The following is a 239159-nucleotide window of genomic DNA, read 5'->3' as shown; positions in this document are numbered from 1 at the left end:
TCCGTCTGTCCGTCCGTCTGTCCGTCTGTCCGTCTGTCCGTCTGTCCGTCTGTCCGTCCGTATGAACGTCGAGATCTCAGGAACTACAAAAGCTAGAAAGTTGAGATTAGGCATACAGACTCCAGGGACATAGACGCAGCGCAAGTTTGTCGAATCATGCTGCCACGCCCACTCTAACGCCCACAAACCGCACAAAACTGCCACGCCCACACTTTTGAAAAATGTTTAAATATTTTTTAATTTCTGTATTGGCCTTGTAAATTTCTATCGATTTGTTAAAAAACTTTTTGCCACGCCCACTCTAACGCCCACAAACCGCCCAAAGCTGCCACGCCCACAGTTTTGAAAAATGTTTTGATATTTTTTCATTTTTGTATCAGTTTTGTAAATTTCTATCGACTTGCAAGAAAACTTTTTGCCACGCCCACTCTAACGCCCACAAACCGCCCAAAGCTGCCACGCCCACAGTTTTGAAAAATGTTTTGATATTTTTTCATTTTTGTATCAGTTTTGTAAATTTCTATCGATTTGCCAAAAAAACTTTCTGCCACGCCCACTATAACGCCTACAAACCGCCAAAAACTGTGTTTAAGACTCTCCTTCTCCCTTCCACTAGCTGAGTAACGGGTATCAGATAGTCGGGGAACTCGACTATAGCGTTCTCTCTTGTTTTTCTTTTCGATTAGTTATAACCGTCTCAGTTAGTTCGCATTTTACTATTTTATACTACAATTCGCAGGGGAAATCCCTTCGTAATAACGTTCACTAGGCATAAATAGTATATAAGTACAGTTTGTGTTTGATTCAGAAGGCATCATATCAAAAGTCCCTATGTCCTAGTACTAGACGACCCAATTCGATTAAGTTTTAAGATTCAACAATATTTTCCGTTTATTTGCTTGCTTGTGGTCACAATAAATCATAATCGTATCATAATGGTGAAACAATCACATACACAATAAATTATAATAGCACAGTGTTGTTTTTCGTTATATGTACTTATCATATCTAGTTTAATAACAGCAGGCCACTTTTAGACATATGTGTATTTGCGTGTGTATCTGTATTTGTGTATGTGTGTGTGTGTTAATATATCTATTAAAAAAAATAAACAACTTTTCATTGTACTTGCATTTATAAGAATAGGAATAATATAATAAATATATATGATGTAAACGAAAACAAACAGAAATACGCTTTTAACCTTGCCTCGTTTTGAACTATATGTATTCATATTTTTGTAGGTCTTGTGGAACGGCACTTGGTTGAGATTTATGTTGCTGTTTTAGTTCTCGACGTTGGTATATAGTAGTTTTCGAAGTTCCCTTTAGTTCTCTATTTAACTATGGCAAATCGGCTGTGTTCGATGGCTCGAGTATCTCATCTCGAAGTTCCATCGAAACGATGACGAGAGCATGGTGATGCGGAGGATTTTCTGGCTGGCGGGGGATCCTCCGGTAGGTGGATCCTCGTGTGCCCCATAACCATTCCTTAATCCATCCTCCTTCCCTTTCTCCATCTCCATCTCATTCTCGATCTCCTTGTCTGCCTGACTTTCATTTCCAAAAGGTCACGCACGGCCGCAAAACATTTGTCCACAATTAGGATCTTGGTGCACGCTAATTGTTAATCCGTTTGAAATTATGCTATTAAATTATAATTGATAAATGTTGCTCCGTATCCGTATCGTATTCATTCCGTTTCGTTTTGCCGATGCCTCCGCTCACTTTACCCTCAACATATATGCCGCACTCCATCCGAACGGACCCACAAAACCCGAATCACATGCGCCGGCCACCGGCGGCCAGCTGCGTTGGACGCGTCCGCAGCGCGCTTCTCGATCATTTCTCCTCACAGCAGCCGTTCTTGGCCAGCTGCTTTTGCAATGCCGGCGGAATGAAGTCTTTCGTCTTCGTCTTGGAATGATAGCCTTGTCCGAGCAGCGCCGGTTCCACCTGCTTGCCCTCCTGGATGCCTTGTATGCGCTTCAGCAAATCGTAGTTAATGCGCTCGCTCACCACAGAATCTTGCCTGTTTAATACAAAATTCAAATATGGCATTAGTTCATCTAATGGCATTGGATCTAGGGATATAACTTACTTGTAGTCCGGGTGGCTTAGCACCTGTTCACGCATCCAGGTGGCCGTGGTGATCAACTCGCCGGCGGCACGCTTCTGGATAAAGCGAAGATACTGTTCAATGGTGCAATGCGTATCGGTGTCCACCTCCATGGACTGCAAATAGCTGCGAATCAATGGTACCAGACCCGGGAATACGTTGGGCTATTGGGAAAAGATAATAGGATGGCATAAGTTTCTAAACCTCGTTATGGATATTGTTTCACTTACCTTTCCATTGAAGATCTCATTGATGGAAAGCAGCTGGAAAAGCTCGTTCTCCTCGTCATCGGTGTCGGTGTGATCGCTATCGGCGCCATTAGACGATCCATTGGTGCCGTTGGACGTGCCGTTGGTGGTGCCATTGGTGTTGCCGTGACCATTCATCTTGGCCGAACCGTTGGTCAGAGGCTGCTGCTCCTCTTGGTCACCGTTCTCGCTGCCATTTCCATTGGCCAGTCCATTGCCATTCAAAGTGGCCTTGCCATTGGTCTGGGCCTGAGCTTGAGCTTGTGCCTTGGCCGCCCGCTGCTCGGTGGTCTTCGAGGATTTGCGAAACCAAAACTTCTCCTTGCGACAGGCATCCCTCTTCTGGGCCGTCTGCATATTCTCGTCCACCTTGCTGATTGGCGTGAGGAAGTTCAGCTGGTAAGAGAGGATCACACGGGTGAGCAGCACCACAAAGCACACGATGGCCGCATTCTCGAAATCACTGATCTGTGCCTCGCAAGGTCGAAACTCGACGCGCCATCCAATCGAGCTGTTCGGTGGCGGCGGCTTGAAGCGCATGGTCTGCCAGTTGGTGGATTGAATGTTCTCGAAATGATCCGTGTCCTCGTTGTCGTTTTGGTGCACCTTCTCGCTGAACAGCGACACGGTGTCGCGGATAAACAAATGGGCCACATGCTGGGCCAGCAGATGATCGATACCGCCCTCCACCAGACGCTGGTAGACCTGCTCATCGTAAGTGAGCGGCACATCGTTGTATTTGGCACCCTCCGGCGACAAATACGAGTCAATCGAATCGTACCGCGACTTGGCAATTCTAAACTTTTGCTTATCCAGCGGCGCCAGTCCGCGTTCCTCTTCCGTGCGGCAATCCACCGACGAGCTAATCACATTCCAGCGGCAATCCGACTCGGTTAGGTAGCCCCTGTAAATGGGCGAAGCGGCTGTCAGAGCCAACATGATGGGACAGAGGGGAGCCAGCTGGTCGTAGAGGCGACGCGCCTCCGTAATGTTGCACGCCTGGAAGGTCAGCTGCAAGCAGCAACAGCCCATGCCGAAGCCCATGGCGTCCAGGAGCACCACGTCCGGCTCTCCGGGCGGAGCACCCTCCACCGGCAGCTTGGTCTTCGTGTCCTTGAAAACTGCAATGGTTAAGATACAATTAGTTAATCGCCCTTTTAAGATTTTAGTAAACGACTCACCCTTTAGCTTGATGGACACCTTCTCGCCGCGGCGCTTGCGAATGTTACGGGTGAGGGTCTTGAAGCGCGGATGGCCCGGAAAGATGGCCTCATCCGGGAAGTAGAGCGAGCGGGCTGAACTCAGAGGATCCTCGGGACGTGGCTGGGCAAGCGGATAGGTGAAATTGGATGCGCCGAGGCGCGGGAAATTCGTGATGGACATGACGCACTCGTCCTTGGCCAGCAGTTCGGTGACCTCCTCGCGACGATAGCGCATATTGGCCTCCACCAGATTGAAGTGAGCCATCAGACCGCCAAAGGGTTTGCCGGGTGTGCCCTCAATCATGTAGGCACCGTATTCCGGGCGCCACAGCGACTTCACACCCTTGGGATCGGCCAGTTCCTTCTCATTCAGCTGCGCCAGCAGATCCTGTGCGCGCAGCGCAACACGAGCCACCTTCTGCTCATCATCGAACTTGACAATGATGTACTCCACCTCGTCGCCCCATTTGAGAATGTCGCCCTGGCGATCCTTGAGTCTGTGGTACAGGTTGATGAACTGATTCACTCCATGCTCGCGGACATGATCAGCCAGTGCCTTGGTCTCCTCCCAGGAGAGTGGACTGCCCTCGCTTAGTAGACCCATTTTCTGCAAAGATATGAAAACGAAATCGAGTTACTATGTGCTCGCTGTTTAGAGGCTATTCCTGGCTGCTTCTTTCGCCATCCTGACCTGACCTGACCTGACCTTATTTGTTCCGTGCCGAACATCGATCGAAACCGATACGTTGAGATGTGTGGAACAGACTACTACGACTACTGCGCCATTATCATCTGGCATTCCACTCCTCAGCATTCCATCTACACTTCACTACGCTTTCGTTTCCATTTCCATTTCCAGTGCAACTAGCACATTGTGCAATCGCATTCGAAACATAGAAAACTGCAATCGAGGCAATTGCAATTGGTAATTTGCATTTTCAGTGCAATTGCATAAACGATATGAGTGGATGGCCCATGGCGAAGGGAGAGAAAAGAACAGAAAAGCCCAGCGCAATTTCACTCGCGATTGTTTTGATTCCCCTTATCAATAGCTTCAAAAATCTAATCAATACACAAACATCAAATACAGTGCTGACTCTGTATGCTTAACCATTTGCTAACATTAAAATCAATCATACAAAAGTATCATCAAAGATTTTCAAATGTGCAACTATGTACTTATGGACCTTATACATTGTTTATGCTTACTTTTAATTAAGTTGATAATTAAGTTTCTTGTGGGGTTTTTCGCTCTGTGCAGGCGCATGCCTAATTATTAACACCCCGTCTCCACCGATCGCAAGTGAATGCCCTCCGTTGGCCCCAAGTTTGCCCCAAGTTTCGGTTGAAAGTCGAGTCCCCCGAATTCAATTAATTTATCTACGTTACGTTTGTGGACACACAAGTGCATTCGTGTGCCGCAATCGAGTGCATTATTTGTTGTTTGCTCTTTTTGTTGCTCTTGACACTCGCAGAATTTACAACATTTGAGTCAATTAATTGATAAGGTGCGACGACCAAATATTAATCAAATAATTGATAAGGTGGGTAAATCAGCCTTTGGGTATAATTCCATGTGCCATGTATTGTATGTAAGAATGTAGAATATATATATATATATATATATAAATACTCGTATATTTAGACAGCCGACAAGTTGCTGTGCGCCACTCGAACTGATTGAATCATACGCGGGAATCGGAAATTTCAGATCGCAGATTTACGACCGCCACCAAAACACTCCACAAAAATCAACCAAGAAAAAAAATAAAAAAACAAAAAAAACCATTAACCATAAACAACACTTCACTTCAGCTCAGTCCACTCAGTTCACTTGCTGCGGTGTCCAGCTTCCCTCGAATTCAAAGCCAGAGTTTCTGTTTCTGGCCAACTGACGCCCAGTGGAGCGTATTGTGATGGCCAAAAGTATCATGGCCGAAATGAAACCACCGATCGTGGTCGAAAGCCATCTGAATTACAAAGGAATTTGGAGCGACAGCTTCGAGTTCAGTTCTCGAAGCGATTGTGTAATTGTTCAACTGGCAACGGGTAATTACCATTGAAAATTATATTCTATTTCACAGTTTTCGGAAAATCTGTCAAAAGAGCCTATGAATTGTATATGGAAGTTTACTGTGCAAACTGCAAATGTTTTAAATGAACAATGTTTTTGTATTCAACTGTGTTTTATTTATACAAAATGCTCATGCTGAACTTAATTCATTTCTAAACTAAAACTGTAAAAGAAACTCAAGGATTAAATTAACAACGAACCCTTGGAATAGGAATGTCGCAAGACAATTACTTTAAATGAATATATTATTATATTATTAAATGTAGGTAGGTGAAATTTGTAGATCAACCCCTACTGATCCAAATTATTTCAAATGCAAACTTCTTGCATAGCTAACAATTCCCTATAGAAACATAATAATAATAACAATCCTTGAAAAGGATCTTCACCAAAACTTAAACACAAGTTCAGCAACAAAAAAAAATAAAAAGCACTTGGGAGTTTATGCACTTGGATTCACTTTCGTTAAGGATACCTCTTACTTCTTTTGTGTGGCTCGCTGGTTATTAACTTAACACACTTTCAATATTCAATTGGATTGCAAAAGGCCAGAAGGTTTATGTCGCTCCACGGCCAAACGGCGACTAAATATATACGCAACCAGACTCCAGCTTTTTACGGAGCCGATGGCGATGGCGATGCGATCGGAGTGGGAATCGAAGTCGGCTGACGACGAACCGAAGAATCCGAATCCGAATCCGAGTCCGGGCAGCAGATGGATGGATTGGTGGATAGATGGACTGGGTTAAGTGGGCACCCGCAGCCGGAGCCGGAACGGAAGAGCAAGGAAAATGTGAAGCAGGGACTGGCCATATCGTCCATATCTGGACGATCGGAATCGGATCGGATCGGTCATAAACGGTACACGGTACACGCACTCGAAACGATCGAGTGCCATTATAATTATTTGAGCAGTTATTTATTATATTTAGAATTAGTCGTTTCGTTTCGTTTAGTTGGCGTGGCGTAAAGGAATTCACACTTTTTTTTTTGGCGAATCTGGTAATCTGCGGAGAAGGGTTTATTATATATATTAAGTTTACTACATATTTATAGATTTCAGGTTGCTTTTGGTTGCTAATTTACAACCGCTTTCCATAAAGATAGCGGCGAGACGGGGGAAGGGCGGGGGGCTGTGGTGTCCACAAAATACTCGAAAGGAACGACATCTGAATTGTAAATAATCAAGCACTCGAGCTGCGGCTACTTTATAATATTCAATGCGTCAACGGAGAGGAAACGCATGGATTTCAATTGATTGCCCCCAGTATATCATCGTTTCGTTCGACTGCTAAATTTGTACCTGATTCCATGGCTCGCGAATTCGATGAAACTCGGAGTTTGGTCAACACCATGCCATTCCAGGTAGTGGCGTTGGCAACTCAGCTCCTCAACTTCGCAGGTGCACTGCCATTCCAAAGAATCCCAGTACCTGGAGATGTGCAGATGCACTACTCAGTTTTCAACCAGGTGTCAGCCAGTAACACCTCTTGGTTCGTAAGTCCAGCTCTCGTGGTTTTTCCTATCTCATTTTCGATTTAATAACAAGCAAGCAATCTATCCATCAATCAGTTTACACTCACTCGAGTGCTGTTTATTTTTGGAGTATTAAAACTAAATACCTATCGTCTTACTTAATTCCTGCACTCGTGCTATTTCCTATCACAGCTGGCAACCAATTGATAAGCAACGCGACAAAAGATCAACAAGTTGAACGGGGAACGGGGAACGTGGAAAGCAGGGAAAGATTCGCACAAGGAGTGCTCCTCTCGAGTGGACACTTGTGTGGAGGGACTGTATCAATGGGTTTCTGTATCTTCCTGGCTCGGAAATGGAAATGTACGCAAAAGATAGATTGCTGGATTGTATTTACCGGCTGATTTGCACAATTGCACAAGCATACTGATATAAACATATAAGTACAAATGCACAAATGCACATATGCACTTGATAGGGGGTTGGATAATGCCCAGCTTTTATTTTACAATCGGGATTAGGCAAATTACTGGGCGAAGTAAGAAAGCGGCTGTATGACGACGACAGTGTCGCATTATCGTTAGCAACTTTTCCCCACAATTGTGCAACTTCACTTATGCAATATGCCATATGCCACTTGACTTTTATCATACAAGTTTTCCATCATTTATCTTTCATCATACGCAATAACTGGGAAAATAACCATGTAATAATCGTTTTGCTATTATTCCTGTCTATTAGCTTTTGCTACTGCTAATTAGTGTGTAAATTTTGGTTCTAACACGTTCGCCTTAATTAGATCTTATAGATCTCTTAGATTTACATGCAATTGCATATATAGTATATGAGTATATGAATATATGAAACTGTGAACGCTTTTTCGATGCCTGATTTGCCTGATTTGTGATCCTGACCAACGCAATCGAATTTGCCGAAGGGCAGCCCACACGATGATTTTTAATTTTTTGCGTTTTTTCGTTTTGTATTTGTTTTTCTTGCGTTTTTGGATTTTGCCATGTCATTTATGAAAACAGTAAGCGAAGCCAAAATGATACCATTTTGCGGCTGTGTTTGTTAGATTTAAAACTAAACAGCGAGTAGTAAGAGGAAAAGCCCAAGAATAATGCGATGATTCACTCGACTTTCGGTGACATTTTTGTAGTGAGATAAAAGATAAACAAATTGGAATTGGGAATTGGGAAGTCGCATAAATGAGTAGACTGACTGATAGGCCAAGTTTATAAGAAGCGGCATATGGCTGGGAAGTGAAAGGAATACTGCTGATTACAGCTCTTTATCGACTATCGCGTATCGGGTGATATTTCGCTGGAAATTTGCCCAATTGTAGGTTTTCCCACAGCGCAACACACACTGCGTATACGTAATGCGAATTTGTATGCTTTTTTTGTTTTGACATTTTGAAGAAATTTTGCATGGCGGCGCCAAAACAGCAAATCACTCAATCAGCAGTCATAAAGCACATGAACATGATCCTCGAACGGAAACCAAGCGAATCGGAACATCCGCCTTCCAAATACACAGAAAAAAAAAACAGGCTTTACAAAAATGCTTTCACCAACAACACAGCTCGACTAAACAAATTAAAAAGGCTTTATCTGATTTGTTTATTAATAGATTCGTTTGTCAGCAGAGTTGAGCATTGCCTTAAATTAAATTTAAATTGTATTAAATTTTTGGGTATTCAATATAGATATCGAAATTTTTACAACTTACTAATATTGCACATTTGCTATTTGTTTGTTGAACTGGATTCTAAATACTTAAAGTAGCGAAAATGTTTAGCAAACATGGCGTTTTCTCTGTGCACAACCAGAATTTCGAATCGAATGCGGAAAGAAGCAATAGAAAATGCAAAAGAAAAACACAAAATAAAACATACACACAACTTGGCGATGCCTTTGCCATGTTTTTTTCCTCTTTTTTATTCAGGGTCGCCAGACAGCCAGTGAAATAGAAAACAAAACCCATTTGCCCATTTGCCCATTTGCACATTTTCCACTCGCTGCAAAAATGAGCAAAACTTGCAGATATACAAATGCATAAATGCACATTTGGGCGTACTCATAAACAAAAGAAGTTGCAAAAAAAATAGCAATGTGATTTTGGTGAAGAAAACGGATCACTTCAGTGATGAGTTTGGTGCAAGTTCTTGGAACAGTAAGGAAATAGGCGGCCAAAAGCAAAGTGCATAGGAAAAATTATAAGATAACGGCCAGATTACGTATACGACTCATAAAACGCTCGTCGTCTGAATTGCGCTGAATTGCGGCGTAATAAATTCTCTTTGGCCATCACAGTGGCGGCGGGCGGACTACGAGGGGGGTGTCTAGTACTGTGGGGCAGGGGGGGGGGCAACTTGGGGGCCCGTCGGTTGCCGTGGAGGAGGAGGAGCAGGTGCAGGAGGAGGCGGAAGTGGAGGAGCAGGTGGAGATGGGCGTGTATTATGCATATGGGAACCAGGGCACTGCGTTCCATTTGGCGAGGAATTTCGAGAGTGAGTTTATTAATTTCCTAATTGATTGCCAGTCGCGGAGTAATTGCAGCAAGGCTTCCCCAGCGCCAATCAAATATTAATAGCTTGAAAGTTAGGAGTTGGATATTTAATGAAACCCAAACTAAATAGAGTTTCGATCGCAGCTGCCAGTTGCTTAATCATCTTTGGGCCACATATATTTACTGGATTATGTATTTGCACAGACCTGAATTTTGTTTATAGCACAGAAATTAGCAAACATCTTGTATACCCACCCCCCCATACAAAGAAAAACCCCCCATTTCGCTCACAAATTGATCGCTTTAATTGGCAAGAGCACGTGTGCGTCGATGGCTTGATCATTTTTGGTGGTTTTTTTTGTTTTTTGTTCGTTGCTAATTGTTATTGTTATTGTTATTGCTGGCAGTGGATGCACTTGTGCAAATGAATGCGTGTATATGAATTGCTTCCCCAGTTGTGTTGTTTAATTAGCAACAGTCGTCTGTCGTCCGTCGTTCAATTGCGTAAAATAGAGTGCAAACAATCGCAGGAGTGACGCACTCGATGGCAAAACACATCGAAACAATAGAGATATGTACATGAATATATATATTAATGGGTATCTAGGCCCAAGAGTCTGCTGCAGATTTAACTTTTCTCCAGCTTGATCGTGAATCATGTGACACTATTGCGCAGGCAGATGTTTTTACTTGACTTGTACTTTTTTGTAACTTCTGTTTGCCTGTTTTCGCCATACGAAGATTGCTAATTAAAAACAGTTTTATATACATTTCAGATAAATCAACCCAAGGCAGCCCTATAAACCATAAACACACTACAGATAGCTCCGCAGTTGAGAAGCAGCTGGAAAAGGTTCCCATGGATCTTTAGAGTCCTTGGGTTTTGTTTAAAAGCAACTAACTTAATTCCAGTGTAAAGCCATAATAACAACAACAACAAAGATGTGACTTATCGCCTTCGGTTGCTGGAAATTCATTTCCTGGCAGCGACACCTAACACCTAATTAAGTGCACTGCACTTGAGGGATGAGTAATAAAGTTTCAGTTAAGATCGTTGTTAATCGCGAACTTCGGAAGTGAGTTAGTCACGCGATCACGACGCTGCATACAACTTAACTAGCATATTTTATGCTAAATACATAAAACTATCACGGCCATTGAATTGCGTCACTAGCGTTCGTTTTACATTCGCTGAATTCGATAAACAAAATTCAATGGAAATAACATTTTATTCAGAATCTGAACAGCTATAGTAGGTACTTTCTGAGCTTTCTGACTGAAGAAGTATTTCATAAATACTTTGACTACCTTTGATTTACATACCGAATCAGTTGATAACCTCAACTATGCGCAGTTTTTCCAAGAAGCAATTAAAAAGCTAAAACAAGGACACGACGCGCACTAAAAAACAATGGCAATCACAGGTAATAAGTATTAACAGTGTGGCTGTAAAAACGATTACTCAAACGAGTTAACTGCTAATGCGCATCGGCAAATTGTCAACTGCTGGAGAGTGGGGCCTAAAATTACACAGCGAGAAAAGGGTGAGAGATTCGTGCCATTCAAGTTGAATATAAGCTTTGATGTATTAGCGAAATGTCAAGCTGATTTGCATGGCTACAGTGTTGATTGTATGATATTTTCCAAAACATCATGCAGATAAAGCCGAAATTAATTGATAGCAGCATGCTGATAAGGTTTTTAGATACGAGTCCATAAACTGCAAGATGTGATTTTTCGTAATTAACACATAATCAGTCATGATTGCACGACCATTTTCGCTCTGTGTAGCAAATGCCTATGGCATTTCGAGTGGGTTTCGTGGTGCGTGACAATGGACGGGATTAGGCCGCTCAATAAAGACGAACTTAAGGCAAGGCCAAGGGGCACTATCTGAACGGACCCTGGGGCGTATGCGTAATATACTTATCTATCTGTAGTGTATGACATGTAGGTATAGGTATGATGTGTAGCTACATATCTATATACATAGATACATATTACAGTTGACATTTGGGGGCAAGTCATGGTGCGATAATAATGGCAAAAGGCATTGAAAAGCATTGATTGCTTTTCGCACGCCGCTATCAAACAGCAAACAGTCGTAACTGATCGTGAGATGCGTGTGAGAAAGAGAGGGGGGTATGGGGGCGCAAGTACAGGAAACACTAAATGCAATGGCAAAGAAAGAGTTAACCTTAAACTCCAGTTCATATCGATTGCCAGCCAGCTACTTTCCAAAATTAATGTAAATTGTAAACTATTAAGGAAGCGAGCATGTTTATAATTTTGTCATTTGTAGTTCCTCGAAGCGAGTCATCACTGTACAGCCAACGCGTGAGTCACGTTCATAGTTCGTGAGATATTTCTGCATTCTCATGCTGATGGATCAGGAAAGTGAAGTGATATGATATTTAGTTTTTCGGCTGCCTCTCACACTCTTTCGCTCCTTTTTCAGTTCTCCTCTTCCCTCTTTTTTTATCCCCACCCCATCCGCAGTGACGTCAGTTGGAAACTTTGCATATTGTGGTGAAATTACTTATTAATTATTCCATTTCTTTGGCGGGGATCTCTTCTCCTCGTGCGTAGCTGCCTGGAGAGGAATACCCCATTGGAGCTCGGTCAGACGCGGCGTATGAGCAATGCGCTCGCGTGCTCTATGACGTCACAGTTGCCGGCAAACAGTGACTGGGCAAACCGCAGCCAACAGCGGTGCCTTATATCGGTGATTAGGCACCCATTGCAGCTATACATTTTTCGATTGGTCATGCCAAGTGGGAGAATATTAGAATGCCAGAAGTTTCCATCCAAGGTCGCCCATTTTTTACCACCCGAAAATCAAGTATATACATATGTATTTTACAAACATCAGATGAGGGAAAAATGGGTGTAAATCGCATGCACATACAAATGAACTAATGTCAAGGCTGTGACCACAACAACCACACACACACACACCGGCAAGTACAACTACAAAGTACAACAAAGTCCGGCGGATACTTAAAATCGAATTGCCCGGTAATTACGAGCGGCAGCAAACATAGAAAATCAATACAAAAACGCCGCCCTGATAATTACGCATTTACAAAATGTACCTATAGACACAATTATTAACAACGTGGGCCATTAAAATAGTGAGCATAGCTTTGAAAAATAGGCAGTTAATCGAGAAATTATATTTGCTTCCCGGGAAGTTTACATCATGTTCCATGTGAATCATCATAAAGTGGTTTGCTTATTACATGATCACTCATTATAGTTTTATATATAATTTAAAAAAAAATAAATTTTTTTAAGCTCCTAATATTTTGTCAACAACTGTGGGCCTAGCGGAGCCCAAGGCCATGCCACTTTGACCCCCTTTGAGCGGAATCATTATAAAAGCTGCAGCGTCACTAGTGTTAAATGAAATACCAGTAACAGCAACAACATCAACGAGGGAGAAAGGAAAACACCAACAGCAACAACAAATTGCCGGCAAAAAAAGGGAAGGCGCAAACGCACACACGCGCAAACAAAAACAACGGTAGACGCGCGCGCTGACGTTCCAATTAGAATATGCGGCCATTCGCTGGTGTCCTCTCAGCTGTTGCGTTGTCCAATCGGAATGATTGTTATACAATTTATTACCATAACAAAGGCAAAAAGAGCTATTATCACACAAAATAAACCAAATGCCGATATGGTTTTGGGTTGTATTGAAAAAGTAGGCTACAAAATATGTCTTAACAGAAGCCCCCCTCACAGAAATGCGGATACGCCACTGCAAACGCTAATGAATGTGTTCCACAGGTCTTTTTTCGTTAGTTTCCTATATACATATGTTAAAACTAACATCTAATATCTAACAACTCGCGATTAAGACATTAGAATTGTAATTCTTATATGCAAACATACTATGTATTTCAAAAAGATTACCATTTTCATTATTAAAAATGTGCACTGACCTGCTTTTGTTCTTCCTCGCTCTGTTTCGCTCTCTGCCGCTCTCTCGCTGCAGTTTTGATGGGTTGTGTAACGTTATTTGCCGAATTTACCGCTGTTTTTGCGCTCTCACTATTTCCTTTATATGTTATTGGTGTTGCGGTGTGTGTAGATGTGTGGGTACTTCTATCGAAATCGAAATCACGATTATTAGTATTACAAGAACAAAAAAAGAAAAATAACAAATGATTCTGTTAGCAGGTCGCGTGTTTTCCTCACTTCACACCCTCTTACAGCTGCGGCGTCAGCTGCTCTCTTTGGATGTAAACAGATAATGCGGACAGGTTTCTTTCAAATTTTGATTTTTTTTTCTCTGTTGCTGGTTCAGCTTTGGTTTTAATTATAGAAATGCGGCTGCCACCGGAATAGAGATCGAGAAATCTCTATAATCATGGGCGAAATTCACGCGAAACGTGCTCACCGCCCGGAAAGGTTCTTTCAAATTGGAATTGTGCTGAGTGTGCGGGTGTAAAGTGTGTGTGTGTGTGTGTGTGTGTGCGGCGTTGTGGTGGTGTGCGTGTTGGTATTTCACAATAATTATTTCACTCGAAATTACCGTATTTATTTTGTATATTTGTAATTTCATTAAACGCGACTTTGGTATTGCGTTTCCTTTGCCGCCTAATTCTCCGTCAACGTAAACAGCGTTATTAACACAAACGAATGCCAAAAACAATAAAACGCTCCACTTTAAATACAAATTTTGAATGTGACCAGCTGCTGGTATGCCGAAAACGGTGCTGGGCCACGCGTTAGGTTGTTTTGCCACCCGATATCGATAGTCCGATAGGCGGCCAGCACGTGTTGCTTAAATCAAATTATTAATAAGTTTTTAATATTTAAAGCATTTGTTTTCTGGTAGATTTTGGTTTTCCTTATATAGTTCTTACATTTCTAATTTAATATCACACATTACTTCGTTAGGACTTTCTAATTTGAAAATTCTTCATATTTTTTTTATATATTTCTTAAACATTGACTGATCGTTTAAAAGTTAAGCAACGTTAAATGTGTTATAATTAACATGATTTTCTGTGTATATTTTTTTTAATTTGTTACTCCACATAATTATTTTAGCTATCCAGAACATTCTGCAGTTTGTGATTTCACCACAATTTGCAATGTCACATTTGATATCCTAAAAAGCTTTTGAGTTTTACATTAATGTTTCGGTATACTTATAGCTCTATAATAAACAACTTAAAAATGATTTGGAGGCAAATTTATTTATTTTTTTTTTAGATTTAAGAAATTACAATATGTTTTTTTAGGCAAAAGGATTATGCAAGGATATTTAACTTATTAATAGTTGAGAGTAGTGTACTGCCTTTGAGAACAATAAACTTTTTAAGAAAGGTTTTTGTTGTTGAAACGTAAAAAATTAAAAATTTATATATGTTGCTCCTATGAAGAAATGATCATAAAATCAGGATGTTAAGATATAGCAACATTTTTTTGATTAAATTATGGCAATAAATATAATTTCTTCAATAACAGATTAATCACAAGTAAAAAGCTTTCTTGTTTAAGTTCTCTTAAAAAAAAAAGGATTTTATAGTATCTACCAGATTTATGCCTTAATTACTTACTTGGTCACACTGTCTACCGGCTGAGTTTGGTGCGCACATGTTTTAATTGTTTTCATTTCGTAAATCAACCTCCAATTTTCTTCAGAGCTGGAAAAATGGGCGGCCACCACAAGAAGAACCTGCGCGCAGAGAAGGCCAAGGTGAAGCTGAAGGGCGCCAAGCTGCCCAAGGGCCTGAACGTGACCAAGACCGACTTTAAGGTGCGAAAAATTGAAATTCGTGAGCAGCTCAAGGAATCCTCCTACTCGGAAACTGGCCAGCGACAATTTAATCTGAAGGAGACGCTCTCCCGTCTGAAGCATCACAGTGTCAAGTTCCGCACTGATGCACAGCGCAATGTTCGTGATTCCCTGAAGTCCGGCAATGCGGACCATTTAATTGGTCATCTGAACGAGCTGTTTCAAGGAATTGCAGCCGGTGCTTTGGACATGGAGAGGTCGGCGCGACAGGAATCATTTAAGACCCTTGATGTCATGCTGGAGGCCCTGCAGCCGCAGGCAGTGGCGCCCTTCTTCCATGTCATTGCCACATATTTGCGTTGCGCCATGACCCACGTGCTGCCCGCCATACAGGAGGACTCGCTGCTCATGCTCGACGTCCTACTGCTGCGAGTACCACCGGCTTTTTTGGCAGAGCGGAGTGCCAGCACCATTATTGGCAACTTCATCGACATGATCTCCCGCGCCCGCCACGACAACGAGCGTTCGAATCGCACGTTAACGTTGAACCTGAGTCAGGGCAAGCAGACGACTGTGAAGTGGCGAACCAAGGTGCTTATTCGACTGCAGCAAATCCTCGGCACCCTGGTCACCTCCAAGACGGCGAAGCCAGCCGCTGTCCGTGTGGTTCACTTCGAGGAGATGCGTCCGCAGTACTACAATGTGCTGTGTCCCGTGCGCCACGACAACCGCGATCTGCATGCCATCCTCAATGAATCCAAGCTAACTGCGGAAGGCACGCAACTGCATACGTACGTTCAGCAACTGCTTCCTCTGCTCCAGGACAACTGGATGGAGGTGCGACCGCAGGAGCAACAACCTCTGCTCAACCAAGATGCGGCGGCCAGTCTGCATGTGGTAATTGGCCTAATGAGTCTGCTCTGGAACCTAATTGAGCAGCATGAGGCGGAACACAGTACCACGGAACTAAGCGATTGGCTAAGGAAAAACTATGCCCAGAAGTTTCTGCTCAACTTTTTGGCCAAGGACGGCAGTCGTTTTCCCTACCAACAGATACCTTTGGCCACCAAGAAGTCAGCTAAGGAAAAGGGAGCCATCGATGGCGGAGAACTCTGTATGCCGCAAAACCTGGGCATTGTCCGGCTGACCTGTAAATTCTTTCCGCGTCCCGTCGAAAGACAGACCCAAATGTTTGCGCATTTGGTTAACTACATGCAAGAGAGTTTAAATCGCCTTAATACCCTGTCACCGGAGCAGCAACTCTCACTGGTGGCTTCTCTGCGTGCGCTGCTCTTTGAAAACGCGACATCGCTGATGAACATCGTGGCGGAGCCGTTGACCAGCCTGCTGAGCGCAACCAGCGAGGCCTATGTGGGCCAAAGATTCACCACACGCGAAGGCGTTGCCACTCGGGTGCTGAACCTTCTCTGCGAGATTGTGGAGCGTTCAGATTTGTACACGCGCTTCGGCGGCGAACAGAGATTCACTCCCTTTTTGAGCTATCTGCCGCAACTTCTGCTGAAGCCAACCGTGGGTGAGAGTACCTTGCGAGCTATGGCCACGCTCTGCCGCCAACTGAATGGTGTCTTCATGGCCGCGCTAGTCCAGTCTGCTCCCGAGATAGTCAGCCACTTGGATAAGCTGCAGATCACGAGCGATATCGAAGGCCAGGACAAGTTTGAGAACCAGAAGCGAGTAGTTAATTTGTACTACTATGCCAGAGAATTGGATAAAGAGGGGAAACTGGAGCGTTCAGTTAAACAGATGGAGGAGCAGGTGGAGAGCAAACAAATTGCTGATTACCTAAAGGCTGTAGTCGGCTACAACTAGTGATTGCAGTCTTTGTTTAGCTTCTACAATTAGTTTAATGTTTACATTATATTCCTCACGCTTAAGACGAACTCTGCTCAGGTTTTCTGTTTTTTGGGTGGCTTGGGCTTGAAACGATCCAGGACGGAGCGTGGTGCCTTGGCCTTTCCCTTGGCACCCGCCTCGTTGGTTGTGTGCTGCTTGATAACGTTCTTCTTGGCCTCCCGCACCTCGGCAATAAACTCCTGCGGATGAAAGATTTGGTATAGATGGGTTCAAGAGTGAAATGGACCTACTACGCACCTTTCGCTTGGCATCCTTGACGATCTGTTTGTTGCGCGCCGCCTTGGCGGTGCCACCACGTCCCTTCATCTTGTGGCGGGATTTCATGTTGATGCTCGGCGCCTTCAAATGGAACAGCTTCCGCTTGGCATCGATCTTCTCCTGCAGCGTGGGCGCATCCACGCCAGTGATCTCTTGTGGGTCCAGAGTGATCAGTTCGGACGGAATCTTCTCCAGCAGAGCGTGAACCTCGTGCTCGCGTCGTTGCTTCGTTGTCTCAAATGGATTGTCTTCCAGAGCATCGAAGTTTGGCTCTCCAGAGCCGGGCACCAATAGCGATTGGAAGCCCTTGGCCGTTGCCACACCAAGCACATCTTCGTACGGGCAGAAGCGCAGTCCGTGGACAAAGGCATCGCAGCGTTGGCGGATATACGGCAACCGTGTGCCGTCACCCGAACCTCCGCCGGATAGCAGATCCGAGTAGGTCTCCAGATAGGTGCCCTGCGATAGCGCCAGCATGCCGCGTTGCGACACATCCAGTTCGTTGGCGGGCAGACGCAGCTGGAAGTGAGTTAGCGGCTTGTCCTGCACCAGCATCCGAATGTCCCACACTTTCACAGCCCTATCCAGTCCAGCGGTGACCAAATGCTGACCCTTGGGGTCCACAGTCAACGCAGTCATGGCAGTCGAGTGGCACAGCAGCTTGGCCAGCGGCTCACGCACCTTGGGCGACCACATGGACACCACGCCACGTCCGCCGCCAATGCAGAGTACACCATTCCTGGGATTGTGTCGCATCATGCGTATATCGCCCAGACCCGTGTTGAAGTTACCCACCAGCTCGCCAATGGAGACGTCCAGCCAGGAAGCGTAGCCCGCACTGTTGCCGGCGGCCAGTAGGAAGTGATAGGGCAGGAAGTCCAGGCGATTGACCCGATTCAGCCGCTTGATGCAATGCAGTTCGGTACCCTTCTTGTCGTAGAAATAGACCCAGCTCTTTTGGGCCACCGCGTACATGGTGGGCACATGCAGCCACTGCACATCCTCGACGCTCTCCATGGCATTGAATTCGCAGTGCAGCCGCTTGGTCACCCAATCGAAGGCGGCCACATGACCGCGTCTGCCGCCGAGCAGCAAATGCCTGCCGTTCTTGGTGTAGCGCATTTGATAGGGACCGAATTCCATGTTCAGGTTGAAGTGCTTGGCCGACGACTGGATATCCACGTTGTCAGCAATCTGGGACTGCCTAAACTCGGCGGTGGTCTCGCCCTCATCCGCCTCTAGCTGCCCAGCGGTTTCCTGGAGTAGAAGCTCCGTGCGGGCCGCCTGCTCGGTGGCATATTCGAGGTATACCTCCTTGCGCGTCTGCTGCTCCTTGAAGTGCCGCGTTTTCACACCTTTTGGCTGCACTTGCTCACCACGTGAGTACTTGTCGAGGATCTCTTTGGGAATCGGGTTCTTCTTGGGCCTGGACTCCAGCTCTTCTTTTGTGGGTTTGGCGGCGGGCTTCACAGGACGCGACTTCTTCGTTTTATTCAGCATACTAATGAAATCTCCAGTGAAATTCTGTCGGTTTTTGCTAAACACTTTTACGTGTTTCAGTTCGCCGTCGCCCGTTTCAGTCGGCTTTGGCTCCTCGAAGTAGCGTTTGTAGGGCGTCTTAGCCTTTGGGCGCCCTTTTGGCGCTACTTTGGTCATCTTGATGGGTCGGCAAGGTGAAATTAACTTAAAAGCTGGCTTAAAACAAAAATAATTTGAATTTTGACAACAACGTGCACGTGCTGCTTCTTCTTCTTCAAATCAGCTGTTCTGCAGTGTGACCAGGTGGCGCTGGCATAGTAAGCCACGGGCGCTCTAAATACTAGACAAATATCGTATCTTACAAAGCTCAAAAATATTGGGCGCGCAATTTAAAACCAATCTTGAAATGAAATAAACAAAAAAGGTATATTTGAAGTACGTTTATTCCCAGTTAAAACTTCTTTTGGAAATACAAAAGTAAAGTAAAAGTAAAGTAAAAAAAAAAAAAAGACCTTATAAGTTTGAGTTTGAGTTTGATTTAGATGCAGCTATGTTAGGTTTTTATTGTTAGATCTATGTAGATATTACATACAGCTACAGCGAAAGGACATCAAAACACATTTTGGCCCCCAAACCGCTTGCAAAACGCTTTCAAGATCCTTTCGACCAAACGAAAGTTACGGAACTACGGATAATAATAATATTGCTAAAGTTAGACCTTATTTTGGTGTACCACTCGTTAGACGATTCCGTCAGTCTCTGGGAAGCCCGCCCTCCACTAAATAACTTTGCTACTCTGCTATGTAAATATACGTAAGCAATTAGTAGACACGGCCGTAGGGCAGGGTATTGGGATAGTAGGGCATCAGGAACTTGGCCCCAAAACGCGGCTGCGATTGCGCCGATTCGCTGCTGGATGAGAACATCGAGGTGCAGATCTCGGCCCGATCCCGATGCAATCGGCTGCTACTGTTCGAGGTGCTCGTCCCGGCGATGCCCACTCCCAATCCCAGTCCCAGTCCCAGACCCAATCCAGTACCATGACGTCGCTCCCGACGACGCGATCGTATCAGCGAGAAGATGGCCACCACCACGGCCACCAGAAAGATGAGGCCCAAAACGCAAAAGGAGATGGCCAGCTTGGAGATGGACAGACAGAGGGTTCCCTCGCCGGGCATCGACTGCGCCCTCACATGCGGTGCATAATCCTCTCCTGAAATACGAACTCAGTTTACTAGGCTTGTATAATTATTCAATGAAAGCGAAAATCCCATTAAGGAAAGTAATTAGAGAAGGAAATTGAAATGTTTGGCTGGTGCGGCATCCGTGACTGGCACGCACTCCACTGCACTCCACTCGATTCCCACTTACCGCTCATGTTGTGGCGCCTATCGTAGCGCAGGCGGTCCACCTCGATTTGCGGAGCTGTCACGGCCAGCGAATTGAACACCTCGATGCGGGCCAGGTGCTGCTCCGCGCTCAGCGCCGGCGGAGGCGTCTTCAGGCGACAATTTAGCTGGAATCGCAAGGGAACGCATATTGATTGCAATGTAACTTAGTAATTAAGCACTTAAGCGTTTTGATAACTCTTGCTATGTATATCCTGCAGTTAAGCTAGTTTGGTATATTCATTGTGATTAGCTGCAGGATGGAGACAACGCATCAGTGGTGTAAACTGTGGAGCCAGTGCATCGGCTGGTGCGCTGGTGGCTAAGTGGGTATGTGGCTCCACTTGGCTGCATTTCGGTGCAATAACCACATTAATTAGCAGACGCAACAACACGCTACGTTGGGCAGCAGCAACAACAGAAACAACAGAAACAGCAGAAACATCAGAAAACCAACAAGAAAACAGCAGAAACAGAAGCAACACTTTCGTTTTCGTTGCAATTAATTGAGATGCATGCGAGCGGTGCATTTTGTCGGTACACAGCGAGAAAAGAAGCCCAACTCGCATGGTAATTTATGCAGCTTGTCAAGGCAAACACAGTTAACACACTTGATGGTAATTTAGGAACTGCAGCATAGCTAAACTATTTGTATTTGTTTAGTTAGAAAAGCTACCAATGACCGAAAAAGAACGAATTGAATTGGGAGTCTGCCAGCACTTTTGCCTTGCGTATAACCCACTGCATTTTTTGCAGTGCATCCACAGAGTGGTGTGAAGCACCAAGTAGTCAAGTATTTGGGCTACTCACAGTTGGACACTTCCCCTTGCAGAGCTGCACGCCACAGCTGACGTGGAGGCGTTCGCGGTCCGGGAACTTGAAGGCGGGAAACGTGGCCGCGAACGTCCGCTCGACCAGGTCTTCCTCGTGCTGCTTGGACCATCCCTCCTCCGCCGGTCGGTGCTGGGTGTGCAGAGCGGGCATTACCTGGCCAATGGCGGAACAGAAAATTAGTGGCAAATTCATAGGCGTTGCATAGTAAACAAGGTTGTTTTCAAATACCCAGCGCACTGCTGGCGTTTTCAGTTTCGTTTGTCTGCTTAATTTATTATGCATTTTGGTACTATAACAAGTTTAAAGCATTTAGTAGTCGTAATGCACATGAGCCTAATTACATTTTCAAGAACTTTAGTAAACTGGGAGCTTATGGAACCAGCATTTATTCTTATCTTTATTATATAACCTGGGAATGTGAACCTGCCACCCGTCGTGGTCACTGTCCATGTCCCTGAACCTGAACCAGAATCTGAATCTGAACCTGAACCTGAACCCGAATCCAAACCATCGGAAGACACCAAGCAACCAGTTGTGTGTGCTTTTCATGGCCCTCTTTTATCGCCGGTTATACAATAATTCGGGTTGACAAAACACTGGCTCACACGCCGGCATTTCGGTCACATCCGTTACGTATAAGTAATATGCTACCTCAGTACTATGTACATATGTATGTTTGTATATAGCGATCCCAGCAAATCCAGCAAAAGGTGGCTAAGACAGCGTCATGTGGCCAAGTTCAATGACAACAGTGGTGCACATGTACTCTTAGTATATGGTGCACATGGTGGATACGGATGCCATAGGTATAAGTACAGAGGTACGTGGCATGATGCATGTGCGATCGCTGGAAACAGATGTATGGAATTACAAGACGCTGCGATTTACATCTCACCATTGTTGGCGGCAACTAAAACAAAAACAAAAGGCTTACAGCAGGAAACACGAATGTGCTACACCCTTACAAACAGTAGAGTATATGTATGATAAGCTATATCACATCATGATGTTACTACTGATGCTAGAAATCCCTGTAGCTTTGAAAGCATAGAATGGGTTGGGATGGAACTCCAAGTTGGAATATCTGCGGAGAGAGTATGTGGGCATCAAAGTGCAGGACTTAAGATTGGACGTCGCACCAGAGTTTCAATTTACACGCCCAAGCACGTGTTTCCCCATGTGGATTTTGCGGGTGGATGTGGATGTGAATGCGAAATCCGAGACAATAACGAGAAAAAGCAAATTGTTGCGGAAGTTCAAATGAGTTCACGTGCAGAAAGATTGTGCGAATGCAAATGTCACAGCGAAATGCTTCCTCAGTGAAAGATGAGGATAACCGTGTGTTGATTGCCATCACTAAAGTGGAGTAATCGAAATAATCGACAGGATTCGACGCTATCGATAGCTGCATTTTGGCAACGCATTGCCATTAGTCAAAGTGAGTTACAAAGTGAGTGAGCTAAAGTCGTTACTAACTATAGAGGATCAATGGATGGGCTTATTGGATAGGATTATTGGGTAGATAGATATATAGATAGATACCCTTGTGGAGGATCGATAACTGTAGCGCAGGGTGCTTGCCTTTAACGGTACTCCGCCTGCACAGTGGGTCATGTGCCAGAGATTCCATGGCAAAAAGTGGGTCACCATCATCATCGAGCGTCATCGCCGTTTGCAGACAAAAGACGCGGTTTTTATTTCACTTTTCCTCCACGCTCTGACCCAGAAGTGTTTCTAAACCAAACAAATCAACCTGTGATGGGTGCGCGCATAAATTTGCAATCGCACTGGAGCGACTTGATGGAGAAGTAAAGAGCAGAAAAAAAAAACACAACAAATACAGCAATAAAATAGAAAAATAGAAAAAAAAAGGCACAGAAAAATAAAACAATAAAGCAGCGCGAAAGAAAATGAAATGTGCTAAAACGGAAGACGGCCGCCAAGAGCTGAACAATAAAACAAACATAAAATGCAAATGGTTTTCTCTGTGTGGTTGTATATATACATATGTATGTGTTCCGTTCCGTTAAAAAAAAAGGCAAAAAAAATAAAACAGAAATTAAGCCGTGTGATTTTTCTAGCGCTGCCCTGACCACCAACAACATCAAGAAGTAGCGAAGCGTCAGCCGGAGATTTGTTTGACCCATTTAAGGCCGCCCGGTCGTGAATGAATGACATGTGCACGAAGCTGCGACGGCCGGCGACCAAAATGCAAATGCCTGGCAATGGCATTGCCCACCGTCGCACAGTGGAGCCAATCGCAGCACAAATCTTAGCTCTAAGGAATAATATCAGGAAAGTATGTGCAACACAGCAAGTGGTTTGTGCTTTGTGCTTAGCAAGCAAGCAAGTTCGAATTGTAACAAACACAGCTTAGTATAACTCTGTTTAAATTTGATCATTGCCTTATTCCCTTTAAGTTCCATTGAAGAAAAGCTGCACCTATATGTGTATCTCAGTTTTAAGGAATATCCTAATAATCTTATATAGCAAGTGCTTTGTGCTCAGCAAGCAAATAAACCCACACTGCCCAGTATCACATTGCTTAAATTTGTTAATTCCCTTTATTCCCTTTAAGTTTCATCGCAGAAAGGCTGCACAGATATGTGTATCTAAGCTCTAAGGAATATCACGATAATCTAACATAGCAAGTGCTTTGTGCTTAGCAAGCAAACAAATTGGCTTAGCCCACTGTGCAGCGGCTAATGGTGGGGTGGGTGCCGTGGAGACGAAGATGGGGCAACCGCAACAGGGGCACGTCAAAATGCTAAACGATAAATATTTCTATGTATTTCACTGTTGGCTAATTGTTGTGACCTCCTAATTTACTCAAGAAGAACTGACGAACTGAAGAACTGAAAAACTGGAGAGCTGGAGAACCCAGGGAACACCTAGAATACTTTGCTTGTTCTTTGCTGCCTTTCCACTTTGTCTAATGGTTTGAGCCAAGTTGAGTTTAGTTGTTTGGGCCTGGTTGGCTGGGCAACCAAAACTGTTCTAACGATGATCGCGTAATTATGGCTAACAGTTTCGGTTTTGCTGCCGTTTGCCTCACATTTTAATGTGTCGGTGCTGTAATAACTGTAACACTTAATGAGCCAGGCTTACTTTTGAGCATGTTCTTTTTTTTTTTTTTTGGCGGGAAAACATCGAGGCATCCCATCAATTTTTGGTATGCCATCTATTTCAATTCCATCTAATTCGATTTCCCTTTCTTGGCAATCAAGCGCAGAATCGCCGATCAAATGGCTTTTGTTTTACATTTTCGTCGTGTTTAAAACTGCACTCACAACTTTTCTAAAACGCAGCATATGCAAGAAGTATACAGGGTATGTGACAGAAATGACGTTTATATCATAGGTTGGTTAATAAGTTGTAGAATATCATTTAGGAGCTGAACTTAAAGGAACTTTGTTAATAGATTGTGGTTTTTCTCTTCGTTAGGTTCTCCTTTTTCCCCATCAGTGATTTTCCCGCATACCCAGTGATACCCTCTAGAGGTAGTCTATAAAAATGAAAGTTAAATGCGATCAATCGCCGATCGCCCCACAGCATCGAGATCGTGGCTAATTAATGACTTTCCGTTCGTCTCGTCGCATCCAAGTTGGGCTTCTAACGGTCTGCCGTAGAATGTCGTGCCGCCGGCACCTGTTACGCAAATGAGCGATTCACCAGATATACGCGCATATATATCATAGATATCATATATTTATATATATGTAAGTAGCTAAAACTGATCGATTCACTCACCTGCTCGTCGATGGGACAGCCGCGGGCATCGAGTAATTGCTGCGTGGATTCGCCCAGTCCATCGAGCGCCGCACAGTCCACCACCCGCACTCCGATATTGCCCGGCACCACAGCCCTCACTGTCAGCGTGGTGGCCACGCCCACCTCCACGGACCCAGTGCCATTGGGACCGCCCAACTCCAGCCAGATCCTCACGCGCGGCGTCTCGCGTCGCTGCTGCGTTGGAGATGATGTTGCAGCAACTGCTGGAAGCGCAGCAGCTGCCAGGGCTCGCATCCTGGCATTTCTGTAGATGTCACCAAGAAGTATGCATAAGTATAATATGCCAAATGGCAGTTGCAACTTACCTGTCGTGTCCCTTTTCCTGTCGCAACACCGGAAGCGGCATGCCCATCGCATTGGGCGGCAGTTGACACCGCACCGAGCTGAGGATGTCGGTGCTCTGGCGCAGCTTCTGCTCCTTCTGCAGCATCACGCGCACCGTGTACTCCAGACTGCCGTCCTCCAGTGGCTCCGCCCGCACTCCGCATCCGGATGTGGGAATGCGCAGATGCAGACGCGTGGAATCCTTGCCCCGTGCGCGGCACTCCAGCGGAAAGTCCTTGGCGTACAGCAGGCCACGAAAGGGTCGGCTCAACTCCAGGTGCATCTCGAGCAGCTCCCGGCTGCAGTTCACCTGCATCGTCTGGATTTGCATGCCATTGCTGGTGGTGGTGGTGGTGGTGGTGGTGGTGATGGTGGGGATCGTCTCGTTAATGGAATTCTCTGGCGTTCTGGTTGCCCAGCCAGCATGACACTCCAACTGCGGCAGTTGCAACACTCCGATGGCGACGGCCAAAGGCAGCAGCTGGCCGAGATTGAAGGATGTGGATGTGGATGCGGCCGAGGCGCTGGAGGAGAACATGTTTCCGATTTCCCGTTTTCTAGCAGAGGCAACGGCGCAAACCGCCCCGCCGATGATCAAAACCGCAAATGATAATGATGCCACTTGTTGCTGCTGTCTTTGGATGTTGCTGCTGTCACTAGATGTTGCTGTTGTTGCTGCTGTTGCTGTTGCTGCTGTTGTTGCTGCTGTTGTTGCTGTTGCTGCTGTTGCTGCTGATGTTGCTGTTGCGGCTGGAAGCGACGACACCTGTTCGTGCGGCCGCGTGGCTAACTCTTAATTGGCCTACTCCCAGTCCAAGTTCGAGATTCTTGTCTGCGAAATGGAAATGCATTAGTTGCATAGCGACGATTTTGGGTCAAGTATTTAGGGGGCATAGTCTAATTGTTTCTGGGCCTTCGAGCTCCTAAATGGGGCCAACTGAAGTGAGCCAACTTACTCAGTTCAATATCTAATCGAATAACTAAATTATTATTTTAGTAGCTGAATTTAAAGAATGTATATGCACATGCCTATCCCAAATTTCATATAACAGGTGCCTTGATGATTGCCATCAATTCTACGGCAAATGAAAAAGGGAAAGGAGCATCTCGCTGTCACTTTATGTAAGTTTTAATGGCCAAATAAACGAGTGGCCAATTTGGGGGCCCTTCCCTGCCCATTTTCGATGCCATGCGATGCGATGCGATGCGATGCCAATACGATGCCAATTCCGCGCCGAAAGCGGGTCAAGTTTGTCCCATATTTGTTGATTGGAGTGAGTCTATAAAGCCGAAGATGTTGCAGCACGGCGAACAAATAAATAAATAAATAGATGCGATAAAGGCAAACACCGAAGCTTAAATCAACATCAACATAATGCGTTTGCAACTTTGCGTAATCCTATTTTTTTGATGTTACTGCCAGCTGCTTGTTTGGTTATTCGCTCATTGTGCTGCTCTCTATTTGTATTTGTGATTCCCAACTCTTATTAACTCTTTCGTGCATTGTAATCAGCCCAATTAACAATAAAACTTTGGCTCTGCACAAACTTAAATCGATGGCCACTGCCCTTCACTCTTGAAATTAATGAAATTATGTTATGTGAAATTAATGAGCTTATGTCCCTAAGTCCTTAAGCTTCTACATTGAGGTCCTTAAGTGATACATATGTGTATAATAACATGATATGTGTATAATAACATATATAAAAAATGTGTCATATTTTCTAGTGTATAATATAATGGTATCCTTTCAGTGGGTCATTGTTTTCAGTTGCACAGAAATAGTTCTTTAGTGCTTTTCTCTTTTTTCTTCACAGCTTTATTTACTAACAATTCGCTTACCTTTCAGAAGGAACTTTAAATCCTTTCCTTAATCCTTTAATATTGACACGGCCACTTTTGATATGCTTCAAAACCTCTTGTTAATCTTCTTGTTTTTAATAACACTTATATCATAAACAGTAAAAAAAAATTAAATTTCTTGCGCAATTATGCGGTCAATTTGAATTGCGAAAAAGGCTGAAGAACCGCAATTTTCAAATTGGTTAATTATCAGCCACTACGCATGCGCGCACTTCGCACGCTCTCAGCACACAGAAGCAGTAAACACCGTACAAAATAAAAAAGAAATAACTATTATTGAACTATTACAAGAAGAAAAGCTCGCGAAACACGCCCGTTTGGGTTGAAGAAGCCTCAAGAAGACGAGCGCGCGCCACCGAGTGTGCAGATGCAATGCACCGGGCCAATTCCGAATCCAGAAGTTAGCCAAGTTAGCCCAGCTAGCCAAGTTAGTCGCGAGCGCAGACCGCAAAGCAGTGCGGCAACAACAACGAGCCAAGGGGCCAAGAAGCGGCAAAAAAGACGTTAGCCGACTTCACGCATGCGCAGCGATTTTTTGGCGCGCAGCAGGCCATTCAAATTGCGCGTTATCGATAGCTCGCTGAGATCGATAATTTGCGGTATATTTTTGTATCCGTTACTCGTAGTGTAAAAGTTTGTTTGTATCCAATAGTCGGGGAACTCTACTATAGCGAACTCTCTGGTTTGTTACTTTGAGTTTTTAATGTTTTTTTTTAAACCCCGATTTAATCATGTCCAGAAAGCGAGTATTTTATTTGAAATCCCAGCGAAACTTGGTATTCGATAGTTGGTGTGGGCCAGCAAACAGCGACTGGTCACACTTGCAGTTTTGTACGTTTTTTTTTTCGGCCAAATTCATGCAAAATAATTAATTAATTCAGTTGATGTGACCAGGATGAGCAACAACCACCGCCTTGCGATGAGCTTGGACATGTCCGAGATAATCGAATTCGTGCTGCCGGCCAATAGCGATTATTCGGACGATGACAACGGTGGAGCCGTTCGCCTGATGGACGCCAGTGAGGATGCCACCTACGTGGTTCTGGACAACCTGGGCAACGAATACGATGAGGAGTTTCTGATCGTCAACGAGGACGTCGTGGAGGGCGAGCTGCTGGTGGACGAGGAGCTGCAGGGTCTTCTGGTGAGCTCCCGGTTTAAGGAATCGCCGCTGGACGAACAGGGGCCGCAGTATGTTGTCACGGAACTGCAGCTCGAGGAAATGGGAGAGCTGGTGGAGGAGGAACAGGAGCTGGACTATGGCGACTACGAGCACGAACTCAACTACAGTCACCCGCACGCTTCCGAGAGGGAGGAAGAGGATCTGGATATGGATCCACCGTCGTCACCCTCCCTGCCACCATCGCCGCCACAGCCGCCGAAGCCTGCTGTCCAGCTCGCCAGCAAAGCGAGATCTTCATCTGCCCTCCAGATCGCCATACGCAGCTTTGCCGGCCAAAATACGGACGACGATGGCAGCGTCAAGGATGTAAAGCCAAGCGAAAAGATGCTGGAGGAGTTCAAGGGACCGCGACGCTACATGCTTTTCGACGACCTGATAGCAACCATTGTGGACTTTGACGAGGACAGCACACCCATTGTGGAGTTCTCCATGATCAGTGACATACTGGACGAAAAGCTGCCGGTGGAGTGTGGCATTTGTCCAGATGTGATGCACAAAACGAAGCTGTCCAAGCACCAGAAGACTCATCTGGTGCCCGGCACCAATCGCTATGCCTGCATCTACTGCACGGAGACGTATCGCGACTGCAAATACCTGGCCGGACATGCGCGGCGCCACATGGGCATCCGACCGTACGTCTGCGAACTGTGCACCCTATACTTCTCCACCAAGCAGGATCTACGCGTGCACAATCAGCGCCGGCATCTGGAGAAGGAGCATATATGCGAAATGTGCGGCAAGACATTCGCCCAGAATACCCAGCTGAAGCGGCATCGCGAGGCGACGCACGAGAAGAAGCGGCGATTCCAGTGCCAGTACTGCCAGAAGGCCTACTACAAGAATTTCTCTCTGCAGGAGCACATTCGCAATGTTCACATGGGCAAGCGAAGGATGCTCAAGTGCCCGTTCTGTGGCATGCAGTGTCGTGATGCCCACAAAATGGCCCGTCATCGTAAGGAGATGCACCTGAGTCAGGGCACATATGTGTGCCATTTGTGCCAAGAGGAGTTCACTGACATTAACTATTTCGATGCTCACAAGCGATCGATTCAGTGCCGTAGCAATACTCGTCGCTTTGTGAATGGTGATGAGAATCAAGGTGGATCCGGTTCGGGTTCCATTTCGGGTCGCATTATGGACGGCCAGGACGACGAGGAGGACGGTATGGGCCTGCTGGAGGAGGAGTATGACGAGGACGACGGCCTGCTGGTGGAGGATGGTCACGCGGAGGAGCAGGGCTCGTCGTCCAATCGGCATTATTTGACCGAGGGCGAGCCGCAATATGTGCAAATGTCGGATTACGATGACCAGCGCCTGCTGGTGGAGAACGTGGTGGGCGAGGACATCGACGAGGATGTGGAGGAGGAGGAGCTGCTTACCGAGGAGCAATACTTTAACGCTGTCCAACAGCATCACCAGCAGCAGCAGCAGCAGCAGAACCAACATCATGGCCATGGGCAGGACTACAACGACGAGCTGATATATGAAATCACCTTGAAGACTGAGGATAATTGAGTGCCGCAACCCCCGCGCAAAAATTGTAAATAGATCCAAAGTAAACACTATCATGTAAAGAATTTCCTCAACTTTTTTTGAATGTGGTTCCAAATTTTTGGTCGAATGCAACCCAGTGTCGCCAAATCGGCAGGGCTGTATTTCCAAAAGGGCATCAAATTCCGACTGGTGATTGCAACTCAGGGGTCAAACATGCCGCCTTATATTTGCAGCAAGGGGACGCACCCGGGTCAATGGGGTCATTGCGGTTTTGACAATGGAATTTTCCACTCATTTTGCATTTGGCATGGCCCGCGTGACGTCAGCACGCGATCTTGTGCAGGAGGAAGCGAGAGGGAAGAAACTATAGCTCCAGCACCTATCGCTTGATTTCGATAACGATTGTTATAGGCGGAGATGAAATTAATTCAAGACAGAACTAAATGGATTTTAACTCTCTTATTTAATAAGTACTATAGCAATGACTTTTTGACAATTCTTAACAACGATTTAGCTGCAAGGCAGTCATGAGCCATTTTTTTAATAAGAGCAGAAAGAGTACATTTGCTAAAACCGCCAGTTGTCTGTTTTGGCATCACTGATGGGCATCACTGACAACAGAAGTAAACAAACAGAAGACAATATTTTTGTTTTCACCGGAAAAATCAGGCGCCATGGGCAATGGCCACGAAACCAAGGGAACCCGGGATCCTTCGATCAAACTTTTCCAGTCACACAACAAACCCCCTTGATTTGGAGCACAGTTGCCTTCTGAAATACCGCACAACAAATCGATTCTCATATAAATCTCGACCTGGCATATATTTTGAGCCATGGACGACAACGAGGATGAGCTGGAGGAGCACCAGGAGCTGGTCAGCGACGGCAGCGTCGAGGAGGAGGAGGAGGTCGAGCCCGATCTCGGACCGGTGGACAGCTGGGAATCCTTCAATAACCGCATCGATGGGCTGATCTTTAACGAACGCTGCGACAAGTCGGTGAAGAAGTTGGACGAACGCCGGCTGGCGATTCTCAACCGGGTGCGTCAGCAGTTCCGCGAGGCGCCAAAGGGTGTCGCCGAACGTTGTCAGGCGCAGAAGTCGCCCATAGACCAACAGCTGGAGGTGTCCAGCGAGCGACTAAACGAACTGGTGCGCTTCGGCAACGAGTTGGTGACCAATGTCCGGGTGGCCAACGAACGAAGGGAGCTTAATCGCCGACTCTTTGAGGCGACGCAGAAGAATCAGGTGCAGTTGAAGCTGCAACGCGAGAGTGTGGAAACAATGGCCCGCTTCGAGAACATCAAGGCGCGCTGGACGGAGCTGGAGGAGACCAACGAGCCGATGCTATTGTGGGACCAAATCGAAGAGCAAAAGAAACGCATTGCCGAGATCATGGCCCGCAAGGATGAGATGATATCTGCCTGCCAAGCGGAGGTGGACCGCATGAATGCCAAGTACGAGTTCGATCGCGAGCGGCAGGCCCAGGATCTTTGTTGCCTGGTGGAGCGCGTTGATCACCAGGTGGAGACGCTAAAGGAGGCCTACAAGGAGCACATTCAAATGCTGCGGCACACCATCGAGGAGGAGCGGCAGATCTTTGCCGACAGTGCGGTGGAGAAGTGGCGCACCTTCTTTGATGCGATGAACGCAAACTTTGACGAGAAGGCCAGTTTGGTGCGAGCACGTGAGCAGTTCTATGCACGCCAAACGCAGCAGATCAACGAGTCCCAGGAGGAGCTGACCAAGAGCACTCGAATTCGACTGGAGAAGGAGTGCGAGAGGCTCGAGCTGGAGTTGCGTCGCACACGTGACAATGTTCTGATGAACTCCGAGAAGCTGGACTACAACTATCAAGTGCTCCAGAAGCGGAACGAGGAGAACGTGATCATTAACAACCAGCAGAAGCGACGGGTGGCCCGCCTGCATGAGGCAATCGGACGCACACGGCGTGGCCTGAAGAATCTTTACAACACGGGCAAGCGAAACATAGCCCGTCTCTCCTCGGACATCTACAAGCTGCACGCCAACATCAACGATATGGAGTCGAAGGCCCATCAGGCGAGGCTGAACAATCGCGAGAAATTCGATCGCATCTGGGAGATCAACTACAAGGAGCTTAACCTGCTGGTAGATCGGGTCTATCACATCGATCGCATCATACACGAGCAGCAGCTGGCCATGCCGTGGTCCAGTCCCGTGCCGCCCATTCCAAATATCAACAAGGCAAAGAAGAGGCGCAATAACATTCTGGAGAAGTTTGACATGCGAATTGGGCGGGTTCCCAAGAACCGGGTGCTGCCCAAGTCGGCCGTACATTACAAGCCGGATATCAAGGAGCTGCCCCCAGAATCGCTACGTCTGATGCGTAATCTCATTCGTAAGCTGTCCGATCGCGGCGGTTTCCTTATCGAGGAGAGACTGCTGAAGATTCTTGAGCCGTATTCCGAGGAGGACAAATGCCTGGTGCGCATCGACAATATCTTTGCAGCGCTACGCATCCGTCATCTGCGCGATGTCAAGGAACTGACCAAGGTTTTCATGCCGTACACCTACTGTCCGAACTGCCAACCACAGGGATTGAGTCCACGCAAGTGTGCCGAGGTGTTCATGAAGGATCAAAAGCCCAATCGGCTGCAGGGCATGACGGGTGGCCAACCGGATCAAAAGGAGCATAGATCCACAGGCGAAGCCTTTCTAACCAAGAGAGAGGAGGCGGCGAAGAGATGCCACAATCACTATCTGGTCATGGAGCCGGCACTCTGTCTGCACGCCATGAATCTCTTCACCTCCAAGATGCACAAAAAGATGTACGAACACGAACCGGGCAGCGTTCTCAATGCGGTAAATCTTATTCAGATTACGGATGCCGAGATCCGTAATTTCTGGCGCCAGTTCTCGGCCTGCTTTCCGGCCTCCAAGTGCAAGCTGTGGAAGACACTGGAGCACGGACTGAATCACTACGTAGAGGTACTCAAGATGCGCGTGCAGTACGATGCGGAAGTCGTCTTTTTGCGTCGCCAGAACGAAGAGTTGCGCCATCTGCTACAAAAGTTTACCGTCTAGGTGCAAATTTACTCAATTGCATATCTGAACCGAAGCAATTATTGTCCGATTCCGTCCAAACATGATAAATTATAATTGTTCCTAATCTCGCTCTTTGACATTGCCATGGAAACAGTCCAGAGACGTGGGGTCCCTGCTCGGGCGCCATCGTAAACGTTGTTTCATTTCAGAGTCGTGCAATAAAAGCTTATTTCGACCAAGAAACCTGGTGGTTTTGTATATTAAAGTAATGAAAAATGTTGAATATTTCTACGTCTATATCTTATGTTGTCCCGCTCTAAACTATGAGCAGTTTTCTAATGACGGTTATTATCACAGTGCCCAGCTCGAAAAGCTATTTGACTACATTGATGGGGTTTTTCCCCCTGAATTAAGTACTCAAATCAATCACAATACTAAATCATAACATATTTCAGATATATTATTTCAGATATATTATTATTCCATGTCCTAATCTTCCACCACCCCTTTTATAACATATTGCCAGTGCCGTCCATGCCATACTGTCCCCCAAACTGGCGATCTTAAATGTTTGATTTGATTTGCTTTGCTTTGCTTTTGCAGTTCATTTCGAACTTTGAGTCCGTGGGAACTATGTACATAGTTGGCGATAGATGATCTCTGCGACGGGGAATACCTTGGATAGTTTTCTCGCACAGCTACCATTTCGCTGCTGGAAACCAAATGATTAGGACTTGTTGCACTGTGTCTTATCAGGGCAACCCGATAAAGTTGAGCTGTAGGCAAAAGTATAATTTATATGTAGGACAGTTGCGGAGTCCACAGAGGGATCGTGCAATTGGCTCAAAGTGCGCACCGCCAGCGTTTAAAGTGCAGACCACCCCATTCAGGCTAATCATTCATTTATGGGCAAACTTTATGGATGTCGTCCATTATTCGATAAAATAAAATACAAGCGCAACCGCTTGTCTAGTTGAGTTTCATGGTCAACAACTACTCTACTGCGACCTGCAATAATATACTACATAATTAAACATGGCGTAATCTTATCGCTTGCTAGTTTTGGACTCCGTTGGCATTGCCTTCTTTTTTTCCTGCGGTAGCGGAAGTCTTCATCGACAGTTGGCGAGACTTCAGCAGTCTGGACGGAAGCGGAGGACCATCATGCGATCCAGAGATCGGGATATGGGTATATCCCACTTGACAGACGCCACTTATTCGGTCGACGATCTGGGCAACTATGGCGTTTGCCTCGAGGACCTGCAACTGTTTGCCCAACTGGAGGATCTCTCCGGCGAAAGATTGCCCATGGAGATGGAGCTGCTCAGTCCGGGCTCGGAGTTCGATCTTTTGGAACTTGTAAATGGAGTAAGTTGAAGTAGAGTTTCTTGTGGCAAAATGCACATAAGTAATCCATGATCAATCTGCATCTAGGCTCTGCAGCAGCGCAACACCACGGAACATACGAAACCAGACCAGATATGTAAGCCCAAGCGGAAAGCAACCACTAAACGCCTTCGAAGAGCTGGAAAGGAGCACAGCTGCGACGTGTGCGGCAGACGTTTCTCGGAGGCGTACAACCTGCGCATCCACAAGATGACCCACACGGACGAGAAGCCGCACGTGTGCGAGGAGTGCGGCAAGGGATTCCGGCAACTGAACAAGCTTCGCATCCATGCGGTCACCCACACAGCGGAGCGGCCACACAAATGCGACATCTGCGGCAAGGGTTTCCGGTATGCCAACTACCTAACTGTCCATCGACGATTGCACACGGGCGAGAAACCATATCCGTGCTTGGCCACAGACTGTCATCTCTCCTTTCACTCCATTCACGCGCGACGCATCCACACCAAGCTAAGGCATGCGACACCAACGCATCCGGAAGCGGATCCCGATCAGCCACTGGCCGAGCAGGAGCAACGGGAGACGTCCGCGTTCAGCTTCACCTGCCCGGTCTGCAGCCGCATCCTGACGGATCAGTGCTACCTGAGCATCCACCTGAAGCGGCATTATAACCAGCGCGACTTCCCATGCACACAGCCGCAGTGCGACAAGAGATTCTACAGTGCCTCGGAGCTGAAGCACCACCAGATCGCCCACACCCAACAGCGTCCCTTCGCCTGTCCACTGTGTCCAGCGCGATTTCTGCGCAAATCCAATCATAAACAACACCTCAAGGTGCACGAGCGTTGACAACTGGAGAGCACTTGGATTATTTTTTAATAAGGTATATGGTATTCCAGACCCCGAGAGCTTGAGAATCCGAGACTCGCCCCACCCAAAGCTGCGCCAGAGAGGGGCTTGGGGCAGCGCTTTCCATTCAATATAAGTGTTTATTTATATATACGATTCTGTTTGTCTTTATCTGCATGCTTGCATATTAGATATATGTATATATTTGTATTTATACTTTATAAAGTTACGGTACGGGTACGGATACGGGTACGGGGTTGCTGGTTCACTGTGGTTGTGTCCGAGGACTGTTGACTGTTGCTGCATGTTCGCCTGCATTGCTTTGTTTCGTTAGGCATAACTTAATGATAATATTACATTATTTGCGGTCTTAGCCGGAAATACGAAAACAATTGATTAAATTGATTAAAAAACAGTGATTAGAGCCAATTAACAAAACACAATCTCGTTCGCGGTCGTTTATTCGATTGACTGCCAATCAGGACTTAGTGTCTTAGCACAAAACTACACACGTGAGAAACTTAAAAGCAACAAAGGGGGCAAACACAATAGACAAAACTTAAATTAAAGTTTCGCCGGAACCAGCGGACAAGTGCGCTGGCCAGCACTGGCCGCCACGCACCATACACTGCCCCACACTGGCCAGGCGGTACAGTTATTTTTGGTTGTAACAGCGAAGCGAAGGACAAAAAAAAAAAAAAAACAATTGTAAAAAAGAATCAGCAAATGTTGACGTAAAAACAATTTGAACTCGAACTTAAACTGGATTTGGGCTCTTTAAATGTTAATATAAGCTAGCGAATTTCGTTACATATATAGACTTAAGAACTAGACCCAAGAAAAACGTGCACTTGCCAAGCAAAATCCGGCCAGCACCGGCAAACCATATTGCATATTGGTTGGTTACATCCAATCTGTCGGTTCAAATCCGAGGCTGTAAATGAATTAAGAGAATCTCTCATTTGGTACACAATAAATGCAGTTCTGAACAAAATGGCACCTTGGATGGGCCAGACTTGGGCTTGCGGCATTACAAATTTTGTTGGGCAAGTGCTTTACATATAGGATATATGATCGCATTTTACGGATATTACGACTAACAAGAGCTGACTGCGTTTTAAGACGAATTTCTTGACGAATTTTTAACACACACGTACTAAGCGAATATCGAGTCGAGTCACATCGAATCGTATCGTTTAACAACCATCATCAAAACGGATATATCTATAATCCCATACTCGATCAAGTGGAGGTCCTGCGTGAATAATTTCATTATTTTGGTCTTATGTACATTTGCAATGTATGGTAGTGTGTGTCTGTGTGTGTAAGCTTCAAGCTTGATAAATCCCAGTTCCTGTTTTACTCTCATTCATTTTTGTTCCAAATCACCGATATAATTGTTTTGCTTCTTTCACAAAGAATTTTGACTCGCTTCGTTCTCGCTTCTAGCTAGCTACCAACTTTACGCACACAGATTGGGGGCATCTTTTGGTTTTGTGTGTTCCTGGTCGGTTCCATTTTCGGTTATTTCCTCATTTGCTTTTGTTTTTTTTCTTTTTGTATGTAAAATGTTTAAAAAAATTGTTGCTTCTTATCGAAAACTGTAACTCTCCACGTTTCCACCTACACAATATATAGTCCTAAACTTGTAACGCCAAATACATGTTCTCTCTCATATATGCTTGTAAAGATATATATCCCACATGTAAGTGTGTGCTCTTTGTATATAGATATATCTGCATCTGGTTTGCATCTACCATTTTGTTTTCAATTACTCAATTATGTACTCGTATATAATTTGCCTGAACTTATTTCATATGTGCTCTCAGAATTTTTCTTGGTTTTCTCTTTCAAAACCAATTCCGATTCTCATTTTGATCTCCCGCGAAGGTGCTGACCAGTAACACTGACGAAACGGGCCAACATTCAACATTAACAGCGATGTATATATAGTATTTTTGGTTTTTGCAAGCCTTTTAAGGAAGCTCTTGGTACATCAAGGATATAATTATTGTTGTGCCCAGCTTTTTATCGATTTTAATTTGTACTGGTTGGGTTTAAATTTACGTTTTCCTAGAGCTAGTGAAAACAAGTGATTTTTTTTACCCTGGCAGAGGGTATTACAACTTTCACTGCCTAGCTGCTTAGCGAATTTAAATGAAAACCGAACAAAAAGCACATCGATTGCATACCAATTGCATCCAGATTTTGCGGACGTTAATCTACAATTTTAATTACCTTTGCGATTTGTTGCGAAAGGTGATTAAAAGACGATAATAAACGATATTGACTACCGCAAATTCTTGAGGATAGTATCATATCTTCGTCAGTGTTACTTGTCAGAGCCGTTATGGGATTTCTGGGGTTCTTCTATCATCCCAAAATGGGCCTTAAACTCCAGCGCTTTCTGTGCGGAAAAATGGGGAGGGGGGGAAGATTGAAAACCGGAACCGGCCGTGCGCTTACGACATGGAGCTGCACGGCAGCCGAGGCGAACCCATCTGCGTGAGAACGCGATCCAGCCACTGAAGCGGCCCGTTCAGATGGAGTTCGATCCAGCAGGGCGTTGAGGTCACCGTCTGGCGGCGATATTCGGCGCCCCAGCCCTTGACGAATGACATGCGGATGGTGCACATGCGTGTCAATTGGTAGACCGCCTCGAATCCCTGCGACACGGACTGCGACAGCAGGGCGGCGAACTCCTGGTTGTTGAAGATCTTTAGGTTGCAACCGGGCGGTATCTTGCATACGGTGGCCGGATGCCAGCCATAACGCTGGTTACAATTCGGGCTCTGTACGAAGATGGAGGAGTCGCTCAGGCATTCTGCGAATACCTCTCCGCCAATGTAGTACAGCCGTACGCCCTTGCCGATGTGGCGACGTGTCTGCTCCACGACTTCGTTGCGATTCACATTCGACAGCAGTCCGAGGCAGAAGCGCTCCGAATTGGAGGGATCGGTAAAGCCATCCACCGTAATCGAGGGCTGCGAGGCATGGAACGTCTCGCCGACACGCGTATTTAGCTCGTAGTAGGAGATGGAACACCAGAAGGCCGGCTCGTGGTACATCACCGGCGCTGCATCGGCGGGCGGCGTTAGACGCGACATGTTCATGTTGTCGTTGGGATCGATGGGGTCACCATCCTCGCTCATATAGCCGGGCGGCGGGGTACCGGTGTTGGGAATGCTGCTGCCCACACTGAGCACACTCGATTGAGAGTCCATGTTTTGGCCAAAGGACAGCTGCTGCTGTTGCTGTTGATAGGCGGAGGCGGCGGATGAGGACGACGACGAGGAGGAGGAGGGACCACCACCACCACCGGCGGCAGTTGCGGGCGTCGAACTGGCGGACGATGATACGGAAACGGGACCGGCACCGCCCAATTCCATATACTGCGGCGGACTCAACGAGGCGCTGCGAATTATCGCCGCATTGTAGTCGGTGTTGTTGGGTATCTGGTGCGTATGGTTGTCCAGCGGATAATCCACAATGGAGTCGGGCGGCGTCGGCAGCGATTTGGGCACCAGGATGGACAGTTCAATCTTCTTGTAGTGGTACGGATTTATGCAGATCTCTTCCTTGCGCAAATGGAACGCGTACTCGCAATGATCGAGGGGCTTCAGTTCATTCTGCGACTGAAGATCCGGCCAGCGCCACAGGCGACAGTAGATGACGTGCGGCAGACCCTTGCGCAGATGCTCGCCGGCGGGAGCTGGCTTGCTGCGCGGCACCGTCACGCACCTTGTTTGGCAGTTCTGTGTCGAGATCGCGCGCTCTAGCTCCTCCAGCTGCGAATTCTTTTTGATCTTCTTGACCAGATTCTTGACGGCCTTCTCCGACCACTTGCCCTCGACGCTGTTGTCCTCGTTGCCCTTTTTGAGTGCTAACAAACGCTTGACCACCTGCGGGGTGAATGGCAACATCTCAGGGTCTCAGGGGGGAGTTCTCCTGGGCTTTCCGGGTGTCCTCCGCGTCCACTAGCTCCTACTCCTCCTCCTCCTCCTCTGCGTTGACTTTTGAATACTGCTCTCACTGGTGGCGTTTGTCGTGTGTTTTAGTTTTAGTTCGATCACCTTGCCTGGAATACTGGAACGGGAATGGGAACTGGAACTGAAACAGTTCTCCTGCTGCTACTGCTGCTGCTATTGCTGCTGGCTGCTTCACTTGTGCACTTCTGATCTGGAATAGTGGAATGGGTTTAGTTGTGCGTGATTTGACAATTAAAACCTGATAATTGGCTTGCATGTGTGTGCGTGAGCGGCTGGATCTGATAAAAGCTCGACCCTGATGACGATGTTATTGTGATAATTGCCCGAGCGTGTGTATATGGGTAATCTATTAACTTTTGCCGTAGATTCACATTCTGATTTCTTTAGAAAATTTCAGTTTATTCTTTCCATTTCCAAATCGCCAATCAGATATGCAATCGTTTGCGTGGGTTGCTGCTGTTCTTGCTATTCTTACTACCGTTCTTATTCCTATTCTTGTTGTTATTGTCCCCAACAAGGTCAAATGTCTGCGTTTGCAGACGCTTTTTTTTTCTTCAGTTGAGTTACAGCAGCCACAGAAAACCGAAACAGAAACAGAACCAGAATGTATGTATATTTATGTATGTATGCATGTACACACGCCTAATCTGTGGGCAGTTTGGAATTTTCCATCTTATCGAAGGCGGGGCAATAAATTACCGAAAATAACAAAAAACCACGAGCGTCGCAGGCGAGGGGGGTTCGAGTTAGACGCAAAAATAAATAAATAATAAAATGTGCATTGTGGAAACAGCGAAAAGTGCACATACAGCGGCTTTGGAATGTATCCATGTATCTGTATCCGTATCTCCACCCCCCCCACCGAACACACACACACACACGCATACACTCCCGCCGAGTGTCTCGCACATATAAATATTACCTGTAACGGTACCGGCAACTCGAGCTCCCCTGTTGTCCTGCTCTTGCTCCTTTCGCCTGCTCTCTAAAATTCTAACGTGCCCTCTCGCTCGCACGCACACTCTGCTTCCAGGTCCAGATGTACGGGAACGGTAACCAAAAGGCACCGGAACCGGGCGCACACATCCAGCCGAGCAGCGCCGACGGGAGGGGGTGTTGGTGGTGGTGGTTGTCTGGAACGGGGGGGCGTGTGGTGGCCACCGCTCTTTCAAATTTCTGTGTGTATATATCTTGTGTGCGCGCCAGAGAGGGATAGCTATACGCACACGCACACCAAAGCACAGTCACTGCACACCGACACGCAAGAAACACGCACACAGATACACGAGCGCACAGACACAAACACACAGAGGCACAACAAGAACAGAGAACTTATTTTGATCAATATTTTAACGTCACCCGGTTGTTTGTTCTTATGTTATGCTCTTTGTGTTTATTTTCCATACGTTAGTAGTTCGCTTTACGTTCGAGTTGCGCTGTATTGGAGTATTATAATTTTTTGCGTTTCGCGATTTAGCTATTCGCAAAGTTGCAGTGTGCCCAGACGTGCTGCCCAACAATAGTGTGACCGACTGTGTAGTGTGACCGTTGGCCGAAGCTCGAATAAGCTTTAACGCCAATGCTCAAAACGCACTAACGCGTGTAAACATTTTACCGATCATTTTAAATTTGTTGTAAATACATAAATAAATATAGTTATGTGAGAAAGCAAAGCAAAAATAAAGGGATTGCACTGCCTATTTAATAATAGGTAGTGGTAGAACTAAGAAGTAAGTCGGTCAGCTTCTTTTGAACTTAGTGGATTTATTACTTTGCTTTACTTATCGGTAATTGTCAACTAATATGCGCAACATGGTCAAGTGCGGGAGGCGCGCCAGGACTTCTGCAGCGCCTGCTTCACGAGCTCATCCGGCGAGGGAGTATCGAAGCGGAATCTCTTGACCTGGCTGCCGTAGTCCTGGTGCTGGCACATCCTCAGGTGCTGTCGTTCCAGCGGGGTGACGGCGTACACCAGACGTGGCTTTCGCGGCTCCGGATAGCCCACCACTGCGTCCAGCATTAGTCCGATGGGTCCCGGTTGCTCACGGTAGTCGGTATCAGCTGGCGGCCGATCGGCAAGCTCGTCCTCGTCGTAGTTTATGGATCTCCTGCTGGCCAGGACATCGGCAGTGGGCGTGCTTCCTCTTTCTCGATCGCAGGCAATGAAGGGTATGTCGAAGCTCTTGTGACTGGTCAGCTGGCGCGCCTTGCTGGCCGACTCCTTGGGCGGTGCGCCACTATTCTCAGCTATTACCGTCGAGGAGAGGTCAATGAGTGGTGATGCTGGCGTATCTAGACTCGTTGCCCCATCGCCTATTTGCAGCTTATCCACGCCGCGCTCCAGTCGGGCCAGCAGGGGTATACTCAGAGGCTCCTTGGGCGTTGCTCCCAGTGGGGGTATCACAAATTCCACGGGCTGCGGTTTGCTTTCGCTCTCCGATCGCTGGCGTTGCCTCAACTGGATCTCATTGAGGAGCAGCTGATTGTGTGTTTCCGCCGCTTGGCGGGATTCTTGCTGGATTGCTGCATCCGCATTGGCTTGCAGTTGCAATTGTGGAATTTTTAGCTGGGGAATTTTCAGCTGGGGAATTTTGAGCTGCGGAATTGCAAATCTCGGCGCCGTTTGTGGGCTCGTGCCACTGATACTGCTTAATTTGGATAGATCGCTGGTGTTCTGGATGCCGAACTCGGTCTTGATTGCCTGGTGGAGCGTCTGCGTCGGATTGTTGGCCATTTTCACGGCCTAAACTCCAGCGACGATGACGAATTTGTGTGTTTTTTTTGTTTGGGTCTCTTCTTCGTTGTTTTCTTCGTGCGTTTGTGTGTGTGTGTGTTTGTGTGTGCGTGTGTTTGAGAGGTGACGTTGTTTCGTGTCAGGGTTATCAAGTGCTCTTTCAATTGATAAGATTCTCAAACTTATTTTATATTTCTCACTCTGAGCAGTTCCTTTCAGATAAGTTCAGATATGCATGCTTTTACAAGACCAAACTGCTCTCGAATAAAAACCTAAAATGGGGCTAGCACCAAACGATTGCCTGCGACAACCCTATGCAACAGCTGGTTGGCGGGAAAATTCAAAAGAGATTGGGATTTGAAAAGTTAATTCCCTTATCAATACAGCCCAAGTTCTGTGGCGGAAATTTTATTTATAAATATTTTTTGGAACATTCGTGTGTGAAAAAAAATGCAATTTGATCGCAGGTCCTATTGGTTTTTTTTTAAGGCATTAAACATGATCCAGCCGACAGATTGGGCCCTCCTCCACCATCTTTAGATCCACTTTGGGTCCGACCAAATCACGAATGTTGTTAATGCCGTACTTGATCATGGTGGGTCGCTCCAGCGACAGACCCCAGGCGATCACATTCACGTTCTCCGGCAGTCCCATGGTCAGCAGCATCTCCGGCCGGAAGACGCCCGAATTGCCCACCTCAATCCACTTGGCCAGGCCGGGGTGATAGCAGAAGATCTCCATGCTGGGCTCGGTGTAGGGATTGTAAGCCGGCTTGAATTCTAGCTGCGTGATGCCTAGCTTTCTGAAGAACTCGTACAGCGTGCCAATTAGATCGCCCAGCGTCAGGCCAACATCTGCGATCACACCCTCCACCTGATGGAACTCCGCCAGATGTGTGGCGTCCAGTGTTTCGTTGCGGAACACCTTGTCGATGCTGAAGTACTTGGCTGCCTTGAAGCCGCCCTCCTGGTTGGCCAGCTTGTACAGCATCCTGGCACTTACGGCCGTCGTGTGCGTGCGCAGTAGATTCTTCTGCGCCTCTTCAATCTTCCAATCGTAGCCGTAACCCTTCGATCCATAGCCGCCCACAGAGTGCACCTTCTTCACGCGCTCCAGATAATCCTGCGGAAACTTGTGGCTTCTGGCCGGATGATTCACGAAGAAGGTGTCGTGGGCATCGCGAGCCGGATGCTGCTGCGGCTGATAGAGTGCATCGAAATTCCAGAACGACGACTCCACGTAGTTGTTCGTAGGCATTTCCGAGAAGCCCATCTCGAGGAATATCTGCCGGAACTCAGTGCGCACCTTAAGCAAGGGATGGAGATGTCCACGCGTTGGCGGTGCACCCAAGGCATCAAAGTTATATGCCTTGAACTTGAGCTGGTCCCACAATCCGTTGGCGAGCATTTCCACCGTGAGATCCGTCTCCAGCTTGGTGAGAGTGGTGGCAAACTCAGGGCCGCGTGCCAGCACGAAGCTCTTGGTGGTCGCTTCCTGGAGAAGTTTGCGTTTCTTGAAGTCTGCCACCTCCTTGGCGGGCAGCTGGTCGCCCTTTCCCAGTGCCACCTGCTGCAGTTGGCTACGCACCACATCCGTAATGGTGTCCACCTTGCGACGCACCAGCGGCGGAGTGACGCTCTTGTCCACCAATATCCAGCCGTGGGACATGGCCTTGCTAAAGCCCACTTTGGCATTTGCTCCACCGGCTGTCATTAGAGCCGCCTGGGCGATTCCCTCTGGCGGAACTAGAGCGTAGACCAGGGCCTCATGACTGCCGTGCTCCACGACTGCGCGACCCTCGTCTGTGAGGCCCAAACTCTTGTGGGTGACCGTTTCTGCGGTGACCAGTTCGCCATGCGCCTGGATGCTCTTCAATGCGCCCACAATCTTCTGGTGGTCCTCGGCAAAGAGCGTGGCCAGGTCCAGTGTGTCCACCTTATCGCCGGTCTCCAAGTGCTGGAGAATACGCTCCGTGAGATCGGGATGCATAGCTGGCGGCGGTTCAATGGGTGTAAATTTCAAGGAATTTCGCTATTCCAATACCGGAATCTCGTGTTGCCACAACGCAGCCTATCGGAGGTATCGTTTTTCGATAACTGGGTCTATCGTTCGAAACGAAGACGATGGCTAAATAAAAGCCAAAGAGCTTAAAATAGCTAGAATTAAGCCTAGTTATTTTAGGGTATGTAATACATACTATATATCCATATATTACTAATTACTTCGATTTGATACATGTGTGCAAACGATTTCAATAACTAATTAATTAATTATGTTAAAATCTCAGAAAAGTAGCCAGTTTCAGCGCAGTGTTTTTCCCCGCTAAACATCACAGTGGCATCTCCAACAAAAACAGCTGTTGACGCCAAGACCAAAAGTTTGCGTTCCAATTAGAACGGCGAAAATATTCGAAAAAGGAGCAAATCCTGGCGAGCAACGGCCAGGTGGGAGCCGCAATCATGCTCAAGTCCCTCAAGCCGGACACGTACGCCGGAATGGCGAACGCCAAGTGCGGCGAGATCTACTTTCAGAGCCTGCACAGCTTCCGCATCGACTGTGCGTTCTGCGAGATGAAGAGCTTTGTGTTCGGAGACTTTCTGCTTCACGTCCAGAACGTGCACTTTGAGAACGGACTGCTGAAGACGGAGGCTGCGGATGCCGGAGCGGATCTCAAGCAGGAGCGGGATCGTGAGCGGGAGCCCAACTCGCCGGTGCCCATAGTGGCGCAGGTGAATCCATTTGCCTGGTACGAGATTGGCGGCGACCATGGCGATGACAGCGAAGATGAGCGCACTGTTCTGGACGGGCAGGACGAGGAGGAGAATGAGCGACCGGGCAGGAGCATAATCAAGTGGCAGGACCATCAGTCCCTGGCCAGCGAATCTCTACGTCAAGTCAGAGCCCTCAAGGTGGACTACAAGGAGGAGGACTCCGAGCAGGAGGAGTGCGGCATCAAACTGGACCTGGACAGCGAGAGTAGGCACTCCGCCAAGATTCCGCACTCGTGTCCGCACTGCACAAAAGTTTACCAGAGCCGCAAGGTCCTCGAACGACACATAATGCGTCAGCACAAAGACACCCTTTCGCCGGATGTGGACAGCGATGATGCGGACTACGAGCCGCCCAAGGATGCGCCCGCCAAGTCCTCTGCCCAGGAGTACAAGTGCGAGCACTGCGGCAAGATCTACCATGGTAAATACAGTCTGCGTCAGCATTTGAAGCGGGATCATGACAACGGCGAGGAAGGCGGCTCCGCCATCTTCACCTGCCTGGAATGCGAGGCCCAATTGCCGCGCCTTCGCCTGCTGGACGAGCACATGGTGCAGGCGCACGGTGGTGCTGCCTGTGTGGTCTGCGGTCGGCGCTACAAGACGCGTCACGAACTGAAACGCCACCAGCTCAAGCACACCAGCGAACGGAATGTGCCCTGCCCGCATCCCGGCTGCGGCAAGCGCTTCTTCACCATCCGTCACATGCGCAACCACGGCAAGGTGCACACGGAGCAAAAGAACTTCGTCTGCGAGAGCTGCGGCTACAGCTGTCGGAACAAGGAGACGCTGCGCGTTCACATCAGGAGCCACACGGGTGAGCGGCCGTTCGGGTGTCAAGTGTGCGATAAGCGATTCCCCTCCCATTCCGGCCTGCGTGAGCACATGGCCATGCATTCCACGGAGCGACCGCATGTGTGCAGCGTTTGCGGCGCGACCTTTTCCCGGCAAAAGGGCCTCTACCATCACAAGTTCCTGCACGCGGACACCAAGCAGTTCGTGTGCAAACTGTGCGGCAATGCCTATGCCCAGGCCGCCGGACTCGCTGGACACATGCGCAAGCACCGGAACGACGAGCTCAACGGATAGGATCCCAGAGGTCGTAGTTGTCGTCTAAGTTGTACGATTTGTATCTTCCAATTCCGACGTTTAAGTTGAGGAACTCAGGCATAGGCTATAGGACTACCATAGAAATCAATAGTTTTTTTTTATTGCTGCGGCTTGGAGCAGGTAGCAGGTGACTCTGTGGTCCTCAATTCACGGGTTTCCATCGAATTTATGTATACTGTAAATAATACCTCTAGTTTTAGGTAAACTGAAAGTTTGTTAATTTGTTTTGAGAACACTTAGTTTAAAGCGAATTTAATTGGCTCGATTGTAAGCACTAAGACTAAACTACATTTCAATGAATTTCTCGAACTACTAACACAAATAATAACTAAACTTTGCTAAGGTTAAACTATACATTAAGCACACACAATGCTTCCAAGAACCAAAACCATTTAGATAGGAGTCCCTGTGAAAGAACAGCCTGTGGCGATCCCTGTAATTACGGCAAGTGGACGTGGCTAATATTCGAATGGTTAACCTTTTTGTATTGATAAATATACATAACATGAATCTGATTCGCAAAAGGGAGCCTGCGTTTAAAATTAGCCATGCGATTGGGCACCTTTGACAGCAATTAATCGGCCGACTGCTGCTAAAGCGGCCAAATGCCAAGTGGTAGGATGGGGTGCGTCTAACAATAGTATAGTGCCAGCGATTAGATTTGGCACACGCGGTCCGACCATGTCGGCGGCACGTCCAGCTGCCAGTGCGGATGATCGGCGACTTATGTGCGAGTTCTGCGGCTATCGGACGGCCATCCAATGGAATCTGCAGGTCCATCGGCGGCGACACACCGGCGAGATGCCCTTCAGTTGCCAAACCTGCCAGGCGCGATTCCCGGCCAGCTATCAGCTGAAAAGCCATCTGGAGCGGCACATGGACGCCGGTGAGCGGCGGCAGCGGCACATTTGCACCGACTGCAACGTGGGCTTCTCCAGCTCGCGGTCACTGTACCACCACCGGACGCTCCACGAGGATGGGAAGCGGTTCAAGTGCTCCCAGTGCGACAAGTCATTTGCCCAGGCGGCGGGTTACGCCCAACACAAGCGGATGCATCGCCAGAGGAACGAACGAGCCACTGAAACCACGGATCTGCAGGAACTGCAGACCAGGAGAAAGCTTACAAGTGATTTTTAAGTTTTGGTGCATATTCAAATTTGAAAAACGGATAACCGATTCGTATTTTGACTAAAGTGCTTACTAATAAAAAAGGCAGTGCCACTTTTCAAAAGCCTACACAATTGTGGCAAAGAACTAGTGTTACTTAAGAGGAAAACACTATGATCGAATATTTAATACAGATTGAATATAATTAATTTTGAACTTTAAAATATAAGTTTAATTATTTTGGTTAAGCGGTAGCTTGGTTTGAAACATGGCTCAATCCTATCAAATCAGTGCTGGTTCATGTACGCACTAAGTGCCTATCGAAGTCAATCGAAATTTTGTTTACATATTTTATTTTGATTTTGTTAAATAATATTGCAGCAATTTTAATGTAAATTAAAAGCAGAAAATGTTAAGACACTGCCTCGCCAACGTGGACTATGCCCGCCTGCACGCCCAGCAGCAGTTGCGTCCCAAATGCGGCGAGATCTTCTATGAACAGGAGGCGAATAGCTTCCAACTGGTCTGCCTGCTCTGCGAGATGAAGCACTTCGGATTCGAGGACTTCGCCCGTCACATCCGCAATGTGCACTTCGACAAGCAGGGCCGGCCCCTCACCAAGACGGTCACGGGATTGGGCAGACTAGCACGAGCGGATCAGGAGTTTCAAACGATCAGCGCAGCACCCTTGGCTGTGAGCAACCTCAAGGAGGAGTTCCTGTCCAACGACGATGTTCTGCCTGAGGAGGGGCACGCGGAACAGGAGCTGGAACTGGACCAGGACGAGGGCAATCCCCTGCGCATCATGGTGCTCGAGGGCAAACAGTCCGAGGACGAGGAGACCATCGATACGATGTGGCAGCCGGATCGTGGCAGTTCCTCTGCATCCGACAACGAGGGTTGCGACCTGGAGGCGCTGACTGGCGTGGAGCATCCGCAAGATTATCAACCGGATGAGGAGGAGGAGCACCAGTCCGTTTTTAAGGTAGCCCCATGAACTGAAAACTGTAGTCCGTCCAATATCTGAATATTTTTCCTTGCAGAAGCAACGCCAACCGAAGGACTACAACTGCCCGCACTGCGACAGGAGGTACACGACGCAGAAATACCTAAACACCCACCTGAAGATGAGTCACCCGTATCCGCAGGCCTTCAAGTGCGTCGATTGCGACGCCACCTTCGATGTGGACCGGGCATTGGCCCAACACCGTCGCAAGGAGCACACGGATTTCGCGTGCCAGCTGTGCGACAAGGTGTTCAAAAGCTCGCGATCCCTACTCCGCCATGTGCAGGGTCACTCTGGCGCCAGGACATTCAAGTGCGAGCACGAGAACTGCGGCAAGTCGTTTGTCAACCAGCACAACCTTACCTCACATCGGCGGGTCCACAGCGAGGAGCGGAACTACGTGTGCGAGCTGTGCGGCTATAGATCACGCTACCGGGAGGCATTGATCGTCCACCGGCGCACGCATACGGGCGAGAAACCCTTCCAGTGCCAGACCTGTGCCCGCCGCTTTGCCTCCAAGTCGCTGCTCAACGAGCACCAGGCCATGCACTCCACCGAGAAGCCCTACAAGTGCGACAAATGTGATTCGGCCTTCTCCCGTCCGAAGGCGCTGTACCACCACAAGCATCTGCATTTGGGCATCAAGAAGTTCAAGTGCAAGATCTGCGGGAATGCCTATGCCCAGGCGGCTGGTCTTTCCGCTCACATGCGGGCGCACAAGCTCCAGGCGTCGGCGAATGCCACGGAGGGCGTCGAGGCGGGACCCATCGAGATGCTGTTCACCTACTGACCGGACTGAGCGGAAACCTCCTGTTGCCTTAAGCCGGAAAAGTTCTGCATCCCGATCACATTATATGCAAGGTACACCACACATAATGTTCACTGTTCTAGATTTGATAGCAGCTTATCAATGTTTATAGAGACTCGATTTAGTTGACACACTCGTGCCAACTTTCCACATATCTTTCATAGTATTGAACAAGCGAATACTTTAAATGTATTATAGTATCATTTTGTAATCTAAGGACGCAAATGTACGTTGTTAATTGAAAAGACGAAAGCTTTCCATTTCTGTGTCGCAAATATTAGTACCTACATATCACTAGAAATCGTGCATAATCTGTTAAACCTGTTGGTTAAGTTAGTTTTAAGCCAAGACCTTACATTCGAGTAGAAAAAACCGAGTGTGTACAATAAATGTTCTGATAAATGTTACTCAAACTTTCACTTTCAAACTTTAACTTTTAAATGGCACACAAAAAAAGCAAGCTTGTCTATCGCTCAACATTTATTTCGAACAGGAACTTATAGCTAGTCGCATAATGGTTACACTTGGATACATATACATGTATATATTTAGATTCATTATAGTACAGCAGCTGGTAGTAAGCATAACACTGCATCACTGCGGTAACCAAGACATCCATGCTGGCAATCCCGACATGAGACATATGTACACACTTGAGGGATCACCGAGTCCGTAAATTAACTATCCTCGAGATGCACAACAAAAACAAATTAAGAGACTAGATCAACACAGGCGGAGGAGGGGGCGTAAGGAAAGCGAGAGGCGCATCTGTCCTGGACAAATGCCTCCCCAACAATAAGGTAGCACACTGCTTAGGCCCACACCCGTATGGTGTAGTCCCAGCTGCCGGTGGATAGGGCGGTGCCGTCGGGCGAGACCTGGACGCAGGACACTTTGTTCTCGTGCCCGTACAGCAGGCAGACCCTTTCCGATTTCAGTGTGTCCCACAAGTTGACGGTGTAATCGTTGTAGCCAGCAAACAGTAATCTTCCGCTGACCGAAAAGTCCACCGAGTTGACGCCAAAGATGATGCTCTCCTTGGCGAACACAGCCACCTCGCGATCCGCTCGCATATCGTACAGCCGGCAGCTGCTGTCATCCGATCCAGTGGCTATGGCATCTCCGCAAGGATGGAATTTGACGCTATTCACATCCGATTGATGACCCTCGAAGGACTGAACCACATGACCGGAGCGCATGTCCCAGATGAAGGCCATGCGATCGCAGCTGCCGGAGACGAAGGTGTTGCCCGTTTCGTTGGGTGCCAGATCGATGGCCATTACATCGCCGGAATGTCCGTGGAAGCTTTGCAGCAGCTGGCCCGATTCCACGTCCCACAGGGCGCATGTGGAATCGCCGCTGCCCGTGAGGATTTGCTGATCGGAGTTCGGATAGATGCAGCATGACATGTAGCTGGTGTGGGTGCCCACAGTGCGCTTCTTGGCGGCCATCTCCTCGTCGGAGGTTATCGGATATACGGTTACCTTATTGTCCAGTCCGCCGCAGGCAACGAAATTCCCAGACGGCGCGTAGGCACAGGCCATTATCCAGGTGGTGGGCATGGTGACGGCGTGCTCCTTGTTGGTGGTGAACGCATCCCAGATGATCAGCCGTCCGTCCTGCGACGAGGAGATGATGTGGCGCTTATCCGGACTCCAGTCGGTGCACAGGACCTTCGCCTGGTGGCCCTTGAGCACCTTACGCGGCTTGATGTTCACATAGGCGATCTGCTCCAGCCGCTCCGCGATGTTCGACAGATTGACGTCGTTCAGTTTCTGGCGCTCCTCCTCCAGTTTGGTCTTTAAATTCTCCGCCTCCCGCACCAAACTGGCCATCTTTTCAGTGGCATTCGCGTTCGCATTGCTCGCTGGCACCGCCGCCTCCGACATGGTTGCTCTAAGATTTCGGATCTACGGATATCTCTCGGGGATTGTGTGTCCTTTCCTGTTCGAACTTCTCCAATTGGACAGCGAAAAATCAATCCGAAAAAAAGTGTATACTCGAATACGAAAATCCGAATACACAGCGATAGGCGCGGTCGGTTATCGATAAGTTTTACCGTTGTCAAAAGGCTGAATGTACCGTTACATATCCTTCATTTTCGGAGAACTTTATAAGAGATTGTGAAGAAGTTATATTACAGTATCCACAGAATTTAAGTTCTTTTAAAGTGTCGAGTAGCCATAAAAAGCATCTTTGTTTTTGAAAATAAAGAAAATATAAGGTGTAAATTTGTCATCTTTAATTGTATTACTTATCGGAGTGAAAACCATTTCGAATGTGGCGCCACATCAAAAGCAAGCTCAACACTGTGGCTCGTTTGCCAACACTGCCATCAGCTGGGGAATCCACCCTTCCCCACCCCCTTTTCATAAACACTTACAAAAAAGCGACGCCAATGGCTGGAATCCCTTCCTAATCCGGAGCTAGTAAACCGCCATATCCGCACGGCCAGTCCAGGAAGCAGCCCGCGATGATCAAGGTGCAGCCACCACCGGATGTGGCCGGTGGCTACCACAATCTCCGATGCGGCGAGGTCTTGTTCAGTGCACCCGCCTCCTACGAAGTGTGCTGCTCGCTGTGCGACCAGCGTTTGTCGTTGGACGGCTACCCGGAACACTTCCGGATGAAGCACTTCACGGCGAGCTCCAGCCCGCTGAGTTGCACCGCACTGGAAAGCGATCCCATTGCCCAGGACTCCAGCGAAGTGCAGGGCAATGAGAAGCTAGTCGAGGATATTGGAAAGGAAGCTAACCGGGACTCTGAGGAGGAGAGTGGTCCGCGCCAGCGTTACCAGCGGGCGGCGGCCATGAAGAACACCCTGGTGGAGACTCGGGAGGATTTGCTGGACATCGATCCCGAGTGGACGGCCGCCGAGCAGCCGGAGAATAATGAAACTCACGAGGAGGAGGAGGATGAGGAGGAATCGGATGATGATGATTGCGCCCAGCCCAGCAACGACACCAAGGACATGCTCTTCCAGTGCGATCAGTGCGACCGGGCGTACAACACCAAACGCAGCTTGCAAAGCCACCGCCGCCTGAAGCACAGCGAAGCCACCGGCGGAGTTCAGGATAAGTCCGCCAGTGAGCGCAAGAGCAAGAAGCGGAAAGGTCCACCGAAAGTGTACAAATGCAACGAGGAAGCCTGCAACCAGACGTTTCGCACCGAACGCGATCTGCGCGGCCATCGCTGGAAGCACACCGGCATCTTTTGCGACATCTGCGGCAAACCGTTCACCCAGTCGGGCAACATGATGCGCCACCGCCAGCGGCACAGTGGCATCAAGCCGCACAAGTGTCCGGAATGCGATGCCACCTTTTACACGCAAAAGGAGCTGTCCTCGCACAGCATCTGTCATACGGGTCGCATGCCCTGCATCTGCGAGGTGTGCGGACGACCTTGCCGTGATCGTGGCGTTCTCACGGCCCACATGCGTCGTCATACGGGCGAGAGGCCGGCCAAATGCGATGTGTGCGGCAAGGCATTCTACAGCTTCCATGACCTCAACGTGCATGCCGTTTCGCACACCAATTTGCGGCCCTTTGTCTGCGACGTTTGCGGCTCTACGTTCCAAAGGAAGAAGGCGCTGCGTGTGCACAAGCTACTCCACTCCGAGCAGCGCAAGTACGCCTGCAGGCTGTGCGGCAAGACGTTCGCCCAATCCGGCGGTCTGAATGCCCACATGCGCAGCCACGATCCGGCGAGAGTTAAGGCAGCTGTGAAGCCACTGCCCCAATCGGTCACCATCGAGGTGATCGAGGGCAAGAGTCCGCCCACCACCACCATCACCATGGCCATCGACCTCAATGTGGAGGAGCAGCTGGTCACGCAAACCGAGAACGCTCCCGCCTCGTGGCGCCTGGCCAACTGAGTAGCAAGCTAGAATTAGGATTAGGTTACATGTAAGTTCCAAATTGCGCCATATTAAATGAGAGAAATGAACCCCATATACACTTCCAAACTCAAATGCATTAAACGATGGATTGGCGGTACAAAAGTGTCCTTTATTGGGGTTCCCTAAACGGAGAGGGGTCCAAGCTGCCAGCGATCTGAACCCAGATAAATCTGGGCTGCAATCCAAGCCAGCGTGTGCGTTCTACCCGGGATTCTTAACTCTAAACATATAGTACATACGCTAGGGACTAAAATAAGTATAAGTATTGTGATAAAATAATACATACAGCCTTCGTGTTTTGTTCCAAACGAAATTGGTGATCATAAACGGAGGCATTTGTGTTAAAGGTTACAAAATATTTACCGGCTCATTCGTTGTTTGCAAAAAGGTACATATGTTAAATTCTAACCGCTGGCTGCTTCACTCATTCTTAGTTTTTGTAAACGATTAACTGAAGATATAAACCTAGCATAATTCTAGAAGGAATATTAAGTAAACGAGTTTAAAAAAGTAAGCAGGCATTGCTGCCAAGTGGACGTACTCAGTTACGAATATAGTTAAAATCAATCAAATTGACGAGAATGTTTTGAAAACTAAAGATTAATTAAGCACTGAACTGCATTGATAAGGCATCACGGGAAAATCCAAGACCAATTAAGATTCCAATTTCCAATTATAGACCTATTTGCGTGATCTGCACTGACTTTTTTTGCTCGCTAAAACCAATAATATAGCACTAGGAATGTAATATAGAATTAGAGATAGTTCTAGGATACATAATATCGATTAGTATTGGAATATCATTGAGATTGCTTTATGTGATGCCGGCTATAGACGGTGACTATTATTGGCGGTCTCTTGTATACTATATATATGTATATATATATATAAGTCTATATAAAATATATACGTGTCTCAGCTATCGGGTATTGCATATTGTACGTTGGCGTACGAGTTCACTAAAGTGGATCGATTAATTTCACACAAATCGCGGGGTCGCATTGCTATCTGTAGTTCTAAATTATATTGGCTTGGTAATAATAGGTCAAGCATTAGCTACTACTTCCTACAGTTGGGATTATATTCTATCTATTGACGGAATTCACCACTGATAAGGCAATGAATTCACTTCAAAAATATGAAAATTATGATTGCTACCATGCGCTTTTTTTCTACTTGCTCGGTTTACCTTCGGGCCCCTAGACTCGATCCACCTTGGTGCAAACTTAACGCAATCGGAAGACATCAGTGCCACCGAGTTTCCAGTTCCAGTTCTAGTTCCTTTTCCATTGCAAATTCAGACAATATTGATCTCGATCTTGATGAGCAGCTGGTCGTCGGCGCAGAATCCCAGCTGTATGATGTTCGATATGTTGGCGTACTCGAGGAAACCGAATCCCCGTGTGCTGATCGCCTCGCGTGGCTTGTGAAAGGCCAGGATCTCCGGCTTGGTCATGATGGTGTCGTGCTGTGACAGCGTCGCATCCGCCGGATGGACCATGCACAACTTGATGCGACCCTTGAAGGGCCAGTCCAAGTGGTAATCATTCTCCGACTGCATCAGATGCACATGCAAGCTGAGCACATGCGGTTTCCTCGGCTGAATGTTTAGCCGCGCACAGAACTTGTAGCCGTGCGGCGAGGTGTAGCACTCGTGCGAGTACACCTGATTGTTGGCATTGGCCCGCAGGCGTGCCACCAAGGCGCCCAGCTGCTCGATGCGCCACACAATCGTGCCATTGCTGTAGCGCGGATCGACGGGCGCCTGCTGGCGAGCCAGACGCAGCTGCTTTTGCATATTCTCGAGTCGCGTCTCCTGCTCGCGTGTCCTCTGTTCCAGCACCACAATTCGCTGGTACATCGTTTGCACAATCTGCTCATCCACACCATTGGCATATTGCGGCGGTGGCGGCAGCTGCTGTCCATGCCCGTTCTCCACGGCGGAGCCACTTGTGCTGGGCTTGTGCGGCTGCCAGGTGGCAATGGCTGTCTGCTGGAAGGCTTGTAGCATCAGCTGCATGTGATGCGGCATATCCGCCTTGAGGTGCTCCTCCAATTGATTTGTCTCCGGTCGGCCCACAAAGTCGCACTTGATCTTGGCAAACGGGCACTTCTCCTCCTGCGGCTCCTGCTGTCGCCGGTAGGGACAACTGGGCAGATGGCGGTGCAGTTCGATGGGCGAGGCAACCACCGAACAGCCCAGCGACGAGTTGGGGCAATCCCGCTTCAGCTGCTCGATCTCGCGGCGTGTATAGTTGTCCGGAAAGATGTCGTGCTCGGCGGACAAACGCTTGTTGTCCATGGGGCAGCACTGATTGTTCTTCTGCATCCAGGCGGTGAGGCAGCTGCGGCAAAATCGATGCCCGCACGACGTCAACACCGGTTCATTTAGCCAATCGATGCAGATGGCGCACTCGTAACGCGAGTCCAGCAGCTCCTCCTCCTGCTCCCCGGATGTGTCCGAACCGGGCGCATAGTGATGGTTCTGATTGAGCGCCAGACTCTTGGGCGGTGTGGGTGCTCCGCTGGCCCCACCGCCGCCCGCTGCCGCTGTGGGCGTGGCACTACTGCTGGCCGCAATTCGGGCCGTCGACGATGAAGTGGTCGTCATCTCATTGCTGTTGTGCTCCTTCTCATCTGCATGCTGCAAACTGTGGGTGTGCGAATGCGTGTGTGCATGCTGGTGCATTCTGGCTGACTTCTGGTCGGCCTGGACACGCTGCATCTTTGCTGCTCCACTGGCCGCCGTTTGGCAATCGCTTTCAATCAACTAATTCAATTTGAATAATAATTTTCGTTCATGACTCCGCGGAACAGCTGTGTATCCAACGACGGTTGTGCAACACTGGCGGGGCGTGAATATACTGAAACACACATGTTCACACTGCGCGCGCGCCACACAACAAAACTTTATCTGGCAGCGTACTAAATTAGCCAACTTAAGTTGATGTCTTACAGATAACAGAAAATACCTAACACATTTATGAAAAATCATCACTTTAACGGTTGATTTTGGGTGTTGAAAGCAGTTAGCGTGTGTATAGCAGCGTCTGCCGAAATGCAGGCCAGTGCGAACATGCTCGTTGCGTTTTGGCGGCGGTGGGCGAGCATATAAAACGGCAGTGTTTTTCGGATTGGCAAGCAATCAGCTACGGACACCGGGCGCTGAAAAAAAGCAATAAAAAGAAACCGAACTCAACACGATGTGGATCGCGAACGAAAGCACTATCTGCGCACTGATGCCACTGGTGATTTTGGCGACCTGGCAGCTGTGCCTGCTTCCCGGGACAGATGCCAAGCACTTGGCCATCAGATCGCTCGACCCCCAAACCAAAATCGATTCGGAAACACAGCCCCTAGCCCATGTCCATAGTAGTAGTAGTACACGAGACGAGAGTGGTGCTGGCAGTGCTGCAGTGCATCGTCGGGAGCGGAGGCAACTCTCCGATTGGCTGATTGCGCCCAACACGCGCTGGTGCGGACGCGGCAACCTGGCCAATGGAACGTACAACGATCTGGGCGGCGCTTCCAAGGCGGACAAGTGCTGCCGGAAGCACGACCACTGCAAGATGTGGATCGATGGCATGTCCAATCGCTATGATCTCTTCAACTACCGCCCCTACACTCTGTCCCACTGCAGCTGTGATCTTCGCTTCCGCACATGCCTGAAAATGGCCGGCGACGAGGATGCGAACGCCATCGGAAAGCTATTCTTCAATGTCGTGCAGACGCAGTGCTTCGGCCTAAAGACAGAGACCGTGTGCGTCCAGCGGGGGGGTTCTGGGAAGGAGTCCGAGCCCTGCCTCAAGAAGGAGGTGCGTCACAAGGCCTTCCTGCGCGACAACAAGCGGTTCTAAGAGTCCTAGGTGGGTCAGCACATTCAATAGAGTTTCTAGTCACGATTATCTATGTGGTTTACTTCATACTCAATGTATGGATTAGCTTTTATCTTTATGCTTTGAATTATGAGTTACATTATTATGAGCATTTTAATTGGAAAACAATTTTGATAGAATCCCACTCATAGCAAACTAATGATATGCCTTAAGTCGAGATAAATGAAAATGTAAGACTAACAATTCGATTTTCTTCTTGTCAATATTTCAGTTAGCTCACGACGACCGGCAGGAATTTGAGTATCCCAAAGTCGCCAGCCCGCAAAAGGAGCTAACCACACAGACCGCCACTTGGTGCTGCAAATTGAGTTTGAAACTCGATGGGAAAGCACGGCTAAAACACAAAACACCATCATCATCATCATCAGCGTACTTAGGTGTATGGATTATGAGAGGAGGAGGAGAGACAGCCAGAGACAGCCGTCTATGTATTAAGCTATATACCAACATATCTATATGACTGTCAAGTGCTATTATAATGCGTAGTAGTCGATACGATGTACTAACAAACACCTAGTTGTAGTCACTCAATCTAGTTTAGGCCGACGAATCGAAAACAGGCTGCCAGAAAACCAAGTTTTTTAACTTAGCTCGTAGACCACATATGTATGTAGTTACCCTATTAAACACTGTACGTACATAATTAGTTGTAGATGTAGTAACTTAATAAATGGAATTTCCAAAGAGTAAAGCGAATCATAAACCATATAAATCATATCTGTGCGATTGTATTGGGCTCCGTAATCCGTGCTCGGCAATCCGCTGTGGAATGTCGCACTTTGCACTGGGCAATCGGTATCAGCATCCATCCCATCCATCCCATCCACCCATAGTATACGCGTATGTCTGGACTGTGATCGTCGCATTGACGTAGCCACATTGCCCCATCCCGATGACCAGGCGACCCCTGCCATTCGCATGGCCGCCTCTCTCAATGGGTGGCTACCACTGGGCCGTTCTGGGTCAGATGCGTCATGGTGTGCGGTGGCGTCTGGAGCGCTCGAGAAGGATCCATGGATTAGTCCAGGTCCAAAGTACATACATATGTATATGGGATTTAATTCGCCGCATATGTACATTGATTTGATGAGCGTGCTGGGAGGTCTAGTTCAAGAGAGTCCAGCATTATAATCGGCATGCCAGTGCCAGCGTGACGCAATTGAATATAAATAAATATTTGTATTATTATTATTCACTATTGATTGATTGATGATTGATGATTGGCTGTTTACAACAGAGGGGCCCGTCTGTTTGGGCGCTCGCAAGGCACTCGTAAATACTTCCTGTTCAGTTGGCTTCAATGTCAGCACATCACATCGCATCACATCTCATCGTAATCGTAGCTTTCGTTTTTTTCGCGTAGACGCGACTTTGGCTTACAATCGTAGTACAACAGTGCGTATACTCAATGCATTGGGATTTTTCTGCGCAAGCAGTTTATTTGTTGATTTCGCAAATAGTTACGTCACAAAAACTGCTGCCGCTTCGCAAATGAAAATTCATATTCCCATGCAAATGGGAAATTAAGAATAAGGCATGATTTTAAAATATTTCATATAGTTATTTCTATTCGAAATCACTCAACATTGAAACACAGTAGCTCTCAACTCCGTTGAGTTTTCAGAATATTCGAAACTACATACGCTTGATCAAAATTTTAGAAGAGTTAGAGCGATCTTTTTGATTTGTTTGGCATTGTGTTTGTGCAAGTGGAATTCGCTGCCCGAAATGGACACCACAGTGCCGATGGGCATGGTGCCCAACAGTCTCCATCCGATCCTCAATCCGCGACCCGTTCCCCTGCCCGTTACCAAGCCGCGGACCAAACTGCAGCAGGATGAGTTGCACGATGGCGTTGTGGCCTTCCAGTAAGCATGCCTAAACCCACTGACTCCACCACTTTCATCCCAAAAATTTCCAAACAAAGCAAGGAAAAGGTGCCGCCGCCGGCATCCTTGCGCTCCATTCCGCTCCAGCGGGCAATGTCCGAGGTGCGGAACGCGCTGCGTGCTCAGCCCCATGCCAGTGACATTCGCCTGCTGATCTTCACGGCGGCGGCCAGCAGCGTGGAGCACGAGAGGACCCTCGTCCCGGTGCCGCCGCAGTTCCAGGCGGCGCTGGGTTCCGGCTGCCAGGTGGATCGACTGCGTCGTGCCGTCGCCGACAACTGGACCTCCTGCCGCCTCATGCTCGACTGTCCCGTTGACGACGAGCAATATGCCAATATGGCGCCGGACGATGCGGACGCCCTGCATCTGCTGCACTGGATCCTGGTGGCCACGCCCTCGTCGCCCACTCTGCGTCGCATGTCGGGACTGCATTTGCGGCGACTTTGTCGCGTCCTGGGCCTGGCACGTCCCACCTCGGAGCCCGGTCACCTGCTGAGCATCAGCTATGAGCGGGATGATCCGAGGACGAGGGCTCCCAGTCCAAGGCCCAGTTACGCCTATCTGGGCGTGCCCTTCATGCACCTATATCGCTTCCTGGCCACCGGACGTCTGGTGCATCCGCCAGGTGTGCCCATCCGTTTGTATGCCCAACCGGAAACAGCCTTGGTTCACTGCGAGGAGCTGAGTTCGCTGCCCCAGGAGCAGGAGCATGTCCAGGTGGGCGAGCTGTCCACCGGCCCATCCACTGGCGAGAAGGAGCCGTCGGGCAAGCCAAGTGCACTGTGCTGGCGGAACTCCATACTGAGTGCACCGCAAAGGGCACTGGTCATATGCCAACTGCCCACCGAGTTGGACGAGTCCATTGCCCATTCGCCGGAGAAGCACTTTCTGGAATACTATGTGCAGGAATCGCTGGCGCTGCGACCCTGCTATCTGCTCTTGTTCGACGAGGCGGTGGCCTCCAATTCGATGTTCGCCTGGCCGGGCAGATGCATTGAGCTGGAGCACACGGCTCCTTCGATGGTCCAGAGAACGCGTGTCAAGATCCTAAAAACGGTCCGCAGTCTGGGCAGTCGATTGGAAGCCATTAGGCGGGCCATAGCCGCCATATAGCCGTCATATAGCAGTCATATAAAGATATGAAATTGTTTTTTTTAGAGTACTGATCTCGGCCAGTCGTGGACATGCCGACTCCGGCGCACTGCAGCTTCTTAATGTTTCGGAATTGTAAATAAACATTTGGCTACTATACCATCATATTACACTATTATATATAGTATAAATTTGTTTTTTTCTATATACATATGCAAATTTTTTACTATAAAACATAGATAAAGTGGAGGTCTCTGCTGCAATTGATGGATTCCAGATGCCTTCAGCGCGGCTGGGTCTGGTTGTGATCGCGATTGAGTGGACTGTAGTCCATCACGAATCTGCGGCGCCGTCGTTGGTACTGCGACTGTCTCAGGAAAATGCTGGCCAATCCCTTGACGGCCACATAGGTCACACCGCCGAGAAGGATGCCCAGCACATTGTTATTCTCGTAGATGCCGGCGTAGAGTGTACGGCCCAGGAGCAGGGAAATGGTGGGCAGACTGAGGGCAATGCAGAAGCTGGTGGAGGCGCGTCCCAGTTGCTCTGTTCCAAAGGCAGCGCCCAGTGGGCCATCCGCGTCCGGATACTCGCGCTCCAGCTCATCGAAGTACCCATCGTCCAGCGGAGCACCGGGCAGTGGCTGACCCGCAGCATCCAGATGCTCGTCGGGAATGGCACGACGATTGTACCAACGCAGCCAACGGATGACGCAGTCCTCCCAGCGCACCATTCTGCCCAGCAGCAGGAGCGTCGGCACCGAAGGCAGCAGGATCATCAGCAGCGAGGGATCCTCTTGGAGCAGCTTCATGCCCGCACTATAGCCCGCCAGTTCGAGCAATGTGAGGGCGCCATAGGTCACAGCGGAGAAGTAAACGTTGGCCGCCAAGATGCCCACGAGGACACTGGGACACAGGCGTTCGTAGCACATGTCCAGTCGCTCCAGCATGGTATCGAAGCGGCACAGTGGCGGCGTCACTATGATGTACTCCGTGCGGCATTGGTTGCAGGTCACCGGCACATCCGGGAACAGCATCTCCTTCTCATCCACCCAGCGACTCAGGCAGGACTCGTGCACCCACTTGTTGGTGCCGCGACAGCGACACGGATGCACCCAATCCCGGCGACGTTGATCCTCATCGCCCATCAGGCAAATCCAGCACATCCTGTCATCCTCCGCATCTTCGGTTGGCGGCTCCAATCCGCTCCTCAAACGGCGACCTCGATTCTGCAGCGGCGATTGCACCCAGTGGCGTCTCATTATGATGGTGATCTTGGCGATGGCTATGATGACCTCAGTGGATCCAGGGATCCAATCTCCAAGCTGAGCAAGTGAAATTTTGTTCCAGTGCCGGAAGGTAGCAACTTGGATTTGGTACGCTTACAAAATGGCCCGTTTGTGTGTACTTTGAACTCCAAGGTTCCTAAGTTTTGTACTTATCAAATTGGGTACATAACATTTCGGAATATCTACTATTAAATTTGATACATAATATTTCGGAATATTTCCAATCAAATTTTATATATAATATTTCGGAATATATACCATTAAATTTGATACACAATATTTCGGAATATCTACCATCAAATTTAATACATAATATTTCGTAATATTTCCCATCAAATTTTATAGATAATATTTCAAAATATTTCCAATAAAATTTTATATACAATATTTCGGAATATCTACCATCAAATTTTATACATAATATTTAGGAATATCTACCATTAAATTTGATACATAATATTTCGGAATATATTCCTTCAAATTTGATAAATAATATTTCGGATATCCTGTAGGATTATTCCCTCAATACAGTGAAATTCTGTTCAACAGAACTTTTTGTTACTTCCCAACTAACTCCTATCATATATTTCATATAATAAAATATTAAAAACTCTATTTTGAGGCGTTTTTCGAGTGTATTGCCAACGGTGCACTCTGCTTTTAGGTGGCTTACTTTCGGCGAATGTGGCACATGCCAAAAGGAAAACCTGTTGGCTCACAAAGTGAAAATAGGCGAAGGCCAAGTGCAAGAGCCACCACACAAACTGGATCCGCTGCCTGTGGATGCAAATGTGGCTTCGCCTCCTTTTCAACCCAACACCCGTATGAAACGTAAGTAATCCAAGTTCGCACTTACCATCCCGATGATGATCCTCAGCTGAAAATGGGTTATTTTAGGTGTCCAAATCAGGAGCAGCAAAATCACCAAACACTGAACATAAAACTCATATTCACATGCACATTATCGAAAATTCACAAAGTCGGAAGAAACAGAAAAAAAAGTCGCGACGGACCGAAAAATAAGCAGAACCTGTCGACTCGAGAGCAGAAGAACATTTGGCCAGGCTCGAAGATCTGCGGCTTGGCCAGAATTTGAGAACCAGACTGGGAAAGCCAGCCTTTCCATTCCACTTTTCCGCGTTGGCCACCAGCTACACGCAGCCAAAAGTGCAGTTTAAATGTATCTATTTCAAAGAAAGCTATTTATATTTATATTTCATAATATAACTATATTCTAAGCATCGTTTATAAGCATTTGAAATATATCTCACTTAAGGTGTTGCTATTATAAATATGCCCACAAATATATGTGCTTTTTTCTAAGTGTACTGGCCAACGGTAAAGTGTGGCACCACTACGAATTGGGCCAGAAATGGGTGACCAAGTGGCGCTGGCTACGAAGCGGAGGCTACTCCGCTCCTGACAGGTGCTTCGCCTTGGGATGCAAAAAATACAGAAAAAAATAGGTGGACGAGGATTGGGTTGGGGGTTTGGAGATCGAAGATCGGCGATGGAGGAGATGGAGGAGATGGAGAAGATGGAGATGGTGCACCAATGCGATTCGGTGGTTAGCGAGCTTCTGTTCTGCCCGATTAGCGATCATTATCGATTTCACTTGCAGTTCGAAATTTACCAAGTTTCAGCGCGCTATACACTGCGCAAAATGAGTGGAGGTAACTGCAAATGGAAAGCTGAATTTATTAAGTTGGCACACTGCGTGTTCTCATTTATTGCTCACACTAAGGAAACTAAGTCAGCCTATAGATCTTCGTGGCCTATTGTGCCAAATTCGATGGCACATTTTTCTCAGTGCATCGACGATAATGGGCGTGTTCAATTGGTGCCGTTTAAACGCTCGCCGAGATTCATACCCTTGATGAGCGTGTAGAGCGAGAACGAGAACTTGGCTATCTGAAAATATGAAAAATATTACTCAAATAGAGGATATGCAATCCTCTCCAGAATTCCTAGCTGCTCATCCACCCGAAAGTATAGCAAGTATAGAGTTACACTGAAAAAAGAGACACTCACACTGAAGTAGGTGGCCAGATTGATGGGGAACAGCTTCATGGCGGTGAGAGTGATGGGCTGCTGGGCGCGATGGAGATAGTAGAGCAGCATTTTGCGGAACCGGGCACTCTGGCCCAGCCACTGGCACTGGAAGATGGCCAGGGCCAGCTTCTCATTGTCCAGCATCAGCGAGGTGGCCTGGTAGCAACATGGAGCCGTCTGCAGCGGCACCGCCATCAGATAGATGATGGAGGCGATCTTGGTGTTCGTATTGGCGAAGATGAAGATGTTGATCATGGTGGTGCCCATGATGGCGGCGGTGATCAGGAACTGAACGAATATGGTCCTCGAGATGACGGGACTGATGCAGTCGAGCAGCTGCAGCATCGTCTGATGGTCGACAATGCAGCGTTGCAGCTCCGCACAGTGCTCCTCCTGCCGCCGCTCATCCGGATTGATCTCCAACTGACCATTCTCATCCCTGCCCAGCTTCTCCACCCGCCTGGCCAGCAATTGCACCTGCAAACGGACCACATACAGATAGATGACCGCATACACATCATCGCTGGCTTGATGCAGACACGTCCAGTTCATGATGAGGAACTCGATCCAGGCCTGGATGCAGAACTGCATCTGGGAACGCTGCCAATCCAGGCCAGGCAAATAGAGGGCATATGGTGGCTGGCCCAGCAGGAAGGCGCACAGAAACGTCGAGGAGGAGTAGATGACATAGCAGATCTGATAGAACCACACCAGATAGTTGCAGAACCTAACCGCGTCCAGGATCGACTGGAATTCCTTCTGCTCCCTGCACCTGGCATCCAAGGCGGCCAGATGATGCTCCGCCCGGCGTAGCAATGGCAAATTCCAGGCCAGTGCCACAATCTTGGCCGGCAGAAAGACCGCATCGATGGCCACCTGGGCGGAGGTCAGCACCTGGGTGATCTCCATGCCGCCCATGTACCGATAGCTGGTCACAAAGCACGCGGGCACGAACAGCAGTTGCCACACATACATGACCACCGAGAAGCAGCGATAGATTCGCCTCCATGTCGTGCTCCTGGTCGGACGACTGCCATCCGGCGCTTGCATGCCCAAAGCATAAAAGCAGTTGAAGAGATTCCTGAATGCTCGCCGGGATTCGGGCACTTCCTGCTCCGTTTCCACGCGACTGCTCAACGTCATGGCTGGGCGACTTTTGAGCCCTGGGAATATCCGAATGTCCTCTTTTATAGGCTCCCCCAATTAAAACTTTACCCTCATTTCGATTTATGTTTTTCTTCTTTTTTTTTGTTTTTCTATAAAAAATAGTTTTTATTTTCGCATTTTGGTCTCTGAATGATTTAAATGAATCGTCAATTGTTAATTGCTAATTTGTACATAACATAAGTCACAAGCAGCATTTTGTTATTGCATATTTGTGAGTCCTTTCCGCCCCCCCCCCCCTTTCCCCTTTACCCCCTCCCATTAGCTTAATTCAAGTCGATTTGAATTTGAATTCAATTTCTCCGCTTGCTAATTCAAAGGCAATTAAGCAGCAAATGGAAACAAACTTAAGAATTCGAAGCCTTCCGTCTAATTAATAAATAATGCAGGCAAATGCAATTAAGCTAGTGTGTAAACTGCTTTCCTTATTATTTTTTTGTATTTCTCTTTTTTTTTATGGGCAGATGCGTGGCTATATTGCTTGGTTTTGTGGTCAATGGTCAATCGGTTCCTATTTTTGGTTAACTTCGGCTTTGTGTGAGCATAAACAACGATTTGTCTAAATTATAGTTATTAATATGTATGTATGTATATGCATGTATGCATGAGGAGGCCCATTTGCCACCCGCTCAATAGAAAATGTGGCCTAGTGGGATTCAGGATTCAGGATTCGGGATTTGTTCGAGTGGCAAACGAGTCGAGTAACGAAATCTTCATTTGAATTCAGCTCTTTGAGAGACGAAGGATGCTATTTGTGCATGATGACACATTGTCCGGGGTGTTCAAAAAAAATATCTAAAGATCTGTGGTGTTTTACAAAATATTGAAATTAGAAAAACTTCAATCCTAAGTTTTGAAATACAGCATGAATAGAACACCTCAAAAACCAATGTGATTATATAGTATGTATCTGTATCTATATGTACGCGGCATATATGCAAAGGTAGTCAAATTCATCGCCATTATATCATTATCATAGCTATTCAGTATTTGGAAAAAACAGCAGCAATATGCTTCTTTATGTGTTCAATATATATATCTATATATATATATATATATGTATGTATATGCATGTATATACTCGTATATATCCATTATAAGTAATTGTAAATCGATCGAGTTAAACTGGTATTCAATTCAATTCAGAGCTAGTGGTTTTGTGGGTTAACGCGTCTATATCGGTCTAGAACTAGGTGTCTATAACTAGGTATATGAATATATAAACATTTTGTCAGACTTAAAAATGGAGCTTACGGCTTACGGCTGGCGTGTGTATCTTGATCGGGATGTGGTGTCCTCGGAATTACAAAGTATTACTATTTATTATTGTTGTTGATGGCTTGCTAGCTGGCTGCACTTAATCTGAATCAGTAGTCAGTAATCAGTAATCAATACAATAAATTGGGAGTATATAAGCCATATCAGGGGGATTCTGCTAATCTTACACGAGGGATTTGGGATTCGTTTGGTTGTGTGTTATAAATATTTTGGGTTTTGGGAATCCGGCATCAGGCAAAACTAGTGAAGTCTTCACTCTACTTTTAAGGCAAATCGCACAAGTCGGGGGCTGCACAAGTGTGTCCATGTAGGTCAGCGTCACCAGGAGCACTCGGAATCCTCGGCCAGATCTTTGTAGATCTCCTGATTGGTTTGGTTTTGCTTGCTAACATTAACATCGAATTGTATATATATTTACTTGGATGTGAACAACTTGGTAACTACTTTTTTTTATGTACAGACAGTGAGTGTACGCTGCTTTGATTTGAAATTCTGCATATAGTACTACCTATAGTATCTCTCTCTAGCCACAAGGATACTTCGTAATTCGTAATGCTCCTCCGTTTGATATATGTTTGTTCTAATTCTTCCTGAAAACCATTTGATTTATCTGCGCTTTTCTCGACCATTGATATTGTGTTTTACTGCAGCTTTTCATATTTGCTTCACTTCCCAATTGCTTCACTTCCCAATTGCTTCACTTCCCAATTGCTTCACTTGCCAATTGCTTCGCTTGTAGATGGATTATTCAGCAGCTCATAGATCGATGCAAACAACGCCTCCTGAATCTTCCAGCTGCTCTGGCTATCCCTCTCTGTTTCGCTTGCCTAGATGAGCCTGTCCTGCTCTTTCACAAGCGGTACTCATAGTGCGCCGATCGAGAACGCCGTGCACCCGAGTACCAGCGATAGGGAACCCGCTGCTGGTGCAGCGCCAGGCCGGCTGCTCCTCCGCCGGTCCCAATGTCCGCGCCCGGACTCCGCGCCAACTGCAGGGTCAGCGCCAGGCGCGATTGCTAGGAGGATGAGGCCGATGGCGACGGAGTGCTGCCACTGGACGCCTGTCGCTGGCGTCTATGCTGTTGCTGCTGTTGCTGCTGATGCTGCTGCTGCTGTTGATGTGGCAGCTGCATCGCCGGAGCTGTCATTCTGCGTCCCAAGGCGGGCAGCGGATTGGCATCCAGATAGGCCTCCGGACTGAAACGCACCCTGCTGTGCTGCGAGCCAATGGAACCCTCTTTGGCACTCAAGTAGGAGCTATCATCGCTGGTCAACGAGTCCGGCGGCGTGGGATTTGTGGGTGTGCCCTGCTGCGACGATGTGGACCCATTGCCGCCATTGCCACTGTTGTACTTCTTCAGCGAGCTGCGCAACTTGGACTGACCGGTCGCCAGTGGTGGTGGTAGCGAAGCCACCACCACCGAAGCCACACCCGATTGCTGATAGCCCAGCGAGAGGACATGCTGCTCGAAGGGCAGACTGGCCGGTCGCGTCACTGCCGCCGTGGCATATTTGCTCTTGGTCATCGGCAGGGGACTGTGGATGAGGCGGTTCAGCAGCTTGGGCGAGCCGGCATACAGTTCCTGCTTTGTGGGTGGAGCCACTTGCTCCAGCTCCCGCTCCCGCTCCCGCTCTCGCTCGCGTTCCCGTTCCCGTTCCCTCTCGTAGTCCGCATTCAAATTGAGATTGTTGTAGTCGTAGCACAGCAGCTCTTCGTGCTCGAGCAGCACATTGGAGTTATTCGAAACGGTGGAGGGCGTGCGTCGATGTCCGGCCGCACTGACGCCCATCTGCGGCACCCGGGGCGGTGGTGTACGGGTCTGGCTAACTGGACAGGGTACGGTCACGGGCAGCGGCACCACTGGCGCCTCATACTGATAGTCGTAGTAGTCCGGCAGCCGATGGTTATAGTCGTAGGAATAGTCCGGATACGATTTGCAATCGCGCTCGTAGCTGTAGTTCAACTCCGGCCGGTATGGAAAGTAATTGGAACCTGTCAACGGGCAAGTAAACAATTGGGAGATGGCAACTACTTGTCGAAGGAATGAATGCAAACTCACCGAAGTAACCATTTCGATAGTTTCCCCCATCGTTGGAGTAACTGGGTCCGTTTCTCAGGTAATCTGCTGGCGCATAAAGTGGCGGTGGACCGATGCCGCCGCCCACACGGAACTCCTCGAAGGCATCCGGTTGGGGATTGGCGTTGCCAAAGCTGCTGTTGCTCAGCTTACGGCGTGGCGATGGCGTCGGTGGCTGCGTTCCGGCGTAGAGTGCACTCACCACCGCTGGTGGCTGTGATGGCGCTACTGTTGTCACCACGGCCGATGGAACTGGCTGTGGTTGCTGGTGGTGGTGGTGTAGGTGGTGCTGCTGCTGCTGCTGCTGCTGGTGATGCAACTGGTGCAACTGATGCTGTGGTGTCCGCTGCACGGGTGTGTAGTACGGCTGACTGCCTCCGATCCGCCGGGCCAGCGATGTGGGCTGCGATTTGCTGATCGGAGCTTCAATGCCACCAAATCTTTGGGTCAGATAAACAGATAGTGGACTTTAGTTCACAAGAATTCATGCATTGAACACTTACCTTGCTGGTGTGGCCATCTTCCGGGGCGTGCCTTCCCTTAGATCCTGCTGCTCGCCCTCCTGCTGCTTCAGTGCCACATCCACCTCCAGTTCCAGCACCTGCTCCTGCAGTGAATCCATCTCCTCCGCACCGGTAATTGCCGCTTTCGGTGCCGCTTTCAGGGCGGGCACCTCGCTCAGCAATGTGGGATGCACCGGCGACACGTTCGACATCCGGACATCGTATCCGGCCGCCACGCCCGCCAGCAGCGAGGCCATGTTGTACAGCAGCAGCTCGATCACGGAGAGCTTCGGCTTGCGCGCAGAATCGCCGGCGTAGAGCGTCGGCAGTGGTACGTTGCTGGTGAAGCGGCTGAGGAGATACGGCGATGGCGACATAATTGGCATGTTGGTGGCACCCGGACGCCAGTCATCCATCTTGCTATTGCCCTGGTATCCTGGTGGTCGGTGGCATCGGTGGCAGCATTCCAAGGCGGATATGAGACATGATTGAGTTACGGAATATGGCTCTGGCTTGGGTATCGATGGCTGGGATATATGGTCGGTAGTCGGATAGTCGGGTAATCGGATATTTTAGGGAATCGGTTGGTCAGGTAGACGGAGTGGGTACGAGAGTAGATGGATAGTAACCGCAGGCAACACCAAAGTTTAACCACCGCATACCAGGAGACTCTGTTCGTCCTATTAATGGTTAATCTCTCTGTCCAAAAGGGGGGTTTGTGCTCAAGCACAGAGAAAGTCCAAACTTAACACACAATTACTACGTTAATAAATATATAATAAATAACTACTAAAATCTAAATAATTGCAATAAATAGTTTAAATGTTTGTTTGATTATTGGATTATTTCTCTGTGCTTTTCAGCGGCGAGGCAATCAAAACTGGTCGGCAGATTGTCTTAAGTTGGTTTTATTGTCTGATTTCTGTTTCTAGGTATTGGTTTTTTTTATTTTTTGTTTTTTTTTTTGGGATGGCTTGGCCCCAAAACATGGAAAATACAATAATATACAAAGTACATTGAAATAGAGTCGAGCACTAAACGTAGAATGAACAAATCGTAAAAATGAAGCATAAATATACAATTGAAAATTTTCATAAAAATAATACAAAAAAATTATCATTTCTTTTTCGTTTCATTATCGTTTTTTGATCACAGGTTTTTTTTGTGTTGTTGTTGTTTGTTGTTGCTTTGCGCGATTAACTCTTGTGCTTTTGTAAAAGAAATCATAAATAAATAAAATGGAAAACCCGATTGCATAATAAATGTAAATAAAACTGTGCTCAAAATACCAAAAAAGTCGAATATAAAATTAAAATAAAAAATGCACCGCAAATCGTCTTGCGAGTTTTTCGTTAAGTGTAGGCCACAACGAAATGCGGAAAGCGATGGAAATTTGGAAAATATCTCTTACATAGAAGGAAGTAATGGAGAAAAGAAGGTTTTTTAGCTGGACACAAAAAAAAAGTTCGAATTCCTACAAAACTAGAGCTTAGTTCAACTAAGATGTGTGTAATGTAATGTAAGGACGCACTTACGCATCGGTATAAATATAGCAATATGGTTTCCTTATGGTTAATCCAATTGTTACACATATGGTATATATTATGTATATGGTTTAGTTCAATATTTTGCCATTGGCCCATGCAAATGTTTTACTTTCTTTCACTTTCTTTTTATGTTTCTGATGTCTACGTATAAGCGGCGTTAGTCTATCCGTTTGATCCGTAAAAGTTCGTCCTTCATCTGTACTATTTTTGCAATTTTCTAGCCGCTCCCCTGGCAAAAAATCACTGGACTAATTAGGATAACTTGTGTGTGTATGTTTGTGTGAATATTGCATATTGCATTCGTTAGGAACAATTCGGTTATTATGAATTATTATTATTATTATTATTATGCCAACCTCGGACGGGGGAGTTTGGTTGTTATGTTTAGTGATTTTGTTAGACGGGGAGGCAATTGGGTATCTGGGTATCTGGGCCCTCCTATTTTGACACATTAGCTATTGCTAATCCTCAGAGGAAGTCCTTCTGTCGTCTGGTGTTTCATCTCTCTTTTCATCGTTTGCGTCTGACTTAGTCTACAGTTTTAATATAAAACAATGAGCTAATTAGGCGGTTCTCCTCTGGCGGCCAACTCCAACTCCAACAGCAGCACAGCTCCCCAACTTCTGCTTTAGTGGCACTTTAGCATCGCTCCAGTTGCTCGCAGGATTGCGTTTGCGGCTTCTTGCCCTTGCGCTTCAGGGAGCGACTGCTGCCGCCGATGGCCAAATCGGTTTGATAGGGATCAATGGCACAGAACTCGGAGCCACCGACCATGTTGTGCTCCGCCAGCTTGCTGTACTGCTTACGCGATCGCGTGAACAGATTGAAAAAGGCGCGAATTTTGCTCGATCCAGCCGAGTGATGCTGGTGCTGTTGATCAATATGGTGGTCATCATGATGGTGCTGCTGTCCCTCGACAGGCGCCTCAACACTCTTGGATTTGGTAATGTGCTTCGGCCGCTGCTTCTTTAGGTTCTTGCTCTGCTGGCGCTGTTCCTGTGCGCGCAAGTGTTCCTTCAGCTTGATGACATCGGGATGCGGCTGAACGTCTTGCATGCGACGTGTGTTCAGTATCGAGTTCTCCTGCATGTGATAGCCGTTCACGGCTTCGGTAGAAGCAATGGAGGCGGAGGCGGATGCAGTGGTGGAGGACGAGGACAGCGATGGCGAGGCAGAGCGATAGGTGGCAAAGCTAATGGAGGCATTAGATGTGTATACATCCGATCTGGCAGTCGTTCGTGGCGTGGTGGTCACGAAATCTGGCTCTTCGAAACTGACGCTCTGGAACGTCACTGAGCTCTTGCGCGAGGTGGTGGAGTTTTGGCGCATCTGACTGACGGGCACTTGACTGTCGTCTTCGGCTTCCGCTTCTGCTGTGTCCACCTCCGCCTCATCCGCTTCCCCTTCCCCCTCTTCCTCCTGCCTGGTGAAGAAGCAGTGGCGTGGAAACTGCGAGCCGGAGAAGTTACGCTGAAAGCGTCCGCCCTCGAAGGCCTCTTCCGCATCATCGCAATCCCTGGCAGTGAGCGGTGTGCTGGAGTTGTACATGGTCAGGTCGCCACTGGACTTGGAGTTCACCCGTTCGCTGCTGGCCATGGACATCTTCTTGAACACATCCCGATAGAAGGCATGATCATACGTATTGTTGTCCTCTGATGGCATAGTTAATTGGTTGTGCAGTGCGAAGCTATTGCTACTATTTGGTGGCGGATGATGACTGCTGCTGTCCAGCGAATGCTTCTTTCTGCCCACAGCTGGACTGTTGCCCAGACTGCCGCCAAAGCGCTGCAGATGCACTGCACCACTGGCCGCGGACGAGTGGCCGGGCCGCAGGAAGTGAAAGCAACCGGTCGGACTGGCCACAGTGTCCGTTTCCGAGCTGTCATCCGTTACCAAATAGAGTGGTGGTGGCTGATAGCCATGCGGATGATCCAGTCCGTACTCCTGACTCCTGGCGCGATGGTAGATCTTGGCTGGGGATCGGCTGGTGCTGCTGTTGTTGGTGTTGCTCCGCCCGTTCTGGAGGATGATTATCGTGTTCGGTTGGTTGGTTAGGTTAGTTTGACTGTTATTGTTATTGCTATTAATAGTACTATTATTATTTAGCTGATTGTTGTTGTTGTTGGCGGAGATGCTGTTGTTGTTGTTGTTGTTGGTGGTGGTGGTGGTGGTGGCGGTCGTGGTTGTGATGGTGGTGGTGATGGCTTTACAATTGCCAATGTTGTTGTTGTTGGGGCGCGTTAGTATAAAGGGTATACCTGGGTACAACAAGGATGTGGCCGGCGTCCCACCAGCGCCTCCACTTCCACCTCCACCCAAAGTTCCCAAGCCCGGCGGCGGTGTCAGCGAGGCCACCTGTTGCTGGTTCTGCTGCTGCTGCTGTTGCTGTTGCTTCTTGTCCAGATTCGGAGCACTCTTGCTGAATGAGGAGTGGGTTGAGGTTTGGGCGGGCCATTCCGGCTGACCGCCGCCCAGTTGCGATGGCAGTAGGGATCGCTCCCGCTGGTGCATCGTTGATGGGCCCCACGTCTTGCCCTTGTGCCCATCGGTCACTGATTCACCCCACAGTCATCAAATCATCAAAATAATACGGAACATAAGAGGAAAATATAACGAAAAATAAAAAAATAATGTACAAAAATTAATTGAAAAACAATGGTACCAAAAATATGCAAAGAATCTAATTAATTTCGCTAACTGATACGAGCCACGACGACTCGTCTCCTGTCTAATCTTGCGCCTGCCAGATGCCTAATCTTATCACTAAGACCTGCATGATGCACTGCATACTCACTAGAGGCATATGCGGTGCTAAGTCCAGCGAATATATCATTATGAGTAATACAATTTTTGATTGAAATTAAGCATCATGGGAAAAACAACCCTAATCTTGTAAGCTTAATCATGTGTTGCAATAACCCCATCCATGTTAATCAGATCTCTGGGATGGATGCAGGGAAATCCCCACTACTCACGTGCCACAATGCGCAATCCGGAGAAGGAAGGTGATCCCGGCTGCTCCGCCTTGTCGCGTACGGCCGTAATCGTGTGCCGGAAGCCCGTGGGCAGCGATATCTGCAGCGGTTTGTTCTGCATGATAGATAGAAGACATGTTATGTAAGAATCTTCGTTATGAGCATATTCACATACCTTCTTGCCCTTTTTGTGTTTGCGTTTCGATGGCACCGGCTGCATCATGACAAGCTCCCGTTCGATCAGCACCATTTCACGCTCGCGCAGTTTCTGCTCGCGAATTTTCAGGAGATTCGCCTTCTCGCGCTGCTCGTTCTGCACCCTGAGCAGCTGCTCCTCCTTGTTGCGCAGTTCCTGTCGGGATGAAAGGGGATAACATGGCGGAACGTGGCGGGTTAGTGTTGGGGTTAGGCTTTGGTCACTGTACAGGGGACTTGTGCTAGAAAATAGCATTAACTTGGAACTAGAAACCATGCAGCTGTTGGCTTGTGAGGGGCTCTATCGTGGGTGTAATCCAGCCAATCAAAAAAAAAAAAAAACAGTATAACTTAGGGTGAAATGGAGTAAAGTAATGTAACGAAACAATAGAAAGTAACGCAATGCAACGCAACGCAACTGAAATGCAAACGGCGGGCAAGAGAAACCTGTTGGACGCGCTTACCTCTTCGATGGTTTGGAAACGCTTAACGTCGTTGGATGTTTTATTGGTTAACAGGGGAATTTTGTATTGTTTTGTTTTGTTTTTGGAGAGAAAGTATATACCAAATTATTAGAATTTTATCAACGACCAAGTGGGAGAAAAGGGGGTGGGGGCGACTATGAAAGAACTCAAGAGCGCGGCGTAAGGCCAACAAGAAACGGTCTAGAAACGATCTAGAGCAACTCTAATAGGTATAGGATATAGGTTTGTAAATTGCCGGTTTGCCTGGCGTTCTCCAGTGTCAGATGGTACCTTTTCTTTTTCGCGCAAATCGTGCAGCACGCCCGCGATCTCCTTTCGCCAGCACTCCTGCATGTAGTGAAAAGACTCCTGAGGCGTCAGGGTGAACTTGGAGCAGGCGATGCTCTCCAGCTGTTTGAGAATCTCCTTGAAGCCAGGTCGCTTGTGCGGATCCGTTTGCCAGCAGCCTGCGGGAAATCATATAATAAAATTTTAATATTTCATGTTCATCGCATTGCATCACTTACTTTTCATTAGGGCTCCCCAAGTCTCTGGGCAGGTTTTTGGTATGGGCAAGGTCAGCGTATTGACAGCCACGCCGTAGGCCACGGACAACGGATCGAAGCCCTTGTACGGCGTCTCGCCCGTTATCAGTTCCCACAGCAATACACCGTAGCTCCAAACATCGGAGAATCTGGCGGATAAGGAGTGTTGTTATGTAGGTAGAGAGTTAAGAGTTAAGAGCAATTTAAAATGTATCTTACTTGGAATAGGTGCTAACGCTGATGACCTCCGGTGGCATCCAAGCGTACGTGCCCGCCGCACTCATCCTTTGCGTGTTGTACATCTCCCTGGCCAAGCCGAAATCGGTGATCTTGAGCGTCTTCTGCTGCAGATGATTGCCCTCGATGGCCTCGTAGATTAACACATTGGAGGACTTGAGGTCGCGATGTATAATCGACATGGGCGCCTCATTGTGCAGATAGTTCATGCCCCTGGCTATTTGTATGGCCCAGTTGACTAGGACATCGGGTGGTATCTTGCCAGCTAGTATGCGATTAAGACTGCCTCCCCTGGCGTACTCCATCACCAGACAGAGTTTGGTATTCAGACATACTCCTCGCAAGGCTGCTATGTTTTCGTGCTTGAGGGCCCAAAATAGTTTGGCCTCCTGCAGTACGTTATCCCGCATATTATCCTCGCCCGTTTGATGGGCAATCTTGATGGCCACCTCTTCGCCATCGTAGTAGCCACGATGGACTTTACAGAAGCCACCGGAACCGATGACTTCCTTGATGTCCAGCTCACTGTACTCGATCTCATGCGGCTGGATGTCGCCAATGGCGGACGAGACATTCAGTTGCAGTGGATCCTCATCGGTGACAAAGTCCTTGGGGAAGACACCAACCTGAAATGGAATCGAGTTTAATTCGTACGTTCTTTGAGGGAACATTGTATAATTAATTACCTTATCTCCAATTTTGCCGGTCCACCAGCCCACATCGCCAGATACTTCGCTGTCCGTGGACAGGACCACGACGATTTCGCCGCGCCGCAGGGTCAGCTCATCCTCGCCCTGGGCATCGTAGTCGTACAGAGCGGTCCATAGGCTGCCATCGCCCACCTGGGTCTCGACTTGATCTAGATCTGGTATTGGAATCTCTGGTATCTGCTGATGATGCAGTTGCTCCAACTGCTGCTGCTGCTGCTGTTGCAGCTGCTGCTCCTCGCTGATCGGCAGCATGTTGGTGGTGTCCACTCCTCGGTAGACCTGCGAGGGCATCAAAGACCCGCAGTTGGCGACATGGAAACCCCGAACCTCTTCTTTGTTTTTGTTTTCTGTTTCTCCTCTTTTTTTTTTTTTTCTTTTTTGTTGTTTTCTCTTGCTTTCCTGCGTTTCAGCTTGCTATTGTTTCGCTGTGTGTGTGAAAGAGAGATAAAAACGCAAAGGGGCGAAGACGGAGAAGAAGAAGAAGCAGCAGCAGCTTAGTAATATTTGTTGCCAAAGGGGGTGGGGTGGGGTCAGCTTACGACGAGTAAGGATGTTGCGGCTAATCCTGCCCTCCTGCCCACCGGACTGCTCCGCCACCGGATTGTCCACTGTCGTTGTGTCCCACTGTCCGTCCGTCGACCACACGCACAACAGCAACAGCAAGAACAACAACAAAAACAACAACGGCACACAATCAGACAACACGGTACAAAACACACACACACGCACACGCGCTGCACACCATGGTCGCTCTCTCGCAGTCGCAGTCGCCCTCAACGTTGTGGGTTAATTTGCTCTATTTTTGATCCTGTCCAATCGGTTATATCCGTTTTATTTGCCCGATTCTGCATATGTTTTTAAAACACATATGTATTAAAAAAAAAAAAACTAGAGTTGCACTGTTCAAATGTGAACTAGTTTAATTGAACTGGTCTTTGGACCCAGCCAAGTGAACTGGTTACATTTGCGGTTCATCTGGGATTTTGGTTCCAGTTCGGCGACATAATAATAATTAAAATGCTCTTTAAAGTAATTATATGTATACATTAATATTGTTAAATCATATTTTTTGTATAATCACATGGTTTTGTAAATCATTTTGTTACGGGTCACAAAAACCAGTTGCTGGATTTTAAACTAGTTCCATTTCAAATCATACTAAAAAATAACATAAAACCGGTGTTGGTCAACGGAAACTTTTTGGCATTTAAAAATATACTTTTCACATTTTTAACAGTGGTATTTATCATATCGATAATTTAATTGGCGGGTGATGTTAAAATTTTAAAAGTGCAGCAAAGTAGCACTAAAATTTTTAAAACAAACGTGCATAAATCAGAAACACTGCTAATGGTTAAATTTAAATAAAGTGAATTTACAGTTTCGTAAGCAACCACAACTGCATTAATTAAACTTAAATTATAGTTTCTTGTCTCTTAACCATTTCTGATTTTATTAAATGAATTTCAAAATTAACTTAGTTTTAATCAATAAAAAGAAGCTTTCCTTCATTTAATTACTAATAAATGTTAAAGTTTTGATAGAAAAAATATCGACTGACTTGTCCATCGATTAAATCACATTATGTGGATTAATTATTTGAAATCACGTTTCAAATCGAATGTCACTGTCATATGTTTTCCGTTTGGATATTCGGCAATTTCGTGATGCGCATGATTTTTGCAGAGAAGTCGGGGAAATCCATGAAAAGGGGGGGAGGGTGGCTTACAGCTGCTGCTTTGGCCGCTTTCGCTGTTTTGCCTGTTTTCCCGATGCGGATTTGGCCTGATGATGTTGCTGTTGCATCGCGGAACGGAACGCTGTGTATACTCTGTGTATCCGTCACCCTTCGCCTCCGCCTGTCCCCTTCCCCCTCACGCAGCATGCCCCCTCCCCTCTTCGACCCCCTGCGCCACTGGCTCTCTTCGTTTCGCAGGCGAATCTCGTCGTGCGGCCAACACGCGCCCTTGTTTTTCTGGAGTGTAGTGGGTGGTGGGTGGCGGCTGCTGGGTGGCCTAGTCCTTGCCATGTGTTTTGTAAGCCCCCCCCTCCATCCGCCGCTGGCACGACCCTTGAACAGCTCGGCTGCGCTCGTGTCCTTTCGGCTGCGGCTCTGCGCCGCTGTGCCGTTCATCCTTTTGGTCCAGCGTCGGCATCGCACAGTGGAACGGATGGCCAGTTGAGCGCTTAAAAACTTTTTTTCTTTTACGAGCATTTTTGAACGAATTTATGGAACTTATGGGAATACAAAATATTTTATTTTAATGCATCCAGCTTACTAATGCAAAATAAATAATTGGTATTTCTATTTTATCTCACAATTATTTTCAAACATGGAAAAGTCATCTGTATGTATGATATTAAAACTTTTTGTTAACAGACATCTTTGGTAAAGCAAGTAAAAGAAAGAGCTGAAATATATGTTTACATTGTTGTTTTTTTAAATATTGTTAATTAATAAACTCCAAAATTAAGCAACAACAATGGTGCATTTGGGCCCACTGTCCTTCGGCAGCAGAGCATCTCGTGCCTTCGGTGAGCAGAGCCGAGCAGAAGCAAGCCAAACCAAACCGGGCTGCTGGCTGCTGGCCGATGTGGCGCTACATCTGCAACTCCGTAGTCGTAGTGGCAGCCTTTGCCGGATCCGGAGCCAGCAGCCAGGAGCAGAGCGGCGCAGGACACTACGGCCCAGGACCTGTACCGCTGGGCATCGCCACTCGCTTCGCCCGGAGAGGAGAGCAGCCTCGGCAGTGGTCGGCGCGGCTGTGTGGCAGCAGCAGCAGCAGCAGCATTTAGCATCAGCAGCAGCAGCAGAAGTGGCAGCAGCAGCAGCAGCGGCGGCGGCACAAGCAGCACAGGCTGTGCCACTCAGTTACGCGCAACATTTCAACGCAACGTCGTGGCAATTCCAAATCGGCGGCAGACGCGGGCGTGCGCAGCGCACGGGCGGATTGCACGTAATAAATCCTCCGGAACGGGCTAAAAATACGGCAAACGCAACTAATCACACACAATAGAAACCGAAAAGAGTGCTCTCGCCTAGAAAATCGTACATTTCCATCTTGCTCGAAATCCCTGGAATAATGTAGCTAAAACCGGAAACCGCACTGCAAATATAAATAATAACTTTACGCACAAAGTAATTTGAACGCTCTTCTACAAAATATACAAAAAAAAAAAAATATTGCTCATATTTTTTTCCGCCGCGTGCGCGTTTTTCAGTGTGTGTGTGTGTGTGTGTGCGTGTGCGTGTGTGCGCGCGTGTGTGGGTGTGATTTCGCGCGCGTGTGTGTTGCTATTTTCTTGTTGTTTTTTTGGTAACATTTTTTTTTTGCCGTTCTTTAATCCCTGGCTGAAATACAACAAAATAATGATCAAAATGCAAAAAGCCAAGGCGAATATGTAAAACAGGCAATGATGCTGCAAAAAGCATGCCAAACGCACAAAAGTAAAGGGTCGAGAATATAAATACAAATATATATATATTTATAGAAATTATCAAGTTAAATTTAAGGAAAACGAAACGCACAACAAGCAAGCCAAAATAGATTCAGTAATACAATTAATTTAAAGTAATTAATTTAAAGCCAATCAAGCGCAGAGAAATCAACAAACTGCACTTTCAGCAGCGGAAAACTGAGGTAACTTATGGTTTTTTAAAATGATTAAACATATTTTATTCGCTTTTTTGCCAAAACAGCCATTGTTTAGCAATAGAGAATCATAAACTGATAGATCTGGTAGAAGTTAGGCGCAAACCAAATTGAGATATCAGCGAAAATCGTTCCATTACTGCTGTTTATCACCATGAAAATGAAAAACGGTTAGCCTGAAATTAGATTTGGCTCTAAACTCGCTGACTGACAGCTTACTTAATCTATTATTTAATTTCTTTGCCGTCTCTCAATAGTTTCCTTGACACTATTTTTGCTCTTGCCAAAAGAAAAATCGGGGGAAAATCACACAAACACACACACAAACACACATACATTTTTATACAAAAGGAAAGCACATACATACATACATACACTCACACACGTACATATATAGACATAAATCCATGTAAAGCTGTTGCCTGGCCTCTAACTCTAAAATGGCTGCCACTGCCTCTGCCGCTGGTAGCTGCGACGCTGACTGCGACGCCGGCAGCGTGGTAAGCAGCGCGCAAGAAGTTGAGGTTATGTCTGCGCCGCAAAATGTGCTTGTGCTTGGGATCCAAAAAACGCTGCGAAAGTGGCGAAAAACCGGGTGATGCCTGCTGCTGGGTGGTGCTGAATGGAGGTGGGTGGTGCGGGGTGGTGCGGGGTGGCGTGGGCTTGGCAATGGGGTGCTACAAGCCATGCCCTTGGCATGGAAATGCTGTCGCCCCTTTTTCGATGGGCGTGACTGCAGCATCCTTTTTTTTATTTTTTGGCCATCCAAAGGATATTCAGCTTGGGCTTCGTCTTTGTCCTTGTCCATGCAAAGCATTCATTGTACTTGCCACACTCGAAACTGCGAATGCTTTACATATTTACCATTTTTGGCCACTATTTTGGAGGCTTAAGCCACGCAATTCACTGCAAATTAGATTGTTGGACTTTGAAACTTGACATAGAGGTGTTCATAAGTATGCTATGATATTTTGTGCACTGAAAGTCTTCAGAGCAAACACTTCATTTTCATTAGATTCAAGACAATGCTGTACTTTTGAAAGCATATTAATATTATTTAACAAGCCTCAACTTTTTGGCATTTAATGCCATTTCTCTCTGTGTATTTATTATTATTCTTTTCCTTTTTTTTTTTGTGGTGTACAAGTGGTAACACGATGTGGATGACCTAGCCCTATTTTTGGCCATTTCAGAGTCAACTGCCAGCGCTGCTGCTGCGCGGCGACTGCGCTGCTGGCAGAGCTCCTTTTTTCTGTTGATTTTTCCTCACTCGGCGGTGGAAGACTGAACTTTGTGGCAGACAAAGTCGAGAGAGAAAATGAACAATCGAGCAAACAAAAGAGCAGCCAAATGGAGTATAGAAAACGTTTCAAATTTAAGCTGAAATTATTAACTAGCTTCGACTTCCAGTGCAGCACTTTACAGCAGCGAATGTCAATAGAAATCTAAACGTAATATTTGCATTTCCATTCCTTGCAGAACACCAAGTCTTACTTAAGCAACTATTCGACTAAGAGCGTGAACCAAATCAAAGCTGTTCTATTTAGCTGCAATCCAAAGACGCAATGCTTTCGATCTGAGACCATTCGACTGCGAAGAGAGAGACCATGAGCATCAGTGCCACCTGGTTTTGGGTGCCGTCTTCGTCTCCACTTCCATCCAATCCACATCAGAATCAGACTCCTTCGCCGCCTCCCGTTGCCAGGAGTAGCCAACAGGTGGAACTTTGATGCCAGCTGGAGTTGGTTCTGGAGCTTTGCAGCAGTGGAGCATTGGAGCAGTGGAACTCGTGGAGCATTGGAGCAGTGGAACTCGTGGAGCAACAGGAACAGCATACGGATAAGGGGGCACAGGAACCCCCGCTGAAGTGGCGCCCCTGCCTTGCGCGATGCAAGCGAACAGCAGCCGCTCCAACTTAAGCGCACAATCCTCGGGCACGCCGTCGGCCTCAACGATCTCCTCGTCCCAGGGCAAGGTGGGTTCCATCGAAATGGCAATCAAAATATATATTTAATTTTAATATAATAATATTAGGTATATATCTATATCTTAAATTTAAATGTGGCACACCCACAGAAGTTCATTTTTTAATTTAAAAAACAACTGCATTGAAAATAAGTAATTTTATGTTTGGTCCCTGTAGAAATTACAAAAAAAATAGGTTACCAAAAATGTCACAAGTTTGCAGTTCTAAATTCCACAACTCAACTTATCCACCTGTAAATATTTATGCAATGCTTTTAAATCTCCATTCAAACTTATAGTTACAAATACATCTCTAATTTTCCTGTAACCTGAAAATGAACTTTTACAATCCATTACTCAACCAATTGAAATACGACATACATTCAAATAGTTTTAGTTCAGTCCACAATAATTCATATTCGTTAAGACAACGTGTCGTATGTTTAATGGCCTTCTTGTATGTACATACATATGTGAGATTCATGGTATTGACACGATAAAATACTTAAAATGTTACTGCTACGAAACTGGTTTCATTGGCAATTGACAATGCGAGTAAATGGTGTTGCACAACAATTTTGAAACGTATATTATTCAGGCAGAAATGTTGCACATACGAGTATTAGTAGGCTGTGCCCAACAATTTGAGTGCCTTGCTCTTTGAATCCTTTTATTTGTGCCAGAATCAGAATCAAATTGAATTGGTTTTCAACCTCACGCCAAATTGATGGCCATCACAATTATGCAATGTTTATTGACTGCAATTATAAATATTGGCAACGTTCGCCTGTCATCATAACCCTCAAACGCTACAGATTCCCCAGTTCGATTTGAGCCAAGATTCGTACATTTCGCATTTCGAATTCCCAGTGGGTGAAATGGCTTTCACTCTGAGTGAAATTTTATTTGTCAGTTCGCTTTCTCATGCTGGCCACATGGGGGGCAGGGCGGCAGAGGGGCAGAAAGGGGGGTGGTGCACATTTCCGCTTTCAATTTGTTTGGCGTGTGCGTGGGTGGTTGAAGGGCGAGGGGGTGGTGTTGATGGTGGGGGAGCATAAATGTAACTGGGGTACACTGCTGCATCCGTTGCTTGTCAATCGAGCGACGTCTGATGAATGCAGCCCCCTTGTAGGCAATCCTCCCCTCCCCCCCCGCACCCCTCCGCGTCCTGCAAAGGATACGACCCCTGTTGCGCCCTTTGCATTCACTCTCTTATTTGCATTGCCCATTGCCGGCGTTGTGTCCTTTATCGTTTTTAATTAAACATTGCCGTTTTGGGCTATTACACACACACACATACACAGACACTTACTCGCAAACGCACAGATGCAAACACTCACACAGGTGCAGTTCGCAAATACAGAACGAAAAAACTTAAATACCACTATTTAAATGCATTTATTGATCCTTTAAACTCAGGCAGATGCCACAAATCGCTCATAAAGGAGCTTTCATATGTTTTTTTTACTGCACACTAAGTGAAATACTTGTACAATATGAACTTACTAGTTTAAAATCCCTGTGAAATACTTGTGCAATATGAACTTACTAGTTTAAAATCCCTGTGAAATACTTGTACAATATGAACTTACTAGTTTAAAATCCCTGTGAAATACTTGTGCCATATGAACTTACTAGTTTTAAATCCCTGTGTAGCTGCTAATGTGAGTAGTGCTTCGATTTGAATCCATGCTGCAGAGCCTGACACATTTTGTAGTTACTATTCGGTCCTCCAAAGGGGCTCCTTTGCCTTCTTTTTGTGCGTGATATGAGTTGTTGGAAATCATTACCATTACCATCATCGGCCATCATCATCAGACATCAGTGTAGTGTTCACCTCCCCTCTTTGAGCACTGCAGCTCAGTTGGCATTTTTGAGAGGCCCAAAAAAGTAGGCAACGATTTTTTCACTGCTGGCCGTTTCCTAAGTGCAAGGATAATGCTGTGTGAATGGAGAAAAGTGGTCGATACTTCTGTGTGTGGATTTTGTGTCCTGCGCCATGTGAGCCAAGCCATTTGAGTTGCATTTCATATTCACGTCGAACTCTTTGTCTACTTCTTTGGTTTTTCATTTTTTTTTGTTCATCGAATTTCAGCTCTTTCCTTGTGCTGATTGCTATATGTATGCGTGTGCTGTTTTTCCATGCTGTCTATTTTCGGTTAATGGAATTCCGATTAAGCCGAGCGCCTAAAAATAACACTTCCTAGAAATACATGTTTTTTAAAGCTGGTTATTCGTAGAAACATAGAAAGCAAATTAATGCTCGCTTCTATTTGCTTAAGGGTATTTATTTTGAAAGGATTTTCATGTCTTTTTCTAGTGCATGCAGTTGTTGGCTCTGCTATTTGATTTAGCTGGCATTCTATTTACTATTTTCAGTTCACACTTCCTTTGAATCGTTCTTATCCGATAAATCGCACTTTCCTTTTTAATTAAACGTACTTCAGCTTAACTTTGCTAAATTTCTATTTCCTTATTTAATTTGGATTTTACTTGCCGCCTGGAGTGGCAACTTATGTTTATATCAGTGTCGTCCAAAGGGGGAAACACATTAATATGACATTGGTGTCGATCACACTCGCCACTCATAACGAAGAACAGAGAAGAAACAGGCAGAAAGAGGCAAGTGCCCAAAAAGTGATGAGTGGCAAAAACACTCATTTATGTATATCTCTTAAACACTCGGGTGTCTTGTAGACACCAGGTACTCACCCCTTTCCTCAAGCTCTGGCCACGTCAGAGCTGACAGCTGATTGTAGCTCCTGGGAAATAGCTAGCTCAGGCACTTCCTCCAGTAGGTCGAAATCACATTATTGGTATCCTCTGCTGCCACTTAAAATCACTGCACTTCTCACTCACATTTAGTATTTTTTTTTTGAAATTATCGAAAAAGTGGTTTGCTTACGTAGAACTTTTGAGAAGCGCAGAGGAGAGCACTTATATTTTGGTATTATTTAGTATTATTTGGTATTAAGTATTTAGTATTATTTAGTATTTAAAATTATTTGGTATTTAATACTTAGTATGATTTAGTATTTTTAGTATTTAGTATTATTTCGTATTTAGTATTATTTCGTATTTAATATTATTTATTATTTCCTTTTAATGTAACCTAATAATTTCAGCTATCTTACTTATAATTTTATAATTCCACTTTAAATGCCAGCTAGAACAATAGAAATAGTATAGTGTTAATTAAGTATACATATTATTTAATAATATATAACAGTGTTTTTTGTTAAGACATTAGAAACATCAAAAAGCAACAAAACACCCGGCTGTTTGTTATTGCTGCACATAGAATGTCAACAAACACCCGGGTGCTGAGACACCCGCTGTTTAGAGGGTGCACTTAGAGAGCCGGTGGCTTGCTGCAGTTCTCTGGCGTGGTCCATCAGTCAGTGCGGTCGTGAAATGTGTGCTTTCTGGCCATATTCTTGCCATATTCAGTCAGCTACTTTCTGCGGCTGTCAGGGAAAGTTCTTTACATGAATTGCCTTGAAATTTTCGAATAACTTTTATATATGATGGCGATGGCCATTGGCAATGGCATTCTTCTATTAGCGGGGGGTGTGGTTGTGAAATGATGCAGAAGAATGAAAAGTATGAAACATTTTGCTTCATTAAGTGGCGTGTGTGTGTCCCTTTCCCTTCCCCCTCACCCACGTTACTGTTGTTGTTTTTCATCTTCTTCTTCTTGGTCTGCGTATTGTTTTTGTTGTATTGCCTTTAATTCAGAGCCGCAAAAAAAGGACTAAAAAAGCGTGGGTGGGTGGCATGGGTGGCATGGGAATAAAGAAACGCACATGCGTGTGTGTGTGTGTGTGTGCTGGTGAGTGTCTGATTGCGGTGCCTGCAATTGCGCATGTGCTGGACCACTCTATACCCTGCAAATATCCCCCACCAACACCCTCATCTGCCCAACAAACACAAACAACAACAAAATATATATAAAATCCCCAAAAGGACCTCTCCATCATAAGACATATGCTCGCATATATACAGCTTTAACAAGGCGAAAAGCAACAGCAACAACAACAGCAACGAGACAACAACAACAACAATAATAATAACATTAACAATAGCCACAATTGTGCGTATCATTTGTGTTACTTTGTTGCATAACCATAACCCCATTGGGAGAAATTCCACGGAATACCGAATATCCATTCACATCCTTCACATCCTTTTTCATCCTTCACAAAAATAACCGCCCCCCCTTTTTCGCCACTTATTAGCTGCCTCTGTCTATGTCTCTGTGTGTGTGTTTCAGTGTGTATGTGTGTGTGTGTAGGTATGTGTGCATCATTTAAAACAATATCCAAAGATTTGTTTCGCCATTTATATGTCAAAAATGACAAGTCAAGTGCTTTGTTCTTGTTCTCGCCTTTCTGCCTTCGCCTCCCCCCGCCGCTCTCTTTTTCCCCCCTTTCCCTTTTGTGCCGCATCCTTCTCTCTTGTCCCTGTTTTCTTTCCACTTTTTCCAGCGATTTTTTGTCGTTTTCGTTTTCGTTTCTGGTTTTTGTTCTTGGCTTTGTCATTAGCAGTCAAGCGCAAAGAAGCGGAGCGATGGAGAATTAAGCGAGATCACAGGGAATTTGTGATGCTCTTTTTTTTTTTTTGGGGGGATAAGTGTTGGTAAGCGACCCAATTTGGATAGTTAATTTCTTTGTTTTGACACATCATGCAGCTAGCTTCTTATTACAAGAAGATAAGATAGAATATTCTTACTGTTTACCTTTTTGGTACTAGGCTACAGTTACCAACTTAAAAACCAACTGAATGCTTGTTGGAAAGTGTTGGTAAGCGACATAAATATCAGTGCCATAAGGTAATTTCTAAAAAGATAGCAAATCCATTTGAAGACCGCTGACATAAAGTTTTATTGGCTGTCAATGGTTGATTATGTTAGCCTTCTCTTTATTTATAAGCCATTCCGGCAGTTCAGTCAACCCATAAAGGTATGCTATTGGAAAATTAGTTTTTCTTTTTTTCAAAACTTTGTAGCCCATTCATATATATATATTTTCGTGGCCATCGAATCACGCTCGACTGAATTTCGGTGCAGTTTTCATGGCATTTCCCAGAGCAAAAGGTAAAGAACAAAAAAAAAATGAAAATAGAAAAGCAGAAGAGACAATGAACGACAGAATGAGGGATGGGGCGTAAGGAAAGGGAAAAAGGGAAAAACTTGTCGCCTAGACTCTGTGCATGTGTGTGTGTGTGTGTGGGTGAGTGTGCCTTGTTGTACTTGCCATGTGTCTATGTGTGAAATGAGCTTCAAGTACAACAACAAGAACAACTGACAAGGACGCTCATATGAAAACAAACGCATAATTTAAGCGTAATTGCTGTCATTTTTCATTCGAGTGCGACAAAGTGCTGGCAAGGGGGCGTGGGGCAGTGGGATGCTTCGGGGGGTTGGAGCGGTACTGCCACAGCTGCTGTTACTGCTGCTACTGCTGCTGCTACTACTGCTGCTGTTGCTCAAGTGCCCCAGTTTGTCTATGTCGCCAGTTGCCCTCGTCAGTCTCCGCAGCACGCTTGCGACTTCATGCATCCCTTGTTGCATGGTAAACAAAAGTTGGGATCTTAATAGTAATGGTGCCAGAGAAGCGTTCCCCAAAATACATATGTGTTTTGAAATATTTCCGCATCTTAGTGCCGTATCAAGTGCCTAAAAGAATGTTTATCACTAAAATCAAGAATATTGCTTAAATAACTAATAGCCTTCAGATTCAGTTACCTTTTCAAGCAGCCATTTGTCTCAATTGCTTAAGCGCCACTATATTTTCGTCCTGCGGTGTATTTGGCTCACTGCCTAAGCTTTTTGCCTGTATGGGTGTTTGATGGCTCCTGCATCCGGCGTTGAAGCGCCAATAATTATGAAGCTTCAGTGTAGGTTGGGTTTTCGTTTCATTCCCTTCGGCTCCTTTTGCCCAGCATTTTTCCCCAGACATATTTTCCAGCGTTTTTCCTTGTTGCTTTCCCTTGTTGCCACTGCGTCCGGGCAAACGTTGGCAGTTCATCAATTGGCCTGACTTTTTGCCACGTTAATCCGCAGAATATACGAGTATATATGTATATATGTTTGTTTAAAAGCCAGACGAGTAGAACAACGGAGTGGAACACGAAAAAGGCGTGAAATATGAGCACCGATGAAAATGGAAATGCTGGCGCTGCTTATTCCTGCCATTTGCCATTGCCATTTGCCCGTTTGCCATCTGCCCATTTGGCCATTTGGCCATTTTGGTCCACCAGATGCAGCGTCGAGTTGTCTTCCTGTTTATTTGCCGCTTTGTGTGTGCGGCTGCTTTTGGCCCTTTTAGCACCTGGGCCAGGACATTCCGCCTTTGTGTGTCCTTTTTGGCCGTTTGCCAGCCCAACTCGAGTTCACTTCCAGTTGAGTGTTTTGCCTGTCGCCTCTTGTTGGTGTTACACAGCGACAAATCGGGCTGGTTAACCCAACTGTTCGCTTTAAAGGTTTCATTCCATCTATTCGATGTATTATTCAAGATCTATTAGTCTATACTGGCCTGTTGCAATTAGTATCCATATTCAGCGCCAGAAGTGTTCGTAAACTGCATCTAATGAGTGCATTGTATTCGTTGTTAAGACTTTTTTGTTTACTACTTGCCCGCCAATTAAGTATATATTTGTTTTGTGTTTATTAACGTTTTAATTTAATCGAGGCTTTTTTTTTTAACAACTTTTTCACTGCAAAAATACTAATTGCACAATGGAAAATAGCATCATTTTTTTCCTGTGGCTTTTTGTGGTTGCTGTTGCTATTGCTATTGCTATTGTCGACATGCTCTTGCAACAATGGCTGTTTCTGCCACGCTGCCGCACTGCCACGCCCACACGCCCGCACGCCCACAGCAACGCCTGCTTATTCACTTTTGTGACCCAATAAAGTCGAATTATTTCTTTTTCCATTCGCTTTTTCACTTTTGTTTTGTAATTAGGCGTTCTTCTGCAGATCTCTGCGTTCTTTTCTATGTATAAATTTATATACATATATAGCTTTGTGCATTTATATTTATCTCAACTGCCTGTTTGTCATGCCGGTTATTTATTTATATTTTTTCTCCTACTTTTTTTTGTTGTTGTTGCTGTTGTTTCTTTGTATTATTTGGTCGAGGGCCGAGGTTTAAATGTTTCTCAAGTGCTTTTTGTCAATTTTTGGTTTGCATTTTGTGGTTCGCAACTTGCTGTTGTTGTTGCCATTGTAGCTGCTCTCTTTGTGTCGCTTTCATTTTGGTGGTTTTGTGTGAAATGAAATTCAAGCATATTTAAATTGCAATGGATGTGGAAGAGGATGCATTTTGGCACCGACTGTGCGAATTAAATGCGACAGCCAATGAATTATTCTAGGCATTTTTGCCGGCAAGGTGAGCGGCGTACTGAGGGAATTTTTAATAATTTATTAGCTCAGGAATGCTGCTCGTCGTCACTGAATGCCACCTAAATTGTCATGGTCCTGGGCAAAGCATTTTCATGCTGATCTTATTTGAAAAAAAAAAACAGAACAAAAAAATGGAAGCTTACTGTGAAATTTGTAGGAAAATTGCTGCATTTTCTGTTGGCTGCATTTTGTTGAATGCTACCATTTGGTTAATTAATTGATAAATGCTTTACAGTGCACGACAAAAACTTATGTAAGTGCACAGATGTGTAGATCCTTGCGCATAGTGACTGTCAAACTGCTGGTGAGTACGGGTGGCTAATCAGAGCCACCACCTACAAATACCGCCTAAAAACACCCACTAACTGGCCTGCTGCCTACTGATTACACGCTTGAGGGCGTAGGCGTTCGCAGGGTGGTTCAAGGATATGTGGGTATTGCCTTGGGTTGTTTGGAGCTAGGAACTACCAGCTGGGGGAATGGGGAATGGAGAATGGAGTCCCCCGCAATTGCCGCATGAGCATAATTTGTTGTAATTAACATAACGAGCCAGCCCAAGCAATAATGGCCAAAACTTCCCACACTCGCACACTCGCACACTCACAGAAGTGTGGGTATTTGAACTGAAGTTGGATTGTTTGCTCTTCCAGGCGCTGGCTGTGTTGCCTTTGTCCTTCATCCTTTTGTGTAATTAATTTGATTTTTTTTCGTTTCTGTTTTCAGTAGTAGCAGAAACACCCACATTCGCCCACATGCCGTGGCATAAATAAGTTGTTCCCTGCTATTTAGGCAGCATTTATGAAAATGACTTTATGTTAGACATTTGCAAAAGACTTTGTAAATATTTCGTGAGCGAAGGGATCGTTCGGCATTAAGCATACGCCGTGTGGCAAAAAGGGATGTAATTATTAAACATTTATAAGCACCAACATACACACATGTTAATATGAAATGCTTTGTGCTTGAATCGTTTAGCATTAAGTATTTTAATCGTGGGTAAGAAACTGTCAACTAGTATCGCATTAAGTATACGACCAGTGGCCAAGGGGACTTTCACGAGCGTTTCATTTATGTAACTATAATGATCCTAAAAAAATATTCCATTAAACTAAGCATACATCCTTTGTCGTTGCAGCAACAAGTTGTCGAACTATCGGGCTATGTCATCATACTCGTCGAAAATGTGGAGGGTAAAATTAAACTATACGGCTCACCGCCCGATCGCGATAATCTGGAAGTGGGCGATGAGATACTCGAGGTCAATGGCCTGACCCTGGAGAATATATCGCGCACGGAGGTCATTCGCCACATACACGACGTACGGATAACCCATTCCCCATTCCCTATTGAGGTCCTTCATCCTGACCATCCCTAATTAATTTCTATATGTTTCTTCTTTTCGATCCGCTCGACTCGTCTGCAGTGCATCAAATCCTGCACAATTTGTCTACGTGTGCGAAAGAAGAATGATTCACGACTGGGTAAGTTTTACACATCTAATTACTGATTAAATTATAATAAAATAATTAAGAAATACAATTTGAAGTGCTGAAAAAGTTTATAATTTGACTGAAGTAAATCCACTTGTTGAATTTTCGCCAAATGTTTTGATAATTTACAAAATTTAATTGGAGAAATGTCTACGGAAAGTTTGACACTCACTGGCAATTAAGTAAAAGCCGCTAATCAATTTAACCATAATGACTGCAAAACCTCTAATCGCACGATCACCTGTGCAGTTGGAGAACCACTGCAGCCCAGTTAGAGAAACAAGTTAAAGTTAACTGTCTGATTTGGAACTCTGCTCTCGCATTTCATTTAACTGTCTAACTTGATCGCGCTCTCTCGCGAGATGCTTTTTGGCATTTTGTCTTTCAATACCCTCTAATTGAGGAATATTCGGTTGTATTGGAGTAGAGTTTAGCATTTATAGGAAATTCAGTGGAGAGTCTTGAGTTGTAATTTGTATTCTTAATATTTATTTCTGTATAATGCAAGAAGATAGAGAATATCGTTGAAATTACGTACTTATTCGAACTACTAAGTACATATCACTTTAAGACGTTGCCAGGTAATTTACGGTCGCATAAAATCCAGATAGCCCTACTTGTTTTGTACTTGTGTGTTTGCAATTGACTTTGCTCTCTGGCTTTGCGGTTCTCCAGTCTCCATCGCTCAATTCGACACAGCCGGCGTTGTCCAATCAGCTTTTCTGGCTTTTTTTTTCGAATTGTCGCTGGTTTCACGTCAAAAACAGCTATTTTCTAGATAAAAGCTAACAGCACTGGATACCGCTCTCGCGATCTGCTCTCTCATTCTTTACAGCTGAGCTTTTGGGCCCGCTTGGCAATGGAGCCGCGTCAGTTGCGAGGCGACCGTCGACGTTTCCGTAGCGTCAGCGCCGCAGTGTCGCCGCTTTGACCGTATTGGCCCACTATCTCCGTCTCGTTCACACCGGCGGACCGCGTTCTTGTTTTCGGTGTTCGGTGTTCGGTTTTCCGCCTTTTGTTTTGAAGTGCGCGCACGCGTTGGCGTCTCGTTTTTGGTACGTGGTTTGCAATCGTTTCGTTTTTTTTTCGGTGTAACAAATTTGATTTGTTGTTGTTATATTGTGGTGCAGCAGTGCAGCAACAGTCGCCGCAGCAGCAGAAAAAGTAGCAGCAGCGCAGCAGGGTGAGTGGCCAGTGGTTCTCAAACTGGGCAAACTATCTATGGCAGAGTCATGAATCAACATTGTTAGTGTTTAGTTTGGCATACCTGGCCACAGACACACAGATACAGCCGCATAAATGCATATATACGGGTTTCTGTGTACCAATGTATACTACAGTCGAACCTGCCTGCCTTTGATTACACCCTAAAAAATTAATAATATACCAGCTCTGTAGTTTTATAGTATATATAATATGTATCATTTAATATTAGGAATTAGCAATAGGTTGTAAATCTTAGTTTTCAAATACAACTAAATGAACCTTAAAGAGCTGAACAATTAAAGTTGTACAGGTTTCTCTTAGTGTATACACACATGGAATGTTTGCAAAGATTTTTTAGAAGATTTTGCTTGACATGTGAACAATTTGTTTGGTCTATTTGTAATAAAAACCGATGCTAACTTTGAAATTGCAAATGCTTTTATTTAACTGAAGTTTAATAAATCAGTTTTCTCACAGAAACTTAGAACTTGCATTGCCTTGTGTATTTCCAGGTATTTATTTGTTTACGATTTGTCATTTAAAAAAAAAACCACCACGTCAATACGTTACAGTAAATGTATGGATAAAGATTTATAGATGAGCTAACATTAAAAACATTACCAAGACAATTTATGAAGCAGACTTAAAGCAAACCCTTAAGATACTTAAATGCAAACCAACGTCAGTTTACTGAATGCCATTAGCACGTAATACCATCTTTTCGGTGCAAAACCTTGTGAGGGAATCAGAGTACAGAGTACAGGAAGTTGGAGTTCTGGAGGTTTGACTGTATCCGTAAACAACGGCTGTATAATTCCGTTTCGAATCACGGAAAGTTTTTTGTCGCTTCATTATTATGGGCAAAACTTCAGTTTAACCCATTAACACGGCGATGAGTGCGGTGTTTGCTCTTATTATACTCGCTTATTGCGATTTTTTTCAACTTTTTTCTACTGTTTTTTACTCATTTGGTGTTTGTGTTTGTTGTTGCTGTGCTGTTTTGTGGTGTTTTGTGGGCGTGAGAGTGCAAAAAGTGAGGGCAAATATAGTTGGAGGGCCGACACATGTAGATACAGATACGAAATCCCCCATTGACCATCAAAGTGGCCAACAAAAAGCATTTCGAAATGGAAATGGTGGGAGTTATAAGACCTCTCTCTCTTTCTCCCTTCATCTCTCTCTCCCCCCACCCAACCATTTTCCTCTCTCTTTTTGCAGCCTCCTCAACTGTTTTTTTTTTTTTTGTGTTTGCCTCCCACCGAATTCAACCAACTGGAAATTACTGCAAAATAGACAAGGGGGAAGCGAGAGACAGCGATGCGATGGGCTCGAAGAGCAACAGAGACAGGCTATAGAAATAAAAGCTGCTTACAGTTTGGGCTGCGTTGTGGGCCACGTGTTGTTGTTGCCATAAAAAGCGGCTAAACAAGAAACAACAACACACACAGAGCACCACACAAACAGCCAAACGGACAGCAAAGAAAACTAACCTCAAAACGAAACAAGTTTTGTCGAAAGTGGAAATCAACTGTCAAAAACATAAAATAAAAAGAAATATACATAAAGTAGCGAAAAAATACACATTTTATGGGACCCACATACCAAAAGCAGCATTCATTATGCACTCATTAAGTGGAATTACTTAGACAGATCTTTGGATGCAAATGAACGGATTACCGGCAGAAAGTTCTTCGAAAACCAGCTACCAAAGTAGTTCAGAAGCTATTTACTATGCTTAAAAAGATATTAAGAAGTTCAGAGATGAATTTTTAAACCAATAACATAAAATATGCTATCTTTTAATTCCGATTTAAATGACCCGTGAAAAGTGTAATTTTGGGGCTTTCTCAAATAAAGTGAAATACATTTAGACAGCAAAATCGATAGGGATTGCAATTCAAATAAAATTAGAGATGATTTGGAAATAAATTTATAATTTTCCAAGGCACGACCATAGGCCAATTTATCCTCCATATATGTATGTATGTAAGTAGCTCGCAAGACAAATCCAATTACTGGTTGAAAGTAAACTGAAATTACTGCACAAAAGCAACATTATTGTGCGGATACTAAATCAATCAGATGCTGACCCATTTCGAGCGCACACATTGCAGAATCAGCAGCCAATTGAATTACAGTTTTGGCTGCACTGTGCACCGCATTCCAAGGGGCGTATACGCAACCCAGAATATGCCAATTCCCCCCCTCCCCATACAACACACACCATTGGTCCATTGATAAGGCGGCAATCAGTTGCAGTCTCCTCGAAACCGCTTTTATTTTTGGGTCAACTCCAACAGACCCCAAAGAATTTCCAGTTTGCAGCGGCGACTAACAAACGAAAAAAAAAACAACACAAAAAAAAAATAAAGGGGGGAAAAAGCACCAAAACACCAAATACATTCCTAAGCAATGTATTTCTTGTTCAAAGCGAAATCAATGGGAGTTCGCCGGCAGAGGAAGCGAGGTGCGAAGCTGAAAAACTTAAAACTAAAAACTATGGCCAAAGTTTTCAATGTTCGTCTATGGGGGGCGCCTGCAGGTGCAAGCAGGATGGCCTGCGATTGGGCGATAGATAGAGAGAGAGAGCGAGGTAGAGGGTGAACAGCATCCAAAATCCGGTAACGCAAGTTTCTTAGCTTCAAAAGAACACTGGCAGAAATTGGAAATCTGTGAAATGAAATGAATGTACGAATTATTGAATGCAAAACAAACGCAGGAGAGAGAAGCACAATTTGATTGTAATTAAAAGAAAGAATGAATTGAATGGTCAACAATGAGACTCATTAAACTAACATGCTACAAAATGAATCAGGGTGTTGCAAATAAAATAAATTGTGTGTCAAGTTTGAAAACTGCACGTTTCGATGTCCTCTTGATAAAGTTAATTGAGCAATTAAAATTGTATATATATTTACTTATTTAATATTCCACATGGTGAGCCAAAAGCCGCGTAACACAATAAAGTAAATAGCGAATTCGTTTAAAAAGGAAAACAATTTACTGGAATGTCAACATCAAAATCAACATTCCGATTAACAAAACAAACGACGGCTATTGCTCAATACCATTTGTAGCTCAAATTTCTTACCTAATGTTCCAACATTTTAGTAGTTTAGCCTAGGGTTGCGCTTTATTTTTCAGTGTAGCTGCTGACTCAATTGTGTGAGTAAGTCTTTAAGTTTTACACGCGGCCAACGTCGACTGAAGATGAAGCTGAAGCTGAAGCTGAATCTGAATCTGAAGCGATACAATTGAGCGCGCTCGTATGCGCTGGGTGGCGATGAAGGGGGTGTGGGGGGGCGGTCGCTGGGCGATCGATGGGTGGTGGGGGGGCTGTGGGGTTGGAAAAGGTACGAGATGGCCATGTGCTGCGATGTGTAAAAGTCATTGCCTTAGGCGAGCGAGCGAGAGCGATAGCGGACACAAGGGAGATGGCAATAGCAAGGGGAGAGCCCAAATTGTTTTCCAACTTGGCCATGGAATTGCATTGAGATGCTAGTACACTGAGCGAACCGTATTCAAATTGAAAACGAATAAGATTGTCTCTAATATAAGTCTCTCGAGTATAAGTCTCTAATAGATACAAATATGGTTTAAGTTATCATATCTTATCAGGGGGCTTTTAGTTTTCGATTCCAATTCCAAATGTACGACAAAAAACCCTGTTTATTCCGAGTGTATGATGAGCAAGGATGTAGCCGAAATGGGGGCGCGGATCGGGATGCACACGGCTGACTTTGGGTTGGGTCGACCTCAGTGGCCCCAGGAATGCGGAGGCTCAGTGGTCCATCTAATGTGGTGCCAGTGAATTCCGATTATTCGATTACCCATCCGATCGGCTCATCTGGAGTCCTTGCTCCTGTACAACTGCTGGCTGGCATCTGGATCCGCATGAATGTAGGTGTGTTTTAATTCCACCTGTATTCATTTGCCCCCTAACGAGTTTAATCGGAATAATTGATTCTGGCATTCTCAGTGCGAAGCAAACAAAGTGCACAGTAAATTCAAAGCAAATGCCATTGATTTGGTTGTACTGCAAACAATGGAATAAAAATCAAAGAAAGTGTATTTATAAAACGTTTAAAACTCTCATTTTAAGTGAAATGTTTAATTACATATATGACTCATTTTTGTAAGCGGAGAGAAACTGGAATATCCTCTATTAGTTTTTTTTATTCTTTGTTAAACTTACCTCTGACTTCAGACCATCGAACTCGGCAGCTTTTCAATTTTCAAATAGTCATATTCATGTTGTTCATTTCGCTATGATTATTTTTTTAAAATGACAGCCGAGTGCCACGCCCACTTATTCATCACATTCTTGTGCTTTATCTGCTGCATTTGCAGCTGCATTTGTTGTCTTGCTGTCTTGTTTCGTTTTCGTATTCTTTTTCCTTATTTCTGTTTCTGTTTCTGTTCTGTTTCTGTTTTTGTTTGCCGTTCTGCGTTCTTTGGCTTTTTGTGTGCACCTGAACACATTTTCTTGCTCCACCGTTCACCGTTGCATTTCCAGCGTTTTCCCCAGTTTTTCCCCATCTCGAAGGGCATTATCTAATAACAAAAAAAAAACAAAAAAAAAAATAATAAAAAGAGCGGAGAAAGGTTGAGTGAAGAATCGGTTTGTGCCGTTCCGTTCTTCTGTGGCATCGGAATGCTTGATTTCTTGGGTGCCGTTGTCGATTCTTTGGATTCTTCAGCGCTCTACCGTTAGCTTCTCTAATTGGATATGCGCAGATAATGCCTTAATGCCAATTCATTCGATACAAATTATGTACTATACATACGTACATATGTACATATGCAGCTAGTCTGCGATGCTCACAGTGATATTCCAATTTGTAGATCTATTCCATAAGTCCAGTTTGTATGATTTAATTGCGGCTTAAATTATAGAACATATACATATATGTATATGTATGTTTTATCCTAGGCTGTATCCACTTTCATAAACCAGCTCCATTCTTTTCGGATCTGTTTCTAATCTCGAAAAGATCGTACTTGTTGTCAGGCGAAGCGAAACCCTGCACGCAACATCCAAACAGCAAACAACAAACGGCACAGAATAAGATTATTTCAGTAAGTGATTTCGGAGGATGGGGGGGCGTGGCAGATCAGTGGAGCAGGTGGGGGAGATGTGGAGCTAATTGCAATTTGAAGTCGTCACAAAGAAAACGCCGTGTGTGGGGTAATCAAGCGCGCAAATAAGCAAACAAACGTGAGACAATGCGCACCTGAGACAGAGACACTACAAAAATAAAGAAATTGAAAAGCATAAAACGAAAAAGAAACAGAATCAGAATCAGAAACAGAAACAGAGACACTAAAACGAATATAACAAGAATATGACCCTGAGATGATGATTGTCGTCAGCTCATCGCATGTCAAGTGAAGCTTTAATTGAATTCTGTTAGCAGCAAATTATTCAATTCCGGTTGTGCAAAATGCAATTTAAGTCTAAAATGAATTTCACTCTCTGTGGCAGGCGCAATTCGAAAGATGCAGATTTGCGCTCAAGGGAACTCTTATCCCATTTCTGCATATTCAACAGCAAAGTACATCTAAGGAATAAATCAATTTTCTTTCTATTAATTACCACCATTTAATGATGCTTTAAATATGCATAAAATAAAATGCTTACTCAATTACAAATACAGATGAAACTATCACTTAAATTTCCTCTTGGCTTTCGCTTTCAATTACTTTTATAATCAGGTTGCGAATACCTGGTACAAAAAAAAGGTAAACAATGCGACCGTCCATCAGCCGTAATCAACCCCACTCCGCTGTCTTAACCCTTTTGGCCCCACAATTAAACAATTTTTATGTTTACCCAGAAATCCCAATGAGTGGGAACGAAATATGGAGCACAACACACAAAAAAAAAGTGTGCGATAAAGAAACTGCGGCCCATGCGGCGTATGAGTAATGCTTAAATATGCCTGAATGGGGTATAAAAAAAATAGTAGTTGAGTAAGGTGCTCACACTTACACTCATTCAACCCCCGATTGGCTATATCAAATCTGCTTTGACACAAATTGATATGCATGCCTTTTATTTACCAAACAATCGAGTTGAAAACCCGCTTTTGTGGACTTCCCCTCGTTTGACAGATTTATATTTGGGTAACAGGAAAAGCAATGACTGATGCTTATTTTTTAACTTTTTTTTACCCTTTTTTTTGTGAGTAATATTCAGTTAATTAGCTAGCCAGATTCGGAGCAAACAATTGCAACTATTTGACTAATCCCAAAGCGAATCAAGATTTTTGTTGACTCGCGTTGCTCGTTTTGAGAATTATAACTTTTTGTAACTTGTGTATAATTCAACTTCATATTGATTACTTTTGAAAAGTTTTGGCAATGCTGGCGCAACTTAGATTTTAATTGCTTGCCCTGCTGTTTACTTTAAGCCTTTGATTGACTTCGCCAGCCAGTCAGCCGAAGTGCAGGTGGTCTTGGCCATGAATTCCGCAGATCGCACAGATTTTCCAGATTCCCAAGTTCCAGTCCGGAGAAGAGGAAGGCTTTCAATGCCGGCGTCGGCGACGGGTAATCCGATACTCGATTGTGCGGTTACATAACCCATGTGCACATGATTCGTAGATAAAAGACGAAGACAAATAATAACAATTCGCACACTTCGATAACCGAGCACACCTGTATCTCTATATCTTTGTATCTCTGTATCCGTGTGTCTCTGCATCGTTGTGTTTTTCTCTCGCAGATAATGCGTTATAAAACGAAATCTTCTTCTATTAACCAAACGGGTTTCGTTTAGCTCACATCAAAAAAATAAGAAAAGAAACGTTAAAAGCCGCAAAGCAGCCAACGAAGAAGGCCAAAATATAATCATAATAATTACATACATATATCATATTTTATGTATGTATGTTTTTTACGCTCTGCAAGAATTCGCTGCAATTAAGTTGGCAAGTTCTCTCATTAAAATATTTAAAATCAACATATTTGCATTATAATGTTAATCATTTAATGGCCAATTAGTATGTTTGCCACAAAGTGTGACTTTTCCATGCGGTTATTCGGCACATTGTATACCCTTTTTTCACTATACATTACATTATACATTGCAATTCAATTAAATTTTGATTGCAAATTGCACAAATAAATTCGTTCGAGCGATATGCGACCATTGTTATTATTTTTTCATTATTTTGTTTCTGTATCTTTTTGTTATTTTCCTTGTTATTATTTTGCTGTTCACTCTGTCTGTGCTAAAGGCCAGGGCCAAAAGTAAGCAACAAAAGCTGAATTAAAAATCACAGCAAATGGCAAACAGTTGGCTGTTTTGCCTGGCCTTCATTGTAGATTCAATAAACTTGTATAGGAAATATGAGACTTTGCTACTTGCACACTCAATACGCATTGTTATATTCTCAAATAGCGAATTCCTACATTTGATAGACGCATATTACGAAATTGTATGTTGCTGGCTATCATGGTTAAATACAGATGCCAGAGCATAGTGATTTTACTGATGGGCTACTATGGGTATGATAAACACACGTCCAATCCGCCGAAAAGTTTCGCATAGCTCGATTTGCGGTTTGAGCTTCCACTGCCTCGCCTCCAATTGAAAATGCAATCCATCGATTGCACCGCGCACTGATTCCGGCAATTCCACCTGCAGTTTGGAAAACCAGGAAGTTGGCGGCAGGTACTTTTCACCCACCATTTTGTATGTATGTATGTATGTACGTTCATATGTACATACATACATCCATGCATTGTGCAGGCTTTGTTGCTTTTGCTCCTGGTTGCCAATGCCATCGTTTGCTATATGTACATATGTATGTATGTTGCAGGCACTTCTCACGTGGTTTCTGCAATTTGAGTGCACTTTGGTTTATTGTTTATCGATTTGCTTGCGGCCAATTAAAGTCCCTTCTACTCCACCGGCTCTCTTCATCCGCTACTTTTCATTGCGATTCAAGATTCCAGATACCAGAGCAGACCCATAGACCCATTAAACGGCGAAGTTTCCTCCCATCACCTCAGCTCCTTGGTTACTCTTCAAATGTGTGAAGTGCCACACGAGCGGGGTAACTGGATATGCGGCAGAGAATACAATACAACTCGACGCGTCAATACTCTATACGTGTATAAACAATCACCAAAGATCAATTTTTGGCATTCAATTTGGTTAATTACTTGAGCTAAAAGACAGTGAAATAATGGTTTGAAGCGTTCGTTACTTAAGTTTCTTTGGGATATACCTATAGGTACATATGTATCTTTGAGTTTTCCTTTGTGACAGCAAACACGACACCATAATTAAGGCGGTGATAAAGGTTTATTTACTTAGTGGAGCACCCAATAAAAGTTCATGTCCATATACCTCGCATACTCGTTGCAAAAACATCTAAAAGTTAACAACTGTGCAACAAACAGCACTTTGTTGAAATAGTTGATGTTTATGCACTCTTCGCAGCGACAAACACAAATGTGCAAAATGACAGTAAACGCACAATTCTCGTTTTTATTTGCAAATAAAGTAGGGACAAACTCTGGTCGAATTGACAGCTGTGTAGTCAAATCGGATTTAAATATTAAATATTATTGGCAAAGTGAATGAGTGACCACAAAGTAAATAATTTATCAATTATTTTTTTTAACTGGAGGTTACTTTTTTTCCATAGATTTCAACTTTAATTAAAATGGTACGAATATGTAGGGTACAAGTTGTATAAACTTGTTAAACTGCCTGATAGATGAAGTATGCCCCTGTTTTACACTTTCCTCTTTGGTCTCACCTGTCGTCTTCTCGGGCCGCAAGACCTATTAATGGTTAATTAAGGTTAATAATATTGCACAAACACTCAACACAACGGAGAGCAACGAGAGCTCAAAGAACAACAAATTGCGGACAATGGACAATGGGCAATGGGCAACGGAGAGTGGACAACGAACAAGGCACTACGGACGGACGACATACGGACGGACAGTAATGGACACCTGTGATGACTACGTCAACAGCTTGCTACTCGATTACGAGCCTTTGCATGTGTCAATGGGGCGGTGTTCGGTGTTCGGTGTCCGCCCTTTGACAACAACCCCTCAGCCACCCAAATCCCACCCCCTTAGCCATTATTTTTTTCTTTCTCCGGACGGACATGAACTCAATCGGAATCGCAATTGCCCGGACTTTAAGAGGCGCTCGACTGACACGGCATGTCAAGACTTATGAGAGGAATGCCGAAAGGGGCTGTGTCGCGGAAATGAATGACACAAGCGAAAGGCACACACATGGACACCCGCATACACACACACACTCTCGCAGCAATACCAACACACGGACAGAGACACGCACAGGGTCACACATACACACATAGCTACATATATTCTCGCGCGCACAAATGAGATTAAAAGTCAGAAACTTGGAGCTCGGAAAACGCACGGTAGTTTCTCCAACTCGCAAAAACGCCCCCGCACCAACCCTTCGCCTGCATGCAGTGAAAACCCCATACACTGCCCAAAAAGATTTCAACATTAGTTGTACCGTAGAGTCTTTCAATTTCTATATTCCTAATTCACTTTATATCATGCTTTCTTTTTGTTGCGTTACGTAAGAACTGTTTGGCCAATTGTAGGTCATTTGAATTGAATCTTTTCAGTTGATTTGTCGATTTAGGTCTGGATTTATTTCAAGTGTAGGAAGAGTGAGGGGGCGGTAGGTTCAACGACATGTAGCGACATCGAGGCTGACAACGCGGCGCCTAATTGGATCTGGCTCGAGCGCTCCACTTTTGCCCGGGCACAAGGGGGCGCGGGGGTGGTGTTTGGGGCTTGGGGGATGCGCCCTCGGATCGAGGGCGTCTTTAGCCCCATACGTACCCCATAGCCAGCAGCAGCCTGTAAAGCCCACCGCTTTTTGACGCAATCAACAGCCGAAAACGCAAGGGCAGCGAAATGAAATTAAAGCCGAGGTCATGGGGAGGATTGCTTAGTGGGTGGTTTGGGTGGTTCGGGTGGGCTTGGTTTCGGTTTTTCGAAGGGAGTGCAGCCAAAAAGCAATAAAAGTGACAAGAAAAGTTCAGACGCTGAGTGGGCGACGAAGAAGGATAAGGACAAGGAGCCAGCAACATGAAGAAAGTGGATTTGGGCGGTTGTCGTTACTGTCAGCACCCAGAAAATTTTTAGCAAAACTTTTAGCCACCATCTCTCTTTGCCAGAAAAAAAAACCCACACATACTCAAAAAAAAAAAGAAAACGGAATGAGAAACAGGCATAAAAACGATTCCCAGGCGGCAGCATTTTTGTGGCCAGTGAATGCACTCATGAATATGTATCGAACGATTCGTTTAGAGCGCCGTGAATGCAGCGAATGAGCGTTAGGGGAGTAACAAAAAACCGAAAGGACTAAGCCGCAGTGATGCCTGCCATAATGGCGCAAATCATTGCTTAGGTCAGTGACGTAAACTCCCGAAACGATCATAGGCGGCTTTCGTCACCAATATATGTATATGTAGCATTTGGGATGTATGTATATGTATATGTGGGCGTTGGATTGAATAGCTTTCGAAATGAAATTTTACAACTGTAATTAAGGGAAAGCTTATGACGCTAAGTATTGGTATTTAAATATATATGTACAATAGCTATAAGAGCATTGCTTCGTCACCAGTGCGAATCTGCTGTCGAATTTGGGGCTCCTTCTGCTCGAGAGATCCCGGGCAATTAAGCTCCCTGCTTGTTTAATGTTTAATGTCCCAAATTAATTATTCCATCCACTTGTCTCCCTCTTGCAGCCTGGGATATTGGCAACTCGGTGCAGGACGCCTTCGTCATCGCCGTCGAGGAGCACGCCCGCGAACGTCTGCAGAGATTGGCGGCCTTGAACCGGGTCACGCCCGTCGACATCACCCAGCTGTCCAAAAAGGTGAGTGACCCGCCCACTTGGGTTCTTTATCTGCCAATTTCTGGTTGGCTTTCACAGTTTGATAACATCCTTATGGTATTTTCGTAAGAGGTTTGCAGGATATTTTCTAGATTACCAGAATTTCAAGTTTAATTGAAGACGTATTTTCCGAAATTCTGTTTTTTTTTTTAAATTTTGATGCTATTTTCATTGCATTCGAATTTAACAGCAGGGTTTAAAGAGGTTTTTTCCCCCATTTATAAGGTGCATATCTAGAATACTTTTCCAATTAAAAAGTTTTCTGGCCTGCAAAGGAGTTATTTATTCTTTGGTTATTTCCGGGAAATTTCGGTTGCAAACTTGCCAGATTCTTTACACTTGACTTGCATTTCTACGTAATTTCTAAAAGTTTTAATGACACATGTCTCGAACACCTTTCAAATTCTTAACACTAATTAAATCAAAATCAAAATGTGATAGTGAAATGAATTCTTAACTGGCATGTTAGTTAATGCTTTTCAAAATCAAGGCAACTACTACTGAAATTGGAAACCAATTTGGGATTATAGGTCAACTGCGGCAATTTGTTGTCTTTTCTGCACAGGATTAACTTATTGTTTTTTGCCCAAGGACATTAGCAGGACCAAGACTTTTTCCGAGAAATTACAATGCTATTTTTAGGTTTTCCCTTGGTTTTTTTTTTTTTAGCGTGGGCTTCCGTAGGATTTTCTCTTACGGCTGCTGGAAGTGCATATTCGATGGAAAGGAAAAGGAGAAAAAAAATGGCAAATCAGGATGGGGAATTCCCGGAAAGTGCTACACCGTTTTTCTCCTTCCTTCTGTTTGTTTTTTTATTTGTTTTTGTTTTCTTGCCGGTTTGTGTGGCATGTGGCATGTGGCATTGAGGCAAACATGAATGTGAGCCATTTATTTGCAGGCTGTGTGTTTGGCCCGATTTGGATGGGAAACTGAAATTGAAAACGAAAACGAAAACGTTTTATCAAAACAGCTTTCTATCACACATGGTGTGGAGTCTGGAGTCCACTGTTATTGGCATAACTGAGTGACCGGAGGCCACTCCCAAATGCCATAACCAAAATACAAAATACAAAAATACACAATACAAGCTGCAAGATACAAAATGCGAAATGCAAAAAATGAGGAAGTCTCGCTCGCTCACAAAATTCAATTAAAAATTCAACAAACCCAACACGAGCCAGTAGACTATAGCAGACTACAGACAGCCAACTATATAGTGGACTGAAACTAAAAGTGGAAACAAAAGCAGACACACAACTAACGTAAAGAGTGAATAAAACAACGAAAAGCTCACAACAAACGTTGTATAAACTTGAAAACAAAATCCAAAAAAAAAAAACAAAATTGCCATCAAAAGTTACGCAAAAAAGACAAAAAAAATAAAAACAAACCGACGCAAATAAAACATAAAATTAAAAGAAACATATATACAAATACAAATAAAAACAAAACAGTGGCCGAGGGAAAAAAATGGGGAATAAATGCAAATGCAAATCACATATGTGGGTAATTGAAAGTGAACGCTGCAATCCCATTTGCATGTGCGACCAAAAGAGTGAGTGTACTCACTCTAATAAAGGCTAATAAAGCGATTCGGTCGGTCTTCGGAGTTACATAACATTACCGATTCCAAAAATAAGGTGCCCAACAGAAGTTTTTTTTGTTATTTTTTAGTTTTATTGAAGCTAAGAATCCGTACATGAAGTACTGGTACCATAACATTCTAATTAATTGGATTGGAAATTGAATTATGAACTCAACGAGGTATGACATTCCATATTCGGATCAATATTTTAAATGTTCTGATCAAAAAACTGATATTTATAGTAGCAAAATTACAGAAAACCCATTTTCGGCTAAAAATCATCATGAAAAATTGGAAGAAAAGTGAAAAAAATATCATTTTATTTTTGAAAACACAGTTCGATAGGAAATTGAATTACGAGTTCATTCCATATTCGGACCAATATTTTGAATGCTGTGATTAAAATACTGATATTTATAGTCGCAAAATTACAGAAAACCCATTTTCGGCTAAAAATCATCATAAAAAATTTGAAGAAAAGTGAAAAAAATATTATTTTATTTTTGAAAACACAGTTCGATAGGAAATTTCATTACGAGTTCAACGAGGTATGCCATTCCATATTCGGACCAATCTTTCGAATGCTGTGATAAAAATACTGATTTTTATAGTCGCAGAATAACAGAAAACCCATTTTCGGCAAAAACCAACATCAAAAATTGGAAGAAAAGTGAAAAAAATATTTTTTTTTTTTTGAAAACACAGTTCGATAGGAAATTGAATTACGAGTTCAACGAGGTGTGCCATTCCATATTCGGATCAATATTTTTAATGTTCTGATCAAAATACTGATATTTAAGGTCGCAAAAACCAGAAAAACATTTTTCGGCCAGTATTTAAAAATCATCATCAAAAATTGCAAAAAATGTACAAAACAAAAGTAAATACAGATAAATATATATCCAGAAAGTGGTTTCATATCAGCTGTATCAGTGTTCATTACATATATAAAATATTCCTAAGTAATCTGTGAATGATATGAGCTTTTATTTTTGTTAATAGCATATCAGAAAAGTACTATTTTTTTGTGTGTAGGTTTTTGAATCTGTGGGCTAGTGAATAAATTCATTAGCTATTCATTGTGCGTATTAACAGTATCGTTGCGCTTACAGTTTAAGCACAAAAGATCGCGGTGAATGAAATGACATATTGCGAATCATTTGCATGCAAATAACATCGATTACATGTATACATTTGACTTGCATTGATTTCTATATTCACTGCAACAAACCACGGCAACTATTTTGTATTATTAACTATTGGACTTGGTGCAATATTTGAGTTTTCTTTTCCTGTTAAAATTAATCTTTGAATAACAAATGACATTCATGTTTACAATTGATTCATTGTGCTCACAATGAACACACCTACCTAGGTATTCAGAATATAGTTCGGTTTTTTTGTACAAATCATAACAATACAAGGGCGGAATTCTCGTGTCGAGGGTTCCAAAGTGATTGAATTGAGTGCATTGTTGTGCCCAATAATTTGGTCACTCGATTCGGTGGCTGGCGGCGAATGGGGAAAATAGGAAAATGGGAAAATGGGCAATCGCGGAGTTCGAGAGGCTCTCAATGCGATGGAATGAATTACGCATAAACCGCATCGAGACCTGCGCCAAACCCGAATACCCTAGAATCAAGCGGTAACCCACGGAATGCCCCGAAACCCGCAAATGCCGATCCCCTCGTGCTTCCAGCAATTTTAAGCGCATCAAGTGCTTTTGTCATCATCGTCATCACAGTTGAACGCTCCAACAATTGCTTTCAGCTTTCCGGACGTCCCATTCCATGGGGGTCAGGTGCGGTTCGGTTCAGTTCAGTTCGGTTTGGTTAGGATAGATTTTGGTATGAAACTGGGGATCTGGATTGGGCTGGGCTGCGCTGCGTTTGGTTTGGCTTGGCTTGGATTCAATTGGATTGGGTTACTCCAGCTGGAGTGGGGGTGGTACTGGGTTTTTTTTTTTGTCTAGGATGCGCTAGAGTGGCGCTGCGGGGCAGTGAGTCAATCGTTTGTTGCCAGGCCAACCGAACAAATGATTTTGCATACTCAAACAAACGTGAATATGCATATCAGTACACTGAGAGCAATACTCAAACTTGGGCAATAATAATGTTTATGCTAAAGAGCATAGATCATATAGTGGGAAATAAGTGAATCAAATATATTGTTGCATACTTTTGTACAGTTGGTTTACCAATTTTACTTATTATTTTCCCGCCGTGTATACATGCATCGATTTATCCAATAAGTGTTGAAGTGCGTAGGTGGATCATTGGGTGGGGCAAGCAGATGCTGTATGCATGTATGTATGCATGTATATATGTATTTAGTATGTATGTATATACATATAGGGTATATGTGGCAACTGGGAGCTGAAGCGGCGACACTTCACTCCGCCATCGAGAGAATCCACAAGCCGATGCGGTAGACTGACAAACCGACTTGGCTGTCAATAATCCGATAAAATGCGAACAAAAAATACGCTCACGGCGTATGAGTGGGTGGCAGGAAAAAAGGAATTATATAGATATACATAAGCCATAGGGAGTGAAGTGAGAATCTGCCGCAGGCGTTAAGTATGGATACTGGATACTCGATTTTTCTTTTTATTTTATATATATATATGTATACGTTCATTCTACACCCAACTTGGGCGCCTTAACCTCAGGTAATTGCATCAAAAGAGCCCCATAATTCAAATTGTTCATTTATGTTCACTTTTTTATATATATGCCGACACTTAGCCATAGCTATTGGCAAGCCAAAGTGCCGAAGAAGGTTAAGGCCAATTGGATTGGCTAGGATATATGTACATATGTGGCATACTATGTGCATGTGCGAAGACCCAAAGGCGTCTTAATTGACAGGCACTGAATGCGGTGTACTCGTAGATTGTGGGTGCAGTTCAGTGGGTCTTTGGTCTGGCCACCTACCACATTACTACCCAGTGAAAAAAATGGCATACAAACCAAAAACCAAACCCAGACGCAGACACACCCACTCACACACACGCACACACACTCGCACACGCATGCCGCCCAGCCACAATAATGGATGTGGCATGTTCGTCGCATTAATAATTCATATTTCATTAGGGGAACAGCATCAATACAGCAACGACTTCAAGCGGGGGCGTGGCAGGAGGGGCGGGGGCGGGTGCGGTTGCAGGCGTTACTTGGTTAGCTTTATTTTAATGGAATTTGATTGATTTGCATATACGCGAAACGAAGCCTGTCAGCGGTGTTAAACGATGACAGTTTTCAGCTCTTAGTTATTTCGGTTTTTCGATGTTTGGTGCTGCCACAATGAAAAGTGCAAACACAAATTTGGATGGTAGTTGAATGAAATGGTTATCATAATAGTCACATAAAGTGCAACACATGTACGCAAATGTTTGACAGCATTCAACGAGTTGAAATGCGTTTTATTCCTCATGAAATTGGGTATTTTACTCATTGATTTTTGGCGCTTTAATGTTGATGTTAACAATTTATAAAACTCCATATTTTTGGGGTTCCTGATTCCTGTGCTTAATTTACCTTCTAAACCATTTTCAACACATTTGTTGGTTGGAACAGCTGCAGCAAACGAAGAGCGGCACGGCGACCAGTCAGCGCCAGGACCTCAGCTTCCTGAACGAGTCGACGCCGATCTATGTGACGTCCTTCACGAGCAACCAGATCACCTGCAGCAGTTCCACAATGACGACGGCCACCGCCGGCGGGCCGATCAGTGCACCATCGCTGGCAACGGCCACCACCACCGTGCCGACGGCATCCTCTCACACCACCACGGTGGTGGCCCAGATCGAGCACGGGGCATCGGCGCTGGTCAGTGCCGCTGTGGCAGCCGCCACTGCAGCGGATCGTAATGCCAATAGCACGACATCGGCGGCCCTGAAACAGACGGCCAATTGCACTGGCAATAGCATCAGCAGTTTTGGCAACGCCAGCACCACCAGCAGCCAGTCGACCAGCAGTGCCACGGGGCACATCTACCAGACCAGCCAGGCGCAGCAGCAGCAGTTGCAACAGTTGCAGCAACAACTTGCGGCAGCAGCAGCGGCGGGCAAGCCATTGCAGGCCAAGTCCCTGTTGGCCAGCAGCTTGCAGCATTTGGCCGAGGAGGTGGACAACGAGGATCTGGACGATGATGACGATGTGGATGGGGCCAACTATTGTGGCATAACCTATATAAGCTACAACAACAAGCATGCCCAGTTGCCGACGACAACATTGCCGGCCACCACCGCATTGCCAGCGGCAGCTGCATCATTGGCCACCACAGCGGCGATTTACCAACAGAGGCAACAGCATCAGGTGCACCACCACAACCACCCACCAACGACGAGCCAACTCAATCGGCCCACAGCACCGGCGCCGCTGCAACTTGGCGGTCCTGTCAATCCCAGTTTCGTGGATGCCCAGACATCCACATCACCGCTGATGGCGCAGCATTTGCTGCAGCAGCAGCAGGATGTGGATGCAGCACCACCCTCGTCGTCATCGTCAGCGGTGGTGGTGATGGAACGGCATGTGCATGGCACCACCACGCCCAAAACGGAGTACTCCACGGCCATATCGAGTGGCCAATTGCAGCAGGCCTTTGCCGAATTGCAGCTGCACTCGAGCAACAATAATGCTACACAGCAGCAGCAGCAGCATCAGCAGCAACATTTACTTTTAAGCAACAACAATAATAGCAATAATTCAATGGCAGCGGCACAGACAACTGCATCTCTGATGAAGAATTGTGATCTACTGATATCGAACAATTTGTATCCACCGAGAAGAGAGGTGATATATGATATATAATGTGCATATAATATACATTATATAAGGTCACATGAATGACCATCCATTAGTATTTCTTTGTTTTTTGGTTATTGCGGAATATTTAGTTTCCTTTTGGCAGCAATTGATTGATTTAAATTACATTTTATTGAGGAATTTATTTGGTTCTAGCTTCTGTTGAATTTCCTTCTTGCATGCAAGTGAATTACGAATTGATTTTGGAAGTTGTTCAAGAATTTATTTAATTGGTATAATAATTCAATTTATTATCCGAACTGGATTTTATTTTAAACCTGCACTTGAGTTTTATATTTCTTTGGATATGTGAATAAATCATCCACTTGATATTCATATACTAATTGATATTCGTTTGCCTACTCCACAGTTACTAGAAGACGTCATAGTCCATCAAGCCAGTGATGTGCACTCATACAGCACGAGTGCATCAGCAGCGATCGCCAGCAGCAGCAACAGAACACAGCAGCATCATCAGTTGCTGAGTGCCGCCTACGAGTTGCAGCAACAACAGCAACAGCAGCAGTTGCAACTGCAACAGCAGCAGCAGCAACAGAACAGTCCCACAAGTAGCATATCAATTGGAAGAACTGAACTTTTACTGGGCGATCAGAGTTTGCGGCAGGATCCCAGAGGGTGAGTTCATACTATTATATTTCCCATTTTATTAACCATCTAAATTATGTAAAAATCCCAAGTAATAATGTCTGTAAGGAGCAAATACTTAAGATCTGGGAAGTGTCTGAGTCACTGTGTCCTTGCTAAATGATCACAAGGGATGGCAAATAATGTAGCCTAACCTACAGGCGCTGTCGCGTAGCAGTGCTTGTCAAACTGTCTTGTTTTTCGTTTTGTTTGTCCGCTGATTTATTTGACCAACACTGCGAGCGTGTTTGTGCGTCTGTGTTTGCATTTTATGAAGCATTTATTACCGCTCCTCGCCGCCCTTTTGCCAACTATGGTAGCTACTGGGCCGAAGCGATGGCCCTCCGGCTTGAATGGAATTTTTCGCGCTGCGGAAATACCCAACATGTGGGCCCACACACACATACACCCACTGAATACACCCAAATGCACTGACACACTGCACGAGCTGAGTTTTTATGACTGCTTATTTATTTACTCGCTCTGCTCGCTGGGTTTTCCACCTGGCTGGATCGCAGCAGCTCCGTCCTGCATCCTTATTCCCATTCGCATCCGCATTCGCATCCGCATTCGCATCCGTATCCGCATCCTTGTTCGGAGCTCCGCCTTTGGCCATCGCTGACATTTTTCACACATTTTTCCCAGTGCTCGCACTCTGTCCCTCTCGCTTTGGCATCACTCAACCCCTCTCGTTCGTCCTTGCCAAACGAACCTGTTGTGATTTCGCCTTCAGCGACAAACTATTCGCAGACAGCAGCGGAAAAGTGATTAGCACCCTTCTGATGGGTTGGGTATTCAATATAAATATTATCTGTTCAGGTTATGATCTGAGTTCAAAAGCTGTAATCATAATCGTATAACATACAAATTTCACTTTGTTTGAAGTCTGAACTTACAACGAAATATATAGATAGAACTCTTTTCCTTTTTTATTGGGGGATTTGTATGTCTGGCCTGCACTGTACGTTTCCCCGCGTAAGTCAACCCAGCATCCTTTTCTCCTTTTTCACACCCCCTCGCCACCCCACGACGTTCAATTTAAGCACGTGCGCATTCATTTTATGCTCATTATTAATTAACGAGTTATTTTCCTCGCCCGGCAATGAATATTTATACATTTTTAATCGATTTTTCCGCTTCTGACTGATAAAAGCATCAGCAGTTTGGCGGCAATTGCACAGTTTGGTGGCCATTGATATGGCGCATAGCAATTAGGCCGATGGGGTCGCCGTTTTCCCGTTTTTCTGTTTTCCCGTTTTGCAGGTCAGTTTGTGGTCACTTCACGATGACCCTCCTGCCAGCTGACTCGTTCTATGGCCTCGGTGTCCTCTTCCAACGTCCACAATTGAAAACCTGCTGACTAATCAGTTGCAGACAGTGACAGCACACAGACGTTGCTGATGACCACGATGATGATGGGCAGTGGCGTGCATAAAGGGGGTTGTTATGCTGCCATTTATCCGAAGTATGCAAAATTGATTAGCTATTTCTGTGGTCACCAATAGAAATTGGATTTGTGTTCTTTAACAATTGTTAATTTGTTATTGTTAATTTACAATCATTGTTAAGACTTGAAGTTTATATTTACGCCCCCTTTTTACGCGCCCCTGCTGACGACACTTGATACGACGACGCATTGCACATTGCACTTGATGTGCATTATCTACGAGTTGTAGTTTGTCGTTGTAGTTGTGTGCTGTGCATTTGTGCTGCCTGCCAAACTGTCACTCTGATGTACGTACGTACGTACGTACGAACTATGTACGTTACGTACCCCCCTTTCCCCAGATCCCCCCTCAAATCTGATCCATGGCCTCTGGCTATATCCACTCATCTCGACATCGACATGGACATCGGCTGACAACAATCAATGCTCGATGACATTTCTCTTTCTCGACTTTTTTGTTCGGTCAGATGGGAAAGTCAAGTTGCGCTGGGATTTTTCTGAAATTGATTTAGATTCGCTTTCAGTTTTTGGGCCTTGATTTTTTAAGTTACCGTAGCATTAGCATTAAGCTTTCAAATGTAGGGCTACAAATAAGAGCCTAATTAAATCAAATGTCCAAACTTAATTTTAGGCTAGCCTAACATAACTTAGCCCATATAATTAAAGAGCAGTGCTGCTAAAACTGGAAAAGACGAACAGTGCAGACAACTAGAGAATTCCGCCCGATTCTCCTTTGGTATGCAAGCCATGTTTTGGATCTGCGACTCCACGTTTGGACTTGGGGACCACAGAACTCAGAACTCGGGCCTCAGACCTTAGACATCAGACTTCAGACTTGCGATCGCGGAATCGGGTCTGGTTTTTAAAAAATTCTCGGCACGCGCATGCGCAGCATTTTTTCTACTGTTGTCCGCACGTTGTTCTTTTCGAGTTTGCTATGCTGTACTGTGCTGTGCTGTGCCTTTTCATCGTTGGCTTCGTTGAGGTAGGACTTGGCTTTGGAAATTAGTGGGTAAGGCGGGAGGGCAGCTACCACTATGTATCAAGCTGGTCACTTTCCCATGGGAGCTACGGAAAATCAATTAAAGGTGCCGCCATTAACTAATCTCTGTCTCTGTCTCTATCTTTGGGCACCTTCCTTTGCTCAGCTGGCTAGCCAAAAATGTAATTAAATCATTAATTTCCTGTCGTTATGAGGCAGCCTTGGCAACAACAAAAATGATGGCCTTCCTGCAGCATGAACAACAAAATACCCTAGAAATACAGTCGAGTTTTTCTAATTGTCATTCTTCAGACCTGGATTCGTAACTAATTCAAAGTTCCAGATAGTTTTAATTGCAGGGTCTTACTCACTAAACTGAACATTTTCTAATATTGGAAATGATAAATTTCAAGTCCTTGAGCTTGAAGTTCGTTTACCGTGACTCCACTGTAGGCTAAGAAGAACAAGAAGCGATGGCCCCAAGGAGTTGCGAGTTATTTGTAAAGCAACAAAACTAAAAGGCAAAGCGCATGAAAAAGTTCGAAAAATATACCATAAAAAAAATAATAAAATCATATTTGTGTTGCCATGTGTGTCACACAAACACACAAGCTTGTAACTTGAGATAAATCCGTTATAATAACTCTGAGCATCTGGGTTGGATATATGTATGTACATATACCTGTATATATGTACGTGCATATATAAATGTGAATGCCCAGGCACACACACATGCACTCATACTTCAACTCAAGTGTGTCGATTGTATCTTTGTAACTTTGGAGGATGCTTGGCGCTGTATCTTTGTATTTGTATCTTTGGAGCTTCTCTTCTTCCCCCACCCTTTCATTTTCTCTCACTCTCTCTCTCTCCCTCTCTTTCGCAGGTAAGCCAAGCAATCAACGTTTTGTTTGCCTCTTGTTTTTGTTTTGCTTTTGTTCGCCGAGTGTTCGTAGGTGTGTGCGTGTGCGTGTGCGCTAGTGTTAGTGTGCTTGTGAATCTCTTCTATATCTTACCTGTTTACCTGTTGGCCCTTCCCTCTCCATCCATTCGCTCTTCAGCCTCCTGCCCCTCCTCTCCTCCCTCTCTTCGTCCGTAATTAGTCTGCGCCTTTTCGTGGGATCGCCAGGCAGCGAAAGAGCAACGAAAACAAACGAAACTTAAGCCAAAAGGGGGGACTAAGATACTATCCAAAAGGTTGGCCATGCCCCTCACTCGAAATTGTATCCCACAAAGTATTACCTCGTTAGAAATATTTTATTTAATATTTAAATATTACTTGAGCTCCAACAGGTGGCAAAAGTATATTTGATAGTAAAAATTCCACAATACAATTAAAATTTTATCTTGATGTCTAAAATCACACAAACGTGCGTAGGAAAGTATGCTGCGTTATATTTAATGTTTAGATAAACCTGATCTGAGTATCGGATGTCAATTAAGATGACTTTTTCCCGTGCAGTCTTAGTTGACCCAGTCACATTTAATTGCTGACCCAGTAGCAAGTTGCAAGTGCCTCTCAAACGGAAATTAAGTATTTATCGCTTAACGGCAAAAGGAAATTAAGTTGACCGTATCTGTGGTAATCAATGTGGTCAGCAATCGACAATGACTGCAAAAGATTGACAGCAAATTTGTTCGCAATTGTTCAAAGCAATTAAATGACATCATATACATGAATAAACCAAAAGTTGTCTAAGTCAACAGAACTTAACTTTTAAAATAAGACATTTCTAAATCATACATGTACCAAGTTTCGCTGACTCAAAAACTTTGAAAATTAAAGCGGGAAAATAATCAGATAGGGGGTTGATGAGTTCTGATGTTATTATTATTTTGGTAAATAGTGGATAGTTTTCTACCTGTATACTCCCCCGAAATTTGTTATCCACTCTCGCTCTTTGAAGTGTTTCTCTCTCTCTCTTCGCCGTTCTCTTGGAGATCCCTGATTCACTTTTGGGAGTGATAAATTCTCACCTGAGGCCCCAGCTTCGATTTCTATCTGAATCTTGGGGCAAGGCTCTTGAATCTTCTGAGAAAATGAGAGAACCGACAAACATACACATAACTCTGCGTTGAGTCACGTACCCACACAAGCACACACACCTGTAAAACTTTTGTTCTTTTATGCGGCACAATGTGTGTGTGTGTGCCGAAGAGTAAGAGTACGAGTTATTTTTGTACCTTTTGTACCTGCTCTACAGCAGGAGGGTTCACTTACAAGGAACGAAAAGAGGAAGCAAAAGTGCTTAACGAACTTTGCGAGGGAGTGCCGCCTAAATGATCTTTTCCCAACAATCCCTTTATTCCATGAACATTCGGTTTGCAGAATGGAATTCACGGGTTTTCCGTTTCAGTTTACGCATTTATTCGCACTTTAAAATGTTTCAGATGTTTTATCTTGCTATATACATACAGAGAAAAGAAATCCAAATTAATACAAATACATAAAATATCTATTTTAAGGAAAGCATTTCACAAATAAAGCTGTTAATGGTATATAAGTAATTTCACAAAAACAATGATTTAAATATTCGATATCAATGTTCGAAGTGATCCTTATTATCTGCACGTAGGGTATCCGTATTCGCAATTGCCCTAATTTGCGGCTCTTCGTATGTGCTATTTCTATTCCTGCGTGCCTCCTTCGCCTGTTTGCACACTTGAATATTTTTGCTATTGTTTGCTGCCCTCTCAGCTAAGCACACACACATACACTGGCAAAACAGTTGAGCACACAATCGCACATACACACACACATATATCCTGGGGCGATTGAGCGCGCTGCACTTGCGCTGCTTGAAAATGAAAAAACGGGACGACAGGTAGGCTCTCGCTCTCCCACACGAATGCACACAGAGTTACGCTCTCTGCCGCTCTCTTTCTCCCTGTCTCTCGCTCTCTCGATTTTTTTCAAGCAGCGCTGCCAGCTATTTTCTGCTTTATTTTCAGCTCGGCTTTCAGGTTTTTTCATTCTATGTTCGTACCGCGAGGTAAAAACGCGTGTGTGCCACACCGAGAGTGCAACAAAAACAACAATAACGACACACACAACAAAATACAACAACAAATACGCAGAGTGCGGCGACAATGTTTTAAATACGATGCGAGAACGTGCAACTGCAATTTGCCGTTAGCTAAGCTGCACGATCGATTTGCAATAGCAACAACAACCGAACGCAACGTACAGTGGTTCTAACTCATTAAATTGCAATTAAAAGCGTTCAGAAGTGGAAGAAGAAGAAGCAGCAGCAGCTTCAACAAAACAAACGGTTAGCCAATGTTGCCAGACCGTTTACGTAGCATACCTTTTTTTTTACCTTTATTTTTCTGCCTGCAAAGTGAAAGAAAAGTGGCAATAACTATTTGTGCATGCGTGTGTGAGTTTTGGACATGCAACATGCAACTTGGTGGTCAGTTGTAGTGTTGTTGTTGCAAGTGGCAGACACCTTTCGAAAGTGTTAAACGAAACGATAGAAGCAGACATAGTCGAGTAGTAAGAGGAATTCAGTAGATATCGGTTTAAATTGTTAAAATCCACTGATGCATCACTAAAAATCTTTTTTTGCGATAAAAATTGAATCCTAGAAGATTTATTTAAATGATTTATTTAAAAAATGAGTGTTTTTCTTTAACCAATATCTGCTGTGAATTCATGTTTTTTTTTGTGGCACTTTTGCTTGTTGCCATGGCGCAAGCGCACCACCAATTCATGTTTTATTTTTAAATTTCCCCTTTAATTAAATACAAATTTTGTTTTGTGTTTCGTGCGTGTGAAGGCAGCAATAATGTGTAAACCAAAAGGATAAATCAACAAAAAAAAAACACAAAATTTAGAAACGAAAAAAAAAGAGTTGTAATAGAAAGTCAGACAAATAGAGGGAGAGACGCAGAGAAAAAGAGAGAAAGGGAGGCAGAGATCGAACGGATTACAGATATGCGCATCCTAAAGCAATGGTGAGTGTTTTTCTTTGTTTTCCCCATTGTGAGAAGATGGGGGAAAACCCCTCGAACCGCGTCTCCTCCAAAATAAACCCTTTCCTCGCACACATTCAGGTATTTAAACTGACATCCGTCGTTTTTGTTGTTCTTGACAATCAACACTTCCATTATAACTGCCCATTGTTCAAAGCTGGGAGCAATACAATAGACACATTCACGGAAAACTTTATTAAAACGCTTTCCTGAGAATACCGAAATTTCAGATCTCAGTTTCATTTAACAGAATCGTACAAATCGTAAAGTATTATAAAAAGTACACATTGTTATATTTCAGAATCGTTATTGTTTATATCATATCATATCATATCATATCATATCCCAAATGATCCACTAACTGGAGGGCGCGTTTTATCTATAGATATAATTATCTATATGCACGACCTGTTGAGCTGTATCTGATAGATACATTTAGTATGCAAAACACGAGGGGCGAAACCAAATATTTCGTGATCTACGTCGCCACCGCAACCTGAAGTGCAGTCATACATAATTCACCCCGCTTAAAGACCGCATTTCGATAGTTCGGATATTATAATGCCATAATTACATAATTCGCTTTCGTTTGTGCGGGTAAAAGCAATTTTCTGGACGGATCTCCGCGGCAAATAGTTTCTCACCTCGTCTACGGATAAACTGGTGAAGGGATTCAGAAGTTGAGGCAGCCCACAAGCCTCCCCCCTCCCATTCCCACATTTACCCCCACCTGCCATCCATTTGCCATCCATTTTCCACCCATTTGCCACCCAGTTTGCACCATGTCCAGGGAAAACTCTTCAAGGAGGGAGGAGGAGGACGTGGCAAGTCTTGGCATGCCGAAGGTGGTTTTCGGATTGGAATGGGCAGGAATAGAATGGAACAGAATGTTGACCAGAAACCACAACGCAAATGCGCAAAGTTGGTAGAACAATAATTTGAGCAATAATTTACCAGGTAAATTGCAAGCGAAGAGACGGGCGAAGAGATGAGCTGGAAATTGAGAATGAACATGGATTGGATGGCTATGGATAATGAGGCCAGGGCGCACAGGAAACAAATTAAATTGAGCAAAATACTTGTAGAAAGGAAATGTTAATTTGGCCCGGATATTTCATAGTTTCTTAACTACTACTCCAAATTATGTTGGACTCTAGAAAGTTATTTACATTTTTTGGGATTACGATCTTAGGAAATGACGAGCTTAAATGGTATCCCAATTATTTGCGTGTTTGCAAAGCAAACTAAATGTTGGAAAATGATTCGACTTAATCTGTAGCTTGGCGAAGAAGCAGAACCATGCCGAATGACGTCAAACTAAAATCCAGCCTGAATATAAAGCCCACCCACCAAATGCATAAGCCCCACCACCCCCCACCATCGAGTCACCTGTGTGCAATCAGGACTCTCACCTCTCACACCTCTCACACCCCCTTTCCCCGTCAAGTGCACGCAATCAGGACTCTCTCACCTCTTTCGCCACTTGGAATTTCCTTGGCTTCTCGAGGGGAAGCCCCTGGGGGCAACGAGGACGATGAGGAAGGCACGAGGACGAATGGCGGAATAGTTAGGAATGGTAGGGATTTCAATGCACAAGTGCAGCCCACAATCAATTAAGTTTTATTTCAATTTGCCAAATGGCAAAATGAGTTCGACTGAACTTTAATTGAACGCCCACATTAGCCACACCTCTCGGCAAATTGAAAACGAATTTTCAGCTTTTGGCCTGGCTGTCTATAGGGGTATATATATATATATATATATGTAGCATCTTACCTATAAATATATTGCATTCATTTTTGGGGGCGAAAAGAGCTTTTCACCTTGACTGCCTTTGTGTTTGTGTTTGGGTTTTAATTAATTCTTAAGAAATTTCCCAACCTGACCACTATTTGCTTATGAATTTTTACACTGGCATTTCCAGGAAAACTTTTTTTTGAAGGAGGGGAGAAAATTGGAGTGGCGAATCGAGTGTGCAATTGAGCGGCATCGATGATGCGATTGCGATTGCAAAATTTCCCATGAGTTGAGTTAGCACTGAGAGAAACGTCTATACAACAAGTTAATACAAAATATTCGTTTTTTTAATGCAAATGCAACAGTATACAAAACTTGCTATGCATTTAGTTAACAATGGATATGTAGCTTGGTTTTAGATTATTTATTTAAAATGCGCTAATATAGGGACATTTTTTCTGCGTGCTTTAACTATCGGTTATGGCATTACTACAGCTCTTGGTTTGCCCGGCAATTAAACCAGCTCCAATTGCTATCGCCACTTCCATTTCCACTTTCAATCCCATGTGGCTGCCTTGGCAATGAATAATTCAAATGGAATGCCGGCTTCAGCTTCAGATATATATATATACATATATATATATGTATACCTTCCCGCTTGTAAGGAAAGCCCCCTGTCCGCCGAAGTTTCCATCACCGCTTCTGCTTACCCAACACTTTTCCTGGAGCCACAACCAAACACAACCGCAATCCATTACGATCTCCTCTCAGTTTGAGTTTCATTTCCAGTTTTGAGCCCAGAGTTTTCAGTTCTCAGTTCGAAGTTCTGAGTTCTGAATCAAATTGAGCTGAGTTCGGTGTCTGGCCAGGGTCACACCCACAAATTCTGGTCAAATTGAGGAGCTTCTACCTGAGGGGCAATTGTAAATGTTGAATGTTGAATGGTAGATGGTAAATGGTGTACGGGGGATTGTGGTCTGGAATGCGATGCAAGCGGGTGACTCATGGCTGCCACTTCCGCTGCAAATAAGCTTCTTCCGGTCCCGCCCCTTCAGCGATTCCCAGCTCCGGATTCACGATACCCGCTTCCCGATCCCCAATCACCGGTGCACGGTGCAGGGTGCACCAATTCTCGGACTGCACCTGTTCCAGCCACTTGTTGCCACAAGCCCTCAAGCATGAACCCTCCCAAAATCGCTGGCTATACCGGTCTGTAGGGGATATCCCTCCGTCCACCTGTTGTCATTCGTTTGATATATAGTGTGTGGAATGCCAGAGCGGTTAGAGTAATAGCATTATAACTAAAGCGTAGATAACAAAGTGCAGAGTAATTTACTAAAAAAAAATATAAATATGTCATATGGGTTATATGTAACAATTCAATAATGTTTTGTGACTATTTGTGTAGATCAAATACAGCGATAGTGCTTTAAACATTTTATAAGAAATTGAAGCTACTTTAAGATACACATTTAATGAATATTCCTCCAGCTTACTGAATGCTATTCCATTGTCCGCAATTGTTTATTAACCCCTAACCCCCCGCACTTTTGTCTCGTGCTCGCTTGCTGGCCGTAAACAATTAACATGTCGCATGCTGCTGTCGTGCTGCAGCAGCAGCAACAACAACAATGTGTGTTGCTCTTCTGGTCAGTTGCCCATACTCACATCACTACACACACACACACAGACACACACACACACAGACACACACACACTCGCAGTGGCACACGCACACAGCGTTGCAGATATGCACACACCGATGGGCAGCTGGAAATGCAAAATACATTTAATGGTTTCCCCCATGTGTTGTTTGCGTTTATCTGTCTCCTTTCATCGCTGTCCCGCTGCCACGCCCCCTTTTCCGACCGCCCTCCAGCATGGCTAATTGCCATCCTTAACCTGCGGCAATGTGCACTGTGCAAAAAAGTGCAGGAATCTTTCAATTACGCTGGTAGTTGCGAGATGCTAATTATAAACTCTACTCTACAAAATGAAACATATGACTTTTATCTTGAAGCTACATAAATATCTTTAGCTTTTATCTTGTATTTTTAGTAATATCTTTAACTTTTATGTTGTATTTAAGTAACTGTGGGGAACATTGGAGAATATTGATAGATGATTTAGTTGTTGTCAGGGGAATGTTTTAAAATATTTCTGCGATTGACGAAAAGACAAAGCCGTAATGCAAAATGCCATTGCCTTGTCATCGATGTATGAATTGCATTGCCCAGTTTGACAGCCCCCTCGGTGCCTTTCAGTGACCACCACCCACTGTCGCCCCTCCGGGTTATTGATGATCCCATCCAAGGGGGTGTTGTGTCCTGAAGTGGAGAAATGGTGAAGTGGGGAAATGGTGAAGTGGGGAAATGGGGGTTATTTGTGGGCATCTCGCAGTGCGCTGCTTGTTATGACACAGATACAGATAGAGATGCGAATACCGATAGCGATACAGATACAAATGGGGCGTTTGGAATGGCAATGGGATTGAAGATTGAGGATTCGGCGTACGGGTGCGAGTGCGAGTGGGAGCACCGATGTGGTCATTAGATGGAGCATGTCGGGGTGACAATCGGATGCATGACAGATAGCTGCCGGCTATGGTCACTGCTAATTGCTGGCAAAATAGGGATATGACAGCCACCAAGCCGATTGATATGCCACTCGTACTTCCTCCCATCTCACTAATTCGGTTGGTCAACAGCATTGATGTGCGTGTACACATGACACAATTGAATCAAATCGAAGAGCTTTAATCGTTTTGAGAATTTTATAATCAGCATCCGATGACTTTATTAAGATAGTAATTGACCTGCGAGTATCGCCAGTTTTGCTAAGTGAAGTGTTTAGTGTAATTTCAAGTTGCCTTGCGCTCTGATTGGTGTTTAAAGCTAGAAAAGTAGAAGAAACTCTGCTGTCTCCAATTTGTGCGTCCCTAATCGAACATCTGCCGAAGGGAGGAAACTTCACATAAAAGCTCCTCAGAGGTCGACAGATTGATGAGGCGGATAAAAATAGGAATGGGCTGACCAGATGACCAGCTGACCAGCTGTTGCTGCTGCTGCTGCTGCTGCTGCTGCTGTTGCAATGTGGCTGCTGCAACTAGACGAGTGGCCTTGGTCGCTACTTGATGTCAGAGGCAAAGGCATTTTAATTCGTTTATGGTGCGCAACTCTCTTCCGCACCCCACACACCGCCCTCCATTGGTCGGTCCTTTCTTCTCGTCTGTTTGACTCATTTGCACTGGCCGTCGAGTTGCCTCCAATCTCGCAGTCTTCCCATTTGGAGCCTCCAGCCCAATCCCCACCTCCGGCTGATTCTCCTCCTGCCATTACTGGTCCTCTGCTGTTACGCAAATTGAATTGTCTCGCCCGTTGCCTCGTGTTGGATTCACATTCTCTTCACTCAGCGCCATCGCCATCGCCATTGCCATCGCCATCGCCATCGCCATCGCAACCCATCTCCCTGTTCTTGGCCGTAAGGGAGAGCCATCTTGGCCAACGTCGTTGCATTCTCCAGAAATCGGTTTTTAATGCTCTGCACAGCCATTGTGTGAACTGAATTCCGCTGGAAAATGAATAGGAAGTGCTAAAAGTGGAACTGGTTTTCTTTTAGAATTTCCATTGCCTAGCACATATTCATAAAATGCTTGATAAGCTTCATTCGTTAGCTTCATTCATACGCTAGCAGAAAAAGCTATTCGTTATTGTTAAAAAAAAAAATTCATTTATAACAAAATCCTTGTATTTAGTACATGCCTAAGCCATTATACTTTGCGCTATACGAGTATGTACGTAGGCCATCAAATGCATTAAAATGTCCTCTCTGATCTGAATAATCCCCAAAGTGATGTATTTTTCCGGGTGCGAATCTGTAGTGGGTAATGAAAGAGCTACTGCCACTGACGTTCATCATTGCCCAAAGGGATTCCAGGAGGGAGAATCCAGATGGAGCAGGTGTTGGAGCTGGAACCGACGATGGTTATGGTGCTGGTGATAAAGATGGGGTTAAGACTGCACTCCAATGTCGTTGCCAGGCTGCGGCTGAAATTGCTTTTGTCGCATCAGCGCCTGGAGAAGGACGATAAAGCGATTGGGAGCTGGGCAGGGATTGGGTTTGGGTTTGGGTTTGGGTTTAAGTTTGGGTTGGGAATTGGGAGCTGAATGGCAGTGCATACTTCTAGGCTGGTCCGGCATTAAATCCACTTTGAGCTTTTTGCAATTAGCCAGCCGACTTGGCCCACATCCACAGCCACCTCAATCTGCACATCCCTATTCCATCCACTGCTCCTCCACCGGTTCACACAAAGCTCATAATCCGAAAGCCGAACAAATTAAGGCACAAATTGCCTTCAAACCAGTCACTTCCCCTGCCCACCTTGCATAATGAAAGAGCCACGCAAAAGTGCAAAGTTATAACAAAGTTTTCGGGCAGCGTACCATTTTTAAGTTACCCTATACTTATACGCCACCTATACTGTTACCTAAACCTCTTTCCCCCTTTTCCCAAAAAAAAAAAAGTCTCTTTGTGCGGATAACTTTTTGAAATAATAAAAGAGGCTGTCCGCCCACCCGACACCCGGCCAGTGGCTGCCAAACTGTGTACGCCACCTGGGGCAAAATGAAAAGGCAGGACGTTGGCTGCCATCGACAGGAGCTGCCAATTTGCATTGACATAGTGCAGCCAGCAAGCAGCAGGGACTTTAATATTTCACCAGAAACTGGCTTATTTTAAATCCTTCTAAACAAACAGCTCAACTTCGAAACATATCCTTGGATTTCAAGGGAACTATCTAGTGATTTGAAATATTATTTAATATAAAGACTAAGAAGCCAATTATTGAAGCTATTGAAAAACCATTTTAATCTGGCTTTGATTTCACCAGGAGGCCCTTTTGGCACCGGTTCAATTGATTTGTATCCGGATCTCAACTGACCGCATATATTCCCTCCCTTCTTTTCGTTTTATGTTCCATTCGCGATTGACAGGAATCGCCGGCGCTCCGGATCGAGCATTGTTGTGCTGGACGGCGACGATTTGAAGCCATGTCTGCCGGATGACTACATAAGCGGCCAGCACCATCTGAATCACCAGCAGCAGTTGCAACTGCAGCAGCAGCTGCAGCAGCAACATCCGCTCCAGCAGCAACACTATCGCACGCACTCGGGCGACATCAGGGAGATTGACCAGGAAATGCTGACCATGCTGTCCGTGAACCAAGATAACGGTGAGTGTCCAACATCTCCCACGCTTCCACTGACCATTGAACTAACCCGAGTTCCGCTCTGCTCTCCATTCTGTGCCATTCTGTGCAGGTCCACACCGTGAGATGGCCGTCGATTGTCCGGACACGTTCATCGCACGCAACAAGACGCCACCCCGATATCCGCCACCCCGTCCACCACAGGTAAGCATAAGCGGGCATCCGTAGTCCGCACTATGCAATCCGTAATCTGCAATCCGTACAAGAACCACCCAAACCAACCAAACCACCCAACCATCCAGTCTGCCATACAACCACCACAGACCAACTACACAACACACACCCAGCCAACCACACAAATTCCAAACCAGTTGAAAACGTAGGCCGCCAATAACTTTGCATAAATCGAGGCAGCCGTGTTTGTGAAATTACAATAGCCGAGAATTACTAACAAAATTTCGCCACATTCACTTAGGCTAATGTGTATATATGTTTGGAATCCTGCTAAGTCCATAAGCCCCAGTAACAGCAACCATCGAAATTGAGATATTCAGATATTCCAGAAATAGTAATACAATGTTCAGTTCATTTATGCACATAACAATCGCTTAGTGGAGCAATGGAAACCCCCTGAATTCAAATAAAGTGAAAGTGAATAACTATTCCAGCAACTAACAACCAACCCGCCTTTTTCCACAACTAACAAGTACTACAACAACCAACAAACCTTGAAAGCCACTACCAAAAGAACCCAAAAAACGTATTTTTGAAACAACAACCAACGTATGTAGAACTCAACAACAATAACAACCTACATGAAAATAAATGTAACTAACCAAAGCCACTCCAATTCACATTCAAATCATTCACACATGCATTCATTCTTTCTTCACCACACCACATGCACCACCACCACTTAACCCACACGCACACAGAAACACAAGAAAAGCACCACCAACACCAACACCACCACAATCACAGCTATGACTAACAATGATCATGCTGACAAAATGTTAATTGTTGCATATCATTCTTCACATCAACATGAACAACTACAACAACAACAACAACCACCACCACATCATGAACAACAACAACAACACCCATCAAAAACAACAACAACAATTGCACTCGATGTGGCAACACAAAATATGTACAATCAAAAACAACAAAACAAATTGGAACAAATCGAAAACTATGAAAATTGCCTGCAATCGGAACAACACGAACAACACGAACAACTTGAGCAACAGAAGCAACATCAAGTGACAACCGCAGTGGCAACACAGGTGGCACAACAACAGACGCCCAGCCACAAGTTGCAGGCAACATTGAGCAGCGATCCGAATGGCAACAGCAACAGCAACAGCAACTGCAACAGCAACACCGTTGGCGGCAGCAGCAGCAGCAACAACAGCAGCATCACGGATGACTTCCTCTGCGTTGTGGATGGCCTGTATCAGGGACGCAAGGACTCGGCCTCGCCCTCATCGAGTGCCTTCGATGAGGTGATGAGCAAACATACCCTGGACTCCTTCGGCAGCATCGCCTATCGTCACCTGCACCAGCAGCATCAGGCGACGAGCAACGGCAACAGCAGCAACACGAGCAACACAAACAGCAATGGCAACAGCAATGGCAACAGCACAAGCAACAATACAGCTGCTTCGACAAACAAAACAGCAACGGTTAGCAAAACAGGCGTGAGCAACAGTAACAGCAACTCGCTGAACAGCAGCAACAGCTCGATGCACACGAGCAGCAGCAGCAGCGGCCACAGCAGCAACATAGCCAGTGCCACATCATCATCATCATCATCCTCCTCCACCACCGGCACCAGCAGCTCAACGGTGCCCGATGACCTGAGCCTGGCGCCACCCGGTTACGAGGTGAGCCAGCAGCAGCAGCACCAACAGAAGCAGCAACATTTGGTTGCCTCACCCGTGACAATGTTGCTGCCACCGATGGCCAAGCATCGCGAGTTGCCCGTGGATGTGCCGGACAGCTTTATCGAGATGGTCAAGACAACGCCAAGATATCCGCCACCAGCTCACCTTTCCTCACGCGGATCGCTGTTGTCGAACGGCAGCGCCTCCACCGCCCACACCACGCTCTCCTCGATGGGCGTGTCGCCTTCGCCTGTCACTGCAACAGCAACAGCATCAGCAGCAGCAGCAGCAACAACATCTGCAACAACATTAGCATGTGCAACCACTGCTGTTGCTGCTGCTGCTGCTGCTGCGGTTTCTGGTGTTGCTGACGGCGATGCGAGGCGGGTGGTCGATGAGGTATACCACATTGCATTTTGTACTCGCTATCTGTCTCAGCTTTTCACTGGAGACTCCTCTTCACTCCTCTCTGTCTCTATCGCACTGCCACTTCGTTTCGCTCTTCTCTAATCTCTATCTGATTCTGAATCCTTTCATTTTAGTGTGTTTCAGTGATGTGTTTTGGCAGTTGATGAAGTTCGGGGGTAAATGGTAATCTCCGCCACGCAATGAAAACAAAGCATTTTCAATGTACCCTAATATATTATTAATTACGGGCTTTAAAGAAGTGCCAAACTATATTATTTAAAGCCATTTAATTACCTTTATTCTAAAACGCAAAATGCTCAAAGTGAACGCGAAATTATAGCCACAATTTAATTAGCAAAATGGGCATGAATATCATGATTATGATGGATTATTTGCAATAATCCATACTTTTAGCCAACAGAACAAAAATGCGTTTAAATGCCAAAACGACAACATAAGCATGAAACCTTGATAGAAATATCATTGATAATCCCTGTTAAAGCAATTTAAAACTGAAAAAGAGAGAAGAGAAAAAACAAGACAGTTGAATGGGTTCCATGAATATGGCATTAAATGGTTAAGACAACCGGAAATTATGGAATGGCCCCATACATAAGCCTCGTGAGCCTTAAAATGTGAATCGATAATTTTAGCGACCCCAAACGTTTCGCTCCACTCGGCTAATTAACGCCGGGCCCACTTAACCCCTTTGGGTACACCAGCGCATACGCATTGATTTCCTTCCTTGTATCCGGCGGTGCAGGTCGGACCAGGAGCCCCAGTTGACCCGTTACCCCTGGAATCCAACCAGTCAGCCAAGCAACCAGCTACCCAAACCACTCGGCTTGTCACCTTGTTCAGCCGGTTGGCCTAATTCACGGCATCAGAGCCGCTGCGTTGGCCTCGTTAGCGGGGCATAATCCTAACAACATTGAGCCACACACACCCAGCCAGCCAACCACCCACTTGAGCCACCCACTCGATGGGTGGTGGCGGTGGCGGTGGCGATGGCGGTGGTGCTGCCGCCCTGCTGTTCCGCTTATTTCATCATTTGCAGCTCGCTGCTAGCTCTTTGAAAACCTCTGCCCCACTCTGCCCCCACACCGCCCCCCATTTCACTCACTCACTGGGCTCTTTTCAGGCGATGAAAAATAAATGCCATTTATATGAAATTGCTCTCGATTAATTTTCCAATGGCTGCAGAACAAAAGCTAAATGTGCGCCTTTCCCTCGCTTTCCATACTCTTTATTTTCCCACCGACAATGCGCTGAACAAAAATGGAATTCAAAAAGGAAATGCATTTAAATACGTACCGTATTCAATTCTCGCTAGTAAATGACACCAAAAAAATGAGACAAAATGCCAGTGAGGGGGATGCCTACTATTTCTTTTATTAAGGTTTCAAGAAGATACAAACATGCATTATTAAGAACACTGAAAGAACTACAACCTATATATCACCCATTCAGGAATACGATCCCCATTTTGAAAGCCACCGGCAGAAGGTGAAGGAAGGTTTGGTTTCATGCACACACTTTTCACTTCATGTAAGGACCTTTTTCGCGTTTTCATCTCGCTGGGAAATGCACAGAAAATCACTGGCAACAAATAAACTCATTCAACTTTAATGACCAACAGCCATCAGCCATACACACACACACACACACTTGCATAAGCACACTTACACACACACACTTACACACATAGGCACACACTCGACTTGAAAGCAAATACATGCACACATACTAACGGGGCTCGTCCCCCCTCCACTTCGCTCCTCTCCGCACAGCTCAATGGGAATGCGAAGCCCGTGCCACCGCCACGAGATCATCTGCGGGTGGAGAAGGACGGGCGGCTGGTCAACTGCTCACCCGCACCACAGCTGCCGGATCGAAGGGCGCCGGGGAATGCGAGCAGCGGCAGCAGCGGCGCAGCAACGCATCCGCTGCAGCAGCAGCAGCAGCAGATCGCCCAGATTGTGGAGCCCACGTTGGAGCAGCTGGACAGCATCAAGAAGTACCAGGTGAGTGACTCTCAAACTGTTGCGCATTTATCTCCGCAGCCCAATGGTTAGGCTACAAAAAATATCGCAACTTCAAACTGTGCAAGTGGGTGCTAAAGTTTGAAATCCTTTGAATACACTTACTGCTCAAGAATATGTGCTGAAAGGTGAAAACTGATATGGATTATAATTCAAATATGTTGTTAAATACCACTACTAAATAGTTCAATCTTAAATCTGCCCAGGCTTAACATTGTTAAATCCCACAAATCCGAATTTGCACTAGTTCATTGTTGTTATGCCAACAGTGTACAGTGAGGTAATTGGTAAATCCCCGTAATAGTTCTATTGTTTAGAATTTTCCCTTTGGCCCGAATGCAGCTCATTAGCATGCATAACAGCCAGTCACCCAGCCACTTCCTCCGTCATAATAAAAAGGCTTTTTGATGAATGTCGGGGGCCAAATGCTTCCGGTTTGAGCCACGTTCTTTCTTTCTTTCGCTCTTTCCATTGTTAGGCCCAATAATCGCTGAATGTTCAGTTAACTTCTTCGCTCAGCCATTGTGGCCATTGACCGTCACTTACCGCCACTTACTGCCAAACTGTAATCATCGTCTGGCGATGGCGATCATCAAACAAAACACATCACATCACATCACATTACCAAACACACACACATAGACAAAGACAAAGTGTGAAATTTTTCACGATTTTGATTGCCCCGACCGGACCATTGCATTTAACTAGTAAAACTATTAAAAACTTTACCGCACCGAAAGACAATAAACCTGATGAGGGGGGCGGGGACGGGGGCGGTGTCGGGAGCAAAAGGGCGTAACCGTGCTCAAAGTACGGTATATTGTGTGTGTGTGTGTGGGGGCGTGAAAAAGTTGCCCAACAACTTTTTCTGTCTGTGCACTCGAAAGTGGCAAGAGTTGGGGGGGCTCAAAAGCTGGTTAAAGAGGGGGGGGTAATATGTGGAGGGGGAGGGGGGAGTGGAATTATAATGCCGTTTAAAAGTAAAACATTTCGCATTCATTTGGAAGGCTGCAGGGCATGTGGGTGGGATTTTCCATGGGCGGACTAAGAAAGGGGTTACCGGGATGTTGATGATTCACCAAGGGAGATGTTGAGAGGGGAAATGTTTGCCATAGGCGTTGTTTCATAGGAAGCCATCAAGAGAGGAGGGTAAGTGATAAGGGGATGGTGAAAAGTTGTTTAATGCAATGATTAATTATGCAACTTTTAATCGAATTGTTACGTTCCGCCCTCAGCCACGCCCCCTGCAGACATAGACAGAGTGATAGAAAAATAAATAGAGCGACAGAGACGGCGGAAGGAGAAAGAGAGAGAACGAGTTGGTGGCTAAAAAACACATTTGCTAAATGTAATTAATTGAAAACTGCAAAGCGACTAGTGCCCTACAGTTTGACAGCCATTAGACGGGGTGGGTGGGTGCTTGTAAAACTGCACACACTATTGAGTGTGAAAAGCGAGAGGCGATTGGGCGGTGGGTGGTGATTATGGATGTAAGCTCATTAGGAGAACGAAGCCACAAATGGGGGAAGCAAAGGGGGGGCAATGGATAATGGGAACGCACATAAAATCTACCTTCATGCATTTGTGCGTACAGAGAAAAGTGAAAATCTAAACATCAAGAGCTTACGAGAGATTTCGAAAGCCATTGAAATTCAAAAGATTAGGCCAAAGCTAATGCAAATTCCTTTATCGTAATTCATTATCGTAATAGCTGGGAAACCATTATGAATATGGAATTTCTTGGTGAGCAAAATAATCCTTATCAAGGAATTGGTGGCGATAACTGTGCGATTACAAGCGATATTTTCGATAATGCGGCGCACAGGTATTTTAGCGTATCTTTGAATCAGGGTCGTGATTATGGTTCTGCATTATCGACGCTTTGTAATTGGATCTCATTAACGCTACACCCACTCATAATCGCTATCACCCGTTATCGCTATCGTAAATCTTGTATAAATAGAGTGTCCGACATTGTTTAAATTTAACCTGCTTGTTTGAGCTGCATTGCTGCTCTGTTTGTTTGCTGACCGAAGGGGGGTTGCTACTGTCGGTTGCCACTGGCGGTAGCTAGTCGCACCCCCACCCCTTTTTTTAAGACCCCCCTTCAGCCCTGCCCCTGGCTGGGCATGTTCGCAAATTAGTTAAACATTCCATTTTTGCGCATTTGTCTCTCCAGGCCGGCTTAGCACATACATATGTATATATTTTACCTGGGCTCTAGCTCTTCGCTCACCTGTTCTCCACTCGCTCTCTCTCCCGCTCGCTCCCCCTTTCATTTCTTCTGAGTAGAGCTGCCCCCCTTCCGTATGTTCCACTGGCGCTGCCGACGCCTCTGCTCCGCTGCTGCTGCTGCTTCTGCCTACGTCGACGTCTTCTGGCGGCGCTGGTTTGTTATGATTTTCAGTTGGCGTTTTAGTTGTTTTTCTACGCGTTCTGCGATCGGCCGCAATTTTTTGTTGATTTTTTTTCGACCAATCTTAACTATTTCTTTTTTTTGCTGTTGTACTTTTGTGCGGGCCAAGTGCGTGACAACGAACCGATAACCGATTAGATAAGGCCATATGCATACGTATGTCTACGATGAAAATTCCAACGTAAATGGATGCATTTCCCCAGGTGGAAATGAATTCTTTTGTTTAGAAGTGCCGAGGTTTTAAAGGAACTGCCTTCTCTTTTTTGTGGCATCAATTTGTTTGTTTGTTTGGTGTTTTTTTTTGTTCACGTGTGTGTGCTGTGTGCAATGGGAGCCATGCAAATAAGGCGCGGCTCGCACAAAAACCGCCCATAGCTGGGCGAAAATTCTGGGACCAAAAAGCACGTACCAGCCGCCACACGAACAACCATTTGCAAGTACCTCAAACGGCAAGCCAACAACATTCGACAACATTTTATGGGCAGGCGGCAACGGAAAAAACAGCTAAAACAGGCGTGGCAGTTGCAACCATAACGGAAAGTTGCTCGCGTAACCGCAAAAAAGCCGAGAAAACAAAAAAAAAAACACACACAGAAACTGAAAATATGTGAAATAAATGAAATATCCCGAAAAAAGTGGCAGATACCTTATTGAAAAAAAGCTGGCTGCATAACGCAAACATGAACTGGTTACGAGCATAAAGAAGCTTTCAAACTGCCAGGCCAACAAGGCAAAGGATTTAACGTGTGCCAGTGTGCCCAGGATAAAAACGGGGCCAGCAATGTTACCAATTCAGATAGATACGCAACCCGAATCACAATACACACATTCGCTTCAAAGGACATTCACACGCAGTGTGCCCAGAGTCTTGGGAACAGTGTTACCATGATCGTCTCTGACTCAAAAGCATTATTACATTTGGCAAATATAAAATGAAGTTTATGGAAGAAAGCATATTATAATTAAACAGCAAATTACATTTATATATAAAGTCTTTATGCGTTCTTGGGCCAGCAATGTAAATTGCACTTATGAATATGCATAGTACATATAAGATATAGTCATATATCTTTGTCATACTCCCATCAAGTGATTGCCCGTTTTGGACTTTGCTCTGACTCACGATCGAAGGCAACAGCAGGCAGCTGAAAAATTTTAATATAAATGATAAACAGTTGCGGCGAACTGTTTTACTTTTTTCTTTGCTTATTTGTTTTTAATTTTTTTTTGCTGTTACCTTAAAGGTGTGTGAGTGTGCGTGTGTGTGTGTGTGCGAGTGCTTCTTATTGTTATTGATGTGCCAAGCGTAAATGCAGCGTCAACAGCAGCAGTGCGGCTCATTCCAGAGTTCAGGCACGTTGAATGCCGAATGCTGAATGCTGAATGCTGAGCGACGGCAGCAACAATAAAGTGAAAAAACTAACAATAACAGAAACAATCACAAAAAGCCCATAAATAAACAAATAAACAAATGTGTAAACGTTAATAGTTGTAAATTACACGAGCTGAAAGGAAAGCTGTTGCTGTTGCTGCTTTTGCTGCTGCGCTGGCAGTGCGTGTCTGGGCCAGAACTATTTCGACCATCTCAACTTTCGCTTTTTATGGCTTTTAATCCACTGCAGCAGCAGAAGCAGCAGCAGCAGCAGCAGCAGCAGCAGCAGCAGCAGTAACAGCAGCAATTCCAGTTGAAATGCGCATTAAGTTGCATTTCATTTGGAACACACAATTCACAATTCCCCATGCAAATTTATGCACTGCCCAGGTGTGGGCGTGGCCATTTGCATAGTTGCTGCATCTGCTGCAGCATCTGGTGACAGTTTCCATTTTGGTTACCGTTTCGGTTTTGCTTTCGGTTTCGCTAGGAGAGATTGCCAGACAAAGATCGATGAAAGTGCAGCTCGAAAATGGTCGTGTCCACTTTGCACATAACGCTGGAGAACAACGGCAATGTTGCTGCCGGGCAGCCAGCAGTTGTTGCAGTTGCTGCTGCTGCTAATGTCGTTGGGGCGGCAACAACGCCCACCAAGTTTGCTGTGCTGTCGGCGCAGCAGCTGCAACTGCAGCAGCAACAACTGCAGCAGCAACAACAGCAGCAGCAGAACGAGAAGGAGAACCATATGAACAATAATAACAACAGCGACTATTGTGATATGAATGGCAATGGAGTTGGAATGGGAAACGCTGGCTATGGTGGTGGTGGCTTGGTTGGCACGGGATCTCTATCGCCCCAATCCCCCGTCGGCTCACCTGTATCATCCACTACCACAGCCACTGCCACGCCCCAGCGCACCGCCTCCGCCCTGCGTCGCGGCATTCAAATTCAGCGATCCTCGACGCGTTTGCGACAACAACAGGCAAGTCAATAGGTTACCTGCGACATATCTACACAAAGGCGCACACTGTACTGCTCATTAAAATGCTTTTCAAACAACTGCACTCATAAATACAAAAGTGTGGCCAGAGCTTCAAGGGAGGTGTGACCAAAGTGACATTTAAGGCTGCCTAAACTTATACTCGTCGGAAAACTAAAGTGTAACATAAACTTGGGGAAAGTTTTACCTTAAGTACATTTACGTTTCTAAACCTCGAACTTTGCATATACCTGAATTTGATCAGATCTCACTCTAGACGCGTATGTATATGCACCGTTGCCAGCGGCAACTGGCTTTATATGCATAAATGCTAACGAAAGCACGGCGGCAACAACAACAACAACCACAACAACAACAACAACCAGTTGACAACTTGGCTAACTGGCTGCCGAGCCATAAAAATTAGAAATAAAACGTAAAAGGCAAAAACAATTTACCTAAGCGATAGCTGAACTGTTGTGTTTGTGTATGGAATTGCCAAATACCCTTAGTGCCCACATAATGATAAGGCGCAATGAGTATTGAGCATACCCCACGCCAGCCAGGGTATCGGCAGTAATATATTTTTAATTTCCCCGGTACGCGTATTTTTCAATATTTCTTATTTATTTATGCCGGCATTTGTTGGCAATGGCGATGGCGATTGTGGTGGTGATGGTGATGGTGATGATGATGTCATGGCGTCGCCAATTGATATTGTCTTTGAAGTATGCCTTCTTTTATTATTTTCCACCTTTTTGTTTTGTTTCTATAATATTTTACAATGGCTCGAGGTGTTGCTGCTGGTGTAAGATGATTGATGGCAACATTTTTATTCAATACCTATGTCTTTTTATAGGATTTTTGCGAGCTACGCGTGGGAGTTGGCTTTGGGGTTTTTAATTGCTTAGGCTGAAACTCAAATCTCTAAGCTGCAGCTGAACTTTCATTGAATAGGAAAATGCACAGTATTGATTACACAAGTAGTTTTCGTAGAATTACTTACCAGGAGTGCCAGAGCTCTCAAATTTCATCACAAATAGGATTTTAGCTGGATTTTAGCATTCAAAATAAAGAATATAATATCCTAAAGAATAGAATTAGTTAAAAAAGTTACAATAAAAGGTGCATTTTCCAAAGTTCATTTGCATTTCATATAAGTTATAAGTTGCGTAGTTTTAGAAGCGCTACAACTAGTGGCTGTCAAACCGTACTACTCCTACTTTTTTCCCCCATTTTCTGCGATGCTGTGACTTTGAGCGATTTTTGTTTTGGTTTGGTTTTTGTTTCGCCTTCTTCTCTTTTGCCAAACTGCTGTCATCGTTTTTCATTCAGGTTTCAATGTTAAACTGACTTTTGGTTCACATGGCGGTATTTCTCAGCCATTCCATTCCATTCGAAGCTCTTTGGAACCTCCCAACCTCCCAACCTCCCCTTGAAGAACTCGTGAATTTTGTGCTGATTCTCCTCCGTGCGGATTATGCAAGTTCAGCTGAATTCATTTTTTAGTGGCTTTGCATTGTTATTTTCCTCTTCTGTTCTCTTGGCTCTTCCGCCTTTTGGAATGCCGAGCGCCTTTTCTGTTGTTATTCAATTAGGTTCTTTTTCCCCTTCTTTCTGCTTTTTTGTGTTAAATATACATACATATGTATGTATGTATGTATTTTTGGTTGTAGTGGGAACTTTTGCTCTTCATTGTTGTCATCGATCTGATTTTATTCTCTTTGTTGGTCACGAAATCGGGAATCAATCACGTTTTCATAATTATTGGCCATGACAGTTTGGCATGCACTGTGCTCGCTGACCATGCCCCCCCCCCCATTTTTCACGCCCACCTCTACGCCCACGCCCACTTCCAAGACCGCCCCATTCCAATGAATGGCGAGCACTTAAGGGGCTTCCGCAACAATTGCAACAGTTACCGCCACCTCAGCTCCGCTTCTGTCCCCAGTTACCTTTGTCAACCCTTTACGCTCATTAACTCATCGCCAAGGCCCTCGACGGGATTTGCTTGGGTTTGCACAGTGGGCACGGGGGGCACGGTGGTCCACCCACCAGAACAGCCATCTGAGCTGGTCCGTTTTTGGGGCAAATGCAGCCGCATTGATACCCTGCAAGTGGGTAGGGTATATCCGCTGCAGTGGGTCAAGTTTCATGCTTTCTAAATCAAGAATCTGTATCTTTAATTAGTTCGGATACTTTTGCATATAAATAAGCTGATAAAATGTTTGCGTGCCTAGATTAACGATGGGCTATTTAATGTCTTTGAAATTTTAAAGTGGACACAAAATGAATGTATTTAAAATTCAAACTATTTACGAGCATATTGGCACACATTCAAATGAAGTCACGCGATGTCTTAGAATACAGGGTGTCCGGCGAACTGAAAGCCCGTTCTTGTTTGTCTTCCTGGTGGAACTGAACTCAGGTGCCTCTGCTCGGGCGACACTAATTTAATTAGCGATTGTGGTAAATGCGGATTAAGTGCGCCACTCAAGAGTCAACGCCCAGAGTTGCAGTCCCCAGTTGCGCACTCCAGCACTCCAGCATTCCAACTCTCCCACTCCTTTCGCCTCCTCAAAATCCTAAAATGCAGCCGCAATTGAAGGCATTTGGTAAATAACCATTCAATTTGATTCCATCAACAGGAGCAACTGCGCCGACGACGCGAGGAGGAGGAGCGCATAGCGCAGCAAAATGAATTCCTGCGGAACAGTCTTCGTGGCTCCCGGAAGCTGAAGGCGCTCCAGGATACGGCCACGCCAGGAAAAGCGATTGCCCAGCAGCAGCAGCAGGCAACGCTGGCCACCCAGGTGGTTGGCGTCGAGAATGAGGCATATCTGCCCGACGAGGACCAGCCGCAGGCGGAACAGATTGATGGTGAGTACTCGACTCATCCTTTGCCGAAATGCCCAGCATCCTCTAATCCTCTCCAATCCTCTGCAGGCTATGGCGAGCTGATAGCGGCCCTCACCCGCCTGCAAAACCAGCTGAGCAAGAGCGGATTGAGCACGCTGGCGGGTCGCGTATCCGCTGCTCACAGTGTCCTGGCCAGCGCCAGTGTGGCCCATGTCCTGGCCGCTCGCACCGCTGTCCTCCAACGACGACGTTCCCGCGTCTCTGGTCCACTGCATCACAATGCCTTGGGATTGCAGAAGGACATTGTGGAGCTGCTAACGCAATCGAATACGGCGGCGGCCATCGAGCTGGGCAACCTGCTGACCAGCCATGAAATGGAGGGTCTCCTCCTGGCCCACGATCGCATTGCCAATCACACGGATGGCACGCCCTCGCCTACACCCACGCCCACTCCGGCCATTGGAGCGGCGACGGGATCCACAATCAGCAGTCCGGTGGCTGGACCCAAGAGAAACCTAGGCATGGTGGTGCCGCCGCCCGTGGTGCCACCCCCACTGGCGCAACGTGGAGCAATGCCGCTGCCGCGCGGGGAGTCGCCACCGCCGGTGCCCATGCCACCACTGGCCACAATACCCATGTCCATGCCCGTCAATCTGCCAATGAGTGCGTGCTTTGGCACGCTAAACGATCAGAACGACAACATCAGGATCATCCAAATCGAAAAGTCCACGGAGCCGCTGGGCGCCACGGTGCGCAACGAGGGTGAGGCGGTGGTCATCGGCCGGATTGTGCGTGGTGGTGCGGCGGAGAAGTCGGGACTGCTGCACGAAGGCGACGAGATCCTGGAGGTCAACGGTCAGGAGTTGCGTGGCAAGACGGTGAACGAGGTGTGCGCCCTATTGGGCGCCATGCAGGGCACCCTGACCTTCCTGATCGTCCCAGCGGGCAGTCCACCATCCGGCGGCGTAATGGGCGGAACTACCGGCAGCCAACTGGCCGGATTGGGTGGAGCACACCGCGACACCGCCGTGTTGCACGTCCGGGCGCACTTCGACTACGATCCGGAGGACGATCTGTATATACCCTGCCGGGAGCTGGGCATCAGCTTCCAGAAGGGCGATGTGCTGCACGTGATCAGCCGCGAGGATCCCAACTGGTGGCAGGCGTATCGCGAGGGCGAGGAGGACCAGACGCTGGCCGGTCTTATTCCTAGTCAGTCGTTCCAGCATCAGCGCGAGACCATGAAGCTGGCCATTGCGGAGGAGGCGGGACTGGCGCGATCCCGCGGCAAGGACGGATCGGGCAGCAAAGGAGCCACGCTCCTCTGTGCGCGCAAGGGTCGCAAAAAGAAGAAGAAGGCCAGCTCCGAGGCGGGGTAAGCATATTTATTCTTTCCGCGAGGGATTTTCCATTAAAACATTTCATTTTGTTAATTGTAGATATCCCTTGTACGCCACCACGGCGCCGGATGAAACAGATCCGGAGGAGATACTCACCTACGAGGAGGTGGCTTTGTACTATCCCCGCGCTACCCACAAGCGGCCCATCGTCCTCATCGGCCCGCCCAACATTGGAAGACATGAGTTGCGCCAACGCCTGATGGCCGACTCGGAGCGTTTCTCCGCCGCAGTGCCACGTAAGTGCAGACCCTGCTCCCTGTCCATCCGCAAGTTCGAGAAGCAAGTTGCTATTACTTTAAGAGCGTTGTAAACGGCGCAGGACTGCTGCATCGTCTACAGCCAGCTTTCAATGGGCCGTCTTTAATGTCTGTCTCTCTTCCGCCGGGCAGTCTTCTATTTGCTGGAGGAGCGGCTCAAGCCGGCCAAGATCAAGGCTCAGGTCAAGGGTAAAGGGCTGCGCTTCAGAGCCACCGAATCCCAGAGCCATTGCTAGACATAGGTCACCTAACCGCCACACCCCACACAACGTACACCAAACCCATACCCTGAAATGTACATTTTAAATACTCTTAGTAATCCTTGTGCTTTGCCATCTTCCGCAGACACATCACGAGCCCGCAGGGAGGGCGAAGTGCCCGGAGTGGACTACCACTTCATCACGCGACAAGCCTTTGAGGCGGACATTTTGGCGCGCCGCTTTGTGGAGCACGGTGAATACGAGAAAGCCTACTACGGTGAGTTTAAATTGCACATAATGGCGTTTGACTGTTGGCTAATGTGTTTCTCTTATCTCCCGCAGGCACATCACTGGAGGCCATACGCACGGTGGTGGCCAGCGGCAAGATCTGTGTGCTCAACCTGCATCCGCAGAGCCTCAAGCTGCTGCGCGCCTCTGACCTCAAGCCGTACGTGGTGCTGGTGGCGCCGCCCAGCTTGGACAAGCTGCGCCAAAAGAAGCTGCGCAACGGCGAACCCTTTAAGGTGCGTTATACAGAACTTACTTCAACTTCAAGCAAAACATAATCTAACATCCTATATGTTGTATTTAAACAGGAGGAAGAGCTCAAAGACATCATTGCCACGGCCCGGGATATGGAGGCCCGTTGGGGTCACCTATTCGACATGATCATCATTAACAACGACACGGAGCGCGCCTACCACCAACTGCTGGCCGAGATCAACTCGCTGGAGCGCGAGCCCCAATGGGTGCCCGCCCAGTGGGTGCACAACAATCGCGACGAGTCATAATGGGGTCTTCAGCACCCCCTCCCACTGCACTACCACTACCACTACCACCTTCCCTAGGATCCACCACCCAAAAAATGAATACCAATACCAATACCCAAAACTCTTTGTAAATACAATTTTCAATTGAGCCATGAAGCGGAGAGCAGGATCGATTCCAGTCCAGTAGTTCGGTTTGCCTGCCGATGCGATTAATCCCTACCCCTCCAATATTATATATAAATATATATATTTATACTATTCGTTGCATATGTGCATTTTAGTCTTAGAGAGAAAGAGTTTTTATTGTGTGTATTCCCTGTTTTAAAAGCATTCCAACCTCTTTATGTATGTTCACAAAATTTGTTGTTCGATGAACCGATTTCGGGAATGCCACTGAATCCAATTAATTCTTGTGGCATTTCAGTTTTTTTTTTTTACCACTACCACTAACTTATATATTGTAAAAGTATGTTTTTTTTTTGTATTTAAATTAAGCTTGGACACTTCCTTAATTTCAAAGGGCAAATTGAAATTGTAAAATAACGAATCAGCAAAGGAAGGCCAGAATCGATATGATAGTACCCTAGTACCCAATAAAATGTGTAATAATACCCATAAGCGACTCCGAATGTTAACAGAGCCAGAACAATCCGTAGGCAGCTGTGCGAGGGGAGATCGATCCGACGGATGTAGATTCATATTCAGATTCAGATTCAAAAGACAGCTGCAGAATCAGAATCAAAAAATGACAGAGAAACCGAATCAGAAGCAGAAGCAGATACTGATACAGATGCAAGTGTTGCAATTACGTAATCTATTTACTTTACAAAATATATACTATACGGATATACATACACATAAATTATAAATCGAAGCGTACTTAATACAATTAATTTTTAACAAAACGAATGCAAGAGCAAAGTGAAAAATAAAATTAAAAAAACCGTTCATAAGAGAGAAACAACAAAATCAGTAAGTCATTGCCAAAAAAACAAAAAAAAAAGAATTAAATAAATAAATGGGAGTTAGATGAGGAGAGTTAGGAGAATCACTTAGAAAAACCACTCCACGAGCGAAATTGTTAAAAACAAAAACGGAAACGGAAAAACAAAATATTTAGCCAACTTTAAGCACTGTAAGATAATGGAAAACCCAATAAACGAATGCAAACAGTAAGCCGGCAAGAAAATGAATTAGGCTAAGGTATCCGAAACAGAAACAAAAACAAAAGCGATAAACAAAAAACGAAAAACAAAGTAATTCCCAAGTAAATGTTGTTGTAATTAATTATTTAAACCAATTCGTCTAGTGAACAGGGAGGGCGGCAGATCCAGTTGGTTTCAACTCCAACCACAACTAACTAACTAGATATACCGTGCATATAGAGATCTATACAAATTCCATTGAGCGAGCGCAGCTGAAACCAGAAACCAGAAACCAGAAATCAGAATTTTATATTAAAAGAAGTGTGGGTCAAGTAAAATAGCAAACTATGTTACGCAATGTTAAACACTTGAAAGATTCTAAAAGCGAATGATATCTAATATACCTTAAAATCTACATATACGGTCCCGGTTGCCAGTTCCATTTCGATTTGGGACTGGATTTGCCAGATTTTGCCCGTATCCTTTGAGTCCTCGAGATCTTATCTTTGATGGCTTACTATTGGATGCTGGGTAGAACTTGAATTGAAATCGAATTTGGAATTGGTAGCGGGGCGAATAATAATAATAAAATTCAAAGAACAATTTTTTTTTTGTAGTCCACAAGGTATAAAAAATGTGTGTGCAGTAAATCTGTTTAAGTTTTTATTTATGTATGTGTGTGGTGTAGCAAAACTAAACTAAATACGAAGGAAATACCTAAAGAAAAACAAAGCGGATTGCAAAATAGGCACGGTTTAATAGCCATTGTACGAAATTAACGACATTTATGAGTAACCCTAACGCAAAAATGCGGACAAAGTCAGATGAAATAACAATATTAATAATAATAAAAAAAAATCGACAAACCAAGAAAAATAAACTTGAGATGGCGTTTTTGTGGGTGGCGGGTTAATTAAATTTGATAGTAAAATAGTTTTCAAAAAAAATGAAAACATGATATTAAACTTATGAGTGCGAGTGTTTCAAGTTTTAAAAAAATGCGGGTTCCTAAAATTTATCTGGCAGCACCGATTGCTTTCGATAAATTAAATCGGAGATATCGAAGTAGTGCAGGCCCGATAAGTTTAGGCAAAGGAAAGTCTTGTTTTTGTTTAAGTGAAGCTACAATTGTGTTGCTTCCGTTGGCAGTAACCAGCAGTGGGAACGGAGCTACCGACTCAAAATAGATCATCATGGGCCCAACACCGCCGCTGCCCGCCACCAATAGCATTAACCAACAGCAGACGACAACCGCTCCACCGCCACCGCCAACGGGGCAAATCATAGCGCCATCGGGAGCCTTTCCAGGTGAGGTTAATCCACTTTCAAATCGGGCTGTGGCTTATGTTTTCCATCGCGCAGGCTCCCTGACCCCCGGCTGGAATGACCCGCCACCCATTTCGGGGGATTCCATGAGCTGCAACTCGAACAATCGTCGTCCACGCCTCGATCTTCGCAAGCGTGTGGCCCACCCACTGGACGGCAACTCCCCTAGTGTCCAGCTGGGTCAGCCACAACCACCAATACCTACAGCACCAGAGGCATTCGCGCCGCGTCCCGTGGCCATGGTAACACCCCATCGCCAGATTCCCTATCCGGATCCCAACAACCCGCCTGCCGGAGGAGCGGATGCGGGCGGATTCGGAGCGGGACCGAATACCAATGCCGTGCGCCTGCCACCATTGGCCCAGAGCATCAGCATCGATCCATCCAGGGTGCCGGTGGCCATGGTACCTCCAAGACAGAAATAGCACGTAGTTATCGCCAATTCAGGGCCTAGGCTAAGGAACTCGAAATTTATGTGTTCTCTGGCAGGCTGGAAAATCCATTATTTTTTTATGTAAACCACTTAAGACACCTCACGAAATACAATCGGAAATGCAAATGAAGGGGCTGCTGGAGCGCCAAAAAGTAAACGCAAGAGTTCTCTGGCTTAAGAGTCCATTTCATTCAACAACAATTAACAAACGGAAACAAAATGCAGCTAAATTAAGCACTGTCACAGTTCACCAGGCCAGCGGAGTGCCATCGTAGTTAATAAAACCGCCGTTCTGTTTCTCGCTCAGCTTGCTGATGGTCTGCACAATTTGGCCCGTACTGGTGGGCACGTCCAAGGGGGCACTGGAGCCACCCATGTCGGTTTTCACCCAGCCAGGATGCAGACTAACGCACATGATGCGCTGCGGATACAGATCGACGCTCAGCGACTTGGTGGCCGCATTCAAGGCCGACTTGGAGGTGCGATAGGCGTACATTCCGCCATCCGTGTTGCCCTGAATGGAGCCAAGTATCGAGGACATGTTGATAATGGCGGCACGGCCCACGCCCATCGGTTGTGATTCGTTCGCTTTGGCCGCCTTCTTTAGGAGTGGCAGACACGCCTTGGCCAGCATTATTGGCACCACCGTGTTGGTCTGCAGGGTGTCCAGCAGCTCCTGCGAGCGGACGGCCGTTATCCTGGCCGATTTGGGGGCTATGCCGGCATTGTTGAAGAGCACATTGAGGCCTTGGTCCTTGGTCACGCCCTCGATGTCGGCGATAAGCTTGTCATAGGCATCGAAATTCCTCAAATCTGCAGGGGAATAATATTTATAAAATGCAAGATTTTAGCGGTTGATAAAAGGGAATGTTTACCAATCTCAAGGATGTGAATGTTCGAGTGCTTCTTGGCCAAATCCTCCAGCTCCTGAAAGTCAAAGTGTTAAAATAATTAATTAATTAAAAAATTAGAAGATAAACATTGTATTTTATTGGAGTTTAAGAAGCGCGCCCAAGCAACGCGTTAGTGCGAAAAGGAAACATACGATTGACGATAAATACTGCCAGTGTGCCCAGACTGTTCGCCCAGCAATCGACGTGCCGCCTATCGACGTCTCCCTTTCGCTCGCTCGTACGAAAGTACAAAAGCGATTGCAAAAGTTAGCTCCGCTTATTCGTTTCGTGCTTTCGCGAGTGCCGAGAGCCGCTAAAACACGCTCAGCAGTTTTCTATTTCCGCTGCGACAACAACAACATTCACTACCCGCCGTTGATCCTTGTTTTCAGTCTAATTTACCTGGAGAAGCTACCAACAACCGAAATAATGGCGCCCGTGCAAGGTGAGTTTTATATTTACAGTTAATTTGCAATTCGATTCCGATGGAAGCATTCAAATTATGCATGCTCATTTCCATTATTAAAAAGCAGTTTTAGTAATAGTGGTTCTTGTAAATTGTTCGCGTAGTTTCTGTAGTTTCTACTGGCCGTTGTGACTCACCGGTTTCGTTAGCTTACTGAATTGTCTTAATAGAGAGACAAGATGAAAAAGAAATGAAAACACCTCTCACCTTTGCCTGCTCGCGATTCCGGCAGGTGGTAAATAGATGCTGCGGCGGCTGGGGAAGATTCAGCAGCGCCTTGACCAGGCCCAGACCCAGTCCTCGATTGCAGCCGGTTATTAGGATGGAGTTCATGTTTTTTTCCGAAGATCTGCGATCAAGTTGCTCAAAATCTTATCGCGTCGTACTTGAGATAAAACCAATAAAGGGCGGCACTACTATACGGGTTCCGTCTGTTCTGTGGATTTCACCAGACCCGTAGCCAGATCTCTCCGTGCTTATCAATCGACTTTATTGCCGTAACACAAGCGTGAAAATAATGAAATGTTGGAAAAAAAATTTGACGGCCGGCTGTTCAGTCCGGCCAGCAGTGTTGCCAACCATCCGCGAGTTATCGATACACTAGCGCATTGCCAAACGTGCATTTCGCACATTTCCAATTGGCATAGGGCAGAACAACTGTTGCCTGCCACCTACTATGTGCGTTTTAGCCTCAAATGGAATCTCGCATTCCAATGGATGCTCCCTCTTTGCAATTTCCTTTACCCCAAACATTCGCATTTGCAGTGCCCGCTGTCGCGCCATCTCTTTTCCACTCTGCTTCTGTTACGTAGCCGTTTATCGGCACCTCTGCCTGTCCACCGCTTTCGCAGCATTCCCTTCCCAACCAGCGACGTGTTTGTGTTGTGTGTTCCGCCGTCATTTTTCTGCGCCCTTTTCGCGAATAGTTTCGTTTCGCTTTCAGCTGGAAGAGTGAAACGCGAAACGGTAAAGGCGAACGGCCTACAAGCAACAAGATGAACTTGTGCAACTCGAGATTCTCCGTTACATTCGGACGGCAGTGCTCGACGATTTTAACGTCTCCTTCTGCTGGCATTCTACAAAACAAATGCTCACTGACAACAAAGGTCCCCAATTGGATTTCCAGTAGTCTCAGCTGTGTCCAGCAGACGTTCCAGCGAACGATGAACTCGACGGGACAGCGAGGATCACGCGACAGCACTGGAGCTCCCGGTGCTGGGGCTTCAGGTGGATCCGGTGGCGGTGCACCGCCACCCTTCCAGCATCCACATTGCGACAGGAACGCGATGTACGCGCAACCGGTGCGAAAGATGAGCACCAAAGGAGGTGAGCGTCGATATCGATTGAAACTCTCACTAGATCTTCGCTGCCGCCGCCGGTTGGCAACGCGGTCGATTGTCGCGGTTTTCTTGCTTGTTGTTTTTTTTTCTGGGCCTTCTTGTGTTTAACCGACGCCATTATGCAATAACCGTTAGTTGCCTGGCCAAAAAGTCCATTACTCTGCTCTTATTACCTGGCTTATCGGGTTTCTGCGGCACGTATTCGCCAAGGGTTTATATGCTCGCTCGCCCGCCCGGCATTTGCCGCCTCACAATTGCACCGTCATCGTCAATCGTCATCGCGCACCCGCTCCAACTGGAATTGTACAGTCGGGGTCGCACGAAGAGCACTCCAAAATTCGTATCATGCTGAAGTACATGATCTGCGCCATCGTTGTGGGCGCCAAAAAGAGCACATCCTCTAAGTATAATGGTTAACAAAGTTCTGAATCACGTATGAATACTCTTCCTGTTAAGACGTATAAATTAATGATGGATTTGTCATAAAACCCATTACTCATTTATAGATTAAATTTCAGACTCTACTTGTGCCTCAAAACAAAATAATATCATGAATTTAAGAATTAATAATTTTTTAAAATTTTTTGCCATCAGAAAATCCTGTAATTTATAGGGTATAGTATTTAGTCACTTGTATTGACATTTTGCCTTCAGCTGGTTAAAATCTAATCTCTATTTAAATGATGCTAAACGTAGCTGAGGTTTTAATTTAATATATAATATATTTTATATATACTCAATTCGCGCATTCCAAGATCAAGTTTTCTTGTTAAATGCATAATTAGCCAATCGATCTTCGTGTGCGCCTCTATTTCTGAAAACAATCGGGAAATTTACTTGTAAATATTGCATATTATGATTTCAATGGCAATTGGGGGTATAATTGGTTTCTCTATAGTATTGTAAATTTCGTCGAACGAATAACCCTTTGCGGAATGTTCGAGAATCGCTTTATGATGATGATGATGATGATTTCACCATGTTAGCCGGCTGCATTTCACTTATCTGTGTTTTGTATTTAGTATCTGTCGACAAGCCAACAACGTCTTTGATCTTTCATCATCATTGCTGTGCTGCGTCATCACCACTTCATGGCGCAATTAATTGCAGTGTGACGACAACAATTGTTTATTCGCATTCGCATTTGAGCTCGTATGTGGGCACTCGATTTGCCCTGTTCCTGGCCAGGATTGGTATGCCATCCGATAAGGGCCAACTGTGTGTGGTGTTGCCAACTAGTTTTGGGGCGTAACCATGACAAAGTCCGGCGGGTCAAAGCAAACCGAATGTGGGCGTGGGGCGTGGGTGGACGGAAGGGAGGCGTGGCCAGGCGTGGCTTGGTGTGTGGCGATGTCGCTAGATGATTGCCCCACTTTGATTCGAACTCCCTGACCCAGTGGCATGCGGCATTTGGCACCACTATCGCTACCTGGCATCTGAAGCCGAGGAGCTCGACGGGATTGCACGGTGCAGATTACGGATTGCAGGCGGCCACACAGTCTTGGTTCCGCGCTTCTTCGGTCTGGATGCATCTGTTCGAATTCATACCGGCTTCCCAGTTGGTCGAGGGTGAACCACGCCACCGGAGGAGCATCTACCGTTCCGCCTATTTGGACATTCGACTGCGCGAGGAGTCCACCAAAGGCAGGCGGGGATTACCCATAAGCAGGATAATGAGTGAAGCTAGAGAGAAACTTGAGTAGTTGAAAGCACATGGCTAATTGATATCATTACTTATCACTGATAAGGATTTTCAACTAATCTAGATACTGGTTAAGAACAATAGCAGTCCATGCCAAAACAACATGGTTGTTGATGTTCCTATCGGTGATAAGTGTGCAAGAATACAAGGTGATTTAGCCGTGTTACGATTAGATTTCCTCACGGCTCCACATGTTCCATGGCCTCTTGACCTCTTAACCTGTTTAAAACCAATTTCGACAGTAGATTACATAGTTTTATAGATTAATTAGTAACCAAACGAAACCGTGTCTTCTCCTCCAGGATCTTATGACTACGACCTTATTGTGATTGGAGGCGGATCAGCTGGCCTGGCCTGCGCCAAGGAGGCGGTGCTCAATGGAGCCCGTGTGGCCTGTCTGGATTACGTTAAGCCCACGCCCACTCTGGGCACCAAGTGGGGCGTTGGCGGCACCTGCGTGAACGTGGGCTGCATTCCCAAGAAGCTGATGCACCAGGCCTCGCTCCTGGGCGAGGCTGTCCATGAGGCGGCCGCCTACGGCTGGAACGTGGATGACAAGATCAAGCCAGACTGGAACAAGCTGGTGCAGTCCGTACAGAACCACATTAAGTCCGTCAACTGGGTGACCCGTGTGGATCTGCGCGACAAGTAAGCGTGACTATATGGCTTCCGCTCGAGAATCCCCACTAATTATAACCTTCTATTTCCGCTCAGGAAAGTGGAGTACATCAATGGACTGGGCTCGTTCGTGGACTCGCACACCCTGTTGGCCAAGATAAAGAGCGGCGAGCGCACAATCACCGCCCAGACTTTCGTCATTGCCGTTGGCGGCCGACCACGCTACCCGGATATTCCCGGTGCTGTGGAGCACGGCATCACCAGCGATGATCTGTTCAGTTTGGAGCGCGAACCCGGCAAGACCTTGGTGGTGGGAGCTGGCTGTAAGTGTTGACATACCTCTGCTTACATAAATGAATAACCCATTTGGTTTTCCCTCTTTCACGCAGACATTGGCTTGGAGTGCGCTGGATTCCTGAAGGGTCTCGGCTACGAGCCCACTGTGATGGTGCGTTCTATTGTGCTGCGTGGCTTTGACCAGCAGATGGCCGAGCTGGTGGCAGCCTCGATGGAGGAGCGTGGCATTCCCTTCCTGCGCAAATCGGTGCCGCTGTCTGTGGAAAAGCAGGATGATGGCAAGCTGCTCGTTAAGTACAAAAACGTGGAGACCGGCGAGGAGGCCGAGGATGTCTTCGACACCGTTCTGTGGGCCATCGGCCGCAAGGGTCTGGTCGACGATCTGAACCTGCCCAATGCCGGCGTGACTGTGCAGAAGGACAAGATTCCAGTGGACTCGCAGGAGGCCACCAATGTGGCGAACATCTACGCCGTAGGTGACATCATCTACGGCAAGCCAGAGCTGACGCCCGTCGCCGTTCTGGCTGGTCGTCTGCTGGCCCGCCGCCTGTACGGCGGAGCTACCCAGCGCATGGACTATAAGGATGTGGCCACCACCGTGTTCACGCCTCTGGAGTACGCCTGCGTCGGTCTGAGCGAGGAGGATGCCGTCAAGGAGTACGGAGCCGATGAGATCGAGGTGTTCCATGGTTACTACAAGCCCACGGAGTTCTTCATTCCCCAGAAGAGCGTGCGCTATTGCTACTTGAAGGCTGTCGCTGAGCGCCATGGCGACCAGCGCGTCTATGGACTGCACTACATTGGCCCAGTGGCCGGTGAGGTGATCCAGGGATTCGCTGCCGCCCTAAAGTCTGGCCTGACCATTAACACGCTCATCAACACGGTGGGCATCCATCCCACGACCGCCGAGGAGTTCACCCGGCTGGCCATCACCAAGCGCTCCGGACTGGACCCCACGCCGGCCAGCTGCTGCAGCTAAAGCGGGAACGCAGCTCAGCCGCCTGGGACGCGTCGAAGCCGCCTCCTCCACCCGAATCCACCCGTAGATGAATGGTTGTTGTCGCGGCCCAGCGATCGAAGAGTTCAATAGTTCCGTTTAGTTTCCACAATTAACACCCACACAATAGCTCTGCGCAAGGGAGAGGCACTGGGCAGCGATGGCGGGTGGAACGACACCAGTGGAACTCCCCGCGCGACCAGCCCAATCCACGACTGCTGCGCCGCCGACATGCACTCAAAATTTTGAATTTGTTTGAACCTATGAAATTAACTATGAAATCCCCTAAATGTACGGTTGAAAAATATAATTTTTCACCAACAAAATCCGAGTCTTTTATTAATATTCTTGCTCAAAGGATTTCAGTTCTTCACAGTTTCTAAAATGCTTATATGTCTCGTCCTTTTCCCCTTTCTCTACCTTTTAAATCGTACCGTCAATCAGTTAAGTTGGCGTACCTTCATTAGCCATGCAAATGGCTTGACTCGACTTGGCTGAATCGATTTCGTCTGCAAGCCTGTCAACTTGTTAGCCACCAGGCTAATTGCTAATGTGGCATTGTTGGGGGAATCTCGACCCTGAAGGGCTATTAATCAGCAAAGAACGATGGCACCCTGGAGATTTATCAGTGGATCGTGCACACAGTAAATGGTATTTTGGCTTTCAAAAGTAAAAAAAGTGCGTGAGAAAGAGTAATAAAAGTGGAAAAAGGCGATAAGGTTTGAGTTGAGTTTATGACCTCAGGAATCAGGAGTCATGTAAATCAAATTTTAATTAAGACGGTCCCCAAACCTCATTAGATGCAATCAGTTTTTGAACAATGAAGAGGAGGATTCAATGGGAATCTTCAAGGAATCGGCATTTATCATTATTCGCACAGGAATCAATTGAGTGCCAAGTAATTTGAAGAGTAACACTGCCGAGAAAGAGGAAAGAAAGAGAGGCAGGCGAAGCTGCTTAAGTGCAAAAGATGAGAAGCGCGGAGGAAGGCAGGTATTTACTAGGCATTATTTTTATTGGTAATTTAGTATTTAATTTTAATACTTGGCATAAAAATAATTTAGTGGGCAGCTGCTTATGTGCGAACAATGAGAAGCGCGGAGGAGGGCAGGTATTTACTAGGTATTATTTTTTAGGTAATTTAGTATTTAATTTTAATACTTGGCATAAAACATAATTTACTGCGGAGCTGCTTATGTGCGAACTATGAGAAGCGCGGAGGAAGGCATGTAATTCAGAATTTATTTTTGTAGGTAATTTAATATTTTCTTTGTATACTTGGCTTGTGTTTAATGATTATAATGATTATTTAATGATTTATAATATAAATTATTAATAATATATTGTGCACATGGCATCTAAAAATCATGGAATAAACAGAATGAATAATTGTAATATTTTTTTGATAAAATGATGAACCACTTATTTAATAATAATTATTTAAATTGGTATTGAGCACGAAAGAAAGCGAGATGGCAATACAAATAAGCCAAGCGGCTCGAAACTGCCCAATATACCCATGCTGAATCCCAAACCCAGTACGAAGTTTCGGTTGTGATATTTTCTATTACATTTTTTTTATTTTGGTTTTCCTATATCTCGTATTGAATAACTCCTTTGTTTTGAACAACGTAAGACTTTTTCATTTACAACTGACCCAGCGCTGGCGCCTCTGCAGCCGCCTATCGAACCTGCTCCTCATTCCGCTCCTGCGCTGGCTCATCCTGCGGCGCGTCCTGCTGTCTTCGTGTCCGTTTGGTAAGTGGGGGAGTGGCGGCGCAAAAGTTCGAAGAGCAGAGTTTAAAAAAAAAACATTAATTAGTTATTAGTTTAGATCAGACGCGAGGGTGGACGCCTAGATAGCCACACTCTGCTTGGCCTCGTTCTCCCGCTGCTGCTTGTTGACCGCCGATATGCACTTGGCCATGGTGGGCGAGGCGCGCGAAATGGCGTCGGTCATGAAGTAGTCGCGCAGCTCCTTCAGCTTAAGATCGATGGGGCCACCGCCGATAGATTTGCTCTGCAAAAAACACAGAATAATCAATAAAACTTCCAATAGAGAGAATCATTTCAACTTACGATAGCGCCCGCTGCTCCGGCATCGCCGGCTGGCTCCAAGTGTCCCAGGCGCGTTAGATGTGGCGCCACATCCTCTACACGGTTACGCAGCTCGTCCAAGTTGTCGTACGGCAGCGGCTTGCCCACCACCTCGGACAGAGCGCGCAGAATCTTCCAGTCCTCGCGTGCCATGCCCGGTGGCGAAACACCAGGCAGCGTCTGCTGCGGCCTGCCCTCCGTGTTCACGTAGATGGCCTGCTTCTCTGTGTAAGCGGCACCTGGCAGCACGGCATCGGCAATGGAGGCGCCATTGTCACCGTGCGATCCAATATAGACCACAAAGCAGTCCTTGGGCAGCTGCTCACGGGTCACCTTGCCGGCGTCGGCGTTCAACAGGAACAGCACCTTGGGCTGGGCCTTCACAGCGATCTGTGCACCGGCCTTGTAGCCCACATCGAGAGCGCCCACCTGGGCGGCGTTCGTCTGCAGCACATTGAAGGGGTTCCAGTTCTGCAAGCGAGAGCTGAGCTTAAATGGGAATTCACACGAGCAAAGGGATAGCAAACTTACCGGCTTCTTCAGCTTCTTGCAGTACTCGGCAACGGTGGCGTGAATGGCGGCACCATCGGCACGCTCCAACAGATCGGCTCCAATGATGATGGCCGGCTTCTTGGCACCCTCCAGAACTTTGGAGAACGCATGAGCTCCGGAGCACACGTCCTTGACCAAAGCGGCATCGGCGCCAAGGTTCTCGTGGTCGTAGGACAGATCGATCTTGGGTCCAATCGAGGCAATCTGCAGTTCGTTGTGGACATAGGCCTTGCGCAGACGGGTGTTGACCAAAGGAGCCTCGTAACGGGGATTGGTGCCCACCAGGAGAACGGCGTCGGCCTCCTCCAAGCCGGCGATGGTACTGTTCAAGAGGTAATTAGCACGATTGTCGGTGCCTCCGGCAACAAAGCCCTGTTCAGTGGCGACCACTTCGCTGCCCAGACGGTTCAGCAGATCCTTAAGGGCCACCTGAGCCTCCAGATCGGCCAGCTGGCCGGAAATGCCGGCAATCTGTCCACCGGCTGCCTTGACGGCCTTGGCCACGGCGATGAGGGCGCCCTCCCACTCCACGGCCTGCAGTTCGCCGTTGGGCATGCGCACCATGGGAGCCACCAAGCGCTGGCGCTTCAGACCGTCGCAGGCGAAGCGCGATTTGTCCGCAAGCCATTCCTCGTTGACGTCCTCATTCTCACGGGGCAGAATGCGCAGCACCTCGTTTGTGCGAGTGCTGACCACAATGTTGCTGCCGACGGCATCCAGCACATCGATGCTGCTCACCTTCCTGATCTCCCAGGGACGGGCCACAAAACTATAGGGCTTGTTGGTCAGCGCTCCCACGGGGCACAGGTCGATCACGTTGCCGGACAGTTCGGTAAGGAAGAGCTTCTCCACGTAGGTGCCGATCTGCATGTCGTTGCCACGGCCAGTGGTGCCCAGGTCATCAACGCCGGCGATCTCGGAAGCGAAACGCACACAGCGGGTGCAGTGGATGCAGCGCGTCATGATAGTCTTCACTAGCGGTCCGATGTCCTTGTCCTCGACAGCTCTGTGGATGCACAAGGTATGGTTACTTAAGTTTAAGGGGCAGGAACTTGTTGGTTTAATCCCCTTACCGCTTGCCCGTGTAGTTAATGTCCGTGAAGCGGGATCGATCGGAACCGAAGGCCATGGCCTGATCCTGAAGATCACACTCGCCACCCTGATCGCAGATGGGACAATCCAGCGGATGGTTCATCAGCAGGAACTCCATGACGCCCTCGCGCGCCTTGCGGGTCAGATCCGAGTTGGTCTTGATGCGCCAGCCCTTCATCACGGGCATGGCGCAGGCGGCCACTGGCTTGGGACTCTTCTCCACCTCGACCAAGCACATCCTGCAGTTGCCGGCCACCGCAAGACGTTCGTGGTAGCAGAATCTGGGTATCTCCACGCCGATCTGGGCAGCAGCCTACGAATTGCAGGAAATCAAAGCGATTAGAAGGCGCTACTTGGGAATGGAAGTGGAAGGGGAGGGGGGACTTGAAACGAACCTGGAGGACAGTGGTGCCGGGTACCACCTGCACGGGAATGTCATCCACAAAGACCTCGATCTTCTCGGGCGCCTTCGCCGGTGTCTGGGCCACCATGGCGCTGGTTCGCACCGCCCGGCTGGCCATCTGATGTGTGGGCGAGCCCAGAGCGCCCAGCGCCTTGACTAGCGGTGCCCGTATCATATTTTCTGCAACGAGATGGTAACCAAAAATCCGTTGCAATTGGAGGAGCCAAAGAAAATTACATAAGTGTTTTGGTATGCTGGTTGGCACAACACTGCCGCATATCGATTGTTCGCCTTTTGTGTGCGTTCCAGGGATCAGCTGCTCCACTGCACCATGCGCAGCCACCTGAATGGGGTACCTGGAGGACGCCAAAAGTGCACGAAAACCTACCGAAATGCTGGAAAATATTCCTGTGATCTCTTAATGCGGAGACAACTTTTTATTATCGGATTTTGCTTTGACAGTCGGACCGCGTTGCCAACTGCCGCGTTGACAGCTGGCCCAATCGCGCTAATTTATCGGTTTTGAAATTTACGCCTTAGCTGGATATGCATATGCCAAGCATATTTATTAGTCTCCGAAATCATATTTTCTATTTTAGAAATATGTATTTGGTAACAATTGTCAGCTTATTTCATTCACGTTTAACTTTCACTGTAGTTGGCAACGCGATGGGCAGCTGTTCAAATTTGTTTGGCCATTCAATTGTGAGCGCCTCAGTTGCTGACTTCAAATTCCGAACCAAAGATGGCGCCACTTCACTAATTTATTGGCGCTCTCAAAATTAATTTATTCATAATAATAAATATGTAAACTATAATACCTATATTAATTAAAATTAAAATTAGCTCATATATATATTTTAATATATTTAATTTAAATATATTTTGTTACTATTTAACATATGTTTTTAGTGGGATTTGAAATGTTATTTTGTTGAATACTTGACAGCCAAAAGTTAATTATTTTTTACGTTTGTTTTCAATTTCTTATCTTCCAACATTCATACAAAAGAAAATACAAATGTATGTGTGTATACATATATGCATATCTGGCCAGGATCTTCGCCGCTTCATTCGAATTAATCATCGCATAAATTACCGGCTTAAAAGTGCAGTGTTCTTCTCCCGCGCTCTGGCTACACAGAGAGCAATGGGGTGTGCAACAAGTTAATTTGTACACCTTTTAAATGAAAAAGTGACCAGAACTTAAATCTGATTCGTAAATTACGTCATTGCGTATATAAAACATATCAAAATCAAATGAATGAAAAAGTAAACCTATTAACTTTTAGAAAACTTCGTGACTTAGAAGTCATACGCATTTTTGAAACACCTATTCAAAATATAATGGTGCACAACATCTGTTTCATTTCGCTGGCGTGTAAGAGTGGGAAATTATGAGGCCCCAGAAGACTGAAAACTGGTTGCGACAACTTTCGTTGCGGCCGCCGAAGAAGTCGCCCCGTTTGGGTTAAGTTAGTTGGCGTTTAAGCTCCGCTCGAGACGGTCGTGTGGCGGCTCTCAGATACCAAATCCAAAAACAAAAAAACAACCAAAATCTCGCATTTCGAGTGCATCACTTGGCGATTTTCGAAAGAAAGGTGCGCGCATGCGCATATGGAAAGCGGGAAAAGCGGCGAAAAAGCGGCGAAAAATCCAGTGGTCGTGTGTTCTGCAAGACGGAGCGTGAAGTGCGGCATTGTTTGCATTTAATAATATATATAGTTTGTATTTTGTTTTGTTTGTATTGTGTGTGGCTCTGCCTAAATGCGGATAAGTATGCGGAAAACCTAAGCCGCCAAAAACAAAAACCAAAAACAAAGATCGTAACAATAAGCGACGTCAACTGGCCATATCGATTGCAAGCCAACCGGGTGACACTGTGTGACACTTTTCCGCGGCGCAGAAAACAGGTTGCCATCGTAGCCATTAGGGCTGCTCCACCTGCTCGCCAGTTCCCCTGGATCACCTCGATCACCTCGATCACCTGGATCACCTGCATCACCTGGTGGGCATGCTGTCCACTTCTCTTCGGTTTCCATAACGCAAGCAAGGAGTGACGCTGAAAGGTTTGCGAGTGGCGCGAATCCGCGACAGCGGAGCAGGCGGAGGGCAGCTCCAGATCCGTACCCACATCCCAATCCACATCCAGAGCCAGAGCCAGATCAAGATCTATAGCCAGATCCAGGATGTCGGACATATACTACTGCAGCAACAGCCAGGTGAGTTCTAGTTCTAGTTCAAATCAATTACGCGTGGCCGTCGCCAGGAAATGCGGCTAATTCCAGCGGCCAGTAGTTAAACTTAATCAGAGGTCTGAAAGTACACATTTCTCCGGCTTTTTAATTGGATTATGAAGCGAACTTGGAGCTTTTCTTTCTCCACATCCAAAAGGCCCATATGGCACATGGCACTACAATGCTGACCAGCTTAGGTATCATTAATTAAATCTGCGATAATTAAATCTAGATGGCTAATTTAGCATCGGACTAGTGGCTAAACTAGCACAGTTTTCTGCATTCATAGTACCAAGTAGTGTACTATACCATTCTAGTTTCTTTCACTAGGAAAGCTAATCATGGTAGTAAAAACTCTATAAAGTTCGTTGGGCATCTTTAAGATACTTTTCAGACTTTTCAGATTACTATCTGATGGTAAGCAAAAAGGACTTGGGCCAAAATCAAGTGCATTGTTATGCCATTTTTCAGACAATAGTGAAATATATCTGCGGATTCCTGGGGGCATTTACCATAGCATACATACATTGTACATACATATGTACATACCTATTGCCATGCCTTTGAAATGCCTTTCGAAATTCCACAAAATCCGATGGATTTATTATCTGCGATTATCGGTGGGGATTCTTGAAAGGGCAACACTCTTTGCTTTTTGGTTATTTGGCTATTTGGCTTTTTCGATATTTGGTCATTTCGGTTTTAGCTTAGTTTTCTTTGGCTTATTTTTGGTCACTCGGCTTAAACGGCTTTCCAATCGCTGTCATAATTGGAAATCGTTGAGCAGCCATAATTAATGAAACAAAAGTAAAAGCGTCGCGAAGTTTGGTTTTTTTGTAGTTTCTTGTATTTTGTTTGTATTTTTTGTATTTAGTTTTTGTCGTGCTGCGGATTGGCATTATGCAATAATGCTGCACTAGTCGGCGATATTGGTAACCTGCTTACGATTTCCAATCAGCAACGGGATCGCATCCACAGTAGTCTGTATGTGCAGCATGTACAGTGGCCACTCGGAGCTAACGGCCTTGCTATTTATTTTACTTTATTTGTTATATTTGGAGCAACTACTTAAGTTTGCTATACGTAAATGGGATGTTTAATAGGTCAGTTTGGTGCGTTTTATAAAATGGGAAACCAATCCCCGGAAGTACCCCCGTTTTGCTACCCACCACTGTTTAGTTAACTTTTAAGCAAATTTAGTGCGAGCTGAAAGTGGAACAAAAAGGTATTAATATTTAATATTAATTAATATTTCATCGAACTACAAACATTACTTTACATTTCGACTACGTTAAGTTTGGCTACTGTTAAGTTTATAGAGAATACAATGCCACGCCCCTTCTTGTGGCTGGGGGTAGCAGCATCCCCACACACACACACTCACACACTCGCGCACACACACGCAGAGAAAGAGAGCAGCGACTTGAGCTGCGTTTAAGTGAAAGTGCGTCCCGTTATAAGCCAATTTTGACTTAGTAACTTACTCTTGCCGCTCGCTGTTGTTGTTATTAAAATTGTTGCTTGTTGTTTTTGTTGTTTGTTGCTTTTGCCGCGGGCGCTGCGCTGCGAAAATCTGGCCCGCCTCGCCGAAAGAAATCAAAAGTTTGCCACACTGCTAAAATTAAAGTTATTATTTTGGTTTAACAAGTCATATATCATTATCATATATTATTAAAAAATACAACTTGACCAATACCAATACAATTTGATTTGTGTGGCGTATGAAGTGCAAATTACTAAATTAAGTAAGCTGCAATTTCTTTCAGTGCAGAATGCGTTGTCGTCTCTGCAAATCAGAGTTTCAGTTCCCTGCGATTTTAATTTGCAGCTGTTTTCATGCAAAAATGTCAGTTTCTGTTGCTTTTCTTTATTATTATTTCCCTCTTGTAATTTGTGTCTTGTTTCTTTTGCTTTGTTTTTTTTGTGTTTCTTGTGTTTTTTTGTGTGTTTTTGTGTTGTATTTTGTATTTCTCCCAGCAATCAGCAACTGTTTTCGGTGGCGTGTATAAATTTGTTTGTGAAATGAGTCGTTGAATGCTTTGGATGGCTGTTTCTCTTTCTTTTGTTGTCGCGGCTGATGAGAATTTTTCGAAAAAAACAAAATATGTCGTTTCAAACAATAATAGTGATCAAGTGGTGGCTTGACAACGAATAGCCAATGCTCTATGTTTAAAGTATTCAATAGATAGAAGTTTTTACTAGCTGCAGTCCTTAAATAGAATCAGGTTGGGATTTAATAAAAAGGAGTAACTTAATAACTTAATATGTAAATGTTAAAAGAAGAGTTTTTGACAAGATATCACATTGTATATAGATCTATGTATTAAGTGCTGGGTTCTAATGGGTTAGCAATTGAAACCAAGGCCATGGACTGCGAAAAAGTGCATTTCAAAGACATTTGTTAGGCGTATTATGCACTTTATCCACTTTTTGGAACCAAGGTTTTCGGCTTGACCAAAGTTTTCCTCGCCAGTTAGTGGCTCATTGTTGCTTGTTGTTGCTTATTGTTGGTTGTTGATTGTTGCTAGTTGCTGATTGTTGCTAGTTGCTGATTGTTGCTAGTTGCTGATTGTTGCTAGTGGTTAATTGTTGCTAGTTGCTGATTGTTGCTAGTTGGTTGTTGTTTGCTGTTTGCTGTTTGTTGCAGGGCGTGTGTGCCTTAAATAGGCCCCAAAACTGCCGTTGTCTTTATTGTTGTAATTGCGGGTGTTGGCCGCCAAAGGCAACACAACGAGCATTGAGCAATTTGGGGCTTATGCCGCGATTGTTGTGGGTTCATTTTATTTCATTTCATTTCATTTGGTTTCGTTTCATTTTCTTCTCACAAGTCCGCCCGCTGTAATTTAAACTGCGATCTGTAGGAATACGTATGCATACGCACAGCAGCGATCACGCAAATAGGTTTCAACTTCCAACTCAACTGCCAAAAAAGTGCAACCAATTTGAAGCGAAGATGTTCTTAATAATGGCAAATGACACATTTGAGCAACTTATTACCAAGTGGTGTTTTTGCTGGAAAAGCAAGACCTTAGTGCGGTGGCCGCGACTGTGCGTCACCATGTGTGTGTCTGTGTGTGTGTGTGGCTTGGCATTCCAATAGTCCACGGGTCTGCTCTTGGTCTGGAGTTGGGGCTTGGGCTTGGATTTGAGTTTGAGTTTGAGTTTATGCGCCAAAAAGTGATTGCAGCGACAACAGCAACAGCAACAGAAACAACAACAGAAACAACAACAACAATAGCAACAAACTCGTTTGGCTTAGAAACAAACGCAACAACTTTCAGTTGTCTGCCGCCGATTTTGCTTTGCGGCGATTTTTTCCATGTTTTTCTAGGCTTATCTGACTTGTGGGGCCCCATTATTGTCTTAGCCATTTTCGGTTTTCGTTTGCCAATTTTCACCCCCCACTCTCTTCTCTGCTTATTTGTTTTTCCCCCCCTCTTTTTTTTTTTGCACAATCACCAGCGACACCAGAAATCACTAAAGTCTTGGCAGCAAAAGAACAACTATCAGTGATAAAGCAAATTTAACCAAATTTGGCATAGAATCCATGAAAACTCCATTTTACTATTTAGCCAATTTCAGTGTTTGTAGACCAACAAAGAGGCAGGGAAACTTTTGGTTTTGCCTAAGATTTGCCTATTATCCATTTTCATCCATCTTCAGTTGGCGTTTTTCACTGGCTGTCGCATTTTGCAGTCATGTGCAACAGGTTCACCTTACTAAAGAAAATCCATCAACAGCAACAACAACAACAAGCCAGCAGCAACAATATGAAATAAAATGTTGTTGCCATTTGGCCAAATGCCACAGCACAGCAACAACTTAGGATTGGCAGCAAAGTAAGTTTAGTTAACCCTCTGAAAGTCAACTACTTCATTTGGCTCACTTTTGACTCTGGATTTATTGGCCAAGTGTATCTTAGGAATATGTACAATCAATATTGAAATTATTATTATTATTTATTATTTAATATTAGGTGACTAATTATTGCCTATATCTTTGCAAATTAAAAGTAACACATTTTTAACATAATGCCAGCAATTTCCTTTTTCATTTCGCGTAATATTTTCAGTGCTTCTAATCGCGGTCTTTAGTGGGTTAAGCTGAGCTTGATTTTTCTGCTGGTCTGAGCACAATCAAATATTTTCCGAATCGACCTTTTGACAGAGCAAAGTAGCAAATCATTGAAGCAGTAGAGCGGTAAAAACACTAGGAAAAATGAATGCCTCACTTTAAACTCGAAAAATCAAAAGGTTAATGAATCTCGTAGTACTTTTCGATGATGACAACTTCTTTTTTCTGTGTACTGGCTACTCCTGCGGGTGCTAAAGAGAGAAGAGAACTTTCTCCCACTGCTTGCATTTTTCGACAAATGTCATTGAAATAAATTAGAAGTGAGCTGTGTGGTGAAGGGGGAGGGGGAGGGAAAGAAGGAAGGGGGGAGAGCAGAAGAATGGAGGAGCAAACAAAGCAAGCAGTGACAAAAGCCAAAAGCCACAAAAGCGGAGTCTGCGCTCTCCAAAGAAAGTAGCACAAATCTCCAAGCTCTCCACACCGCATTTCTCTCCTCTTTCGCAATGAACTCTCATTACTCGATTAATGGGCATTTCTGCTTATTAATTACATTTCTGATTTATTCTCGCACTTATCTACTTATATTCGCATTTGTAGTGCTTGAAAACTTGAAATATAGAAAACGATTGGCAAAAAGCGCACTGCTTGCAGCCTTGAACCAGTGACGTCAGCGGCGTGGGCAAATTGTTTTTTTTTTTGTTGCTTTTATTATTTTGCTTTTAATTTTTGCTGACTTTTTCAAGGCGTGTTTTTTTTTCGATTTTTTGGCTGTTTACCTTTTGTGGCATTTTCCTGCTGCAGTTGCTCGTCCGAAATAGTTGCAAAATTTCAATTAAATATGCTAATCTCGGCGGAAATTAACTTTTTTCTTTTGGGAAATTGTGGGAATGTCAAAGTTTTAAATAAATATTTTGCAGTTGCCTTGAAAGTGTAAAAAACTCATGGGATTTGCCCGAAAGTCGTTATCGATATTGAAGTTTTATAATAAGTACAAGTTACATAAAGTGATCTTCCCTTAAAGGAATTTCTTCATGCAGACATTTAGTTCATCAACCCCTATTTGGCGTCTTTTTCTATACTCTTTCTATTTATTTATTATTTATTTATGCTAATTTCTAAGCTTATCTTTGAAATCTACCTCGGTTCCCACATAATCGCAGCCATTCCCATTTTGGCCGAAGAATCGCATTCAGAATAGACAATTCTTCCAGCCAGAAGACAGCGAAGAAGGTGGAGAGGGGAGAGCAGGAGGGGCATATGTGCGGCGAAAGAGAGGGCGATAGGTGGTGCGGTGGGCCAAAGAAATAAAAAAATAAATGAACAAATGAACAAATGGCCAAGAAAGCGCCCAGCGGCATTCCAATGATCGATTCTCTTTTTGTTTAAACTGAGAACTTTCTACTTCATTTGGAATTCACAACAAAGCAGTGGCTCCAACTTAAAGAGCTGCCAAAAAACATGGCTTCATTTATTTGTAAATATGTGTTTTTTTAAAAAGAAGTAGAAAAGAATTAGCATTTAGTTTAACTATACGTTTTATTCCTTTTAAGACTTTGTCGGCTATATTTCTTAATTAACACACTTGTGGTTTATGACACATTCCAAGTGAATATGCTACCGCTTTCTCTCAGTGCATCGCCCTGCTGCATTGCATTTTGATTTGCCATTATTGGCTTGCTAGTTGCTAGTTGGTAGTTGCGATCGTAGGCCGTCGAGTTGACGAGTGACTCACTGCGACTTCACCCACTTTGCTTGCGAAGAGGCACACACCCAGAAAACAGAAGGCAACCCAGTTTCCAAGTGGCCACCAAATCAGAGAATCAGAGAATCAGAGAATCGGAGAATCAGAGAATCGATCTCAGTCACGTCGTCGTCGTCAGCGATTCCTGGGCACTAGTCCGCCAAACCGAAGCCATCTATGAGTACCATTTCCATTCCTCACCCGATACGATACCATCCCATATGATCCCATATGAACCCATCTGCTTCCATCGAATCCCAGCCAGCAGATAATCCAGCACGCACGTAGCCATGCGATTGGGGGAAAATGGGCGTGGTGATAAAGTTTTCAAAGAAAACTTGAAGATTGTACTCCAGGTTATCTGGTTATCTTTTAATCTGTTGAATGGAGCAAATACTACAGTCCAGCATTTCTATTTGGGCTTTTCTTCCAGTGCATGCCGGAGAGAGTGAGAGAGAGAGGCGGAGAGAGAGAGAGAGAGAGGGAGAGGGAGGGAGAGAAAGAGAGAGAGAGAGAGGTGCAACAGTTGCAGTGGCAAATGCTCCTTGAAGAGGTCAAAGCTGTCCGCTTTTATCTTACGACTCAAGTCGCCTTGTCGTCGGATGTGTTAGCGTTTTTCCTATTATTTTTCCCATTTTTTGTTTGCCGCTTTGGGGGAAGGAGGGCTCCAATCCGCCCGCTTCCCCCGCTCCATTTATTGTTCAGCTGCAGCTTCAGCTTTCCCCCGTTCGTTCGGCAAACGTTCCGTTATTAATTCGTCACGATTGAGTGGCAGCTGCGACTGAGAAAAGCGAGAAAACCTCAACTTCAAGAAACTCTGAGTCTGCGGCGGCGGCGGCTGCTTGAAGGGAAATTAGTGAAAAGCTGTCACAGCTGCCGTTTTTCTGCCATTCCCTTCCCCTTCCTTTCCCCGCTCCCTCTCCTTTAAATGCAGAGTGTTCCCACTTTGAGGGCACGTGTCTCCACTTCCAAAGGCAACAATGCACTCGACACCGAGTGAAATGCGATATTCCAGCAGTGCTCCTAACTCAGCGAACTGGACTCGTGGCCCAGTGAGCGCCGTGAAACTTGACCAGCGGGTGTACTACTTCATGTGGCTTACGCATAGGATCGCATGGGGTTCCTAACTCTGGTAACTGGGCTGTCCGATGGTCCAGTGTGCTGAAACTCGAACGTATTACTGGTGATGCATCTGGCTTGGGTTTCCTGATCGTTGCATAAAGGCTACTCTCGTACTAGTAACTTAACCCACAGTTGCATTACTTGCCATTGCGAAACTCACGCCAATATGATCTAATATCCGAGTTCCTAACTCAAGATGGTATTCGAATTTTAAACGCATCAGAGTAAATTACCAAGTCGATTCCCAAGACAAGCATTATGACTAGCATTGGGTTTCCTAGTGCAAAACCCGAATATACAGTGGGAACTGTGGGTACAAAGAAGCAATTTGATGCCACAATTTGCTATATAGGCCTGCCATTGTGAGCGCATTTTGTTATTAGCCCAATTTGTTGGATTGGTTCCATTGTTTCTGCATACATACAGCCTTTTAATTGTTCTGTGGAAACTCTTACTCGCAACAGGGGCACATAATAATGCGAATATATGTATGTATGTAGTATATGTGTATATGTATGCCTGATGTTTGGGAGCCACGTTTCGTTTTCGCTTTTCTTTCACACGGGCGACTAATTAGGAAAATTCGTGGAACGAAAGGAAAGGGGAGCGGGGGCTGTGGTTGTTTTGGGAGACTCAATGATGTTCGCTCAAACATGTTTGCCGAAACGTGTTTGCGGTGGCAGAAGCAGAAGCAGCAACAAAAACACTTTCATTTCCAGCTGCAGCGCCTTGGCTTTGAAAATGCACAATTGCTGCAGCAGCAACAAAACTGCACATATAATACCAACAAAATGCAACAAAAAAAAAATGCAATTGGCACGAAAAAAAAAAAAGTCGAAAAAATTCGCTTTCGCTTTGTGCCAAAGACGAACGATTCAAAAATGCGAAGCTTCTTCGCTTTTTTTTTCTCGAATGACACTTGTCAATGTGGCAACGAAATTGAAAATGGAAATGGGAAAAACGAGTTCGTGGCCTCAGTCTTTTGAACTCTGCCACATATCGAAAGCCAAAGCCAAAGCCAAAGCCTATGCCTCCCAGGAGTCCCCAACTTTACACTGGTTGACCTCATGCTCTTTGCGACGCAAAGAAAGTTGCAGCGAGATTTTCGGAATTTTTTTCTTCTTTTTTTTTATTTTTTTCCTTTGCTTGAAAAGGAAAGCGAAGCCACCGAATTCATCAGGCGCCCTTTACTGCCAGCGATTTAATTGATTGGGTTTTTAATTCGGCATAAGATAAGGTTCTTCCAGCGAGAACTTTCATTTCTTAGCTCAATCCATTCATGGTCAACGCACCTTTGACGTAACATGGCTATAATCAGTTGGCTTTCGGCGGTCCACATACCAAATTCCACGCTCCAAACACTGACCGAAATAGGTGGCAAGTAAGCGAAATGGGAGCAAACTGCTGGCTGCGGCAGCGAATAATCAAAAATATGTAAATATAAATATGCTAAACGAAATGAAATAAGTAAACAATAAAGCAGCGAAAACAAAAAACTTTCTTTTCTTGACATTGGGCCCCGCTTGCATTGTGATGATTGTTGGCCGTTGACTGTTGCTTGTTTTTTGTTGGTTGTTGGTGTTATTTGGACCTTTTTTTTTGGAGTTGGTCGAAACTGGAGCGAGCCGTGTTTAAATGGCCCAGAGGGCGGTGAACGGCGACTTGTTCACCGCAGGCGGGGGCAACCGTACGGGCGGACCGTGCTAAATTCGTAGTCGCACAATTAGCACCTGTCCGCTTGCTGAGTTGTTCAGTTGCTTAGTTGTTTAGTTATTTTTTTAGTTGTTTAGTTTTGGGCGTTGGGCGCATGTCGTCTCCATTACCAGGTCTGTAACAATGGATTATAATATTATATTATTATTATATTTTCACCACTCGCTGGCCGGCTGATCGCGGTACAGTGAGCACCAGGCAGTGAGCGAAAGGGGCTCCGATTACATGGCCAAAATGGGCAATTACGATTGTGACACATTTTTAATTACACCATGCGACAAGTGCTGTAATGTGGGAAAGTGCTTGCTACTTGGTTATGTGTTTCATTCAATTCACTTCCCATTTCGAATCGATGGCTATTAGCAAATGATTCAATTATTTCTTAGGCGAATTATTAAACAGTAAGCTAGCTAACTTAGTAATTTAGTACAGCAATTAGTATTTACTTAAATGAATCTCAAAAGGCGCAGCGTAGGAATGACTATTGTACCTATTATATATTTCAATTTTTTTGGGTTTTATTGCCAAGATAACTTTTTTGGCCGTGGGCGGTTGTACTAAAACTGAATTCTTGTTTATTTGGTTTTAGTTTGGATAAATATGTAGATATGTATTTCTGCTTAAAATGCTGCATAAATCTTGATAAATTATCCGTGGCTAACTAGGTAAGTAATGCTCTCTGTCGAAATAGAAATCGAAATAGAATGCAAATCTTCTCCTGCAATTTGTCTAGTAATCTCATCTTTTTTGGGCTTCCGCTCACAAAAAGCAAACTTTGCGTATACAAACTGAATGCTGTGAAGAAGAAGCTATGAAGAAGAAGCTATGAAAAAGAAGCTGATAGTTAAACTAGTTAACTACTTAAAGGTGTCTTATTAATTAATCTCATCTAAATCTAATTTTTTGCAGATGAAGAAATCGCGCGACGCGGATAAATCATCCGCCCCGTTGTCGGCGACCAATACCAATAACAACACCAATACCAATGCAAATGCAAATGCGGCCAATTTGGCGGCGGCTGATAAGAAGAACAACAACAACAACTGCAGCAATCGCAACAAAGAGAAGAGCATGCAGACGAACGGTAAAAACTGGAAGGTGAGCACAATTAACGCAACTGTGCGGTAATTAAGGAAATTAACGAGAAGCACAAGCGAAAGTGGTGGGTGCGGTGCGAATGGAAAATGCAGGGAAATGCAGGGAATATGCAGGGAAATGCAGGGAAATGCGAGAAAATGCGAGAAAATGCGAGAAAATGCGAGAAAATGCGGCAAAATGCGAAAGATGCGAATTGAGATGAGGTAACTGCGAAAATCTTGATGCACGTGCGCCGAGCACGTTAACCGTTATGCGGCCGACTGACTCTTGACTCGCACACCGTTGCACACACTGCGATGCTCCAACTTTAACCCTCCGACGGCCGGTTGACATATGCACAGCTGAGGGCAAAATAATAGGGGTCCAGAGAAGTAATAAAACAAAGTGAACTTCTTGTTTTGTTTCTCATGAACTTTCATTTAAGAACTTTTACTTTAAATGACAATTTCGTAAATGACCTTTGAATATTTTAAAATACTTTGAATACTTTCAAATACTTTGAATACTTTAAAATACTTTGAATAGTTTGAAATACTTTTAAATACTTTAAAATACTTTGAATACTTTTAAATACTTTGAAAACTTTTAAATACTTTTATAAACATTTAAATACTTTTACATACTTTTAATACCTTTAAACTATAAACAACGCCAGTTATTTATTCCAAGCTATTGAAACACTTTCTAAAGCTAATTTACGATTGCAATTCGCTTACTTCTGCCATTTGCATGCTTGAGAAGCCAAAGAGAATTGGCGAAATGCGATTGGGAAACTGGGCGGCCGAGTGTTAAAGTGCGTAAAAGTGTTAAGAGCGTGGAATTGGCCTGTGCGGCGAAAAGCGTTGACCGATGTGGGGATTATGAAACGAGGAAGCCATTTGGGTTTAATTACTCGTTGTTCGCTGGACTTTAGTTTGCATTGTTATGGTTGTTGCTGTTCAGTTGCTGTTCAGTTGGCTTTGGCAGCATCACATCACATGGAGCCGCATGGAATCACATGGAATCACTCGGAATCACTTGGCATCACTTCACATGGAAGCACGCAGACGCGGCCGACGAGGAAAACTGAAACTGGGCCGAGTGCTGACCCGTTTTTCGTTTTGGCCCCAAGAAAAGTGGTGGCAACAGCCGGCAGCGGTTTTTTTCCTCTTACCTTAGTTGCGCTTTAATTGTTTTTCTAAATTGTGCCCGTGTCTGCGTTCTGTTTCTCTGTTTTTCTGTTTCAGCCGCTTTCGCAACTGCAACATAAAAGCCAATTCGCCTCCTCTTTCGCCGCTATGTTACGTGCTATTTCAGCCAGCTTCACATAAACACAACCTATAGTGCTTATATCCAAATGATGAATTATTTATTTTTCTTATTGAATGTTTTCTTTTCTAAGCTAACTAATTTTATTTAAATGCAAATTCAAATTAACCTCCGGTTAACGGTAGCCGCATTTACTGCGGCTGGCAACGCCGCCCTGCTATGCTTCATTAAGTTGGCAACGCCAACGGCGCGCAATTTGAATTAATTGCTGGGCATGAATACACACCAAATGCAGCGCAAATAACCAGAAAACGAAGTCCGAAATGCAATGGGAGTTTCCTTAATTAATGCAGCTGCTTCCTCGCACAATATACGAATATCCGAATATTGCATGCCGCATTTGCATGCTGCAGCGGCATTAAAATCATTTTCAAGTGCGAGATTTTCAATTTTTCACCAGTTGTTTTTGTTTATGTTTTTTGTTGTTGTTGGGAGTTTTCTCAGCCGGTTCGTTCCGTGATTTGATTTAACGGCATGATTTGGCTGAAAATTGAACAGCATTTAAGGCGCTTAGCTGGTCAGCGACCTAGCTTAATTATTGAGTCCGCCGAAAAGTGCTTAACACTGATGAACAAACACAACTTAGTGTGTGTGTGTGTGTGTCTTTATTTTTTCCTTATTTTCATTCATTCGGCTGTTCGCAGGGCGTTGTCCAGAGTAATCCCAATCCGAGTGGCGGTGTGGGCACCACGGCCCAGCCGCCAAAGGTCTTCCACAACACCCGATGCACGAGGCACCACAAGCCGCACCACAGTCACGGCAATGGAAGTGCAGCTTCCGCCGGCGGAGGAGCAGGAGGCCCACCTGGACTGGAGGCCACACAGCAGCGGGAACGTGAACGTGAACGAGATCGGGAGCGTGAGCGTGAGCGGGAAAGGGACAGGGAGCGGGACAGAGAACGGGAGCGGGAACACCAACTCCATATGCACCAGCACAATCATGGCTTGCGGAGAAAATCCGAATCCGTGCTGTCCACCGACTCGGACATTCGCTTCACCCGCCGGAAACTGGGCGATGGCCAGAAGTGCGGCTGTGCCGTCATCGCTGGATTCCTCATCGCCCTCCTCGTCGCCGGAATCTTTGTCTATGTGGGATGTTAGTACTACACCAAACACTTACATTGCCATGGAGATACATCACCAAACCAACCGCTTGTTTACTCCATTTAGATACCTATTTCCGACCGGAGCCGCTGCCAGATCGCGTTTTCCGCGGTCGATTCATGGTGCTGAACGACAAGTGGAGCATGGAGCTGGCCAATCAGAACTCGATGCGGTTCCAGCACAAGGCGCGCGACTACCGGGAGCGTATCAATCTCACCCTGCGCCGATCCGACCTGCGGGAGGCGTACGAAGGCAGCGAGATTCTGGCACTGGATGGGTGCGTAAAACTGGTCTTTTCTTTAGATTCCCAATAATTCCAATGGCTTGGATCCACAGGAGCGAGGATAACAACAACATAGTCGTTCACTTCAACATGATCTTCGATCCGTACGCGGGTCTGGTGAGCAGCGGTGACCTCTTGGCCCTATTCCACGAGGAGATGACCCAGCCGCCTCAGCAGCGCCGCCATTTCGCCAACATGACGGTGGACGTGGCCAGTTTGAGCATCAAGGAGACGACTGGCCTGATCGAGGAGCCAGTGATGTCCAGTTCACCGCTGGGCGGACACGATGAGACCACCGAGCCGGTGGTGACGACCACTCCGGCGCCGCCACGTCGCTGCTCACCACTGGAGCTATCGTACTGCCGCCAGGTGGGCTACAACATTACGACCTATCCGAATCTATTGGGACACGCCAGTTACGAGCAGTTGGCCGAGGATGTGATCGTGTTCCGGGAACTGGTGGACGGTGAATGCCATCGGGAGGCCTACGACTTTGTGTGCCGGCTCCTACAGCCGCCGTGCGACACGCACGGCTCCGATTTGCAGCCCACTCCGGGCCAGATTTGCCGCGAGTACTGTGAATCCTTCATGGCCGGCTGTGGCGGTCGATTGCCGCAGCGTTTCCGGCAGTTCTTCGACTGCGAACGCTTCCCGGAGTCCACGGGCACCCAGTCGTGCCACCAGAAGCCCCACTGTGTCAGCGACATGCAGTCCAATGTCCAGAGTCCACGGCTCTGCGATGGCTATGCCGATTGTCCGGATCTCTCCGACGAACGCAGCTGCGCCTTCTGCTCACCCAACGCCCTGTACTGTGGGCGTGGCAGGGCGTGTGTGCCGCGCAAGGCGCGATGTGATGGCAAGGCGGACTGTCCGGACGGCGCCGATGAGAAGGATTGCCGTGAGTAATCAGTTCTCAACTATCAATCATCTTTAGAGATGCTTAAGATATTCAATGCTGTTTATATAGTATCTATAGCTCCTCTGGCGGCCGATCTGCTGCAGCCGGAGCCGCTGGTTCCGTACCTCTCCCGCTTCCATTCCGCCGGTTACGCCGTCTTCTCCGAGAAGGGAGTGGTGGGCAAGCTGTGCGCCGAGGGTCTGGAGGGCGATGCCAAGCTGGTGGTGCGCCAAACGGTCTCCGAGTCCCTTTGCAAGTCCCTGGGATACGAGTAAGGATTTGGAAATATATATACATATGAAGTGAAATGTTTAATCCTTAAATACGCCTTTAGATCCGTGGAAATATTCGACGTGCAGAACGATACGGAGCGTTTGAATGATTACGTGCGTGTTTTGGATCCCCATGCGCCGGAAATCAGCTTCATACGGACGCACTGCCCCCGGCGACAAGTGCTCTACGTGGGCTGCGGAGAGCTGCGGTGTGGCGTCCAGTCGGCGCTCTTCAATGCCAAGCAGCACCTCTCGCTGCCGAAGATGTCCGCTCCTGGGGATTGGCCCTGGCTGGTGGCCCTGTTCCGCGAGGATATTCACGTTTGCGACGGCACCCTGATCTCGCAGGACTGGGTCCTCACCACCGAGGGCTGTTTCCAGGGCCAGCCACGTGCCACTTGGATGGCCATCGTGGGTGCCGTTCGTCTGTCCGCCAAGGCACCGTGGACGCAGAGGCGCCGCATCATTGGCATGATCAAGAGCCCGGTTGAAGGTTCGACGGCGGCACTGGTGCGCCTGGAAACGTCTGTCAGTTACTCGGATCATGTGCGACCCATTTGCCTGCCGGACGCCCTGCAGAGGAGGCTGCTCCAGCAGCCACCGGCCCAGAGGAGATCCCATGTGCCGGTGGCCGAGCGATTGGAGGGGCAGCTGGTGAGCCAGCAGCGCAGTCGCTTGTCGCAGGAGAACCAGCAGTTCTTCCTGATCCCATCGCAGGAGCAGCAGGACAGCTCCACGGAGAACCAGGCCGTTGAGGATCAGGACGAGCAGGAGGATCACTTCGACGCCGAATCAGCCGCCTCCCACATGCCCAAAGCGGAGGCGCTGCATCAGGAATTGGATGGCTACCCGCTGCCGGATCATGCGCCTCAGGTGAACTACTACTCCTCCTCCTCCGCGGTCACTTCCTCCTCCACCGCCGCCCGCACCGCCACCAAGGCCCCTGTTTTGGCGGCTGGAAAGGCTGCGCAGGAGCAGATCTGGACGAATTGCAATACACTTGGCTGGTCCCGGCAGCGGGATCACCTGCAGCGCGTCCAGCTGAAGATGGGCGACATGGCGCCCTGCGAGAATGTGTCCATTGCCACCGTGAACTCCATGTGCATGGAGGCCACCTACCAGAAGTACGACTGCACGGTGAGTAGCCCACAGATTGGGAAATGCATAAAGTATTTTGATAATGTTATAACTTAGCTTTATTTAACTGAATAACTTCATTGAGCGTAGAGGGGATATGAATTGATTTTGCAGTTAGTTACTCTAACTAGATTAAGTGGAAAGTAATTTGTATAAAATAGAAAGTTGCGAAGCAATGATTTCAATAGTTATAAAATGGTATATCTGAAGAGTAAAAGTTTACAACGGCGATTAATTAAATCTCAACTCATAATAGGCCAGAAGATAGCTTAGGAACTAAAGTATGTAGCTTTCACATAGCTTAAAATTATCAACAAAAATGGTTATTTTACATAGTATAACATTTGATTTGGACGTTTGTGTTTGGTGCGATAAGTAAAGTGTAAGACTTAGGAACATTGGTTCAACCTTTTAGCTTATGACTACATTTAGTTGGAGTATCGTATACGTACTAGAGCTATGTACAATCCGTGATTTTCGAACTAGATGCGAATCGAGCGCATGACAGGAACGGGGGACGGACCAACTGACGTGGACGCAGTGCGTCTTGGCTTGGCACAGACGTCCACGCGCAGGCGCTTCATGGGCGGCTCCTTCTGCTGGTCATCGTCCTCCTGCAGTCGAGGTATAGAGATCTCATCCAGCTGCTGCTGGGACTGTTCCCTGAGAAAGCAATTCTGACGATGCACAGGCATGGCGCCGGCAGTGGGCAGCGATCCAAGAAAGCAATTCATTCGGTAGACGGGCACCGGTTTGTACTCCAACACTGAATCCTCCTTTTCTTGATCCTCCTCCTTCTGGACCTCAGTTTGCTCTGAGTCCACTAGACGCTTTCGCTTAAGGGAGTCGGTCTGGCCGAGACTGCGGCGCATCTTCGACCAGTCAAACTTCAGGTGAAAGGTGATCTCCGGGCTGGGAAACAGAAGTAGGAAGTACTCCAGCAAATGCGCCTCGAACACGTAGTCCTTGCCGTTGGTCAGGATGAGGGCTTTCCTTTGTGTCTCCGGAATGGCAAAGCGGGACATGGCTGGAATAAAAGCAGTCAATTAATATAATCATAAACGAATTTATAGTTTTCCAAATATTCTAATTTATAAATTTGCATTGTGAAAAATCAACAAATTGAAATATCAGAATGAAAAAATATTCAGCAAATCTTATTTTGATATTAAGTTACCATAAGAATGCTATTAATAATGTCAATGTTGTGAAAAGATTCAATTCTTGTAGTGTACTTTAAGCAAAGGCAGTCAAATTTAGGTATTGAATTAAATTGGCTTGGAAGACGACGCCACTATATTCCACTATTCCATTCAAATTTCGTGACTCACCTTGGGAGATGACCTCTTCGTAGGTGCTCGAGGATTCGCAAGAGATGAGGCTGGTCTCGCCCTGGAAAAGGATCTTCAAGCTGTTCCTGGTATCGGCCATCATGCTTTTCTTGTTGTATATTGTAGTAAAATTAATAACGATCTTCACACTGGAAATCCTTCTCTCTCTCTATTCTCTACTATTTTTCTCTCCGCGATGCGTTCTCTTGGAAAGTTGCCGATCGAATGAATGCAAATCAACTGTTGGCGCTCTGTTTTATGTGTTTTCTTGTTTTTGCGGTGTTTCTTGGTTCTTCTTCTAGCTATCTCCTTTTTCCCTTTTATATGACTGCAGCTGCACTCATAGTTGTTGTTCTCTTTGCTATCCTAGGTAAACCTTCGCAGGTAACGGGGGTTGCAAATAAGTGTGTATGCATGTGTTTGTTCGCTCGTGCTCACTTGAATGGCAATTGGAGAGAGTAAGAAGGAGAGGCATACAGATATTACTCATTGTATTTTGTTTTTGTTTCGACTGCTTGTTGTTGTTGCTCTACGCCAAACGCGTTGCTGCATGTCGCGTGCGTGTGACGTCACGATCGCCAATTGGGGTGACACGAGTTTAATTCGATGGTGAAATATTATAACAGTAGAGTGGGTCCCACAATATTCAATATTTTTAAAATATTTAATTATGCAGTGGACAATAACTGTGGACATTCAAATTGTAAATGTTATAATAATGTAGCTGAGCCTTAACAATTACATTGCATTTTTTAGAGTGGACCAAAATTACATTTTATCAATACTGAATTTTTAAAAATGTTTTCTTTTGTTCTGTACACTTTCAGCAAGAGGAGTACTCGGGAGCGCCAGTCCAGTGCCTAATTCCCGGAACGAATCAGTGGGCGCTTATTGGGGTCTCCTCCTGGCGGATCGCTTGCGGACCCACTGGCGTGGAGCGGCCCAGGATGTACGATAAGATCGCCTCGAATGCCGCCTGGATCCGCGAGACGATCAGCGCGATATAGTCGGAATAGTCCACCCGGGGGGCGGGGCGAGGGGGGCACGCCCCTCAGCGCATTTGTGTAGAAAACGGAACCGAAACTCACTGGGTATTATGTGTGTGTGTAGCAAAGCAACTAAGGCAATTAAGCATATGTATGTATGTATGTAACTAACCTGCTCTAATGTTACTCGAACCTATGTAACTCTATGCTAACTGTATTTTTTAAACGTCCTTTTTTTTGCTGTTTTGTGTAATATTTATTAACTATGTTGTAATTGTATGTTAAACATGTCGAGAAGGAAGCAAATTTAGTTGTTAGTCTGTACGTTTAGCTGTTTGTAGAAAGATATTGTTGAATAAAATGAAATCGTCCAAAATCAAGATCATGTTTTTACTGCCGGCATGCCACCGTTTAGGTGGACACGTGCATGGATTCCCATTTGCCATCCTTTTGAAGTCGGTACTGCACCCGATCCGCGATTTGGTCAAGACCCACCTTCAGGAAGTCCCAACGCTGCGGTTGGAATTTCCAAGCGGTACTACAAAAAGTTATAATTTTTTTAGATAATAATATATGTAGTTATGTTAATGGTGATACTCACTAGCTTGCTGGTTTCTCGATAGATTTTCCCCTGTGATCCTCAAGGAACTGATCGTGCTTCGCCTTGAGATCATCGTAGTTAATCGGTTCTCCACAGGGACAGATGTGGCCCCTGATCTGGGCAGCCAAATTCTCCTTGGCCCACAAGGCATCCGTTTCGCTTTGGGGCAGTTCCACAGCGGTGGCTCCAATCAATCTCACCTGCCAGCTATTCTGATTTCCGGCCTTATCCTTAACATCCGGCATATAGAAGGTGATGCAGGCCTTGGGATTGGCCTGAAGATTCTTGAAGTTGCGAACATACCGATGGGTGATGTAGAACACACATTTATCCTGGGTGAGTCCTCGGTACAGGACGGTGCGGTTGAGGACCCCGAATTCCTCGTCCACGGTGGCCAGGTTCATTTCCTGCATGAATCCATCGGGATGTCCCTTGGCAGCTTCCTGCAGGATCTCCTTAAAAAACTCCACGGGATCGGAGGAAAAGTCCTCGATTTTGGCCAACGAGGAGGTCATATTGCTGGATTTTTTAAGTGAAAAATATTGTAATTAGTTGATTAAAGTAATGGTATCAAAATACACTTTAAGTGTCGAATATCTTAACTTATAGTTAATTAATCCAAATTTGGCGCACTTTGCCCACTGTTAACGCTAACAGCACTGCAACAGAAGCATAACAGCCGTAGGTTCTGTAATCGATAAATACTTCTGCTATTACGCTATTTGTCGAAAGCTATCGGGTATATATCGAAGCTATCGATATATGGAAACGAAACAAATTCTCCCAATTTTCGGCTGAAAACGAGGAAAAGCAACTCGCGATTCTGGGGCGGCAGAACGGGAAATCCCGCCGAGGAGCAGCATGACCTCCATATTGGACATGAAGGCCGGTCCGCCCGACTACTGGGCGGAGATCAGCAACTTCTTTCTGCCGCTGAAATACCTGATCACCAACGACCGCTTCGATTCGATGGTGCGGGACATAGACCTCTTTTACCTGATAAACGGTGTCTTTTGGATATTTGTGGCGTTGTCCTGCGGCTACTACGCCTTCCAGCGGCTCTTCCAGGTGGGTCCCGCACGTGGCAAATCCTTTCAATCGCAGCACCCTCGATGTGGCGCCTCCAATTGCACTTTTCTTTTGAGGGGTTGCTCGGACAATTTGCCGTTTATAAATAAACAGAGCGGACACGGGGCCGGATTCTCGCGTTCCGGGGTTTGACGGGGTGCCAATCAAGTGGGGCGCTAAAAATACTGCTGCCACCCCTTTTGGGGCAGCTTCACAACACGGCGAAATGCGGCACTTTTTGTATTGTTTTGGTTTGCAACAAAGCTATGCTCGACTATTATTCAAATATTTTGTATCTTGCAAAATCAATATTAGACCAAGATAGTATTGATTTTACTCCCGACAGTCGTAGGTTAAGAGGGTCCAGATGATTTATTGTTATCATGTTGTACTTCCTTCCCCATTCGACTGGCACTTCGCTCCTGGTTTTGGTGATAGCATAAGTCCCGGCGACAGACGACACATCGGCGCTGACCATAAGCCATAGAAACCATTATCTGTAACGACCCAAGACCAATGCTCGACTAATTGCTGAATTGCTCCTCTCCCTTTGCAGTTCTTTCTGAAGTCGTCGAGCATGAAGCACTTTCAGCGAAGGCTGTTCGCCCGCGTGATCTGGAACATCGCCTTCTATGCGGCCAGCTGCCTGTTCCTGCACTTCTACAACGAGTTCATGATCCTGCCCCAGCTGATGAAGAACCAGGGACGCTACTCGCTCTTCTACTCCTCGGACAACCTGATCTTCTATCGATCCCACCAGGCGGAGAAGTTTCAGTTCTACTCGATCTTCATCATCACGTTCTACCTGCATGGGGCGTGGTTGGACTTCAAGGACGCTGACTTCCTGGAGGTGGGCTCCAAGGGACTCTACCTGCTGTCCCTCGTCGCCATCGATGTTTACAGGCAAGTCGAGACACGTTTGGTAGGGGCCTGGTCCCTACCATTTCACCCCAAAGCCTTTTAAGCTTAAAAACATAAAATGAATACTCTGCTTTTGCTTTTAGGTACGAAAACTACTTTGTGGGCCTGAATCTGACGGTGGGCCTGTACAGCATACTCACCGAAGTGCTGGCCCTCCTGGTCCTGCCCAGCACGAATTCACACCGGATCATCTACCAGGTTTTCCTTGGCTTGCGCATCATGGTGTGGGCGTATGTGTTCGTCAACCTGCTGCCCTTCAAGTACTTCATACCCACGCTCTTCGCCAAGAACTTTAAGCTGCCCCTGAATGTGCCCATTTGGTTGTGGTACGGCCTCTCCATCTGGAACTCACCGGTGCTGCAGTACTTCTACCATCAGATATATCACACAGCGCCGTCGGATTGCTCGGGCGAGGGTTCGGCGGCCAAGTGCATCCTGGTCAAGGACACCAGTGAGTTCCGGCACTACAAGACACTGAAGAAGGCCTATTTGGAGGTAAAGCTGGCGCACATAAGAACCACGTCCAATTCGCTGCCCTCCGAAACCAGTTCTGCCTCGGCCAAAACCTTTCAGGCCATTAAATGTAAGCTTCTTGTATTAACCGATGTTGAATTTCTGACTTATAGCCATTTTCCCTGGCAGGCGTTATGATGCTGAAGCGCAAATTGAAGCGGATTCGCGAGGGACGCGGTCATGAGCCGGAGGATGACAACGATGACCAGGCCGTTGATACCTAATCGCGTTCTGGAGCACGGACGCAGCACACTTTTACACAGTAGAAACCCACATTTCCTTAAACCAAACCAAAAAAGACACAAGTTCAGCTTAGGCTAATAGTTCACAAGTTGAAACTAGCGCTCTCTCTATCTCTCTCTCAATCAGACTGATTTCGGTTTATGCGTGTTTGCTAAATCGCGATCAGCGAACAGTGCGTTTTGGCCAACACTCAATTAGTTAACACAAAAAGGTTGGCAGTACACTTCTGACTCTCGTCAACATAATATAGTAGGAATCTTATTAAATATTTAACACTTAGAAATCTGTCAATTTGTCAACGCTTTTGTTGTAAAGGTCAGTTGGTTGTCTAGCTTTCAATCAAAAATAATTATTCAAATATTTCAACGAATCATATATAAGCGTTAACAACTTGCCTAAAGGTTGTCAACTTTTTTTTTTAGCGATAAACTAAATTGAAAGAAGAATATAAACTATAAATCAAAAGTGCAGCTAATCTCAAAGGCTATAGATGCAAAGATCGAAAAGTGAGGCTTACAAAATTAATCTCCTAGAAGTATTTAAAATAATGTTATATATCTAAAAGCGTCGAATTCGTTTGTTGCCGAACGCACTGTTCTAATAGTACTTATTCGTGATAAACTATGCACTGTTGTCACTAGTTAACAATTATTTATAACAACTCTAGATCAATATTAAATTTAAAGCCATCACGATTTAGTCAGCACGCATAAGCCGAGCGGCTGAAAACCTTAGCAAATTTAGTTGGTATCGCTCGATTTTTGGCGCCATCGGAGATCGTCGCGCCTGATATATATAGTTACTATATCTCTTCAACTCTCTCTCTCTCTCCCTCGCACACACGATCGCAGTTTCTCTCTCGTTTAGATTTGTAAGTCGCCTTCAACTTATTGTTGTTGTTTATTCGCTGTGACTTAATGACATATTGAAATATTGTAATGTGTTTTTTTTTTCGTTCTTTTAATTGAAATATACTATATATGGGCTAAACGAGCGCAATTGAAATGTGTGTGTGTTGTTGTTGTTGTTGTTACTGGTTGGTTGCATTCGTTTGTTTTATTCACTTCTTAGCTCTCCCTTCGTGGCTGAAATATTATAGTATTTATTTTCTTGCTTTATTTGATATTTGAAAAGAATTCTCTAGTTAAATTTCGGTTTCTCATTTGGTTTTAGGCTTCGCACTTCTTCCTTAGAAACTTTTAATTCGATATCCTTGCAATCGTACGCTCTCAAAAGTTCCATGCATTTCGACATTGCATTTCTCATTATATAATCGGAATTTAGAACTGTTTAATTTTACAAAGTATTTACGTATTAGGTTTGGCAACCAAACTATTACTTTAATTTAAAAAACGCAGTAAAAAAATAGTTTTGTAAAACCTATCAAGGGTATTTTAAGAAAGACTTTCGAGTTTCGACATTTGTAATCGATTGCAAGGGTATTTCAGTGTCGGCTAGCCGATCTTATACATAATTCCAGTTTATATTAATCATTCCTCGTTTTGTTAACATTGTTTCATATTTTGGTTTCTGGGGCATTTTCTATCGTTTCGTTTTTGGTTTTTCGTTTTTGCTTGGTTTTAAAAATTCTCTCACTAGAAGCTAAGTTTTGGTTTTAATTTTAATTTCTTACGTTTTTCTTATCTCCTTGTGGTTTTACTTGAATGTTGGTTTGGTTTTAGTTTAATTTTAAACATTATTTGGTTTTGGATTGGCCAATTTTTTGCAAACATTTTTGTTTAGAAAATCGTTTTGTGTTGGATTTTTGTGGTTTACATTCGTGACGAACAAATTTTTACGTGCCGCGAAATATTTAGTTATTTTCGTGTTTAATTTTTGTTTGGGGAAAGTGAATGAGGGTGAGGGATTTGCCCCCTGGCTTTGAGCAAAAAAAAGTTGTCTCTATTTTTACAATTACTTTTTGTTCTTAGTTTTGTAAATCGTATAATTTTATAGTTTTTTTTTTCTTAGCTTCGTTTAAATATCTTGTCTTAATTTCTTGTTCGTTTTTTTTTTTGTTTTTCATTTTTGTTATGTACTTAAAAGTTAATTCAATTCGTGTTTGGTTTGCTTCGCTCATTATTAAACAATTTTGCTAACTTTTTTTTCGCTGTGTATATCGCTTATCCATGTCATTTGTTAGTTTTAGTTTCATGTTAATTTTACCATTAAATGTATGCATTAAAATTAGTGTTAGTTGTTCTGCGTGAACGCTTCTTAATCGTTCTATTAAAGGTACGTTCTAAAAAAAATGTCTCCTTTATGCGATTTTCTCGATTCTTCGATTCTTTCGTTATCATTTTAGTGTTAGTTTCGTCGGCCCCGCAATGCCCCCGATCCCAAATATCTTTATGTATATATATCTATATATATATTTATATTCATATATCTATGTGTTTATGTATAAACTGCTGGAGCACACAATGTCCTGTGGCAAATGGGAGCGACCCCAATGAGTCGAGTTCAATTAATGTCCAAAGTGCAACCCCTTTAACCCATTTAAACCCCTTTAACCCCTTTAACCCCTTTGGCATATTGTTAGCTTTGCCCGCTTCGATTTGTAAAAAATATTTAAACATTTTTACACTTTGGTTTTTCTGTCGCTTGAGTCGGTTTTCGTTTGCTTGCTCCAATTTCCATATAAATATGTTTTTAATTAAGTTTCTTTCAACGCCTGTTTTTTTCCTCTTTTTTTGTTTTGTTTTAGTGACTAGTGATATATATGACACGCACGCACACTCACGCATTTGAAAGGATTTTTTTTATTGGGCCGCGAGAGGACTTTTTTGTAAATCCGTATTTGTGGAACATCTATTTCGTGATTCCTGTGAAACCTTAGAGGTTCATTTCATTTTGTGCTAAGGATGTTATCTGCGAATTTTGGGCTAATATTTAGTATCCTTTTCATTTCGTTGAATTTAGTTGGGGCTGGAAATCAAGCTGGTGAAAATGTCTCTCTTGTGTTGCCAACTTTTTTGCCAAAGATAATTTCGGTGAATTTCAAGGAAATTCAATTGGATACAAAACGATAATCAATTTCATCCCTCCTCGCATTCGTTTTCAATTAATCAACTCACGAGTACAATCATTTGCACTTGTCGCACGAATCAAAACAGCGCCATGAAACAAATGCCAAAAACGGCCAACTTTCCAAATGAAATCAAATTCAAATTAGCCAAAATGCCCGCCCAAGGTGTGGGTTTTCCGGGGGGAGGCGGGAAGGGGGGGGGGGCGTGGCCGATAATGGGTCGGCTGAAAATGAGCGGCGGCATCGGCCAACAGACCAACAGACCAACAACAATAACAATTCGAATATAATGAATGAAATTATGTTGAAAACATATTTTTCCTCTGCTTCGAGGGCTTCCCATTCCCACTCCCATTTCAGCGTACGAACAAAAAATGTGGACAAACTTTGTCCTACCGAAAACGATGGAAAGCCGGGGAAAATGGTTGGGACTTGGGGCTTGGGGAAAAGTCCTGAGGGAGGCTGTTTTCCTATTAGCAAGCAATAAATTCGCCGCTCTTATTGAGCCAAAAAGGTGGGCGAAAACAGAAGCAGAAACATAGATAGGACATTAAATGATATGGGTATGGGTGTGGGGAAAATGGGAAATGGAAAAGCGCTGGAACAGTGATGCCATGCAGCAATCTTTAATAATCTTTAAAAGAAAAGCATCTCGGGAATAAAAAAAAATCAAAACAGAGACAATAACTAGACTCGATACTTAGGCTTGTAAAACAAGAGATAGAAAATGTTCAATATCAATTACCAAATTAAATATTTTTACATGAAAATTCGAATGAAAATTCGCATGAAAGCTTGCATGAAAATTCGCATGAAAACTTGCATGAAAATTCGCATGAAAACTCGCATGAAAACTCGCTACAATATTTGCCTGGTGTAAAGACAACACTTCAGCACTGTGTGTTAGAAAGTGGGCGTTGGGCGGACTTTCAAGTGTGGGTGCGGAAAATGTTCTGCCTGGTGGATAATGTCGCCCAAGGGTGTAAAGTTGGTTTTTGCTTTCAGTTCTTTGGGGCCAGCAACTGGACCGAATACCGGGTATGGTACTGCAAATGGAAATGGCCAACTGGCCAACTGGCCAACTGGCCAGGGGGAAGCAGCAGCCAATGTGGCCCGAAGTGGCGACTGTTTCGACCGGGCTATAACTTTATGATTGCTTTTGTATTGCCCGCTGCGTTTGGGGCACAGACACGCGAGGCACTCGAAACACGCGGGCCCATAGATAAAACGCCGGTACAGTGGGAAATGTTCAATGATGGATATTTCCGGCTAAGCCTTTGCCTTTTTTATTGCTTTCTTTTTTTTTTCGTTCTATTTTGTTGAGCCAACAATTGGCAGAGCATAGGTTTCCTTTTTTTATGTATGTACGTTGCAGAGCTTTGAATTCCAATTCCAATTCGAATTGTATGGTTTGTTGTAAAGGATTTAGAGATACGGTTCAATTGCGTTCACTGAAATGTTTTAATCAGCTTTCGCATATCCGTGCTCACACATGTAAATCGAGTGATGGAACTTGGATAAGGAATCCGTATCGATTATGAACCGGTTAACTGGCTCATTTCACTGTTTTATACCCACTTTCAGTGCTGATACTCATCGCTCATTGGCAGCCCAATAAAATGAAATATAACAAAGTATAAAGTAAAGCAAGGCCAAAAGCACAAGCAAAAGCAACCGCCAATGGCAGAAAGCAAAGCAAACTGGCGAGCAAAGGAAAGGAGCAGGGCTAATGTCCTTTTTGTGTGTGGCCACACAGTTTGCATTGTTACGACCTCGTGGGGAAGTCCACTCCACCGCTCCACCACCCAGCATCCACTCCCCAAAGCTCCAAGCTCCAACTCCTGGACGAGCCATTTGATTTTGTTGTGTCTTGTGTGTCCGCAACAATTATGATTTGCGGTCTCAACGGCCCCCATGCCAGAATCACTTCTTCTCCACTTGGGACCAGTCATAATTCGGGGGTAACCTATTAAATGCCCTGCGCTTAAATAACATCAAAGACACACACGGAGAAAATCTATATTTTCGTATAAAAATGAAGATTCTGAAAGGTTCTTCAACAGATTTCTGTGGTCCCAAAACTAATTAATTATAAGAAATTATATAGCAACAATTATATAGAAACAAGTGTTTCTCTGGGTGCAGAAAAACTTCCGAAATTTGTGCGCTTTTTATATCCCAAAGCGGATTCAGCTGACATCGCTACTCCCTCCATCTTCAGATATAATATTTCGTTAATGGCTTTTCATTTTGTGTGCATTTCACTCATCGCCCCGTCTCGCTCTGGCACACTGACTGCAGTAACTCTTCGCTTGCATTTCATTTAATTAAAAACTGGAAAAGTGTTTTTTTTTTTTTTTTTTTTTTGGTGTGCGTGTGTGTGGGTGGGTGGTAAAGGGGGCGTGGCAGGACAATTGCACTGCGGTGACTGTGATTGACACTTGCTTGTGACGACACACGCACACTGTGCTTTCTGTTGGCTTTGGCAATAATTTAGGCGACCAAAAAGCACAAAACCATTTCAGTGAATTTTAAAATTATTTCAAAAAAGAAAGGTTTTAAAAGATTAAACCATTCAAGAGGTAAAAATATAAAATAAATATAAATTAAATAAAATTGAGAGCTAGAAGGGGGTATTTGAGATATCAATAGGTAAATACTTATTGTACCAGTGAATTAAGAAAAAACAATATTTTAAAACTAAGTTTAAGCTCTTAGAAAAGAAATAATATAGCTTCATTTGAGTTTCACATATAAACAAAGAAATTTCCCTTTTTTGGGAGTGGGCAATATCAAAAAGGAAACGTCTGTCGCCTGGCTGCTGTTAAAATTTCCCTTGGCTAACAGAAACGTGTTATGTTGCGTACATTTTAAGACTTTCGGTTTTTCGGATGCAAAAAAGGGGATTTCCCCCCGCTGTCAATGTCCTGTTTGTTACTTCTTTTTTTTTTTTTTGCTGGCTTCCCCTAATCAGGCATCATTTGATTTTATGAGCAATAAAAAGTGTACGGCAAATAAACGGGGCTGCAAATAAAGCAATCGCCATTTGAGAGCAGAACAAATTCGCAGGCGAAGGTTAGGTTGTAACATTGCCTTTTTTATTTGGCAGGTAACTTAACTTGCCGTGTTATTTGTTGCTGTTGCTGCTTTTGTTTTTTGTGAATTATGCAACTGGAAGTTAGTATAAATTATGAGCGCGGCGAGCGTGGGAAATGTTAATTGGGCGGCCAAAAAAAATGGATCGTGAGCAACTTGGACGCGCTTTTGCCAATTAGGCAGTGCAAGCGCCAAAATTGAATTTGAATTTCTAATGGTGATTATTTACTATGCCCACACATGCGCTCACGTACACTTGGGCATAATAACTAAAGCTTTGTGCTAACTAATTGCCCCAAGGCGAAATCGTGGAGGGGGGCAGGGTGGGGTGGTTTCAGTGAGGGGGCTCTTCCGGTTTTCCGGGGGCCTGGGGCTGCACTCTACCCCCCTTCCCCCTCTTACACTCTTTCTCCCTTACTTTCTCTCGGTTTATTTGCTCTAATTTGCATGCCTCATTTGCAGTCACACACACACGCAAACACACAAACACACAAGCACGCAAGCACACACACACGGCAGCACGCACACTAATGCACACGGAGAAAATGAATCGAGCAGAAGAATTCTCAAAGTGAAAAAAGGTCTTATTCTTGATTAATCATAACTTCCTTAACAGATACTTTTTATAAAAATTGCAAACAATCAGCCAAAGATTTTCATAGAAAACTTTAAAAACATTATAATATTTATGGAAACTATCTTCAAGATGCATTTGTCTTGATTTAAAGGCAAAATGTTCATTGTTAACTTTCTGTGAGCTATTGTTATGTACGTAACTACGTTAAAAAGTTGGAATTAATCTGCAAGTTAAATGGCATTTAAAGGCTCTAAATGGCAAATTTCCTGTTCTCCCTTCTCCTCCGATTTTTGCTCAGTGCAGACACACACACTTGTACACACACATGCCTTTTTTGTTGGCTTTTTTCCTGTTCCTTTATGTTGATTCGCTTAGCTAACTAATGTTGTCCTCCTTCTTCTCACTTTCTTGTTTAACAAATACACTTTTTTTTGTTTTGTTTTATTTTCCCGTTATTCTTGATGTTTGGCTAGGCTAATTTAATTTCACTAATTCAATTTCGCTCTCAATTATTACCATAAATCGTATTTGTTTATCTGTTGCATACTATTTTGCGCTTCGTTTCAGTTGAATTGGTTTACTTAATTAATTCGTTTGTTTTTTTTTGTGTTTTTTTTTTTTGTTTTTCGTCACTTTTCATTTTGTCTCTGTTCATTTAGGTTGCCTAGAAAAAAAACCGTTTTGTTTAGCAATCGTTGCCTGTTTAAACATTAGCGTACAAATTATTTATAGTTAGTTATACCTTTTATGTATACAACAAATACAATTTATTAGTTATAGTTACTTGGATTCTTGTCGTCGTCGTTTCTGTTTCTGTTTTTCTGGAACAAGTTTTGTGGTTATTTTCTTTTTTGTTGCTATTTTGTTTTTGTTTTGTTTTTTTTTTGTTTTCTATCTTCCGTCTTTGGTTAAAGAAAAAACAAATGCGAATTTCATTCATTACTTGTGTTTTGCTCCTTCAGACTGTGTGTGGTTTGTGTTTTCGCCGAAATATCTCTGGATATCGATCGATAAGCGAACCGATAATTATCGATCCGCTTACAACACGGGCCTGGCCACATTCGGCTTGGCCGTCGTCGAGGCGATCTCCGATAGCTTTATATCGATGGGCATCCGGGTGTCGTAGAGCGTCGGAGCCTGCAGGATAATGCCGGCGGTGCCGACGACCACGGCTATTGTGAAGATCCACAGGAACAGGCGGTCGAGCACCATGGCCACGTACTTCCAGTCCTCTTTCACCTGTTTTCGAAAAAAACACAATAAATTAATATAGTTATCAATATTAATCCATCATTAGTTAAACACGCATTTAAAGGCACAATTTTATGATTAAATAAATTTCAAAAATATATGTATGTTTTGTAACTCATTTATGGTTCTCATAACATCAGCTCTTATATATATTTCCTTTTGCTTGGTACATTAACATTTAAATCGAGACATCTTAAAAAAAAGCATTCAATCCTTAGCCAACCTGATTGCCACCCATTCGATTGGCATTCATTCGATATTCATTCGCTGGGCCTGCAGTTCATAAGCCAGGCCAATATGTTCAACTTCGAGCACGCGTCTTGCGACTAATTCCCCAGTCAGTCCGCTGCCACGCCCCCACTCCCAACGCCTGCCGTTGTCGCCCAGGGGGCGTGGCGCAAATGACACGCACTCAATGTAAATGCCGCCGAAGCTGCCTCGCATACTTCAGCATTCGACGTTCCTTGGATATGTCAGTTTGGCTATTTTATCGCCAACGAAATGAATGCCTACTTTTTCAAAGTGATATAAATATATTATAATATTGTTGAAAAGAAAAACCCAAGGACTGATATATTCTCGGGTAGCTCTGCTAAGACTCTATATTTTATCCCCTTCTAAAACAAATTTTTTTATCAGTTTAAACGCCAATAATTGAGCGGCTTAAGGAAGTTACTTTTGGTCTTTTGCGACTGACAACACTGCTCTTGGCTTTCGTGTTCAGTGTCCTGCGTCCTGCGTCCTGTGTGCTGTGCCGCGTGTCCTCTGCTCCCCATTTCCCGTCAGGAGGTGTCCTAGTTCTGTCCAAGTGTCCGGGAGTAACGAAGTCTCAGTCCCACGCCTCCTCCTCCCCTTCCGCTTCCCTGGCCACTAAGCCCGGCAGGACATTCCAATAATGATTGAATGTGTGCGTAATTTTAATAAAATACTTTTATTGGCATTTTGTTCGATGCCACAAGCAAACATTCATTATGATGACAGGACAGCAGCAACAGCAATGATCGCAGCTTCGCTGCACTTCAAGAAATAAGCTATTCTTGCCATTCTTACATAAATTATTATTTATACTTCGGAATATTCAGACAAGTAAAGACCATAGAGTCTTCTTAAACGATTTCCCACCAGTTTTATAGCCCCAAAAATTGTGCACTACTGTTGCTCGCAAGCAAGGACTTTCCTTTGAGTGTGCCATGGCAGGACATGGCCATGCTCGCTGCTCAATAAGGCGCATGAAAAGTCATTAAAACTTTTGGCGCAGCCGGCATAAGAGCGCCCATAGAGGCGGCGATGCCCCACGGGCACACATATGGACACCGGGACATCGGCCGGCAAAGGTCAACAAAAGGGCGGAGCCAGTGACAGTCGGACATCATCAGCCACTGGGCGCTTTGGACAAGGTGGTATCTCCACTCCAGCGTCTCGAGTTCCGGCCGCAACTATTGGCCCATCGATTATCGACGTGCCAATAAATCCCGCCTTAGGCCGCTCTAATTTATTGCGCCAGGCTTATTAACATCAAAACCCGCACTGACTTCTGTTTCTGATTCTGTTTCTCTCTCTCTTTCTTCGTCTCACTTGCTGTCTCTTTCGCAGGTATCGCCGTCGCTTTTGCGGTCAAACGTTAAGCGGCTTTTGGGCCACTTGTTTTATCAGTTTCTTTTTTCTCTCCTTGGCTTTCGCAAAGAGCACGGAAAATTGTTTTTCCAATGGGGTATGGGAGAAAAAGTGCATTTTAAAAATAATGTTCAAGTGTTCTTAAATGGCCGTCAGTTTTTATTAAATGTTTGCAGTACCAGACACGAAAGTATACTCTTTGGGAGATCACCATTTAATTAAAAATAACTAGGTTACGAGCTGCGTTTTGAATCAGTTTGAATCAGTCATATTTCGCCGACAAAAACTCGTCGTATTCGGGGCTGTACTCACCCTTGTGCTCTCCTCTTCCTTGCGCGTCTGATCCGCAATGTAGGTGACCCCGTCCATGGCCTTGTGGAGTTCCGGGCAGGTGTGCCACCGTTGGCGCACATTGCCACGCCCCGAGCAGCAGTGCGGCCCGCCCTCGCGCTGGCAGGCGGGCAGAATATCACAGACGCCCGCCGGCGGAGGCGGTGGGGGTGGCGTTCCGGCTGCCGCTGCCGCCGCTGCTGCAGCTGCCGCTGCCGAGGTGCTGGGTCCGCCGGCGGCTGCCGCTGCCGCCGCCGCTGCCGAGGTGGTGGGTCGCTGGTGGTGCTGCTGCTGCTGCTGCTGGTGGTGCATCTGCTGGTGGTGCAGCTGCTGGTGATGCAGCAGCTCCGACGACTGGCAGGCGGCCCCGGCGCCCATGCCCTGATGAATCTGGATGGTGCCGCTGCAGCAGGAGTCCGCCAGCGTCGAGGCGGTGGCCACCGAGTTAACCGTCGTCGTCGACTTTATCACATTCGGATTGGCCATGCCCAGATCACTGGTGGTGGTGGAGGCGTGCGCCTGGTGGGCGTGCTGCGGCAGCGGCGAGAAGTTCGCCGAGCAGCTCGACTGCTGCCGATACAGATGGTGACCGCCGCCACTCTGGCCATGCCCACCATAGCCACCGTTCCCGTTCCCGTTCCCATTACCGTTACCGGTTCCGTTCCCGCTGCCATTCTGACCCGTCTGGCTGGAGGTCGAGGTCATCTGGCGGAACTTGGTGGGTGTCAGTGGATGGTCCAGCAGCGAGCCGCCCGTCTGCTGGTACTGATTGTGGTACTGGGCATCGATCAGCGAGGATGTGGTCGAGGTCTGTTGGTTGGCCGTCGACATGGTCGGCGGATAGAGGGAGCTCAAATGGCCGGTGATGGTGGAGGCACCGCCGCCCATGCCCATGCCCATGCCGCACTCGTCCATCAGGTTGTAGGTCTGCACGCGGTGCTGCAGGTGCGGCGAGGTGCTACGCGATGTCGTCTTCGGGCTGTGGTGCATGCTGCAAAGATGTGCACATGTAAAATGTAAGTAAACCTATTCAACATCTCAAAATTATGCATTTTGAGAGATTGATAATTTTGTATAAGTACATATGCATTAACTGTAGGTGGAACTTACCGAGACAAGGCCACCGGCGGTGGCAGCGGTGGTATTTGATCCCTCAGTTCGAGTCCGTTGCACGTGCGCACCATCAGGCGGCGCGAGGATTTGCTGCGGATTAGATGGGGAAAACAAGGGGACTTGTTACTAAGCGGGAGTCCGTGAACAATTTTCCATGGAAGGGCGGGCACTCACATCATCTCGCTGATCGGATAGAGCGGACGCCGCATGACCAGGAAGCGGGGCAGCTGGTTGATAAACACGGTCCGCACCCACGGAGCCATCGTGTGCGTCTGCGGCGACCGGAAGTGGATGTTCAGCACCAACACAGTCACACAGATGCTGCACGGAAAGAAATTTAGGTGGTGGTGAGTGCAAATGCCTCGTATCAGTTAAGAGGTTTTAATTGTTGTTAGGTTATGCAACATATACCATATGTGTAAGAAATCGAAATAAAGTGGAATCTTTATGCGTTTAGTCCACATTATTCGCTGCAAGTGCGTGATAAAGTGTCACTATATTTTTTGTAGCCCCTGCAGAAGAGTTGTCCAAGGATAAAATGGTGGGTGGTGGTGGTGGTGGTGGTGATGGTGGTGGTGGCAACATGCAGAAAGGACTTAAGTGAGTTGCTCTCTTAGTCTGGGTAATTAACTTGCGACGCCCACGTCTAATTAGCAGCTGGCCAAGGCGTTGGCAATCACAAGAATAAGGCGGCGAAGGCAGCAGGACGAAGGACGAAGGACGAAGGATAAGGGTAGTAGTAGGTGTAGTGGGGCTGCCAGGGTGTCCTGCCAGCCTTAATTACATCATTTGAGGCGAGGTCCTGTTGCGCCACTGGCGATTCCCATTGTTGGCAGACTCCGACTCCGACTCCGACTCTTGGTCGACTTTTGTTTACCAACAATTAGGCGGCCATCATTTGGTGTGCCACCAGTCGGCCAGCTGCCCGGCCGCCCAGTCGCCTTGTGGGCGTGGCAAATGACTGTAAATTGCCGCAGCCATTTAATAGGCCCCCAGCGGGTGGGCGGCTGCGGTGGGCGTGGCACTAAGCCACAAACGAATTTCATTTTCCGCCAGCGTTAGCGAACTTTTCCAAAAACCAGTCAAAGTTACGAAAAGTTGTTCAAAATTTTTGAAAGTTTTCAAAGATTTTAAATACCTATTTGCTTTGCTAACTTAAATTTGTAAATAATTTTAAATAATAGTAGACAAGGCATTTTACATTCTGCACAACGAAAGGTGATTTACAGCAAAGGGAAATCACTTTATAAGCTCATAAATAGGATATTTAAATATATAATTATCTATTTATTTATTTGTAAATCTAGACATCAGAAATGAGAGTAATCTTAATTAATGCAATAATTGCATTTAGAATGCTTATAAACGGAATTTAAGAACTTTTTTGCTAGTTTTGAATACTTTTGCTGCCCATTTGGTGTGCATAATCGTTGGAAAATCGGGGGAAAATCGTGGCAAACTCGTGGGTGACTCGAGGGGGCGCAGGGGGCACTCACCTGAAGGTATCCAGTATCATGGTGAAGAGCACAAACTTTCCCAGCAGCGGCACCACCAGCGATGTGGGCGGAATGATTTCCGCCAGCAGCAGGAAGAACACAGTGAGCGACAGCAGAATGGATATGCTTAATGAGACCTGCAAATATATATCAGATACATACATATATATATATAGTATATACATATATACAATATATATATCGTTGCTGAGTGCGAGTGAGACAGGAAGTGGGTAGGGCGGCAGCTCCAGAGGATTGGGGGCTTGGGGGCGTGGCAAATTGAGCTGCACGTCGAGCGGAAAATCTAAAGCGCCATAAAGAAGCGACAATTGCGAACTGCGAACGGCGAACAACAACGGGAAACTCCCGGCGCGATAAGGTATAGTATCTCATTTATAATGCATAAATATTGCTCAGACGGCAGCTTAAGCTGTTTTCCCCAACCATTTTCCATTTTCCATTTTCCGTGGAGTTCCGTGGAGCATTTGCCATTTTTTTCAGCTGCTCTGTGCTTTAATAGTGTCGAAATCGGAATAAACATATCGATTACGTAATACCAACCACTTAGTGGAATCAGGTGTCTGGGAATTCTATTAGGAGAATTACAAGTGCTAGCTGCTGCAGCGATTAAGCTTTCATATTTATATAAACTTTGCTAGGTATACTATTAAATATGTTTAATAAAGTTCAGAAGAAGAACTTACTTGATTTGAAAAGTAAGTCGATAAGATTAGGTGATTAACATGGAAACACCTTAATAAGACGTTATGCCTGCTAATTAATTTATATGAAATGATAGCGAAGACTGTCTGGATTAAATAGTTATAATAGGTAGGACATTGAAGCTGCTTGGCATAATTAATGAGTCGAAGTTCAGCTGGACGCAGTTAATTAAGGCAGGCAATCGATAAAGCTTCTTGGGATTACGTAAACTTATAAATAAATAGTATAAATATTCGAAAGCATAACAGTAATTTAATGTTTTCAATTATTTAAATTCACTTAAAAGCATTTAATTAAATTTATTTTTCTTGGCTAAAAACTCATTTGATTGTGTGCTTTGAATGCCATCTGCCTAATAATGCTTGCAATAATCAGGTTGTGCTCTTAATTTCTGTGCCATATAATTGCCAAGATTCCGATTCCGATTCCGATTTCGAATCCGAATCAAAATCCGATTCCGATTCAGAATCGGATTCCGCTCGCTTGGGCGGCAATTGGAGCCACAAATCCAAATTGATTTAGAATGCCTAAGCGGGCATCACAAGCAAATAATAAGCCGGGGCAATGGGCGTATGAAAAGGCGGTTTGTCAGTTGGCAATTGCGGCCTTGCCAGAAGCTGGCCAACAAATCATATGCAAGGGCAAACGGCAAACAGCAAACGGCAAAGTGCCGAAAAAAGAAAATTTTTTGCTTGGGTGGGAAAACCCCCACCCCTACAGCCACCCCCCTTCCCACATCGACATGGAAATGAAAACGAAAACGCGGCACACTTTTTGGTTCGCTCAATAAAGCGCAAAATGATTTGTGGGTGTGAAAGAAGCGATGGGTGGGGTTGGGGGGAGTGGGCTGGAAAATGGGGGCGTGGCAGTTTACCTTACTTATGCCTAAGCTGCTTGTAATTAAGCGTGCTTGTGTATGGGTTTTTGCTGTGCGTGTGTGAGTGCGCATAAAGTAATTAAATGTCGAAAATGAGACGCGCTATTTGATCCTCTCTTCTGTCTGTCTGCGTGTTTCTCTCAGTGTGGATGTGTGTGTGTGTGAGTGTGGGTGAGTGTGTGTGTGCAGCATAAATTTTCGATGCTTAATGATTTTATGATAATTAGCCTTAGTTTGGGGCCAGGGCTTGTAAAGCGATTAGTGACGTTGCCTAATTAAGGTTACAACTTGCCAAGCAAATCCATTGCCAGCATCCTCGACCTTTGAACTACAAGTGCACTGTAATAAATGACTGTGTTGTATCTCAAGTATAATATAAATTTATTAATTAAGATATCTAATGGTGAACTATAGCACCTGGAGTACAGTATTGTAAGATATAAACAGCTATGTATATCAGTATTTTGATCAGAACATTCGAAATATTGGTCCGAATATGGAATGTCATACCTCGTTGAGTTCGTAATTAAATTTCCTATTAAACTGCGTTTTCAAAAAAAATGTTGTTTTTTTTAATTTTTTTTTGCAATTTTTGATGATGTTACCCCTTACAAAAAATGCGAAAAATTGGCCAAAAATTATTTTAACAAAGTCGGTCAAAAAGTGATTTGGTTGGTTAGTATTGGTAATTAGGAGTACAAAAATGTAATTCTTTTAACTTTCTGACCATTTTTAGCCAAGTTATACCGAAAATACCAATCGTAAATATTGAATTTTTGCTAAAAATCGTTTTTCTGGTTTTTGCGACCATAAATATCAGTATTTTCATCACAGCATTCAAAATATTGGTCCGAATATGGAATGTCATACCTCGTTGAGTTCGTAATTAAATTTCCTATTAAACTGCGTTTTCAAAAAAAATTATTTTTTTAAAAAAATTTTTTTTGCAATTTTTGATGATGTTACCCCTTACAAAAAATGCGAAAAATTGGCCAAAAATTATTTTAACAAAGTCGGTCAAAAAGTGATTTGGTTGGTTAGTATTGGTAATTAGGAGTACAAAAATGTAATTCTTTTAACTTTCTGACCATTTTTAGCCAAGTTATACCGAAAATACCAATCGTAAATATTGAATTTTTGCTAAAAATCGTTTTTCTGGTTTTTGCGACCATAAATATCAGTATTTTCATCACAGCATTCAAAATATTGGTCCGAATATGGAATGTCATACCTCGTTGAGTTCGTAATTAAATTTCCTATTAAACTGCGTTTTCAAAAAAAATTATTTTTTAAAAAAATTTTTTTTTGCAATTTTTGATGATGTTACCCCTTACAAAAAATGCGAAAAATTGGCCAAAAATTATTTTAACAAAGTCGGTCAAAAAGTGATTTGGTTGGTTAGTATTGGTAATTAGGAGTACAAAAATGTAATTCTTTTAACTTTCTGACCATTTTTAGCCAAGTTATACCGAAAATACCAATCGTAAATATTGAATTTTTGCTAAAAATCGTTTTTCTGGTTTTTGCGACCATAAATATCAGTATTTTCATCACAGCATTCAAAATATTGGTCCAAATATGGAATGTCATACCTCGTTGAGTTCGTAATTAAATTTCCTATTAAACTGCGTTTTCAAAAAAAATTATTTTTTTTTAAATTTTTTTTGCAATTTTTGCGAAAATGCGTTTTCAAAAAAAATTATTTTTTTTTTAAATTTTTTTTTGCAATTTTTGATGATGTTACCCCTTACAAAAAATGCGAAAAATTGGCCAAAAATTATTTTAACAAAGTCGGTCAAAAAGTGATTTGGTTGGTTAGTATTGGTAATTAGGAGTACAAAAATGTAATTCTTTAAACTTTCTGACCATTTTTAGCCAAGTTATACCGAAAATACCAATCGTAAATATTGAATTTTTGCTAAAAATCGTTTTTCTGGTTTTTGCGACCATAAATATCAGTATTTTCATCACAGCATTCAAAATATTGGTCCGAATATGGAATGTCATACCTCGTTGAGTTCGTAATTAAATTTCCTATTAAACTGCGTTTTCAAAAAAAATTATTTTTTTAAAAAAATTTTTTTTGCAATTTTTGATGATGTTACCCCTTACAAAAAATGCGAAAAATTGGCCAAAAATTATTTTAACAAAGTCGGTCAAAAAGTGATTTGGTTGGTTAGTATTGGTAATTAGGAGTACAAAAATGTAATTCTTTTAACTTTCTGACCATTTTTAGCCAAGTTATACCGAAAATACCAATCGTAAATATTGAATTTTTGCTAAAAATCGTTTTTCTGGTTTTTGCGACCATAAATATCAGTATTTTCATCACAGCATTCAAAATATTGGTCCGAATATGGAATGTCATACCTCGTTGAGTTCGTAATTAAATTTCCTATTAAACTGCGTTTTCAAAAAAAATTATTTTTAAAAAAAATTTTTTTTTGCAATTTTTGATGATGTTACCCCTTACAAAAAATGCGAAAAATTGGCCAAAAATTATTTTAACAAAGTCGGTCAAAAAGTGATTTGGTTGGTTAGTATTGGTAATTAGGAGTACAAAAATGTAATTCTTTTAACTTTCTGACCATTTTTAGCCAAGTTATACCGAAAATACCAATCGTAAATATTGAATTTTTGCTAAAAATCGTTTTTCTGGTTTTTGCGACCATAAATATCAGTATTTTCATCACAGCATTCAAAATATTGGTCCGAATATGGAATGTCATACCTCGTTGAGTTCGTAATTAAATTTCCTATTAAACTGCGTTTTCAAAAAAAATTATTTTTAAAAAAAATTTTTTTTTGCAATTTTTGATGATGTTACCCCTTACAAAAAATGCGAAAAATTGGCCAAAAATTATTTTAACAAAGTCGGTCAAAAAGTGATTTGGTTGGTTAGTATTGGTAATTAGGAGTACAAAAATGTAATTCTTTTAACTTTCTGACCATTTTTAGCCAAGTTATACCGAAAATACCAATCGTAAATATTGAATTTTTGCTAAAAATCGTTTTTCTGGTTTTTGCGACCATAAATATCAGTATTTTCATCACAGCATTCAAAATATTGGTCCGAATATGGAATGTCATACCTCGTTGAGTTCGTAATTAAATTTCCTATTAAACTGCGTTTTCAAAAAAAATTATTTTTTAAAAAAAAATTTTTTTGCAATTTTTGATGATGTTACCCCTTACAAAAAATGCGAAAAATTGGCCAAAAATTATTTTAACAAAGTCGGTCAAAAAGTGATTTGGTTGGTTAGTATTGGTAATTAGGAGTACAAAAATGTAATTCTTTTAACTTTCTGACCATTTTTAGCCAAGTTATACCGAAAATACCAATCGTAAATATTGAATTTTTGCTAAAAATCGTTTTTCTGGTTTTTGCGACCATAAATATCAGTATTTTCATCACAGCATTCAAAATATTGGTCCGAATATGGAATGTCATACCTCGTTGAGTTCGTAATTAAATTTCCTATTAAACTGCGTTTTCAAAAAAAATTATTTTTAAAAAAAATTTTTTTTTGCAATTTTTGATGATGTTACCCCTTACAAAAAATGCGAAAAATTGGCCAAAAATTATTTTAACAAAGTCGGTCAAAAAGTGATTTGGTTGGTTAGTATTGGTAATTAGGAGTACAAAAATGTAATTCTTTTAACTTTCTGACCATTTTTAGCCAAGTTATACCGAAAATACCAATCGTAAATATTGAATTTTTGCTAAAAATCGTTTTTCTGGTTTTTGCGACCATAAATATCAGTATTTTCATCACAGCATTCAAAATATTGGTCCGAATATGGAATGTCATACCTCGTTGAGTTCGTAATTAAATTTCCTATTAAACTGCGTTTTCAAAAAAAATTATTTAAAAAAAAAATTTTTTTTTGCAATTTTTGATGATGTTACCCCTTACAAAAAATGCGAAAAATTGGCCAAAAATTATTTTAACAAAGTCGGTCAAAAAGTGATTTGGTTGGTTAGTATTGGTAATTAGGAGTACAAAAATGTAATTCTTTTAACTTTCTGACCATTTTTAGCCAAGTTATACCGAAAATACCAATCGTAAATATTGAATTTTTGCTAAAAATCGTTTTTCTGGTTTTTGCGACCATAAATATCAGTATTTTCATCACAGCATTCAAAATATTGGTCCGAATATGGAATGTCATACCTCGTTGAGTTCGTAATTAAATTTCCTATTAAACTGCGTTTTCAAAAAAAATAATTTTTTTATGATGTTACCCCTTACAAAAAATGCGAAAAATTGGCCAAAAATTATTTTAACAAAGTCGGTCAAAAAGTGATTTGGTTGGTTAGTATTGGTAATTAGGAGTACAAAAATGTAATTCTTTTAACTTTCTGACCATTTTTAGCCAAGTTATACCGAAAATACCAATCGTAAATATTGAATTTTTGCTAAAAATCGTTTTTCTGGTTTTTGCGACCATAAATATCAGTATTTTCATCACAGCATTCAAAATATTGGTCCGAATATGGAATGTCATACCTCGTTGAGTTCGTAATTAAATTTCCTATTAAACTGCGTTTTCAAAAAAAATTATTTTTTTAAAAAAATTTTTTTTGCAATTTTTGATGATGTTACCCCTTACAAAAAATGCGAAAAATTGGCCAAAAATTATTTTAACAAAGTCGGTCAAAAAGTGATTTGGTTGGTTAGTATTGGTAATTAGGAGTACAAAAATGTAATTCTTTTAACTTTCTGACCATTTTTAGCCAAGTTATACCGAAAATACCAATCGTAAATATTGAATTTTTGCTAAAAATCGTTTTTCTGGTTTTTGCGACCATAAATATCAGTATTTTCATCACAGCATTCAAAATATTGGTCCGAATATGGAATGTCATACCTCGTTGAGTTCGTAATTAAATTTCCTATTAAAATGCGTTTTCAAAAAAAATTATTTTAAAAAAAATTTTTTTTTTGCAATTTTTGATGATGTTACCCCTTACAAAAAATGCGAAAAATTGGCCAAAAATTATTTTAACAAAGTCGGTCAAAAAGTGATTTGGTTGGTTAGTATTGGTAATTAGGAGTACAAAAATGTAATTCTTTTAACTTTCTGACCATTTTTAGCCAAGTTATACCGAAAATACCAATCGTAAATATTGAATTTTTGCTATAAATCGTTTTTCTGGTTCTTGCGACCATAAATATCAGTATTTTCATCACAGCATTCAAAATATTGGTCCGAATATGGAATGTCATACCTCGTTGAGTTCGTAATTAAATTTCCTATTAAACTGCGTTTTCAAAAAAAATTATTTTTTTAAAAAAAATTTTTTTGCAATTTTTGATGATGTTACCCCTTACAAAAAATGCGAAAAATTGGCCAAAAATTATTTTAACAAAGTCGGTCAAAAAGTGATTTGGTTGGTTAGTATTGGTAATTAGGAGTACAAAAATGTAATTCTTTTAACTTTCTGACCATTTTTAGCCAAGTTATACCGAAAATACCAATCGTAAATATTGAATTTTTGCTATAAATCGTTTTTCTGGTTCTTGCGACCATAAATATCAGTATTTTCATCACAGCATTCAAAATATTGGTCCGAATATGGAATGTCATACCTCGTTGAGTTCGTAATTAAATTTCCTATTAAACTGCGTTTTCAAAAAAATTATTTTTTTAAAAAAAATTTTTTTGCAATTTTTGATGATGTTACCCCTTACAAAAAATGCGAAAAATTGGCCAAAAATTATTTTAACAAAGTCGGTCAAAAAGTGATTTGGTTGGTTAGTATTGGTAATTAGGAGTACAAAAATGTAATTCTTTTAACTTTCTGACCATTTTTAGCCAAGTTATACCGAAAATACCAATCGTAAATATTGAATTTTTGCTAAAAATCGTTTTTCTGGTTTTTGCGACCATAAATATCAGTATTTTCATCACAGCATTCAAAATATTGGTCCGAATATGGAATGTCATACCTCGTTGAGTTCGTAATTAAATGTCCTATTAAACTGCGTTTTCAAAAAAAATTATTTTTTTAAAAAAATTTTTTTTGCAATTTTTGATGATGTTACCCCTTACAAAATATGCGAAAAATTGGCCAAAAATTATTTTAACAAAGTCGGTCAAAAAGTGATTTGTTTGGTTAGTATTGGTAATTAGGAGTACAAAAATGTAATTCTTTTAACTTTCTGACCATTTTTAGCCAAGTTATACCGAAAATACCAATCGTAAATATTGAATTTTTGCTAAAAATCGTTTTTCTGGTTTTTGCGACCATAAATATCAGTATTTTCATCACAGCATTCAAAATATTGGTCCGAATATGGAATGTCATACCTCGTTGAGTTCGTAATTAAATTTCCTATTAAACTGCGTTTTCAAAAAAAATTATTTTTTTAAAAAAATTTTTTTTGCAATTTTTGATGATGTTACCCCTTACAAAATATGCGAAAAATTGGCCAAAAATTATTTTAACAAAGTCGGTCAAAAAGTGATTTGGTTGGTTAGTATTGGTAATTAGGAGTACAAAAATGTAATTCTTTTAACTTTCTGACCATTTTTAGCCAAGTTATACCGAAAATACCAATCGTAAATATTGAATTTTTGCTAAAAATCGTTTTTCTGGTTCTTGCGACCATAAATATCAGTATTTTCATCACAGCATTCAAAATATTGGTCCGAATATGGAATGTCATACCTCGTTGAGTTCGTAATTAAATTTCCTATTAAACTGCGTTTTCAAAAAAAATTATTTTTTTAAAAAAAATTTTTTTGCAATTTTTGATGATGTTACCCCTTACAAAAAATGCGAAAAATTGGCCAAAAATTATTTTAACAAAGTCGGTCAAAAAGTGATTTGGTTGGTTAGTATTGGTAATTAGGAGTACAAAAATGTAATTCTTTTAACTTTCTGACCATTTTTAGCCAAGTTATACCGAAAATACCAATCGTAAATATTGAATTTTTGCTAAAAATCGTTTTTCTGGTTTTTGCGACCATAAATATCAGTATTTTCATCACAGCATTCAAAATATTGGTCCGAATATGGAATGTCATACCTCGTTGAGTTCGTAATTAAATGTCCTATTAAACTGCGTTTTCAAAAAAAATTATTTTTTTAAAAAAATTTTTTTTGCAATTTTTGATGTTACCCCTTACAAAATATGCGAAAAATTGGCCAAAAATTATTTTAACAAAGTCGGTCAAAAAGTGATTTGGTTGGTTAGTATTGGTAATTAGGAGTACAAAAATGTAATTCTTTTAACTTTCTGACCATTTTTAGCCAAGTTATACCGAAAATACCAATCGTAAATATTGAATTTTTGCTAAAAATCGTTTTTCTGGTTTTTGCGACCATAAATATCAGTATTTTCATCACAGCATTCAAAATATTGGTCCGAATATGGAATGTCATACCTCGTTGAGTTCGTAATTAAATTTCCTATTAAACTGCGTTTTCAAAAAAAATTATTTTTTTACAAAAATTTTTTTTGCAATTTTTGATGATGTTACCCCTTACAAAAAATGCGAAAAATTGGCCAAAAATTATTTTAACAAAGTCGGTCAAAAAGTGATTTGGTTTGTTAGTATTGGTAATTAGGAGTACAAAAATGTAATTCTTTTAACTTTCTGACCATTTTTAGCCAAGTTATACCGAAAATACCAATCGTAAATATTGAATTTTTGCTAAAAATCGTTTTTCTGGTTTTTGCGACCATAAATATCAGTATTTTCATCACAGCATTCAAAATATTGGTCCGAATATGGAATGTCATACCTCGTTGAGTTCGTAATTAAATTTCCTATTAAACTGCGTTTTCAAAAAAAATTATTTTTTTAAAAAATTTTTTTTGCAATTTTTGATGATGTTACCCCTTACAAAATATGCGAAAAATTGGCCAAAAATTATTTTAACAAAGTCGGTCAAAAAGTGATTTGGTTGGTTAGTATTGGTAATTAGGAGTACAAAAATGTAATTCTTTTAACTTTCTGACCATTTTTAGCCAAGTTATACCGAAAATACCAATCGTAAATATTGAATTTTTGCTAAAAATCGTTTTTCTGGTTTTTGCGACCATAAATATCAGTATTTTCATCACAGCATTCAAAATATTGGTCCGAATATGGAATGTCATACCTCGTTGAGTTCGTAATTAAATTTCCTATTAAACTGCGTTTTCAAAAAAAATTATTTTTAAAAAAAAAATTTTTTTGCAATTTTTGATGATGTTACCCCTTACAAAAAATGCGAAAAATTGGCCAAAAATTATTTTAACAAAGTCGGTCAAAAAGTGATTTGGTTGGTTAGTATTGGTAATTAGGAGTACAAAAATGTAATTCTTTTAACTTTCTGACCATTTTTAGCCAAGTTATACCGAAAATACCAATCGTAAATATTGAATTTTTGCTAAAAATCGTTTTTCTGGTTTTTGCGACCATAAATATCAGTATTTTCATCACAGCATTCAAAATATTGGTCCGAATATGAAATGTCATACCTCGTTGAGTTCGTAATTAAATTTCCTATTAAACTGCGTTTTCAAAAAAAATTATTTTTTTACAAAAATTTTTTTTGCAATTTTTGACCATGATTTTTGAATTGTTGCGGAAAATAGTGTTTCTGCGATTATATTTTATAATAATTATTTTATTATAGCAAGTAAAAGTCGAAGTGTACTTAGCGGTGATACTAATGGCTACAATGAGCCCTAATCATGGGCAATCGCCTCACGGTGCCATCACTAGCGAATTGCTAATTATTTATGCAAATGCTCGGTGTAATTAAGGTGGCCAAATGCATTTCGGTTACGTTTTCGGTTCAGTTGGGCCGAGTTCAATGCAAACTGAATGGCTTGAATGGTTTGGATGGCCCAAATGATGGGCCAGTTTCAATCTGGACGCCGTTCGTAAAACGTAATTGTTTCGGCCATAAAAATACGATGCAAATAAACGGCGGCGAATCGGGAACAGTGCGGCTACTTAGTATCGCACAAGTAGCCCTTCGTTTTTATGCACAGCAAGAAATATGTGGCTATCCTATGGTTTGGTATTATTTATTTTTTATAGTATTTTTTACTCAACTTCTTTGGTTTTATCATACAAATATCATTTATTATCCCCACTCTTATGCCTGATTGATCTCAATCAGGCATAATTTTCTGCCAGTGTGGACAACCATTATTGCCCACCTCCTTTCCGCACTCTCGCAATCGGCAATTGCATGAATGAAGTGCGTTGTGGCGCATATGCATGTAAATTGGCAATTCCAATTCCAATTCCGATGCAACTTCGGCCACTGGGCTCCAAAAGGACCAAAAAGGATATGGGCGGGGGGCAGTGGGCGGTGGCCGGGACGGACGTGCCAGAGTTGCCACAGTTAACTGCAGACTGACCGGTGGCGGGAATTTCGGGCGCAGTTCGCAGTTCCGCAGTTTGTGCTCTGTTTTATTTCGCTGCCTGCTTTTAGGCGCAAATATTTGCCAGCTCAGTGTGTCAGTTCTTCAGTCTGTCCCCATCTGTGTGTGTGTGTGTGCGAGTGTATGTGTGTGTGTGTGTGCGAGTGCATGAGTGTGCGTGCCCGGCCATAAAAGGGACAACAGTGCAGTGAAATGTGCACACACGGCACAAATCGGAGAAGCTACAAAAAAAATAAAAAAAGAAAAGAAAACTCGTGGCAAAATAATAACACACGAATTGATTATTTTTTGTATTGGAGCAGACAACTTTAAATGCCACGAGCGAAATATTGATAGTGTTTGTTTAAGTATTGCTATTTACAATTGATTTACAATGCGTAAATACTACTTAATTGAAATCTTAAGTAAGAACTAAATACCAAGGCTGTTCAGATGGTTATTTAAATGGTTTTAGATGTGTAGTTACATCCTCGAACTCTGCAAATATGTCGTTTGCGTTTTAACACGTGTTCTATGCCATTGAATACTCGCACACCACTCCTAACTCGATAATGCACATGCAAATCGGTAATTTACATAATGCCTACTGGAGTACCGAGTTACTGGGATGGCCCATCAAATGCCAAATACCAAATGCCAAAATGCCCGGCGCTGTCAATATTTATAACATAAATTATGCCCCGTGAGCGATGTGAAAATGTCGAATGGCATCAACATCGGCATCAGCATCAACATCAGCATCAGTAATCCACAAACCGCTTGTGCACACAAATTATTTTTGCATTTTATTTATTTTGAAAATTGGCCGTAATTTATTCATAAGTCCCAAGCAGCATGTAAATGTTTATATTTATGCATTATGCCATTTCGTGTTTTCATTTTCGTTTGGCTTTTTCCCTCAAAGAATCGCGTAAAGAACCGCAAAAAAAAAGAAAAAATATGTGAATATACATACATACATATATGTACTATACATATAAATATACATATATATAGTCGCGGCAGACTTTTGTTCGCATTAAATTGAATACATCGTGTAATTTTATTTACTCAAACTTAAATGATGGCAAACTGGGCGAAAAAAGAAAGCCACAAACACACACACACACTCACACACACACACACTCACATACAAAACAGAAAGCAAAGAGAAAGAAAAAAAGAATTAAAATCAAAACGTATAAAATGTTGAAATGCATTTTCATTTTCATTTGAGTGTGAAATTATTATTATTTTTTCTTTTTTTTTTTTTGCTTTTTAATTAAAAGCACATTTTTAGCTGATGGGCGAGGGGGGGAGCGGACTGAGCGGGCAATAAATTATGGCAATTGGTTTAATGCAAAAAATATCAGAATGGTGAAAAGCGCGGGGAAAATGGCAGCAGCTGTGAACAAAGCAAATACAGCGGAAAAATCGGGCGGGAAAAAATCGAAAAATTGTATATTCAAGCTAAAGCGTTTCAGCAGCGAATGAACTTGATTCTAATGGCAAATTTCACAACGAATAACGACTAAATGCAATAACATGCGTATCATTAGCATAAATCCAATTGACAGAAGATAAAGCTTTTAGACACTCGGGTCGCCACTATTTTGCGACTGATTTAATTAAAATTTAGCTCATTAATTAAACGCGTTTATCAGCCGAGCTGCAGAGCACAGCAAAAGCATATAAGCTCTTTATATAATTTGATATAAATAATAATTTGATAAGAACAAATAATAATTAGTTTCGCAACGGGCTCTATAAATATACTTGTGCGTGGTTTCTAAGTATGTCTGGGTAAATAAATTATGCACTTTTATTTCTGAGGAGTTTTTTGTGCAGGTTTTCTTCATATAAAACCTTATACAAATATTTTATATGGAAATCGTAGAAGCAAAATAAGACTTGATTTTTGAATATTTATAACATATATTTACAAGGTGCTGTGTTGGACTAGTGAACTGCCAGTCGCAGATACCTCTCCCGACTAACAGATACCCCGCACTCACCTTCTCGCCACTGTCCGATGGCAGGTAGAACACGAGGATGGTGAGGAAGCTGATGCCCATGCAGGGAATGATCAGGTTGACGGTGTAGAAGAGCGTCTTCCGCCGCATCGTGATGTTGAAGGTGATGTCCAGATATGGCTCATCGCAGCACGTGTAGAACTTCTCGTTTCTGTAAGAGATTGGGAATGGTAATATACATATGTTATTATATGTTACAATATTGGGAGTGAGAGTATTGGGTAAATTTGCGTACGAGTTAGGCAAATTGCTACGCAGCGCGTAAATATTTATTAAGGTTCATTCGGTTTGACGATATTTATTATGATGGTATTTTTTTTTTTTTGGTTTTTTGTTTTGTGGGGCTTTTGCATTGCAGCAGCCGCAGTGGCCGAGGCGCCCAAAACCTATATTTATTTACATAAACACACATATAGCCGGAGATATATGGCACTCCAATCACATAAATCATCGGCCGCATGATAAATATTGCAAAATGCTGAAAAAATATTGGCCTAACTGCTAACTGAGTGTCAAAATGGTTTTGTGTATTTTTGCGTAGCTGCGAATCGCGTGGCAGTGACTCTCAAACTTTTTGAGTGTGCTTGACTCCAAAACTGTGGTGTCAAGGTAAAATGCAAAGTATTTAAATTTTAAATGGCACATTTTAGGCAATATTTGATATTGTCTAAGTGTAATGCTTCTGCAAGTTGCAAGGGCAAACTTTTAAAAATGATCCACTTAAAAACCGGACTCATTGAACTAAACCCCTGAAACTTGAATCCATTTGCGTTAATCAGTTCGATTCAGTCATTCAGTGTTTGAGCAGTTTTTTTTTCATATTTTTGCCCACTTGCCAACCGTTGGACCAATGCATAATTTAAAAGTTAATAATCTTTGACTGCGGTTGCCCACCAAAAAGCAAAAAGCAACGAAAACAAAACAAAAGAATATAAAAAAGTAATGAAGAAAAAGAATGAGAATTTTTGTAAATTGAGTCGAGCACAGTCCGTTCGTTATGTTTTATTCTCCCCAACCCTTGTAGGCACTTGGGAAACTCTGGAAGGACACGGAACAGCACAAAAAATAGGTATAAATAACAAAAAAAAAAAGAAATAAATAAAAAATAAAAAGAAAATCGTTACTGCTGGGCAAAAAGCGAAAAGGGGTAACCTCCCAGTCAACATTTCCCCATTTTTCCCGCTTGCTATATGGCCGGGCCATCAATAATTCCGAGAGGCTTGCGGCTTCATTTTGAATAAGAAAATATTGTAAATAAATAATAAACAAGGCAAGGAGCAGGGAGCGGGGAGCAAGGAGCAGGGTGCGGGGATAAAGCGTGGGAAAGGAATTCGGCCGGAGGAAAGGACCTCCGCCGACCGACTTCCACTTTGACTGCGACAAGGATGTGGCCGGCAGGCAACTAACTGTTTGTGGCAGTTGACTTCCCTCCGAATAGAAATGAAGTATGTGGCAATAGGCACACAGAATGGGGCAAAAACCAGGGCGAAAACAGGACGAAATGCGAGGGAAGCGAGGGGAATCACGTTATTGAAGGCCAACATCTTGTGGGTTGCTTTTGATGGCTGCAGCAATAAAGTATAATTTGCCATGGCAATTCCGAGTGTCAGTCACTCAAAGGACGAATATGATAAAGGGGGCCAAGTGTCGAGTGAATGAAATAAACTTATTGTTTTTGCGCACTTTTCACAAATCTCCCCCACAATTAATACTATACTACTGTATACTTATTTCTTTAAATCAAGAAATATATTTTAAATTGAATAGCATTCCAAGAACTTGAAGCAGACACCTGGGCTCAACGATTTGATTGCCTGTGTCCATTAAAAGGACATTTAAATACGACAAGACACAAGTGGGCGCAAAACCTAATACCATAACCCATATCCTTCGGCTCACTTGGCCTCCCAAAGTCCCACGATCGAAATGCGAAATACGAAATGCGAGCAATGTAATATGGCTGCAGATTAAGTCTGCTGAAGTGAGCTTTGGTCAACAGGCTTTGGAGTGTCCGAAAAAAAAAGGGGAAAAGGGGAAATTCCCGCACCTCGGCCACTTTACTCCTTAAAGATAAGTCCCTGCAGACGGAGATGGAGACGGAGACAGACGAGATCTGGTTCTCTGACAGAAGCACTTGGCCCGAAAAAATGGGGAAAAACAGACAGAAAACTTCGAAGACCCTTAAGTCAGCAAAAGTGGGGGTCGAGTGGGTGGTTTGGGTGGTGCGGGTGGTTTGGGTGGTTTGGATGGTTTAGTACGTGTAAAGGTCAGTGTAATAAGCTCGGTGACTTGGTGGATTCCCTTCGTTGGTTAGTTGGTTAGCAACCACGATGGGAAAACATACAATAAATCATAAAATAGGCAAGAAACACATACAATCACACTCGCACTCACACAGATAGTAATAGAACACGCGTGCCTCGGCACACACACACACACATAGACACACGGCGCCGGGAGATGGCGCCATATAGGCAAAAAGAAAAAAAAATGAAGAAGAGAAGAAAATGAAAGGAAACAAATCTCAAATAGAGAAAAGACTAGACAACAACAAATACCAGCGAGGACCAGCAAAACTTCAGTTTGATTTGACTCGATGGCACATGGCAATCCCATGTTTCCACAGTTCCCCCCCCCGCAACAAAAAACACAACCCACTTGCGAAAATTCCCAAACTGGCAACAATTCATCAATGCGCCGGGCCACGCGGCGTATGCGTAATAAAGGATGATATAACAGAGACAGCAATGTGTCCAAAAACCAACTGAAGTAGTCGAAGTCCGTAACACTCTGTTAATCTAAATAGTTCAGCAAGTGTTTCGACCGACAGAGAATTAAAATTAAATTACATTGAAATTTACGAATGGTTTTTTAATCATAACTTTGCTTAAAATAGTCTTTCACTTCGAATTACCAATATTAACTATGCCCATCAGAGAACTGCAGCCAGCCACCGGCACTCTAAGTGCACCCACTAAACACCGGGTGTCTCAGCACTAAATACTAAATAATACTAAATACTTAATACAAAATAATACTAAATAATACCAAAATATAAGTGCCCTCCTCTGCGCTTCTCAAAAGTCCTACATAAGCAAACCACTTTTTCGATGTTTTTCAAAAAAAAAAATACTAAATGTGAGTGAGTGGTGCAGTGATTTTAAGTGGCAGCAGAGGATATCAATAGTGTGATCTGGAGCTACTGGAGGAAGTGGCTGAGCTGCCTATTTTCCAGGAGCTACAACCAGCTTCCAGCTCTGACGTGGAAGAGAGGAGAGCTTGAGGAAAGGGGTGAGTACCTGGTGTCTACAAGACACCCGAGTGTTTAAGAGACATAAATTTGTTGATTGTGATTAGGGTGGAAAAAATGCCACAATTGCAGTTCTCTGATGCCTATTCTGTTTTGGCGTAATTAGGAAAATTAGTTTTTGGATCAATTTTTGCATCATAAAAATTAAAAATTTTTAAATAAAACATCCAAAAGAAAAATATATTCGTCACATTTCCTCTTTTTTTTTTTTGCCTGTAGTTGGTGGCTGAAGCAGATTTTAAATCAAATGTTATTTACATTTCCAAACAGCACGCCCTTCGACGCAAAAAAAAAATGAAGTAAAATTCCAGTGAAATTGAATGTGGGACTCGGCAGGGATTTGAAAACGAATAGGTTTCATCTGGGTCTGGGGTTACCGCACTAAAGTGACCGAAAATGGTCAAATCGCTGATTGACAACGGGAAATTCTCCGAGGGGAATTGAAGGGGAAACAGCGTGCTGATTGCAGTCAAAGAACAAACGCATAAATACGAAATGATTGGCAACATAAAAAAAGAAACGAAGACATCAAGAAAGCGTAGGAAAAGCACTACCAGCACCAACAGCCCATTGCCACCAAGAAATCGGTGGGAGATCGGGGGGAAATTCGGGGGTAAATGCGAGGGAAAATTCGGGGGAAAATTGTGGGGAGAATAGGTCTCAACGCTTGATTGATTTCAGCAACTTTGAGCCAAAATAGAGAACTTTCGCTTTCGAGTGTTTTCTATGTTCGATTCTTGATTCTCGATTTCTTGTTTTCCATCTGCACTCTAACAAATATCAAAAGAGATTGCGCCAAAAATTAATCCATATTCATTACAGTCTTCATAAAGTGCTTTCTACAACCAGAGCTTATCTCAGTTCGCGATTGCACTTTGCTTTACTTCATTTCTGTTCAATTCAATCTTTTTTTTCGGTGCACTTCTCTTGTCCCATCCTTTAGATGCTTGAATTTGGGGCCAGCCAGAAATCAAAGTAAGTAATAGAATTTTAATAACTAACATAAACACGCTTCGTTGCATGACTTGAAAAAGGAAGGCGAGCAAATCTCCCAGGATTCGATGGGCAAAAGTCCCCAAAAGGCGTGCCAATTGAGGTGTGACCGCAAAGCGGGAAATGGAAAATGGAAAACGGAAAATGGGAAACGGAAAACGGAGAAATGGAGAAACGTAGAAAAAAAGGGAGAAGATTCTGTGGAAAGTTTGATAATTATGGTTTTAATCGATCTGTGATAAAGCAACGCGAGCGCAAAACCTCAAACACAACCCAAATTTGTGCCTCGTAATCAAGCCTCAGTGGCAAGTGGCAAGTAGCAAGTAGCCAGTTTGCGTAGAAGGTGTGGGTGGCAAAGTGGGTGGGCTTTCGCTGGTGTTTGTGCCCTGCGTGTTGATTTGGTGTTGTAAGACCCATTGCGGCAATTAAACAAAATACAGCTCCCAGGGGAATGGGAATGGGAATAAGAATGTGAATGGAACGACAACTCAATAAGCGGATCAAAAATAAAGATGAAGGCAAGTCGCAGAAATTCCGCAAACAATGAGTTTATTAGAAAGAGGCTTTAAGATTTCACAGGCAATGAGTTAATTGCAAGCAGCTCAATATTTGAGGCATCTACTTGTATATGAGTATATAAATAAGCAAATGGAAATGTGTGTACTACAAAGTGTAGCACTCTTATCTTTAGCAGATAGATAAAGGAATTTCTATGATATTTCTTAATTTTCTAAACTTTTTTTTCCTGCATTTCACAAACTATAAACTGCAAATTGCCGACTGGCCGGGGCAATGTCATTATTTTCCGTATCGTATCTAAAGGAAAAGGGTTTGAACGGGAATAAGCAGGGTTAATTTGATGGCTCCGTGATTGCCTTGACTTTCGATTTCTGACCCCTTTGTCTCTTCATCTTTTAGGCTGGTTTGCCCACCTGCCCACCTGCTCATCTGCCCACCTGTCCGCCTGTCAATCAATGCCTGATTGTCTGCCGCTTCTCCTCTACTTGCTACTTGCTACTTGCTACTTGCTCGATGTGAGTAGATGCCGAGTGCCCCGCAGAAAGCACCCAAATTTTCCCACCTGTACGTGCTGCGGCCTGCCACGCCCCCTTCTGCGCCCCTTAGTTAATTTAACTGTCGATGCGCATTAAAACTGAATCCTGTCGGAGGCTCTGCACAAGTTTTCGAAATGAAGCTGAAGTGGGAGGAGCAAGAGGAGCAGGAGGAGCAGCAGGATGAGGTCCTGGCTTCATGGGAAAATTGCTCTACGTGCTGTGAATTGTGTTGCAGCATTTTAGGCGCAGCAACGGCAACGGCAGCCTGCCGACAATAAAAGCTGCCAAGGGAGTAAGCCGAAAAGGGGGGCTTTGCGTGGGGAAAAGTGAGGGGGTTGGGGATGGGGTATTTTAGGTGACTTTGGGGCGCTCGCAAGGCCGTTGGTTAGGTGGCCAAATTGTGGGCGATTGTGGGCGTGGGCAGGTTTAGAGACTTCACAGCCGGCGGCCGCTTTTGTGAGTGTGTCACGCACTTGTGGCATAATTTACTGCCAGTGCCACGCGAAATAAACCAAGCAGCCGACACTCACACTCCTACACAATCGCATAGAGAACACACATACCCATGCACATACACATACACATGCACATGCACACACTTAGGCAGAGGCCGACAAACACACACGTAACTGGCGCTGTCAACTTTTTAATTCCCGTCAATGACTTGAGCCCCCGTTTTCAGTGGTTTACAGCTCTCGGTTGATACCCTGGCCTTCAGGGTATTATAACTTTGTTAGCACTTTTGCCACGGCGTCTCTGTGACCAGGTATTTCGAAATATTCAGTTTGGTACATAAATCCAAAGAAACTAGAAACAAATATTCAACAATATAACTCGCTTATTCTCAAACAAACCAGCTTTCTTGAGGGAATCATATGTCTGTTTCACTTATTTACTGCTCACTGTAGTTGAGCCTCGTCATTTCCGTCTGTCACGTGCCGCTTATGAAATATGATGGCTGGGGTGGGCGTGGCAAAGTGTGTGTGTGTATGTGTGGGGGGATGGGGAAGAGGTCAAAGGGCAAACGAATTAAGCTGTTCGAGTTTTTGCCACTCGAATCATTTATAGGTGCCATCAAAATGTAAGAGTTCTTGACATAATTGCGTTGTTTGCGCACTGGTAAATATTATTACTTAAAATAAATTCCATTCTCTCTTATAAATAACATGGCAAAGTGTGTGTGCTTGTAGATCGCAAAGCTAAAAGAAAGGAAAATGGAAAATGGAAAAGGAGAAGGAGAAGGCAAAGCAAACTCTTGCCACTGATTTATTGACTATTTCTTGCCCCACACGCAACTTCGAAATAGTTCAAGGAAATTATTGCCTCGCAGCTATTTTACTTTCTCTTTTCTACCTTTCCCCCCTTTCTCCGCAGCCCCCCAACCCCCATAAAAAAATATAAGAAACTCATACACCTGAAGAGTTTACTGCTTTTCGTCCTCCATTTTTGGTTTGGTTTAGGAGAACCGGGGGATACACATAAACAACACTTTCACGACATTCACGGACAATCTCAACGCTTTTCCACCTCACCACCTTTGGCCGGGAAAACCCACCATCCACCCCAAAAAAATGCAGAAAAAAATGGAAAAAATCCTACCATTTATCCCCTGGCTCGTAATACTCATATAAAAATAAAATGACTTTCGGAGACCGGAGTCGCGACTTGTTTGTGGCTTCCACGCGTGCCGATGGCGAAGAGCAGAAACAAAAGTAACAACAGTAAAATGTAGAAAAAAGGAAAATTTCCTTTATTATATTATATACAACTTGTAAAAAAAAAGCTGACGGAAAAATCAACTGACTTAGCTTGCGTTGCCTCCAAGTTCTGGGCAATAAAACACGAAGGCAATTGAAACACAAACGTGTTGAAACAAAGAGTTATTCGCACTTATACTATAAAGTTGATAAAACATTAAACTGCAACAAAGAGTTATTCGCACTAATACTATAAAGTTGATAAAAAATTAAACTGCAAACTTAAGCTGCTAATCAAATGTTTAATGAAAATCACGTTAAGATTGACCAAAGTTTCGGGACGATTCTGGGGGCGAGATCAAAGTAAAAATCCAAGCAATTTGAGCAGCCAAATTAGCCTAATGAAAACTGAGTTTTCTCACTTCATCTAGCACGTGTCATCAACTAATTAATAGCACTCAACAGCATTGCCGCCGCCATTTTGTGCAACCCCATCCACTTTTAACCCATGACCGCCCCACGTCCTCCGCCCACAAATTCACCTGCTCAACTCCAACAATCCCAAAGATTCCGAACAAAGTTGCGCTAAGTGAAACAAAAATTTCTTGTTGCCTTTTGTCTGGGGCTTAATGCATTAAAGACGAGCTCTCTGTTGGCGAAACTTCTTACCCATTCGCAAACCCCTCTTACACTCAAACCACCCATATAGGCCCTCTCGCTTGCTCCTACGGTGGGTGTGCACACAAGCGTGCTGTTGCCCTCTTTCCACAACGGGGGCGTGGCAATTAAGCAACCGCCCCCCGAGCCGAGGAAACAAATTCGAGCAGCTTTCACTTTCTCTGGCACAACGAAAGTCACACATTTCTATAAAGTGGGTTTCAAAATTCTAAAGACAGCATAATACGGGCTTAAAAGTACGTAATAAGTGTAAATTTTAGATTGCAAATGGAAACAAATAATTATAAGCAAATTAACATTACAGTTAACAACTTTAAGTAATATGATAGAACGTGTTTTAAACGCAAAACGCAATCGTAGACCTATTTTTCTAGCCGCTGCTGTAGTCACACACATATGCCGGACCAGACGGCCAGAATCAAGAAACATAAGAAACAGTACCCTCTATTTATTTATATGTATAATTTTGTGTCGCTTTGGTTTATTTTTGTATTTATTTTTTGTTCTTTTTATTTTATTTTTTTTTTGTATTCCTTTGGCAGTTCCTTTTGGCAAAGTTTTTTAATTTAAAAACTTCAAGGGAAAAATATTGATGGTGTGGGTGCAAAGGGGGAGGAGGAGGTGTAAAGTGTAAATAGGGACCACGCCCACGTTCATGCCCAAAAGATCATCATCATCATCGGCATCGACAACTCAGGTCAGACCCCGCTTCTGTCCGTCTCTCTCTAACGTCGTATGTCTGTCTCTCTCACTTGCATCCTTGACCTGCGTCAGTGTGTGTGTGCGAGTGTGTGTGCTAGTGTGTGTGTGCGTTCTGACATCCTGAAAGATTTGTGTTTGTGTTTTGTGACAGCGTCCAAAGCTTCCAAGGAACTTGCCAAAGGAGTTTCTGCCAAAAATAATTGTTGTTGCTGTTGCCTTCATGGTGGGTGGCTCTTTGGACTACTGGATAGTGGATAGTGAATAGTGGATACTAGATACTAGATAGTGGATATCCGATAGTGGGCCACCGGAATAGGTGGGTTGTAATGGTTGCAATTGGGTGGTTGCTTGGCTAGCTGAATGGCTAGCTGGATGGCTGGCACTTACCGCACTGCAGGAACTTCGAGGATATCCCATTCGACGGACGTGTAGAACTCGGACAGATCCACGCCCACCTCCACGACATTGGTGCCGTTCAGCTCGTCGATGTGCCGCAGATCCACCTGAAAGTGGATGCAGAGTGGTTAGTTTTACCGCCATTGTGGTGCACTGAAAATCCAGCATCTTTCTTATGATATAACACATTAAGTTATTTGTTATTAAGTTGTTAAGTTATTAAGTTATGAAGGAGCAGAGAATGAAGTTTACAATTGCAGCTAAAAGTTAACTTATAAATATATATAAATATATGATAAATAATTAATGCAATTGATCTGTGACGAATTTCCATGAATTGCTTGCGAGTTTTCTCGCAGTTCCCAGTGATTAGACAAATACTGCGTTGCGCTGACAGCGAACATAATTGGAATGCACTCTCTGCCAGATGTCTCTGTTTCGATCCTTTTTTCCTGGTCCTGGATATCCTGACGCCATCGACGTCCTGGCTGCCATTCCGATTTGACTGTCAAACTCAGTGGCAGCATTCTCGAAACTGCGAAACTGGGAAAGTGGGAAACTGGGAAACTGGGCAACTGGAAAACTGGGAGATTGGCAAGAAGCAACCAAGAGTTGCCTGGAGCAGAGCTGGTGGCCAGGTGGCCAGGTGGAGAAATGCTCCAGAAGACACCATCGATATCGAAATGGACAAACATGCGATGGCCGCACTGCAGTTTCAGTGCTCAGTTTTGCTTAGTTCGGCACGACTGCAGCTGACAGGACATGGACATGGACAGGACTTGGAGCTCACCATCTGACCATCTGGCTATCCACCTATCAACCTATCCACCTAACCACCCATCCACCTATCAACCCATCCACCTATCCACCCATCCACCTATCCACCCATCCACCTATCAACCTATCCACCTGGTCAAAAGGAAGGTGCATTGGCAGCATTCCTTCGCATGTCCGAGGTCGGAAGTATTTGACATGCGATTGCAACACTCTATCGAACTCGATTTGTGGCTTTCCAATTTTCGCCCGGAGTTTCACTTGATTTCCTCCAGCTGTACTAAATGTTTGGTTTCTCAAAGTTATGGCCACTTAATCCCTCACATTTTTAACAATCATCATAGTGATAGATGTGATACCTATGTGCACTTTCGGGTTAATATAAAGGTAAAAGTAAAAGGATAAAGAATAATCTCTTTAGCTTAACTGCCATTTTTCCGCTTTCCCATTGACTTCTGTTGGCCTGGTTGCAAATAAAGCTTTTCCGCAACTGCATTATCTAGTTTTTGCCCAGCTGGCTCAGCTTTTTTGTGTGCACTTGCTGTTTGAATATTAACCCGGAAGTGCATTCATTCCATCAGCAATTTTTAATTCCTTCCTTTCTTCGACTGAATTTCCTAAAGCATTTTGTCTGCCAATTTACGCCTCAACGATTTTCCATGGCCTCCAAAATGGGCCAGGAGCTGTATAGGTGAGGGGGAGGGGTGACAAAGTGGCAAGTGGGTGGTGGGTGGTTGCAGGTGCCAGTTGACATTGAGATTGAGGGCGGTGGGGTTGCGTTTTTGGAAAAGCGTGAAATTTGAAAAGTGACGTTAATGCGATTTCTCGTTTCTATAACAGGCTTTAGTCCTGCACTTGAAAAATAAACGTGTATGCTTTGAAGGAAACTGTATGTACATCTTATCTTATTTATTTAATAATAATGGAATATGCTTAAATGATTTTTTAACCATCACATAGTGGTAAGTACTCAAAGTAGAGCTACTCAAATTTGGCAAGTGCCTCATTCACTTTGTGTCCCTGTTTTTTTTTTTGTATAGATGGTTGGAAACTGTGTGTGTGTGTGTGTGTGTGTGTGGGCGTATCCTGTGCTAAATCAAGTGTGAAAATTGAGCCTATGAACTTGCCCTTGCCTTTTGTTCGACTCCCCAGAGACTCCGGAATTTTGCCCCCTTTTGCCATTCAAGTTTTGCTCATTGACACGAAATTAGGAAATCGACGCTGGTTGAACATGAATGAAAAACAGGCTGCGAAGATGCAGCTGTGCCGCAGATTGGGCCAAAAAAGGGAGAATAATCAGACAGGATGTGGCTTCCCCAGGTTCGTCCTGCGGACGAGGACAAGGACAAGGACGAGGATGCGGATGCGGAGCAGGACCAACCAGCCAGGTGCAATGGAAACTACCGGCTGCTGTTGGAATGCGGCAATGCGGAAATTGTTATTTTAAGTGGTAGCGGAAATTTCACTATAAGGAAGTGATGATTTAATGAAATATTTCCGCTGTCAGGCAGCCAGACAGCCAGATGCCAATGGCATCTAGAGTAACTGTGACTGAATGAGGGAGTCCTGGGAGTCTTCATAAATAATTTGCAGCTACTATGTAGGATATCGCTCACTTTGCGGTTGATTTATGCGTGAAGTTGAACACAACATGCCACAGTTTACACCGCAAAATGAAAGCACACAGGGGTGCAAATTCATTGGGGAATTATTGAAGTTGGTAAACTGGAGACACAACTATATAAAGTAGCTTAAAGAAATGTATTTTGAATATTTAAATTATCGAACAAATATTATTATTAATATTCAAAATGTTTGCAATAAAAGTAATATGGTAGCTACTTTAAACGTTATCACTGCAGATATACATTTACTAATTTGAAGCACTTCTGTATACATTTCAATGTTTCTATAATACATTTTGCATTCTGCTTTTTTTCCAGTGTACGCAACATTTGAGACAATGTTCGGCCGCATCAACTTTCAGGTGCCCGCCCCTCTTTTCGTGTCGTGTCAAATGCTTGTTAGCGCCTTTCCTTTTTAATAGTAAATGAGCATTTAGCTTTTTACCAAATTAGTCAGCTGTCTGTGTGTGCGTGTGTGTTTGTGTCTGTGTGTGTTGGTGAACAGGTGCCAGTAGAGAGAGAGGGAAGCTCCCAAGAGAAAGCAGCTACATTCTGCTAATTGTGTCGACAATTAAACTAAAACTAAGGCAGCAAGTCAAGTTAAAGGCACATAGATACAATTTAACTGCTCTGCTAATTGAGTGATTGCTACAAAATACACAAATCCCATTTTCCCCCGGCACTTTTCACTTTAAGTAGGCCTTAAAGTGAGCCATTAAATTGTTTATATATATTTCAAGATAATATCCATGGGCTGTGTGCTGAGTTAAGTTGATGCATAATTCACACGAATTTATAATAATGCGCCCAATTTGATATTAGTTGGCCAAAGTGTTTAAGCTTTAAATTGATTAAGGAATTATTTGGCATCTGTTTAATAGCATTAGTACTTTCAATTCTAATCGATTTAAATTCGATTTGGTTCCGCCAACGGAAACACTATCATTTTTTTAACCCAAGCGCGACTTTATGGCCTGGCTAATGCAGCTCAGTAGCTCAGTAGATGCATGTGGTTAACCCTTTTTGCCGACTTTTTCCGCCTCAATGGAGGAGGGCTAGGGGATTGGAGAACCCAATGGTGCCGCTTGGCTTAGATGGCAACCTAATGCCGGTTCATTATTAGCTGGCAAGGTCCCAACCGCAGGACGAAGCCGCAAAGCATCCATCGTGCTGCTCCAACCCTTGCTATGCCTGCACTCGAAAAAACTCTGCCTAAATTGTTATCGGTCATTTTTGAAATTTAAAAGAATATTTTCAATTCAGCATGTTGCTGTATACGTTGTTTTAAGACAACTTTTTAGGCGATTTGAAGCCCTTCTTTGGTTTTGTGTGCTATCTTCGGCTTTTATTATTTAATAGACTCAATTTCTTGTTTTTATGTTGAATTTCTCGCGGTGTACGCCTGTTTAGGCCTGCATTTTTGTGTGGTGCAGGGAATTTTACGAGGTTACGCGGTCTGCGACCGCCAGTCGCCGACATTTGCCGGGCAGGTGTCAAGCTGCCTTAGTGTCCTGTGTCCTATGTCCTGTGCCCTGAATTCCAGGTAACCCGTCCCCAGTTCATTCCTCGTCCTTGGTATTTGCTCCTCGGCCCGCTGGCCAAAACCACTGGAGACGTTTTTATGAAGCCTCCCTGTGGTCGACTGTCTATCTGTTGGTTTGTCTGTCTGTCTGTCTGTCTATTCCAAAGCCATTTGCCTGGCTGCCGTCTCTCCTCCTTCTTTGTTGCTCGCTGTGTTTTGTGACCATAAAACGTGAGAAATTCCATGCCAGTATTCCAAAAAGGAATTATGACCGTATTCCGGTTTATGACCACTAAACCGGGCTCAGAGACACCAAAAAAGGAGCGCCAGGTGAGCAATTTGTAAATGTGTAAATGAGATAGTCACTGGGGAATGGGAATGGGAATGGGAAATGCTAAATGGGAGATGGGAAATGGCAGATGGAAAATGGAGGATGGGTTGAGATAAGAAGCTTTTGGGCCACTGGCACATCCTTTAATGGCAACACACATATCTGCCTGATATATGTCCTGCTGCGACTCCGAACACTTGCCACAGATTTATAAACCAATTAGCCAAAGGCCAGACGCCCAGACGGCCGAGAAACTTTCATTTGTGTGTGCTTTAAATTGGATCACGTGTGGGTTGCAAAAGGATCTCAAGGAGCTGCCAGCCAAATTTGCGGTGCCCATAAAAGGGACGTCAAAGATTTGCTTCCAAATGCGAAATTGAAATCTTGTTAGCCAACGAATGTGGTAATGTTGTAGACGAAATGGCTTCGCTGTGAACATAAAACTAGTAAGCTTGAGATATACAATATCAAAGGTAATGTGCTAGCTGGAATGATCAACACAATGCTTTGAAATTTAAACTAGCATGTTTTGCAGTACAACAAACTAAATGGTTTATTTTGAAGCAACAAGTCTGATTGAAGACTAATTATAACTATGAAATATATTATCCGTACAGACCTGAAATCCATCGTATGTCCAGCTGCCGAACTTCATGACGCAGGTCTGCTCGTCGAAGGGAAAGTACTCCACGTCGATTTCGCAGGAGCTCTTGTAAATCGCCGGCGGTCGCCACTCGACGCGTCCTGTGTAATTCAGCGTGGCCTTGGTGGCCAGCGTCACCTCGAAGTTGCCGTCGGCGCTGGAATATATAATACATAATCAGGATATCAGGATATATCAGGATATTTCAGGATATATGAGGATATTTCAGGATATATCAGGATATATCAGGATATATCAGGATATATGAGGATATTTCAGGATATATCAGGATATAGACACACTAACTACTAAGCTTAGTGAGCGAATGAATCAGGAGGAGTCCATTTGCTTTGATAGAAACATAATTCAAAGGTAAATACTATAAAATATTAAACATGCACACTTATTATATGAAAGTGAATGTGAATATCTAAAGTGAGTGAACTCACTTGTTGTAGAGGACGATGTCCGGACGCCAGATGTGATCGGAGGGCACGTGGAGCATCTCGACGCCGCCGTACTCCTTGGGCTCCCACTTGAGCTTGTAGTCGTACCAGGACTGCTCCACCCACAGGTTGGTGGTCATGATCTGGTTCTTCAGATTGACATCGATCAGTTGCGATAGCTTCAGCTTGATGCGAACGGTGAGGGCGTCCGTCACATTGACCACCGGTCGTACCAGTTTGTTGTAGTTGCTCAGCAAATCGTCGTACAATCGTTTCGCATCCGGATTCGCTGTGCTGCCTGCGAATAAAAATGTGGAGTAGGGTTTTTTTTAGTCGTTGTCGATGGATAAGTGGTGCCCAAGTGGGTCAAAGGAGCTGGTGCGTATGTATGTATATGGTGTGTGGTTCCGGGCTAGAAACTTTTGCGATTCGAACTCAAATCACCCAGGGCTATTCAGACTATTATAGTTTAGTAAACATTCTCGATTTCCACACCTATTGTGTGTGATGTACAGAAATTCAAACAGCATCGATTGAATATACAATATTACTATGTATATATACGGCCAACGTGTCGTATGCGTAATATTTGTGGTTCTAAGAGTTCTTTGTGCCTGTGCTAGTAATTTAATCGCATTTTTTGCTGCTTTTTCTAATCACCTATGCGATACATCTACATCTTACATCTAGAAAATTTGGCGAGTAAAACGCGCCGAAATTCCGCGAGATCAATCGCCAGTTAAGTGGAGTCCTGCGTCTAAATTGATTAAGGGAGCGATGGGGGCAGCTGCCTACATCCTGGGCACGTCTGTGGCGTAAATGTGCGAGAATTGCAGGTGCCCCTTAATGATGCAGGAAATGAGTTAATGCGCCGTCAATGCCAGCGACACCAGCAACAACAGCAACAACGGCAACAACGAGGCACCACCAGCAAAGAGCAAACGGGCAAAACGCTGCCAGGACAACAGGACAACGGGACAACAGGATGTGGGTCAGAGGTCGGGAGGGACTCGCCGAGCGACAGCATTCAGCGAGGCGGGTGGCCAATGGCTCAGTCAAGCGTTGGCCTCCATTGTTGCCGCTCCTCCGCTGCGCTCCACTAACTCCAGTCACTGCACTGGGAAAAAAAAGCGACAGCAGTGCAGATGATTGTGTTGAAATCAGGCATTAACTCAACTGCAGCACAAGTTTTGCGACACTTCACATATCATGAGTATAATAAGCTACCCCCCAACTTCGCGCAGTGTAGCTTGACATGCAAAGCAAGGAGCGAGCAGCATAGCCTGATTGGCATCCTCGCCTGGGGGCGACAGCCATCCGCCCGCGGGGTTGGTTGGCTTAGTCTGGCTGGGATCGGCAGCAGTCTGCAGCTGATTTGGAAACGCAATGAATGGGAGAAGGCCGGAGATGGAAATGGATATATACATACATGCATATATACCAGTGTGGATGGTCGATGGGGGGAGCATAGGAGGAATAGAACGAGATAGGGCAGCTGTAAAATGTCGCCAATGTCATTATGCGAGGCTTGCGCTAATCAGCTTATCATTACTATATAACATGGGGCATAAAAATGCCTGTCTCTGGTGGCTCTAAGCGCATTAAAATAGTTGCCGTCTATGCGGATTGAAATGGAGATGTTGTGCCAAAGTCGCAGACAAAGCGAAAATAAATCAATTAAAAGATTTCCCATCCACATCATTCACATACATTATCCTCGCTCTGCATGATGTTTTGCACCCATACACTACACTACATACATTCTATTCGCTTTTTTTTTGTTTTCTGGGACAACCAAAGCCAAGGGCTCGAACGGAAAGCTAATTAGCTGAGCGACCCAGCCAGATTAGCCGGTCACAATGGTCAATAGGGGGCGGAGGGCGGAGGGCGTGGCTATCGGCGTATATCATTAATTTAATGTCCCGCACATTAATTGACTTTGTCGATGGGATGGGCGATGGGCGGGGCAGCTGCACAATGACCATAATGCGAGCATATATAATGCTGAACTCGCATGTCTCCCGGGAATTTTTGTGGGATGAGGAGAAGAATGGAGGGAAATCGGCATCGGAATCGGAATCGAACAATGTTAATGGCATAAAGCTAATCCCGAATTGTTATGCTGCCAGGGAGGCATCAATGTGGCCGTTTTTGGGCTTTTGGTGCTTCTAATTTCGCTCGCCTGACAAACAAACAAATAAATATAAATTATCAATTTCATCTGCGTTGCCTTTATTGAACCACAGCTAATGCGACCCTATAATGGCAAAATAATGCAGTCGCAGTGCACAAGTCAAGCAAAAGATAACTTTGCCGAATTTATTATTGTACTAAATTGTTAAACAGTTTTAGAGTTTTAAGTGTATGCAGAAGTAATCCTCTCCCTTTAATATATACTATAAAAATTACCCTTAATCGTAGCCTGTTTTATCAGTGAGAAAAGCTTTGCTAGAGCGGAATAGCAGAGCATCGCTAGGTCAGCTGGCATTGACCTATTCCACTTTGGAACAACCAGATCCAGTGGCATTAGCATCTGGTGTACTCACTTTTGGCCACCTATTGCGGCTGGCCTAAACATCTCAAACGAGCCTTGAGGCCGTTAGACGACGTCAAGTAATTTGGACAGCACATGGCTGCTGGATTCTGGATGCCAACTACACTCATAAAAAGATATCAGCAACTTTTGCCAAATTTATCAAAGATTTTATCGACAGTATGACATTTAATCTTCTAATCACTCTTGCAACTCTGGAGCTCTTTAAATAAATATTTAAATATTTATATATTTATATATATATATATATATCTATTTATTTATATTTATTTATATTTATTTATTTATATTTATTTATATATTTATTTATATATATTTATTTATATATATTTATTTATATATTTATTTATATATATTTATTTATTTATATTTATTTATTTATATTTAAAATATTTATTTCTCCTCCTTAACAATGTTTCCGAAAGGGTTTCCAAGTTACTTTGCTAATTTTTTCGAGAGTGTACACTCAGCCATTTGGTTGGCAAGGTGTGAGACTTTTATGCGACACCGTGTGGGTGTGCGAGTGTGCCACACACACGCACACACACACACATAGATATTCGTGTATGGATTGTGGCTCGCGTGGGAAACGTTAAGTTAAACGGACCTTTGCGGCAATCGCTTTTGTTGGGCTCAACTTGGGCCTGTCATACGCGGCGTATGCTTTATATTGCCCAAACAGGCTGTTCTGCCTGTGTGGGTGTTAATCGACTGTCGCTCTTTGTGCGTGTGCGTGTGCATGTGTGTGTGCATGTGTGTGTGTGTATGACAATCACATTAAGGTAGCCAAAAAAGCACATTTTATGATTGCTTTGCGTGTTTTTATCCCCGCACCAGCACCGCACTTGTAAATGTGTTTATTGTCAAAAGCACACACTGAAATGAACACGCATAAACAAGTGTTCATGGCTACAAGTGCACTGGAAAAAAGTGCACTATATATTGAATATATATTTCATTCATAAGAAATCAAAAAAAGTAGAATTTAAATGCAAAACCCCATGATTTTATAATTTTAAACACATTTATACTACTATATACTTCTCTATACTACTATTTAATGTGTAACTTTTGAGTGGAAATGTTTCTGTCAGTGTGCAAAGTTTGTAAATAAACTCGTTTGGTATTTAGCCAGTGGTGTTTTGTGTCCGAAAATATAAAACTAAAGTTACTTGGTCTTTTGGCCTTTCGCTTGCAGTTAATTGATAAGGCCGGTGGCAATTAAATTTCCATTCGAATGGCTCGACTTCATTTCGAATACTATTTGCACTATTCGCCTTTTGGAATTCAAAACGGAGTATTAGCAGTGGGGTTTGGAATCGGGGCTTGGAATCGGAGTCTCTGGACTGACCTCGACTTCTAATTAAAGCACAGTGCTTGTTGGCTGCCGACCAAATGCAATTTTCCTGTACGAGTACTCGCCTTGCCCATTGTTTTTCGCACTTTCACCAGCAAAACACCAGCCCAACATTTTGCGACCGTGTTTCGGGCTGCTAAATAATTATTTCTAGTTTGCTCTGCTCTATTCAGTTGTTGTTTCAACGCCAACACACACACACACACACACACACATTTGGGGCTTTGCAAATGTGCCATGAACTTCTGATTAGTTTACTCCCGAAACCTTTTGTTCCTTCCCATTTCTGTGGCGACAATATTAATGAATAAGAGAGCACATGGACAGTGCGTTTCGCAGCTGTAAGTCGTTGAGCTGTGGACAAATCCCTAAATGAGTTGACCAACTAATTTGGGATTGCTGCAAATTCCTTGTAAATTGCCCTCAACCAAAAGGGCATAGAAATTATATATACATTCGAACCTAATTAATAATTCATAAATATAATTGATGTGACATTTTCATTAGCGAAAAGGTAAATGCGAGTATCATAGTTTCTGTTCGTCGAGCAGTTAAATCTGCGAAACTTGAGACGACACAGTGGTTTTTATACAGCAGCATAAATTTAACAGGAAAATGCATTTTCCAGTGGGCATTTCCTTTCGCTGTTCATTCATTCACAATAATTGCGTGTAAATTTGCAGCGCTCAACCAAAACCAACTTCAACAAAGAATAAGCGAATAACCCAAGCAGCGTTTTCATGATAATTTCAGCTCTTTCTTGGGCTATTGAAGCCGCCCTGCTTTCCGCTTTTCCACCACGCCCCTTTCGTTTTTCCTTTACTTTCCCAACCCTCCCCCCCCCCAAGCCACCAAAACCCCTCGTCTTTGCCTTCGGCCTTGTCTGCCAATGCCAAACGTTTTGTTGTTTAGTTCCATTGGAATTTATGGCGTTGTTTACACAAAAATTGCATTCGCCTTTTGCAGTTGAGTAAGCAAAAGAAAAAAAGGAAAAGAAAAAGAAAAATACAAAAAATAGTGGAAATAGAAAAAGGGAGCTGCAAAAAGGCGAGGCGAAGTTGAAAAAGAATTGGAGGAAAAGCGGAAAAACAGGTGAACATTGTGGGTGGCATTGCAGCTGCTCGAACGGAGTTTTCCTGCGGAATATATAAATATATTTGAGTTAAATTCTCTGCGGCATATCGAGGAAACTTTCCCCCATGAACCCATGACAGCCACTTGCGAAATTCCCCAGCTATCAGAGGCTTCTGTATCCCTTGCCACGCCCCTTCTGGCAGTGGCTAATTAAGGGCGTCGGTTAAGCTGGATAATTAGAGAGATAGAGAGAGCAGCAGGCCAACGCGGCGTATACGTAATGCAGTTTCTCAACTACTTTGTAAAACTATATCTGCTTCTTGTTTAAGTACCTAAATATATTAAATTAAGTTTACTAATGCCTAAATATAAATATATATTACTTTATTTATCACTTCTCAACGCACGACACATCAAAATGAATTTGATGATGAATTTCACTTTAAGTACGACATTTTATTGTTTCTGCCAGTTTTGCTTTGTTTCAACTTTGCAAAAATGATAAACTGGGTTGATTCACGTTCGATCTGATCGTGTTTTTCGGATGGTTGGACATTGCGGGAAAATCGGGAAAAAAAAAGAAGAGAGCAGTCCGACTTTTGGGGCAACTGCAAAGTGCAACTGCAGTCGAGGGCCAACGGGGCGTATGAATAATAAAACATTCGCTTGCAGAAACAACAGAAACGACAGAAACGGCGGTTTGCAGAGGGTTAAGGGTCGCAGCCAAACAATGTGAATGAGCAATGTGGGAATTTCGAATGTGGGTGACAAACTGGCCGCGTTTTGTTAACCCTCAATCGCCACCCCCCCCTCTTAGCCCACCCTTTTTGGCCAGAGGCATTTGCAGGTGGCACGCACATTGGGCAACACGAACACGTTCCACATATTCCACCAATAAAGCCGGGCAACAAAAAAATGGCCAAAAGAATGAAACAAATTGCAGATGAAAATACGCAGGAAAAACGGGAAAAGCGAAACGGACAGCCACTGTGTAAATATAATATGAATAATTTTGTTAGTCGTGCCCCCTTTTTTTCTTGGCCATACTTTTTTATTTGAAGCCAGAGCAAGTGACCCACGAAGATGCCACAGCATAAAACGGTTTAAGAAAAAAACGAAAAAAAAAAACTAAATGAAAGTGCTGACCAAGCCACATGTGTGTGCTTTTTCGTATTCCAGAAGGCTCCTTCGTTTGGCTGCGCATACAAAGCCAAGTAGAAAAAAATGGTTATATTTAAATTCAAGCACAGAGCTTAATTAAAATATTTGCTTAAGGAAGGCATTTTTTCAGTCATGCCATTTTAAAATGTTTCAATTTTGGCTTTAAGATGCAAATGAAAAAAAGAAGCATAGATGTTAATTTTTTTTGCAACGAATTTATTCATTTCCAGTGGACGCATGGATTGCTTGCACCCATTTTTCCGAGGGCTTTAGCCACTCACTTTTCCATTGCCCCACTGCACTTGCCTGCATTTCGTGTGGAATTTGGGGCATCCTGTTTGATATATTCTCGGTGATATGACCAATTACATGGCCATCAAATGCAAACGAATGCAATCATTCACTAACTGACACCCAGTTGCCAGTTGCCAGTTGCCCCACCAACTCCGCACTTTTCCACTCTCCCGCTCTCGCACTCCCTCACTTTCCACGCCATTTTCCAAGCTTTTCCTTCGCCAGTCATCGTCATATCCTTGCTGGTCCTGTCAGGGGCGTAAACGCTGCGTCCGAAGCTTAAATGGCAATATTTTTGCCAAGTGTCAGGCGATGCCCATCAACTAGCCCCCCCCCACACACACACACACACACACACGTAATACACGTAATACACCCACACACACACAAACACGCAATACATGCAACCATTTGGAAATACCGAATTTCATTCGTTTTGTAGGTGTTGCAACCTGATGAATTGAGCGTAGAGCACGTGCATGATCCCCATCATCATTTTTTATGGCCATGCGTCAAAAAACGAACAGGAATTACCAGTAGCCCCCAACACCCCAGCCTTTAATACCATCTGGCAGTGGCAATGTGTCAAAACGAATCGGGTCTACGAATCACCCTACGATGGCCAAAATGCCGAAAAAAAAACCGAAATAAAAAACGAAACCAAACCAAAAAAAAAAACGATCCAAAGTAGTCGGAGTTGCGGGGGCAGATCGGATTTCGGTGTAAGGAACTTTGGAAAGCGGCGGAAGGCGGAAGCAGGAAGTAGGAAATGTCGCCGACACGCACACTCGAAACGGAAAGAGGGAAAAGCGGGAAAAGCGGGAAAAGCGGGAAAATGGGAAAACTGGAGTCGTGGGCACTGCTAACGCATTTCTAACGAGCGAAGCCAGCAACAGCTACTTAAATGGCATACGCTTTTCGGGTAAATCATAATATATTTAATTACTTCCAGTTGGCTAATGGTAAATACAACTATTTACAAACTCTGAAAAATTCTTTTAAATATATATTTAAATTTTAAATCTTTTTTTTTAGGAGCAAAGGAAGCAAGAGTATTCGAGAGCTGTAAACCGCTGCTCTTTGGCCTTATAGAAATCGGTGGCAGTTGGCCACGCCCCGTTTGTTTTGCCCCTCCAGGAACAGCGAGTGTTTCTCAATGTGTGTGCAAGTGTGTGAGTGTGTGGCATCATTGACACGCGAAGAGCATGAAACATTTTTGGCATTTATGTGTGCTAACCCAACCTTTGACCCACCTCCACTTTCGCTTTCACATTTCTGGCTCAGTTGGCTGGAAGGCAAACGAAAGCTGATTACTTTGGCACAATGGAATGCCATAGCAGCCACACAGGACGAAGGACCTCAAATGGGTTACAATATTAATGTTTAAGAAATGAGAATCTTTGTAAGGATTTGCTGTATTAGAGCCATACTCTTTCCGTTAACAACACTAATGTCTCAAGAGCTTTATATATCTATATAAAATGCACAGTTTGCGGAATTAGCTGTATTATCCTTACAGTTTTATACGAAATTATACCCATTTTCTGTTTTGTTTGGAAGCCATATTGGTTGTAAAAACTTTCGCTTCACTTGGCTTGTACTAAGCTGTGATAATATTTTCGAGGTTAGTTTTTAATGAGGTCTCATTTGCCCCCGGGCTTCGCAAACTGGCTTCACTCCCTGTGATGTAATAATCCGATTGCATCCACTTCGAAACGGAGGGCAACTTTGGGGAAAAGGCGGTTGCATGTGTTATGTCGAAAGTTTTACAGAGCTCATTTGGATTCACTGGGGATTACAAGTGCGAACAGCCATATAAATAATGAAAAAGATGTACCAACTACTCGAAGCACACATAATTTAGTGATTTGCTTATGGCTAAGAAATAGAAAACCCATATTTTGCAAGCACTTTGAGAGAATATAATCAAAAGTTTTGTGCAACTGCATGCCAAATTGATATAAAAAAGTCATTTGCTCGCTAACATATACATATCCCCCTGATCCCATCTGTACAAGCTGCATGTGGTGTGTGTGTGTGTTTCGAGTGTGTTCCAAGCAAATGGCAGCGTAATCAAGTCGAGTTGCTTTCGCTGACAAGATAACACACACACACACACGCACACACACTAACGCACAAGCGCAGTTCTGAAACGGAAACGGAAGTGCAGCCATTGACAGCGGCAGCGACAGCGCTAAAAAGATGGCGATGATGATGACGCGATATTTGTGCGTATGCGTGTCTGTGTGCGTGTGTGTGCGTGTGTCTGTGTGTGTGTGTGCGTGAGTGTGCGTGTGTGTGCTATAAATCTAATATCGCTTAATGTTGAAAGAAAGCTTTGCGCTGGAGCCCGCTTTTCCCGGCTTTTCGTCGACTTTTCCCCCCGTTTTTTTTTCCTCCATCTCCTCCTCCTCTTTCCGTACACTCACACACACACATGTCAATGTCAACACAGCGTTTGGGGGGAGGGGGATGGGAAAAGCAAAGGAAAATCCCTCTCAAAGAGCGTCGTTTTCGTGGGTGGCAGATTGGCAACGCTCGATTGGCAATAAATTGAAATACGCGACCATAAAATCACTTAATTGCGAATTCGTGTCTCGCCATCCCTTTTCCTCGCCCTCAGCCCGTCTCTCTTTTGCCAATTCACGTGCCCCACATTTGAGGCGCCACTGATGCACTACAAAAAATATTTAATACTTTTTGGCGAGGCACCCCAAAGCTGCTTCGTTTATTAAAAATATTACTCTCACTTTCGTAAATTCATGATTATTTATGTACTTAGAGAAATTAAGGTGTATGATGCTATGATTTTTTGCCAGTGTTTTTAAGGATGTAATTGCATTGCGGCAGCAACTGCTAATGGCGAACGCATCCAGCTTTTCACTTTTCACTCGTCGCCTTTTCTGGCTGGTTGGTCAGGAGTTCAGCAGTTCAGCAGTTCAGGAGTTCAGCTGAGTGTTTCAGGGGTTCGGGGGGTCATTCATTTACTGGTGGCTCTCTCACTTTCGCTGCCATTCGCGGATGCCGCTGCCGTTACGGTTACTTGATGATTATGGCAAATTGATTTGTTTGCCGCGCACTTTGTGGCTTTTAAATGACGCCACACACAAACACAAACATAAGCACGCACACACACAACCACAACTCACGAACAGGTTGTATAAGCGGAAGACAAATGAGCAATTGGCGGTTGGCAATCAAACGGCAAACGGGACAAAGGGAACGTCAAGTTAAGATTGAGATTGGTTGGGTGTTAAATGTGATCGGTGACAAGAAATGGCAATTGATTGAATTGGCGCTATAGAAATCAAAGGAGTTAGGAATAACTGAAGAAAATTGGAAAAAGAAAGAAGATACTTTGCCATAAAGAATGTGCAAAAATTTTATGGAACCCATATAGTTGCACTTTCTATAGCATCCAATCTTCATCAGCATATATGAACTATATATATGTAACCCGCATTTTCGTGTCATTAAATGCTGCAACCATAATCTCCAATACAAACAAAGACTGGCTGCTGCAGCACTTTAGGAATGTCCCAACTACTGGCATTTTCTGCTGACATTGGTATAATACAAAATACAGTACAGAAAAAAAAAAAAAAACACAAAAAAAATGTAGGAAATGTTGTAATAACATTCAGACTCTGGGGAGATGGGGGTATGTGTGAATGTACGAGCTTGAAAGCCGTAAAATGCAATGCGTCACAGGACTGAAGATTGAACTGCAAGCTACACTGACACAGATACAGATAAAGATACAGGAACAGATACGAGTACGAGTACAGATACAGATACAGCTCTCAAGTGCAGCTGGTAACAAATTTGCACAGAACTCGGTGGGAAGGGAAGGGAATGAGGGGTTGTTGCAAAAAGTTCGCGCTTTGATAAACAAATACAAATGGCGGAAGGTAAAGTCCGTAACCCGTCGCAGAAACCGACAATCCACTAACATGCGCTCCGCAATCCCCCTTCACTCCCTCCCCTCCCCTCACCGCACCCCTTTCTTTTTTACTACTTAGCGCCGCCCCTGTCCCCTTTGTGACATTTTCACCCGCCTGCCCCTAAAAACACCCCCACCCCCATCCCCATTGCATTAAGCGTATGCAAAACCATCAACGTCATGGCCCAAACCTTATCTCTTGGCCTTCCCCGATCTCTGGCCAAAATGCAGGGAGAGAAACGAGTTTCTGGATATACATATTATATATATCAGACGTATCAGGAGCAAAGTATCTCAGTATCTGGCAGATGCGTTTGCAGCAAAAACTTTTGCACCGCAAAAAAAATTACAGCAGCAAAGTATCAATTCTAAACCGAATCTCTTTTTACGGAATTAAGGAAATTAATATTTTGGCAAATTTTGTAATTTTTTTTGTTTTTGCAAATAAAAATGGCAATGGATTGCAAATGAAATCACGAATTCATCAAAATATGACATTCCACTTTCGGTGCATTATTTACTAAGTTTTTGGTTTTTTTTTCAATCATCACATAGCACTGAAGCCTTGGGAATACGCTCAGTTTTTCTCTCTGTGTACCGACTGGCTTACTGGTAACTGGCAACTGGCAAATGGTTACTGGCAACTGGTTACTGCCACAGTTGCTTGGCTTACTGGGCACGCAGCGAACGACAAATGTAACTGTCACTTTATGCGCAGCCATTCATGTGTGGAAGTGGGTGGTGCTGCTCCGGGTGGGTGGTGCTGTGGGTGGGTGGGTGGGTGGGTGGTGCGGTTCGGATGCAAATTGTATCCGGATGTCACAACTTCTTGGGCCACACACTCGCACACATACGCCAGCATTGGGAAGACGTTTTTATTGCGTTATTCATATTTCATTTGCACCGGACCGAGCAGCTGAAGGAGCTAAAGAAGCTAAAAGGACCTAAAGTCCTGGGATGTGCGTTGCTGGGATCCTAAGTGCAGCGGTTAGTGGCTAATAAATCCTACCCTGCTAGTTTTCCTCGAGCAGCCACAAATCGCACCAATAATGTTGAACATACAAATGCAGTATTTATGACGCACTATTATCATTTCTGAGTGGCCAGCGAACTTGTGGATATGCCAGCCATATGAAGTGCTATTTCAAGCAATGTTGCCTTGATCACGCACTGATAAGCTTAAAGAATGCGGCAACTATAAACTTTGTTCATTAAAATGCGCCTCAAGTGAAACGTTCCATTAGCTAACGCCGATCGTTGAAAGTCGTTGCAAGGGATATATACACATATACATGTATAGAGTGTCAAAAACGCGCAGGATCCTTGGGCGAACCACTTAACTGAAACTGGAAACTGGCAACTGGCAACTGGAAGCTGACCAATGACCCCCAGAGTAGCAGTGGTAAAGTGGTAATCTAGCCCACCAGCCAACTGCCAGCAGGCAGCAGCCACACCGACCTCAAACCATTCGAAAGTGCCGACCATCACCCACAAGGAACCCAGCCAAGCCACCTTCCGGGCATCAGTGTAACCTCAGATCCTGGCTGGCCCACTAACATTGACACGGACACCTTGATGCGGCGGTGCTGCTGCTGCTGGTGCTGGATGATGGTGCTGCTGGGGAGGAAGGACTCGTGCTGCAGGACCTCCGGGCGTTTGGGCTTTGGTGGTCGGAGGAGTGCGGATAGTGGAAGGTGGAGAGTGGAAAGTGTGAGTGGCGTGCTTATGAGTTCATGAAATGCTCTTTGAATATGCATGAGGCCCTAAGGAGCGTTGAGTGCTGCTCCGCCGGCATCTCACCAGCTCAGCTCCTCGGTGCCAGAATTTGGCCTGCTTTTTGGCCTGGCGGTGATTTTGCCCACCGCCCGCGAATGTAGGCAACACTTTTTTGCACTCCACGTCGCCGGCACTGAGAGAAACAAGTGGATCTTTAGAGTCAGTGCGCAGAGTCATTTACATTTGAAACAAAGTTATCTCACAGAAGGAGGTACTATAATTTCTAGGAATTAATCAAGCAATAAATGCACTACTTAGATATCTTGACTTTACTAATCCAGATAATAGTTAATGCAGAATTTCTCCATGTGCCTGCATGGCAACACCCTCGTCGCTCGTCCGGCAAACGAAATGAGTTGAAATTAAATTAAAGTGGTAAACTTGGCCAGGGGAAATTATGGAATATATTTAAGCCAGCTGAAACTGTTGGCTGGGGGAACTAACCGAAAACCAAGCAATTCACTTTGCTCGCAAGTCGCTCACTTAGAGTGGCGAAAACTTCTGCGATGAGCTACAAATCCGTATGATATTATCAGGCACTGTATAAAGTAATCCCCGAGAATTCGGCGCCGGGTTGTTTAACAAAACTTTGGACAACTTTGAATTCATTCACTTGCCCGCCGCCGACTGGCATTTTGATGGCAGATGCGAGTGCAGCCGAAGTGAAGTCATCAAATTATGCAAAGGTTAATGCAACAAAAGGCAGCTGGGACAGGTTGAAGCAGTTGGAGCAGGTGGAGCAGGTGGAGCATGGGCGCCACCGCCAGCGATTCCCTAACGGATTACTCGAACATATATTCACACATATGCACAACAGATATATGAAATATGCATGACCCACCGACGCGGCGGAACATGGAGGAGAAGTTGAGAAACTCATAGGCAAGTGCAGTGCGTTTCGCAATGGTAATGTATCCATATTTCAAACTTAACTGTTGTAAATCGAAATTTGGCTTTCAAGAGGTGTAACATACTTAAACACTGACTTAGCTTAGAAAATTTTAAATGCTGGCACTTTAGGAAATGAAAACTCAGTTTGAATGCAGTTTTGTTCACTAGTTGTTTATCTTCAGCTCAGTTTACAATTTCACACGTGCATGAGTGCAATAAACACTTTATGTGCCTTGCACACTTATAGTGCCGTAACGCACTGTACACTCCGTTCTGCGATTGTCTAACGGTAAAGCTTTCTCAAATGTCGCTTGAAAGCAAATTGCATAAAATCAGCCTAAGAGCAAGCAACATGCATTTTTTATTTTGCTTTGTGGGTGGCTGACTATGTGTGTGTGTGTGTCTGTCTCTGTGTGTGTGTGTGTTTGGGCTACAGAAGGAATTGCGAATGGCGAAAAAGTAAGTAAATAAATAACCGAGAAGGAAACTCAAACTTGAAGATAAATGCAATTTTCAGCTGCAGCAGGAAGGACAACGGAGGCCAAAAAAAAAAAAAATAAAACTAAAAAACTTCAAAAAATGGAAAAATGGAGTACAAATGATGGGAGTAGAAAAAAGAAAGCTCTGCCATTTCCGCCAAAGTCAGTTGCGTTCCTTCTTATTCGCCTCGTTTTGCAGGTTTCCTATTTTGGCCCGTTTTACTATATACATATATATACATATACATATATATTATATTTTTTTTGGTTTGTTCCTTGCGGTTTGTTGTCATACTTCCTTGCCTTGCCTGGCGAAAATTCTTTTGTCGCAGCTTAAAAATTTTCAAGTGTCCTTCGCCTCATCCTGGCCATTTTTCACCACCCCCAGGCTCATTTGGCAAACTGGGCAACATTAATGTTGGCCGGGAAAAGTGAGGAAAAGCTAGGAAAAGTGAAGAAAAGTGCCGGGGCGAAACAGAAACAGAATCAGCAACTGCAACTGCAGCTGCAACTGAAACAGCGACAACAACTTCATTTATCAAAACACTCGCTGTCGTCCATTCCCACCATCCACCACCCACTCCACCAACTTCACCCACTTTACACCACCCACTACTCAGCACCACCCATCGGCCCTTCGAGTCAAAGAGCCAACTAGCCTAATTCCTGGCCAAATGGCACTTGGTCAGTGCCACGCCCACTTCTTACTTCTTGCTGTCTGCAGATTTCAAATAACCCAGTAATGTCTACAAATTAAATTATAGATTCATAAATAATGTGTCTACAAATTAAATTATATATATTCATAAATACAAAGCACCAGGCAGCATTTATATTTCATTTAATTTTTAATTTGATTTTATATATAAGCTTTTATATTTTCGTTAATTGTAACATTTATTGGTAGAAGTGTAAATCAGGCTGGAGTCGCAAAACGCAGCAATCCACATCGCATTCACCGTTTTATTCATTTACCATAATTCACCAACATAATCGAAAGCGATCGATGTAAATCGAATGACATCTCGTGCAGGCCAGTTCCCAATTAACTTTGTGTCGCAAAACAAACGATTGTGGGCCCCAAAATGATGCTCATTGTTTGTCGCTCGCTGGTAATCAGTCTCTGTAGCATTCTGTATTCTATGTAACATTCTATAGCCGATCCCTAATCCAATCTCGATTGGATATGATGGTGGTGTATCCACCATATCTACACATCCATCTACCCATCCCATCGTGTGATGCCCATCAACTTTGTTGGACCCAACCAAATGGGGTTAAGGCCTGCGACATCAATCACGTGCATTATCTATTAAATGAGCATTTCACTCCCACTCAGCACGCTACCCGCTACCCGAAAATCTCTAATCAAAAATTTGTCAACACTTTTCGTTTGCAACCATTTGGCCATTTCAGCCACCCCCCCCGCCCCCTCCCCCTTTGCATTCTCATTTGTGTAATTACATTTGGCGCATTTCGCAAAACAACAATTAGCGACGCATTCGCGGACGCGACTCGTTTACAGAATGCCATCAAAAACTTTCATGTTGCCGCGCAGCTAAGGAAACATCATCAATCATGCATTTGAAAAGTTTATTAAGGCCCACACACACACACACACACACATAGCTGATGGGTGATGGGATTTACGGGAATCGAAGGGGGTTCCAAGGGTGTTTCAAAGGGGATTTCGAGGTGCCGAGGTTACGGGCTTCTGGTTTCTGTTTTCCGTTTTCTGGCTGGCTGATGTCGATGCCAAAGTCGATGTTGCTGGCTGGTGGCAAAGGGCAAGTGTACTTACGAGCTGAAAACTTTTCAATGGCTTTTCTGCGCTGGCACAAGATGCAGTTGGAGCAGTGAAATCAGGGCTACAAACAGAACGGCAGGACAGCAAAGTCCAAAGTTGCACCAGAGATGTGCCACGCGATCGATAATGTTACAAGTTTCAGGTTTCGAAGGCATCAATCTTTCCACTTGCCAGTCAAACCGGGCTTTTTGGTCAAGAACCAAAGCTTAGCCCTGCAAAAGCCTATTAAATACCTTTGGGAATTGTGAATCCTATGAAGCATATTGCATATTTTTAGTCACAGCAAATCTGCTAATCGATCTGCATTTAAAATATAACAAAATAGGAAGCAAAATTTTTAAAAATAACAAAATATTCATGACATTTTTCAAAAGTTATTAGCCACTTTTAGGAACCTCAAAAAACATTACAAACTTTTCTGATCGCTTCTTAATGAATTAATTTTTCATGCTTAATAGCTTTTTTTGCAAAAATAATGACATAAATTTATTTAAGTTATCTGATTGCTATAATTAAATTCTTCGGTGTGCATAATATTAAACTTTTCATTTACTATATTAGCTAACGTATTATTTATCGATGCTGGAAAACTTCATGTTTGCCAGCAGCAAAAGGAAAGTGGAAAGTCGCCCAATATCGCTTAGCATGAATTAATCATGAGCCGAGGCCATAATCTCTGGAAAACTTTGCTGAGCCTCTTACCTTTGTCACAGTGGCTTTTCCACGATTTCCCGAAAGTCTATTTAAATTTTGACCCTGAAACTGTGATCGCATTTGAATGAGACAAGTAGGCAAGTCGGAAATTTCTACAGCAAAATGCAAATGGAGCTGTTTCCCTTCTTCTTTCAATGCATTTATGTAAAAAAAGAAAACTTATATATTTGTTCTTTCGGTTTTTGTACTTTCGCTTGACTTACAGCCCGAAAATGCAGTCGGCAATAATTTTGCCAGCACTTTCACTCAGTGCACTTTCACCGACCCGCTAATCCCCGTGCCCCCAAGCAAACCCGCTAATCTCCACCGATATTCCCGCAATATAAGTACGCGGCTGTTCATCAATTTTCAATAACAATGGGAGCCAAAGGGAAAATGCACAAGAGGGAGAATCGCTATCCAGACAATGGCAGCACGTGGCGAATTTACGATGCAAAATCTGCACAGAGAAATGGCAGAAAAAAAAAATGAAATGAAAAGACAGCAAAGGAAAGGAAAAGAAAAGAAGGAAAAAGGAATGAAGAGGAAAATGGGAAAGTCCCGAGTCCGCTGGCTGCAAGCAATTTCAATAAATCGCAAATGATATAAAGCGATTGAAGGGGAAGATGTGGCGAAAAGGATGGGTAATGCAATACTTTCAGTCAATAGACCGAGCGATAAACAAAGGATAAACGAGCGGAGAATAGAGTTCGATAATCGCCAACTGTTAAGCAAGCGTTGCAGTTTACCTTCAATCGCAGATTTGTTTATCGATAAAATCGAATTTCCTACAGAAGAATTTCTAGTGTTATTTCAATTAAATATACTTTTAAAATACATTTAAAAGGTGCATTTTGAGCACAGATGGATTGCAAGTGCCTCGTAATTATTAAAAACTATTTTACAAAATGATATGTATATCCTTGGATTCTGGGAATAAACTGGCGAACTATGGCGAGCTATGCAGGTGCGTTGAGTGGCGTGTGCGACACGGAGTTTTCACTGTTTGAGCAACCCTCTACACGCATCCTGTATATCCTTTGCTCCTCTGCTCCTGCGAAGCTGAATGGACGACCAATGTGGCAAGCACCCAAACACCAAAGGCTACCGCAGGCTTCCAAGCGTCTGTCTCTGCCCAGACTCCACTTGAGCTTATACACTGAGAAAATCGCTCTCTACTTATGCCAACAACTAAAGAGGCTTTAAATTATATTACCAAAGTTATTAAAGCCTCAAGGAAACATTTCGATCATTTTCCTTTGAAATCGTGCTATTTAACTGCACTCTCATTGGCATTCATTTCGCACAGTGCATGGTGCATGTGTCTGTGCCACTTTTTGTGTGTGTTAAGTCGCGCGTAGACGACGAGAACGACATTGCCATGGTGCGGTCATGAATCATGCCAAAAAATTGCAGTCACCGTCGAGGAGAGGCGAGGATGGTGACCCAAATACCCGCTCCCAATTTCACTCCCACTCCCACGTCGCCATCTCCCGGGAGCAAGTCCAACGATTCTGGGATTCTCGGATTGCGAGCCGTTGTGGCACGTCGATTGTGGTGGCCAGATACTAGGAAACTGGGAAACTGGGAAACTGGGAGACTGGATGGTGGTCGCCATCCACTTGAGGCAACCCAATGGCCCAGCTTCGCAGTATTGCAGTATCGCAGACGTCGAACGTGGGACAAACGATGGACGCCGTGGCCATGGAGACGATGCTCCTGTTTCCACTTTCCACTTCCACTTTTCCCGATGCTGCTGCAGTGAATTTGCCGCACTGGCTCAGCAAAAAGTGGGCGTTCTGCAGCTCACTCACTTACTGGGCGCACTGCGAGAAATGCCTCTGCATTTAGTGCATTTCAAATGTAAAATGAAAGAATTATATTCATTCGAACATACATACAACTGGGAGTTTGAACGTGCTACAGTCTCAGTAATAGTAATAAACCCTAGCTACTTTTCTCGCAGTGCAGAGTGACTCGAGCAGGGCGACGACACGCCCCATTTTTGCAAGTGCCATCGTCGCTGTAGTTGTTGCTGTTATTGCCGCTGCAGTTGTTGTAGTTGTAGCTGTCGTTGTAGTTGCTGTTGTTGTTGTCGTCAACGTTGTCGGTGGCACTTCACTTTTCTATATTAGCGCCACGTAAGTGCAGCCGCAGGGGCGTGGCAATTGCATTAGCGAAGGACGCGAAGGACACCGAGGGGCGATGGAGAGGGGTGGGGTGCGGTGTGGGGTGAGGTCCTGGGTGAGCGAAAGGATAATGGGCGTTGGAGGACATTAGTATCGCAGTAGATAAAGTGGTTGCAAGTGAAAAATTATACGAAGCTTTGCTGATAAGCGTCGGACAATGGTAATATTTCAATACACTTTGGAGTTAGCTATATTTTCAAATATTTTAAATAATATTCAAAGATATAAGCTTTGATTTACTGTAGTAATCAAGCATCTAATTGACTTATAAACTTCAATATGACGGGCACTTAACAAATATGCATTCCAATGTTTTATTGCCTCTTAAAGTGCAGAAATGAAATTGCACTTCTTCGTGCACATTACTTTTTGCAATAAATTGAAGTCATTTCTTTTGACGCCACATCTTGTGTATAAAAATCCCCATGGTCGCAAATAAACTCAAAGTGCAATTTATTGTACATCATTTGCGAAATTCTTTATAAAAACATGCAATGAATTTATCAACCCAATGAAGTATACCGTTCGAGGGCAATGCAACCACACACACACACAAGCACACACAGATGCACACAGCCATTTTATGTGTGTGTAATATATGCCGCAAAGTTATAGTTTGCCCTTTGACCCGTCGTTTGAAATAAGTAGTCGTGGAATAAGTTGCCGCCTGACGGGGCAGTGGAAGCTGTGGAAATGGGCTTGATGTCGTCTGTCGTTTGAGGCTAAAAGAAAAAGAGGGCGTTAGATGCACTCTCTTGGCCGAAGTTCTTCTGCACTGAGAGAAAAAGCATGTAAACTGTAAAGTGGATAAAGTAAAGCTCCTATAAGCATAAGATAAGGTTAAAATAGGAGTTTATTTTATGTAATTATATTTATCTGTATATCTGTATAAGAGAAGGTCATAAACATATTTAAGAAAGTCTATTTCTTTTTGCTTGTGATAGTTTCTTCTATTTTTTTTCCTCAGTGCGATCGTCTTATATTTTAATCTATATTTTCCCTTGCTGCTGTTATTTCGCTCCTTTAAATTGATATTTTTCGGTGTACGTGTAAGTGCAGCAGTGTGCGTGCCGAGCATGTGTGTATGTGTGTGTCTGTGTGTGTGCCTGTTTAATGGCCACAAAGCGGAAACTGGAGCGTGGCTGGTTCTTCGTCTTCGGCTGATGCAGCTGCATTAGCAGCCATTTGCAACAGCCATTGATGGCAGTGCATATGTGTTTGTTGCTCTGCCCTCTCTCTCTCTCTCTCTCTCTCTCTCTCTCTCACTCCCTCTCTCTCTCTTTTTTTCTATCATTGGGCGAGCTTTACTGCCATTTATATTTATGTTTGCCCAATGCCTTGCAAGGCCCCCCGAAAAATGATGACATGAAAAATTGTGTTGCCCGCTTTTGGGCGCTGCTCTCTGATTTCGTTTCTCTTGAGGGTTTGCGGGGGTTTGCGGGGGTCTTCTAGGGGGCTCTTTGGCGGTGCCGGGGATCCCCCATACCGAAACCTCACGGATACGGCCCTAAGGCCAGTCAGCAGACAACCAGGAAGCTTTTCGAGCGCAATTTATGGCTTTTTAAATCGAAAGAAATTCAATGCTTGTTTAAGAACAACGAATGAACGAAGAAAGACAGCGAATGGAAGTGTGTGCCCCAAAACAAATTTCGAGATTTATGTTTACCCTCGCCGTACTTATTTTCTACTTTGCCTCTATTTTAGCTATTTTTATTATTTTTTTCGTTTTGTTTGTTCTTGAGTTGGCCAAGAATGTTTTCGGCCATGGTAAGTGGCTCTAATTATGCCGCAGTTAATTTGCCAGCTATAAAGTAAATATATAGGAAATAAAAAAAAATATATAAATATTTTAGCAATGAAAAGTGCTTTTAATCAGTCGCAAAGCTGTTTCACTTTTTTCTTTTTATTCAAATGTATTTAACTTTAAAACTTTTCTATTTGCCCAAGCACGGAAAAACGACAAATTGCATTTTGAACACCAAAGCTGGAACGGCGAATAAAGTGAATGAATGGTGATTAATGCGAGTTCGATTTATTTTATTTAACAAATAGTTGTCGCACAGCACATATGTTTCTGTCAAGGATTTCGCAGTGGTGCTTGAAAATACTACCAAATTGCTGTGGCAAAAGGGGAAAAAAAGCGAAAAGACCGAACGATTTCTTTGTGATAGCTTTCGATTTCGATTTTAGCCAAGGAGTGAAAGTGAATACAGTGAATACAGTGAATACGGCTGCGAATAGTGGGCTGGGCCATTAAATGTTGGCTGGCCTTGGTGACGCGTCGCGACGCGATGCGCATAAAAAATGGAAAATCAAATCGGAAGAACACGCACAAAAGGCGTTGGTCGGTGGGTGGGAAAAATACAACAACAAAAAATGCAAAAAAAAAAAAGTGAAAAAAAAAACGAAAAAAATGAATGGGAAAATCTAAGAATATGGGAAAAAGGCAGGCTCAGTTCGCAATCAATGCGTTGTTGGCCAAGGAGAAGAAAAAGTGGGGGAGGCTGCTTTGATTGTGGGCGTGGCTGCCTTGTGCCAGTTTCGGCTATGCAGCCACACACACACACATACACAAACACACACACACAGACAATCAAGCATGCACGCAGACACACAGATACACGGATACAGATGCAGGGGCACAGATACAGATACAGATACAATGCTGCGGCCTCATTTTGCAGACGCCAAATAGAACTAGAACTAAATCTGAAACTGAAACTGAAACTGAATCTGAAAACTGAGACCGGATACCCGAAGCCTGTGCTAGAAACCTCGGTTCAGCCGGACCATTGTCCTTCGTCCTTTTTCGCCTGCATTAGCCAACTCATCTTGTTACGCTCTCGCCACTTTCCATTTCAAGCCAACTGAACGTCTGCTGCTTACCACTAAACTTTCTAAAATTTCTATTCGATCTGCAATAAACGTGACATAAAACTTCACTTAATAATATTTCTATTCTACACAAATATTCTGTTAATAACTTTGATTAGTTCCCGATAAATTCATACCAAACAAAGGGTACATATGCTTTCGACTATTATTGCAAGCGGTCTCATTAATCCCAATTCGCAATCGTTTATATCAAGTGATTTTTATTTTTGTTACATTTGTTATTCCTTATTTTATTTTCTCCTGCCGCCGTCGGTGTGTGTGTTTTTTTTTCTGTTTCATTCGCCGGCGATTGCCAGAATCCAAATTAAGCTTTGGCAATAAAGCCTGGCACAGACAATAACAGCTAACCTCGGTCCTGGAAAGCCTGCAGGATCCTCATCATCCCAGGATTTCATTCCTGGCCACCGACCGATTGTCTTGATGTCCCACTTCCACGATACACACAGAAAAAGTGCTTAGTGGATTTTGCCTTTCTCTGCACATTTTATGTTGTATCTTTGGCTTATTAACATTGAAATATATACATTTAATTAAACCAAAATAATGAATAATATAAATATAAAATATAAAATATAAATATAATGAATATAGGAGATCAAGAGAAGTTTTTTTCTGAGTGCACGCTGGCCCTGTCCTCCCAGTTCCGCCCCCATAACTAACTCAAAGCACTCGAGCGCCTCAATGGACACACGGATACGCAGAATCGGAGGATTCCAGGAGGGGATTCTGGGGGGGATTCTGGGGGGATTCTGGGGGGTATTCTAGGGGGACCAAAGCTGGCGGAACTTGGAGAATGTTTTGAGTGTCGAGAGGATGTCGGGCGAATGTCATGCGATTGTTTTGTGTTGTGTTGCGAGTCCTTGCCGTCGACGGGCTTTGTTTGAATGGCACTCGAATCGAGGGGCGGGGTTTCGGATTCGGATTCTGGGCGGGAATTGGGGATGGGGTGGGATTGGGGCGACTATGTATATGAGTGGGTAGGCCAAACAAGATTGGGTCGAGGCTAATAAATACGAGCCACTTACTTGATATAAATGAAAGCACAAGAATCATATCTATGGTCACTTGAAACCACTTCATCTCATTTCCCTCTGCACGCTTTTTTTGCCAGTGCTGCGGTGGTGGATCTGCCCCGTCTCTCTCTCTCTCTCTCTCGCTCTCTCTCGCTATATATATATATATAAATATATATATATAATCCTCTGCACTGGCGGCTCCAATCTGATAGTTCCAATCTGATAGTTCCAAGATCGATATTATATATATATTTTATATATTTATTTCTAGTTTTTAAGGCGCAGGCGCAGCTGTCGCGGGAAAAGTGAACTTTTTCTTCATGGGTTGTGAATTTCTGGTATTTCTGGGATTGTTGTTGTGCGTTTTATGCATCTCAGTTGCAGTTTTCATTCGCAGTGTAATCGAATTGGCAGCATTTATTTACATCGATTATTATTCTGGGTGTCCATGCTTCCATGCTTCCTCGATTTCATAGTAAATATAACATATTTCTCTATATACTCGTATGTATATGTATCTATATATTTAGATCTATTAATGTACGGTCGTTTTTGGCTTACAAGGTATATAAATATATTTGTAAATATACTTGTTTCTTGGCAGTTTTCGATTAAAATTCTTCAAATGTGTGTGTTCTTCAATTTGGTGGCCCTCTTTCGGTTTTGCCTTTGTTTTGCTCCTAGTTGTCCTCGTTGTCCTTTTGCTTCACATCCTCTCATTCCTGTGTCTCATTCCTCCTCCATCTGTTCTTCCTTATTCCGCGTAGTGTGGAAGGGGAGAGGGGTAGACAAAGGACGAGTCCTGGAAGAAAGGACACATTTAATTAGTGCTTTCATTAGAAACAAAAAATTCCTTTCATTTCGCGGCGGAAATGTATGTGTGAGCATTTTTTAAATTTTCACAAAGGGAATTCACCAATTTATCAAAAGACAGGGCAACTGGGTTACCCAAAAAAGTAATAGTAATTCTCCTTAAATTAAAATTAAATATCTAGGGGGAATTTAATATTTTATAAGCTTTATATTCTTGAGACTATCTCAAGTGCTTAAAGAAAGGTGACATAAGAAAATTTGCTTGTGATTTATTAGGCATAATCTTTCCTTTTTTTTTTGTACAATTTCTTGGCCAAACTCATCCGCTTTCTTTGCGAAGCACAATAAAGTTTTCAAGTCCAGCGAAAAATCTCAAATATATTTTCCCTTTCTGGACTTTTCTTATTTTTCTGTTTATGCAAATTGATTTTAATTATAATTTTCTGCTCAGACCGCTGACCCAAATTGGATTGTTTGAAATGTATGTATGTATGTATATTTTAGAATAGGACATTTTTTTTTGTTCTTGTTTTTGCGTCTTGGGCCGCAAACATTTTGTGAATTTTAATTGCTAATTTAGCGTAATTCATTTACCCCGGTTGCAAAGGTATCCCAAAGTTTTTGTTCTTGGCAAAGGCTCCTTTGGGTCTGTTAATTTAATTAATAACTCTGGAAGAGACTTGACGAGCGAGACTTGTCCCTTTTTCCCTTTTCCGTTGCGTTGGGATAATCTCAAAAGTCCTTTGAGTAGCTGAGTGATTGCTAGACGGGGACTATTTTAATCTAAAAGCATAACTAATATTTTAAATGAATAACTAAATCTTAATCCTGCTACGTCCAACATTTTATACGTTTAAGACGAATAGCTCACTTTTAACTCGCCCCCAACTCGTTATGTAAGTTTAAATCGCAATTATGGCGTAGAAAAATCGATAAGTAATCCTTGAAATATCCTGCTGTCACCTTTGAACTTGATTTATCAGCAAGAAGCAAAGTTGTCATGCGACGCTTAGAATAAGTAAACATGACATGACAGTGAAGGCTTGCAGTGTGAAATAATATTATTTGACATTATTTTCCATTTAGGATATTGGCCAACAAAATGTCAGGTGGAAATTGCTGGCAAGCGCATTTTCCTAATTTTATTCATGGAAAAATGTACTCGAAATTTATGGCGAATTAAAAAGAAATAGCAGCATTTCAGTGCCCCTGAAAAGTTGCTACATTATTGCGCAATTCAATTAGGGCGACTTTAAGTCGCCACTTGAGTAAAATGAAGGGTGTATAAAGGGGGGTGTGGTGGGGTGTGTTGTGTGGGGGGGGGGGGGGGGGGGGGCTGCAAAGGTGGCAGACGTGGGAAAATTGTGAATGGGGGCGTGGGAAAATATGGTGCCAAGTGTGGGAGTGGCATGAATGAGCAATTCAGCGAGGGCGTGAAAAGGTTTTCGGAAGTAATTTAAGAAAATGTCATAAGAGTGTGCATGACCTTACCACCCCCCACCCCCCACCACCCACTTTACCATGAAGAGTGCTCACCTCATGCTGTAAAATATTTAACCCTCTTAAAGCCCAAGTGACATATCTGTAATTTTGCAGAAAATTACGCATAATTTCAAAATGCGTTGTGAGAAACATTTTTCTAGCTTTTCCTCAAAACATTTTAAGTTTTTTTACTTTTTATAGATATAATAAAATTTATAACCGTTTTAAATTATTAAAAAAATAGCATTACATTAAATTCTACAAACTTGAGAACATTTTTGTCGAAGTTTCCATGTTAATTCAGAGTAATGAATCGAATGAATCCTAATTAGAGGGTTAAGGGTCGCCTGCAGCGGCAGGTGGCGAATGGCGAATGGCAGATGGCAGGACATGGCAGGATAAAGCGATGCGATGCAAGGATGGCTCGAGGACGACACGTTTTTGATGCAACAAAAGATGCCAAGTGTCAATTTAAACAGCCGCACGAATGAAAGAGACGGCGACTTTTGGGGGGCTCCCCAAAAAATGTGCCAGGGGCAACATGCCATCGCACTCGCACTCGCACTCGCACTTGCAGCCTCTGCTCGTCCTGCCACTTGAAGCTTGAAAAAGCCAACGTTGACAGCGTTTAAGACTTTCCCCATTGTCCTTGCCAGCGCCTTGATGGTTTGACAGGGCAAGGCAAAGCTGCCGTCGTCCTTTGCGTCCTTTGCGTCCTTTTCGTCCTGCCAGGACCTGCCTGTCCTCGCCTGTTGTCTTTTCATATTAAATGCATAGCGAAATGTAAAAAAAAAAAAAAAAAATGGTTTATATACGAGTGAAACGACAGCACGACAAAAGCCAAAGGAGTGCATTATTATACATCGAATCTGTACATAGGATGGACTTAAAAATAATTATATTTACCTACAGCAGAATGGATAAATTTTGGGTAACTTCTTGCTTCTGTTACTTTCTTTAACTTTTAGTATTTTAACACAAGCAGCAAGTTATATATTCAATCAGTAATGTATAGACTGCAAACACTAAAAAGTGTCAGTTTTCCGTGTGAAAATCAGCTTAAATAATTAAAATAATAAAAGCTGTATTCTGTTGAAGTGATTAAAATTGCAATATCCCCAGCGAGGGTAAATGATGGGACTTAAGTCAAAAAGCGCGAGAGAAATTCGATTTTTCGCCGTCAACATCCGTTTGTCTGCCCGCCCAATTTGCGCCGTCATCATGCGATAGTTGCCACTGCCACGGCTTTTGGCCCCCTAGAAGTCAACCCACTCATCACCCACCACCCACCACCCACCACCCACTTACCCCAACAAAAAAAAAAACCGAACCAACCCCACCACATTTGTCGCTCATTATGGGCGCTCATTAGGCGGCGCTAGCGGCATGTCAAGTCTGCAAAAAAAATGAAATGAGATGAGTTGAGATGAGAATGGGGTGAGCTGGAGCCCCTGACCCCTGACCCTTAACCCCTAATCATGCGGAGCCGCGAACGAGGATAAAAGGGCGTAATAACTATATTATGCAGTCTGACTAAGTTATGGCCCAGAATCAAGCCTAGAAGGAAGCCAAACGGAGAAGTCAGTAAAATTGAATTTAATTTAATTTATTAGTTCGAAGTAATTATCCCAAGCCAAGGATATATGATAGAAAATATTTGGTAAAACTAAACAGCTGGATTGTAATATTTAAATGTTACTTTTCACAATTATTACTGCAATGTGTTTGTAGTTTGTAACATTTTTAAGCCACTTAAAAAGAACTCTTAAACTAGAACAAACTATTTAAATAAGTCCCTGTTTGTGGTGAACATGTAATATTGAAAACGTAAAATCCCAAAATAAAATTTGCTTACTTCTCTTGCAATTAAAATGGAATTTGGACAGTTTTGTGTCATATTCAGTTAGACTCCGAAATTGTTTGCCCCATAATTTCTTAATATTTCTGGCTTTGATAATATGGTCGACGTCAAAAGTCTGGAGTGGAATAACAAAGGCTAAGGCAACAATTTTATTCCCATCAACAGAAACATCATCATTATCAACTCGGCTACTCATTCGCATGCTCAGCAGCAGCTGCTTGTCTGTCGCATGCAACCGTCTCTTTCGTTCGGCTATGGCCGTCTCTTTTTCGCCGTAGTATACCCATCTCTGTCGCAACGCTCGTTGTCTGGTTGTTGCTGATTTTGCTATTATTACATGCATATTTCGTGTAATGAGTGCGATTAGCATTTTCAATGAAGTGGGGTTAACAATGTGCCTTGCATTTCTATTTGGTTCGCCCGCTTTCTCTCACTCTCTTCCAACTTTCACCCAACTTTCACCCCACTTTCACCCACTGGCTCTCAAATACCCGCTGCTGCCACTGAACCGAGTGAGATCCCCGCCAGAAATCTATCCTCATTCTCACTCCCTTTCTCTCTGGGTGCTCCAAATGATGCTGCGTCATCAACATAATCATCGGGCATCAACATTTCAAATTGCGCGGCATTATTAGCTATATACTGGTATATATCCCGATATTCAAAGATATATGTACATACATATACTCGTAGGGTCTGGTCACACACATGCCCCCATAAATAGTCGCTGCATTTGATCAATTGCCAAGCATATTTATGAATTGACAACACTGCAGGAAATGGCTGATTGCGAAAGTTAATTACACTAGAAAATATCGTGCAACAAAATATGAAAACAAACATTTTGTTTGCAAGCAACGTATTTACAAGTTTTGTGTTAAAGTGTGTTATTTTTACGTTTATCGGTTAAACTTTAAATTCTTTTAGTATGCATTAGCACCTTTTAATTGGAACGCTAAATCTTAATAAAAATGTTTTCAATTATTTTCAATTAATTTTACGCATATTTTCCTATTCCTTTAATGTTTTCACGGTGTAAATGTACGATTTGCAGTCGCATTTCAGCCATTTCAATCGCTCTCAGCCGCACACATTTCTGGGGCCCTTTTTTTATGGCCACTTTCCTCCAACC

General features: G+C 44.1%; 32 protein-coding genes, 1 long non-coding RNA gene and 1 pseudogene across 46 annotated transcripts; 16 read left to right on the top strand and 18 right to left on the bottom strand.

The window, feature by feature from the left end:
* Positions 1-865: 865 nt before the first annotated feature.
* Positions 866-14327, bottom strand: LOC120456183 (glutamate--cysteine ligase). Of its 3 annotated transcripts, XM_039642854.2 has the most exons (6): positions 14173-14327; positions 13580-13742; positions 3548-4175; positions 2349-3487; positions 2101-2282; positions 866-2031 (listed from the first exon to the last, which is right to left on the bottom strand). In XM_039642854.2, the coding sequence occupies exons 3-6, from the start codon at positions 4170-4172 to the stop codon at positions 1842-1844; spliced, it is 2136 nt and encodes a 711-aa protein (XP_039498788.1). In that variant the 5' UTR covers positions 4173-4175; positions 13580-13742; positions 14173-14327; the 3' UTR covers positions 866-1841. The 3 variants fall into 3 exon arrangements, with proteins under 3 accessions (XP_039498788.1, XP_039498790.1, XP_039498791.1); XM_039642856.2 differs by lacking the exons at positions 13580-13742; positions 14173-14327 and adding an exon at positions 6125-6222; XM_039642857.2 differs by lacking the exons at positions 13580-13742; positions 14173-14327 and adding an exon at positions 6118-6207.
* On the top strand, positions 5182-13560 carry LOC120456234. Its single transcript, XR_005616820.1, has 3 exons — positions 5182-5617; positions 10409-11880; positions 11935-13560. It is a non-coding gene; the product is annotated as an uncharacterized LOC120456234 (long non-coding RNA).
* An 864-nt stretch (positions 14328-15191) lies between the features above and the next one.
* On the top strand, positions 15192-17285 carry LOC120456187 (testis-expressed protein 10 homolog). The gene is made up of 2 exons (XM_039642863.1): positions 15192-15234; positions 15291-17285. Exon 2 carries the CDS (start codon positions 15301-15303, stop codon positions 17212-17214), a length of 1914 nt encoding a protein of 637 aa, XP_039498797.1. The 5' UTR covers positions 15192-15234; positions 15291-15300; the 3' UTR covers positions 17215-17285.
* Positions 17212-19298, bottom strand: LOC120456191 (WD repeat-containing protein 46). The gene is made up of 2 exons (XM_039642871.2): positions 17497-19298; positions 17212-17438 (listed from the first exon to the last, which is right to left on the bottom strand). Exons 1-2 carry the CDS (start codon positions 19171-19173, stop codon positions 17292-17294), a joined length of 1824 nt encoding a protein of 607 aa, XP_039498805.1. The 5' UTR covers positions 19174-19298; the 3' UTR covers positions 17212-17291.
* Positions 19299-19565: 267 nt separating this feature from the next.
* LOC120456197 lies at positions 19566-27251 on the bottom strand. The gene is made up of 6 exons (XM_039642877.1): positions 27177-27251; positions 25316-26166; positions 24969-25254; positions 21195-21371; positions 20368-20512; positions 19566-20209 (listed from the first exon to the last, which is right to left on the bottom strand). Exons 2-6 carry the CDS (start codon positions 25870-25872, stop codon positions 19818-19820), a joined length of 1557 nt encoding a protein of 518 aa, XP_039498811.1. The 5' UTR covers positions 25873-26166; positions 27177-27251; the 3' UTR covers positions 19566-19817.
* A 761-nt stretch (positions 27252-28012) lies between these two features.
* Positions 28013-29957, top strand: LOC120456194 (zinc finger and SCAN domain-containing protein 21). Its single transcript, XM_039642873.2, has 2 exons — positions 28013-28028; positions 28092-29957. The coding sequence occupies exon 2, from the start codon at positions 28093-28095 to the stop codon at positions 29893-29895; it is 1803 nt and encodes a 600-aa protein (XP_039498807.1). The 5' UTR covers positions 28013-28028; position 28092; the 3' UTR covers positions 29896-29957.
* A 541-nt stretch (positions 29958-30498) lies between these two features.
* On the top strand, positions 30499-33143 carry LOC120456181 (dynein regulatory complex protein 1 homolog). The gene has a single exon (XM_039642852.2). The coding sequence runs from the start codon at positions 30708-30710 to the stop codon at positions 32937-32939; it is 2232 nt and encodes a 743-aa protein (XP_039498786.1). The 5' UTR covers positions 30499-30707; the 3' UTR covers positions 32940-33143.
* A 267-nt stretch (positions 33144-33410) lies between these two features.
* Positions 33411-35247, top strand: LOC120456219 (zinc finger protein 239). The gene is made up of 2 exons (XM_039642901.2): positions 33411-34268; positions 34335-35247. The coding sequence occupies exons 1-2, from the start codon at positions 34065-34067 to the stop codon at positions 35094-35096; spliced, it is 966 nt and encodes a 321-aa protein (XP_039498835.1). The 5' UTR covers positions 33411-34064; the 3' UTR covers positions 35097-35247.
* A 292-nt stretch (positions 35248-35539) lies between these two features.
* Positions 35540-40625, bottom strand: LOC120456201 (mothers against decapentaplegic homolog 3). The gene is made up of 2 exons (XM_039642881.2): positions 40008-40625; positions 35540-39275 (listed from the first exon to the last, which is right to left on the bottom strand). The coding sequence occupies exon 2, from the start codon at positions 39017-39019 to the stop codon at positions 37559-37561; it is 1461 nt and encodes a 486-aa protein (XP_039498815.1). The 5' UTR covers positions 39020-39275; positions 40008-40625; the 3' UTR covers positions 35540-37558.
* A 207-nt stretch (positions 40626-40832) lies between these two features.
* Positions 40833-41985, bottom strand: LOC120456220. The gene has a single exon (XM_039642903.2). It carries the CDS (start codon positions 41817-41819, stop codon positions 40902-40904), a length of 918 nt encoding a protein of 305 aa, XP_039498837.1. The 5' UTR covers positions 41820-41985; the 3' UTR covers positions 40833-40901.
* Positions 41986-42211: 226 nt separating this feature from the next.
* On the bottom strand, positions 42212-43903 carry LOC120456200 (phenylalanine--tRNA ligase alpha subunit). The gene has a single exon (XM_039642880.1). The coding sequence runs from the start codon at positions 43806-43808 to the stop codon at positions 42312-42314; it is 1497 nt and encodes a 498-aa protein (XP_039498814.1). The 5' UTR covers positions 43809-43903; the 3' UTR covers positions 42212-42311.
* Positions 43904-44176: 273 nt separating this feature from the next.
* On the top strand, positions 44177-46222 carry LOC120456206 (zinc finger protein 304). Its single transcript, XM_039642885.2, has one exon. The coding sequence runs from the start codon at positions 44279-44281 to the stop codon at positions 45674-45676; it is 1398 nt and encodes a 465-aa protein (XP_039498819.1). The 5' UTR covers positions 44177-44278; the 3' UTR covers positions 45677-46222.
* A 145-nt stretch (positions 46223-46367) lies between these two features.
* LOC120456230 (zinc finger protein 675) lies at positions 46368-46903 on the top strand. The gene has a single exon (XM_039642916.2). It carries the CDS (start codon positions 46379-46381, stop codon positions 46832-46834), a length of 456 nt encoding a protein of 151 aa, XP_039498850.1. The 5' UTR covers positions 46368-46378; the 3' UTR covers positions 46835-46903.
* A 213-nt stretch (positions 46904-47116) lies between these two features.
* Positions 47117-48973, top strand: LOC120456207 (zinc finger and SCAN domain-containing protein 2). Its single transcript, XM_039642886.2, has 2 exons — positions 47117-47789; positions 47848-48973. Exons 1-2 carry the CDS (start codon positions 47214-47216, stop codon positions 48598-48600), a joined length of 1329 nt encoding a protein of 442 aa, XP_039498820.1. The 5' UTR covers positions 47117-47213; the 3' UTR covers positions 48601-48973.
* Positions 48974-49089: 116 nt separating this feature from the next.
* On the bottom strand, positions 49090-50650 carry LOC120456213 (guanine nucleotide-binding protein subunit beta-5). Its single transcript, XM_039642893.2, has one exon. The coding sequence runs from the start codon at positions 50505-50507 to the stop codon at positions 49431-49433; it is 1077 nt and encodes a 358-aa protein (XP_039498827.1). The 5' UTR covers positions 50508-50650; the 3' UTR covers positions 49090-49430.
* A 291-nt stretch (positions 50651-50941) lies between these two features.
* Positions 50942-52563, top strand: LOC120456205 (zinc finger protein 100). The gene has a single exon (XM_039642884.2). The coding sequence runs from the start codon at positions 51092-51094 to the stop codon at positions 52490-52492; it is 1401 nt and encodes a 466-aa protein (XP_039498818.1). The 5' UTR covers positions 50942-51091; the 3' UTR covers positions 52493-52563.
* Positions 52564-52604: 41 nt separating this feature from the next.
* On the bottom strand, positions 52605-55351 carry LOC120456203 (TNF receptor-associated factor 6). The gene has a single exon (XM_039642883.1). The coding sequence runs from the start codon at positions 55239-55241 to the stop codon at positions 53814-53816; it is 1428 nt and encodes a 475-aa protein (XP_039498817.1). The 5' UTR covers positions 55242-55351; the 3' UTR covers positions 52605-53813.
* A 242-nt stretch (positions 55352-55593) lies between these two features.
* On the top strand, positions 55594-57115 carry LOC120456223 (acidic phospholipase A2 PA4). The gene is made up of 2 exons (XM_039642906.2): positions 55594-56382; positions 56624-57115. The coding sequence occupies exon 1, from the start codon at positions 55720-55722 to the stop codon at positions 56371-56373; it is 654 nt and encodes a 217-aa protein (XP_039498840.1). The 5' UTR covers positions 55594-55719; the 3' UTR covers positions 56374-56382; positions 56624-57115.
* Positions 57116-57994: 879 nt separating this feature from the next.
* On the top strand, positions 57995-59571 carry LOC120456212. The gene is made up of 2 exons (XM_039642892.1): positions 57995-58280; positions 58340-59571. The coding sequence occupies exons 1-2, from the start codon at positions 58141-58143 to the stop codon at positions 59412-59414; spliced, it is 1215 nt and encodes a 404-aa protein (XP_039498826.1). The 5' UTR covers positions 57995-58140; the 3' UTR covers positions 59415-59571.
* On the bottom strand, positions 59546-60800 carry LOC120456215 (E3 ubiquitin-protein ligase MARCHF5). The gene has a single exon (XM_039642897.2). The coding sequence runs from the start codon at positions 60652-60654 to the stop codon at positions 59677-59679; it is 978 nt and encodes a 325-aa protein (XP_039498831.1). The 5' UTR covers positions 60655-60800; the 3' UTR covers positions 59546-59676.
* A 1640-nt stretch (positions 60801-62440) lies between these two features.
* Positions 62441-63876, bottom strand: LOC120456210 (odorant receptor 7a). Its single transcript, XM_039642890.1, has 2 exons — positions 62713-63876; positions 62441-62592 (listed from the first exon to the last, which is right to left on the bottom strand). Exons 1-2 carry the CDS (start codon positions 63874-63876, stop codon positions 62515-62517), a joined length of 1242 nt encoding a protein of 413 aa, XP_039498824.1. The 3' UTR covers positions 62441-62514.
* Positions 63877-64884: 1008 nt separating this feature from the next.
* Positions 64885-68524, bottom strand: LOC120456189. The gene is made up of 3 exons (XM_039642869.2): positions 67756-68524; positions 67235-67692; positions 64885-67167 (listed from the first exon to the last, which is right to left on the bottom strand). Exons 1-3 carry the CDS (start codon positions 68169-68171, stop codon positions 66191-66193), a joined length of 1851 nt encoding a protein of 616 aa, XP_039498803.1. The 5' UTR covers positions 68172-68524; the 3' UTR covers positions 64885-66190.
* A 909-nt stretch (positions 68525-69433) lies between these two features.
* LOC120456174 (mitogen-activated protein kinase kinase kinase) lies at positions 69434-75355 on the bottom strand. 2 transcript variants are annotated; one of them, XM_039642840.2, is made up of 9 exons: positions 74968-75355; positions 74405-74853; positions 73701-74344; positions 73464-73630; positions 73228-73403; positions 72937-72957; positions 72453-72629; positions 72278-72392; positions 69434-71854 (listed from the first exon to the last, which is right to left on the bottom strand). In XM_039642840.2, the coding sequence occupies exons 2-9, from the start codon at positions 74717-74719 to the stop codon at positions 69942-69944; spliced, it is 3528 nt and encodes a 1175-aa protein (XP_039498774.1). In that variant the 5' UTR covers positions 74720-74853; positions 74968-75355; the 3' UTR covers positions 69434-69941. The 2 variants fall into 2 exon arrangements, with proteins under 2 accessions (XP_039498774.1, XP_039498775.1); XM_039642841.2 differs by lacking the exon at positions 72937-72957.
* A 2620-nt stretch (positions 75356-77975) lies between these two features.
* Positions 77976-137278, top strand: LOC120456168 (disks large homolog 1). 9 transcript variants are annotated; one of them, XM_039642824.1, is made up of 17 exons: positions 77976-78069; positions 79561-80056; positions 88590-88772; positions 88878-88935; positions 100920-101050; positions 106235-107452; positions 107835-108100; positions 121242-121480; positions 121569-121660; positions 122392-123744; positions 125544-125777; positions 133211-133442; positions 133509-134796; positions 134861-135057; positions 135424-135555; positions 135621-135802; positions 135875-137278. In XM_039642824.1, exons 2-17 carry the CDS (start codon positions 79970-79972, stop codon positions 136067-136069), a joined length of 6087 nt encoding a protein of 2028 aa, XP_039498758.1. In that variant the 5' UTR covers positions 77976-78069; positions 79561-79969; the 3' UTR covers positions 136070-137278. The 9 variants fall into 9 exon arrangements, with proteins under 9 accessions (XP_039498758.1, XP_039498759.1, XP_039498761.1 ...); XM_039642825.2 differs by having other exon boundaries at positions 77978-78069; positions 122392-123345; XM_039642827.2 differs by lacking the exons at positions 77976-78069; positions 122392-123744 and having other exon boundaries at positions 79881-80056.
* A 978-nt stretch (positions 137279-138256) lies between these two features.
* LOC120455406 (formin-like protein 5) lies at positions 138257-139109 on the top strand. The gene is made up of 2 exons (XM_039641546.2): positions 138257-138501; positions 138556-139109. The coding sequence occupies exons 1-2, from the start codon at positions 138387-138389 to the stop codon at positions 138942-138944; spliced, it is 504 nt and encodes a 167-aa protein (XP_039497480.1). The 5' UTR covers positions 138257-138386; the 3' UTR covers positions 138945-139109.
* An 11-nt stretch (positions 139110-139120) lies between these two features.
* LOC120455405 (C-factor) lies at positions 139121-141026 on the bottom strand. The gene is made up of 3 exons (XM_039641545.1): positions 140519-141026; positions 139828-139879; positions 139121-139765 (listed from the first exon to the last, which is right to left on the bottom strand). Exons 1-3 carry the CDS (start codon positions 140642-140644, stop codon positions 139200-139202), a joined length of 744 nt encoding a protein of 247 aa, XP_039497479.1. The 5' UTR covers positions 140645-141026; the 3' UTR covers positions 139121-139199.
* On the top strand, positions 140076-145591 carry LOC120455404 (thioredoxin reductase 1, mitochondrial). 3 transcript variants are annotated; one of them, XM_039641544.2, is made up of 4 exons: positions 140076-140290; positions 143656-144001; positions 144068-144294; positions 144361-145591. In XM_039641544.2, exons 1-4 carry the CDS (start codon positions 140275-140277, stop codon positions 145245-145247), a joined length of 1476 nt encoding a protein of 491 aa, XP_039497478.1. In that variant the 5' UTR covers positions 140076-140274; the 3' UTR covers positions 145248-145591. The 3 variants fall into 3 exon arrangements, with proteins under 3 accessions (XP_039497478.1, XP_039497475.1, XP_039497476.1); XM_039641541.2 differs by lacking the exon at positions 140076-140290 and adding an exon at positions 141174-141637; XM_039641542.1 differs by lacking the exon at positions 140076-140290 and adding an exon at positions 141982-142063.
* A 1232-nt stretch (positions 145592-146823) lies between these two features.
* LOC120455952 (NADH-ubiquinone oxidoreductase 75 kDa subunit, mitochondrial) lies at positions 146824-149951 on the bottom strand. The gene is made up of 6 exons (XM_039642495.2): positions 149798-149951; positions 149402-149589; positions 148988-149319; positions 147894-148920; positions 147345-147833; positions 146824-147285 (listed from the first exon to the last, which is right to left on the bottom strand). Exons 2-6 carry the CDS (start codon positions 149582-149584, stop codon positions 147121-147123), a joined length of 2196 nt encoding a protein of 731 aa, XP_039498429.1. The 5' UTR covers positions 149585-149589; positions 149798-149951; the 3' UTR covers positions 146824-147120.
* A 952-nt stretch (positions 149952-150903) lies between these two features.
* LOC120457116 lies at positions 150904-169092 on the top strand. The gene is made up of 8 exons (XM_039644333.1): positions 150904-151631; positions 161206-161394; positions 163347-163797; positions 163872-164082; positions 164142-164986; positions 165056-165257; positions 165321-166395; positions 168554-169092. The coding sequence occupies exons 1-8, from the start codon at positions 151599-151601 to the stop codon at positions 168731-168733; spliced, it is 3186 nt and encodes a 1061-aa protein (XP_039500267.1). The 5' UTR covers positions 150904-151598; the 3' UTR covers positions 168734-169092.
* Positions 166429-167972, bottom strand: LOC120457119. Its single transcript, XM_039644336.2, has 2 exons — positions 167727-167972; positions 166429-167422 (listed from the first exon to the last, which is right to left on the bottom strand). Exons 1-2 carry the CDS (start codon positions 167827-167829, stop codon positions 166878-166880), a joined length of 648 nt encoding a protein of 215 aa, XP_039500270.1. The 5' UTR covers positions 167830-167972; the 3' UTR covers positions 166429-166877.
* LOC120457120 (pyridoxine/pyridoxamine 5'-phosphate oxidase) lies at positions 168779-170446 on the bottom strand. Its single transcript, XM_039644337.2, has 3 exons — positions 170310-170446; positions 169314-169832; positions 168779-169250 (listed from the first exon to the last, which is right to left on the bottom strand). Exons 2-3 carry the CDS (start codon positions 169826-169828, stop codon positions 169124-169126), a joined length of 642 nt encoding a protein of 213 aa, XP_039500271.1. The 5' UTR covers positions 169829-169832; positions 170310-170446; the 3' UTR covers positions 168779-169123.
* On the top strand, positions 170064-173063 carry LOC120457118. The gene is made up of 4 exons (XM_039644335.2): positions 170064-170381; positions 170938-171284; positions 171386-171885; positions 171945-173063. Exons 1-4 carry the CDS (start codon positions 170175-170177, stop codon positions 172037-172039), a joined length of 1149 nt encoding a protein of 382 aa, XP_039500269.1. The 5' UTR covers positions 170064-170174; the 3' UTR covers positions 172040-173063.
* Positions 173064-178893: 5830 nt separating this feature from the next.
* Positions 178894-233966, bottom strand: LOC120457117 (acetylcholine receptor subunit alpha-like). The gene is made up of 10 exons (XM_039644334.1): positions 233881-233966; positions 211746-212040; positions 211273-211453; positions 206393-206508; positions 197553-197721; positions 184564-184700; positions 183242-183388; positions 183065-183157; positions 181937-182945; positions 178894-179998 (listed from the first exon to the last, which is right to left on the bottom strand). The coding sequence occupies exons 1-10, from the start codon at positions 233933-233935 to the stop codon at positions 179798-179800; spliced, it is 2403 nt and encodes an 800-aa protein (XP_039500268.1). The 5' UTR covers positions 233936-233966; the 3' UTR covers positions 178894-179797.
* Positions 229162-229477, bottom strand: LOC120457121 (annotated as a pseudogene).
* Positions 233967-239159: the final 5193 nt, after the last annotated feature.

The sequence above is a fragment of the Drosophila santomea genome, chromosome X (assembly GCF_016746245.2).
Source record: "Drosophila santomea strain STO CAGO 1482 chromosome X, Prin_Dsan_1.1, whole genome shotgun sequence".
Taxonomy (NCBI): domain Eukaryota; kingdom Metazoa; phylum Arthropoda; class Insecta; order Diptera; family Drosophilidae; genus Drosophila; species Drosophila santomea.
This window is presented reverse-complemented; position numbering and strand designations above follow the sequence as displayed.

What these genes read in the sequence shown, in the direction of transcription:
- LOC120456183 (XM_039642854.2), bottom strand. Translation starts at nt 4,172, where the DNA reads ATGGGTCTACTAAGCGAGGGCAGTCCACTCTCCTGGGAGGAGACCAAG. An exon ending in GGTGTCCATCAAGCTAAAGG is followed by an intron (nt 3,488 to 3,547) that starts GTGAGTCGTTTA and finishes TAACCATTGCAG; the next exon opens with TTTTCAAGGACACGAAGACC. An exon ending in ATGAGATCTTCAATGGAAAG is followed by an intron (nt 2,283 to 2,348) that starts GTAAGTGAAACA and finishes TTTTCCCAATAG; the next exon opens with CCCAACGTATTCCCGGGTCT.
- LOC120456187 (XM_039642863.1), top strand. Translation starts at nt 15,301, where the DNA reads ATGGGCGGCCACCACAAGAAGAACCTGCGCGCAGAGAAGGCCAAGGTG.
- LOC120456191 (XM_039642871.2), bottom strand. Translation starts at nt 19,173, where the DNA reads ATGACCAAAGTAGCGCCAAAAGGGCGCCCAAAGGCTAAGACGCCCTAC. An exon ending in TCAAGGATGCCAAGCGAAAG is followed by an intron (nt 17,439 to 17,496) that starts GTGCGTAGTAGG and finishes TTTCATCCGCAG; the next exon opens with GAGTTTATTGCCGAGGTGCG.
- LOC120456197 (XM_039642877.1), bottom strand. Translation starts at nt 25,872, where the DNA reads ATGTTCTCCTCCAGCGCCTCGGCCGCATCCACATCCACATCCTTCAAT. An exon ending in GCAAGGGGAAGTGTCCAACT is followed by an intron (nt 20,513 to 21,194) that starts GTGAGTAGCCCA and finishes TTGCGATTCCAG; the next exon opens with CTAAATTGTCGCCTGAAGAC. An exon ending in TAGGCGCCACAACATGAGCG is followed by an intron (nt 20,210 to 20,367) that starts GTAAGTGGGAAT and finishes TTCGTATTTCAG; the next exon opens with GAGAGGATTATGCACCGCAT.
- LOC120456194 (XM_039642873.2), top strand. Translation starts at nt 28,093, where the DNA reads ATGAGCAACAACCACCGCCTTGCGATGAGCTTGGACATGTCCGAGATA.
- LOC120456181 (XM_039642852.2), top strand. Translation starts at nt 30,708, where the DNA reads ATGGACGACAACGAGGATGAGCTGGAGGAGCACCAGGAGCTGGTCAGC.
- LOC120456219 (XM_039642901.2), top strand. Translation starts at nt 34,065, where the DNA reads ATGCGATCCAGAGATCGGGATATGGGTATATCCCACTTGACAGACGCC. An exon ending in TTTTGGAACTTGTAAATGGA is followed by an intron (nt 34,269 to 34,334) that starts GTAAGTTGAAGT and finishes ATCTGCATCTAG; the next exon opens with GCTCTGCAGCAGCGCAACAC.
- LOC120456201 (XM_039642881.2), bottom strand. Translation starts at nt 39,019, where the DNA reads ATGTTGCCATTCACCCCGCAGGTGGTCAAGCGTTTGTTAGCACTCAAA.
- LOC120456220 (XM_039642903.2), bottom strand. Translation starts at nt 41,819, where the DNA reads ATGGCCAACAATCCGACGCAGACGCTCCACCAGGCAATCAAGACCGAG.
- LOC120456200 (XM_039642880.1), bottom strand. Translation starts at nt 43,808, where the DNA reads ATGCATCCCGATCTCACGGAGCGTATTCTCCAGCACTTGGAGACCGGC.
- LOC120456206 (XM_039642885.2), top strand. Translation starts at nt 44,279, where the DNA reads ATGCTCAAGTCCCTCAAGCCGGACACGTACGCCGGAATGGCGAACGCC.
- LOC120456230 (XM_039642916.2), top strand. Translation starts at nt 46,379, where the DNA reads ATGTCGGCGGCACGTCCAGCTGCCAGTGCGGATGATCGGCGACTTATG.
- LOC120456207 (XM_039642886.2), top strand. Translation starts at nt 47,214, where the DNA reads ATGTTAAGACACTGCCTCGCCAACGTGGACTATGCCCGCCTGCACGCC. An exon ending in AGCACCAGTCCGTTTTTAAG is followed by an intron (nt 47,790 to 47,847) that starts GTAGCCCCATGA and finishes TTTTCCTTGCAG; the next exon opens with AAGCAACGCCAACCGAAGGA.
- LOC120456213 (XM_039642893.2), bottom strand. Translation starts at nt 50,507, where the DNA reads ATGTCGGAGGCGGCGGTGCCAGCGAGCAATGCGAACGCGAATGCCACT.
- LOC120456205 (XM_039642884.2), top strand. Translation starts at nt 51,092, where the DNA reads ATGATCAAGGTGCAGCCACCACCGGATGTGGCCGGTGGCTACCACAAT.
- LOC120456203 (XM_039642883.1), bottom strand. Translation starts at nt 55,241, where the DNA reads ATGCAGCGTGTCCAGGCCGACCAGAAGTCAGCCAGAATGCACCAGCAT.
- LOC120456223 (XM_039642906.2), top strand. Translation starts at nt 55,720, where the DNA reads ATGTGGATCGCGAACGAAAGCACTATCTGCGCACTGATGCCACTGGTG.
- LOC120456212 (XM_039642892.1), top strand. Translation starts at nt 58,141, where the DNA reads ATGGACACCACAGTGCCGATGGGCATGGTGCCCAACAGTCTCCATCCG. An exon ending in GATGGCGTTGTGGCCTTCCA is followed by an intron (nt 58,281 to 58,339) that starts GTAAGCATGCCT and finishes TTCCAAACAAAG; the next exon opens with CAAGGAAAAGGTGCCGCCGC.
- LOC120456215 (XM_039642897.2), bottom strand. Translation starts at nt 60,654, where the DNA reads ATGAGACGCCACTGGGTGCAATCGCCGCTGCAGAATCGAGGTCGCCGT.
- LOC120456210 (XM_039642890.1), bottom strand. Translation starts at nt 63,876, where the DNA reads ATGACGTTGAGCAGTCGCGTGGAAACGGAGCAGGAAGTGCCCGAATCC. An exon ending in ATCTGGCCACCTACTTCAGT is followed by an intron (nt 62,593 to 62,712) that starts GTGAGTGTCTCT and finishes TCATATTTTCAG; the next exon opens with ATAGCCAAGTTCTCGTTCTC.
- LOC120456189 (XM_039642869.2), bottom strand. Translation starts at nt 68,171, where the DNA reads ATGGATGACTGGCGTCCGGGTGCCACCAACATGCCAATTATGTCGCCA. An exon ending in AAGATGGCCACACCAGCAAG is followed by an intron (nt 67,693 to 67,755) that starts GTAAGTGTTCAA and finishes TCTGACCCAAAG; the next exon opens with ATTTGGTGGCATTGAAGCTC. An exon ending in CTATCGAAATGGTTACTTCG is followed by an intron (nt 67,168 to 67,234) that starts GTGAGTTTGCAT and finishes GCCCGTTGACAG; the next exon opens with GTTCCAATTACTTTCCATAC.
- LOC120456174 (XM_039642840.2), bottom strand. Translation starts at nt 74,719, where the DNA reads ATGCCCTCGCAGGTCTACCGAGGAGTGGACACCACCAACATGCTGCCG. An exon ending in GTTTCCAAACCATCGAAGAG is followed by an intron (nt 72,630 to 72,936) that starts GTAAGCGCGTCC and finishes TCATCCCGACAG; the next exon opens with GAACTGCGCAACAAGGAGGA. An exon ending in AACACAAAAAGGGCAAGAAG is followed by an intron (nt 72,393 to 72,452) that starts GTATGTGAATAT and finishes TCTATCATGCAG; the next exon opens with AACAAACCGCTGCAGATATC.
- LOC120456168 (XM_039642824.1), top strand. Translation starts at nt 79,970, where the DNA reads ATGCAAGCGAACAGCAGCCGCTCCAACTTAAGCGCACAATCCTCGGGC. An exon ending in TTTCTCCGCCGCAGTGCCAC is followed by an intron (nt 135,058 to 135,423) that starts GTAAGTGCAGAC and finishes CATCTTCCGCAG; the next exon opens with ACACATCACGAGCCCGCAGG. An exon ending in GCAACGGCGAACCCTTTAAG is followed by an intron (nt 135,803 to 135,874) that starts GTGCGTTATACA and finishes GTATTTAAACAG; the next exon opens with GAGGAAGAGCTCAAAGACAT.
- LOC120455406 (XM_039641546.2), top strand. Translation starts at nt 138,387, where the DNA reads ATGGGCCCAACACCGCCGCTGCCCGCCACCAATAGCATTAACCAACAG. An exon ending in GCCATCGGGAGCCTTTCCAG is followed by an intron (nt 138,502 to 138,555) that starts GTGAGGTTAATC and finishes TCCATCGCGCAG; the next exon opens with GCTCCCTGACCCCCGGCTGG.
- LOC120455405 (XM_039641545.1), bottom strand. Translation starts at nt 140,644, where the DNA reads ATGAACTCCATCCTAATAACCGGCTGCAATCGAGGACTGGGTCTGGGC. An exon ending in GGAATCGCGAGCAGGCAAAG is followed by an intron (nt 139,880 to 140,518) that starts GTGAGAGGTGTT and finishes TTTGACTTTCAG; the next exon opens with GAGCTGGAGGATTTGGCCAA. An exon ending in CATTCACATCCTTGAGATTG is followed by an intron (nt 139,766 to 139,827) that starts GTAAACATTCCC and finishes ATTCCCCTGCAG; the next exon opens with ATTTGAGGAATTTCGATGCC.
- LOC120455404 (XM_039641541.2), top strand. Translation starts at nt 141,307, where the DNA reads ATGAACTTGTGCAACTCGAGATTCTCCGTTACATTCGGACGGCAGTGC. An exon ending in CGTGTGGATCTGCGCGACAA is followed by an intron (nt 144,002 to 144,067) that starts GTAAGCGTGACT and finishes ATTTCCGCTCAG; the next exon opens with GAAAGTGGAGTACATCAATG. An exon ending in CTTGGTGGTGGGAGCTGGCT is followed by an intron (nt 144,295 to 144,360) that starts GTAAGTGTTGAC and finishes TCTTTCACGCAG; the next exon opens with ACATTGGCTTGGAGTGCGCT.
- LOC120455952 (XM_039642495.2), bottom strand. Translation starts at nt 149,584, where the DNA reads ATGATACGGGCACCGCTAGTCAAGGCGCTGGGCGCTCTGGGCTCGCCC. An exon ending in CCGGCACCACTGTCCTCCAG is followed by an intron (nt 149,320 to 149,401) that starts GTTCGTTTCAAG and finishes TGCAATTCGTAG; the next exon opens with GCTGCTGCCCAGATCGGCGT. An exon ending in ATTAACTACACGGGCAAGCG is followed by an intron (nt 148,921 to 148,987) that starts GTAAGGGGATTA and finishes GTGCATCCACAG; the next exon opens with AGCTGTCGAGGACAAGGACA.
- LOC120457116 (XM_039644333.1), top strand. Translation starts at nt 151,599, where the DNA reads ATGTCGGACATATACTACTGCAGCAACAGCCAG. An exon ending in CGAACGGTAAAAACTGGAAG is followed by an intron (nt 161,395 to 163,346) that starts GTGAGCACAATT and finishes GGCTGTTCGCAG; the next exon opens with GGCGTTGTCCAGAGTAATCC. An exon ending in TGCAAGTCCCTGGGATACGA is followed by an intron (nt 165,258 to 165,320) that starts GTAAGGATTTGG and finishes ATACGCCTTTAG; the next exon opens with ATCCGTGGAAATATTCGACG.
- LOC120457119 (XM_039644336.2), bottom strand. Translation starts at nt 167,829, where the DNA reads ATGATGGCCGATACCAGGAACAGCTTGAAGATCCTTTTCCAGGGCGAG. An exon ending in CGAAGAGGTCATCTCCCAAG is followed by an intron (nt 167,423 to 167,726) that starts GTGAGTCACGAA and finishes CTTTTATTCCAG; the next exon opens with CCATGTCCCGCTTTGCCATT.
- LOC120457120 (XM_039644337.2), bottom strand. Translation starts at nt 169,828, where the DNA reads ATGACCTCCTCGTTGGCCAAAATCGAGGACTTTTCCTCCGATCCCGTG. An exon ending in ATCGAGAAACCAGCAAGCTA is followed by an intron (nt 169,251 to 169,313) that starts GTGAGTATCACC and finishes AACTTTTTGTAG; the next exon opens with TACCGCTTGGAAATTCCAAC.
- LOC120457118 (XM_039644335.2), top strand. Translation starts at nt 170,175, where the DNA reads ATGACCTCCATATTGGACATGAAGGCCGGTCCGCCCGACTACTGGGCG. An exon ending in CCTTCCAGCGGCTCTTCCAG is followed by an intron (nt 170,382 to 170,937) that starts GTGGGTCCCGCA and finishes CTCCCTTTGCAG; the next exon opens with TTCTTTCTGAAGTCGTCGAG. An exon ending in GTCGCCATCGATGTTTACAG is followed by an intron (nt 171,285 to 171,385) that starts GCAAGTCGAGAC and finishes TTTTGCTTTTAG; the next exon opens with GTACGAAAACTACTTTGTGG.
- LOC120457117 (XM_039644334.1), bottom strand. Translation starts at nt 233,935, where the DNA reads ATGAAGTGGTTTCAAGTGACCATAGATATGATTCTTGTGCTTTCATTT. An exon ending in GACATCGTCCTCTACAACAA is followed by an intron (nt 211,454 to 211,745) that starts GTGAGTTCACTC and finishes TATATATTCCAG; the next exon opens with CGCCGACGGCAACTTCGAGG. An exon ending in CATCGGACAGTGGCGAGAAG is followed by an intron (nt 184,701 to 197,552) that starts GTGAGTGCGGGG and finishes ATATATTTGCAG; the next exon opens with GTCTCATTAAGCATATCCAT.